This window comes from Gopherus evgoodei, chromosome 3 (assembly GCF_007399415.2).
Source record: "Gopherus evgoodei ecotype Sinaloan lineage chromosome 3, rGopEvg1_v1.p, whole genome shotgun sequence".
In the NCBI taxonomy this organism is placed as follows: Eukaryota; Metazoa; Chordata; order Testudines; family Testudinidae; genus Gopherus; species Gopherus evgoodei.
The window spans coordinates 7,414,339-7,658,131 of record NC_044324.1 but is presented as its reverse complement, the minus strand read 5'-3'; the positions used below and the strand labels follow the sequence as shown (position 1 = coordinate 7,658,131).

The 243,793-nt window shown below is 47.1% G+C and overlaps 3 protein-coding genes across 6 annotated transcripts; 1 reads left to right on the top strand and 2 right to left on the bottom strand.

The window, feature by feature from the left end:
- Positions 1 to 1,615: 1,615 nt before the first annotated feature.
- Positions 1,616 to 131,589, top strand: SCN8A (sodium voltage-gated channel alpha subunit 8). 4 transcript variants are annotated; one of them, XM_030554892.1, is made up of 27 exons: positions 1,616 to 1,693; positions 25,302 to 25,631; positions 48,714 to 48,832; positions 52,391 to 52,480; positions 52,736 to 52,864; positions 55,596 to 55,687; positions 69,735 to 69,956; positions 72,924 to 72,987; positions 74,226 to 74,367; positions 75,155 to 75,361; positions 76,150 to 76,437; positions 77,711 to 78,061; positions 82,102 to 82,237; positions 84,597 to 84,835; positions 87,152 to 87,325; positions 96,733 to 97,089; positions 99,518 to 99,988; positions 101,268 to 101,385; positions 102,138 to 102,292; positions 103,391 to 103,564; positions 111,354 to 111,476; positions 117,360 to 117,644; positions 118,180 to 118,233; positions 119,717 to 119,854; positions 121,325 to 121,429; positions 123,488 to 123,758; positions 124,869 to 131,589. In XM_030554892.1, exons 2-27 carry the CDS (start codon positions 25,356 to 25,358, stop codon positions 126,014 to 126,016), a joined length of 5,928 nt encoding a protein of 1,975 aa, XP_030410752.1. In that variant the 5' UTR covers positions 1,616 to 1,693; positions 25,302 to 25,355; the 3' UTR covers positions 126,017 to 131,589. The 4 variants fall into 4 exon arrangements, with proteins under 4 accessions (XP_030410752.1, XP_030410753.1, XP_030410754.1 ...); XM_030554893.1 differs by lacking the exon at positions 55,596 to 55,687 and adding an exon at positions 55,372 to 55,463; XM_030554894.1 differs by lacking the exons at positions 1,616 to 1,693; positions 25,302 to 25,631; positions 48,714 to 48,832; ... (3 more) ...; positions 69,735 to 69,956; positions 72,924 to 72,987 and having other exon boundaries at positions 74,283 to 74,367; positions 75,252 to 75,361.
- Positions 131,590 to 139,924: 8,335 nt separating this feature from the next.
- On the bottom strand, positions 139,925 to 140,809 carry LOC115647643 (uncharacterized protein C12orf81-like). The gene has a single exon (XM_030554339.1). It carries the CDS (start codon positions 140,807 to 140,809, stop codon positions 139,925 to 139,927), a length of 885 nt encoding a protein of 294 aa, XP_030410199.1.
- A 22,727-nt stretch (positions 140,810 to 163,536) lies between these two features.
- Positions 163,537 to 207,988, bottom strand: FIGNL2 (fidgetin like 2). The gene is made up of 2 exons (XM_030558404.1): positions 207,930 to 207,988; positions 163,537 to 165,835 (listed from the first exon to the last, which is right to left on the bottom strand). The coding sequence occupies exon 2, from the start codon at positions 165,822 to 165,824 to the stop codon at positions 163,608 to 163,610; it is 2,217 nt and encodes a 738-aa protein (XP_030414264.1). The 5' UTR covers positions 165,825 to 165,835; positions 207,930 to 207,988; the 3' UTR covers positions 163,537 to 163,607.
- Between the last annotated feature and the right edge of the window lie 35,805 nt (positions 207,989 to 243,793).

Here is a 243,793-nt window from a genome sequence, read left to right as displayed (position 1 = left end):
ATATAGATGCTTTTATACCAGTGTAGCTATTTCTGTATGGGTTTGGGAATAAGCTATACCAGCATAAGGCATCTTTATGCCTCTGCAACTGCATCCACACTAGGGGTTGCACTGGTATAATTATTTTGGTAAAAAAAAATCACATCTGAAACCGAAATAGAATCATAGATTAGGGTTGGAAGAGACCTCAGGAGGTCATCTAGTCCAACCCTCTGCTCAAAGCAGGACCAACCCCATCTGAATCATCCCAGCCAGTGTTTTGTCAAGCCAGGCCTTAAAAACATCTAAGGATGGAGATCTACCACCCTCCAATTTGTCCACATCCTCACTGTAGTGGGGGCAGGGCCCAAAACTGGATGCAGTACTTCAGATGTGGCCTCATCAGTGCTGAGTAGAAGGGAATAATCACTTCCCTTGATCTGCTGGCAATGCTCCTACTAATGCAACCCAATATGCCGTTAGCCTTCTTGGCAACAAGGGCAAACTGTTGACTCATATCCAGCTTCTCGTCCACTATAATCCCTAGGTCCTTTTCTGCGGAACTGCCGCATAGCTAGTCAGTCCCTGGCCTGTAGCAGTGCATGGGATTCGTCCTGCACTTGTCCTTATTGAACCTCATCAGATTTCTTTTGGCCCAATCCTCCAGTTGTGTCGACCAGGCCTTATACTTGGGACACCTTTAGACCAATTTATAGACACTTACTGATGTGGACTAAGGCCTTGTTTTTGCACACCTAAGTTGCACTGGTTTAACCAAAATCAGTTTTTAAATTGATTTAGTTGAGCTGGTGCAAACACACTTAAATTGGGTTACAACTGGCTCAGATCAATTTGGCTTAGTTCAATGAGTTACAGAGAAGCTAAATCAGTAACTGTAAGATATACTCAGTTAGATGTCACTCTCCATTTGGGCCAGTGAGTTGAAAGGGGTCAGATGAACCCCTTGTGAAATCAGACTAACTTAATTCTGCCCAGTGCTGCCCTAGCCTGGCTGAGGGTGCTATGGTATGTCCCCAGTTCAGGAGTCAATGAGTGTTTTAGAACCTGTGAACTTAGTTTATGGGCTGGTGGCCAGGGGAGAGAGCAGGTGTGTTATTGTTACAGCTTGTTTCAGAGATGGGATCCTCAAACTTTTTTCCATTCTGTGGACTCTGAGAGACACTCCCATCCCACCAGGGCCTCTCCTCATCTGTGGCTTCAGTATCCTCTATTCCTCTGTTGGCTGATGCCCTCTATCCCCCTACATCTATCCAGGTATTTATCTCCGTCTGCTTAAGTGACCCACCAGCTACCCAGGACCCAATACTGTGCACACCCAGGGAATCACCCCTATTGTCATAGCAGTGAACTTGGTGGGGAATTTTACTTGAAGAGAGGGGGTGCCCTTTACCCTCTGCATCCCTTAGAGTCCCTGGCCCTCCCTCCCCTCCAAGTTCTGAGTTGCTGGATGCATGATCCCGGGGCTGCCAAGGCGGGAGGGTGTGGGGATAGAGGCGAGTGCAGAGATTTTTGAGACGCTCCCTAACCATTCGGCTGAGAGTCATCAATTATGCAAGGGAACTGCACGCTGCACTGGGGGGAAGGCAGGGGAGGCAGCGCACTAAGATGGCGACAACCGCAGTTTCTCCTGCAGCTTCCCTACCTCTGCAGTCCAGCAACGCCTCGCGGGAGTCACGCTAGTGCAGTAGCCACAGTAAGTTGCATCCCCAGCCCGGGACCCCGGCGAGGCGCGCAGGTGGCGCTGAGGGTCTGGCAAACCCCTGTCCCCATTTGATTTTTTTTGCCACCCCGTCTCTCCCCGCTCCAGGCGGGGGTTTTGCCGCAGAGCGATTTTCCAGCACCGGCAGCTCCTTGCTTGCATTTGGGGCCGCTTCCTCTCCCGCCTACCTAGCTGGGATGCCAGGGTTTCCCCTCTCCCCAAATCTGTCTGTCCTAACAGCACCAACCCCTCGACGGCATTGGGGAGCACAGGTGCGCTTGCCAGCTGCTCGTGTGCGTCTTTCCCCACCCCCCCGGGGTGCGCTGCATCTCGCTTAGTCTGCGCTGGGGGGCTAGGGCTTCTGGCCAGCTGCTGAGTGTGTCCCCAGCCTCCATCCCCTTGTCCCAGCAGCCTGGGATCTTAGCCGGCACTGGGGCGCCGGGGGCTGCGGGTTAGCTCCTTTCTCTTCCCCAGCTGGGGGAAGCCGGGCCTCCTTCCCCCTGTCCCAGCTGCAGCTTGGCTCCCCGGTCTGCACTGGGCGAGGGGGAGGGCGAGGGCTGCCTGCCAGCCCTGGGCCGGGGTACCTCTCCTGCAGCTGCGACAGCCCCCGCCCCAACCGCCGGGGAGCTGGTGCATTCAACCCAGTCCGCCCACCCTCAATCCTACCAGCTGCCTGGGCTCCATCTAGGCCCCTTCTCCATTCCAACCCCCCTAATCTGGGGAGCCTGCCCATAGCTTACCCCCCGCCCGGGCTCCCCACTCAGTCTCGGGTCTTTCCAACCCCTCTCTAGCTGCGGAGCTGGTTCGTCCCGTCTGCACTCCCCTTCAAACCTCAGCAGCCTGAGCGCGCCTCCCCGGACTCCTGGGAGAGGGGGAGAGACGCGAGCGTGGGCTGGAGGTTTTAACCTGATATAGGTCTTGGTACCCCCGTTTCTGCCTTCGGCCCCCCCCTATTGCACTAAGGTTTTTGGGAGGGGGCTGCAGGGTTTTTAAGTGGGATGGGTTTGTGTTGTGCATGTTTGCAAGGCTAAAAGACAGGGTGTCAGTCCCCTCCATTCCTTCCTGGTGCAAATTACACCCACCTGATGTGGAGGTGGGGACGCTGGAAGGTGCACTCCACAGCTAGAGCTGCCGATGATCAGAGGTAAAGTCTGAAAAGGCGATATGGGGGACACTTTGCAACACACCTCTCAAGCGGCTAACTCCAGGAATTTTGGGAAGAGACTGCAGGGCGTGGTAGGTTTAATCACTGCTTCCCCTCCATATGCTGTATGTGTGCTGAAAATACCTGGCATGACATTGCTTAGGAGTAGTTTTCCGGGGAGGTGGTTGTTTGGGAGTGTGGGGGTGGTGAGGAGCATATTTCCATGGCACGCTGACTCCTAACCTAGTCCTTGTAACGCTGCAGCTGGGAACGCGAGAGCCATAGGTCCTGCACTTTACACTGGAAAAAGGATTTGGTCCGGGAGAGGAGAAGCCAGGCCCCTCTGCCCAGATACCAGTAGTATCCTTTGAGGGAAAGGGGAGAGAGTATTAAAAGTTTTCTGGGTATTCCCCACACACCCTTTAAGATCTGATCGTATATAAATAGTATGTGTGTATTGGAGTGGAGGAAGGCGGTGTAACATAGTGATATGTGTATTTTCTGTGCTATGGGATGGAAGCTCTTGTAAAAACAAATCAAGGTACAGGACATGTGTAACCTGTATGTGTGTATTGCTAAGCAACAAATAATAATTATAGTCTTATTTTATTTCCTTTCTTGGTGACTGTTTTTAGGGGTTTGATTTCCCCTTTTGTTAGTGGCTGATTATATATGTATAAAATATCTTTAAAGCTTATTTAACTCCCTTCTTGCCCCAACTTCTGGTTTTCTGTGGCACTGGGACTGGGGATGGTCCCTTATGCTTTTTGGATTTGTTGTGGGCTTCAGGTGTGTGGTGCTGAAATGGACAGTTCCCTGGAAACAGAAAAGGTCTAGTGAATCTCTTCATCTTCCCAGCTGCATTGCTCCCTACAGTGTGCTTGTGTGAGCTGGGTTCATACCCGGGGCCCAATTATTGGTCACAAATTCATACCATTTTAGGTTTTTTTCATTTTCTGAGGCTAGTGGAAGCTGCTCACAGTGACATTATGTTACCAGAAATTCTTATCTAGAATGTAAGAATGGCCAGACTGGATCAGACTAATGATCCATCTAGCCCAGAATCCTGTCTTCTGACAGTGGTCAGGGCCAGATGCTTAAGTGGGAGCGAACAGAATAGGGCAATGATGGAGTGATCCGTTCCTGTCTTCTACTGCCAGCTTCTGTCAGCCAGAGATTTAGGGTCTCCCTGAGCATGGGCTGTGTCCCTGACTATTTTCGTTAATAGCCATTGATGGACCTTTCCTCCTAGGACCGGCACCAGGGTTTTTGGTGCCCTAGGCACAGGGCCGGCTCACCGGTCCACCGGAGCCGCAGGACCAGCGGACCATCTGCAGGCACGCCTGCAGGAGGTCCACCGAAGCAGTCTGCCGCCCTCCCATATCCTGGTGCCCTAGGCACTGCCTAGGTCGCCTAAATGGAAGCGCCGGCCCTGTTTCCTCCTCGAACTTGTCTGCTAATTTTTTAAATCCAGTTTTATCTGTGGCCTCATTACGTCCCCTGTCAATGAGTGTATTGTGTGAAGAAGTATTGTTTGTTTTAAATCTGCTGGCTGTTAATTTCATTGGATAACCCCTGTTTCATGTGTTATGTGAAAAGGTAAATAACACTTCCTTATTCACTTTGTCCACATTATTCATGATTTTATAGACCTCTATCATATCTACCCTTAGTAGTTTCTATTTTTAAGATGAACAGTCCCAGTCTTTTTAATCTCCCCTCAGTGGAAGTTGCTCCATTCCCCTAATCATTTTTGTTGCCCTTCTTTCTACTTTTCCCAATTCTAATATATCTTTTTTGAGATGGGTCAACCAGAAGTGCACACAGTATTCAAGATGTGGGCATACAATGGTTTTATATCATCATCCCAATACAGATCTTTGGGCAGCCCCATTATCTACCTCTCTCCACTATGAAAACTGGCCATTTATTCCTAGCCTTTGTTTCTTGTCTGTTAATAAATTACTAATCCATGAAAAGACCTACCTTCCTTATCCCATGAGTGCCTAGTTTGCTTAAGAGCCTTTGCTGAGAGACTTTATCAAAGGCTTTCTGAAAGTCCAAGCACATTATATCCACTGGATCACCCTTGTCCACATGTTTGACCCCCTAAAAGAATTCTAATAGACTACTGAGACACAATTCCCCTTTTCAAAAGCTGTGTTGACTCTTCCCCAACATATTATGTTAATCTAGGTGTCTGATTTTTCTGTTCTTTACTATAGTTTCTACCAATTTCCCTGGTACTGAAGTTAGGCTTACTGACCTGTAATTGCCAGGATCACCTCTGGAGCTATTTAAAAAAAATATTACATTAGGTATCCTTTTGTTAACTGGTACAGAGGACGATTTAGCATTAGGTTACATCCCGTAGTTAGTAGTTCTGCAATCTCATATTTGAGTTCTTTCAGAACTCTTGTGTGAGTACCATCTGGTTTTGGTGACCTTACTTTTTAATGTCTCAGTTTGTTCCAAAACTTCCTCTATTGGCATCTCAATCTGGGACAATTCCTCAGATTTACCACCTAAAACGAATGGCTCAGGTGTGGATATCTCCCTCTCATCCTCCGCAGTGAAGACCAATACAAAGAATTGTTTAACTTTTCTGCAATGACCTTGTCTTCCTTGAGTGCTCCTATAGTACCTTGATTGTCCATTGGCCTCACTGGTTGTTTGGCAGGGTTCCCGCTTCTGATATAGTAAAAAACAAAATTGCTGGTAGTTTTTGCATCTTTTGCTAGTTGCTCTTCAAATTCTTTTTTGGCCTGTCTAATTATACTTTTACACTTTGAGTTGCCAGAGTTTGTTCCTTTCTAGTGTACCGAGTAGTAGAAAGCTGCTTAAAATGATCTTAATGCTTTTCAGTAATGTTGACTTACAGCCCTGGGGTTGCTAATGTAATGAATAGCATGATGATATTTATCATAGCTACACATAATATGATCTTCTAAAGACCTGTATAAGTAAAATGCCAGGCATCTCAGATGAACCTTGGATATCAATAATTTCAGTCAAACATCCTTCAGGGTGTTCAGAGAGGATTGTTAATTATAATTATAAGATTTGTGCACTTGATCTTTGTTTATAAGTTACAACACCTGTAGTCTGGTTAGTATTTGGTGAAAAGACTAGTCCCATCACAAGTAACTTAACCTGTTGTCTAAACTTCTATCTGTGGACGATAACCAGATCACCATACAGATGAAGTTGTAATTTTCCTACAGTATTGATCCAGTGTTGCTTAGAGGTGCTGGGGTAACCATGTGGGGACTTCCCAACAAAAAAAACCTATGCCTGATAAACAGTAGCAGGAAGAGTGATTGGGTGTGTTTAGAAATGAGAAACATGCATCCTCATTTCATTCTCAGTTAAAATAAAAAAAAAATCAAGTAAAAAAGTAGTCTATGATGAGAGAGTCATGAATAGATCAAAATTCTGAAAACAGAAAATCCCTCCTGCATATTCTTAGTTGCTTTGTTTGAAATTGAGTTGTTTGACGTTTTATGTGCTTTTTAGATATGAATTGATGTGACTCTTCTGTGAATATAAACTGATGCATACTATTCTTCAATGGCTTAAGATGTCATCAGCACTGAAGGTTGTTTGTAAATCCTAGGACATACATTGCCCATGCTGGCAAGTGGCTCCCATTCATTATTGATTGCCTTTCTGCTGAGGAGGTTGCAAAGATCATTGAAATAAGCAAATACACTGGAATCGATGAACCTATTGACTTGTTCAAAGAAATTATCTCGGTTAAAGAATACAAGGTGAAATCAAAACAAAAGCATTTAAAAATGAAAGTCAGGTTCTTTTCAAGTGCAAATTCACATGCGGATGGTTATAGAAAACATACAGTAGACTGGACTGGAGGCCTCAGGTTACTGGTATTAGGAACATAAGAACGGCCATACTGAGTCAGACCAAAGGTCCATCTAGCCCAGTATCCTGTCTTTCAACAGTGGCCAATGCCAGGTCCCCCAGAGGGAATGAGCAGAGCAGGTAATCATGGAGTGATCCATCCCCTGTTGCCCATTCCCAGCTTCTGGCAAACAAGATGCTAGGGACACCATTCCTGCCCATCTTGGATACTAGCCATGGAAGGACCTATCCTCCATGAATTTATTTAGTTCTTTTTTGAACCCTGTTATAGTCTTGGCCTTCACAACATCCTCTGGCAAAGAGTTCCACAAGTTGACTGTGTATTGTGTGAAGAAATATTTCCTTTTGTTTTTTTAAAATTGCTGCCTATTAATTTCATTTGGTGACCCCTAGTTCTTGTGTTATGAGAAGGAGTAAATATCACTTCCTTATTTATGTTCTGCACACCAGTCATTATTTTATAGTCCTCTATCATATCTCCCCTTAGTTGTCTTTTTTCCAAGATGAAAAGTCCCAATCTTATTAATCTCTCTTTGTATAGAAGCTGTTCCATATCTCTAATAATTTTTGTTTCCCTTTTGTGAACCTTTTCCAATTCCAACAGATCTTTTTTGAGATGAGGTGACCACATCTGCACACAATATTCAAGATGTGGGAGTACCATGGATTTATATAGAGGCAATATGATATTTTCTGTTTTATCTATCCCTTTCTTAATGATTCCCAACATTCTCTTAGATTTTTTTGGCAAGTGCAGCATTTCAGAGAACTATCCTAATGGCACCAAGACCTCTTTCTTGAGTGGTCACAGCTATTTTAGACCCCATCATTTTATATATATAGTTGGGATTATGTTTTCCAATGTGCATTACTTTGCATTTATGAATGTTGAATTTCATCTGCCATTTTGGTGCCCAGTTCACCCAGTTTTGAGAGATCTTTTTGTAGCTCTTTGCAGTCTGGTTTGAACTTAACTATCTTGAGTAGTTTTGTGTCATCTGCAAATTTTGCCACCTCACTGTTTACCTCTTTTTCTGAAAATCTAAGTACACTATATCCATTGGATCCCCCTTGTCCACATGCATGTTGATCCCCACAAAGAATTCTGGTAGATTGGTGAGGAATGATTTCCTTTTACAAAAATCATGTTGACTTCCCCAACAAATTATGTTCATCTATGTGTTTGACAATTCTGTTCTTCACTATAGTTTCAACCAGTTTGCCCAGTATTGAAGTCAGGTTTAACAGTCTGTAATTGCTGGGATCACTTCTGGAGCCCTTTTTAAAAATTTGCATCACATTTAGCTATCCTCCATTCATTTGGTACAGAAGCTGATTTAAATGATAGGTTACAAACTATAGTTAGTAGTTCTACAATTTCACATTGAGTACCTTCAGAACTCTTGGGTGAATACCATCTGGTCCTGGTGACTTATTACTGTTTAGTTTATCAGTTTGTTCCAAAACCTCTTCTAATTACACCTCAATCTGGGACAATTCCTCAGATGTGTCACCTAAAAAGAATGGCTCAGGTTTGGGAATCTCCCTCACATTCTCAGCTGAGAAGACCAATGCGAAGAATTCATTTAGTTTCTCAGTAATAGCCTTATTGTCCTTGAGGGCTCCTTTAGCATCTCAATCATCCAGTGGCCCCACTGATTGTTTAGCAGGCTTCCTGCTTCTGATGTACTTAAATTTTGTTGTTGGTATTACTTTGAGTCTCTGGCTAGCTGTTCTTCAAATTATTTTTGACCTTCCTAATTATATTTTTACACTTCACTTGCCAGAGTTTATGCTCTGTTCTATTTTCTTTACTAGTATTTAACTTCCACTTTTTAAAGGATGCCTTCTTACCTCTCACCACTTCTTTTACTTTGTTGTTTACCCATGGTGGCACTTTTTTGGTTCTCTGTTTTTTAATTTGGAGTGTACATTTAAGTTGAGCCTTTACTATGGTGTCTTTAAAAAGTCTCCAAGCAGCTTGCAGGGATTTCACCTTTGGCACCGTATCTTTTAATTTCTGTTTAACTAACATTCTCATTTTTGTGGAACCATATTCTGTTACCCCTAGGCTACTGGTTTGAATGCAGCCTGGTACAGAGTTGATTGAAAACTTTTTTCCAATCTGATTGCTGCTTGGCCTGTTGGAATGAACTTGTGATCACAGTTCAGTCCCTAGTGAGAAAACCTCCAGGAAAATTGGCACCAACTGTGTCCCCTTTTGGAAATCTCAGAAGAGAGGCCATTGGGACTAATTTCCCCCTCCATGCCTAAACTTGTTTCCTGCAGCACAGGGTTGAGGTGCTTGGCAAAGCTGCATGGGGTAGTCTGATCTACCGATGCTCATGCTCTTTTTCTCTGAGAGTATGTCTACACCACAGGATTCTTCCGATTTTACATAAACCGGTTTTGTAAAACAGATTGTATAAAGTCGAGTGCACGCGGCCACACTAAGCTCATTAATTCGGTGGTGTGCATCCATGGTCCAAGGCTAGCATCGATTTCTGGAGCGTTGCACTGTGGGTAGCTATTCCGTAGCTATCCCATAGTTCCTGCAGTCTCCTCCGCCCCTTGGAATTCTGGGTTGAGATCCCAGTGCCTGATGGGGCAAAAATCATTGTCGCGGGTGGTTCTGGGTAAAAGCCATCAGTCATTCCTTCCTCCGGGAAAGCAATGGCAGACAATCATTTTGCACCCTTTTTCCCTGGATTGCCCTGGCAGACGCCATAGCACGGCAACCATGGAGCCCGTTCAGCTTTTTTTTTTTACTATCACAGTATGTGTACTGGACGCCACTGACAGAGGCGATACTGCAGCGCTACACAGCAGCATTCATTTGCCTTTGCATGACAGCAGAGACAGTTATCAGTCGTTCTGTACCATCTGCTGTGCCATTGTAAATTGGCAATGAGATGATGGTTATCTGTCGTTCTGTACCGTCTGCTACTGTCATGGGTGCCCCTGGCTGAGGTTGGCCGGGGGCGCAAAGACAAAAATGGGAATGACTCCCCAAGTCAATCCATCCTTTACGGTATCTAAAAATAGTCAGTCTTGCCTAGAATATGGGGCAAGGGTACTAGAGAAGCAGTGTATCAGAGAGCACAGCCGCTCCGTGTCAGATCCCACAGAAAAGATGAGCTGCATGCCATTCTAGGGGGTGTCCCTGCAACAACCCTACCCATTGCTTCCCTACTCCCCAAACCTTCCTGGGCTACCGTGGCAGTGTCCCCCCCATTTGTGTGATGAAGTAATAAAGAATGCAGGAATAAGAAACACTGACTTGTTACTGAGATAAAATGAGGTGGAGGCAGCCTCTAGCTGCTATGATAGTCCAGGCAGGACATTAAGCGGTGTCGGGGAGAGGAGCCCAGCATCCTGCTGCTATGATAGTCCAGGCAGTACAGAATCTTTTCTTTACACATGAAAGGGAGGGGGCTGATGGAGCTCACTCCCCAGTTGCTGTGATGAAGACGGTTACCAGCCTTCTGTACCATCTACTGGAAATGACCGGGAATCATTCCTATTTTTACCCAGGTGCCCCTGGCTGGCCTCACCTGAGGCCAACCAGGAGCACTCACGGGCTCATGACCAGGACGGCTTCAGTCCTACTGCACTGTACCGTCTGCCACCGGGGAGGGGAGGGGAGGAGAGAGGATGCTACTGTTTACTGCTGCAGCACTGTGTCTACCAGCAGCATGCCGTATACATAGGGTGACATATAAAAAAGTCAAGAAACGATTTTTCCTCCTTTTCTATCACGGAGTGGGAGGGGTGGTAAATTGACTAGATAGACCCTGAATCACCCCGGACAATGTGTTTGACCCTATAGGCATTGGGAGCTCAGCCAAGAATGCAAATGATTTTTGGAGACTGCGGGGACTGTGGGATAGCTGGAGTCCTTGGTACCCCCTCCGTCCATAAGCGTCCACTTGATTCTTTGGCTTTCCGTTACGCATGTCATGCAGCACTGTGCTGTGGACTCTGTGTCATAGCCTGGAGATTTTTTTCAAATGCTTTGGCATTTCGTCTTCTGTAACGGAGCTCTGATAGAACAGATTTGTCTCCCCATACAGCGAACAGATCCAGTATCTCCCGTACAGTCCTTGCTGGAGCTCTTTTTGGATTTGGGATTGCATCACCACCCGTGCTGATCAGAGCTCCACGCTGGACAAACAGGAAATGAAATTCAAAAGTTCACGGGGCTTTTCCTGTCTACCTGGCCGCTGTATCTGAGTTCAGATTGCTGTCCAGAGCAGTCACAATGGTGCACTGTGGGATACTGCCCGGAGGCCAATACCATTGATTTGCGGCCACACTAACCGTAATCTGATATGGTAATACCGATTTTAGCGCTACTCCTCTCATTGGGGAGGAGTACAGAAACCGATTTAAAGAGCTCTTTATATCGATATAAAGGGCCTCGTTGTGTGGACGGGTGCAGCGTTAAATCAGTTTAACACTGCTAAAATCAGTTTAAACAGGTAGTGTAGACCAGGCCTGTGAAACAGAACATCAGTCTCCTCATTTCAGTGGGAGGTACTTGTATTCTGCTGTGGGTTGGGATGCCTGTGCCCTCAATCTGGTACCTTTAAAAAGCGTGAAATTAACATTTTTTTAAAAAAGCTAAACAAGAAAGAATTGTGCCTTTATTCTAAGACCATTACTGACCATTTTGTGGAGAGGTTAAAAGACAGTTTGGCCAGTTTTTCAAAAGTTCTTAGCTTCCAGCAGCTCTGCATTGAAAATCCCCCATTTCACAAAAACACCCCCCCAGCATTGAGAACAATGGTGGCTGCCAGGAGTTGATACCCATTGAAAATATGGCCATTTATTTCAGTGCCTAGATGGGAACTGTTGGGTTCTGAGCTCTTTTGAAATCTGCTCTTTCCCAATAGACACAAGGAAAGTCTCCAGGCAAAAGATATCCCCCAAAGAGTTTGTCTGATTAAACTGCTTCATCTTTGTAATTTGCTGGCTGTGATACTTTGGGATTAGCACACTGAAGAGTAGCATGATAAATTAGGTGCACAGTGGAGTTTGCTGAAGAAAGGTGCAGATAGTAGTCATCATGTTAAGACATTCCATCTTACTTTACTTACTGCATGCTGAGTATTTTTTAGAATGTAAGCTGTAGAGAAGTTTTGTACAATTTAAAATTTATCATTATTTATGAATAAACATAAACATATATACTTAATTAGTGCCCAAAGGCCTCAATTAGCAGTTGTGCCCTTTTCTGTGTAAACACAGATAAGAGACAGCCTCTGCTCTGGACATGATGGACATAGAGTGATTGGTTTATTCCTTATGTGGAGCAAAATGCTTCCTTGACACTTCTGCATTTCTGCATATTCTGACAATAGCCATTTCAGTGTTTCATCACGTAAAGATCTTCACAAACTGAGAACTGAAAAGCTCAGCTCCATGTTTCTCCTACTGCTTTTGTATTAGCTGAGGTGTGCTACCAGACAGGCCTCTAGCGTGGAAGCTTACTACAGCAACCGAGGGAGTATATTCACCTCTCTGAGAAGCGGTAGCTGGGTCAACAGAAGTGTACACTGGGGCTTAGGTCAGCTTAACTATCTCTCACAGGGTGTGAAATTTTTCACAGACCTCAGGATCTACAAGTATCTCTGTATAAATGAACCTGATTTCATAAGTACTGAGCACCTGGAGCTCCCCTCATCTTTAGCTCTGCATTTCTGCTAGTATGTGTGTCTTGGATCATGGCTATGAGGTTTCCTAGTGTTGTGGCATGAAAAGAGCTTAAATTAGGGTGCTTGAGTCCTCTTTCAATATCTGTTTATAATTTTAAAAGCCTTCCATCAGATTCCCATAAAGTATAAGTTGTTAAGGCATTTGAAATCAAAACTGAATTTCTTTCATTGAAGTTTACCCACAGTTCATTTATACCTGTCAATTCAACTATCATTCTATATGAATTTTAAGGAAGGATAAAGCTTTAAATAAAATACATTTTAAAGTGTGTGTGTGTGTGTTAGTCTGTATAAATATGGTATAACTATAACGTGTGTGTGTGTGTGTGTGTGTGTTAGTCTCCTGTAAAAACAACAAGGAGTCCTTGTGGCACCTTAGAGACTAACAAATTTGTTTGGGCACAAGCTTTTGTGGGATGTAGCCCACTTCATCAGATGCATGAAGTGGAAGATCGGGTAAGCAGGGTGCATCTGATGAAGTGGGTTATATCCCACAAAAGCTTATGCCCAAATAAATTTGTTAGTCTCTAAGATCCACAAGGACTCCTCATTGTTTCTACCAAATTCGGTCCTTCAGGATGGTGGTTCTCTATAGTAAAATAACTCCTCTAGCTAGTTGAAGCAGTTCTGGCAACGTTTGGTTTTGTTTGGCCAAAGGAAAAATGGCTTTGACTTGGGACCTTGAGGAAAGGCGTTCAGAAAACAGGAAAGAAAAACATTTTAAAAAATAAAACATATCGCAAACAGTTTAAAACAAAAAATTGTGGCCAGATCCTTAGCTTGTGCAAACTGGTGCAGCACCAGAGATGCTGATTTACACTGGCTGTGGATCTGGCTCAGATATAGGCTAAAATGTTCAGATGTGGAGGCCTCGTGTTAGTCTCCTAAAATCCATAATTAGGTACCTAAAATAAGTGTCTTGATTTTTTTCGGAGATGTTGAGTACCCACTGCACCTGTAGAAACCTAATAGGGCATGTCAGTACTTAGCACCTTGAAAAATCAGGCCACTTATTTAGTAGCCTAAATATGGATTTTAGGAGCCTAACTTTACAGCAAACAGTTGTGAAGCTGGAGGCCTGTTCTTCAGTGGATCCCTGGATCCTGTAATGCTTGATGACTTAAATGAGACTTGAGTGTTTACTATTTGTATTATTGTAGCACTTAGGAGCCCACTTATGGACCACAGTCCCATTGCACTAGGCTCTGTACAAACATAACCAAAAGACAGTCTCTGCCCCAGAGAGCTGACAATCTAAGTAAAGTGAGTGGTGCGTAGGCACTGTGCTGACTCTCAGCCTCAGAGTGACTTTCACCAGAAGTGAGCATGGTTCTATCCAATTCAGTAAGCTCTGACCTATGAACAGAGGAGGGGATGAAAATGGTGGTATCATAGGGTACATCTACACTACCCACTGGATCGGCGGATAGCGATCGATCTATCAGGGATCTATTTATCGCATGTAGTGTAGATGCGATAAATCGATCCCCAATCATTCTCCCATCAACTGCTGAACTCCAGCTTGGCGAGAGGAGGAAGCAAAGTTGACGGGGGAGCCGTGGCAATTGACCCCGTGCCGTGAGGATGCGAGGTGAGTCAAACTAAGATACGTCGACTTCAGCTATGCTATTCTCGTAGCTGAAGTTGTGTATCTTAGGTCAATTCCCTCCACCTGTAGACTAGGCCATAATGACTAGCACTGCTCAGCCAGTTTAAACCCAGCGCATCACTAGCCTGCATGGCTCATGCACAGAAAGTTACAGGAACTATGAGGAGCTGGCAACCACTATGTATCTGGCAGAGGACTGGAATGCTGCTCATTCTTCCCTTCCACTTCTATTTGCATATAGGGCCTTTGTTGCAATAGTAGTGAGCACCTCATGTTCTTTAATGTGTTGTTCTCACATTACTTCTGGTAAAGCTGGGCAGTGCTGCTGCCCTCACTGTACAAGGAATGAGGCTAAATGACTTCCCAAAGTCACACACAATGTCTTGAGTTTCTGAGTTCCAACTCAGTGCCCTAACCACTGGGCATCCTTCCTCTGTCAGCCTTTAAAAAGAGAGGATGTGAACCACAAAACTTTAGTGCTTAATCTGACTGAATCTCCAGGTTCACACATGGGATTAGAGATAAATGAAAGGCAGCTCTGACTGTTGGCTAAGACAGGAGATAGAAGTCTGGGTTCTGCTGTTCTCAGTTCTGTTGATGCTGGGCAAGGCACATTGCTGCCAACATGTATTTTTTTAAAATTCACTAGTTTCCTACATGTTCCCATCTCTGATAAAGCCCCCTTTAAATAGCAGCCCTGAGATTTTTTTAAAGTTCCTCTTGTAAAAAATATAGTGTTTTTTTTTCCTGCTCCTTTTCTGATAGCTGGGGGTGTTTGTGCAGGTGCAGGTGCTACACTGCTCCTCCCCTCCCCTTCTGCTGTGTGCATGCTTTTGCCTGCTGCTTGTTCAGTTTCAGCTTTGCTGCTGCATCCTCTTGAAAGCCCTGGGCAGAGCCTGCAGCTCAGCTCAGCTCCGCTCTCCACAGAGCACATTGTAGGGGAGTCATGTCGTCATGCTAGTGCGTGAGACAGGGAGTGCAACTGACCATCAACAGAACATTGATTGAAGTGCTGTCAGATACACAACATGAACTGGCTAGAGAGGAAAATAGAAAAATATTTTACTTCTCATTAATCCTTCCATTACAGTAATCTTGGAAGTTATTTGTAACAACTGTGGGTATAAATGTTCAGAAATGTGGTTTTCAAGTTGCTAGGGTCTCTGTCTCTTGAACAATATTATTATATATTCGTATTTGATCATGCCTAGAAACTCCAGCTGAGATCAGAGCATCGCGCAGACACATAGTAAGAGACAGTCCCTGCCCCCAAGAGTTTACATTCTAAACAGGTGAGACAGACACAGGGCAAATAGGAGAGGAAACAGAGGCAGTAGGAAGTGAAGCAGTTACCCAGGGTCACATAGATCAATAGCAGAGCCAGGAATAGAGTCCAGATCTCTGGACTCCCAGTTTAGTGCCCTAGACACCAGACCACACTGTTCTGTTTGAATTCTTGACCAACCTGGGCGTGTAATGTAAACAAAACTGAAAATGGGTTGTAGTGGAAACTCTGAGATGAGGCTGGGACTCTTCAGGTTATTTATTACTGACTTGAAACAAGTCTCTCTTTGTCAAGTAGCAACATTTGCTGAAGCCAGCTGGATGTATCGTTAAAAGCTTAAGAGCAAAAGAACATCTTCAGAAAGCCTCAGACAAGCTAGGAGAGTGGCCCGCTGTGCGTTTGCCGTAGATAGGCTAGGGACCCCATTGTGCTAGCCTCTGTACATGTATATAATGGAAAGATAATTGCTTCCCAAAGTGACTCCAAGTCTGAAGTCTATGAAGTGATTGGATTTGCACCTTTGAGGTGCAAGCACTGCTAGGTGAAGACCTGGAATGGAATGCCCTGGCAAGGAGTTGATGGGTTACTACAAAAAGTAATTTACCCTCTGCTGATTCTCACTCCTTCTTGTCAGCTGTTGAGAATAGGCCATTTCTGCCTTCATTAAATTGGCTTTGTTAGCACTGACCCCCCACTTGGCAAGGCAACTCCCATCTTTTCGTGTGCTGTAATATACATACTGCTTACTGTATTCTTCACTCCATGCATCTGATGAAGTGGGTTTTAGCCCATGAAAGTTTATGCCCAAATAAATTTGTTAGTCTCTAAGGTGCCACAAGGACTCCTTGTTTTTGTTCTGGCAAGGTGAGACACCTGGGGATTCAAAGTAGCAGCAGCATGGAGATGGGAGTGATTTGTTCAGTTATGGCAAAGCAGGAGGAATGGGATTCCAGGCTGGATCTAAGAGGCATTTATAAACAGGATGGGGGAAGTTATTCATCTTGTTTTACTGTTTCAGGACTCAGGACCCTGCTCTGAAGCCCATTGGAAAGACTCCCAGTGCCTTCAGTGGGCTTTGGAGCAGGCTCCCAGGTTGGTCCAACCTGGTGCACCGCTTAGTCTATGTCTCAGGCTAGGATAACCAAACTCACTGGGACTTCATTGTTGACTCAGCCTTTCATCTGTAAGAAGTAAAATAATTGAGATCTACACAAGTTACTATAAGAGAGGTGGGACCTGATGAGTAATAGTCTGTCTTCCTTGAGCAAGCATAAAAAAGTTGTATGGCACATGACGTAAAAGTAGGGGTTTGTCGAAGTTCACCTTGGGCTCTTGGTCATGCAGTGTGCTGTGTGCCAACTGAGCACATGGCCACCCCTCTCACCTCATAGGTAGCTTCATTATCTTGGTGAGTATGTATAGATTATTTACTAGAGATGGAAAAGACATTTTAGGTTCCATAGAGGTGGTCTCCCTGACAGCAGAGTACTGTCCCCTTTAATTTACTTCTAGTATCTCGTCCAGCCTAATTTTAAAGGAGTAGGCCAGAGGGTGTATGTGTACATATGCGTGTGTGCACTGATACATAGATGAATGTGTATGTGACATATATACAACTTCACACAGGCGGACCCTACACAAACAGGGAGACGCGTTGTGAATGACTGAATATTGCAAATTAATAAATGAACAAATGCACTGAAACAAGGATGCTGCCTCAAAATATGTTTTATTTTATTGACTTTAATAATTTATGATGATACTTCATGAGGCATCTGTAAGTAGACTGTAGGGAGCACTTGTGAAAATAATGAACTTTTGGTAACTGAAAACTTCACCTGCAGTGCTTTTTCTTTTTGGTTATATCTTCAAGGGGCTCTGTGTACTTATACGTGGAGCGGGACATCTGAAAGGAAACTTTTTAGAATTGAAAAGTCCCCAAACCATGTGAAAGTTGGGCCGCTAATGCAAGATCCTGACTGCACGCCGCTCCACTAGAAGAGACTAGCTGTAAGGTGAGTCTAGGAACAAGAATATTCAGCCAAAGATGAATGCTGCTTGCCTTGCCCGCAAGCCAAGGATTCAGGCCAGACACTTTGCAGGTGTATCTGTTTCTACCTGAATTTGCCCCAAGAAGGTTGAGGGACCTAGAGGATGGTAGAGCCAATAGTTATCTGTCAACCTGAGTCTGATTATAGGGAGTCCAGAGCTTTGTGCAATTGTGCAACTTATTTTTATGTACATGTAACCCCTTTGCATCTGAGTTGGCAGCAACAAGGGCCGGGTTCAGTATCTAGGGGTTCTGTTTCAATAACGCAATATAAAACCGTCTCGAGCCCCCACCCAGTGACCTGGGACAATTACATACCACCCTCCAGCTGCCTCTGAGGCAATACTTCCCCTCTCTCAAGCATGGAGTATGAGTGTAGCAAAATCCTTTTAATAAAGGAGGGAAACAATGCGGCATTAGGTTGGGCAAACACCACAAACAGGATTCATAACACAAACCAGGAGCTAAAGACCCACCCCCCAACTAAGTTTGGCAGAATCCTTTTCCCCTCAGGGTTTTAAGTCCAGCAACCCAAAAATCACCCAAAGTCCCAAAAGTCCAACACCCCAAAAGTCTCTGTCCCTGGTCAGTGCAGCCCCAGAATTCAAAAGTTTATCTGCAGAGTTTTACCTCCCAGCCTGCGGGAGGGGGGACATAGCGGTGTTAAGGGGTACCTTACATGGTCTGAGATAGATTGCTCCATGGGGCTCTGCTGCAGCCTTCACCATGAGCCACTCCACCAGGCCGTTCCGTAAGCCGCTCCAGCCGTTCTGTGAACTGCTTTGCTCAGCCAGCCGCTCCACTCCACCAGCTGTTCCACGAGCTGCTCCAGTAGCCCCACAAACTGCTCCGCCAACTGCTTAGCAACATATCTTCAGCCCCCCACCATCAGCTCTTAGTAATTTTAGCTCTTTAGTGATTGCAGCTTGTAGTAGGGGAGCCTCAGTGCTGGTGCACCACTGGCCCAAAGCGAATTCATCTCAGCAGCCTGTAACTAGACTCCTAATGGAATTAAAATTAGCGCTGATATTCCACAATAGAGAGAGAAAGTGGTGCAATCAGTAGTTCAGGCCCTCAAAAGGGTCCCATACCATCTGGTACAAACATTTGTCCAAAGCCCCTCTCAATTCACTGGGTTTTGGAGCCCATGTCCCTCTTCTAGCAAGTGCTACTTCATTGATGGTCAGTCCGTCTGTCATAAAACAGTTTAATTGTCCTTGATTCACATAATCAGGGTAACAACACTTTATTCTTCCTGCCTCAATAACGGAGAAACTGGGGATCCCACAGCAGCCAAAGTGACCATTTGGGCTCTTGCTAGGTGGGGTGGGTATGCCTATGCAAACAAGATCAGCCCTGAAGTTCTTTTCCACAACTCGACACAATTCACTACCAGATGTCAGGGTAGCGCTCATCCTGACTTTGCTTACATACAAATAGTGAATTTTTGCTTTAAAATGGCCGTTTATCAGATTAGCTGGTTACTTCCAGCTGCCATTGGGGTAACTGTGTAGACAAATCAGGCGTGCATCTCTGTATATTATTTTATTTTAATTTTTTTTGGATGAGACCTGGGTTACCCCGGTTTGTTTGTTTTGTTTGTTTGTTTATTTTTTAAATGAGGGTTTGTGTATTTATCTTGCACTGAAGTAGACCAGATCCTCTCTGCTGCTGTACAGTTTCATGGTATTTAGGGAAATTAGTAATGAAGTGCATACAAATGTTACACTGTCGAGTACATTAGAGGAACTTTTGTCTTTAAAACATAAGAATGCTTGTGTGGTTCTATAAAGGAGGCTTGGAAAAGGCTAAAATACTGGGTTTGCACTTTTTTGCTTCTTTATGATATATAAAGAGGCGCTCTCTTTTTTTAAGGAGTCTTTTTTTTATTTACCTGATAAATACTAGAAATGTCGAGCCCAGTTTGTTTGGAAGGCTACTTGGAGGTCTCTGATATGGACTATGAGATTTCTCAGTGCTCAGTTGAATGGATGTGGGTATTTGAATCTGTTTATAAAAATGTCTTTTTGTCCAGCATGTTTTTCATGCATTTGAGCTAAAGAGCTGTTTACACAAAAAAAGAAAAACAGCAACCTTCTCCCCGCCTCTCCTACTCACAAGTTTTAAACAGTCTGAGCAAAAATCATTGCTGCTTTCAGTTGCTTGGCGTCACTGATGTTATAAACTTCCTGGTTCTTCAGTCTCCCAAAAAATCTTCTAGACAAAAAGGATAGACATGACTTTTAGAATTTCCATTGTTTTTGGAAAAATAAACAAACAAATAAAAACACACCTAAGTAACTTTTTCTGTTTTTTAAATGGGGAAAGAAACTTCTGAGACCCTCTATTTAAAGAAGCGAAAAAAGATCACAACTCCCCTCCTCCTCTTCCCTACCTCCTACACAGATCACCTTGAAATATCAGTTTTAGAAAAAGTTAAGCAATATCAGTATTGATAGTTTGGTATGATTGCAGTGAAACTCAGCCTCCATATTTTTTTAGGATCATGGTATAATTATTATTTATATTATGTATCAGAGGGGTAGCTGTGTCTTTGCTGCTTTTATTTATATTATGATTGTTCTTATAGTCTCCAACTAAGATTGAAGACTCATTGGTCTGGACACCATATATACACATATACAAGAGACAGTTCTTGCCCTGAAGAACTTAGTCATAAGGGTAAGGAGAAGGAAATATTTTATCTTCATTTTATGGAGGTGGTAAGTGACTTGCCCAGAGTTACATAGGAAGTCCAGGTCTCAGATCCTTCTCCTTAGGCGCAGGAACATACTTCCTCAATAACTGTTGAAATCAATGGAGCCGTGATGATTTGCACTTGAAGATCTGGCCCATCTGGGAAGGGCTCAGATGCTAAGGTGATTGGGAAGCTATGTACATATCTAGACACAGTATGACTAAAAAGCTGGCTGATGTACAGGGAGTGTACAAATACTTGCATGGTGTAGGGGAGGGGGATTGTGTAATGTTGCAAAGACGGTTGTCACTAAGTGTAATGAGAAAAGGAAAATTGTAGGTTGAATGTAAAGGAAAAAATCCCTGTTATTTAGATCTATTAGTCTGGAGGATAATTCTTCTAAGGGAAGCAATGGGAACACCACTGCTTGAAAGTAGTCTTGGACAAATTGGTACCATAGGAACCAATCCTGTGCTGGCAGGAAGATAAATGGAAGACTTGATACCTTTTGACTTTTATGATTTGATACAACTGTGCTGCTCTCCTCTGTGGGCTCCATTCCAGGGGACTTTCTCAAATCTCTCTCTCTCTCTTTCTTTCTTTCTTTTTTTTTTTTTTTTTAAATTGATGCCTGATTTTTCATCAGCCTGCATCTTGTGCAGACACAGCAGTGCAAGTTGGGTGCAAAACACAACCAAATTAAAATGGTAGCATTTTCTACTCAACTTGCATTGGTGCGGATGACTACTTGAGGTGCAGGGCAATGGGGAGTCAGGCCCTTATCTGGTGGTCTCTGAAATAACATGAGGCAGAATATTTAAATTTCAGATTTTGGATCTGCAGCTGAAAACTGAGGTGGGGTTGGGAGATATGTTCAGTTAATTTCCTTATGGGGAAGTGATTTTACATTTACATATTCAGGTACTGGTTTCAGAGTGTAGGAAGGACTAAGGGGCAGAAGTAAATAGAGGGGAATGCAGTCAAGGTGAGTTGGAGAGGCATTATGCAGCTGGGGTTGGACCTGCATGTATTTTACAAGGGATAACTCTCTATATTTGTAAGCTGCATTTAATTATGAAGATACTTTTCACTGAAACCCATAGAAAGTCATGGTCCTAGGCCAGATTATAAGTGATGTGCTATTTACTTGTGGTAGTGCCGAGGGGTCCCACTGGGCTAGGTGCTGTACATACACTTAACAGCCTGCTCCAAATAGCTTGAAATTCAAGCATAATATGATGGATGAAGTGAATACAACACACAGATGGTACCAACAACAAACCATGGGAACAATGAGATGTGTGCACTTCCCATAATAAACTCCAGTTGTAGCAAAACATCTGCCAAGCCATCCTAGGTATCTCAGTAGAGCTGAGTTTTGGGAGGATAGAGCAGTGGCTTTGCAGAACTGCCCCATTATTAGATTTGGGCTGGGTAATGTGCATTCACTTTGCCCACTGTCCTTCTCTTAACAGCTGCCAGGAGGTGAAGGCTGCCCAGGGCCAGCTACCATTGTAGGTAGGGGAACTTAGGGAGGTGGAACGGAATGACCCATGCTTGACACCAATCTCAATGCCTCATCTCCTAAAAAAGCACAAGAGGCATTTTAAGCATGAGTGTCTAGCTGATGGCAAAGTATGTATCCTCTGCTGGGGAAGGGAATTATAGAATACAAGCAAGCCCATTGGGAAGAATGGAAGGGTCCAGGGAGTTTGTAATGAAATTGGTTTGAATTTAGGCTAGGCAGGCAGTGCCTAAGAGGCCTTGCTATCTCGTAGATATCAGTGGCCTATGTGAAAATCACGGGTGGCTGAGTTGCTTCCAAAAAAGAAATGTTCCTAGCACAATCAAATCCATTTGGGAGGAGGGGGTCAGGCTGTGAGCAAGTCCTATAGACCAATGCTTCTCAAAGCCGGTCCACTGCTTGTTCAGGGAAAGCCCCTAGCGGTCTGGGCCGGTTTGTTTACCTGCCGCGTCCACAGGTTCAGCTGATCGTGGCTCCTACTGGCTGCGGTTCACTGTCCCAGGCCAGTGGGGGCTGCAGGAAGCGGCGCAGGCCGAGGGATGTGCTGGCCGCCCTTCCTGCAGCCTCCATTGGCTTGGAGCAGTGAATCGAGGCCACTGGGAGCTGCAATCGGCCGAACCTGCAGAAGCGGCAGGTAAACAAACCAGACCGGACCGCCAGGGACTTTCCCTGAACAAACGGCAGCCCGACTTTGAGAAGCACTGCACTAAAGCCCATTGTGCAAAGGAAAACAATTGCATTAAGCAAGACAGCCAAGTTAGTTTTTGTTCCTATTACGTTTGCGACGAGGGAGTCAAAAGCTGGTGTTGCTGAGTATGGTGGGAGGCAGGGTGGGTTTGGAATTGTAACAGAGGTTTTAAGAACATATGAAGGCTCATATCTGGCCTCTCACTTTTTACTTGACTTGATTTTTCCAGCCTCAAGCATATTAGAATCATGAGATTGGCTTAACTTCATGAGATTTTCAAAATTAATACACACGGGGTTCTTTATTTGCCTTCTGTTTTTTGAGCCTTCACATTTCACATTTTCAAGCTTTTTTCCACAACCAGAGGGCTAGAAACTAACTTTTTTTAGATGAAAACTGAGATTCTCATGTAATCACAGGACTTCATAAGCTGGCGCTTTAAGGTATACACCAAATAACACACGAGCTGGCAACTTCAGTCATACAAATAAAATTATGTTTTGAGGTAAAAATCAGGAGCTGCCAGACAATCAGATGTTGTAATTTACTCAGGAAATGTTACCTCCAGCTGTAACTAGTTGGTAGAATCAGTGATCAGAGAACCCATAATTGGTTGTACACATTCTAGTTTGGCTTGTTTCTGTAAGTGACAACACTATCAAAGTAGGAAACTGAGTTAAATATTAGACTATCAACATTGCGTGGCTGTGCAGGCAGCATGTGTGAGAGGAGGGTGTGGGGTGTTAAGGATTTCCCATCCCCTCCTGGCCTAGCTACCTGCATCCAACTGCTGGGGGAGCACATGGACTGTGTGGCATATGCTCCTGCCAGGGAGGGGTGAGAACTACCTGGAGCCATGTCTCACCAGCCAGGATTATTCCACCCTGAAAAGGGCTTTATCTGAGTATACCATTCCCCTTCTTCTCCACCCCCCTCTATCTCCCACCCCTAGGACATGCACTTTCCCTGGTAGAAACCTCTGAGGGGGCATTGTGAAAAAGGACCTTGCTCAGGGTTGGACACAAAATGCTCCAGCCTGCCCTTTATGAATAAGTACGTTCCACCATCTTGATGACCTCATTGGACTTGAGGGAATCTTGCCAGGATGAAGTTATTCCAGGTACATCTTCAAAGCCGAGGACTGCGCAGGCTGTCTGTGACTGACTTCATGCTGGAATAGCTGAATCATAATGATTCGGCTGTAGAGCAATCATTGATTTCAAGGAACATGAAAGTCATTCTTTATTCAGAGGTCCCTGGCATTAAATATCTACTGTAAAAAAAAAAACAAAAACAAAAAAAAACCTCTGTGTGCACGCATCTTTGGGTAACGAGGTCTCTGTCTTTACCTGGGCAATCCGTTGTCTTTAAATGTACAAACCATAGTGTGCACGACTTTCATATGGAAATCTGTGTCCGACATCAAGTGACAATTTTGTCTTTCCTCCTGAAACTGTATGCCCCTTCAGTATTCAGGTTTCCACTCTTAAGTACCAAGCAGTGTCTATGCTCTTGTATTCCAGCCTGCAGTGCTGCAGTGCTGTTGCATCAGTGCAAGGTTTCTAGAATTCCTTTGTCCTCTTCTTCCCAAGTGTGAAAAGCTGGAATCAGTGACATCCTCCCCTTATCTTAGAATTGCAACACATTCTTATTGCTCAATCTCAAGCAAAGGATTGACAAAAGGTCTAAAACTTAAGGGGTTTTCCAGGAGTGCTGGATCCAGACAAAATAATTTTCTAGCTACCCCTTTTATTTGTTTGCTTTTAAATTTGCTTGCACTTAATACCTTATAGGCACTCTCTTTGTGGGGACAGTGCTAAAACTACTGAATACAGAATTGTATCTCAAGGCAAATCCATCTGACGAACTTCACCAATGCCCTTGTGGTATATTTTTTTTCTTTCACAAATTAAATTTAATAGTCACCCTAAACACTTTTCAAAAAAACACATTGGTGCTGATTTTTGTTTTTTCCACAACTCATTTGGCTTTGCACAGGGGAACTTGATTAGACCCTGATCCAGCAAGCTGCTATGAGCAGGTCTGCTGGGGCTCCTTGTGGGTGCAAAGGGTTTGCTGCCCACCATAGCAGCTTGAGGGTTAGGAGGCCCTAGTCAGTTGTGCTTCTGTACTTAATCTGCTTCTCTTTTCTTGTTCTCGTGCACTGGCAAAAAGCTGCAAGGTTTGGGCTGAAAATGGTGCAGTGGGGGTGTTTTTGTCTAAACAGCTGCATGTTTTTTTAAAATGACTATTATATTTTGTAAAGCCCTTTTTTTTTTAAAAGTGAAAAACTTAATTTGGGGGGTATTCTTGACAGTATTTTCCCCCAAAGCCCATTAATTGAGTGTGTGTAATTAAAGGGTTAATAAGATTTGATCTTGCACAGCAGAGGTGTGGAGTGTTGCAAAAATAAATACACAATAAGAAGTAATGAGCAAGTTGAGTGTAGGAGAACTCAATCCTGTGTTAATGAGCATTGCTGCGTACTCCCTAAGGGCCTAATCCAAGGCCCACTGAAATCAATAGGGAAACTTTTCATTAATTTCAGTGGTATCAAATTGGGCCAAGCTTTCCAAAGAGCTGAGCACCCAACGTGCACCCAACAAGCTGAGCTTTTGAAAAACTGGCCCCAATTTCCTCCTGCTTAGACTCATGAGTGAAGATATATAAGGATGCACATAGCTAAGTGCCTTGTTAGCATGATGAGGAACATGCTTAAACCCATCTGTCTTTAGACCTGTCCACTTTCCCACTACCATTTTTTGCCCCTTGTGAATGAGGAGTCTGACATGCTGCAGACTGAGAGAGAGTGCCTGACCTGATTTGCTCCTACTTGTAGCTTTCACTTGCATGGGAGTGCATCAGCCTTGTACATCCTGCTGTGCAAGGGCTTTCAGGATCAAGGCCAAAATGAATCATCATTGGTTCCCCATGAAATGTACTTGTCCATCTCTAGTGCAGTGACTTACTATTTGTTTTGTCTATGCTGTTTTATCCCATGCAGAGTTGACCTGTCGTGGGTGCAACATAACTAAAGAAGCTGCTGCAGGATGAAAAGATGGCAGCGCAGCTGCTTGCACCACCAGGCCCTGATAGTTTTAAACCTTTCACCCCAGAATCTCTGGCTAACATTGAAAAGCGTATTGCAGAGGAAAAGAAGAAGAAGCGTCCAAAGCAAGACAGCAGCCATCGGGATGACGATGACGACAGCAAACCAAAACCAAACAGTGACCTGGAGGCAGGGAAAAATTTGCCTTTCATCTATGGGGACATCCCGAAAGGTCTGGTTGCTGTACCACTGGAGGACTTTGACCCTTATTATTTGACCCAGAAAGTGAGTCTGCAGGAGAGATGTTACTAAAATCACCTTTTTCTTAGGGAATTGCAGGTTTGGATGATGGGAGCCATCTTGTGTTCCCAACAGTGCTGGGTAATGGGGGTGAGGGGGAATGGAATGTTTATGCCAGGCTTGTGGTTTTTTTAAACTTATTGTTTTGTCTTTGTGTTTAACCAACATTGCTTTTGTCCTTCATGAAGCTTCAGAACAGTTATCCATCTTATCAAAGAGAAGGTTAAGAGGTGACTTGATCACAGTCTGTAAGTACCTATATGGGGAGGTTTCTGACAGAGGGCTCTTTAATCTAGCAGACAAAGCAGAATGAGATCCAATGAAGTAGATGAATTCAGGCTGTAAATAAAGTGCAGCTTTTTAACAGTGAGGATAATTAACCATTGGAACAAATTATCTAGGGATCTGGTGGACTTTCCATCACTTCAAGTCTTTAAATCAAGATTGATGTTTTCTCTAAAATATACGCTTTAGATCAGTTACATGACATAGGCTTGATGCACGAATTACTAGATGAAACTCTGTGGCCTGTGTTATGCAGGAAGTCAGACTAGCTGGTCCTAATTGTCCTTTCTGCCCTTTAAAATCTATGGATATAATATTTGGTGAGTGGTCTGCTTCTCAGGTGGCTCTGAAAACTCACACTTGGGATGATGTTGGTACCTTACAGATTTCAAAGCAATGTGAGTTGTTGTTGTTGCAGTTAATCCAGTGGCAGCTGCTACCCTAACACAGGACAGTAGAATTCATGCAGAAAGCTCTGTTGTCTCGATTAAAGATGGGTCTGCAAATGGTGGTGGAAGAGACTTTTTTTTCCCTTGGGGCTAGGTTTAGTTATTTCTATGGGATATAGTCAACTTTTGATCTGAATGGAATGATGGGGCAGAATTGACACCCAAGAAGAAGAGGAGGAGGAATTCTTTAGGTTGATTTAAAAAAAAAAAAAAAGAAAAGAGTCATAGGAATGAAAGTAAGAATGGGAAAAATGAGGGTTATAAATCAGGAGGTGCTTCCTGATGGTGAACTCTGTTAGGACATGGAATAGTCTCCAAAGGGAAGTGGTTGATAACTGGGCAGTACATTAGTAACTGTAGAGCAGAACATAGGTGCTGGCCGTAGGAATGCTGCCACTCCCCCTGGCTTGATGTGGTTTGCATCATATGCAGGGTTTACAGTTTGGTTTAGTGGCTTTCAGCACCCCCATTATATAAATTATTCCAGCATCCCTGCAGCAGTGAACTATCCTGTTCAGTGAAGGGGAGCATTGGCTTGCATGGGGGACTAGATAATTATAATACCAAACATCTTTTTTAGCTCTGACTTCTGAGACTTTCTTACATGGAGGTCAGAGCTTGGATAAACTGGGGGAATCTACAGGAAAGATGCAGGTTGGGATTCTGGTTTCACTTGGGAAGATGGAAATTTGACTGTTTATCACAACTGCTAGAGATAAATATTGGTCAGTGATTTTACATGAGTTTGGGGTGATCAACTGACTGTCATGTAAAATCAATAACTTATTATGAGCTACTTAATAAATATTTTATAGCTTTTGTCTTAGTGTCAGATCTTTCTTACCTGACTCATGTGAGTGGTCCTGTAAACATTAGCACACTGCTCACATGAGAACGGTCAACTGGATTTGGCCCTTAAAAATTTGATACAGCTCATAATTTGTCTTGAATCTGCAAGAGCAAGTTTAATGCTTGCTTCTGTGCCTCAGTTGCTAATAACAATACAAGCAGTAGTGCAGAGCAGAATATGGTACTGGGAATATCTAGGTCCTCTCCACTCTAGTGCTTGCATCAGTGCTAGTACTGATGTAGCTGCAGTGGTTCTGAGAGCCAGGCACTAAGTTTGTAAGTGTAGATGCAGCCCTTACAAAGTCTTCCTGAGAGTTCTGCTCCAGCCAGGTAAGTAAGATGTTCATAATCCATGGGAAATATACACAGTGTAACCTCATTTTGTGGTGTGGGAAAAATCCTTAAAATACATAATCCAGGTTTTCCTCCCAAGAGGTGGAGTGAAGAGAGGCTTCTGTCAAATAGGTTTGGTATGAAGATATGGAAGCATGGATTTGTAGGGGCTCTGTTAGTTATACCCTGGGCCTAGTGCAGTCATTTAATCTGGGAAAAGTAGGTAAAAATGCTACTAAAAACCTGAAGAATGGGAGCATTTTGTATCAACTTTTCACTGGCATGAATGATTGCACAGTGTGCAGGCCAACAGAGAACTGATTCTAGGTCTTCAAGTGAGATAGAGGTGGGAAAGAGATGCATTGGAATTGTGGAGTAGTGAGTGAAAGTGTGATGTGGACTTCCACCCTTCAGAGCTTTGGGAAAAACCTTGCAAGCTGTCCAAGTACTTCCCCAGAGGAAGGAATTGCAGATGATCACCACAAAGAAAACATGTTTTAATAATCTTTTAAGGTGAGAAATATTAATTCTTTTAAATGAAAAGGCAGCATTGAAATAACTTTTTGTCTGGAAGTAAATCTGGAGATGTTCTGTCATATCCCCAAAAAGGAGCTGGGATTTCTGTGCATAGCCACATGCAAAGTTTCTGCAAACTCAGCATACATGCTGTGCAGAAAATGTGAACTCTTTGCAATGGGAACAGCTGCCGATGTTGGAGGGGAAGGTTCTAGATATCAGTGACAAGCTTTTACAGGCCATCTGACCTCATACTTATTGCTCTGTACAAAGAACCACTCTCTCTTTCCATAAATACTAGAACAGCCTATTTTTTGGCTCTTCTGGTTTGCATCCACTTCAGCATATATAAGATTTAGACATGTATCGTTTCTTCAAATAGCCAAAGACTCTAGAGTGTCCCACAGACAGTTTTTTAAAGTCCATTTTAAAAAAAGCCCTCTCAATCATCAGAAATTGCAGATCTGTTTGAACAGTGGGAAATTTGACCAGATTACATTCCCCCCCACTCCCCAGCCTTTGCCAAACAGTTCTGGAACATGGATTTTTTCTTTTCATTCTAGGTACACAGCATACATAGGCACCACAGTGGATGGTTGCTTTTCCCTTGTGTTAGGAACAGCTGTAGCTAGTGGTAATCTTGATTACTGTCAGCATTCAACTGAGAATCTTAACTTCTCATTAACCAGTTGGCTAATAGTTATAGGCAAGGCACTGGGAGTCAGAGCTCCTAGGTTCTATTTCTAGATCTGTCAGTAGCATTCCTTGGCCAAATCACTTCATCTTTCTGTGCCCCAGATTTTCCACTGTAAAATAGGAATGATCATTCTTACTAGAACTGGGTGAATTATTTACTCACAAGAACAATTTATTGGACCAATTAGTCCCTTTTTCCCACTCATGCAATAACCAGTGAAGATTTTGTCTGAACAAATTGCAGTTTCTGGGACTCTCCATAAACTGAGAACTGTGAGTTGTGTGAGATTGGCCACTGTGGAGGAATATGAAGTTCTTCTTCGAGTGATTGCTCATATCCATTCCAGTTAGGTGTGCGCGCCGCGCGTGCACATTCGTCGGAAAACTTTTACCCTAGCAACTCAGTGGGCCGGCAGGTCGCCCCCTAGAGTGGCGCCACCATGGCGCTCCATATATACTCCTGCCGGCCCACCCGCTCCTCAGTTCCTTCTTACCGCCCGTGTCGGTCGTTGGAACAGTGGAGCGCGGCTTAGCTGACCTCCACTTCCCTAGCTACTCGTTTTCTCGTATATAATTATGCAGTTATAACACTTTTATATATATATTTGTATGGTTATACGTGTTTCTTTGCTAACATGGTTAGTTTAGTTAGCGGGGTTCAGGAAGTAGCCCCTTCCATGAGCCCAGTGCCGGAGCCATGAATGGCTCACCGGGTTTTCAAAAGGGGCCCGGCTTGCCAGAAGCCGCGGCCGAAGAGAGATCTACATGACTCCTGTTTGAAGTGCCTCAGGGAATCACACTTGACAGATAAGTGCCCCATTTGCAAGGCTTTTAAGCCGAGAACAAAAAGGTGCGGGACTTTCACTTGCCCCTCCACCTTGGGCGCGGAGCGATGTTCAAGCGGCGGGCAGAAGCGCCTCCTCGGCACCGGACCCCGCCGGTACCACCAAGGCCTTTCGGCACCGACCGTCGCCGGCACCGATGTCGACTCGGCACCGCTCCCTTCTTCCGAGGTCGAGAGAGTCTACGATTCCTGCTGGTGCCTGGCGGCTCCCCGGCACGCGCCGTGGTTGAGCCCCCTGCTCCCGCTACTTCCGTGCCACCTGCATCGCAGCCAGAGAGCTCGCCTCAGTTGCGTTATCCGGCCTGCAGAGGCACCGATGACTTCGGCTCCGTCGATTCCAGTCCCCCAGGACCAGGGAATCCGGTGCCTGGCAGCTCCCCGGCTCGCGCCGTGGTAGAGCTTACTGCTCCTGCTGCTTCTGTGCCAGCTGCACCACAGCTAGACAGCTCGTCTAAGATGGCTCGCCCGGCACCGACGACGTCGGCACCGTCGATCCCGGTCCCACGAGGGCCGTAGAATCCGGTGCCTGACGGCTCCCCGGCACGCGCCGTGGTTGAGCGTATTGCTCCTGCTGCTTCCGTGCCAGCGGCACCGCAGCCAGAGAGCTCGTCTAGTCGGATCGCCCGGCGCTGACACCTACTACGGCACCGATGACGTCGTCACCGTCGATCCCGGTCCCATAAGGGCCGTAGAATCCGGTGCCTGACGGCTCCCCGGCACACGCTGTGGTTGAGCGTATTGCTCCTGCTGCTTCCGTGCCAGCGGCACCGCAGCCAGAGAGCTCGTCTAGTCGGATCGCCCGGCGCTGACGCCTGCTACGGCACCGATGACGTCGTCACCGTCGATCCCGGTCCCACAAGGGCCGTGGAATCCGGTGCCTGACGGCTCCCCGGCACGCGCCGTGGTTGAGCGTATTGCTCCTGCTGCTTCCGTGCCAGCGGCACCGCAGCCAGAGGGCTCGTCTACGTCGGATCGCCCGGCACCGACACCTGCTGCGGCACCGATGGCGTCGGCACCGTCGATCCCGGTCCCACACGGGCCGTAGAATCCGGTGCCTGACGGCTCCCCGGCACGCGCCGTGGTTGAGCGTATTGCTCCGGCTGCTTCCGTGCCAACGGCACCGCAGCCAGAGGGCTCGTCTACGTCGGATCGCCCGGCACCGACACCTGCTGCGGCACCGATGGCGTCGGCACCGTCGATCCCGGTCCCACAAGGGCCGTAGAATCCGGTGCCTGACGGCTCCCCGGCACGCGCCGTGGTTGAGCGTATTGCTCCGGCTGCTTCCGTGCCAACGGCACCGCAGCCAGAGAGCTCGTCTACGTCGGATCGCCCGGCACCGACACCTGCTGCGGCACCGATGACGTCGGCACCGTCGATCCCGGTCCCGCAAGGGCCGTAGTATCCGGTGCCTGACGGCTCCCCGGCACGCGCCGTGGTCGAGCTAATTTTCCGGCTGCTTCCGTGCCAACGGCACCGTGGCCAGAGGGCTAGTCTAAGTCGGATCGCCCGGCACCGACACCTGCTGCGGCACCGATGACGTCGGCACCGTCGATTCCGGTCCCGCAAGGGCCGTAGAATCCGGTGCCTGACGGCTCCCAGGCACGCGCCGTGGTTGAGCTCCTGTTCCGGCTGCTTCCATCGGCGCCGTCGATTCCAGTCCCACAAGGGCTATCGAATCCGGTGCCCGACGGCTCCCCGGCACGCGCCGTGGTTGAGCGTATTACTCCCGCTGCTTCAGTGCTGACGGCACCCCAGCCAGACGGCTTATATAACTCGGTTCTCCCGGCACCGGCACCTACCGAAGCTCTGATGACCTCGGTACCGTGGATCCCGGCCCCACGAGGGCCGTCGAATCCGGTGCCTGACAGCTCCCCAGTACGCACTGTGGTTGAGCCTGCTGTTCCCTGCGCGCTGGAGATGTTACCAACGGCGAGGGCTCTCAGTGCCATGACGGAGTCAGTGCTGCCTGACCCGGGCACCGCCGGTACGGGTAATACAGTCTCTTCAAGGGACTGTCCCCTGTCAGTACAGCAGAGCGGCACCGTCCATGATCACGGTCCCGCAGACGCTCCAAGTCCTGTCGGCACGCCGGACACCACTGGCAGTTCCGGTACTGTTTTCCTCGGTACTGGTCACACTCACTGCACCGGTCGGTATCCCGTTCGCCGACCCGCTATCGGCACCGTTCCGACATCTGGCACCGGGGCAGGTACCTTGACTCCTGTAGCTCTTCTCCGAGCCTCGAGATCTCGGTCGACCTCCCGACACCGTTCTGGTTGCAGGTCTGGATCTCGTTCCAGGTACCGATACGCCTCCCGATGCCGGTCCCCGGTGCCGAGTTGGGCAAGGTCCGAGTGAGTCAGAGACTCGGCCCGTGCCCTCTTTTAGTACCTCCAGCATCCGTGTCACCCCATATGCGCGGATTTTATGCTCAGGACCACGATCCTGATATCATGGCCAGCGGGCGCCAGCCCCGAAGCAGAAAGAGCCTTGGCGAATGCAAGGTGTACTCTGCAGGGGCCCTGCAGCTCGGGGTAGCAAAGCAACAAGCCTTGCTTAGCTGCGATAATTATAGCACCTGGGTGGAGGAGTTTCTCCCTCGAACCTCCCACCTAGAGTTCGCTGCCGTCTTGGAGGACGGGGGAAAGAATTTACCCTTTGTTGGTAAAGGCATCTTCGCGGCAGAGACAGCCCCAGACTGCGAAGCCTGCTGGACAATAGAGTCCTAATGCGTCTCAGCATGTATACGCCTGCGACCAAACGCAGGCCTTTATGGCCCCAGCCGCCATACTCTATGCCTAGCCAGAGGCAGAACTCTGGAAAACGGCAAGGCCAAGGTGGTCGCAGACAAACGTCAGGCCCCCTAAAAAGCCAAAGTCAAGGTCCCTCGCAATTACCACTGGGACCAAAGACGGACCTTCCAAGGTTCGCCGGAGGGCGGTGTACCAGTCGCAGGACGGGATCCTGATCCCGCTTTCTCCTGGCATGGCCCCAGTTACTTTTAGATCGCTGGGTCCTGAGCACGATGGAGCATAGGTACCACCTTTAAATTGCTCCAGCCCTGTCCCCCTTCAGCGGACGAAAGGGGCTAGGGGTTTTACTCCCGTTATGCCCTAGTCCCCCACTCGACCACAGGTCTCAGACCTCCCTGGTCCTGCATGGACTCAACCGGTTTGGGATAAGGTTGAAGTTCTGCATGGTATCCCTGGGAACCATTATTCCATCCTTGCCTCCGGGGGGCTACTATGCCGCCCTGGATAGGAAGGACGCGTACTTTCGCAATGCCATCTTCCCTCCGCATGGGAGATGCCTCCGCTTTATAGCCAGCGGTGAATACTCCCGGTTTACGGCCATAGTCGCCGCCTACCGTAGCTATGTCGGATATGCGTTTTTCCGTATTGGGACGATTCGCTTATCCGAGGAGACTCTGACACACAAACCACTCAGCCCGTGGGCATCGTCACGGTCTTATTCACAGATCAAGGCCTGATGATTACTTTAGAGCAATCCGCTCTGGTTCCCACGCAGAGGTTGGGCTTCCTAGGGGCTATCTTGGTCTCCTACCTAGCCGGAGCCTGCTTATCGCAACTGCGGTTTTAGGCGATGGCATCAATCATCTGAGGTCTGAAGGCTTTCCCAACGACCTCAGCTCGTTCTTGTCTCAGTCTCCTGGGCCCATGGTTGCCCGCAAGTTTGTAACCAAACGCGCCAAGCTCCGCCTCCGTCCTCTCCAAGTCCGGCCCACCTCGGCGTACCGCTTGCACAGGGAGCCAATGGTCATGGTAGTCACCGTTCCCTCGAACGCCTTAGGCTCCCTAGAGTGGTGGCTAACTCCCTCCTTGGTGTGGACAGGATGCGGTTTCATCCGCCCCAGCCCTCACTGCCCCTGACGGCGGACGCATCATCTCTCTGCTCGAGTGCTCATGGTCACCTCCGAGCTTAAGGCCTTCGGTCTTCTAGGGAGCTGGCATTCCTCATTAATGCCCCAAAAATGAGAGTAGTCCGCCTGGCATGCCAGGGGTTCCAGCGGCAGCTGCGAGGCCGTTGTATCTCGGTGTTTACAGCCAACAATGGCCAGGTGCTTCATAAGCATTCAGGGGGGACATAGTCCTCCCCCCTTTTTTTTTTTGTCAGGAGGCCATCCATTTCCGGGTCTTTTGCATGGCCCACTCGATGGAGCTGGCGACGTCCTTTCTCCCAGGCGTTCGGAACGTCTTATCTCTTTGACTCAGCAGGTCTTTCCTGTCTTACGAGTCATCACTCTGCCCCATGTGAGGCGTCCCGCTTTCCGGAAGTGGAAATGGTTCCTCACACAGACCTGTTCGCTCACCGCGAGTGCAGGAAATGCCAGGTGTTCTGCTCCTTCCAAGGTCTCTCCTCGGAATCGATCTTGGACGCATTCCTGATGCCGTGGAACGGCCAACTGCATTATGCCTTCCCGCTGTTCCCACTGGTTCGTTACGCACTGACATACCACGTTGCTCGGCCTGTCAGCCCAGACCTCATCACTCAGGGCAATGACAGGCTTCGTCACTTGGACCTGCAGCCTCTTCGCCTCACGTACCTGAGTCGGGGTGACAGGCAGCCTTCCGCCTGGTCAACGTACCAAGCCAGGTGGAAGCGTTTCCTTTACAGCTGCAGTACGCTCGATCTTGCTCCTGCTGAGGTCTCGATCCCCTCTATTTGGCCTGCCTCTGGCCTTCAGCGGCAGGACCTGGCGGTATCAGCGCTGAGCATACTCTCAGCAGCCATCCCTACCTTCCAGCAGGCTAAGATGGACGTTCAGTGTCCCACTATGGGTTCGAGGTCCCTCAAGGGCTTGGAGCGCTTGCACCCTCGGGTGCGCCGCCCAGCCCCGCCCTGGGGCCTCAACCTAGTCTTGGCCAGACGGGTCTCTGAGATCAGAGCTCTTACGAAGGTTCCACAAAGACAAGGTGCAGTTATGACCGCACCCGGCTTTCCTCCCTAAGGTGTTTTGGCCTTTCATGTTACCCACAGCTCAACGCAATGGGCATAACCGTTGCACTCCTTGGACATCTGTGGAGTGCTCGCATTATGTTGTGCTGACAGAATCATTTCCTAAGGTGCCCCAGCTCTGCCCCGGTAGCGGGCCAAAGGGAGGGCTTGCTTGTTTTCCTCTCAGAGGATCTCATCTTGGGTGATGGCGGACATCCCCACTTGTTATGATTTGGCTCATATTTCCCCAAGCCACATCACCGTGCATTCTACCAGGGCTCAGGCTTCATCTGCCGCCTTGCTGGCTCGTGTTTCTACCCACGAGACCTGTCGCGAAGCTCCATTGGTCCTCGGTCCTTACCTTTGCTTCGCAGTATGCCTGGTTCAAGAGAGGCTGTAGCCTCTGGCTCGGCAGTTTTATTCTGCCACATTTCACTCCGACCCCACCGCCTTTGTAAGGCTTGGGATTCACCTAACTAGAATGGATATGAGCAATCACTCGAAGAAGAAAAGACGGTTACTCACCTTTGTAACTGTTGTTCTTCGAGATGTGTTGCTCATATCCATTCCGCACCCGCCCTCCTTCCCCACTGTCGGAGTAGCCGGCAAGAAGGAACTGAGGAGCGGGTGGGCCGGCAGGAGTATATATGGAGCGCCATGGTGGCGCCACTCTAGGGGGCGACCTGCCGGCCCACTGAGTTGCTAGGGTAAAAGTTTTCCGACGAATGTGCACGCGCGGCGCGCACACCTAACTGGAATGGATATGAGCAACACATCTCGAAGAACAACAGTTACAAAGGTGAGTAACCGTCTTTTTCCATTTTCTGAGTGGATGTTTTAAACAATACTTTTGTTTGTGTGTGCATACAGGGATGCAGGCAGGTAACATCATATTTCCAGACTGTCACAAGGATGAACACAAACTAATTTTAAGAGAAAACAAGTTTAAAAAGGGCAGTAGTATGATCAATCTGAATGTTTAATCAGAATTTGCAAATGCGTTTTCCCATTGCTTGGCCAACTTTATCACTTCCACCCACAGGGATGGGAGTGAGAATCTTTTTGTGAAGAATTTGAAGATCATTGGAAGAGAGATGCTATAATAATGCACATGGTTATCTCTATCATGAGAGGAGGCACCAGGTCATTTAAATTGCATTGTCCCTGGTGCCCTTTCTTCTCCATCCTCCACTGGGTTTTAGTCACAAGAGGGGAAATATTCCTTACCTAAAACTGTCTTGAAAATACCCTTTACTTTCCCTTTCCCATCCATGCTCTTGAGACACCAAACTCTGCCTCTATATCAAACGATGTCAACAGCTGAAATGAATGAGGAGAAACTGAAAGCTTCCCCACATGACAGTATGTCTCATGTATGTATCATTGTAGTCATGTTGGTCCCAGGATATTAGAGAGACAAGGTGGATATTGCCTTTAGAATGGAGCAGAATGTGGACAACATGGAACACCCCCAGAAGCACTGCAGGGGAGGAGGCAGAAAATCAGAAAAGGGAGACAGAAAGATTGTAAAGGAAAAAATGGTCTACCTGCTATGGATAGGCCCACTTTGTGTCTTCTGAGCTTCTCTGGGTGGCCTTACCTAATACATAGCTTGGGTTTCCCTTTAAGCTAGAAAAATGCCACCTGAGGGGAGGGTGTGTGGGAAAACATGGCTTAAAATTATATGAGGGGTGAGCAGGACCGGCGCTAGGGGTTTGAGTGCCCTAGGCGGATGGCAATTTCCACCCCGCATGCTGGTCCCGCGGCTCTGGTGGAGCTGCCGCAGTGGTGCCTGCGGGTGGTCCACCGGGCCGTGGGAGCAGCTGACTGTCCGCAGGCACGACTGCAGCAGCTCGACCGGAGCCGCCTGCTGCCCCCTCCAGCAAAACGGCGCCCACCATTTATTCTGGCGCCCTAGGCGATTGCCTAGGCTGCCTAAATGGTAGCACCGGCCCTGGGGGTGAGATTTTGTGAACTCCGTTGCTTTTCAAGTTCCCAGTTCAGCAAGGTACTTCAGTACAGGGCTAAGTAACTGAGTCATAAGCACCAACTTTGTGCATGCTCCAGGGCTGGTGCACCCACAGAAAAAAAATTATTGGGTGCTTAGCACCCATTGGCAGCCAGTCCACCTCCCCCTCCTGCCCAGTGCCACCCACCGGTGGCCCTGCCAATCAACTCCTCACCATTCCTTCCAGAGCCTCCTGCCTGCCACGATCAGCTTCCTTGAGAAGAGGCAAGGCTGGGGGTAGAGCGGGGACAGAAAGAGGTGGGGCGGGGGTGGGGGCTTGGGAAAACAGGTTGGATGGGGGCAGGGCCTGGGGCAGAGTGGCGGGTTGAACACCCCCGGGGCCCAGAGGAAGCCGACTTGTGAACTGAGTAGTCCCACTGAAGTCAGTGGGTGAAGTCCTGGCCCTGTTCAAGTCTACTCAGAGGGTTAACGTTAAGCACGTGCTGAAGTATCTTGCTGAAAAGGGGCCTAAGTTGCAAAACCTCAGAGTCTGAGTTGAGCCCAGGTCTAAGACCTTTCAGTGAATAATGGGATAATGGAAATGAGTTCAGATTCTGGAAAACTTATCCTGTTAACAGGGTTTGTGAGTCTCTCTCTCTCTTTTTTTTTTTTTAATTTGCCCCTCTCACATGCCCCTTCTCCAGTGCAAACTTTGGAGGCATTTAGCTATCACTTGAATGAATGGTTGGTTATGTTTTATTTATGCAATCTGTGTCCATCAAGTTTGGCTGGAGAGTTCTTATCAGATGATGGCTCTTTTGGAGGCCATGATGTCCTCTGTATTCGCACATTCCACAGGTGGTTTTTAAAAACTGAGCATGATGATCATGGCTTAGCTCTAAGGGACTGTGGACCTTGTAGGTCACTGACTGAGAATGAAGAAAAGAAATACAGATCCTGGTAATGTCTTTTCTATTTTTAAATACTTTAGTACTATCAGGATGCGGGGACCATATATGAACTTATGTAGATTGATGTCAGCAGGAGTTGTGGGTGCTCAGCAACTGTGAAGCCCAGCCCATGAGTCGGGTGGCAAAACCTAATGTATCAGCTAAGGTCACCTGTGACTTGTAGGTATGTACCTGAGGATCCTGCTAGTGTGCATGGACCACTAAAGTGATTTGCATCTGCATCAATTCACATGCCCTGTTGGAATGAAGCCATCCTGCCCAAAACTCACCATGAGTGAGTGTATGAAACTGGGAGGTAGTGAAGGGATATGTGAGATGATTCAGGGAGGCCTGTCCACCTGCAGCATGTGCTTCAAGGACCCTCCTCCCATGATCTCTTTGAATTCCTAAGTAATATGTCTCATGCTGGTGAAGGCAGAAAAGACTTGAGGTGCTATTGCTGGGCTCTCCATGCCTTGCAGGGGATGCAGTGAAACATTCAGATGGGGAGATGTATGAAGCATAAGGTTTGGGCTGGTCCTCTTGAGTTTCCAAAGAAGCATCCCTTCCCAGAGCTGTTGTGTTTAATGTGTTTCCCTGGGTCTCTCTGTCTGACCCACTTTAATTTGAGAAGCAGAATCCAGATCCTGGACCATTTGTCACTATCTTCTCATAATCACAGCAGAGGGAGGGAGACTGGTGCCCAGTTAACCTAGGCTGATCACTTCTTCCTAGCCTGCTTTGGGAATGGGGCTGATGGGAGATGAGATCATATCTGCAATGTTTGGTGGGTGGGACAAAGGAAGAGTTGATCCATGTTTTAAAGATGTGGGAATTGAGCTCTAGACAGATGAAGTACCATATGCAGGGTTACACAGGGCATCTGTGTCAGAGCAGGGAATTGAACCCAGGTCTCCTGAGCTGCTGTTACTCAGTGTTGCTTTTATTTTCTTAAAATCTCTCTTGAAGCATTTCTTTGAAAAGGAAAATAATTCTAAAAATTCCATGAGTTTCTCCCCCTCATCTCAGCTCCTCCTCCTCCCCAGCTCCCCCCAGCCCTGTGCTCAAAATAAGTTTAGAAGAAGCACAAAATGTGGCAGAAAATTTGTCCTTAACTCTTTCCGTGCTAAGCAACGGGCTACTGAGGAACAAAGGGGCAAATGCTGTGCCTGGAAAACGAGCTGTCTGATATATACAGGAACCACATCATTCAGAGCCAAAAAAGTCTTTAGAAGAACTCTTTGTAGAAATGTAGGGCTGGAAGGGCCTTCAAGAAGCAGGACCAAGTAAACCTAGACCATCCCTGGCAGTTGTTTGTCCAGCCTGTTCTTAAAAACCTCCAGTGATAGGGATTCCACAGCCTCTCTTGGAAGCCTATTCTAGTGCTTAACTATCCTTACAGTTAGAAAGTTTTTCCTAATATCTAACCTAAATCTCCCAGGGTGGTGCCATGTGCAGATTTTATAAGTATACTCTTCACTCCATTATCCAGGTTGTTAATGAAAACATTGAATAGTACCAGACGTAGGACAGACTCTTGCTGAATCTCACTAGATACATCCTCCCAAGCTGATAGCGAGCCATTGATAACTACTGCCTGAGTATAGTCTTTCAACCAATTATGCACTCATCTTATAGTAATTTCATCTGGATCATATTCCCTTAGTTTGCTCATGAGAATGCCATGTGGGACTGTGTCAAAAGCCTCAAAAGACCCTTGCATTTTCTTTTCACTTACTGTATCCTTCCCTAGCCTGTAGGGTGTCAAATTTCCTCTTAGTGCACATTTCTTGATAGACTTTTTTGAATACAGATGTGGGAGAAATACTTACACAGGCTTTGCCACCAGAAGGACAGCCCTTATCAATCACTCTTGGTAAAACTTGACATTAAGGCCAACCACTCTGTTACCCACGGGAATGCAGTTCCATGGGTTCTCCACACTCTTCATTAAACCTTTCTTTTTCCCCTAAATCCTGTCTACCTGTACTTGTCCTGCTTTTGCAGTCCATGCTAGGAGTGCTTAGTTGAGAATCTACATAAGACTAAAGTAATTTAAACCTGCATGTAACTGGAATTATTTTTTACCATTTTATTAATCTTATCTGTGCACTGTAATATAACACCTATCATGGGCTGTACTGCAAATTGCTAAATAAATTATTTTAAAACAATGTTTCCTAACAAAACCTGTTACTATGGTACCATTACTTTTAAATCAGAAATATCCAATTTTTTCCCATATAATATAGTTTCCATCCTAAACATAAAATAATTAAAATGGATGGTTCCTTTTAAACCTCAAAAAATGAACAGCTGAGATTTTTGGGCAGTCAGTTCTTCCATAAGGTACCTCTGTGCACAATGCTTTTCTCCAGATGATTCTTGCCTCTGAGCTTCACCTCTGCAGGTCTTGAGGCAATGAATATTATGGCTTAAAAGGTGTAAAGATGTTTCTTGGAATGGAACCAGAAACAACTTTAAGTACATGCAGCCATTTTGAAATTGATAAGTTCTAAGAAGTCAGCACTATTAAAAAAAAAAAATTCACACTAGTTTTTAAATTACCAAACACATTTTGGCTTTTCTTTTCTTTCACCCTACTCACTGCACCATCTGGAGACTTACCTAAGAGTTCACCAGGGACCCTGTTAGAGCTAGTAAATTACAGTAGGGCACCTGGAATCATAAGTGTAGACTACCCAGTGACCAGGGTTTATTATTATTGATTTATTTATTATTAATTATTTGTATCATTGGTGTACCTGGAGGTCCCATTGTTCTGGGCACTGTGCAGGCACACAATAAAGCAGAGTCCCTGGCTCAGAGGTTTACAATCTAAATAGACAAATGGAAGGAAAAAAGAGGGAATGTGACTTCTCCAAGGTCACAGAGCAGGTCATTCCCCCGGTAGGGATAGAACCAAGATCTCTCAACTTCCAGTCCAGGGCCCTAGTCATCATATCCTCCCTTGCCGATACTGCATTTGATACCTATTGGCTTGGTCCTTTATGTCATTTACTCCACCTCCTGCATCATTTTCTCCACCCCCTGCATCAAGCTGCAAAGGTTATATTAAAGGAGGTGTGGGAAAATTCTTTAAAAAAACTAGAATCTCATATATTTGAGGTTTTTCATTGTGTGTGTGAAAATAGGGTTGGTTTGTTTATTTATGATCAAAAATAGAAATTGCCTGTGCTGGGGTGTCTGCCCCTCATAAGGCCTGTCTAGGTGCAAAGGGCCAAGGGTGATAGTTGGCACCTGGAGGAGGGTCAGGGCTGATGAAGCTAGCTGGGGGAGGCACAAAGAGAGGCAGTTGGTGGTAAGGGGTGGTGTGGGGGTAAGGTTTGCAGTTATTCTCTGGGTTTAGCGAGGGAAAGGAGAAAACCCAGCGCCTGGAGCCTGGCCCTGAGGGAATGGCTTGCCCACAGAAAGATATAGAAGGAGCCTTGTAGAGGCAAAGTTGGAAGCAGCTCAGGGACGTAGCAGCAAAGGTTGAGACAAAGCAGACCTTGGCTACTGGTTGTAGGGTCCCTGGGCTGTGGAACCTAGAGCAGGGTGCAGGCCTGGGTTCACCTACCAGCCACTGGGGCAGTGGAGAAAAAGACTGCTGGGACAGTCATCCAATGGGATTTCGAAACCCTGGAAGGAGATGACTATAGTGACCTGGCTGTAAGGCCAAGACATGAAGAGGGAGCGCCCTGAGTCTCAGAAGAGAGAGAGACAATCAACAGAACAAGTGACTGAAGGAGGGGATGCCAGAGGAGTGGTGAGCTAATCCTCAGGTGAGCCGCAAAGAAGTGTGCCAGCGGTGAGTAGTGAAACCCATAATATTGCCCCCCCCCATACCTTTGTGGCTTTTTTCCATTTTTCAATCCAGGTTTTGTAGTTGAGGGGTTCACAAAAGAAATACAAGAGCAAAAACGAAACTAAGAAACTCACTCGCCTCCTGCTAAAAATACCCGCCCCAGGTTAGCAGATACAAATCAACCCTGGCTGGATCAGTCCTATTCGAAAGAAAATTGTACATTTACACTCAAATTACTCCATTGTGTTGGGACGTTATTGATTGGGGGGGGTGGGGGAATCGAGTTACATGGTTACCCAGCAAGAGTTAGAGGAGCATGTGTGTGGTAGGGAGGGCAAGTAGGAAGATCAGGACCACGACCTGGGGACTAAACTACAATCCAGTTTTATTTTTCCCTTTTAACTAGTTTACTGCTCTATGGTCTAATTTAGCCAAAGGAGCTAAAGTATTTTGTTGCACTAGTGAAATGGCGAATTAGAATAATAGAATTATATAATGTTAGGGTTGGAAGAGACCTCAGGAGATATCTAGTCCAATCCCCTGCTCAAGGCAGGACCAACACCAACTAAATCATCCCAGCCAGGGCTTTGTCGATCCGGGTCTTAAAAACCTCTAATGATGGAGATTCTACCACCTCCCTAGGTAGCCCATTCCAGTGCTTCACCAGCCTCCTAGTGAGATAGTGTTTCCTAATATCCAACCTAGACCTGCCCCACTGCAACTTGAGACCAATGCTTCTTGTTTTGTCATCTGCCACCACTGAGAACAGCCGAGCTTCATCCTCTTTGGAACCCCCCTTCAGATAGTTGAAGGCTGCTATCAAATCCCCCATCACTCTTCTCTTCTGCAGACTAAATAAGCCCAGTTCCCCTCAGCCTCTCCTTGTAAATCATGTACCACAGCCCCCAAATCATTTTTGTTGCCCTCCGCTGGAGTCTCTCAACATCCCTTCTGTAGTGGAGGGACAAAAACTGGACATAATACTCCAGGTGTGGCCTCACCAGTGCTGAATGGAAGAGAATAATCACTTCCCTTGATCTGCTGGCAATGCTCCTACTAATGCAGCCCAATATGCCGTTGGCCTTCTTGGCAACAAGGGCACACTGCTGACTCATATCCAGCTTCTCGTCCACTGTAATCCCCAAGTCCTTTTCTGCAGAACTGCTGCTTAGCCAGTTAGTCCCCAGCCTGTAATGGTGCATGAGATTCTTCCTTCTGTGCAGGACTCTGCACTTGTCCTTGTTGAACCTCATCAGATTTCTTCTGGCCCAATCCTCCAATTTGTCTAGGTCACTCTGGATCCTATCCCTACCCTCCAGCATATCTACCTCTCCCCCCAGTTTAGTGTCATCTGCGAACTTGCTGAGGGTGCAGTTCATCCCATCATCCAGATCATTAATAATTCCTTAAGAAAAATTCTTGCTGGGAAACATTATCTGTCTTGGCAGAGGGCTCTTGTGGATTCTGTTGTGTTGGGCTCCATGAGGCTAAGGGCTGGGCCAAAGGGTGGGTTAAATACTGAAGAGTGTGTGTTTAGAGGGTTTTAGGCAGTTTATAGGCCTTGTGCTGGCCATCCGTGGGGGATGAATTTCGTTCTAATGCATGGGTTCTGCTGCATTTGGTCTGTAATATACCATAAGAAAGCTTTTCTGATGCTGTAAGAGGATATGGTGCATTAGAATTTTAACTTTTCAGTGCATATAGACTGTTCCCTTCGTTTCACTTGAGTGGCAGGGGCCAGTGTGTTTTGCTATTGAAGGATCAGTGTTCTAGACTCACCTCTCCAGTTGTACACACGTGAGTCTCACAGAGATGGTTTGTATGTGGTCTGCAGCCCATAGATATATTTTACATTATTTGTGTTGCATTGTCCGCTTTTCAGGTGATGGGTTATCCTAGATTGTTCCCCGTTAGAATGCTGTGTACATGTGAATCATGACTGACAATAAACACTCTTAAGGAAGAGGCCAGAACAAAACCACCACGGACTCCTGAACATCCGAATTCTGCAGCTTAGGCTCCTTGCCAGTGGTTAAAAATGTTCATCTGTTTAACCTGGCTCCAAGGACACTTGACAAGGGACAATAGCTGTACTTTCCTGGGTGCATTGCAAGGTGGTCTGAGGCCAAGGGGCAGGGGCCATGTGGTTCATCTGGGAGAGAAATCTACTTAATCCAAGAATCCTGGGGGGATTGCTGAAGAATCTTAACTTTGCTTTAGGCAGGTTTAAATGAAACAAACAAACTGTCCCTTCTTGTGACAGAGACAGTGTAAACTGGTGCACTGTTACTTTCCTGAGCTGGAAAAACAATCTGGTAAGTGATGCACGCTGCGGGATCGTAGATCCAGATTTGCCTAAGGCTGAGCTTGAGTTAAATTGTACAACCCTGTTTTATGTGGTCCCCACATGTTGCTTGATTAACAATCTCCTGGAAACATTTCCCTCTTCTTTCTTCCCCTAGATTGTACTGTGCTTCCTTCTAGGCTCTAATTTCTAGCTTGTATTTGGCTTGCACCGTTGAGTACAACTCACTGTTGGTACAGTGAACAGCACAGTCTATTAACCAATAATGCTAAACTCAAGCGCCTTTACGTTGTTTTTCTCTCTGTTCTTCATCTGCTGCCACCCAGCTTAATTATGAGACAGAAGGAAATTTAAATAGTTTGGAAATAATTTCCCTCAGTCAGGAGTGTGTGCATCTAAGGTAAATTTAGCATTTAGTATCGGTCACTGTCAGAGATGAAATACTGGATTTAGATGGGTTTTTGGTCTGATTTGATATAGTGATTCCTATGTTAGTCATACTGATCCATTGTAGACCTTACGTTTTCTCTCTCTCACTGGAGTTGTATCCATTCACAAACATCCTTAATGTCCTTTCCTTCAGTCTGTTGTTCATCTGTTTCAGTAATTTTGTCTCCTTTCACTACTGCACCATACTTTCTGGAGTCTGACTTTTTGGGACTCAATCACTCACACTGTGGCCTCAAATGACATTGAAATCAAAATAAATTATGACCCACTTGCTTTTTTTCTCTCCTCCCTCCACTTCCACTTATCTACCAAGGCAATAACATCTTAAAAGAATATTAGGAAGGCTGTGGCATGTGATCCTTTGCTTGGCGAGTCCCTGTGGACTGCTTCTCACTTAATTATACATTTCTGAATGTGTTGTAATCTTGTTCCCAATCAGTGCTTCCAATATCTTCCCCCCACAACTGAGGTCAGACTAGCAGCTTCTCTTTTGAAGTTGGCAAGATCCTCCCTTTCTTCGTTGTTAATTATTGGAGCTTTCTAGTTTTCTGTGTAAATCTTACCCTTATGGCTTTCCTCTGTCCTACTTCCTGCAGGATTTGAGTATACAATTCCCCTAGGCCTGGAGCCTTATCAACTGTGAATAGTCTGAACTGCTGCCTCACCTGCTCCAGGACAATGGGGAACATCTCCAACATCTTGGCAGCTCATAATTGTCACTGCCTACACAGATTCCCAATGTAGATGTGAACAAGTCTGTTTAGACCGGAGAGTTTTTGTTGTATTTGGAGGGAGGGTCTTTCTGCTAGTGTATCAGAGTAAAATTGTTCACATATGCTGGGCCTTACCCAACTCCTGCTGAAGCCAATGATAATCTTGTCGTCAACATATAGAAGTTGGACTGGTTTAACTCTCTTATTTTAGTGGTTGCCACATGTGTGCACACACTCCATTGATGGCTCTCTGGACTTTGAACTCAATGCAATTCATAACTGCAGCGCTTCTGAATCATCTGGAGTTAAAGTAGTTTAGTGGCAGTTTGAATACTTCCTACTTCCAATTTAACTGATCCAGTGCAAGTAATCCTTCTACTGCTGTCTTAAAGTGCACCAGTCACTCCAGAATTGACCTGTCTGTTCACCTTTCTGAGCTTCACCTCTTCAGGGTCATTTGGGCTGGAAGTCACCCACTACCTCATAGCACTGGAGAAGCCCTGAGGACCTATGTGTCAGCCACTTTTATGGTGAGCAGATGCCACTACTCAGACAATACAGAAACTCATTACAAACCCAATAACACATTGAGACATAGTACGTCTGGAATAATGAGCAAAGCATTGGGAGTTAGGAATTCTGAAGTTCTAATCCTGGATCTGCAATGGATTTGTGGTGTAGCTTTGGGAAATAACTTTACATCTCTGTGCATCACCTTTTTTCCCCATCTGTAAAATTGTTAATAATTCTTTTCCTCAAAGAGAAAGAAGGAGTATTTTAATAAGGTGGAGAAAATAAAATATCCCTTCAAAAAAGGCATCCAATGGCCAATGATGCTCCATAGTCTCTCTTCTGTGAGCTTCAGGCCAAACTGTAGCCTTCCATTTGCAGATAACGTGTAGTGGTTTCTTCTAAGGGGATGTTGTCTGGTTAAAGTCTGTGATTGTGTGTGTGTGTGAGAGAGAGAAATCCATATTGCTCCTTAGATTACTCAGACTGAACATTTAAAAAAAAATCTAGGCCAGGGTGGACAAACTTAAGGGCCACATCTGGGAATAGAAATTGTATAGCAGGCCAGGAATGCTCACAAAATTGGGGTTGGGGTGCCGTAGGGGGTGAGGGCATTGGTTGGGGATGCGGACTTCAGGGTGGGGCCAGAAATAGGGAGTTCAGTGTGGGTTCCAGGCTGTGGTGGGGGTTAGGGCTCCGGCTGGGGATGCAGGCTCTGGAGTGGGGCTGGGGATGAGGGGTTTGGGGTGCAGGAGGTTTGAGGAGTTTGGAGGGAGAGAAGGGGATCAGGGCTGGGGCAGTGGGTTGGGGCACGGGGAGAAGCTCAGGGGTGCAGGCTCAAGGTGGTGCTTACCTCAAGCAGCTCCCAGAAGCAGTTGCAATATCCCTGCTATGGCTCCTATGCGGAGCCATGGCCAGGCGGCTTTGCAGTTCCCATTGGCCGCGGTTCCCAGCCAATGGGAGCTGTGGAGGTGGCACTTCGGGTGGGGACAGCATCCAGAGCGGAGCCCAGGCAACCCCTATATATAGGTGTTGTAGTGGGGCCATGCTGCTGCTTCTGGAAGCAGTGTGGAGCGGCCCCCGACCCTGCTCCCCGGCTGGAGTGGCAGAGCAGGACCATGCCACTGCTTCTGGGAGCCATGTGGAATGGCCCTATACCCCGCTCCCCAGCGGGAGCTCGAGGGCCATCTTAAAATGGCTCGTGGGCCGTCGTTTGCCCACCCCGATCTAGGCCCAGATCTACAGCAATAACCAATGAGTACTCAGCACATCTGTGGAGGGAGAAAGCAGGCACTACACTGCTGTGTGGAGACTCAACATGGATCCTGTTGATTCCACTGGCTTTTCTGTAATTGGGCTCATTAAAGGGCCCTCTGAGGGATGGGGCTGTTACATTCAGTGTATCCCATGTTAATGTTACATTGCAGATACCTTTGTAAAGCAACCTTGTCTAGATATGAAGCCGGTAAATAGCAGGCATGAAGGCTTCCTGCAGGTTGGACAGCTCAAACAGTTCAGCCTATTTTTTTTATCGTGGTGGTGGTGGTGGGGAATTGTATGGCTTTTGTGCTGCACGGAGACCTCTGGTGATGGGAATCCTCCATGCACAGAAGAGCAATAGCATGGGCAGTGGCACTAAAAGGTTCTCTCTACTGCGTGGCCAGCATGCGGGAACTTAGGCCCAGCAGAACCACCATCTTCTCATAGCCCTGTTTCCTTGGCTTCTCTGCTGAGGTGTTAACAAGAGGGCCAGTTGGGGTTTATCTGTTTATCATAACTCATTACCACAGGTGATCCCCCCCCTTGTGTTTATTTAATCAGAAATCCCCCCTTATATATATGCTGCTTATTCTGTAAGCCTTTTAGCTGTGGAGTTGGTTCCTTCCTAGCTGATTGTGCAAGAGAGACTTTCTTGAGTGGCCAATAGCTAATTTTGAATTTGAGTAAAACAAGGGTCCCTGAATCCTGACAGTTCTTGCTTGATGCTGGCTGTAATCACATTGCTGCCTTTTAACGTGTCACTCTCGTTCTGTCTGCTGTTGTGATGAAAGGGGCAAGCAATGTAGCTCCTGAATGTTCTCACCCACATTCACTGGACTGATGGGCAGTGCATCTTCCGTAGTTGTAATGAGAGATTTTTTTCCCTTTGCAGGGGAGGGGCATGCTTTATATACTTGGATGTGCCTGGATTGTAATTTTTTATAGCTTCTGTAGTTGTCAAATCAACTGCTGGGCTTTGTTCAAGGGAGCAGAGCTTGGGAAATAAGGTATTCACAACTCTAGGTGGGACGAGGGGGGTCGTGTGTGAGGGGGAGGAGAGGGATCAATCTGACAAGGGAGGCCCTACGCGTGGGGGGACGGGAGTGTGTGTCTGAGGGAGGCCACGTGTACTTTCTGGTGGGGGCATGGGGGGAGGGAAGGATCGGTTTGACTAGGGAGGTGATGCAGGTTCTCTCTCTCTCTCTGGTGGGATGCAGGGTCTGTCTGATGAGGGAGGTCACAAAGGCTCTGATAGGTTGTTGAAATGGATGATTTGTATTTTGGGAGGTGAGGTCTGAGTAGGAAAAACCTGTTTTGCCCAGTGGATATTTACTTACCTAGTTTATTACACAGCTTGTGTAAGAGCAAGGAGAGAAGCCCTGCCTGGCACTTTCCTGTACGTTTTCACATTTCTAACGGGGGAGGAGGAGGCGATGGAAATACACGGTCATAGTTCAAGTGTGTGCAGCATTATGCAGTATGCTCAGCGCTCTCGGGGAGCAGCATGCATGTCTGTGCTGGACACCTGGCTCTGCTCAGTTCTGCCAGGGTTGAGCTTCAGGATATTGTTTTTTCTGCTTATGTCACTTTTTCCTCCTCCTTTGCAGATGATGAAGTGTGCCCTTGCCACAAACTGATGCAGGGTGGCAATGTAATTAGCAGAACTGGGAGAGTCACAGATCTATGAAGCCCTTTGTCTGCCATATTTGAGATGTAGGATAGTCTTAGGTTAAGGTGCTGAACTAGGACTTGAGGTCTGGGTTCAGCTCTGGCTCTGCTACTGACTTTCTGCATGACCTTTGGCAAGTCACTTAATATCTCTGGGCCTGGGTCCCTCCCCCTTCATAAGGCGGGGATAGTAATACTTCTTTTCTCCCGCTCTGTCTGTCTTGGCTGTTTCGATTGTAAACTCTTGGGGCCAGGGACTCTCTCTCTTCTGTTTATACAGTGCTTGGCACAAGGGGCTCTGATCTTTGTTCAGCCTCTAGATGGTACCACAAAACCAATAATAATGATACTCTGGCATGAGGTGGGGGACTTCTTAAACACTAATCTTCTTACAAACACCAGAAAATGTAATTCTTGTGTGACTTTTAAATTCTTGCCCTGAAAGTTGTCCTGTTTTTTCCTGTACACATGTTTCATACTTTGATATTTCATGCATTAACTCTCTCTCTCTCTCTCTTTCTCTGCAGACCTTTGTAGTACTAAACAGAGGGAAAACACTCTTCCGATTTAGTGCCACACCTGCCTTGTACATTTTAACTCCTTTTAATCTGCTTAGGAGAATAGCTATTAAAATTTTGATACATTCATATCCTTTTTTATTAATAATTGACTGCTGTGCTGCTGATGTTTTACTGCTCGAAAAAATCAATGACTTGTCTTACTGCTTGGTTCAAAACTTACTTATGTAGTACACAGTCAACACTCGGCGAGGTCAGTGAAGGGGATCTCAATGGATTGGGCTCCAAGTTTATACATTAGTAATTATTTTGTTTATGAATAAGTAATTATAGTTCCTATACGCCTGGCATATCCAGTAACATTTCATTTACAAAGATCCACACTATACTGTGTATATGCACATCCATTCTTCCAGTACCCAAGAACCACTAAATACGGGAACAGAAATAGTCTACGGCTATGCTCCACAAGAGAAGTAAAGGTTTATCTAGCTGGTGAAACCATTAAACAAACTATGAGCCAGAGATGCAGCCAATGGTGCTTTACATAGAGATGAATAGGAACATAATTATAAGTCTGTTGCTGTCTCTCAAACTTCCCTCTATGGGCAGGTTTATTCCATAATGATCCACTTTCTCTGAAGCATCTGATGCTTGTGTTGTAAGAGAGAACTTACTGGATGAGATGGGTCTTTCCAGTCTGGCAAATCATAGTTTTCTACTCTGCAAAGTGACTGTAAAATAGACCTTGTGGAGTCCCAGGTCTGTGGTATCTCAAAAGCTTCCATATCAGTTTGGCTTGGCTTGCTGATAAAATGTGTGTTTTCCAGCTGCTAGTGCTGGAAACTTGATCTGTGAGTTGAACTGTGTTCTTTCTAGGTTATGTCTTGTTGCTTGTAAATGTAGCTCTCACAGATGGGCACACATCTGACCATTTTGAAGCAAAGATTTTGCAGGTGAAACTGAAGCCTGATCCGAAGCTGATGAAAACACTTCCCAGTGGCTTTGGATCAGGCTCTTGGTTAACAATTCTGTTGATGCCTGAGTCAAAATAGAATCTGTCTCTATCTGCTGCAGCTGTGTTGCTCCTGAATCACTCTTAACAGTAAAGAGTAATGAATACATGCTTCTTTTTGTCTTCAGACCCTCCATATATGACTCTGAATACAAAAAAGGATCAGACTATTAGTAAGAAGGTGTCTGTTTACACATTTACTTTTGATGGTATCTGCATTTTAAAAATACACAAAATGCATTTACATATAAATATAAAATATATTCACATCTAGGAGGAATCAAACAAAAATCCTGAGACGTTATAAATAATAAAACATATTTACAAAATAAATTATCAAATTTGTTTGTCTCTAAAATATTCTTATCTATCTATCTGTCTGTCTAGGACTGGCAGTTTGGAAACAGAGAGAGAGAAAAGTTATATTTCAGTTTGATAAAGCTGTAATCATAATCGTAACAATAAGCTATGCTTCATCTTGATTTCAGTTCTCTTGAATATAACATATGCATCTAGCACCAGGTAACCCTTTACTTTTAGAGAAGAAATTATGTACGAAGGAATCTTTAGAAAATATAAGGCCTTGACATATTGACATTGCAAATGGAATTCTTGTGGTTATTTTTAGATTCTGTCCAGTAGGCTGTAAATCCTAGAAGGGTCCTGGTAAAATTATTACAGGGTAGGAGTCTCAAAAATGCATCAGCATTTGAAATCAAGGCATAACTCTGTCCCCTCTGAAGACAATGGGGGTTTTCCTGTTGACTTCAGTGGAAGCAGAATTAAGTTAATGCTGACCATTTCTGAAAATCCCAACCTGCGTGTATAAGGAGTTCATGTTACTTTTGGCAATTGGTCATTTCAGTGGATGTTAAAAGAGTGGGTTGCAAGTTGTCTGAACCACGTTATACAAGATGGGGTTTGAAAGGGCCAATGTCATAATCCTTTAGTTTAAGAGCCATAGGGATTCCCCCCCCCCAATTTCTTGTTGTATGAAAACCATGTGCTGCCTATGAAAAAAACACCTTTCATTTTTTGAGTAACACATTTGAGACTTGTTCACTTTTTGCTCATGCAAGTGATCGCCCCTGCAAGAGTGAGCAATCATATCAGGGGACTTATGCCAATGGATTGGACAGCTGGTCACTTGATGGCAGCAACTGGTGCAAGGTGGGCGCACCTGCCTCCTTCAGCTGAATGCACAAAATTGGGGGGGGAGGGTGGGAAAGAAAATTTGTCTCCTAAGATGCTAGACTCTACCTGTCCAGTAGGATTCACTTTGCAGTTATGCATATCATATCAAATGCACCCCATGTTTCATGCAGTTGGGAAAAACCCCAAACTGAAATCCTAGCCAGGTTTCTGACTAACAAGTGATGTAATACGATGCTGCTCATTCATTTCATTTACCAGCAGATTGTGTTGCTATTCCTGGATGTAGATGAAATTGTCTGGGGGGATGTTTCACTTAAAGGAGGAATGTAAATTGTTAGGAAGCAGGAGGTAGGGACTCTCTCTTTTATTTACAGGAGCGTGTGGGTGAGTTTCTCTGGCCTGCAACGTGCAGGAGGTCCAACTAGATCAGGGGTGGCCAACCTGAGCCTGAGAAGGAGCCAGAATTTACCAATGTACATTGCCAAAGAGCCACAGTAATACATCAGCAGCCCCCCATCAGCTACCCCTCTGCTCTCAGAGACTCCAACCCCTCCCAGCCCTGTCGATCAGGGCCTCCCCCTCCCCACCGCACCTCCTGATCAGCTGTTTTGTGGCATGCAGGAGGGGGATGAGCAAGGACACAGCAGGCTCAGAGAGGGTGCGGGAAGGGGTGGAGTGGGGCTGGGGCCTGGGACGGAACTGGGGATTGAGCAGTGAGCACCCCCTGGCACACTAGAAAGTTGGGGCCTGTAGCTCCAGTCCTGGAGTTGGTGCCTATAGAAGGAGCTGCATAGTAAGTTCTGAAGAGCTGCATGTGGCTCTGGAGCCACAGGTTGGCCACCCCTGAACTAGATGATCATGATGGCCTCTGCTGACCTTAGTCTGAGTCTATTCATGCACCTGATTTTTTTTCAATGTACATTACAATTTTATGGCCTTCATGATTAGTTCTAAGCAGTACAATGTCTGATGTTAAAGAGATGAGACAGTATTTTTGTTTTCCTTGTTTGGTTGCAGAATATGAGTAGGAAGCACGTGTGCACTTTCCTCTGTTCAATGCCTGGAGGCAGGACAGAACTGTGTTAACTTGCCATAAATATTAACTAATGTGAAAATTCTGTGCTCCCTGTGTGTGTGTGCAATGCCCTTTGGAGAGTGATATTTCTCAGTTCACTGTCGCTCTGTCCCTCATGCAGTTGTTTGCACAAGTGTAAACTGGATATAAATTGCTACCAAATCAGAATGCAGTGGAGAATCAGCCCCATAGTGTCCAAAAGATCAGAGAATTGTGGGGAAACCAATGAGATAGTTAAATGGAAAAAAATTATATGCAAAAATGTCTTTTCTCCATCTCCTGTGCTGGATGTTGTCTTGGCTCTTGTCCTATCTCGCTGATAGTGAATAGATCACTGGCTGGAAATGATTCTAATTAGAATTGTCTCTATATTGGAGTGAATTTTACAAAGATGTAAATAGCCAATTTAGCGTGTCCCTTTGTTCCTTGACTTCACTCTACATTATTTAGCATGATCATTATGTGCACTATTTTGACCAACTGTGTATTCATGACTTTTAGTAACCCACCTGAATGGTCGAAGAATGTGGAGTAAGTAGCATTTTTTTTGTATTTTTCTCTTTTTAAATAATTCAAAGTTTTTTCCTTAAATTCTTGTAGAATTTTGTTTCATTTATTCAGTAAGCCTGCTCTTGCTCCCATTTAAGTCAGTGGGAGTAGGATAGGGGTTTTATAACCCCTTGATTTGTTAAGTTAATATATTTGAAAAGATTTTTTCGTGACTGAAATTATATTTTTACTACATTGTTCTTAGCAGAGTTCTGTTTTTTACTTCCCTTTCAACAGGTACACATTCACTGGTATTTATACATTTGAATCACTTGTGAAAATTATTGCAAGAGGTTTCTGCATAGATGGTTTTACTTTCCTTCGTGATCCATGGAACTGGCTAGATTTCAGTGTCATCATGATGGCGTAAGTTGCATTTTCAGGTTATTCCTGTTACCAATTCCATCTGTACATGAAATGTGGAAGGGGGTTGAATCTTCGTGTGAGACAGGCACATAGGAAAAAAGGAAAAGCTAAGGAAATCTTAAAGTGGTCACCAAAAAGATCAAACTCTAGACTCTGGCTTTTATTTTCAGTGCAGTTCTGAGATAGAGAGAGCTAAATGCAACTCCACTAAAATTAGTGGAGCTGCATCTGCTTACAACGGCTTTGTCTTGAACATGTTTGGAGCAAATCACCGCTTTCTGAATATGCACCTATGGCAGCGGTGCCCCAACTTTTCCTGTTGCGTTTCCCCTCTCCCCCCACCAGTAATGGAATCTGTTTGTGCCTGCACTCCATTTCTGCACAGCCAAGGCTTCCTGAGCAGAGATGCTTGGGCTGAAGGCAGAGCTGGGGATGGGGGAGGAGCTGGGGCTAGGACTGGAGTTGGCCTGAGGGTGGAGAAGGAATGAGGGCAGAGCTGGGGTGGAGTGGAGCGAAGCTGCGGCTAGGGACAGAGCAAGGCTGGGTGACGCTGGCTCCCTGCCTCCCTCCCTTGGACCGGGGACCCATTGTGCGCCCACCTAAAGTTCCTCTGCACGCCCCCTGGGTGGCGCACCCCACAGTTTGGGGCCCTATGGTGAGGTAGGGTTTTGTAATTAGTGCCCAACATTCTAGCTTTATCCCTACGCCAGAGAGTTGGCATGTTCTGGTAAGCTGAGCACGGGGATGGGAACTAGGAATTTCTAAATCCCTGCTCCACCACTGACTCCCTCCGTGGCTTTGGTTTGCATGTTAGGATTTCTTGGGCAGCATCTTGGATACTTTTGGGTTAATAGATAGATATTAACCTTTTGCGGCTAAAGATTCAGAATCCCAAAAAAGGAAGTTTACCATACAGTATTTTATTTTGTCTAGCTCATTCTTTTTCCCTTTTGCTGAATCAACTTATTTTCCAAGTCTAATAAGCAGTGAGGTGCCCAGGTGTCTTACAGCAGGTAGACCACTAAATTCATTTTCCTAATTAGAGATGAATTCTAAACATTTGATGCTCTGTAGGTTATAAAAATATGTTTCACCTCTTGGCCTGTTCTAACGCACTCTTACAACTCCAGCTATTGTCAGTGGAAATATGTCAATGACAATCTGACCAACGCCTGGGAGAGGAATAATTTTTTCCCTTCCATATTTGCTTTGACACATTTTACACCTGTCCAGGGCCAACACTGGCTACTGAAATCAGAGAGATCATTGATGAAGACTTGAGGGTCTGATTTTCAAGGGTCCGGGGGACTTGCATTTCGCTGGAGTTGTGGGTGCTCTGCTTTTCTGAAATATCGGGCCCCAGTGTTGACTGACTGCAGATGCTTGGGGCACTGGGTTTTTTGGGTGCCAGCACTTTCACTAGTTGTCCTTTCTATGTATTGTTGACTAAAAGATGCATTGTTCAAGAAATGCAAATGAGGCCTTACATTCAACTAGTCAGCGCCTGAGATTTTCATAGGCACCTAAAGGAGTAAGGTTCCCAATTCACAATCAATTGCAACTAACGCCTCTAACTCCTTTTGAAAATCTCATCCAATATCATTTGTTGTGCAGCTGGATGGTAAGTTAACAAGCAAGGCAATGTTAACACTGTCAGGCTCTCAAAAGCATCAGTACCAAGCATTGTGGGCTCACTCATGTTATAGCCATACAATCACCTTACCATCAGTGGGGTTGTACTGCTGTCATATCAGGAGGATTTGTCCCCAATTCACCAAGGCTTATAGATCATTTAAATCCCACTCATGAGGTTTAGGTGATGTCTAGCTAGTTCTTCTGCACACTGGTCAATTTGACCCGGAGTGCCTGGAAAGCTACGAAATGCCAGACTTTCCCAAAACAGCAGAATTATTTTCAGAGGCAGTTTGTTTAGTGGTTACAATAGGGGACCTTGGAGCCAGGACTCTTGGGTTCTATTCCTGGCTTTGATACTGATTCAGTTAGCCTCTCTGTGCCCCAAGTCTGGCCATCTGTAAAATGGTGATAATACTTAACTGTGCCTTACAGAGAGGTGGCAAAGTTTACTGAATTAATGTCTGTGAGGCACTTAGATGCTGCATAACTGCAAATGTTGATGACGATTAAAAACAGGGAGGAAAGTGAAATAGCTCTGATTGACAACACGCCCCACTGAACTGAGAAAACAGTCTCTCCAAACATACCTGGTTTCTTTTGCCAAGTAACTTTTTAAACTTACTTTGCACAGGTCCATACAGTATTAAAACATTAGACTCGAGATTGGGGAAGCTCAAAGAACAAACCATGCAACTGGTCTAATTGGCCTATGTTCTTGAGACATTTTTAAACTGGTTTTGGCTTTGTATCTTTTTCTGTCTCTATCAATGCCAGTTCTAAAGCATTTTAAATTACAGTCTGTTTCCTACAAACGATTATATTAAAAGGCAGGTGAACCCAATGGTGCCATTAACTCTGGTTTAATTCTGCAGGTATATAACAGAGTTTGTAAACCTAGGCAATGTTTCAGCTCTGCGCACTTTCAGGGTTCTGAGAGCTTTGAAAACTATTTCTGTAATTCCAGGTAAGGCGGCCTCCGGTTGGTGTTAGCTGTTGGGTACAGGCCCCTGTGAGTGATGTATTGCTTTGTCTGTAGTTGTTTTTTTGGTGTATGTTTTGTCATTGTGTTTTTTGTGTGTGACCTCCCTCATTACAGATATGTCACAGAGTTTGTGGACCTTGGGAATGTGTCAGCATTGAGAACTTTCAGAGTTCTCCGAGCTTTGAAAACTATCTCTGTTATTCCAGGTGAGAGAGCTTTTAAGCATTAATGCTTATTTTGTGTATGTCTTTCTCTTTCCTCCCACTTCTCCCACTACTTACCTTTCAAAAATGGCACTGGGACATTTTTGATGGGCTTTGCAGTCTGTATGAATCAACAGTGATGTAAAAAAATAATGCAGAACCATTGGATGAATACTGATAATTGTATACCATCCTCTTGAGTGCATGTCTATCAATATCTAGCCTCTGTGAAAACCCTGAAGTATACTTCAGAACAAATAAAGGGCCAGCTACTGCCACTCCTACTCAGGCTGAGTACTGCCTTGCTCCAGGAGTCATCCAGTTCATTTCAGGAACTTTTGGAGTTACACTAATGGGGATTTTTTAAAAATAACCTGTCATTCTGGGGGCTGGGGACGGGGGTTATGATCCCTACTGTGTCAGGGCATACAGTGCTTTCGCTTTATCCAATCATTGGATCACCTAGGGTATGGCTACACTTGCCCATCCACTACGCCCTGCAGCCAGTGCAGGGAAGCCTTCGGCAATACTACATTGTCCAGCACGTTGTCCAGTCTGGTTTTTAAAGTGCCAAATAATGGCGCTTCCTTCACTGTGGCTTCCTGGCTTGGTGAATGAAGCATGTGATGAGGCACCGGAAGTTCTTGGGCTTTGCTTACCATGCTGCTCATATGTGTGGCCTCTATTTTTGAGTGTGTGAATTTTTGGACACCCAACATTAGACACCTAAGTAGAGCCTGATTTTCAGGTTGCCGAGCAACTACATCTTCTAGGGACTTCTTGTTAGAGTTTTGGGTGCTCAGCACATCTGAAGTTGGGCACCCAAAATCAGAAGCCCCTTGGGAGAGTTTTGATCTTAAACCTCCTTTGTTTTGTCTTCTGATCTGGCAAATGGGAATGAGATGTGCTTACTTGCCTCCCGGATATTAGGTTTAACAAGTTGATAGTTTGTATAGTGCTTTGGGGATGGAAAGTGTGGAGTGTTTTTTATATATTTTTTTTCTGACAATGTACTGAGGGAATATTTCTGAAGGCGTGAAGAGCACTGAAAATACAGATAGCCTCAGAGCATGGTCTATTCCAGGGTTCGAGGGAGAAGTGATGTAAAATTGTTACCTCGGGTTGTGTGTTTTTAATGATGTTAAGCCCAGCCTACCTCTTTCTCCAGCTCTCCAAAATGTAGCTCTGCTCTGGAATGAGCGATAGTGCCATCTTTACTTGTTAAGTAAACGATGTGCAGCAACATCCTGCTATTTTCTCAGGCCATGTCTACATCTAAAATTTTGCAGCGCTGGTTGTTGCAGCTGTATTAGTACAGCTGTATAGGGCCAGCGCTGCAGAGTGGCCACACTTACAGCAACCAGCGCTGCAAGTGGTGTTAGATGTGGCCACACTGCAGCGCTGTTGGGCGGCTTCAAGGGGGGTTCCGGGAACGCGAGAGCAAACCGGGAAAGGAGACCAGCTTCGCCGCGGTTTGCTCTCGCGTTCCCGGAGCCACCCAGCAAACCGCTGGGAAGACCTGCTTGCTCGGGGTTCCGGGAACGAGAGAACAAACCGGGAAAGGAGACCAGCTTCGCCGCGGTTTGCTCTCGCGTTCCTGGAGCCACCCAGCAAACCGCAGGGAAGGAGACCTGCTTGCTCGGGGTTCCGGGAACGAGAGAGCAAACCGGGAAAAGAGACCAGCTTCGCCGCGGTTTGCTCTCGCGTTCCCGGAGCCACCCAGCAAACCGCAGGGAAGGAGACCTGCTTGCTCGGGGTTCGGGGAACGCGAGAGCAAACCGGGAAAGGAGACCAGCTTCGCCGCGGTTTGCTCTCGCGTTCCCGGAGCCACCCAGCAAACCGCTGGGAAGACCTGCTTGCTCGGGGTTCCGGGAACGAGAGAACAAACCGGGAAAGGAGACCAGCTTCGCCGCGGTTTGCTCTCGCATTCCTGGAGCCACCCAGCAAACCGCAGGGAAGGAGACCTGCTTGCTCGGGGTTCCGGGAACGAGAGAGCAAACCGGGAAAGGAGACCAGCTTCGCCGCGGTTTGCTCTCGCGTTCCCGGAGCCACCCAGCAAACCGCAGGGAAGGAGACCTGCTTGCTCGGGGTTCCGGGAACGAGAGAGCAAACCGGGAAAGGAGACCAGCTTGATTACCAGAGGCTTCCTCCTTCCACGGAGGTCAAGAAAAGCGCTGGTAAGTGCCTACATTGGATTACCAGCGCTGGATCACCAGCGCTGGATCCTCTACACCCGAGACAAAACGGGAGTACGGCCAGCGCTGCAAACAGGGAGTTGCAGCGCTGGTGATGCCCTGCAGATGTGTACACCTTCAAAGTTGCAGCGCTGTAACTCCCTCACCAGCGCTGCAACTTTCTGATGTAGACAAGCCCTCAGTGTGCTATTGCATGTATGTTTGCAAAAAAAACCACCAAACTCGTGTTCTTGGAGGCAGGTGCCTTTTCCCTCCCTCCAGACTGCCAAGCCTACCATATTTATAAACCCTACCTGCTGCATGATGCTCTTAAATACCACCTGCTTTTCTTGCACTGAATGATAGAGAATTGCTCCTTAATTAGAATGCTCTTACTTAGCCTTGTTGGATGGTTGGCAGCAGAGCTTAAGGTACACACCTAAGGAGGAAGAACTATCTGATTATCGCTGATGATGATGCACTGCTTGGAGAGCAGTTGTGATGCTGTCAGTGCACTGCAGTTCTTAAACTACCTTGGTTAAAGAAAAAGTATGTGTAGATTGCCACGTACTTTTAGGGGCGAAAGAAAAATGCAGAGCTGTTATTTACCAGGCTGCATGTGGCAATAGACTGTATAGGTAAGGGATGCAAGGAGGGGTCTGGGTCACGATGCAAACTGCAAGCACGCACACAACTAAAATTAATTAATTTAAAGTTTTATTGGGGATAGTTACAAGGGGAAGGGGAGCAGCGTATGATTAGCTAATAGGGTTAATGGAACTTAAAACATACAATGGCTAAAGTATTTACTATTAAACAATATTTATAAACAAAGATGCAGTAAACAATATTTATAAACACAGATGTAGCATTTAGTAATAACCAATACTTACGAATACAAACCAACTCATAACGACCGGCAAATGTAGAAACTCTGCTTGAAACACGTGAGCTGAGAGAGGCTTCGAGGCGATCAGGCTCGGTTACGGGTGTGCACAAGGTACACGGGATTCGTTTTTCTTTCTCCTCTTCTGCCTGCACATGGCAGACCAGCCTAAAATACCCACTATGACATCATAGAAGTGTCATAGGGGACGGGGCCCAAAAACTGTGTGTGTTCGTTTCTGATTGGTACAAGCAAAGTTTACACCAAGTAGGGGAGCAGGTGCCTGAAAGTCTGGCTTTGCCCCCAAAAGGTGAGGAAATGCATATAGTTCAGAATGCCTTTAACACTGACTGACAAAGGAAGAGGCCAGGGCAATACCGGTATGGGCAAGTCTTTTAGGATGCAGATAGGAACTTATCTTAACAGTATGCTGAAACTGCTTTAGGATGTGCTTCACATTCATCAGTATAGCAGAGTGAAACAGGGTAATCAACTGCCTAGTTAGTGTGTGTAAACATGCCAGTGACCTCATAGGAAAAGATGTGGAACTGTTCAGCTGCATATCCTAGGCCCGGTGCTCCTAACTGCTAACACACATTCCTTGCTAGCTCAAGTGTGCTTTTGGAGCAGGGAGGATCTGAGTTCCATCCCACCCCACATTGTTAAGTTCAGTATAGCCAGTTTGCAGGAAACTGTTAGTGACTGTGCTACCTTTTTACAGTATTGAATGCATTGAATTCTAAGGCTAGAATTGGAAATGGGCGGAGCTTTGGTCACTGACTTAAATTAGAACCTAGATCAGGATCTCCCCTGATTGTGCAGTGCTTGGGCCCAGTAGAGGCTTTGCAAAACATAACCCCTGCCTTCTGGTCCCATGACTAGCAAGAATTGTGAATTTAGGTAATTAACCTACTGGTTGGTTGTCATTACGGTAAGCTTGGAAGCACTAGTTGTGGGGCAGAGAGCTAGTATTTTACTTGATGGCTTACTATGCAGACAGGGTAGAAGTGTACTTTTCTCAGGGTAATATATTTGAATATGTTAAAATCTAAATGTTTTCTCTTGTTACTTCAGTGCATGCAGTGGGATGGGAATTCTAATATCACAATGACCTAAAAAGAAAACCATTTTATTATTATGACAGATGTTAAATAAACCTTTTGTAAATAATTAGAATTGGCCTCTTCAGATGAGCAGTGGGTGTTTAAATGAGATATAAATGAAAAGTATACAGGACTGGAGACATGCTGCTGGATAAAATTTTATGTAGGGTGGAGAGTTTGCATGGCTTAGTGGATCAGTAACAGGATATTGAGACATTCACCTCTACTTCACCAGCTCAGTTCTAGTCTATGTAGGGTGACTAGATGTCCCGATTTTATAGGAACAGTGCTGATACTTGGGACTTTTCCTTATATATGCTCCAATTACACCTCACCCTCTGTCTCGATTTTTCACACTTGCTGTCTGGTCACCGTAAGGCTATGCTAGCAGTAGTTCCCAAATATGACTATCATAAGTAGGGTTACCAGATAGCAACTGTGAAAAAACGGGACAGGAGGTGGGGCATAATAGGTGCCTATATAAGAAAAAGTCCCGAAAAAGGGGACTCTCCCTTTAAAAATGGGACATCTGGTCACCTTAATCATAAGATGGTTTGGTGATCTTTGCTAAATGAGTATGTTGGTCTTAGTGCAGTTTCTGCTGGAGAAGAGTGCGCATCATACATGCAAACAACATAGCAGGTGCCAAGTGGCCCAAGGCATTGGAAACCTCAGCAAAGAGGCCAAACACTAAATAGTCCTAGAGGAGTGAGCTTAATTCTTCACATCTAGAGGCGATTTCTACAGACATGCAGGCTAGATGTCTAGCGTGGTGTGTATATATTGTCCTGCGACTCTTCTGCAGGGCTGTCAATCTGCCACCTTTCACTGATAGTCAGGTACATGTGGCACACAGACTGAGGGGCAAGTGACAGTGGAAGCTGCATCTTTTACATTCTGAAAGAATAAAGTAGTGATGCTGCAAGTTGTCTCCTGGGGCCTATCTATACTGGGGAAATTTAAAAACCAATTTAGCGGAACCAGTTTTAAAACCATGTGAGCCATAGTGCAGAGCTGACTTAAGGAAGGCAGGTCCTTTTTTAATGAAATGGAGCAGTCTTGAAAGTAGCTCAGTAAAAATGGGTCAGGTCACCTAAAACCAGATCCACAGTACTATTCTAACCTGTTCGAAAAGATCCCTAGTATCGACAGATGGATAGTGTGTCTCATCAGTGGTTCTGCTTTAGGCTGGGAAGACAGACAGCTGAACATCTCACAGGCAACTTTTAATAGTTGGTGAATTAAGCATAGAACTTGCTCTGCATACTGTTCTATAGAACAAGAGTCACATTATCTAACTTGACAAATTGTGTGAAGAAACACATGTTGAGTCCATCGCAAATGGAAACTAAGCCCGCCTCACCTTGAAAACTTAGTTCCCAAGACAATTGCAACCCATTGGTATCTGAAGAGGGCCATTCCTTTTAACTATGAATTGGTAAAGCAAAGCAACAGTGAGGAATTGGAATGATATTCCAAGCCCCCGGGTGGCCAAATCTTTCAGTGAAACCATTATTAATGTTTTTAAGAGCCTAATTCTCCATGGCATCTCATGCAGTTTTTTACACCAGTGCACAGCAAGTGTAATGACTGCATGCTGTCAGGACAATAGAGAATGGGACCCTAGAGGCACTGAAGATTAGCAAACGAGTTTAGAGGGCTGAAGGGAACAGGGTGTAAAAATTTCCAGTTGTGTCTGGAAAAATGAGTAGCAATAAAGCTACTTGGACATTGACAAGAACTTTGGCATTGATTAAACGCTCTGAGTTTAACAAAAAAAAAATGTATTCCTACCTGGAACTTCCCTTATTTGTTTTAGTTACAATTTCATGTGCCTGCTACCCTAAGGCCACTTTACATCGGCCTGGCAATGTAAGGGGTGCTTAGAGTGGGTAAGATGCTTTTATACTAATGGAACAGTGTAAAGAGGCCTTAGAATAAATGAGAATCCAGCACAGGTTCCCAAAAGAGCGCTGGCTCCTCTCTTTTGCATTTTTGGTCTGATATTTATATTCAAGCCTAGATTTTTGTTTAGTTATTTAAAGTGCTTAATTTAGATAGATAACTGGTGTGTACTAAATAACACAGCCTTGCTAATGAAATGCCTTCATTTTAGCATTTCCCTACAGATGAATTACCACTGATTCAGACTGTTCTTAGTTGCATGGTCCATTCACGGTCTAAAGCATGGCATAAACCGTGGCAAGGTGCAAAGTAGAGTTAAACTTTAAAATTTATCTGATAATTGCAAGGATCAATCCAAGGAGAAGCCCTCTTGAATGTCACAGAGCTTGAAAATCAGAAACTAAATCTGCTCTGCTGAGCCTTGCAGTTATATTGCATGATGTAATATCCCAGTTTATTCTTGGTTCCTGATTATGTAATTCAACTTGCTTCACATTTTTGTTAGTGTAATAAATTATGGATGGTTCAAATGTGTTTTGGTCAATGTTTTTACCATTAGTTTTCCTCCCCAGTTTCCCTATTTGTGAACTCACTTTTTAGAAAGACATCGAAGAAACTGAGCTTTGCAAACATAGTTAAGACTCCATTGTCATGTCACATGCTGGCACTTATATAACTGAAATAGTAAAAAGGATCTGAGAGGATGTTAAGTGTCAGTGGATCTGATAATTCATGAAAATGCATAATTTACATGACTTTCTCTTGTAAACTTCATGTTGTTTTTTTTAATTCCAAGATGGAGAAGTGTTGGGAAATCAATCCAGCTCTCAGAAACCTACAAAAATTCAGTTTCAGTTCTGAATCAAGATAAAAACATCCCAGTACAAAACTTCTAAGTTTGTAGCCAGTGCAACTGGTCAGGAAAGTGTTTTGGTGGGTTTTTTTGGTGTCCCCTCTATGAAAAATGTTGATGATTTAAAAAAAAAATCCAACTTTTTTTGAAGGGGTTCTGAAAAAACAAAGCTTTTGCAGTTTTCAGCTAACAAATTTTTATGGCCAAAATCTCAGTTTTTTTGTTTGTTTTTTGATGAAAGATAGAAAAGTTTTTTGACAAATGATATGATCTGTGCTAAGAGTGTAGCGAGAGTTCCCTCTCCAGTCTCCTTAACATCTGATTCTCATCCTGCAAGTTCTTCTACAAGCAGGATGCCATAAACTTGTCTGGGTAACCAGGCTGGCCATTCTGGCTCCTAGCTCTATATTGTGCAAGACACCCCAGAACTGATTGCCCTGTGGTACTACCGGTGCTGTTTTATGGGCTTCGCCTGCTGAGACACTATGGGATAACTGCTCAGATTTTTCCAGTATGCTGTGACATCAGCCATGGTTACAGCAGGTGGCATGAATGGTGGAGATGCACAAAATGGTGAAAAGGGCTGCTGTGTGGACACAGCTCAGCCGGGCTTGTTGCAACTGAGTCAAATGAGTTTGATGAACTAGTTACAAAAACGTAGTTGCATCTGGAGTGTAGCTCCAATGTAGTTGCAAGTTACAGAAGTGGGGTGATGGACGGTGCTGACAGCTGTCACTGATTCCAGGCAGTCAATCAGGAAGGGCAAGTTTGCAGTTAAGGCACTGGGCTGCGATTCAGGAGATCTACATTCAGTTCCCCACTTTGCCACAGACGCCTTGTGTAACCTAGGCAAGTTGTTTAATCTTTTTGTGCCTCATTTCCCAGATGAGCATCTTCAGTCTTCATTTGTCTTGTCGATTTAGATCAACTCTCCAAGGCAGGGGTTGCCTCTTACTTTGCATAGACCCAGCATCTACCCTAATGGGGCTCCAATCTCAGCTGGGGCCTCTAGATGCCACTACTAGTAACACACAATAACTGGTCCATCATTTTGAGATACAGTAAACTACTGGCCTAGAATCTGGCCATTGAGCAGATTGTCCTCACAGGACATTCTAAAGGAAGACAAATGGATACAAACTGTAGATTGCCAAAGAAACATTTTTGTGACTGGAAAATTTCCCCTCTAGAGCATTTTCTGCCCTGGAATGTACCATGCACAGAAGCAACTGCATCTTGCTCTCCCTGTATGTGGACACAAACGTACATGGCTTCATAAATCTTTCAGCTTTGTTGCATTATTTAACACTGAAATCTGCAGAAGGGCCATGCAAATATATGTGGTCTAAAAAAGTCCTGCAGAAAGGAGAGGATCGCATGACTCAGGTCCAGCCAACTTTAATGTTAATGGTATAAAACATTTGAGGCAAGTTGATTATAAGTTGAGGTGAAAACATCCTTGTTGCCTAAAGGAGCAGGAGCTCAGATGAGCAAGCTGCAGTTTGAGGCTTTTTTCCCTGCTAGAGGTGATGAACAGCATTTCTGGATCGAGAGGTTTTAATGCTTACATTTCTCATGTGAATTTCCAGCTGGTGACTGGAACAATGTTGGCCCTGGCAACTGAAGCACTGTGTCCACAGAACAGAAACAGCATGATCAGTGCTGGTTCCCCATGTGGGTTTGGACCAATGTGCATAATCCCTGTTCTGGAGGACCGAATCTTCACAGCTCATTTAATCTTTGGGCTCCCTGCTGAAACATCCAGCAAGGATACCAGTTGTGATGCTCACCAACGAAACTCACCAATCCTATTTCACCGAAGAGGGTTGTCAAGCAGCCATTGGAGGATAAAAATACCATGCGATCTTTAGCAACCAAAGTAGTGAGAGGCCTCAATTTTATACTTCATCCAAAAGGCAGCACCTTCAGTAGCATTAGCCCCAGTCATCAGTTAAGTAGTGATGCAGTTGGGAAGAACTTGCACTGAATCATCAATACTTCCCATAGCAATCTGATTTTCTGTAGAAGTCTCCCGTCCAATTAGGTTGCATTACGAGCTGGCTTCCACTTTCCCAGAAATTTAAAAATAAAAATCTCCACATCTAATCTTGCTTCACAAGTTTTTGCTGATTGCTGAATTTTGGGACAGGTCCAGAAGTCTGCTTTGTATTGCTCTAAAAATTATTTCAATTTATTCAGATTTTAAGGCCATGAAGGGGCCATTATGATGATCTAGTCTCGCTTCATGCATAACACAGGTCATAAGAACTTCACCCCAGTCAACACAGTCTTAATACTAGGAGTTGGATTTGAAACCAGGCATTTAGGGGCGATTGTGACCTTAACCCCTTGCTTGGTCACTCCTGCCATTTACAGTGTTGACCACTTGATTGAAGATGCAGACGAACTTCAGCTCCTTCTGAGCTCATTGTGGAAATGAATTACTCCAGACTTACAATGTGGTCTCAAGAACCATCACATCAAAGACCAATTTAGCCATATATTCTAGGTCTGAGCATTCTGCAGCACATCGATCATTCAGTAAAGATGGATCGGAAGCAACCAGCTAATTCTGTGAAAACAAAGATTGCATGAAAATATATAAATACTTGCATATAATCTCTAGGCAGAGAACAGTGACTGGGTGCAAAGACTTCTGATCTGGGCCAGGATGCAAAGTCCATTAGAATCAATTGGAATCTTTTAATTGACTTCCATGGGCTTTGGATGAAGTTGCTGGTAGCCTAGGAGAGTCTGATAGCTGACAACTGAAGGCTGGTGTGGTGATCTGAGCCAGAGCTTTGGGTCTGATCCAGTCCTAGCTGAAATATCTACTGCTGGAACTGTTGCACATTCTCTCTCTCTCTCTTTCAGAACTAGTGCCTATAGACAACCTTAAATGGCTGCTTGCCCAAGAGGTTGTTATAGAAGGCTGGTGGTGGTCTGAGGAAGCATCTCAGGCCTGGGATGAATGCTTGGGCTTAACAAGGCTAACATTTCTGGAGTTTTTATACCTCAAGCCCTCTTGGGAGGTAGCTAAAGCAGTGATGAGGAGGAAGTTAATACCAATTACAACTGTATGGAATCACTGATTGATGTGGTGAGGTTTGGGAGGCAAGCGATGGAAATTCGTGCATGGTCTGGGAGTAATAAAGTGTATCAAAAGTGCTCACATCTGGCAGTAGATTAAGAGAGTAAGAGATTCATAAAGCACAGCATTTAATGACTCATTAAGTGCCTCTTTTTGAGTATGAATTAAAGGGGTAAGTTTTATCTTTGTGGCTAATAGAAAAAACACTTTACTAAATATGTTAAAAGGAAGGATGCCAGTCTTGTAGAAGTCTCTCTTATCAGATCTCTAAAAGGTTAGGTAGGGATTTCTTTTCAAAAGTTGCATATGAGCCAATTCTCCGGGCAGAGCGTGAAGAAAGGTAAACTACATTTCTGATCTGGAAAAATATTTTGGAGGATGAAGTTATGAGATGGTTCAGGAGTGTCCAGTAGCACTAGCGGCCTAGATAACTTTCCTATGGAATACTGTGCCGTCAAGGCCACTGCTAGTGATGGGACACCAGACTAAATCCACCTGTGGCATGATCTGGTATGGCAAATATTTTGTGACACATCTCCTCACTTGCTCTGGAAAGAGTGTAGGGGCATCTTTGCTAAGTTCTTATGGGAAAACTTACCAGCCTGCACACACAACCTGCTTGACCAACTATTACCAGATGGTGATGAGAAACTAACAATATTTTATTTGCTTGTCAAAGACCAAAAATTAGTTGCTGTGAGTAGAATTTTGCAAGGTGTGAAAGGGTCTGATTTGCCTATGTAGAAGAAGTGAGGCAGAACAGACAAAGGAAGTAACTTAGCATTCATGGATGCTTTTAAAAGTTATCAGTACTGTTTATAATGTGAATAAAGTGGAGGGCTAAGCAAGAATTTCTAGCTGAAAGTGAGATCTGGCAGAAACATTTGATGATCTCTGCTGTGTCTCGTGGACATGGGGCTTAGAGCTCCAAGGATTTTGCCTTGAGCTCATCTAACTGGTTTTGTCATGGTGAAAATGTTGCTTCTCTTTCTTAGTCAGTAAGTAAGCAGGATGAAAGTGGCTTTTATTTTAATTTACTGAGGCACTGCTTGAGTTTGTAGGGCCTGGCAGTTTTGGGGGGGAAAACTGTTTTGGCCTTTGTAAATGGAGCAGGGTTGAGTTGGGAGTTGCATGAGAGGGAACACCCCAGGATTATTTTCAGAGTCACTTATGACCACCCTTAGAAATTCTGTCTGAATCCATGTGCAGCGAAGCTCTTGTCTGCTTTATTCCCTACATGTTATAATGCAGGACAATCCGCTGGATGTTAGAATTGTTTGTTTTTAAGAGTCTACCTTGTTTTCTTCTGCACTCCAATTTCCTGTTGACTTCTGACTGTGTTCTGCACATCTTTCATACAGGTCTGACTGGAAGGTATTACCCTGGATTTCTTGCTCATGCAAATTGTCCATTGAGTTGAAGGATGGAACCTGTGTAGATCAGACTGAGCTTCTTTTGGAAGACCCTTTTTAGAACTTTATTTCTTACCTAAGACATGTACTGTCGTTAATATTAACCACATACAGCAACTGAATCTGAAGAACGACTAGCCAAAGACTTAAAAAGTAATAGCAAAAAAATGTTCAGTACGTCAGAAGCAGGAAGCCTGCTAAAAACCAGTGGGGCCACTAGATGATTGAAATGCTAAAGGACCGTTCATGGACGATAAGGCCATTGCAGATAAATTAAATTAATTCTTTGCATTGGTCTTCATGGCTGAGAGTGTGAGGAAGATTCCCACACTTGAGCCATTCTGTTTAGGTGACAAATCTGAAGAACTGTCCCAGACTGAGGTTGTCATTGGAAGAGGTTTTGGAACAATTGTAAACTAAACAGTAATAAGTCACCAGGACCAGACAGTATTCACCCAAGTGTTCTGAAGGATCTCAAACGTGAAATTGCAGAACTACTAACTGTAGTCTATATAACCTATCATTTAAATCGGTTTCTGTACCAAATGACTGGAGGATAGCTAATGTGATGCCAATTTTTAAAAGGGCTCCAGAGGTGATCCCGGCAATACCAGCTGATAAGTCTAATTTCAGTACTGGGCAAAGTATAGCAAAGAACAAAATTGTCAGACACATAGATGAATGTAATTTGTTGAGTAAAATTCAACATTTTTTTGCAAAGGGAAATCATGCCTCACCAATCTACTAGAATTCTTTGAGGGGGTCCATGTGGACAGGGGGGATCCAGTGGATATAGTGTACTTAGATTTTCAGAAAGCCTCATCAAAGGCTCTTAAGCAAAGTAAGCTGTCATGGGATAAGAGGGAAGGTCCTCTCATGGATTGGTAACTGGTTAATAGGAAACAAAGGGTAGGAATAAGTGGTCAGTTTTCCAAATAGAGAGAGGTAAATAGTGGTGTCCCCCAGGGGTCAGTACTGGGACCAGTCCTATTCAACTTATTAATAATTGATCTAGAAAAAGGAGTTAAACGGTGAGGTGGGAAAATTTGCAGATGATACAAAACTACTCAAGATAGTTAAGTCCAAAGCAGACTGCAAAGAGCTACAAAAGGATCTCTCAAAATTGGGTGACTGGGCAACAAAATGGCAGATGAAATTCAGTGCTGAGAAATGCAAAGTAATGCACATTGGAAAAAATAATCCCAACTATACATATAAAATGATGGGATCTAAATTAGCTGTTACCACTCAGGAAAGAGATTGTGGAGTCAGTGTGGCTAGTTCTCTGAAAACATCCACTCAATGTGCAGCAGCAGTCAAAAAAGCGAACAAAATGTTGAGAATCATTAAGAAAGGGATAGATAATAAGACCGAAAATATCATGTTGCCTCTGTATAAATCCATGGTAAGCCCACATCTTGAATACTGCGTACAGATGATGTTGCCCATCTCAAAAAAGATGTATTGGAATTGGAAAAGGTTCAGAAAAGGGCAACGAAAACTATTAGAGGTATAGAACGGCAGCCATCTGAGGAGAGAGAAATAAGACTGGGACTTTTCAGCTTTGAAAAGAGATTATTGTATGTCTTCCCTTAGTTAGAGGTCTATAAAATCATGACTGGTGTGGAGAAAGTAAATAAGGAAGTAGCATTGACTCTTTCTCATAACCCAAAAAGTAGGGGTCACCAAATGAAATTACTAGGCAGCAGGTTTAAAACAAACAAAAGGAAGTATTTTTTCATACAACGCATAATCAACCTGTAGAACTCCTTGCCAGAGGATGTTGTGAAGGCCAAGACTATACAGGGTTTAAAAAAGAACTAGATAAGTTAATTGAGTATAGGTCCATAAATGGCTATTAGCCAGGATGGACAGGGATGGTGTCTCTAGCCTCTGTTTGCCAGAAGTTGGGAATGGGTGACTGGATGGATCACTGGGGCACCTGGCATTAGCCACGGTTGGAAGACAGTATACTGGGGTAACTAGATGGACCTTTGGTCTGACCCAGTATGGCCTTTCCTGTGTTCTTAACTGTCTGTGCAGCTTTGGCCCCAAGTTTATAGAGTCCCAAAGAGGCAGTTTATACTGGAGAAAACCCTAACACTTTTCAGTGGAATCTTCTTATGCCAGATTGAAAGAGTATACATCTGTGTAGCTTGCACCATATGAATCTGGTTTAAACCCAGATAAGGCTGTCCACATAGGGGTTTGCATCAGTTTAACTAAATTAGATTTTGCACCAATTTAACTTGATGTAACGTCTGTGTGCAGACAAGTCCTAATGTTCGTCTCCGAGGCTCTTACATATGCACTGCCGCTAGAAAACAGATTTTGAATTGTGACCTTTTATTATTTTAATTTGTCTTAAGTCACTGGGACACTTTTATTCCTGGTCTTTCACTGAAGTCAGTGGAGTTACACCCTGCCCATTATACTTTGCTGTAGTCAGTGTAGGGAAGGCCAAACCCCGAATAGATCCACTGCTCCAGTGCAGCTTCGATTTCCCATGGACCTGGCTGTCCTTAAGCAATGACCTTTTGCCTCTGTGTTATAGATGTAATGTGCAATGTATTGTCTGTGTGATGATTATATGAAAGTGATTTCTAGCCCTGTTTTCTCTCTGCAGGCTTGAAGACCATTGTGGGTGCCCTAATTCAGTCTGTGAAGAAACTGTCAGATGTAATGATTTTGACAGTGTTTTGCCTCAGTGTCTTTGCTTTAATCGGCCTGCAGCTGTTTATGGGCAATTTGAGGAACAAGTGTGTAATATGGCCAATTAACCTCAATGAGAGCTTCCTGGAGAATGGCACCAGGGGGTTTGACTGGCAAGAATACACCAACAATGTCTGTAGGTATTTCTGCAGCAATGCTCTCTGAAGTCTGTTTCCTTTTTACATGACTAAATGTTGTTGGCCAAGATTTTCAAAATGACTTGAGATTTTGGGTGCCCAGCTTCAGGCACCTTAAAGGCCTTGGTTTCTCAGCACTTTTTGGAAATTGGATCTCTTTAAGGTGTCTCAAATTGGGTATCCAGATTCACTTTGGAAAATCATGGCTTTGTTCATTTCAGCATGGTGAGTGCTGTTCCTAAAATAACCATTGTCCACTGGACTGGTTAGTATAAACTTGTCCTTTTTATAAGGTTGCAGATCTGGAGGGGCCTTTGCAAAGCTCTGTAGATTTGTGCTCAACCTAATTTTTTTTGTTTTACATCAATGTGACTTTTGCTTTGAGATTCAAAATCCCCAGAATGGTGGTCTTTTCCACCTTCTCAAAGTAGCTAAAACACAATTCTGCCTAGAGTGTAGATGGCACTGGAGAGTGTGTTGTCCTTGACTCTGGAGTGTGCTGTGAACACCAACCATGTTTTAACTACATCAGAGGATGGTTGTGTTAGCGTTCCATAGTGCTGGTTCATTTCCAGAAAAAGTGGAACCAAAAACTCCAAAGAAAAAATTAGTTGAAATCACCAAGTTTCACTGTTGTATTAATTTCAATGGAATAAATAGTTCCAAAGATTTAAAGGTGTTAACATGGCCCTGCCATGGTCCAATGTTAAGTAGTTTTATTGGTATACAGCAGGGGTCCCCAACACGGTGCCCACGGGTGCCATGGCACTGGCAGGGACATCTAAATGCACCTGCATCCTAGCCGGCGGTCGAGCATCCGCCGAAATGCCGCCTAATTTCTGCGCCATTTTGGCGGCGATGCCTCTCGATGACGCCACTTGCTGCTGACAAGCGATGTCATCAAGAAGCATCACCGCCGAAATGCCGCAGAAATTCGGCGGCATTTCGGTGGATGCTGGACCGCCGCCGCGGTCCTCTGTCTGGCGCCTGCCAGACGAAAAGACTGGGGACCACTGGTGTACAGAGATCTCAGTCTGCTTAGTACCATGGCAAACACATCATTAAATTTCAGTACATCTTTGAGGATCAGGATGTCAAAGACCCAATGCTGTCCCAGTGAAGCTGGGGGTTCCAGGAAATGTTGCAGGTGGCAGCCATGATGGTGAAGCTCACTTCTTTTAGTCAGCAATTGTGTTCACTTTTGCCTCCTTGCCCTGCAAAAGTCTTGTCTTTTGAGGACCCAAAAAGGGAATGATGAGAAGAATAACAATCCATCCTCTCACTATTTTGTCTACAGATTAGGTCTAATTTCTGACAATCCACTTTTGGTTCATTGATTTCCAGTCCCTCACTTTTCTTGTTTATGGGCCTGATCTTAACACAGTCCTTGAATTGTATCAGTTGGCCTTTTGGTTTAGACTCATTCAGTCTGTCTCTACCTTTTGCACTTTTTCCCATCAATATTTATCGTTGTAGATTGTCACACCTTATAAACTTCTATCTCCTTTCCCACAGTTAGGCTTACAAGTGCAGTAGGCCTACTAAGCCCCAATTATCACATCATCACCTGGTTTCAAGGACAAACCCTACACTGTGGCCCATGTTTCAGGGCTCACTTGATACTCGGCCCAGGTTTGCAACCTGTTTGTCCAATCCAGAGTGAGTTCTGTGCCTCCAAGCTCACAAACAAAGCTTTTTACAGCCCAGTCTGTTTAGTTTTAAATGTAGAGTTTGTAAAAGCTACTTCCTTGCCTCAGGGATTTCTTCTCTCTGGCTGTGTCTTATCAAGTGTTGTTCATGAGTGGTCAGCCAAGATTGCATACAACTCTGGAGAGAGGGCTTTAGGGATTGAGAAAGTGGCTCATGTATTTGATTCTTAAATCCTGTTTCTATAGCAGGGAGGCTCCCGGCATCAGGGCATGGGGCACAATAAGCTTCTCTCTAACCTCCACTGAGCTGTTCATGCTTTCTTTGTATTAATCCTTGACCTGACCCCCACTTTCCCATTGTATCTATGTCCAGCATCTTCTTCCAACTGCCATTCTTGCATCCTGCCTTCTGTCTCTTAGAGCCTTATCTTTGTGTGTCAGTCAGCATTGATTTAGAAAAAGTCCATGCATTTGGAAAGGATATGTGCAAAGAGACCTACAGAGCATGCTGAACCATTTGTAACTAGTAGTTTAGTTGGAAAACTAGGCCTGTTTTCCTTTCCTTTCTTTTCCTTTCCTTTCCTACTTATTTGCAATAATTCTAACAGTTTATGCAAATTAATTGCAGCCTATGAGGCATTTGATTATTCTCTATTCATGGTGTGCAGCCGGCTACCTTTATTACCTGATATCTGTTCTTCATCCTGACTGGTTGACTTTTATAAAATGGGGATAATGAATCCTAAATAATCGTGGTTGTGCCCAAATGCCATGTAGATACAGGTACTAGTTCAAAGAACAGCCTATTCCCCAAACATTAACAAGAGCAAAACCTTGTCCCAGAATAAAATAAGCTGTAAAGATTGTGAAAGGGAACAGCTAGGAAATGTGTGTGAATGCTGTCAGCTCTGCAGATGAAAGCATTGACTTGACTCCCGAGCTCCTTATTTGGTTTCACTTGGTTCTTATTCGCCATATTTCCAATTGAAGTGACTAGTAACTCCTTTTGTACTTGTGCAAAGCAGGTGAACATGCTACCATGCTGGTAGGGTTTACACAGGTGTAAGTGACAACACAAAGTGCAAGGTAGTGGGGAATCAGGATCCAGCTCTTTGCAGCTCCTTCCTTGCCTGCCGACTCTTGAATTAACTTGCTCCAGTGTGCCAGCGATTCATTTGTATTTGCACTCAAACAGCTGTATTAACTTCCAGGAAGAACCTAGATGACTGCTCTGTTAAGACTTCTATAATTTTGTAATATGCTGAGTCCATTAAGTGTGCAGTGTGCATACATATGTTTAACATTTTTTTTTTCCAGCAAACTTTTACACAATCCCTGGGGCCCTTGATCCTTTGCTCTGTGGTAACAGCTCAGATGCAGGGTAAGTGTTGGACTTCATTAAAAGTAAAGAATGTCTTTCATCTCCAATGGCTTTCATAGAGCTTAGTGGTGGCAAAGGCTTAGAGGTAGTTAGTTCTATGTAGCCTGATCTCCTTTCATTGAATGCACCCCCTTAGTATCGGTCTCTCTACTCTGCATGTATCATGCCTGACACAGGGTATTTGTGTAGACTTGCTGGACTGTGGGGTCATACGTAAACAAAAATATAACATCTGTTTTAAAAAGGCACTCATTATTTGTGGTTCATTTTGCATCACTTAAAATTAAGCAACTGATGTGTATGAAATGTTGCAAGCTACATTCTCCCAGCTCACTAGCAAATGGATCATAGCTGTACTAGGATGCGATTTTCAAAGGAGAATTGGGAAGTTAGCAGCACTGTTCTTGTTGTTTCTCAACGAGAATTGTCCTCCTAAATCAGTTAGGGCTTTGGGCACCTAACTACTTCTAAAAATCTGGTCTTTGGATATTTGAAATCCAGTCCTGGGTGCCCAGCTGCCCATAGCTCTTTGAAAGCTTCAGCATTCACATTTAATTACCTGAAGTATAACTGATTTAAAATCTATGTAATACATGCATGTATGTAAATACAGATAATGGTATTTCCAGTGGCATTTGTACATTAATTCTGTTTAGTCAAAAACTTACAGTTGCTGGTTAATTTGGGTCACAGTAGAAAACTTGATTAGCATAAAAGCAAGAGAACAAAAAAATGAATTTATGGGCTGTTCGCTGGTCAATAAGTTGGTGGTTCTCAATCTAGATACCGATGGTAGGTCCATGTCACATCACCTACCATCACCACAATTCGTACCGGATGGCCTGCAGCACAGCGAAGGATAGAGGGCTGATCCAAAGCCCACTGAAAAACATGAAAAAATGCCCATTGGCTCAAGGGGGCTTTTGTTCAGATCACCAGTGGGTATGAAGATTGTAGGCTCTTACCCCTGTAGCTAGCCAGTCCAGCTCAGGTTTGGTCAGGCAATATGAATAATCTCGTACTGCTGCATTCTGAAGATAAGGGCTTCTGTCTCCGGGGTTGTCAACTGCCCTGGTTTTTGCCAACCACTTTATCCACGTGAAAATAAAACCCAGATAAAATGTTGCACCTTGCTGCTGTGAAAGTCATCACAGCCTTTGGCAACAAGCCTCCTGTTAATCTGTTCTTATGTCTCTTACAATATTGATACCCTGAAACTGCTTTCATCTTTTTTGCAGCCAATGTCCAGAGGGCTACACATGCATGAAAGCAGGAAGGAATCCAAACTATGGCTACACAAGCTTTGACACTTTCAGCTGGGCTTTCCTAGCCTTATTTCGCCTTATGACTCAGGATTTTTGGGAAAACTTGTATCAGTTAGTAAGTAGATGCATTGCTTCTCTTTTGCTTCCAATGTTTTGTTGCCTCTAATTCCATACACATTTGTGGGAGGATGGGGAGTTTTTTAAGGGTCTGAGGGAGCCACCCGCAAGTGTATGCCTGTGTGACTTTGGAGGAATTGTGTTTTTAAGGAGGGGAAGAATGGCACAAGGGAGAGCGCACGTAGCATTCTTGACTGTTTTCAGCCTGGAGATTTTTCTGTTTTGCTAAATCTTCTAAGATTCTGTGGTGAATGCTGCAAAATTGTCATACTGTATGTTGTGCATATGCTGCGCACCTCAGCTTTGCTGATACTCTTGTAGCATAACACAGGGCATCTAGGTGCTTTGAAGGGCAAACTGTATCTATGTTGTCTAAGAACAATTCAGACTTCTCTTTCAGGTTGGCATCATGCTGAACCAGCATTGTTTCAAAAGAATCTCTGTGCTTGGCATTGAGTTTCATACTGTATTTCTGAATCCCTTAAAATGTCCATCCTTTGGTCAGATTTACAACCTTTATTCCTGCCTGACATAGCATCAGGCTTGTTCTTAAAGGAAGGAGAAGTCATTTCACTGCTTGGGGCCCAGAGTTTGTTGGGTGTGCTGTATATTCTAAGTCTTTGGAATGGATCCTGCCAAGAAATTAGATAACACTTTGTATGTGTGGTACCGATGCATTTTTCTTTAGAATCCTCCATCAAGAGAACTGTGATTGGCTGCTCAGATCTGTATTGTAGACAGTCTCTTCTGAATCAGTGATAGGGAAATTGCTGTCTCTTTTTCAGACATTGCGAGCAGCAGGAAAAACTTACATGATATTCTTTGTCCTGGTTATCTTTGTGGGGTCATTCTATCTGGTCAATCTGATCTTGGCTGTGGTAGCCATGGCTTATGAAGAGCAGAACCAGGCCACACTGGAGGAAGCGGAGCAAAAGGAAGCAGAATTCAAGGCCATGTTGGAACAGCTGAAAAGGCAGCAGGAAGACACACAGGTTACAGTTTTGATTAATACTTTTTTTAGGTTATTATAATTTTTTTCTGGACCATTAATTACAAACCAGAGTCATATAATTATGAAAATACAGTAATGAACAGAGTGGTGTGTCTGGGCCTCACTAGGCTCTGTTGGATGGAATTAGAATTGCTCACCCTGTGTTCCTATGCCCAACACATTGCTAACATTTTTTTATGGAGTTTCTCCTTTAGCTAAACTGGCAGGGGCCTGCCTTTTGTAGCAAGAAGACAGGGTTCTGTGTCTGCTACCTCTGTGACAGTCCAGATGTATAGCTACAGATTCATTCTGTTATTTGCATTACACTGGTAAAAGCATCTTTCACCAGAGAATGTCAGAACAGCTCTCGGTTCTAGCTAAGCCTTGCTATACCCATGCAAGACAGATAAGTATTATTTCTACCTATCAGAGAGAGGACTAAACTGAGGGACAAAGAGGTGAAGTTACTTGAACCAAGGGGAGCCTGCAGCAGAACCCACAAGTTCTGGATCCCAGTCCTGTGCTCTAACCATTTGCACAAAATCCCCATTTTGAGGAGGAAGCAGAATTTAGGAGTCTGGTGTCCTGATCTTGTGCACTAAGCATTAGAACACACTACTTCCCAGAGCAGGAAAGAGAGATGATGATTCCTGGCTCAGCCCCTATGCTGTAACAATTCCACCTCACTGTCTCTGCCTGTGAGAGATGTCTGTCATTTTTCTGTCTTACCCATTCCTTTTCCCTGTCCACTAAATAAGGAACAAATTAATTTTGTCCCTTTCCCCTCAGGCTGCTGCCATGGTCACTTCAGCAGGGACAGTCTCAGAAGATGCTGTGGAGGGTGATGGCAGGGGGAGGGTGTCTCAGAGCTCTTCTGAGATTTCCAAACTCAGTTCTAAGAGTGACAAGGAGCGACGGAACAGGAGGAAGAAACGGAAGCAAAAGGAGCTGTTGGAAGGAGAGGAGAAGGGTGACAACGAGAAGGTGTTCAAGTCTGAATCGGAGGATGGAATGAGGAGAAAGGCTTTTAGGCTGCCAGACAACAGGCTGGGAAGGAAATTTTCCATCATGAACCAGGTAACATTCCTTTCCATTATTAAGAGTCACATTTTCTGTCATATTTTTCTGTCTTGGGGCCTCAGCTGATGCCCTTTGCAATCCAAGGGAATCTTTCCAGTCCTTTTAATTGATGCTGGATCGAGAGGAAACTTAGGGCCCAATCCTGTAGTACCTGATTACACAGCAAGTCCTGAGTGTCCCTGTGAGCCCAGTGGAAATCAGGAGTAACTCCAAAGTCAGGACAGTTACACAGGTGACTTTCAATTAGACGTACGTGGATAAGTGCCAGATCACTTTTGAAAATGGAACTAAGGCTCCTAGGTCACTTAGGTGCTTTTGAAAAATTTACCCAACGTGCTTGAGTTCTATCACTTTTCCTAAATTTTTCTTTTTATATTAAATGTGCTGGATTGAGGGCCAAAAGGAGTGAAGTCCTCCCCTAGAGTCCAGCACAAAGGCATCAGCTGGGGATGCTTGCTCCCACCCTGCCACCCCAATATGGTTCAACCTTGGTTTCAGGGGAGTTCAGTCTCCATGGCCTGTTCATTCCTTGGCCTCTCTGCTGAGCCTGCTGCCAAGGATCTAGCTGTGCCTGTGATTTGTATCTGTATTACAACAGCACCTGTTGGCCTGGATCAGGGTCAAGACCCCATCATTAGCGATTGTCTTTGAAAAGTCGTGGAAGACGGGAGACTGGAAAAGGGCAAATATAGTGCCCATCTATAAAAAGGGAAATAAGGACAACCTAGGAATTATAGACCAGTCAGCTTAACTTTTGTACCCCGAAAGACAATGGAGCACATAATTAAGCCATCAATTTGCAAACACCTAGAAGATAATGAGGTGGTAAGTAACAGTCAGCATGGATTTGTCAAGAACAAATCGTGTCAAACCAACCTGATAGGGTAACAAGCCTTGTGGATAGGGGAGAAGTGATAGATGTGGTATATCTTGACTTTAGTAATGCTTTTGATACTGTCTTGCATGACCTTCTCATAAACAAACTAGGGAACCTAGATGGAGCTAGTATAAGATGGGTGCATAACTGGTTGGAAAATCATTCCCAGAGAGTAGTTATCAGTGGTTCACAATCATGCTGGAAGGGCATAACAAGTGGGGTCCCTCAGGGATCGGTTCTGGGTCCGGTTCTGTTCAATATCTTCATCAATGATTTAGATAATGGCATAGAGAGTACACTTATAAAGTTTGCGGACGATACCAAGCTGTGATATCACTTTGTTTTTCTCTCTACCATTCACACCATCGCTGTTCTTTCTCTTCTCCCTCCCAGTCCCTTCTCAGCATCCCAGGCTCCCCTTTCCTCTCCCGGCACAACAGCAAGAGCAGCATCTTCAGCTTCAGAGGGCGCTTCCGTGATCCAGGTTCAGAGAATGAATTTGCTGATGATGAGCACAGCACGGTGGAGGAGAGCGAAGGCAGAAGAGATTCCCTTTTCATCCCCTTCCGTGGCCGGGAACGGAGAAGCAGCTACAGTGGCTACAGCCAGGGCAGCCGGTCCTCACGGATCTTTCCCAGCATCCGCCGGAACGTGAAAAGGAACAGCACAGTGGATTGTAATGGCGTGGTGTCTCTTATTGGTGGCCCAGCATCCAATAGGCCCATGGGACGCCTTCTGCCTGAGGTGAAAATAGATAAGGCAGCTACTGATGACAGTGTAAGGAAGTCAATGAGTAGATAGTCTAGGCATGGCGGTCTGCCCTTTTCTGCTTTCCTGTATGCCGCCCTCCACGCCAAATGGACACCCTGATGGAATGAAAATTGGTTTGTCTAACCCCAGACTATATAGTCTGTACTGCCATGCTTCAGTTACTCCCTTCCTTTCTTTTTGAAGTAAACTACTGACCCACATCCACCTCCTGGCTTCCTGGGGGGAAAAAAAAGGCTTGGAATTGAGATAAGGATATAATAAACCTGCCATTTGTCATGGCAATTCTTAGGAACAATTTTTTTAAGAGGTGTGGGAAGGGAAACAGACCAAGATTTGCTGGAAAGTTTCTCCACAGCTAAGGAATGTTATTTGGGAACTTAAAGGGAAATAAAAGGCGGAGAAATTTTTAAAATCTCACCAAATTTAAAAGAAAACTCCTTTATGAAGGAATAAATTTTAAAAACAAATGTAAATAGGGCAGAGAATTTTGTGTTCAAAGGCCACGATCCTGCAATCAGTTCTAGGTGGAACAAACTCTTATGTCTGTACACTCCAAAGGAGTTCCATGAACTTCAGTGAGTAAGTGGAGCAGCTTTTGGGAGCCACCCCCTGCCTGGATCATCTTGCAGGATTGTCTTAGAGAGTGAGAGAGCAATTTCAAACAAAGAACCAAATCAGGCACCATGAGTGACAGCTTTGGGGAAGGGGGACCTATGAGAAGGGGGATCCAGGTGAAATATGAGGCTTAAAAGGGAACACTGTCAAGTAATTTAAGTCCAAAATATAGGTTTTGTTCTTTTTTGTAATATATATTACAGAACCTAGTAAGAAAGAAATGTTTTAATGGAATTAAGAAAATAATTTCAATGAAAACAGTTTTATTTTAGATTTAAACTTTCCCAGCATGGCACTAGTGCATGAGAAGCAGGAGGTGAAACTGACTATAAATAGAGCTGAGACTCTAACCAGTCTAGTTTCACTGCCCAAGTTGAATGAAATGCAGAAAATGAAACCATCAGTTTAGATGGTTGGAAAGTAAACTTAATTTAATTTTTAAAATCCTTCCATTGTAATCATCTCATCCTTCTGTGTGAAATCCTATAGCATTTAACAAAGACAATCTGGTGATCGAATTTTAAAAACCAGCCTCTGGAACCCTCGAGCATAATATAATTAGCAGGCCCCAATCCTGAAATCTGATTTATGCATATGAATCTGTTCAGTCATGCTGTACATCAGTTTGGCTCAGGTTGCCAAATCAGCAGGGACGGCTCTAGCTTTTTTGCTGCCCCAAGCACGGCAGGCAGGCGGCCTTCGGCGGCTTGCCTGTGGAGGTCCCTGGTCCTGTGGATTCAGCGGCTTGCCTGCGGGAGGTCCGCCGGTCACGTGGCTTCGGCATACTTGCCACTGAATCCACGGAACCAGCGGACCTCCTGCAGGCAAGCCACCGAAGGCTGCCTGACTGCCACCCTCGGAGGGACCGGCAGGGCGCCCCCTGCGGCTTCCCGGCCCAGGCACGCCCTTGGAGTGCTGGTGTCTGGAGCTGCCGCTGCAAATCACAGCGTTTACATTCTATAAGTTGTTTAGGGTGATATCTATTGAATCATATTGATTTAATCTCCCTCAAATTCTACAGGACTTTTCCACAAGGGAATTTTTTAACACAATGGAGGAAAATAATTTTTCTCTGTATTTTTTTAATATCTGATTTTTCTCTTGATGGTGACCTTTTAAAACAAAGGGTTGAATGAACTTCAGTTAAAAAATTCATTTAAAAATATGTCAACAAAACAAATTAGTCTAGGAAGCAGGAGAGAGCCTGTACTATTATGTGCTAGTTAGAAGGAATTGTTTGGCCTTCAATAAATACAAAGGGTAACAAGATCATTTGTGAGCTGTCTTAAAAAATTGCTTTTGGGGAAAATTCAGCTAGTGTGTTTGCAAATTCCAAGCAGTTTTTAAAAAAAATTTTGCAACATAAATTAATACCCTCTAATCCTTGATTCATCCTTGACTTTATTGACCCTTCCTTAGTTATGTTAAACTTTAGTTCTTACCTTCTTCCCCAGTTAGCATGTTAATATAACGTGTAGTTTGAATATTCTGTTCTTTTTCTAACACAGCATGGAAATATTAGAAACTATAATTAGCATGATGAATGCATGAAAGACACCTGAAGAGAGACTTCCGTATTATGTGATACTAGATACACTAGTTACTTGGCAGTTCTTTTTGATAACTGGCTATACCTGTAGTTAAACAATGCAAATGCCAATTAACCGTCATGACCACTGAGGAATCACATGGGTTATGCAGGATACCTTAGTCACTCATAGAGTAAGTATCTCATTTCCTTAAGAAAGGGAGACAGACAGCTGTTTAAGGCACACCTGTTCTTTTCACAAGCAACTGATGGCAGACTCCTATATTGAGGGCAAAGCAATAAACCCTTGGTAGCACACACAGATTTCTGGGCCTAGATTTGCTCCCATTGGGTAAGATTAGTCCTTTACAGAGCAAAGCCTAAGAAATGATTACATCTGTCTTGTATAACAAAATCCAGATTTTGGCTGTTGACTTGAATAGGTGTTGAGAGCTCTGGGCCCTCGCACTGTAGCCTGTCCTTAATTACCAGCAGGTCACATTGTTCTTAGTGGGCTGGAATGTGAGACGGTCTCTCCTGTTCTCAATGCGCTGCCGAGAGCTGACCACTTGTCATGACCCCAATTTTCAGATACAGGTACTGAAATAATCCCACATTTGGGGACCAAATGAGGCTGTATTGTTGCACAGTTGCCTGACTTGTGAGCACCTTGTGCTTGTGTTCACAAGATGCAGCCATATGACTGCAAATGCATTTGAGCACGGGCCAGTCCCTTTGACTGATGCTCCCCCCTCCTTTTTTTTTGTTGCTCAAGTAAAAAAATGACTTCTCTTTATTGGTTTTGGATAGATGTAACAATATACAAAATAACATCAGTGCTCTCTGTTGCACTAGAAGAAATGTGGAGTTTTTGCTGCTTTGTACCTCAGTGAAATTCAAAGAAAAATCTGTGCAAATGCTCTTTAATACTTAGAGTCTATAGTTTTTCTAAGGCTGCAAATCCTTGTGCTCATGCAGAAGAAATGTCTTAATTTCTGGTTTGGTCACTGTTTATGGAAACTAAGGGAGTGAAATAAATAGCCAGAGCAAACATTAACACAGATGGACAGTATGAATACAGGAAAAACTTATCTCACAATGCCCCCAGGTAAACGTCCACATTTCTCTCTGACTCTGTCTCTTTGAGGATTGTCTGCATTCGAAATTTCTATATAACTAAAGGAGCTAGGACACCTGGTCTCAATTCTAGCTGTAAGGGGTGGTATGTGGAAAGTATATAGTTGAGTGGTTGGAGCAGGAGACTAGATTAGTCAAGATCAGGGACCCGTTGTGTCAGGTGCTGCACAAATACATAATGAGATAGTTTCTGTCCCAAAGAGTTTACAGTCTAAATAGATGGGGCAGACAAAGGTGGTAGAAAGGAAGGACTATTTTTAAGTGACTAGCTAAGTCAGACAGGGAGTCTGTGGCAGAGGTGGGAGATGACCCAAGGTCTGTGTCCCAGTTAGTACATTAGCAACAAGCCAATCCTTCCTCCCATTGATTTACATTGGGCTTCTTGCAAAGCAAAGGACTATGCAGAAATTGCCAATTTTTTAAAACACTCCTTTTGGTTGGTCTTAAATATTAAAATACTCTACATGAAGAATATACAGGAAATACTAAGCTTCCAGTAACCACATTTTTTTTAAGCAGTGCAAAGTATTGCTGCAGCCTGAGGAAGCAGCATCCATAGTGTTACATAAGATAAAAGCATCAGGCTCGTGAATAAAGAATGACATCAGTATTGGAAAAATAAACCCTGTCTTATTTTCTCCTTTGGGTGCATGTGCTATCTATCTAACGTGACAGTTTGCAAAGTTTCAGACGGATCCCAAGTCTGTTCTAATCAGACATGTGAATTTTGCAGGGTACTACTGAGGTGGAAATTAAAAAGAAACCTACTGGGTCTCTCTTGGTCTCAATGGATCAACTGAATGCATCATATGGAAGAAAGGATCGAACCAACAGTATAATGACTGTTGTAACGAATACCCTTGTAGAAGGTGTGCACAATGCCATGTAATTTAGTGTGTATGTATGTGTTTGTATGTGCCTAGTGCCCCCTTGTGGCTGCCTTGGAGAAACTAAAAGACCTATTGCTGGTAACTAGAAGGAGATTGAAGGATGGTGGATTTGATCTCTGTTGTTTCTGCATCCATTTTGACTCATGCCGCAATGTGTTTGTTTCTGCATCAGTGTGACAATTTGGGGGTTGTGGTTCTTTCCTCCCCTGAAGTTTCGGTTGAGGAGAGGTTTGAAACTTAAATGTTTGGATTCATATAAGTTTCAAACCTCTCCTCAACTGAAACTTCAGTGTTTTGGGTGGGAGATGTGTGGAACTGGAATTCTGCCTGGCTTCTACTCAGAACCACAAATTCCTCCAGGTTCTTTTGAGCCATGGCTCAGTCTTGTGAACTGGGCCCCAAGTTGTGGCTTTGTAACAAACCCCAAACTGTGAGCTAGAAAGCTCTGAGCATTTTACACAGCTGTATTCATTCCCCTCTAGAACAATGCAACACATAGCTATTACCGTAAAACAATGTATATCACATTAAGGAGATTGGTGGAAAGACATTAAAGGAGGGGATCTGGGCAACAACTGCTTGTAGGCAGCCATGGAAAAGGTGGGTTTTGTGCTGTATTTAGCAGAGATGAAACCACAACAGCCAGAGAGGTTGGCAGTTTGGAGCAGAAGGAGGCAAATGGATTTTTCTGCTGAGCTGCTGTGAAGGCACCAAAGAATTGATGGTTAACTTAGTGGTGATTCCTCCCTTAGAGAAGTGCAGTGCTTAATTTGTGCCACTGCTTGCCAGCACCTCTAGGCTTGGCAGTTCATAGCCCTGGCATCTCTTTCATTACAAATTAAGCACTGGAGAAGGATGTGCTTGTGCATTTTGTTTGCATCTAAATTTGCACCTCCTCAAACACTCACATACTCCCAGGTGTGGGGGAGTAAAAAGAACTTGCGTATGTTCTGGTTCCAATAACAGTATGCGAAAGGGAAACTATAGTTGTCACTCAATCTGAATGTATGTGTGTTCTGCACATATGGGGAATGGAGAAAGTCTCCTTTGCCTGAAGCCCAGGAATAGAGAGATCTGAACTGCATTCAGATCTTGGCTATGTCAGCTGTCAAGAGAAAGTGACCTGCATGTGACAGAAATGCTGAAATAAGCAGTAGATAGAGATGAGCAAATGACTCTGATTTCCAAATATATTATGCAAGGGGCTGTAAGAGTTTGAGAATGACAGATGTTTGAGTGTATGGGGGGGTATTCTCTGATTCTTACAGGATCCTGTAATAATATATATGAAATTATATATACTTTGAAAATAGAGCAAGATTTCTGCGTGGCTTCCCTCCTGCACAAACTCCTACAGCTCCAGTGCTGTGGTCCTTTTTTTCATTTTAAACTTTCAGAAAACCAAGGCAACCATATTCTTAGCAACCAAAAGACGAACTGGAGTTGGAGAAATCCACCAAAGCACCCCTCCCTTCCCAAGCAAAAATACAACCACTGCCTCGGACAGTTGTGTGCAGCTTGGATAGACTAACCGGAGGCCAAAGAATGGATAAAAAGTAACATAAGTTTCCAGGAGAAATGTAAAAATATCTTAAATAAATAAACCCACTTAAGGCATCGGTGTTGCATTCATGTTGGCTTTCTGTAAATGGACAACATTCATTTTAATCAGCTGCTGACTGATTAAATCCTTTTGCCACATTGTGTCATTCACCACCTCAGTTAGGGCTTAGCTGTGTTCAAAATATCACCAAAATTTAAACTGGTTTAAAAACTGGTTCAAAACTCTACATAGGGGCTCTTAATTTGATTTAAGCCAGGCTTGTATCAGTTTATCCCAAATTGAATTTTTACTGAGTTAAGCTGTATTGATATAAGCTAGGTTTTAAATTGAACTAAGTGTGTCCACACCACTGCGTTGCACAGTTTTAAATGGCATCTTTAGCTAAACTGGTGCAACTTTCAATATAGGTGAGGTCTGAGGGCCCAATGTGTGAAGTCCAGTAGGTGGAGGCCCATTAACTGCAGTGATTGTTGAATCACATCCTAAACCCACAGGTTGGGCTCTTGGGTAAAACAGTTATGGGATCCATTCTTTTTATTTTAATTTGTATTATGGGATCACCTAGATGCCCCAGCTCCATAGTATTGGGCACAGTACAAACATACAGCAAAGAGACTCTTTGCACCAAAGAGCTTAAAACAAAGTATAAGCAAAGACACAAGGTGGATTCAACACAGCCAAGGGGTGCAGTGACATGATACCGGAGCCATCTTAACAGATTAAGACAGATCTAGGAGGACAAGACCTGACTGCTGTTTTGTTTTGTAACTGCAGAGTTGGAAGAGTCCCAGAGGAAGTGTCCCCCATGTTGGTACAAATTTGCCAACACCTTCCTGATCTGGGAGTGTCACCCACACTGGATCAAGCTGAAGGAAATAGTGAACATGATCGTCATGGATCCCTTTGTCGACCTGGCCATTACCATCTGTATTGTGCTGAACACTTTGTTCATGGCCATGGAACACCATCCCATGACCCCTGAGTTTCAAGATGTTCTGACTGTAGGAAATCTGGTAAGAGTGCTTTGGAAAAACATGTTGTAGGGGGTACAGAGACTTTGTGTTAACAGTGACAAGCAGATTCACTTTTACAATAATTCAAATAATAAATGACAGTAAGGGTAAATGAACTAGCTGTCAATAGTGTCCTGTCACCCTTCTGTGCACAGATCCTTGCATATTCTTTTAGAAGGTCTGTGTGTTTTCCCAGATATCTGGGCACTGCCTGAAATGAGTGGCAAGATCCTCTATAGTGCAGATGCAAATGGGGGATTGATGCAATGCTCACTCAAGTCAATTGAAGTCTTTCACACTGGCTTCAGTGGGTGTAGAATAGGGCCTACAAAGCACTAGATGAGTTGGAGAGGGACTGCAGGGGACTTGACCCTACATCACTGAGAGTGCTGCTACCAAAGGATCTCTGCCTCTCAGCAGGCATGAGGCGAGTGGTAAGGTGTCTCTTTGCCATAATGATCACACTTCAACTCATCAGAAGGAGGCCATGTGCCTCTTAGAGGATAGAGCACTGGCCTGGGACTCAGGAGACCTGGGTCCTATTCCCAGCTCTGCCACTGGCATGCTATGTGACCTTGGGAAAGTTAGTTCTCTGTACCTCGGTTTCCCCATCTGTAAAATGGGAATGACGATGCTGCTCCCTTGGCAAAGTGTTTTGAGATCTACTGATGAAAAGTGCTACATGAGAGTTAGATATTTTTATTATTAGACCAGAGCACACCACCGTTTTTTTTAACCCTGTGCACTTGTGTGTGGTTTCACGAAGAGCGGAGATTTCTTGTTTGTGGTGTTGGGAGATGGTGCTGTTAGATGCTATCTGAAATCTCTTATTTACTCCAGAATATCATCTTCTCCTCCTTCTGATTTAGACTGTCTCCTGTTAGTTCCCCTCTCCCTACAGCAGTGTTGTGGGCAGTCATGTTGCTGACAAATAATTATCCATCTTGTCCAAGGAATGGCTTAAACTGCAATGTATCTGCAATTAGCAGAGAAGGGCCATGACTTTCCATGAATAATTACTACCTTACTACCAGAATTCCATGAGGGAAATGTTTCCTCTGGGCAGCAAACATTTAGTAGGGTCACAGCTGTAGTGTGGACTGCCAACATGGTGGGTGAAATGGCTTCCAGGTTAAGTGACTTCCCAGGCAGGGCCCATACCAGTAAGGTAAGAAGGGAGTTGCTTCAGGAGGAGATGGAGGAGCAGGGGGGATCCAGTAATGCTGTAGGCCAAAGGTCAGAGCAAAGGGCTAATGACTAATTCTCTGCCATTCTCCAGTGGGCACGAAGGGCCCCAAATGGAGCGATTCAGCTGCTTATGGGCAGTGCAATGAGCAGTCTTTCTGGTCAGTGCAAGGGATGAGGGTTGAGGACAGGAAGAAGAGAAAGGAAGCCCAGTGGCTCCTCTGCGGATCAACTGGCCAATGCCCAAAACTGATGGGGAGCTCATGCCCTGCAGAGGCCTCCATAACCTTAAGGCTGCTGTAGCAACCAGGGAGCATGGTGGGTGTCTGTGCTCTTCAGAAGAAGGAGAACAGTGTCCTGCCCAAAAGACCCTTTATTCAGGTTTTGCACAGTGCTCCCAAGACTTTTTCCTGCAGTGTACTAAGTGATTCATTGCTCTAAAAGGGGACAGATCCGGAGGAGGTGCAGAGTTCCTTCTGCAGCTCATGTGAGGATCAGTTGGGTTTGTGGGTGCTTGGCATCTCTCAGGCTCAGACTCAAATACTTGTGAGGCTGATATTTTCAAAGGTGACTTTCAGGGGTTCTGTGCACCTGCTGTTCTGACTGCAGTCTGTATGAGCTGCAGATGTTCAGCACTTATGGGGCCTGATGAACATAACTGAAATCAGCGGAGCTATGCTGTCGACCTGGCCATAACCAGGATCAGGCTGTGCCTGCCTCAAGGCATGATCCTGTGACCACTGAAAGTGATGGCAAAGCTCATATTGACTTCATTGGTGTGGAACCAGGCTGGATCATAGCCAGAGGCCCTGACGTTTCGATCACTTCTGAAAATCTGTCTGTAAGGTCTTAATATGAGAATGATTACCAGGGAAGCCAGTAAGGGTTGCAGCAGCGCAGCTACACCAGTGGAGGGAATAACTCATTGTACACAAGCCTATGGCAGTGCATTTGAATTGGTACAAGGAGCATTGCAGGGTCCCCATTCTTAGTTCACTGTTATCCTATCTTTGAGATGTATATTGACTGTCTGAAACCAAACTAAGGGGAATCTTTGTGTGTGTATGTTTGTGTATCTGTGTGTGGGCACGTGTGTGTGTGCGCTCTCTTTTTGTCTCCTTTTCACTCCAGGTTTTCACTGGAATTTTCACAGCAGAAATGTTCCTGAAGCTCATAGCCATGGACCCCTACTATTATTTCCAAGAAGGTTGGAACATTTTTGACGGATTTATTGTCTCCCTCAGTTTAATGGAACTGGGTCTAGCGGACGTGGAAGGGCTTTCAGTGCTGCGGTCTTTCCGATTGGTACTCCATACTTCTCCCATTTCTTTTTGAAGTTTCTTGTCTTGCAGCTAATGGAAAATCTTTTACATAAGTTATTCTGGTTAAAAATATTCATTGGTTTTGTTCGGGGAAGATACTGTGGTTGTGGGTGGTTGTTTCTCTTTAAAACATTTTTTTTCTTTGAGTGCTGCTCCCTGTGTGTATTCCACACATGGATACACATGCGCACCTTACACCCCAGTCTGGAAATTCTAACCAGCAGTGTCCATTGGCCTGCACATGCTCAGTAGGTCTCCTCTTGCTCCTGACCAAGGATGTAAGACACAGTGTGGGCCAATGATTCTCCAATTCCTTCTTACCACTCCTGGGCCTGAGCTGGAATCCTGTGTCCTCAGATTTACCCAGCTTTTTACAGAACCAGTAAATAGATTTGTAAATAGTTTTTATACTACTTAGCCTGTTGGTAGAGTTAGGTATCATAGCTTGTTTTCCCTGGCTGGGGCTCTCACTCCTCATGGTCAGGGACTATGTCTAGAAAAACTACATCTCAGTTGGACCTCCATCTCATCCTGTCGACACCCACCAGGCCACCTTTTGAACCTTTGGTGACATGTTTGATGCCTCACCTGTCCATGAAAGTTTCATTTTTAGTGGCTGTTACTTCATCCAGGAGGGTCAGTGAGCTGGAAGCCATCCTGGTAGACTCTCTTTATACAGTTTTTCACAAGGAAAAGGTATTCCTTCGCCTACATCCTAAATTTCTCCCCAAGGTTGTTTCTGAATTCCATGTCAACCAAAGTATTCACTTACCTGTCTTTCTCCCAACCCCCCACGCTTCTGCCGAAGAGAAGAGACTTCACTGCCTCGATGTCTGACGTGCCCTGGCATTCTACCTGCAAAGAACCAAACCTATCAGAAAGTCACCAAGACTTTTTATTGTCATAGCAGAAAGATTGCAAAGTCAAGCTCTATCCTCTCAGAGAATCTCTAAGTGGGTTTCAGGGTGCATCGAGTGCTACAGGTTAGCACACATCCCTCCTCCTGGCAGTGCCACAGGTAACTCCACAAGAGCACAGATCTCTACAGCACCCCTACAGGAAGGGTCCAATCCAAGACATATGTAGGACAGCCACCTAGAGCTCCAGCCACACATTCGCCAGACATTATGCAATAGTGCAGGCCTCTACTGCGGATGCAGCAGTGGGATCTATGGTTCTGCAAGCATCTTTGCTGCTGGTTTTCTGGCACTAGCCTCCCCCTCTCCCCCTGCCTGCCTCCCACTCTGAGTGCTGCTTGTCAATCAACCACATGTGGAAAACACATAGGGGCCAGTACTTGAAGAAGAAATGGAGGTTCTTCTTCGAGTGGTTGTTCATGTCCATTCAAAGTAGGTGTGCGCGCGCCGCGTGCATGCCAGCCAGAAGATTTACCCCAGCAGCATCCGTAGGATCGGTCCGGGCGCCCCCTAGAGTTGACGCCACCATGGCGCCTTATAAAGGGGCCCGCCGACCCTCCACCCCCTCAGTTCCTTCTTACCGCCGGTGACAGCTAGCTGGAACTTCTCTTGCGTAGCAAGCTGGCAGTGTCCTAGCCTTACTGTTTAGTCCGTGTATTCAGTTATATTATAGTTAGTTAGATAGATCTTTGTATATAGTTTTTGTAGTTGGGGGGGGTTCCCCCCCGAGTCTTCGTCACTCGCTGGGGCATGACCGGGTCCCCCGGGTTCAAACTCTGCAAGGACTACGGGAAATTCTTGCCCAAGAGTGACCCGCACTCTGTGTTTGAGGTGCCTCGGAGAGAGCCACCAACAGGACTGGTGCTCTATCTGTAGAGGCTTCCGCCCGCGAACTCTCAAGGACAGGGCTCAAAGACTTAGTCCTCCTGATGGAGGCGGCCCTGCGGCCACCCTCGGACCCAGAACCGACCGAGGCAGGGGCCAGCATGTCATCCTCAGTTCAGAGCGCCCTGGCACCAGCATCAGGACTTAGGGCCCAGCCCAGGTTGTTAAAATCCCAGCACCGAATGGAGTTGGGTCATAGGAAGTTGGCACCACTCACCTTCGCCGGTGCCCGCCAAGAGAAGGAAGCCGGTGAGGGATCGGTCACCCCACCAGGATCCGAGGCCGACGCCTTCCGCGGGTGTAAGCGGACAGGCTGGGCTACAGCCCTAGGCGGTTCCGTCAACTCCGTCGCCGCAGAGAGAGGGGTCAAGTCTGGACCAGCCTAATTTCCCGGACCTCAGCGGAGACATACGCTCCCCATCGATGCCAGAGGTGTTCAAGGCAGCCTCAGACCTAATGGGTCTCCCGGCACTGGCCTCCCCGCGTCGTAGGGAGTTGCCTACTGTGGTCCGTCCACCAGTACAATCTAGAGGCAAGCCAGCCATGCTGTCACCTCCCTCCCCACACCGTGCTGTGAAGGCGGCACCGGACCAGATGAGGTGCTCCCTGCCGCTTCCGCACCGTTCTCCATCAGCACTGGGAGCTGCTCCCCCCAGGTCCTCAGACTCAGAGACCTCAGACTCAGAGGCAGACTTCTATCGCTCCAGCTGGTTGCGGAGCAGGAGATTGGTTTCGGGGGTGAGCCATCAACGTTACCCGCTGTGGCAGCAACAATGGCAGCCTCGCTCGCAGTGGCCATTTTGGACTCCCTGGGCCTACCATCAGTCGGTAGGCCAGGCGTTTGGCCCTCAATCACGGTCGGCTTTGGTGTCCTCGACATCGGTGGCCCCGGCGCAGCTGCCTCCCCTACTGGCACCATCGCTGGGCAGGGGTGTGCCATTGTCAAGTTCTGCACCCCCTAACCGGGCAGCGGCACTGGCAGCGGCTTCAGTTCGGGCTCCGCCGGCACCGCATGATACACCAAGTCGCTTGTTGGCAACCCCAGTACTGGCTGCGGTGCCACATTTAGACTCGGAACCGGCACCGCAACCTCAATACCATGTGCCGCAGGACCCCGAGGGGCCGCTCCACGTAATCTCCTCGTCACCCTCCCCGGACGAGGCGGTCTCGGGCACAGCTGCAGCACCGGCCCTAGAGGACACTTGAATCCTCCAACAATTGCTTTGGCAAACAGCTCAGAGCCTCGCAATCCAAGCGGAGCAAATCGAGGTGGACGCGGACCCTGTAGTGGACATTCTGGCTCCCTCAGGGCCTTCCAGGGTGGCCCTCCCGCTGATAAAGATTATAGCGGATACGTCCCGCACCCTATGGCAAACACCAGCCTCATTGGCCCCTACTGCCAAGAGGATGGAGCGGTGCTACTTGGTCCCCTCTAAAGGGCACGAACACCTGTACACCCACCCTCCCCCCGACTCCTTGGTAGTAGATGCGGCCAACCAGCGGGAGCGTCAAGAGTTTCAGGGGTCGACACCGAAGAGCAGAGACGCAAAAAGACTTGAGCTCTTTGGTAGAAAGGTGTACTCCACAGGGGGACTCCAACTCTGCATTGCCAATCAAAAGGCTATAGTAAGCCGATATGGTCACAACACATGTTCGGCCATGTCAAAGTTTGCGGAGCGTCTTCCCCAGGACTCAAGATCAGAGTTTTCAGCCCTAGTGGAGGAGGGCAAACTGATCTCTCGAGCCTCCCTCCAGGCCGCCTTAGGTGCGGCAGACTCAGCCTCGGGCACCCTGGCAACGGGCCTGGTCATGTGGCGGGGAGCCTGGCTCCGGGTCTCGGGCCTCCCCTATGAGGTCCAGCAGACAATTCAAGACCTCCCCTTCGAGGGGCAGATGCTGTTTTTGGAGAAAATGGACAAACGTCTCCATAGCTTAAAGGACTCGAGGGCCACGCTTCGCTCGCTGGGCTTGCATACCCCTGCGACCCAGTGCAGACAGTTTAGGCCGCAGGTGGCCCCTCGCCCATACCAGCCACAGACTCGCCAGGAGCTGGGGCGCAGGCAGGGCAGAAATGGCAGGACGCGTCACCAATCGAGACCACAATCAAGGTCTAGACCCCCTATTTGATGGTATGGTCGAGGGTGACCTACCAATCGAGACTCTGGATCCTTCCACCCCTACCTTTGGATCACGTCTGTCCCAATTCTGTCGTGCCTGGTCCCAAATTACATTGGACAGATGGGTGCTCTGCATGGTAGAGAGGGGATATTCTATCCAGTTCTCCTCCCTTCCTCCCCACCAACTCCCTTCCCCGTCCCTCTTCAGGGACCCATCTCACAAGCAACTTCTAATTCAAAAAGTGAAGTCCCTCATGGAGGCAGGGGTGGTGGAGGGAGTCCCGCGTGAGCTCAGGGGCAAAGGCTTCTACTCCCAGTATTTCCTAATATCAAAGGCAAAAGGGGGCCTGAGACCCATCCTAGACTTGCGGCGGCTGAACAAGTTTGTGCGAAAACTCAAGTTCCATATGGTCTCCCTGGCCTCGATTATCCCTTCCCTGGATCCAGGAGATTGGTATGCCGCCCTCGACTTAAAGGACGCCTATTTCCACATTGCCATAATTCCGTGGCACCGTCCGTACCTCAGGTTCGTCGTGGCCGATGTCCATCTGCAGTTTACGGTGCTCCCGTTCAGACTATAAACTGCACCCAGGGTCTTCACGAAATGCATGGCGGTTGTGGCAGCCTTCCTGCGCAGGTGGGTCATCCAGGTATTCCCCTACCTGTATGACTGGCTCATAAAGGGCCACTCCAAGGAGCAGGTAGAGACCCAGGTGTTGTTCATCAGGCGGACCTTTCTCAATCTTGGCCTCCTCTTGAATGAAGCCAAATCCATCCTGTCTCTTACGCAACGAGTAGAGTTCATAGGAGCGGTTCTGGACTCCACCCATGCCAAAGCATACCTGCCGGAGTCCAGGTTCCGTGCAATTTCTGACCCCCTGGACTCAGTGGTGTCCATTTCCCGCTTGGTGCTGAGCTCGCTAAGGTGGTGGCTCGACCCACAGGAAGTCTGCATGGGTGTCCCCTTTGCTCCCCGCAGGCCTCCCTCTCCCTGGTGATGGACGCCTTGGATGGAAGTTGGGGAGCGCACCTGGGACGCCTCAGGACGCAGGGCTTTTGGTAGGTGGAGGACCTCGAGTTGCATATCAATGTCAGGGAGCTGAGAGCGGTCCGCCTGGCGTTTGACCTTCCGGTCTCAACTGGCTGGCAGGTGTGTTTCAGTCCTTTCGGACAACACGGCAGCAGTTTTTTATATCAACAAACGGGGGTGCCCGCTCCTCTCCCCTCTGCAGGGAAGCCCTTGCGCTGTGGGATTTCTTCGTTCACAATGCCACTTACCTGACGGTGTTCTGTCTTCCGGGGGAGCAGAACGGTTTGGCGGACACCCTCAGCTGCTCGTTCCAGGCTCACGAGTGGTCCCTCCGATGGGATGTGGTGCACTCAATTTTCCAACTCTGGGGCTTTCCCCAGTTAGACCTGTTTGCTTCAAGGGAAAACAGGAAGTGCCGGTGGTTTTGCTCCCTCCTGGGCTGCAGTTGGGGGTCTCTGTCGGACGCCTTCCTACAGCCGTGGGAGGACAGTCTGCTCTACACCTTCCCTCCGATCTCTCTGATACACAGGGTGCTTTTAAAGATTCGCAGGGATCACACCAGGCTAATCTTGATAGCTCTGGCATGGCCGCGCCAGCATTGGTTCACGTCACTCCTGCACATGTCAGTTCAGGCGCCCCTGACGCTGCCCCTACTCCCGGACCTGATCACACAGGACCGGGGCTCCCTCCACCATCCAAATCTCGAGTCCCTTCACCTCACAGCCTGGATGCTCCATGGCTGAACCCAGTGGAGTTGCAGTGCTCCCAGCAGGTCAGGCAAGTGCTGCTAGGTAGCAGGAAACCGTCCACTAGGGCCACCTTCCTGGCTAAATAGAAGCGCTTCTCCATATGGTCGGGTCAGCGGGGTCACGACCCGCTGGGGGTACCAATTCCCAATGTCCTCAACTATTTGCTTCACCTAAGACAACTGGGCCTCTCCCTTTCATCCATTCGCGTTCACTTGGTGGCCATATCCGCTTTTCATCCGGGAGTGGGGGGTGCCTTGGTGTTTGTGAACCCGCTGGTTGGGCGTTTCCTCAAGGGTATGGACAGGCTCTTCCCGCATGTGCGTCAGCTGACCCCTGCTTGGGACCTGAATCTGGTCCTCTCTGCCCTCTCGGGGCCTCCCTTGGAGCCTCTGGCTTCGTGTTCCCTGCTGTACCTGTCGTACAAGACCGCCTTCCTGGTGGCGATCACCTTGGCCCGACGGGTGTCGGAGCTTCAAGCGTTGACATCTGAGCCCCCGTACACAGTCTTCTACAAGGACAAGGTCCAACTTAGACCTCATCCGGCTTTCCTACCCAAGGTCGTTTCGCAGTTCCACATGGGCCAAGATATCTTTCTCCCGGTGGTTTATCCGAAACCACATGCCTCCAGCGAAGAGCGGAGGCTACACTCCCTGGATGTCCGCAGGGCCTTGGCTTTTTACATAGAGAGTACCAAGCTGTTCAGACGCTCGACCCAGCTCTTCGTTGCAGTGGCAGAAAGGATGAAGGGGCTCCTGGTCTACTCTCAGCGAATCTCTTCGTGGATTGCGACCTGCATCCAGGAATGCTACCGCATAGCTAAGACCCCTGTCCCTCTGGTCACGGCCCATTCCACTAGGGCGCAGGCCTCCTCTGCGGCTTTCGTGGCTCAGGTTCTGACTCAGGAGATTTGTAGAGCGGCCACGTGGTCCTCCATCCACACGTTCGCATCGCACTATGCCATCACGCACCAGGTGAGAGATGATGCAGCCTTTGGGTGTGCAGTTCTACAGTCAGCAGTGATCTCCGACCCCGCCACCTAAGGTTAGGCTTGCGAGTCACCTACTTTGAATGGACATGAACAACCACTCGAAGAAGAAAAAACGGTTACCCACCTTTTAGTAACTGTTGTTCTTCAAGATGTGTTGTTCATGTCCATTCCAACACCTACCCTCCTGCCCCTCTGTCGGAGTGCTGGCAAGAAGGAACTGAGGGGGTGCAGGGCGCCGTGGTGGCGCCACTCCAGGGGGTGCCCGGACCGACCCTATGGACGCTGCTAGGGGAAAATCTTCTGGCTGGCGTGCACACCTACTTTGGACATGAACAACACATCTCGAAGAACAACAATTACTAAAAGGTGGGTAACTGTTTTTTACTTACTGTAACTGGAGGTTTTTTGAGATGTCTGGCCCCTATCTGTATTCCATTATCCTCCTCCGCTTTGGATCCTGTTGAATTTGCAGTAACAAGAATCTGGACAGGTGTTTGCCGACCCTGCCTCTTAAACCCTTGGTCGGGAGCACTAGGAGTCCTGCTGTGCGTGTGCAGGGCAATGGACACTGCTTGTCAGAATTTCCAGAGTCAGGCGCGTGGTGCACATGCATACCCCTGCATGGAATACAGGTAGGGACCACACCTCAAAGAACCTCCAGGTACAGTAACTTCCATTTTTAAAACGGATTAGTGAATTTTCATGAGTAAATTCTGCTCCACTCCAAAACAAGAACTTCAAAACTTGTTTATTCCTCTGACTAAAATCCAGATGTAAAGTTTCTTTAAAATGTCAAATCAACCAAATTCTTAGTGCTGATTCATTGCACTGTTTGCTATAACAGAAAGTTAAGAACTTTTTTCACTTGCTAAATGAACCAATATCAAAATGGGTAAAAGGTCTTTCTGGAACAACACTGTGTGGGATGTGTGTTTCCCTCCCCTGCAATATTTGTTTCTGAAGTTACAATGGGTGTCATTCTAACAATCTTTGTTTCCAAGTTTAAACTGAACTTTGGAACCCTTGTTATTGTTTGTTGCTGGAAGTCTGTAAATGCACTCAGTGCTGTTCATCCATAAAGGGTGAAGCAGATTCTGCCCTGAAGAGCTTGTGGTATAAGAAACTGAAAAAGGTGCAAGATGCTGAGCACCTGCAGGTCCCACTGAAGTCCGGGAAAGTTGTCATCTCACAAGCTCTGGCCAAAAGGGTTATATACAGCTCTACTGAATTAGGACCTCATCCTGCGTGCAATTAAATCCATGGGAATGTTGCTAATTGGCTTCACTGGGAATGAGACTGGGCTCTTAGATTTTAACAGTGCTGTTTCAGGGCCCAATTCTGTAAGCTGTCTGTGCATGGTCCTCCTGTCAAAGTGATGGGAGATCCCCAGTTAGCGGGCAGTGGAGTGGTGGCTGGTAATTGTGAATTGTCCTTTGCTGCTTCTTCCTTGTCTTTTGATGCAGGTTTCCTAGGCTATGTCTACACTGGCAATTGTTCAGAGGTGTTAAAAACACACACACATACACACCTCGAAAGACAAAAGTTTTGTCGACGACAAGCACCGGTGTGAACAGCGCTTTGTTGGCAGGAGAGACAACAAACAGGGCACGGCTGTGTCACTAAAAGCTGCATCGTGTAGACATAGCCTTAGACTTCTGCTTCCACCCTACCCTCAATCCATTCACATCATTCTGCATAAATGACAGAGAATGGAAGGGTACTGAACCACTCAGCTGTTGTATTGCATGAGAATGAGGTCGCTCAGCTGCATGTTGGCAGGGGAAGGATAGCTTTTGAAGGGTCCACTTGAGTGCATGGTTCTTAGCTTGGGATTCAAACAAAATAAAAAGTCTATTCTAGCCTAGGCCATGTACTTTGTTCAGAGGCAGTCTTCAGTTGTCCAGAGGACTAAAAACAAACTACCAAAAGGCAGTCCTGGCTGGGGGTATGTTATGTTGTAGCAAAGTGAGATAATTGGCATGTTAGGGCCTGATTTTCAGAAGTGTTGAGCACCAGTAGCCTCCAGAAGTTTAATCTAGAGTTAAGGATGCTCAGGACATTTGAAAACTGAGCCCCAGTGGTAGGGCCAAATGTTTGAAAGGGCTGTGGTCCAGCATGCTCAGCATGGTGCTCGGCATGCTCAGCATGGTGCTCAGCATGCCCAAATGGGGCCAGATTTTCCAAAAAATTCAGTGCTTAGCAGCTTCCATTGTGACACTTAAGTTCAGGTTTTGAAAGTTTTGGCCAATTATTCAGAGACCTAATTGGAAGATGAGCTCTTTGGAAATCTGGCCCCTGTTATGAGTGCTGAGCACTCTGGGATATCAGGCCCTTCTTGTCCAGAGGGAAGACTGAAAGACATTTATAAAAATATCTTAACCTTTGGACACCTGATTTCATGTGGTTCATTTCATCCATCACTCAAGAGTTTGCTAAGCAAGAAGGAAACTTGATTTTTTTTTCTTTTCAAACATGAAATTAATTTGGGGGTGTGAGGGGAATTGAATATAAAACACACAAGGCCAAATTCAGAGAGCTACTGAGCATTGTCCACTCCCATTGACTTCAGTGGTAGAGATCTGAGGTCCACATCTCTCAGAATCTAGGACTTGTCACCGTAATGATTTCTCTGTGGATTTGTCTTTTTGTTTTAGAAGATAAATTAAGTGTTGTTTGTATCTTTGTTTTTGATTTCTTTATGTAGCTGAGGGTCTTCAAGCTGGCGAAGTCCTGGCCCACTCTGAACATGCTGATAAAAATCATTGGTAACTCAGTGGGTGCCTTGGGAAACCTGACCTTGGTGCTGGCCATCATCGTGTTCATCTTTGCTGTGGTGGGCATGCAGCTCTTTGGCAAGAGCTACAAGGAATGCGTCTGCAAGATCAACGCGGACTGTGTGCTGCCCCGCTGGCACATGCACGATTTCTTCCACTCCTTCCTTATTGTCTTCCGCGTGCTGTGTGGGGAGTGGATTGAGACTATGTGGGATTGTATGGAAGTGGCAGGACAGGCCATGTGCTTGATTGTCTTCATGATGGTCATGGTCATCGGGAATTTGGTGGTCAGTAAATGATTTGCTTATTGTCTTAATGATTGCTTTGTGGGTGGGGAGGCAGTGGTGAGACCACAAGACTGCCACTGGGGACTCGTGTTCTATTCCAGGCTCTACCATGGACTTTGTGTGGCCTTGGGTATGAATCATTTAGGCCTCTAATTCTGGATGCCCAGCTTCAGAGACCATTGTGGCTCACGTTCAGACGTCTTGAGCAGCTGCAGCTCTCGTTGACTTGGGGATGCTTAGAGCATCTGAAAATCTGGCAGTAGGTTCCTAAAGTTGGGCACCCAAAGTTAAGCCCTGATCCTGCAAGGTTAAGCGTTTGCATGACTGCGGCCTTGCTGTAACTCCAGATTAGTCTGGATTTTAAACCCATGTAAGTGGGAGTAGAATTTGGTCCTCATTTACCCATTTGTAAAACTGGTATAGTAAATACATGTCTGCCTCATAGGACTGCTGTGGGGTTTAATTAAGTGTTTATAAAGTGCTTTGAGAGCTTGTGGTGAAAAAGGCCCTACTTTATGGAAGAAGAAAAACTTTAAATTTTGGATAAAAATCAGTTTTCACATCAATCATTCAAAAATGTGAATTTTCACATACTAGAGTGAAAACCCTGTTTCACGAAATTTCAGACAACTCCCCACTCCTTCTGATCTCAACCCCATTTTAAAATCACCCAAAACAAGATTGCAAATAATTTTTTGAACAATTTTGCACCACAGCCCTATGTTTAATATATGAGGTTGTATCCAGAATTACTTCCTAAACTCCCTATGAAGTAGGTAGGTAAAAGGATAAATTAGCCGACAAATGTCAGTTCATCCTGAAATCTCTGTGAATATTTAAATTGTTGGTGATGGCACTGTGACCTCAGAGTATTATTTTACTACTTTAACCCATTTATGCTCCAATCCAGCAAAGCATTTAAGCATTTGCTTAATTTTAAGCATGTGAATAATCCTATTGAATTTGATAAGACAGCTCCATGCTTAAATGCTTTGCAGGATCAAGACCTCATTAGGTGCCCACCACAAAAACATGCAGCTACTCTGTTATAAAAGCCAGTGGCACAAAATTATCAGTCAAAGGAGATTGACCCACACATGGTGTGATGGGCTAAAGGAATTTGACAAGAAGAAAACCCAGTTTTCCTGCTAAAACTAAATGATAGAGGGGAAGGAAGGGAAAGCAATGGAAGGGCCCCAAAGTCTTTTTAAAGTCTCTAAATCAAGATTGGAAAATTTCTTTCTAAAAACTGTGGTCTAGCTCAATCATAAAATGTAGGCTGGATGAAGATCGGAGGGGGGTGAAATTGCATGGCCTGTTATGCAGGAGGTCAGACAAGATGGCCATGATGATCCCTTGCTTTAAATTCTATGGAAAAGTTGATGGGGGTGGGAGGAAAGACCAAGGACAGACCAGTGGAAACACTCATCATGCCAGCAAGAGACTCCTTGTGGACTTCCCTGCAAGGACTTGTGCCAGCAGGACCAGCGCTACCATTTAGGTGACCTAGGCAATGGCCTGGGGCGCCAGAATTTGGGGGGAGGGGCGCTATTTTGCCTGGGGGGGCGGCATGTGGGTCCGGTGGACCTACCGCAGTCATGCCGGCAGACGGTCCGCTGCTGGAAAGGCTCCGGTGGAGCTGCCTCAGTCATTTCGGCGGACGGTGCGCTAGTCTAAAGGCTCCAGGGGACCAACCACAGTCATGCCTGCGGCAGGTCCACCGGAGCCTTTAGACCAGCTGACCGCCCGCTGGCATCACTGCGGCAGCTCCACCGGAGCCTTTAGACCAGCTGACCGCCCGCTGGCATCACTGCGGCAGCTCCACCGGAGCCTTTCCAGCAGCGGACCATCCACCGGCATGACTGCGGTAGGTCCACTGGACCTGTGGGGGGCGGCGAAATGGCTGTCTGCCTAGGGCGTCAGAAACCCTGGCGCCGTTCCTGTGTGCCAGCAAAGGGTCTTGACAGAGAAAGTCCTCTTCTTTGCTTTTGGAAATAGACACGGGCAGAGACTTAGGCTAAGGCAGTGACTGATCAAGTGCTGTGTTTGAGATGGGACTGAACCACAATGCTAGATCTAAATCTCTTGGAACTTGGCAACTCAGGGCCCATCCCTAACTTTTATACCTTGAACGCCAGTTCTGCAGTGAGTTGTGTGCGGGGCTACCCTGCGCATGTACCGAGTGTCACTGATTCCAAGGGGGTGCGTGCTGCCGAGGGCTCCCATGCACAGAGCTATTGCAGGATTGGGGCCTTGGTATTTTAAGTTCTGGATTTGTCAGTAGATTTATTGGGTACCAGCATTGGTTTACGGTTTAGCTCCCATTAGTGTCAATGGCTCAGGTGACTAAATGCTCATATGTAGCTTTGCCATAGTATGTTGGCACAATGTCAGAGCTCTGCCAAACATGACCTCTTTTCTCTTTCAGGTGTTGAACCTGTTCTTGGCCTTGCTGCTGAGCTCTTTCAGTGCAGATAACTTAGCAGCGACAGATGATGATGGGGAGATGAACAACCTGCAAATAGCAGTCATTCGCATCAAGCGGGGAATTGCCTGGATCAAGGCGAAAGCACATGAGTTCATGCAAGCGCATTTCAAGCAGAGAGAGGCGGATGAGGTCAAACCCTTGGACGAGTTGTATGAAAAGAAGGTGAACTGCATTGCTAACCACACAGGGGCTGATATCAACAGGGACATTGATTATCAAAAGAATGGCAATGGCACCACCAGTGGCATTGGGAGCAGTGTGGAGAAATACATCATAGATGAAGACCACATGTCCTTTATCAATAACCCCAATCTCACGGTTCGGGTACCCATTGCCGTGGGTGAGTCAGACTTCGAAAATCTCAACACAGAAGACTTCAGCAGTGATACAGATCCCAATGGCAGCAAGGAGGTAGGATGGATGCTCAATATTTGCATTAACCACATGCTCATTTCACAGCTACAGATAACTTTTGCTGAGAGAGAAGCATTGCAAGAGAAGGAAGGCTGGTCTCATGGCTCAGGCACAGGATTTAGCAGCTGGGGAGTCTGAATTCTGTTCCCTGCTTTTGTTGTTAGTTTGTACTGTGATAATGCCTAGGAGCTCCAGTCATAGATCAGGACCCCAGTGTGCTAATCCCCATAGAAACACAAAACAAAAAGGCAGTCCCTGCCCCAAGGGATTTACAACCCCAAGTATAAGATGTGAGGCAACAAGTAGATGCTGACAGACAGCTCTTCCACAGATTGTTCCAGTGCGATCTTGGGCAAGGGGGGCATAATTCATTATAGTACAGGGGTCTATAGAAGTTCTGTTAAGTTGGGCAGAGTAGAAGACAGTCCCTGCCTTAAGGAGTTTACAGTCTAATCTCTGTATTGCACTCTCCTCCTCTATAGAATATGCATAGCACTTAGAGTCAAACACCCAGCCATTATCAACATGTTTTTATTGTCCTATCAGTGTTGTGTTTCTCCTGGCCTTGCGGCTAAGATCAAGTGCAGTGTCAGTTTAACATTGGGTGTGTCACCTGCAGTGAATGAAATGAAGAAGGAAAAATTTGGCTACCGGGGACAGATCGCTTTCTGGCTGATGCATAGGACTCGGTGTAAAGGCATCTGGGTTATATTCTTGCCAGGGTCATAGATTTCCCTGTGATCTTAGGCAAGGAACAGTGCTTCTCTGCCTCAGTTTCCCTGTAATTAAATTGGGAGAATATCATCAGTTCACAGTAGATGGTGGTTAAGAATTCAATAACTACCTTCTGTAAAGTGGTTTGTGGTCCTAACATGGAAGATATCACACATGGCCTAAATGTTTATTGTTGTAATAATTGTCGTGTGTTAATGCACTGCCATTCAGTCACTATAATATTGCATTTTAAGGGGTAAAGATGGGTCTAAAATGTGATTCCCACCCCCAAAAAAGTGGCAAACGTTCAGATTTCATTCCCTATCTGCACTACAATCTTCAAGATTTTTAACTTGAAAACTGATGACTAAATATACTAATCAGAATGCCCACAGTTGGTGTCCCAGACCATCCTGGCAACAGCCAGGAAATAGATTTTCTTGAGACAGATATGGTGGGCAAGTGGTTAGTTTCCTCTGCTAAGGAGCTACGTCCCATGTAGACTTGCCATGAAATTTCATCTTTGGGTTTACCTGACTGAGGGGTTCTTTTTGTGTTAAAGAAACTGGATGATACCAGCTCTTCTGAGGGCAGCACCATTGATATAAAGCCAGAGGTAGAGGAAGTCCCTGTGGAGGCACCAGAAGAATATCTGGACCCAGATGCATGCTTCACAGAAGGTAAGTTAAGCACAGATGTAGATATGGGCCTCGGAGTTGGTGTTGTGACCCATATCTAGTGTAGGCTTAGCCTAGGGTTTAGATCTGGGGCTGGATCACAGCTAGGGATTCTTAAAGATCCCCAGTTCTGCGGGCATGAGTAAATTATAGTCACACTAAGGTTTTGCAGGATTTAGGCCTTTGGCGGCCAGCTGTTGTTGCCACGGTCCAGTTTGTTAAGAGCTAAGGAAGGTTCTACCTCAGTGAAAGTGGCTGGCACCAGGGATTTTGAAGGAAGAGAATTTCGGTTTTATTGCTGCTGCTGTGAAGATACTGATGGTCACAATGTTTGACAAAGCCATCATGAAGTCATACATGGCCACTGATTTGTTAGAATAATTCCCATAGCAAAGGTATTTTAAATGCTTTGAGGTGATTTTATCAGTGAGTTCTTTCTCTATTGCTTTCTGGTTAAGTGCGGCTCCCTCATTGAATATAATTATTTTAAACTGACTGATGTGAAGCGAGTCATTCAGATCCTACAGTGACAGGAATTAGTGTAAGGACCTGGAAGATGGGTGGATCTGTTGGATGGATACATTTTACTTTTAACTGAAATGCAGCCAGTTTAAGACTCTAGAGGAGCAAAGTCACTTATGCAAAGACCCTTCTGTTCTTACAATACCCTGTCCCCCCACCCCCCATAAACATCATCTCACACTCAATCCTTTTTGCGCTGCCCCCTCAATCCTTTTTGCGCTGCCCCCATGCAGGTTGTGTGCAGCGCTTTAAGTGCTGTCAGGTCAGTATTGAAGATGGGCTGGGCAAATCCTGGTGGACCTTGAGGAAGACCTGCTTTCTGATTGTGGAGCACAACTGGTTCGAGACTTTCATCATCTTCATGATCCTAATGAGCAGTGGAGCCCTGGTAAGTAGTTTTGGAAGTCTGTGAAGCCAAATAACATTATATTGGGGCTCTTCTCCTAGTGTACTGAAAGCTATTTCTGGGCGTTTTGGTGGGGAAAAGCCATCTCTCCATGGAAGTTGCGGAATGAAGGATAGACTTGTGATTTATTATTAATGATTTGTATTGCAATGGGCCCCTTTGTGCTAGGTGCTGTACAAAAACCTAGCGAGACGTGGTCCCTGACCTGAAGGTTTTCCAATCTAACTTAAAGTAAGATACAAAACTAGGAGCCTTGAAATCATGAGTTCTAATCCTTGCTTTGCCACAACTCAGTGAGTGACCGTTGGCAAAACCACTTCACCTCTCTGGGCCTTAATTTGCCCATTGCGCTGTAGGGATAGCGATACTTTCTTTAACATTCACAGAGCTCCTGGAGACCTTCAGATCGGAGGCACTGTGTGGGTGCAAACTGGGATGCACGGTTGTGATGTGGCAGCCATGTTTCTAGAGGCTGAAGTTCTCCTACTAGTGAAAGATCTCATCTAATTTTTTCCCAGATCTTTGATGCGAATCAGCTTCTTGGGTATTTAGTGGATTGTGCTATACAGTGAATGAAAAAATGCAGTACATTTCAGCAGCAAATTCTAGTACAACAGAATTCCTGTGCTTCTCCAATTCTCTTTAGTACCTTTGGCCAGAATGTTTAGAAGGTCTCTGCACCCAGAACTAGAGCCTGATTTTTTTTTTAAGTGCTTGGCTCCCATTTAGGCATCGAAATAAATGGAAAGATTTTCAGAAGGGCAGAGCACACTAGATGCATGTTGAGAGCTGAGCTGTTTTGAAAATCGGTAAGCATCACAATAGTAGACACTGGGTGCTGAGCACTTTTGAAAAACAGTCCCTCACTTAAGTGCCTAAAAGGAAGCTGAGTTCCTTTGAAAGTATGGCTCCATGGGCTTGTCTACACTGGACTACTTTGCACCAGTGCAAATGTACTGCATTGGTGTAAAAAATGACTTCCACTGGTGCAGCTTACCCTAGTTTAAATAAGCTGCAGGTTTGCTGCATATTCAGTGGCAAGTCTTATGCCATGACAAGTGGCATTTTATTATTTCCCAGGCCTTTGAGGATATTTACATAGAACAGAGAAAGACCATCCGGACTATGCTGGAGTATGCAGACAAGGTCTTCACCTACATTTTCATTCTGGAGATGTTGCTGAAATGGTGCGCCTATGGATTCGTCAAGTTCTTCACCAATGCCTGGTGCTGGCTGGATTTCCTCATTGTGGCTGTATGTATTTTCTGCTTCTGATCTCTGGCTGGGAAAAATAAACTTTACTTGGTGGGTGGAGAATGGGGGTGTAATGCTGTGCTCATGAAAAGGGTCCAGTAGATGATGTATCTCACTAGGAAGTGGGTGCAATCCCATATGTACAAAACTGGAGAAAGGACAGAACCATCTAGGCAAGCAGAGCTACTGGGGATTGTTATATACGACTGAGAAATTTCTACACCACAGGTCTTAACAGATACGTACAAAGGAAGGATTTCCATCCTCTGGCTCATGCTGTGTTAGCATTGCTCTTTCTGAAGGACCTATACATTGAGGAAGTTATAGAAAGAGTTCAGTAGAGTGTAAAGAATTTGTGCTACAAATGAACATACCTTTCCCTGGTTCCAGGTCATCTGAAGCAACATCTTCTATCTCCATAGTTTGTATGAGACACCAATGGGAGAGAGTCCAGCAGGTGGAATCTTTCAGTGCTGCCACCTGGTGACATCCATGCACACTCTGGATGTTGGTTGTTTGGGCCAATGGGTCTTTTCAAAGCTTTGTAGAACTCCAGGTACTTCCAATTCAAGTGAAGAAAAACCTTATCATGCAAGATAAAGTTTGTCTTTATTCCTCTTTGCCAAAGAGGATCCAGTACCCAGAAGAAAAGGGCTGATCCTCACATTGGAGATATGGACAGCAACTTGGTATAGGCTAGATGTAAGAGGATAGAAGGGGCAGACATTCGACATGGACACACTAGCATAGAGACCCGCGTAGAGAGAGCTGGTTGAAGGAATATACGGAAGGGGTAAAATGAGGAGGAGGAGAAGGGAAATGTGTTGTTTTCCATTCCGTAAATTATCTTGCTCATAAGTATTTAAAACACGATGAGTAACATTTTCAAAAGCACTTCTATGACTCAGGCTCCGAAGTGCCAGAGTCACTTATGAAATGGAATTTTAGGCTCCCATGTTTTGCAGGTGCTTCTGAAAATTTATCTGTATGCATTCAAAACATCCATCTGTGAGGCAGTGTCCTAGCTGAGGGCCCAGAGGACCTGCTGCACCAATCAGCACAGACGAATGATAGGCCTTTTCTCAGCTTAATATTCTTTCTGAGTCTCTTGCTGGGAGATGGAAAATTCTTCTTCGACTGATTGTTCACATCGATTCCAATCAGGGTGTGCATGCACCGTGTGCACAGTCATCAGAAAGTTTTCCCTTAGCAACTCCTGTTGAGTCAACTGTGGAGCCCCCTGGAGTGGTACCTTCATGGCGCTCAGTTTATAACCCTGTCATCCTGACCCACCCTTCAGTTCCTTCTGACCATCCATGATGGCCATTGGAACTGCGTTCACTTGCCTTGCAAGTGCTTCCTTTAGTTTTCTTCTTCAGTCCGTAGTTTCCTAATCAACATTGAGTGCACTAAGCCTTTCAGGGGGTACAAGAGTCTTGTAAAGGGCAAATATACTGGTCACTGGGTGAGTAGTTTTCTGTTCCCTGAGTGACCAGAGCAGGGGCTGCACTAGAGTAATCAGGAACTTGCTAGAGCCAATTAAGGCAGACAGGCTGATTAGAACACCTGCAACCAATCAAGGCAGGTTAATCAGGGCACCTGGGTTTAAAAAGGAGCTCACTCCAGTCAGGCGAGGGGGAGCCAGAGGAGAGGAAGTGTGTGGGCTGGTCTACACTACGGGGGAAATCGATCTTAGATACGCAACTTCAGTTACGTTAATAACATAGCTGAAGTTGAATATCTAAGATCGGATTACTCACCCGTCCTCACCGCGCGGGATCGATGTCCGCGGCTCTCCCTGTCGATTCTGCAACTCCGTTGGGGTTGGTGGAGTTCCGGAATCGATATAAGCGCGCTCGGGGATTGATATATCGCGTCTAGATGAGACGCAATATATTGATCCCCGAGCAATCGATTTTAACCCGCCGATACGGCGGTAGTCTAGACGTAGCCTGTGAGAGGAACTGGAAGCAAGAGGCACGAGCTGAGAGTGAGAGGCTGTGCTGCTGGAGGACTAAGGAGTACAAGCGTTATCAGACACCAGGAGGAAGGTCCTGTGGTGAGGATAAAGAAGGTGTTTGGAGGAGGCCATGGGGAAATAGCCCAGGGAGTTGTAGCTGACGTGCAGCTGTTACAGAAGGTACTATAGACAGCTGCAATCCACAGGGCCCTGGGCTGGAACCCGGAGTAGAGGGCAGGCCCGGGTTCCCCCCAAACCTCCCAACTCCTGATCAGGCACAGGAGGAGTTGACCCAGACTGGGGGGAAGATCACTGAGGTGAGCAAATCTGCCAGTAAGCTCAGGACCCACCAAGGTAGAGGAGGAACTTTGTCAAACCCTCCCAAACTGGATTGAGGAAAATGGTTGAGCAAGATTAAATAGTTTACATATACTTTAATAAGAAAAGGCCTGCAGTTAAGCTAGGTAGGAGCAAAATTGTAAAGGTAACTCTGTCCTCACGCTTCATAGTGTGAGCTAATTCCAGCTGGGGTCAGGAAGTACAGTATTGCACAATTGACAAATGCAGTACAGATTTGTTCACTTCTTTGAAAGCATCAGATCACTGCTAGAGTGAGGATGTTGAATTTACCGGTAAGGTAATTTCTACCGTATGTGGCGAAGAAGAGCAGTGGAAGTGTACATATTAGGGAGCTAAGTTTTCTGATTGCAAAGTGCTTTACTGAAGATTTCAGGCTTCACCTGGTATAGTAGTTGGGAAATGACACCTTTGTCTGCAAAAATCTGAAGAGTGAATTTGAATATGTTGGTGTTAAAAAGTAAGGTATTGAACCCTAACGTGGTCAACAAAATCTTCATTAAACATCCCATCCCATCCCACCTCTGCCAGACCAGATCCTTTTAAAGCCTCTAAAATGGCAGAAGTGGGATTTGAGTTGAATCTCGTGATGGGAACAATAACTAAAGCCATGTCTACATCTAAAATTTTGCAGCGCTGGTTGTTACAGCTGTATTAGTACAGCTGTATAGGGCCAGCGCTGCAGAGTGGCCACACTTACAGCAACCAGCGCTGCAAGTGGTGTTAGATGTGGCCACACTGCAGCGCTGTTGGGCGGCTTCAAGGGGGGTTCCGGGACGAGAGAGCAAACCGGGAAAGGAAACCAGCTTCGCCGCGGTTTGCTCTCTCGGTCCCGGAGCCACCCAGCAAACCGCAGGGAAGGAGACCTGCTTGCTCGGGGTTCCGGGACCGAGAGAGCAAACCACGGCGAAGCTGGTCTCCTTTCCCGGTTTGCTCTCTCGGTCCCGGAACCCCGAGCAAGCAGGTCTCCTTCCCTGCGGTTTGCTGGGTGGCTCCGGGACCAAGAGAGCAAACCGCGGCGTTCCCGGTTTGCTCTCTCGGTCCGGAACCCCGAGCAAGCAGGTCTCCTTCCCTGCGGTTTGCTGGCTGGCTCCGGGAACGCGAGAGCAAACCGCGGCGAAGCTGGTCTCCTTTCCCGGTTTGCTCTCTCGGTCCCGGAACCCCGAGCAAGCAGGTCTCCTTCCCTGCGGTTTGCTGGGTGGCTCCGGGACCGAGAGAGCAAACCGGGAAAGGAAACCAGCTTGATTACCAGAGGCTTCCTCCTTCCACGGAGGTCAAGAAAAGCGCTGGTAACTGTCTACATTGGATTACCAGCGCTGGATCACCAGCGCTGGATCCTCTACACCCGAGACAAAACGGGAGTACGGCCAGCGCTGCAAACAGGGAGTTGCAGCGCTGGTGGTGCCCTGCAGATGTGTACACCTTCAAAGTTGCAGCGCTGTAACTCCCTCACCAGCGCTGCAACTTTCTGATGTAGACAAGCCCTAAGAGGGAATAAGCATTTAAATCATAACAATGTTTTTGAATGTTCTTTTTCAGGTTTGGTAGCATTGGTAAATAACCCTTCTCATCTGATTCCTAAAGCTTACTGGGTATGCATGTGAAGAAAGAGTCTTTTTCTGGGTAATAATAATTAAGGCTTCTGCTTTTCAGTCCAGCAGGATTACTTTTGGCATGTACCAATGCCCACTAAACAGCCTGTTGAAGTTTCCAGTGAATTGAGTATATAATACTGAAAAATGCCATTGAAGGTTGAAATATCCTTTTGTAAGTTTCACTATTTCTTGTCTTATTCACAGTAGGGACCAGGGCATTAACTAAGGGTGAGGGGCTCAGTGGAGTCTTGGTTGTTTTGTACTTGAAATGCTTGAATTACTTCTGCATTCTACATTAGAGATTATCCTAGGTCCAGACACCCCAACCCATATCCTGAAGTTTGGATCTGAAACCCCTCACTTGGTCTTTGGGGATGAAGCAGGGCTGTAGATTTTTTTTTTATATATATGAGCAGTACACACAAGAGCTGCTCTGCTTTGGAGCCATTTCTAGCCTTCAGAGTAGCAGCCATGGAACACACAGACAGAAGATATTTATCCATACAGAGAACATGAAAAGGTGGAAGTACCCATACCAACTGTTAGAGGCCAATCAATTGAGATGAGCTATCATCAGCAGGAGAGAGAAGAAAAAACACCTTTGAAGTGATAATCGAGATGACCCATAGAGAGTGTGAGGATATTTTAACATGGGGAAATAGATTCAATTAGTGTAATGACCCAACCATTCCCAGTCTCTGTTCAAACCTAAGTTAATTGTATCTAATTTGCATATGAATTCATGTTCAGCGGTCTCTCTTTGGAGTCTGTTTTTGACTTTTTTTTGGTTGCAAAATTGCCACCTTCAAGTCTGTCACTGAGTGGTTAGAGAGGCTGAAGTGTTCTCCCAGTGCTTTTTGAATGTTACGATTCCTGATCTCAGATTTGTGACCATTTATTCTTTTGCGCAGAGACTGTCCGGTTTGGCCAATTTACATGGCAGAGGGGCATTGCTGGCACATGACGGCATGATGACATGCCAGTGTGATATAAGAGTACCGAAGGGTACATGGACAAACATTTAAAAATGTCCCCTCCTGCCCACTGCTGTGAACCAGCTGGTGGTGGTCAAATCTGAAGAGGGCAAAAGCAGGAATCCTATGCATGAGCAGTAAAATGAGATTGAATCTTCATCCTACAAGTGTCAGCAATCCCACTTCCTCCATGTCCACCTACAAACGCCTCAGGCAGCTCCTCCCACAGATCAGTTCAAATGTATGTCCACACACCACTCTCATTTCGGGGCGTATCTGAAACACTGAACTGCACCTGCTTTTTCCGAGATACCAAAGATCCTGATGCCCCCCCCCTCTCTCCAAAAAAAAAGTGGTCAGTGGCTGAGATTGCTACATTCTTTTCTTGTTTTAGTCTGAGATTCCTTTACTCCTAAATCCCTTAGCCCTGGTGTCCATCTCCCTGTACCTGACCCTCAAGCTCAAATCTATGTGACTATGGTGGGGGAAGGGGAAAATAATGTGTCTCATACTGGGCACAGTTACTATTCTGGATAGCTGTGATAGACAGTGACTATGTAACCCCCAGGTCCATGTATTTTATGTCCCCTTCTATCCCTGATCTGTTACGGCCCCCAGTCTGACTCTTCACATCAGGATGTACGTACTCATGGTTTCAGTTCTGATGGTCTCTGGTTCAAGCCACTGCTTTTCAAGCAAGAAGACAGCTGTCATAAATATGACAGAGGCTACATCTACACAGCAACCCCCTCCTGTCCCCACCTCTCCACAGCAGCAAGTCTCAGAGCCCAGGTTAACTGACTCAGGCTTGTAGGGCTTGTGTTGCAAGGCTAAAACCAGCAGTCTAGATTTTTAGGCTTGGGCTGGAGCTAGGCTTCCGAGACCCTCAACCCTCCAGGGTTTCAAAGCCCGGGTTCTAGCCTGAACATCTACCCTGCTATTTTTAGGCTTACGTCAAGAGGCCCTCCCACCTCCCCAAGTCAGTTGACCTAGGCTCTGAGAGTCGCTGCTGTGGTTATTCGCCATGTTGATGTACTCAGAGAGACTTGAATCAATAGCCCAGACCAAAGCATCCCTGAATATTGGTGCAATAGAAATCTGGTCCTGAATTTGGTTCTTAGAGCCCATTTCTAGAATGAACTGCCACCATCCTTGCAGTTCATTTACTGCTCAATGCCTCAGTTTCCCCATGTTTTAAAGGAGGATAAAAATTCACTGTTAGGAACTGTGTCCTGTTATGAGGATTAACTACCTAATGATTGATAAGGAAAATCGCTATGTAAGAGCTCAGTTATTTCATGATACATAATGATCAACTGACATTTTTAAATGGTTCAGATCAGGGGTCAGCAACTTTTCAGGAGTGGTGTGCCAAGTCTTCATTTATTCACTCTAATATAAAGTTTCACATGCCAGTTATACATTTTAACATTTTTAGAAAGTCTCTTTCTATAAGTCTGTAATATACAACTAAACTATTGTTGTGTGTAAAGTAAATAATGTTTTAAAAATGCTTAAGAAGCTTCATTTAAAATTAAATTAAAACGAAGAGCCCCCCGGACCAGTGGCCAGGACCCGGGCAGCATGAGCGCCACTGAAAATCAGCTTGCCGGCTGCCTTTTGGCACGCGTGCCATAGGTTGCCTACTCCTGGTTTAGATACTTGCCCTTATGTGTTTCTGTAGTGTGACAATGGTTGATTTTAAATCACAAGCGCTTTCATGGGAGGCGGATGAATGTGTTGATGGTGAAGGACAGTTATTATACAGGACCCTATCCACATCCCGGTGTCATCAACAGGAGTCTTTCCAGTGACTTAAATGGAAATTGGATCACACCTGTACAGCCACTAAGTGTACATGGTACTTTACGGGCAGAAGGTCCCTTTAAATTCACAAGATAAGGACCCAGTCCTGCAAGAGGCTTAGTTACCCTCAGCACCTCTTGAGGACATTCCGTAGCTCATAGTAATGGATCCTAAGTTATATTCTAAGATATGATCTTTAACCAAAAAAAAGATGGCTTTGGGGTTAAGGCAGAGTACAGTGGACTTAGGACATCTAGATTCTATCCCCAGCTCTATCATAGACCCACTGTGTGACTCTGAGCAAGTCATATCGTCATTCTGTGCCTCAGTTTCCCCATTTGTAAAATGGGGGTAATTATACTAATCTTCTCTCAAAGCAGGTTGTGATGCTCATTGATAATTAAGCTCTGCATCCTTTGAAAATCTTTGTATGGAGGTGCTAGAGAAGTGCTCTGTATTAGTAGAACCAAAAAGTCTGAGATATAAAAGTGATACAAATTTGAAACTGCGTGCTTTAAAGCCAAGGATGTTCAGAATTTTATGATACCAATCCATCCCCCAAACTATTCTTATTCTTTTGATATAAATAATAAAACCTTACTCTGTTTTTCAATGGTCACTGCTGTAGAAAGAACACCAGAAATGAGTGAGGTGACTGCTATTTGAATAAGCTAAGCAGGGCAGTTTGTGCAGTGTGTGTATTTATCTGTATTCTTTCTCATAGGTACCTTTAAATTTTGTCTGGCTTAATTTAATGGGAGCTGCTTGGACCCTGCAGACAATAAAAGGGCGAGGGTAAGGTTCTTGTCATCCGTTTGGGCTCCTCCTTCCAACAGACCCTGTTTCCGTCTGTGTCTCTGCCTCTCTCTCACTTATTTTTTCCCCTTTGTTTTTTTCTTATGCCTCTCTCAACCGCATTATTCCCTTTCAGGTCGTTTCAGTCAAGTGAAGTAGGCAGCTGGTGTCATGTCTTCGGTATTTATCTTTGGGGAACCCAGACCTGCAGTCTGGGCTGGGCAATCAGTGCTAGGGGATTCGTTCTAACAGTTTGGAACCTTTTTTCTTTTTTTTTCTTTTTCTTTTTGTTTTCTGTGTAGGTCTCTTTAGTCAGCCTTGTAGCTAATGCCCTGGGCTACTCGGAACTAGGTGCCATAAAGTCCCTTAGGACACTAAGAGCTTTGAGGCCTTTAAGAGCGTTGTCCCGATTTGAGGGGATGAGGGTAAGATGTCATTAGCAGCTGATCCTTCTGCATGCCTGTGGAGTGGGTTTTTTAAAGCATGCTAGAACTGATCAAACTGGTGGAAAGATAATTCCAGACAGAATCATGATGCAGCTGCTAACTTGATCACACACCCCTGTTTATGTCCCCTTACCCTGCCCTCTGCTGCACACTCCCCTTTTAAAGAAAGGAGATGCATTTAGCTGCCTCATTACATTAATTATTGGCCCAAACCACATGCCATTCGTAGAACATGTTCAACACTTGGCTGTTCTCATTTGGCCTGGCTTATACCTCTAGCATCCGAGGGGGCTTCTCAGCTGTAACTTTTTTTTATCTAGGGAGAATCACCAGGTGCAAAGAAGCAGAATTTGAACCACGTCAAATATCTCCCCCCTCTCTCCCCCAAGTTGTTGGCCACAGTGGAGCTGGTGGGATTTAATTAAAGGAGAATTTAAAGGGTTTATAAAAAAAAATCTAATGTATTCAAGTCAGTAAAAAGCTGCTTCTCCTTCTTGGATAACTCAGGCTTTTCATCCCTGCAGGAAGGAAATGGGGGAGAGCTCAACTGTTTCAAAAAACCTTTTGGTTTAATTCCTCTTGTTGCACCTTGTTGTTCTCAATCCAGTCTGGCGGTGACTGGAAGCCTTGTCTGATAGTGAAGCTTTCCTTTCCACTCCCTCCCTTTTACCATGCTTTTATGGTACCCGGTCCTGTCACTGTGATATTAGCAACAAAGCACAAGCAAAGCACTGAACTTAACAAGCTTTCCTGAAATTGTTAGATGGTACCAATGTCATGGGGATTCCATTTGAAATGATTGCAGTGTCTTGTTACTTTGCCACTGATTTTATATTTTGGTGCTTTCCCCCCGCCTTTTGTATCGAAATAATCAAGTGCAAAAAAATCCAACAAAACATACCTTTCTGTAGGTAAAGGGTATGTTCATTGTTGCTGTTGTGAACAATATTAATTTAGGTCTATTGCACTAAAGAGCAAGAAAATGCACCCTTAAAGTTAAAGATACCATATTAAAAATGGAATAAAACAGCTGGGAGATCATACTAATCTCTAAGTTACTTCAGGAGTAACTCCGTTGGTGTCAGTGGAATTACACTGGTGTAATTTAGAGCAAACTAATGGCCTAAGGCAGATAATAACCTGTTAAAGGAATTCCCAAATAGATCTCTAGGGCATGACATAAACTACAATATCTATAAAGAGAATCGAGTGGAAGCAATAGTCTGTACTGAGAGTAGTAATTGTACAGTCACTGTTGGCTACATACACTAACCTCAAGTCAGCTACACAACATGGCCATATCAGAGTTGTGTAGAAAGCGCTAGTGAGGCCTTAACTGTGCAGAAATGATCCTGACGAGGCTAATTCTGTAAAAATCTTTCAGCAAATTTCTTCAATAGCACAGTCAGAGTACATCCCCTGAAATGCTAGTCCTGCTCATCCGCTCTCAGAACCACAGTTGCAGTTTTGTTATAGTGGAACAAATTTTGTGTTGATTTAAAATAATTTAAATAGCTGAAGTGGAATTCTGAAGAGTCCCTTTTCCCAATGCCAAAAAAATTATAATTGTTTCATGCAGTTCATGAGTGTTGGCAAATACAGCAAACTCAATGGTTAAATTCACCCCATGGCCACTTATATCTCATTTATTCTCAAATGTGAGGGCTTAGTGGACATAAGCTGTGTGCTGGCATTCTGTACAGGAGCACATTTTACCCTAAGTGCTTGAAGAGGCAGCAGTATCTTGTTGCTGGAACTAGATCTAGGGAGCTGTGATTCTGCCTCTGATTTGTGAGTGACTTTGGGCAAGTCACTTAGCCCCTTTGTACAGGGCACAGAGAGGTTAATAATACTTCACTAGGGTGTTGAGAAGTTTAACTACTGTTTGTAAAGTGCTTCGAGATCCTTAGATGTAAGGCATTATACAAGTGCACGGTATTAATATGAAGTATCGTTACTGGAAATGGCCTTTATCTGCTAAAACAGATTTCAGGTATTGACGATGTGTGTTTTTATCTTAACTTTTAGATGCTCATAGGACATTCGCCTGAACTGACACTATTGGAAAAATGAGTAACCTTTCCGCACTAAAATCCTGGCTCCATTGACATTAATGACAAAACTCCCATTGACTTCAGTGGGGCCAGAATGTCACCTTAGCTTGGTCTACAACTTGATACTGTTAACATCATTTGGGTCATAATAAAAGGTGTGAATTAAATATCTATATCCGCAAAGCTACAGACTTAGTATTTCTAGAAGGATAGCCTTTAACTTCGATTCCTGGCTGAGATTCTTGTAAAAAAGTGTGATTGTATGATTAAGACTTAAAATCCAGGTTGAGCGAAGATGGCTTGTGTGACCTCTATGCTAAATACAAACAGGGTTGATTCCTCCCTGGGGCTATAATAATCTGCTTTGGTGGAGGGCTTTTTCCCCCTTGCCAGTAGGGCTTTTAGTTTAATGCTAAACAGTGGCTTACAAACTACATAGCACAATCAGAAAGGGTGAAATTTGTTCCAGTGGCGCAAAGCCAGAGTGATCAGGCCTTGTTCATATGGAGTCCGGCAAAGTTAGGTGTCTAGAACCCCCCCCCCACACACACAGCTGTTTCTCCAGCCCACGGGTCCCCAGGACTCCACACTTTTGTGTACACTTCTCCCACAATGAACAAATGTAGAGTTTGTGTGGTATGAAGGATCCTTCTGCACTAAGATGAATTTCATCCAGATAGAACCAATTTGCCCCCTACTGCAACATCAATACAACGTTAATTTTTTTTGTCATTAGGACACACGTTCTTTTGTTGTTAAAGTTTAATGCTAAAAAGTGGTTTATATAACGATATAAGATGGTCACAGAGACCAGTATAATCAGAGAGAAAAAAGAACTAGTATAAAGTCCATAGATAATAAATGGCATTTTAAAAAATAAATGTAAATCATGCTGGAGAGAATGATCCTCTCACCCCCCTGGAGATTTGAATTGTATCTGGTGTAGAATCGAGAGATTCACACGCACTTAACATTGGGAAACTATTTCACTTCAGCAAAATTGATACAAAGGGATTAACTGTAACTGTGCTACTTTGTAACCACCTCCATTCTTTTTTTATTCTGACTTTGAGATAAGTGTACCAAAACAATCCCTCCAACCCCAAGGACAGTAATTTGAAATGCCTTTGCAAAGGAAACAGTACAAGTAGTTCTTTGCTTTTCTCTACTCCATAGTAATCTGCATTTTAAAGAGCTTGCTCTGCTCTTAAATTATTCAGGAAGTATGACAGTAATGCTGTGAAACATGCATGCACATTTGTCAATTGCCAATGCACAGTCTGCACACAAAAGCCATGTTCCCTCTCTCAGATTTTTTGAAAGTTGGTTATGGTTGTAATGACCAATTTAAACAGTGTAAGTTGATTCCATTTATTCAGGTAAATGATTACAGGAAGAGAGAGCATTTGTCCAGTCAGCATACTTACTCTACAACTAGTCGGGGGCATATCAGCATGCTAATATCTGAATAGTTTTAAAATATGGTAGGTGATCACTGTGGTGTGTGCACTTAAGAATGGAGTGGAAGAAAGGGGAGTAGGTAATTGGAAGGAAAGGTGTTGTGTATTTAGCATATATTTAAAGGGCCTGATGCTGATCTCATACCCATGTAAGTCAGTGGATTTATGCTGGCGTTAAACTGATTAGTGATTAGTCTCAACCCCTGTTAATCATTGCAGGGAAAACTTCATTCAGCAGAAGAACATCTGTATTTAACCCTTTAGCTGCCACATTGCCAAGTTGATGGGGCATCTATAATAGCTAAAATAGCATCCTGGTCAATTATTATGCTGAATTTAAATTATCTCTAGATTTTGTATTAAGTTATTCAGGGCTAGAGATGGGGCCAAGCCAGGAAGTTTGGAGTTGGGTCTAAATTTCTGGGATGCAGCTCCAAGATTCTGGTTTCAGTCCATCTCTTTTTAGGACCAGTATAATTTTCAGTGAGCATTTATAGGGAAATCCCATTGGGTTACAGATGGAATCACTTGAGTCAGCATGAAACTCGACTAAATCACTACTAATTATTGTTACATAAAACCTTTAAACATGAAATAATGAAGCAGAAAGCGACGAGTTTGAGAGTCTGATTTAGACATGCCTCACCAGGGAGGTTAGCGTTCCACCATTTGTGACTGCTGAGACGCTTTGGCATTTTGCATGAAATAACTGGTAGAAGGGACTGGGATCATTCAATATCTTAATTCCCCTAAGTGATAGTAAGAGCATCCCAGGAGGGTGAATCACTGGCTTAATTTATCTGTTTTGTAGGGGAGGACTAAGGGCTGGCATAGTGACTATTTACTACCTAGGATGTTTTCATTAACAGTGACTTGTTTTGAGGAACAGCTGTGATCTAGTGGTTTAAGGAAGAGCTGAGACTTGGGTTCTGTACCTGGCTCTGACACCTCTATTTTGGGTGGGGAAACTGAGGCCCAGAAAGGCTAAATGACTTGCACAGGGTCAAGGCAGCCAGTTGGTGGCAGAGTCAGGAACAGAAGATCTGATTGCCAGTTCTGTGCTTAGGCCACCATCACCATTTCAGTGATAATGAAAATGCCTTAGGTAGCAAAGAGTCACTGCAACTCCCACCCCAATTGCCTTCCTGACTCTTTGTAAAGTACCTTGAGACCTGTCTGAAAAGTGCTATGAGGAGTCCACATTGTTATTAATTATCATATATTTATTGTTTATACCCTGAATTACAGAATGCCTGAAACCAGTGTGTTTACATAGAACTTTGATTAGTGTTCCTCTTTTGACACTAGACAGAAGAGATGAAACAATTTAAAAATTTAATTTACTAAAGGAACCTAAAATAGGAGAATTGTAATAAAAGATTTAATAACCCACTGCCCTGGCTACATTAAAAGCATGAGAGCTTAAATTCTGCCATGTGTTTATCAGGAGAGGGCTTGGGGAAACACCGCTCTAAATTCCTGAAAGACTCAAATTAGGAAATGGTTAAAGAGATGAGCTGTGACCAAACAGCACACCACTTCCTGTCTTATTTGCTGCCATTTGGAGAAGGGAATATGGCTTTTCTTTCTTCTTGAGCCTGCAAACCTGCATGCTCAGCTATTTGCCTGAGACAACGTGGTCGCCTTGCTTAGTCACAAATATTATCTTGATGTTTACACTGACTCATGGCTTAGAGAGCAATTTTAGGGCTCGATCCTGCTCTCATTGAAGTCAATGGCTCAGAATTCCCCACTGACCTCACTGGGAGCAGGAAGCGGGCCTGTAAGTGACCACAGCCTTGTTTTAAAGTGGGGAATGGCCACAAGGGCCACTGGCTGATAAATTCCTCCAAATCCATGAGCAATGATATCTTTGGACCTGGCTTTGAGCAATTAGTCAGGTAGGAGTCTATTGATTATTGTGACGAGTTTGAGCTCAGCCTCACTCAGTAACATCATTTTTTCCCCTTTGACAATAAAAATTATTTACAAGTAATTCTTGTACACATGCACGCACAAACACACACCCACGAAAAACCAAAGCCAAAGTCAGCCGATCCAAAAAGAACTCGCCCTGTTTTTAAAATAAACAGGATCTCAACAGATGAACATAAGAACAGCCATACTGGGTCAGACCAATCGTCCATCTAGCCCAGTATCCAGTGGGCTTCTAAACAGAACCTTTAGCCACTTGGAATAAATTCACTGCAAACTCTAGTCTAGACTAAAAGCCACGGACCTATCAGTGGCCTCACCTCCTATTCCCCCCGAAAAACAGCTGTATTGATGCTTGCTGCCTACTGTCTTCTGTTTTATACTAAAACTTTCTCCCGCCCCTTCCAACATAGGTGGTTGTCAACGCCCTGGTTGGTGCTATCCCTTCCATTATGAATGTGTTGTTGGTCTGCCTTATCTTCTGGCTGATTTTCAGCATTATGGGGGTTAACCTGTTTGCTGGGAAATACCATTACTGCTTTAATGAGACATCCGAGGAGCGCTTCGAAATAAAGAGAGTTAACAACAGGACTGATTGTGAAGCACTGATGCCACCCAACTCCACTGAGATCCGATGGAAGAATGTGAAAATTAACTTTGACAATGTTGGGGCAGGATACCTGGCTCTTCTCCAAGTTGTAAGTTTTGCCTTCCCCGCCTCCCAGCCCTAAGTAGATGTTAGATCTTTTAACAGACCATCTCCATTTCTGGGTTTTTCCCTCTTATGCCCCAATTCAACACTCCCGTTGACTTGAATGTGCATTGGATCAGGCCATTGAGCCTCATTTTGACATAAGTTGCGCATTCGGCCCTGCCTAGAGTGCCTCTAACCCTGTATTCCCAGAGAGCTCTATCCAGTCTATTTTAAAAAAAACACTTTTTAATTATGCAATTTTTAAGACCCCACCAAACCCTGGATTTAATGAGACAACAATAAAATGTCTTTTAAAAATGTATATGAAGCTCTCCACTTCATGAGAAAAAGGCAGATTTAAATAAATTACCCATAAAAATCACAGATGTGCAACAGGTGGAATTAAATAGTGCATTATAAAGGGAAAGCAAGAGATTAAGTGAGACCTCTCCTCATGCAGTTCTGTACCACACATCTAATCTATCCAGGCTCATTTCAGATTACTTCCCTCTAAAAGAATGTGTGGTTTTCTTCACTAGGCTACTTTCAAGGGCTGGATGGATATCATGTATGCAGCGGTAGATTCCAGAAAGGTAAAGCACGTTCCCCACCACCTCTCTTCCAGAATTCCACTTCTTATTCTTAAGTTGTGTTTGTTGTTTTTATTTATTTGCTGTAGTGATCATTAGGTTGCATTTCCTGCGGTTACAGCATTGTTATCCATTAAAGGATGTATCTGCATGGTGCCAGGGTGGAGTAAACACCAATATTTTCTTTTTTATTAGCGTCAAGTAAAATGGAATTTGGAATTTAAAAAACTTTTTTTCAGTCAGTGATGGAACTCCAAATGTGCTGTCCTCAGAACCAGAAAATGAAACTCACTATAAAAGGAAACAGGAGAAAATGACTAGTCTGATTTCACTGTTTCATGTTAAGTGAGAGACAAAAAGGCAAACAGCATGAGTTGGGGATGGGGGGATAGTTAAACAGTTTTTGTTTTCACTGTGTTCTCATCTGAGGTTCTTACTATTTTTAAATGCAAGATTTTAACCTTTACAGTGTGTGTTCCTGCCTTGCTTTTATGGTTCCTCTCTGATTTGCAAATCACTATATATTTTATGGGCCTGATTTTACAGAAGTGCTGTGTACCCAAAACTCCAGTTGAAGTTGATGGGAGCTGTGAGTGTGTCACACTTCCAAAAATCAGGCTTTTTCAGTTTATTAATGATTTGAAGGTTGGTAATCAGGTTCATTTAAGAAGTTTGTGTATTACCATCAAAATGTTCTCCAGTTGCACTGAAGTGGGATTTAGGCCAGTGTTCTCTCCCAGGTCACTGGAAGCTCCTTAAATCAAGAAAGATACTGAGGCTCCATAGTGAAATACGTAACTGAGTCAGAGCTGTGACTAACCCTTCCCCCAAGTCCTTTCTCAGTAGGCACTGGCTTCAGTGTATAAATGGGGGTGGGTTCTCTGATGGCATTTTCTTGGTTGCTCCAAAGCCCTAGTTAGAAATCTGCAAGAGAGGGCTCCAGGGCTTAATTATAGAACCTATGTTGGGAAGGAGATAGCTCAGGGTTGGTAAAAGATTTACAGATGCTTTCTCCTCTAGGTAACCAGCTCAAATCTGGCCCGGATTGGTTGTGATCATAAATTCATCCTATCTGATGGCTATTTGGTGCCCCCTATGTGAAAAGATTTTGGGTGGGACTGGGTCCAGTTCCTGCTTATCACATCATAAAAACCGCCATCCAAGCTGGCAGCTCGTTGCAGCCAGAAGGGTAAAGGTCTGAATGTAGGTAGAGACCAAACTCCTGTCTTTGTCAGAGCTCCCCTGCACTGTGCTGATGGGGAAGCTTGTACTGGAGCTCTGTCGGTGAGCTGACATGCTGCCAGTCAGGCAAATTTCAGCAGCACAAAATTAACCAAAAAAAAGAAAAAAGGTAGAAAAGTTCCAGAAGAGCCACATGCCACCTTCCCAGTCTAACACAGACACTTGAACTGAGACAACAATTCTTTTTAGCAATACTTTATACTGTCTTTGCAATGTCTGTTTCTCTCCCCATCCCCGCATTCAGCCAGAAGAGCAACCCAAGTATGAGGACAACATCTACATGTACATTTACTTTGTAATCTTCATCATCTTTGGCTCCTTTTTCACCCTGAACTTGTTTATTGGTGTCATCATTGATAACTTCAATCAACAAAAGAAAAAGATAGGTCCACTTTTTTTTATTGGTTATAGAGGCAGATCTGGGCTATTTGCAGGACAAACAGATTAATGGATTTTAAGGTCAGGACACTCCTGCATAATGCCACCATAGAACTTCACTCAGTGATTCTGGTCTTGAACCTCATTGCTTAGAACTTAGCATCACAGACTGTTTGTGATTTTTAACAACCCTTATCAACTTGCCTCTAATGCCTGTTTAAGGAAGGGGGCTGAAGAAATAAGTTCCAATAAAACAAGAATCAACTTAATTTTTGCCCAAACTTGAGTGAGGTTCAGAAAAGTTGTAGTTTCCTCTAAACACACCTTGATTTTCATTCATGTCTCTATTTTCTAGTCATGTCTTTATTTCAGCCCTTCAATTCCAGCCAAGTGCAAAGTGCTACACTTAGGAGAGAACAATCAAATGCCCAAATACAGAATGGAGACTAACTGGCTACGCAACAGTCCTGCAGAAAAGGATGTGGGGGGTTATCTTAGAATCACAGACTATCAGGGTTGGAAGGGACCTCAGGAGGTCATCTAGTCCAACCCTGTGCTCAAAGCAGGACCAATCCCCAACTAAATCATAGTTATAGTAGATCGATCACAAACTGACTGAGTCAACAGTGTGATTTATTCAACACTGGGGAGGCTTAGTCTAGAGAACTGTGCCCAGTTTTGGGCACCACACTTGATGAAAGATGTGAACTAACTTGAGAGAGTCTAGAGGAGAGTGACAAAAATGATGTTAGAAAACCTGACCTATGAGGAAAGGTTGAAAGAATTGGGCATGCTTAGTCTAGAGAAAGCTGACTGGGATCATAATGTTCAAATATGTAAAAGGTTGTTATAAAGAGAACAGTCATCAATTGTTTTCCATATCTACTGAGGATAGAACAAGAAGTAATCAGCTCCAGTTTGCAGGAAGATTAGGAAAAATTGATTATAGGATAAACACTGGAACAGGCTACTTAGGGAGCTTGTGGAATTCCTGTCCTTTGAGGTTTCTAAGAACAGGTTAGACAAATACCTGTCAGGGATGGTCTAGATGTACTTAATCCTGCCTCATTGTGGGGGATGGACGATAATGACATCTTGAGGTCCCTTCCAGCCCCATATTTCTATGAGTCTATGAAATTCCATAAGAGAATGGAAGTGGGATATGCCAGAAGTCTTTCCCACTTTCTCGGCCACACTCTCTGCCTCTTTCTTCTTTCGCTTCAAGCCTGAAGTGAGGGAGTTCCACAGGTAAAGCAGCTGCCAAACTGTGTTAGCAGATGATCTGCAAGCCAGAGTAATTTGCAGAATAACTTCAGTAATTTTGGGCTCTGGTGCAAATTATTTCTATCTAAAATAGTTACAACCAGTTTGCCCCCAGCATGTAGCCTAGTAGCTGAGCCTGTATTGTGATCCCCTTCCCTTAATGTGCATGGACTGATTATAACCAGCTTTCTTTTTGCTTCTCCTCTTTTACTTTGGAGGTCAGGATATCTTCATGACAGAAGAGCAAAAGAAATACTACAATGCCATGAAAAAACTGGGCTCAAAGAAACCTCAGAAACCTATTCCCCGGCCTCTGGTAAGTGTGTGATTTAATGGGAGCCAAAGGAACAATAACTGGGGGGCTGATTTCAGCAGTGCTCAGCCCCCCGCACACCAGTCGCCATTGCTTTGAAGATTCACTCTAGACTCCACACTGCCTTGTTATACTGCAGATGTAATAATCCGAGAAAACCATTACGTCTCTGTCTTGATTTGCCAGCTAGAGCCAGTCCTGAGAGTTTAGCATCTGAGAGGACAGATGGCCCAATGGTTACAATGCTAGCCTAATATTCAGGAGACCTGAGTTCAGTTACTTGTTTTACCACGGACTTCCTGTGGGGTCTTGGGCAGGTCACGTTAGTCTCTCGATGCCTCTGCTCCCCGTCTCTAAATGGGGATAATAGCACTGGCCTTCAAGGCTCTCAGCAAAGAGCCTGGATATGCTGCTGATAAGATTCTGGCAGCCTGTAGCACTGGTAATTACATTTCATTATAATTACTTTGTACTGGGCAAAATGGTTGAAACTATAGTAAAGAACAAAATTGTCAGACACATAGATGAACATAATTTGTTGGAGAAGAGTCAACATGTTTTTTGTAAAGGGAAATCATGCCTCCTCAATCTTCTAGAATTCTTTGGGGGAGGGGGTCAACAAGTATGTGGACAAGGGGGATCCAGTGGACATAATGTATTTAGATTTTCAGAAAGCCTTTGACAAGGTACCTCACCAAAGGCTCATAAGCAAAGTAAGTAGTCATGGGGTAAGAGGGAAGGTCCTCTCATGGATTGGTAACTGGCTAAAAGATAGGAAATGGTAGGAATAAATAGTCAGTTTTCCAAATGGAGAGGGGTAAATAATGGTGTCCCCCAGGAGTCTGTACTGGGACCAGTCCTATTTAACATTCATAAATGATCTGGAAAAAGAGGAAAACAGTGAGGTGGCAAAATTTACAGATGATGCAAAACCACTCAAGATAGTTAAGTCCCAGGCAGACTGTGAAGAGCTACAAAAGGATCTCTCAAAACTCGGTGACTGGGCAACAAAATGGCAGATGAAATTTCATGTTGATAAATTGAAAGTAATGCACATTGGGAAACATAATCCCAACTATACGTATAAAATGACGGTGTCTAAATTAGCTGTTACTACTCAGGAAAGAGATATTGGAGTCATTGTGGATAGTTCCCTGAAATGATCCACTCAATGTGCTGCAGCAGTCAAAAAAGCAAAGAGAATGTTGGGAATCATTAAGAAAGGGATAGAGAATAAAACAGAAAATATCATATTGCCTCTATCTAAATCCATGGTACTCCCACACCTTGAATACTGCGTGCACATGTGGTCACCTCATCTCAAAAAAGATATGCTGGAATTGGAAAAGGTTCAGAAAAGGGCAACAAAAAGTGATTAGAGGTATAAATAGGGCTGCCATATGAGGAGAGATTAATAAGACTGGGACTTTTCAGCCTGGAAAAAAGATGACTAAGGGGGATCTGACAGAGGTCTATAAAATCATGACTGGTGTGGAGAAAGTAAATGAGGAAGTGTTGTTATTTACTCCTCATAACACAAGAATTAGGGATCACCAAATGAAATTAATAGGCAGCAGGTTTAAAACAAACAAAAGGAAGTTTTTTTTTTCACACAACACACAGTCAACCTGTGGAACTCCTTGCCAGAGGATGTTGAGAAGGCCAATACTATAACAGGGTTCAAAAAAGAACTAGATAAATTTATAGAGGATAGGTCCATCAATGGCTATTAGCCAGGATGGGCAGGGATGGTGTCCCGAGTCTCTTGTTTGCCAGAAGCTGGCAATGGGCAATGGGGGTTGGGGGGGTGGATCACTTGATGATTACTTGATGATTTCCTGTTCTGGTCCTTACCTCCGGTAGACACTGGAATAGTCTATTCTGGTAGACATTGGAATAGTGAGTAGAGCCTCCCAAAAAAGGGATACTAGGCTTAGTAGTTCCGTGGCAAATTGTGTCCCTTTATCTAACTAATAGATTTGCTTGTTAGCAGTCCTTGCTAAACCTTTTCTCTGTGTGTTCCTTTCCCCCCCCATCCATGGCTCCTCTCCTGTAATGCAGAATAGCATCCAAGGAGCTGTCTTTGACTTTGTCACTCAGCAAGCATTCGATATAGTCATCATGATGCTCATCTGCTTCAACATGGTGACCATGATGGTGGAAACAGACACACAGAGTAGCCAGATGTCAGACATCCTCTGGTGGATCAACCTGGTGTTTGTCATCCTTTTCACCTGTGAGTGTGTGCTGAAGATGTTTGCCTTGCGACACTATTATTTCACCATTGGATGGAACATTTTTGACTTCGTGGTCGTGATTCTGTCCATTGTGGGTAAGTGGAATAGCTAGTGGAAGCTTGTGGGGTGCTCCCTGATATGCACGTTGGATAAAGCTGTCTTCGCTAGAAGTAGGTGTCTGCAGGATGGTGTGAAATGGAATGTGGCCCAGTAGTTAAAGAGGAAGACACTGGAGTCAGGACTCCTGAGTTTTTTATTTCCAGCTCTGGGAGGAGAGCCTGATTTAGTAGTTCAAGCAAAAGGTTGGGAGTCAAGACTCCTGGCTGTGCCACTCACTCACGGCATAGAATTGGGTAAAACAGTATCCCACTATAAACCAGGAATATAACCTGCTTCACAGGGGTATTATGAGGCTTAATTAATTAATGCTTATAAACCGCTGAGACTGGCATGCTCTAGTGCCTCTAGACAAAGTATTTGTTTTTAGTCCTCAATCAATGAGGGATTTACAGCTTCTGGATTCCAGTTTGGGTTGGAATTAATGGATGAAACGGGGCTCCTGGAATTCACCTTTTGTTTTCAGATTTGTGTTTCTTTTATGGCAAATGCATAAATTACTCCAGAGTCACTTGAAAGATGGTGTTCACCCTACTGAAAAAGTCCCCATATCTTTGGACTAACCTGGCTCAAAGAATAGAGATTGTCCTTCAGTCCCAAATTGGAGCCAACTTTGTCTCTGACTCTTGAGCCCAGTACCATTGATTTCTATGAAAGTTAGGAGCCTAAATACCTTTGAGGCGCTGGGCCTTAGTTTTTAAAATTAACCTTGCAATAGAATGTGGTCCCATAGGTAAATACAATGTGGGCTATACATAGTTCCTCTTCTCCAGATCTCTCATTTAGTGCGATTAATAATCATTGCCCCTTAAGATCCAGGGGATGAACAACCAAGGAGACACAAGTCCAAATGCCTTCATACCCTTGAACCTTAAAATCCCAATAAGAGATTCCAGTTTCAGGTCCTAGCTGCCTAAATGTGGCCCCCCCAAAATTGAGGCACATAGAACAAGAGGTCTCTTGTGGAAGTTTGAGCCAACTTTTCTGTGCTAGCACTGCCAGTGTTCCCTTGCCTAGTTCTGGTAAACAATGGAAACTGCAGGCGTTTAAGTTGGGTTATAACATCTTCCCCCTGCCCTCTTCTTTAGGAATGTTCCTGGCTGATCTCATTGAGAAGTATTTTGTGTCGCCCACTCTCTTCCGAGTCATCCGACTGGCCCGTATTGGCCGCATCCTGCGTCTGATCAAAGGGGCCAAGGGGATCCGCACCCTGCTTTTTGCCTTAATGATGTCCTTGCCTGCCTTGTTCAACATTGGCCTCTTGCTGTTCCTGGTCATGTTTATTTTCTCCATCTTTGGCATGTCGAACTTCGCCTATGTAAAGCACGAGGCCGGCATAGATGACATGTTCAACTTTGAGACCTTCGGGAACAGCATGATCTGTTTGTTCCAGATCACCACCTCGGCTGGCTGGGATGGCTTGCTGTTGCCTATCCTGAACCGGCCACCAGACTGTGACCTAGATAAGGAGCATCCCGGGAGCAGCTTCAAGGGAGATTGTGGTAACCCCTCCGTGGGGATCTTTTTCTTTGTCAGCTACATCATCATCTCCTTTCTGATTGTGGTGAACATGTACATCGCTATTATTCTGGAGAACTTCAGTGTGGCCACTGAGGAGAGTGCTGACCCACTGAGCGAGGACGACTTTGAAACCTTCTATGAGATTTGGGAGAAGTTTGACCCTGATGCCACACAGTTCATTGAGTACTGCAAGCTGGCAGACTTTGCTGATGCTTTGGAGCACCCACTCCGTGTCCCTAAACCTAACACTATCGAACTCATCGCCATGGACTTGCCTATGGTAAGCGGGGACAGAATCCACTGCCTAGACATCCTGTTTGCCTTTACCAAGCGTGTGCTGGGGGACAGTGGGGAGCTGGACATCCTGAGGCAGCAGATGGAGGAAAGGTTTGTGGCATCTAACCCTTCCAAAGTGTCTTATGAGCCCATCACGACCACGCTCCGGCGCAAGCAAGAAGATGTCTCGGCAGTGGTTATCCAACGGGCTTACAGGGTTCGCTTAGCAAAACGGGGCTTTATTTGCCGGAAGTCTGCCTCTACTAAGCTGGAAAACGGAGGAACAAATCGGGAGAAAAAAGAAGGCACCCCATCTACCGCATCCCTCCCATCCTATGACAGCGTAACTAAACCTGAAAAGGAGAAACAGCTGCGGGTGGAGGAAGGAAGACGAGAACGAGCAAAAAGACAAAAAGATTTCAAGGAATCTAAGTGTTGAGACAAACAAAAATATGTTGTACAAATTAAAAAAAATTTGCAAGCAAAAAGATTGTTTACAAACTTCACAAAATATATCAATACGGAACAGCTAAGGAGACACCTGAAGATCTTATACCAAACATAGTCTGCTTATTGTGTGACAAAGTTGCATCTAAAAGCAGTGACCTACCACCTGTTTAAAGGACCCTTCTAAATGAACAGTGTTCCACATCAATCAATGCAACTTTGGGACAAACAAGCAAAATAAAAAACACACACACACACTAAAAAACAAAACCCGCTGCTTGGATTAATATATCTCCCAAAGCAGCCAAAATTGATTATTCTCTCATTTTGTTGATTATCAAAAGAAAACCCAGAAGTCACAATGTTAAAGGGTTTGTTTGTTCAAGCAAAACTAATTTGCATTCCTGCATTTAGTTAAGCACAAAAACAAAAAAAAAAAGAAAAAGGCAAAAAAAAAAAAAGGCAAAATAAAAACTGACAAAAAAAAAGAAACAAAACCCCACCCATTTAGCCCATGCCGTTTGATTTGTCATAATTTATTTGGTATTTATTATCTTACATACTACTTTCTACATGGGCTTTACTTGGTTTGGGAGATGGGGTAATCAGGTATCTTCAGCCTGAAAACTTGCTCAGGCTGATTAAAAAAAAACTGTGCTTGTTCAATGCATAGAAATGATTTGCATGATGGCATGCTGTGACCAGGAATCATGCATGAAGAATCATTAAACCACAAGACACTCAATATCCTTCCACAACAGTTGGCTAAGCCATAAGTTCGAGGCACTCCACTGACTACCACACACTGTATTTGGAGGTTAACCTTAAATATAATCATGCCCTTCACCAATATTTACCAATTTGTAACCATCTCTTTCATACACCCTCCAGTAGGAAAAAAATGAAACAAGCCGATGAAATCTCTGTGTGTGTGTGCGTGTGTGTGTGTGTGTGTGTGTATGTTTAACAACCTGTCGTTTCCATACAGCCATCTTTTGCACATTTAAACAATAATCATACAGAAAGAGAAACCTAAATATTGCTCTGGATCCCTGGAGGGGAGAATATATAATATTCAGGAATGGCACTGCAAAACCAAAATCTAGGGCTTAAATACCAGTCAACAAGGTCATTTGTATCCTGTAATAATAATTATTCAGCCGCCATACTGCAGCAGACACTTTTAGTGTAGAGAGAACAGTGCTATGTAGGAAATAGCATATTGTCTCTGCAGGTGCAATATTGGGAACTTGGCTAAAGCAAGGGGATGTGTAACTCACAGAGTTTAATTGTGTCCCATGTTCCTCAGAGTTGTTGTTTCCTTGGGGTGGCAGCGGGGGCTGAGACCCAGCTGGATTTTTGAAACTCTGAAGTTGTCTTTATGTTCTTCCATCATTACTACTTTTTGCAGCTTGCACTTTGATGCTCCATGGCTTTCCTTGCTTCTGTAGCCACAAGGTTTTTAAACAAAATGGAACACATTAGAGTTGACAATAAAATAGCAATATGACATGGGGCACTGTGCTGAAGACGAGGTGTCTGATGTCATGTGCCTTCACCTTTCTGTTTCATATGTTGTCATATTGTAGTAACTAAAAGGTCCTGCAGATTTGGTTAGACACTAGAGCTACCTCTCAACTAGTCTGATTACTGAGTGGTAAATCGTTCAGTGGGAATGTCACCAGGAAAGCTCAAACTTTTGTGTTTCTTTGTGAGGATATGAGACCCTTTAATATTCTGTTTCAGTGTCCTCCTCAGTCAATAAGCCAGCTGTCAGTCACCACTCTAGGAGATATTTTCTTCTAAGCAGCCTTGGGGAATAGCTCTTGCCAATGGGAAGAGGCAGCAATGCACTGAAAGACGACGATTTTCCAGCTACAGCTTGTGTTCTGGTTAAAGAGTTGCTGCCATGTTACATTTTGAAAGGGAGGGTTGTGACATTACTGCATTGAATTTGTAATATAGAATGAAGAGAAACAGGATGACTGAATGTAGACCAAATAAAATGTATCTTTAAAAGGGCAAAAATAAGACAGCCGAACTTTTTAGATGACAGGAAGGCAGTTTAGTTTGTATAATCTCAGATGACAAGTGTCACTTAAAAAGCAAACGCTATTTGACAGACATCTGTGCCAAGTTGGGCTGTATAAATGCATTAGTCTAGCCATTATGTCAGTGGAGGAGTTCTTCTGTACTGGTGAACACAACAAAGGACCATTTCAACCCTGTAAGATTTACCCCACTTACTGCTAGGCTATGGTGTATAATAAAGATGAAAACTACATACATATGTACAGGCTACATTGTAAACAGCACAAAAAAAGCTGAAAAGTGTGGTTGAACTTTTTAGGAAAATAATATAAATACTGTAATATATCAGTTTATTTTATCGGCATGCCTTTTTGTAAATACAAAAATTAAATAGAACGGCGTCTGGCTTATGCCATTGTCCATGTTTATTTTTAATTTTTAAAATATTTTCCTTAGATTTTTAGATGTCAGCCAATGTACATTCCCTACCCCCCAAAAACAACCCTACACCCCAAAATAGATAAAAAGAAAAGCTTTAGTGCAAATTATCTTTACAATGACAAAAATATTTTTTGTCATTCCAATGTGCAATAAGTGCTCTGACCATTTCTATGCAAGATTTGGCTAAATTACATAATTGTTCTTAAGTTGGAATATCAGTCTGTAGGTGAAGGGTGGTACATTTACTGCTCATGCTGGCAACTTCATTGAGCTGCTGGAGTCAGTTTAAGTAAGACTTCTCTGCGATCTCTCTATTTTTAGCAGTTAAACTATTTATCAGTCTCTATTGAATACAAAGGCCATCAGTCTTGCTGAAAAATAAAATGAACAATTTCTCCAACCGTTCAGGGACAGCAGAGTCCATCTTCCTGCTCAATTGAAAATTTCCTTTTTTTGTTTTATTTTTAAAAATGTCTTTTTTGTAGCAAATATCCCTCAGCCACAGTTCACAGGGTGCTGAGAGAATTGTTCTGCATCTTTGGGAACCTTCACACAGTGAGGCTGAGGCTGCAAAGGAAGCTTTGATCTGAAATAAAGCGGTCAGGGTAGCTTCATACACCATATCGTTGCATAGAAATGCAGATACAGTGTGTGGGGGGAGTGTTTGGGGGCGGGGGGTGTTGTAGTAAAGTCCTTGGTGAGGAATTTTTTATTCTAGAGTCAGGGTTATCGGAATAAAACAATAGGCTGCAATTTAATTTGGATTAAAATGCCAAAAGAATTTGGCTGTAACAAGTGGTTCCCCCTCCCTTCCCCCCAGCATGTGTAAAATCCTCTCTGTTGTTTTGGCTCATTTATTACCCTGTTATTAAAAGGGCTGGGGAGGGGGGAAGAAATATCAGTTCAAGCTCCTTTACTCAACGTTTCTGCTCTATTTTCACTTACAAAAAAATACAAATGCTAATGTGGAGGAATAAGAAAAAAACTAAAACCATGAGCTGATGTCGTAGAGGTCACACCCAAACTTTTGTAGTATTGTATTTTGTAGTTTTCTGTTGCAACAAATGTTAAAGCTGTGACAGACCAATACTGAAAATCAGCATATTAGAGATTGCATGGTGGCTCATCCTGCTCTAACCCAAACATGACTGAAAATTACATTACTATAATCCAAAAGAACAAGGTAAGGGTGTCTGTGTCCATTTAGTTCACTGTTTTCCGCCCCCCACCCCATTCTTGCTGGGTTCTTATTTTTTTCAAAGTATATAAAAGTGGCACAAGTAAGACCTAATTTGTGCAGGGGAAGCTAGTGGAAGTGGTTTTGTTCCTGTTTTTATTATTCACCGTGAGAGATTTGTGGCCTTTAGTGGCTCTTTGCTGGTATCTAGCAGACAGGTCGCTCTTACTGCCAATCCACAACCCCCTTGGCATTTTCATCAGAGGTTACTGCTATGATTGGGCACAGTGACTGCAGCATGTTGATAGCAGCTGAGCAGGTTGGTGGCCTTTGTGAGGCCAAGTGGTGGCTTTTGGTTAATATCTTAGTGAATGCATCACAAAAACACCATCAAAACTGGCCCCCATTCACTGGTAGGCTCAACAGAAGCCAACAATTGAAGGCTGTGCGGCTTGCAGTCCCCTCTTGCTCCTGGGTGTAGGGAACGCTTGCTCTGGCGACGTGCAGGGAACTTTAGTCTGCAGCACTCTCAATCCAATCAAAAGACAGAAGCGCAAATTGTACAGAATACGTGAAATTCCCAAGCATCCGTCAGCATACCCGGCATCACCAACAAAGACAGCAGGGGTGATGCAGTGTGTCTGCAGCAGAACGGAGAGAACCCAGATGCTCCTGTCACTTGGGAAACTCCATTAAGGGTAAGCCATAGGGGAGCCTTTGAGGCAGCTGGCCATTGCTGAGTCCATGCAGTGGAGCATAGTGGTACTCACACACTGCTGCCTCTTTGTTCAGCTTCCCTTTGTACATGTCTTTCTTTCCAATCGAAGGGCAAGGTAGTGCGTTAGCTTCGTGTGCTAGTTATGGCTCGCTGGAGGTCAGGTTTTGAGTCAAAATAGTTGCAAGTCAAATCATGTAGGTGTTGGTTTAAAATACTTCTCCCTAGAAGAGGTTCCCCCCCACCCAAACTGCAAAGAACAATAACCGAACCAAGCAAACCCAGAACTCTGATTCCCTAACATTGGTCAGTCTCTGGTCAAGAAAGCCTGGTACTGCACTGGCTGTGCGTACTGCAAGCCAGGACTGTGAGGCGCTACATGAACTTGGTGGGAAGGTTGCACAAGACCTGGCTGTTCTGTACTGCACGGGGAGTTGCCAGCCACTTTCAAAAAAGAATCTAAACAAATTGCCAAAAAAATTAGAGGAGAAAAATCTTCCAAATTTGCCCTTTGCAAGTTTGTTGCATGTTGTGATTTTATAGAGAGGGGTGTGTGTGTGTGTGCGTGCGTATTCTGCATAGGTGAGGTGAGGATTGGTGTCCAGTGGCTAGAGCAGGAGACTGGAAATCAGGACTCCTGGGTTTTATTTCCAGCTCTACCGCTGACATGTTATGTGACCTTGGACAAATCACTTAACCTCTCTGTGCCTCAGTTGTACCCATCTGTCAAATGGGTGTATAATTACCTACCTCACAGGGGTGTTGTGAGGCTCAATTAGTTAACATTTGTAAAGTGCTTTGAGATTCACAGCTGCAAGTGCTATTTAGATGTGCACAGTAGAATCATGGACTAAGGGGGAAATGAGATGGTACCATAAATGCTGCTAAATGAGTCATTTTTAAACTGCACTGCTCTACTGAACCCAGCTTCTCAACAACGATCAGGGCAAATAATTTCTTCCTTTTACTTTGCTTACGTGACTTGTTCTGGATACTGTGTTAATTCCCCCCACCCCCCGCTGTATTAGCCTTCCCCTTTCACCCTCCCTAGATTTTGTTCCCTGTTCTGTTTCACATGAAGAAAGGAGGCGGAAATAATTGGTGTTTTGGGGACGGGGTGGTGAAAGAATGTAAAAACACCGTGTGCTGGAAGTCTGAGAGTCTGAATTTTGATTTCCTTTGTACTATACATCTTTTTACTTTGGAATTTGCAATAAAAAGGTATGTCCATCTTGTTTTAACCTCTTCTCTTGCATGACCTGTCACTCTGTCACCCTTCAGCAGTGGCTGGCATGGCCCTGCACAGGGGCGGCTCCAGGCCCCAGCGTGCCAAGCGCGTGCTTGGGGTGGCATGCTGCAGGGGGTGCTCTGCTGGTCGCCAGGAGGGCAGCAGGTGGCTCCGGTGGACCTCCGGCAGGTGTGTCTGTCCCATGGCTCTGGTGGACTTCCTGCAGGCAGTCCGCTGGTCCTGTGCCTGTGGGAGGTCCACCAAAGCCGTGGGACCAGCAAACTCTCCGCACGCACGCCTGCAGGAAAAGCTGGATGTCCCTTAAACTGGGCTGCAGGAGGCGGTGCTTATAGGCCCATGCCAAAGAGAGTATGCTCTACCCCTGCCATTACCTAAGCTGCCAAAATGGCCTGTTCCCCCGCCGCTTGCACTGAAGTCAAACTGTGCAGGAGGCACTGAGCACCTTGCAGGATCAGATTCAAACTTTACTTAAGCACATAGGCACTGGAGGCGACAAGACAGATCTGGCAGTCAGATGCAGCTGTGATAGATTCTGTGCCTGGCTCTCCTGCTGTGGGACCTTGGATCTGTCACGTCCCCCTTCTATGCCTCTGTTTCCCCTTCTTTGAGCTGGGTTAATGAGCCTAACTTCCTTTGTAAAGAAGCACCAAAGGGGCATGATCCTTTCAACTATGACAGTCAATGGGTCGGGGTTTTAAAAATCAATCAATCTTTCCTTCAAACCTGCACTGCGCTACCGCAGTCCCCCTCACGAAGAAAAGCCTCAATTGTGGCAGCCCCCTCCTCCCCCGCCTCCTTCACAGGGACACAGCGGGGCTGTTCTGCTCCACAGGCTGGGTGAAATCCCTGTATTTTACTCAATCTGGTGCAGCGGCGGGGGATTAGGTGGTGAACAGGAACTGGATCCCCCCCACCCCCGCACCCATCCAGAATTGCAACCTGCTTGTCAAGCATGTGGGCTTAGTCAGAGGGAGGGTGCAAAATGCTGCAGCATGTGGGGTGGGGTGGTAGATGCATGATGACAGCTAGGTGTGTGGCTGGAAGGTTTCTCATGCTGACAATTCCAAGTTGTCTCTACAGCCAACCCCTTCAAAGCATGAATGTTGGCCACTTGCCCTAAAAGGATTTAGATGCGTCAGACCTTAAAGGGGGACAAACCAACAGTCCCATCAGTGGTGCAAGATGTCTCACCCCAGTAGACGCTTTCTCTTCTCTCTCACACACACACATTCTCTCCCGTGGTTCTATGTGAAATTTGTTCTGGGCTATTTCTGGTGATTAACACAATTTAAGGGCTAGTTATGATTTTTTTTTAAATGGTCTTAATGGTGAGGAAGGGTTTTTTTTTTAAACTTCCAGCTCCAATAATTTCACTCAACCTGCAATGCATGTGCCTTTGATGGTTATCACACCCATTTTGTTGTAAAACAGTGTGCTTATTTCATTTCAATCCAGGGAAGGGGGAGCGTACAGGCATTGGCACATAGTCCTCCGGCAGGAGCAGCGCCAGGGTTTTTGGCGCCCTAGGCGGGGGTCCTTCTGCGCTCCGGGTCGGCGGCAATTCGGTGGGCGGGGGGGTGTCCTTCCACGCTCCCGGTCTTCGGGGCACTTCAGGGGCAGGTCCCGGAGAGAGTGAGGGACTTGCTGCCGAAGACCCGGAGTGCAGCAGGATCCTCCACTGCCGAATTGCTGCTGAAGACATGGAGTGCAGAAGGACCCCCCCCCCCGCCGAACTGCAGCTGAGGGCTGCAAAATGCCGCCCTCCCAAATCCTGGTGCCCTAGGCGATGCCGGCCCTGCCCTCCATACAGAAAAGTTCCTTCCCTCCCCAGTGCAACATTATACAGGCCATAAGATGCCATGGAAGGAGGCCTAAATTCTGGAAAATAGTAACTAAACCTGAGTGAAAGTTGCTGCTCTCCAGCTCAGAATCAGAACACAGCTGGACAGAACCACGTCTCAGTGTGGGCAAAGCTGACTCCAGTCACTGCTCCACCTAGTCATTGCTAAGCTGCAGTGCCAGTAACGGTGGTTATACTTGAGCATAGTGGGCTAGGAGAGGTGGAAGGGGCTGGCCCTGGTTTTGTCCTGTTTAGATACAGCACATGGCCTGGGTGCAGAAAGAGGGGCCCATCGCTCAGCCGCCTCGCAGCTGGCCCAAGCTGGATAATAGCTGGAGACAGTCGCACAGCTCATGGGAAAGGCAACCACTAGTGGCAGTTTATATAAACAACTGGACTTCAGCGAGCACAGTCAGGGTGGGGCACTGTGCGGGGCGGGGTGGGGGGATGAGACCCAGGGGTTGAGAGCAGGAAGCCTAGGCCCTGCAGCCATGCAGGAGCCACTGTGGGCAGCTGACAAACAGCATGGGTCACGCAAGGGTTAAATCCTGCCCCTAGTGAAGTCAATGGCAAAATTCCCATCACTTGCAATGGGGCCAGAGTGTCACTTGTGCATGTGGGCGGCCTGGGATGGGATGATGACAGGAAAAGCAAAACAAAAGGACAAGCTGGGTGCCTGGTAATGAGCAGCCGACTTGGCACGCAGTGAGCTTGGCAATGGCCCAGATGACTGAGCCTCAAGGGGCCGATGCTCAGGTGGTGGGAAGTGGCACAGGTCCATTAGTGGGCTGACTCTCCTGCCTGTGCTCATTGCCCCTACTGAGCTGAAGGGCTGGGGAAAGCCAAGAGCAAAGTAGTTATGAGCTCACTGGTGTCACGGGGCACAAGATGTACAGGGGAGGATTTACTCCTCTCAGTCGGCCCCTCCACCATTGCTTGTCCTGCCGACAGCCCACGGGGGTGTGCCAGCTGTGAATGAGGACCCCTGCCAGGGGAAAGCGCTGTCTAGGACTTGCAGCAAGCCCCCAAGGGCAGCTTATTCAGCTATGCCATTTCACTTTGTTACGGGAGCCCCACACCCTTTGAGCTGGTTCGGGAGCTGCGCTGCTCTGGCTGAAACAGCCCAAGGGCCCAGCTGTGACCCTGGGCATGCGGCTAGCAGGTTATTTACTCACTGACTGGAAACACTGGAAAAAAAAAAGCCTGCAGTGACACTGTACCCTGGGCGAAGAGTGAAAATGGGCCCCCAGCTCGGGTGCCCTTGCCAAGGCCTGTGCCAGCCCAGGAGAGGGCTCACAGTGTGCAGTTCAGGTGGGTCTCCTATGCAGCAACCAGCTTCCCAACAACGCTGGAGGGATTTGGTTCTGGCATCATAGTAAGAGTGAACTGCAACTCTAGGGTTCCCTCCCCTGAGTAGGCGTGAACCCACAGGCTGGGGCTTGCTGGCTGACACCAACCATGAGCATGGGGTCCCGGGGCCGAAGGTAGGTCTCTGCCAGACCTCAAAATCTACAAGTCTTGGCACATCAAGACCTTGCCCGGGAAGAGGCTGGCCAGGATGATCTGCCCCCTGCCCCCGAACTGAAAGTCAAGCTGCCCCCATCCCTACAATAGAAGCAGTCCCCTATGCTAAGGAACCTGTACACCACTGGCATAGAAAGGCCTTCGCAGATTGGAGAATCAGGTCATCAAATGCTCAGGGCAATGGATAATTAACTCTATGTTGCTGGATTGTCATTCAGCAGAGGACTGGTTGATTGGTTTTTTAAACCATAAAGTATGCAGCTGGAGGCTGCTTGTCATAGGCGCTGTATTGAGGCAGTGTGGCTCCCCACCACCCTGGAGAGGGTCGAGCCCTGGCGAAGTCTTGTACAGGCACACAGAGCTGATCCAAGTGCTCCCTTGCTCTCTCCTTTGAGCTGCTGCATACACAACACAGTGCAATTAGGCACCCACCCAACTCATCCTTTGCGCTAGAGGACAAAGGTTGTGGAATGTGCTTCTGTTACAGACTGCCATCCGCCAGCAGCTGTGGGCAGGCAGAAATGGGACATGCTGAAGAGGCATTCCCCAGTGCCTCAGGAAGAGATACAGCCGCAGTCATAGGTGGCTTGGTGCCAGGCTATGACCGCCCAGGCCTGGACCTGCTACACTGTTACAGATGATAGTTAAGTCACCTCTGCAACAGCATCTGTATCTTTCAGGTCTGTTATTCTTCACATTAACCATGCAGGGGTTCTTGGATCAAAAACAACCACCTTCCTCAGCGCCAGTACAATGCAGACGCATAGAATATCAGGGTTGGAAGGGACCTCAGGAGATCATCTAGTCCAACCCCTGCTCAAAGCAATCTCCAACTTAATCATCCCAGCCAGGGTTTGTCAAGCCAGGCCTTAAAAACTTCTAAGGAAGGCGATTCCATCACCTCCCTCGGTAACCCATTCCAGTGCATCACCACCCTCCTAGTGAAATAGTGTTTCCTAATATCCAACCTAGACTCATAGGTCAGAAGGGACCAATCTGACCATCTAGTCTGACCTCCTGCACAAGGCAGGCCACAGAACCCCACCCATCCAATTTTATAACAACCCCTATCCCAGGACCGAGTTATTGAAATCCTCAAACTTGGTTTGAAGACCTCAAGCTGCAGAGAAACCACCAGCAAGCGACCCGTGCCCCACGCTGCAGGGGAAGGCAACTTGAGACCATTGCTTCTAGTTCTGTCACCACTGAGAACAGTCTAGATCCATCCTCTTTGGAACCCCCTTTCAGGTAGTTGAAAGCAGCTATCAAATCCCCCCTCATTCTTCTCTTCTGCAGACTAAATAATCCCAGTTCCCTCAGCCTCTCCTCATAAGTCATGTGCTCCAGCCCCCTAATCATTTTTGTTGCCCTCCCCTGGACTCTTTCCAAATTTTCCACATCCTTCTTGTAGTGTGGGGCCCAAAACTGGACACAGTACGCCAGATGAGACCTCACCAATTTCGAATACAGGGGAATGATCACATCCCTTGATCTGCTGGCAATGCCCCTACTTATACAACCCAAAATGCCATTAGCCTTCTTGGCAACAAGGGCACACTGTTGACTCATGTCCAGCTTCTCATCCACTGTAACCCTTAGGTCCTTTTCTGCAGAACTGCTGCCTAGCCATTCGGTCCCTAATCTGTAACAGTGCATGGGATTCTTCCTTCCTAAATGCAGGACTCTGCACTTGTCCTTGTTGAACCTCATCAGGTTTCTTTTGGCCCAATCCTCTAATTTGTCTAGGTCCCTCTGTATCCTATTCCTACCCTCCAGTGTATCTACTACTCCTCCAAGTTGAGTGTCATCTGCGAACTTGCTGAGGGTGCAGTCCACGCCATCGCATTAGTAAAGTGTGCGCTCCAGCTTTTGCATGCTGTCAGGAAGGGTTAAACCCTGCCCTCCAAACAGCTGAATGCTCAGGGGGTTGTGAAACCAGAGCCACTTTTTGTCTGCCTCGCCAGAGGCTGCAGCCAGGTATTAAAGACACACAGCTCTGGGTTTGCTTTTCTCCTTATAGCAGGAGTAGAGGTGACAGCTTAAAGTATGATTTGGGGGGCCTCACAGCACAGAAAAACCTCTGTTGCAGATACCTTAATGCAGCGTAAGTGCCTGAATCAGCACCGCTGGGAACTGCTCGGTTCATCCGTAAGAAGGGGCTGGCTTTAGCTATGGCTGCAAGAAGCATCTTCTGTAGAGTCACAGTTTTAGAACACAGGTTACCTGATCGCCGGAGAGGAAACAGTGGGCCCTCCTCCAGCCCCTTTCACTCTGCCTATGTTGTTACTGCACCTACAGGGCTGAGCAAGCCACCGCCCTTGAAAGCACTGGCAGGCCTGCGGGAGGGAGGGGGAAGGGTGCCTCTGCAGCAGGATCACAGCAGGTGGAGCAGGACACGTACATCACACGGCCTCAGAAAACACAGGGTAAAGTGAGGCTAAACAAGGCTCCAAAGGTGGCGCAGAAAGAACCGTGCCGTAGTGACTGCCCCCGCCCCGTTCTGAAGCCCGAGGAAGGCGCTTGCAGTAAAGGTTCTCAGTTGCCTACAGCACTGACGTGCTTGGGAACTGGAACTGCCAGCCCCAAGCATTCAAAAAATCCTGAGTCAGCTCTCAAAAAACCATATGATTTTTGTAAAGTCAGGAATGCAGGGTGCTTTGTGTTTTCATTCTGGTTTCTGGGCCTATGGGTTACTGGCCCATCCCCCTTCCCACACAACCCTTTGGGCTAGAAGCCTCTTAAAACAAAAAAAACACCCCCCCCCCCTCTGATTCTCATCTAGTCACTTGATATGCTTGCTCTTTATAAGTATATCAGAGGGATTAATCTTAGGGAGGGAGAGGAATTATTTAAGCTTAGTACCAATGTGGACACAAGAACCAATGGGTATAAACTGGACACGAGGAAGTTTAGACTTGAAATTAGATGAAGGTTTCTAACCGTTAGAGGAGTGAAGTTCTGGAACAGCCTTCCAAGGGAAGTAGTTGGGGCAGAAGACATATCTGGCTTTAAGACTTAAGCTAAGCTTGATACGTTTATGGAAGGGATGGTATGATGGGATAGCCTAATTTTGGCAATTGATCTTTGATTATCAGCAGGTAAGTATGCCCAGTGGTCTGTGATGGGATGTTAGATGGGATGGGATCTGAATTACTGCAGAGAATTCTTTCCTGAGTGCTGGCTGGTGAGTCTTGCCCACATGCTCAGGGTTTAGCTGGGGTTAGGAATGGCTGGGCTCAGCCCTGGCACAAATCAAGCACAGGGGTTCCTTGGCATGAAGCCCATTGCTGGGCATAAACCCTGCTGATTTGGATACCAAATACCTGAGGGTAGATCTCCTCTCGCCCCATCCAATACCGAGGCAACCTGGACATATTAAACCGCTAGGTCAAGAGGTAGTGGGACCTTCCCAAGGAGAGGTCCTTGCCTCATGCGTGGAGCGGCAGGGCCTGGCTTTGAGGGCATCCAGGCACCAGCTGTGTCCCCTAAGGACAGAGTAGAAAAGGCCAGACTAGAGCTGAGGACTATTTGAAGAGCAGAGATGCTGAAATCCCATCCTGATCCCAGTTTCATGGGAATTTTGCATGAGCTATAATCTGTGTCACTGGTGCCCAGGCAGGAGCAAGTGTGATTCATGTGGAACTCGTTGCCAAGGCATGTTGTAAAGGCCAAAACTAGGTTCAAAAAAGAACTAGATCAGTTTGTGGAGGACAGGTCCACCAATGCCTATCGGCCAGGATGGTGAGGAGCAAAACCCCATGCTCTGGGTGTCCCAAAACCTGAACTGGGAAGGGACAGTAGGGGATGATGGATCACTTGATGATTCCCTGTTCTGTTCACTCCCTCTGGGGCCCCTGGCATTGGCCACTGTCAGACGACAGGACACTGGCCTAGCTGGACCTTTGCTCTGACCCAGTCTGGCTGTTCTTATGTGCTGGGCAAACACTACATCAAACAACAATACTGTACAGTTACGCATGCCTTCCCTCCCCAGGTTTAGCAAGAAGCTGGTCCCGCAGGAAACACTCATTTGTCTCTCATCCTTTTTGTCCACCTCTGCCACAAAGCAAACCAACCCACCCTCGGGGCGATGAGAGGGGCAGCGCGTGAGTGCTGCAGGGGAAAGCAGCGGGTAGACCAAAGCTCCCTGTCCCTTGCAGCTGACCCCTCTATCTTCCCATACTCCCGAATGTATGGACTGTCCCTGCCTTGTTTCTAAGACCGTGGGCAGCAGAGCCCTGTTACCTTCCTTCCCGTCTGAAAGAGGCACAGCAGCAGGGCTTGGGGAGGGGCAGGGAAACTGCCACGTTTCCTGGTCTGCCAGCGCTGGAAAAAGACAGAGCTCTGGGACTACAGGCAGCAAAGGGGGCCAGTAAGTGATGGTGGTAGAGTGGGGCACTGCTCTGGCAAGCTGACCTACCCTGAGTGCTTGGGCTGCTGACTTTAGAGAGAGTTTAGGTGCCTATTCCTTAGGGCACAGTGACATCTTGTGACAGGTGCTAGAATATACAGTAACACCACAGTACAGGATCTGCACACATAAGAATGACCAGACTCAGAGACTAGAGGTCCATCTCCCACTGCAATCACTAGGAGATGCTTCAGAAGAAGGTGCAAGAAATGCTGCAGGGGCAGATGTGTGATATCCTGCCCTCTCCCCTAGGGAAGTTTCTCCCGGGCTCCCCCCCCAGAGCTAGCTCGTGGCTGGCTCATGCTCTCCAGCAGGAAGATTTAAGTCTTTGGAAGATCTCAGAAAAGAGCAGGGGGAAGCAGGCTTTGAACTGTAAAGCCACGTTGCAGTCTCACCCCCTTGCACACATTTATATGTGAACGAAACCAAACTCCTGGGCTCGATTCCATAAACAGGAGCATTTTATTGGCTGCGCCCCATAGGGCTGTAGATAGAAAAGTTTCAGGTTCAAATTACAGCTCCCCTTCAAAGCTGGTGTCGGAAGCATCCCCATCCAAACTATCCCCTAAGTCTTCATCTAAAATCAAGGCATAGTTGAGGTCATACTTGAACAAGGGGTTGTGAGCCGTACGCTCAGGCCGGGACCCTGGGTTATGATGAGAAATCTCCAGGGTGTCTCGGTTCAGGGTCCAGAGGAAGGAGTAAATAGCAAGAGCCATGAGGACAAAAGAGATTAAAAACCCTCCGATGAAGCCAGAAGCCACCGGATTGATCCATTCAAAGAGGCTCCTGTTGTACGGAGGGAGTGGTTTCCTTTCGATGATGAGGTCGATGTCACCCCAGCCTGCCTGCATCAATCCACTCTCCCTGCGAGATTTCCCACCAGCGCGCCGAGCTCTGCTGTGCTGGTTCGTCTCTCCATATTTGTCATCCTCCTCCAGCAGGAGTGAGGAGGTCAGATGTTCCACCCCCTTGTGATATTCTTCCACGTTCCTCTTCAACTCGAGGTTCTTGTCCTGGTTCACGTTCTTGCCCAGCTCCTGGGAGATGTCAGGGCGCCCAATCTGGCGGAGGGCTCGGGAGAGACGATCCCAGTACACTGCATCTCCTTCTGCCTCGAGCCACTGGGTCAGGACATCTTTGCACTGTTCTGTGCTGACGATGTCTCGCCGGTGGCGGGAGAGGATTGGGTTCTTCACTTCGGAGAGTCGCTCCAGCTCCTCCTCTATGTCCTCCTCAGGGCCGGTGATCTGAGTGTAGAACTCATGACATTCCTCCGGGGAAAGCAGCTCAGATATTCGGCCCATCATGTGCACTCCTATGTCATCAGCTGCCGTATCCTCACATGAGCCACAGGTAACCAGCAAGAGAAGTCCGATTCCTATGGTCTCAAACATCACAGAAGAACAGGGACCAGAACCCTGAGCAGAGAGAATATCAGTACAGGATAAGGAGTTCTGGGGCTAGACCCCTGTAGGAGATCGACTCAGCATCCCAACACCACGTCCACCCACACAAAAAGGGGCACACTCACCCAGCATGTGTTCTGCCTGTGGACTCACGTCTCCCGGGCGAGTTTCTTCACCACTGGGCTACAGTCACTCACACTCTCTCGCTGCCCCAACGAGCATTCAAGTACGCCCGCCAGGGGAAACTTAGGGACTAACAACGTTAGGCAGCAGCTGAGCAGGGGTTTTGAGCACCTACATTTTGGATTGAGGCACCTAAGTCTTTGCAGATCCAGCCCCGGCACTCCTGAGTTTAACAAAAATACAGGAGCGAGGACGGTCACGGGGCTACTCAAGGAGCGCTTCTACTGGCAAGGTTCTGAGGGTCTTGAACAGCGACCCCTCTCCTAGCACGGCCTGCCATGACCACAGCACCAGCTCATGGGACAGTACAAATACTGGCTCCGAATGTGCCAGGTGGTCAGGCCCCTGTTCCCGGCTCAGCCAGCATAAAATGGTTGGCTCCAAGACAGAGTCCCAGTCAGCAGTGCCCTACACAGGCCCTGGCACTGTGGGCTTGCATTTGTATCCCGATGTGTTACAGCGGTGTGTGTGTGTGTGGGGAGAATGTAAAGGAGTGTAATTAGTAATAAGTAGTTACCAGATCAGCTCCCTGCTCAGCTGGTGGGGAACGTGGCTCCATCTGGAATTTAGAACCTGGAGCGTAAAGCCTGATGTCACAGGGCAGGGCGTTCAGACTGATCCCCCGGTTGGGGGGGGGAAGGTAGAGGGACAGGATTTCAAGAGCTAGGAGTAAAACACCCAAGAGTCCTCCACCCCTGTCCACTGCTCTCAGCACCACCCCATGCTCCTTCCCCAAATCAGGGGGTGTGCACACGCATGTTCATTTTCGGATCCCAAACTGGTGCAGAACAAAGAGAAGATCTGCAACAGTTGGAGAAAAGCTGCCGTTGAGTGGAGCATCTGTGTGTAGTTTAATCTTCCTTAGCTCAAAGTCACAGGGCTTATGCCACAAGGTGGCAACACAGCTCCAGCAAAGAATATTTCTGCCAGGATCTGTGTGCTCTACAAGTGATAATTCTAGTTCTCACCCAGCCCCTGAGAAGGTCTCTAACTCAGCACTGTCCTTGTTTATCAGGTGGTGAAAGAAAAGTGACTCAGTAAATCTGTGGCAGAGCTAGGAACGGAACCCAGGAGTCCTGGCTCCAACCCTCTACCTCAACCACAAAACCTCACACAGACAAGTAGGGTGGGAAACTCTAGAGGTCAATGTAATCTGGAGATCAGATTATCCTTTAAAACTCTATTTGACTCCCGGAGAAAGTCAAGAAAAACCACAGCAGATTTCAGAGGCGTAAACACGATCTAGTTGTCAGAGCACAAGGCCTGGGAGCCAGGGCTCCTGGGATCTCTGATTCCCACCCGGGAAGTAGGTAAGGGGCTTACCGATCACTTCTCCCAGCTCTAGGGGAGGACATAGTAGTCGTGCACCGGTAATAGTTTTGCACAGGAAGCGAGGGATACCTTATACAACTGATGCTTCAAGGGGAGCTGTTGGGGGCAAAGTATAATTATTCATGGTGGAATGCAGCCAGGACACCAAAGTTTCAATCTCAGAAAGCACAATGGGATCTTTAGGAACCATGAATTGCTAGGATCTTGGTTTAAAAACCCCACCCCAAGGACTTGGATGAAAGCCAGAGCCCTGCCTCAGAACAGCTCCTGCTGTCACCATGCTGATGTATGCGTTTGATATGCACAGAAAAGGGCTTCACCTATTCCTAGGAGTCACCAAACCCCCTTTCTGGCAGTGACTCAGCTGCTCGGGGGGGCTCCCATGCAGATTCTGACCTCGTGTTGCCCAAGGGAGGCTCTCAGCACAAGGCAGCATGAGCCAAGGGAAATGATTGTTGTCTTGAATACACAAATGGGTTAATCAGGCTTGAAATTTAAGAGAAATGAAGAAAAGGCTCTTAAAAATGTAGTGCCATTTCATACTCAAGGACAATCTAACAACCCTCCCGGACTTTGTTTCCCAAATGGAATCATTTTATTGGTTCTGCTTCTTCTAGCAAAAGCTCTAGGATGTTCCAGTTTTCAAACTCTTCTTTAAATCTATCCTTGTCTGACACATCTTCACCTCTCAGCACCCAAAATATCCTCCCTGTCGACATTGAAAATACGGTTCCGAGGCCACTGGTGCCATGCGGGAGCAAGGCACTGGGTATGTAAAGTTCAGCAATGAAGACTTACTGGTCTGAGATCCAAAAAGTGAGGTAAAGAGCAAGAAGCCAGAGGGGCAAACCTGAGAAAAATCCTCTGAGGAAGCCATGAGTCACAGGACCTATACATTTATACCGATTCATTTTGTAAGGAGAGAGCAGCTTCTGTCAGTGATCTTTGCCTCACAGCTTGTCCTGCAGGATTCCCTCCCCGGCACTCTGAGCTCTGCTGCACTGGCTTTTCTCTCAATATTTCTTATCCTCCAGCCGCACTGAATAGGTCAGAAGTTCCTCTTTTGCTCGAGGGTCTCAACCTGATTCAAGTGCTTACTTAGATCCCTGAAGATGTCAGGGCTTCCAGTCTGGTAGGGAGGTGGTTCCTGTACTTCCATCTCGAGCCATTGTATTAGGACCGTTTTGCACTCCTTTGTGCTGATGTCTTGCTGGTGGCAGGACGATCTGTGTTCATCTCCCCAGATCATTGCTTCAGTTCCTTCTTGGGGCTGGTGATCTGAGCGGTGACTGAATTAAGCCAAGGCCCCATGGTGTTTGTGGTCAGGCCAAAGGCAAAATAGAAAAACGCACCTTTCAGGATTGTACACTGCTAAATGCTGTACCAGATACAGAGCAAACTTGATTACCGTTTGGGCAAATGATTCTTGTAAGCAGATATACCGGGAAACCAATTCGCACAGACAGAATTGTTAACAAGTAAGGTAAATTGCTTTGCTAGCTGAACTAGAGGCATTTCAGCTCACAAGCAAGATATATTACTCAAAGCATGGGGGCTGTTAATGTAGCTATAAGTGTGATTTTTAAATATGTTATCAAAATAAGGAAGTAAATGAGTATAGTGCATTGTATTTAGGCTTGGCAGAATTCAGTTTTTATTTTTATCAATTAAATCTTCACAGCTGCCCAGAATTTGGGGTTTTAAGCATTTCTTCTCCCGCTACCCCCATCCCCAATTTTTATTTGAATTTTCCCAATCCTAGGAAATTACAGGGGGTATCAGCCAATGATTTAATGAAAGCAGATGTTGAGATTCAAGAAGTTAAAGTTTTAACCGTTAAAAACACAAATTGTCAGCATCACATGTAAATATCTTTAAATCATACTCCACGTTCTCAAGCAGCATTATCTTTCTTTGCAGGATTTCGATTATTGATGGAAAATTTGTCAGTGTGTGTGTGGATGCTAAAATCAAATTCTATTGACAAAAATCAAATCCTTCCAAGCCTAATTATATTTTAGAATACTGGATTAGAACACTAAAACTGTACTAGTTAGGGGCTCCAACCTTTGCATGACCCTTTCTCTGTATACAGCAGAAGAATAAGAAATACATTCAACTCTCTCATCTTTAGATATTCTGCTACTATAGACACTCTGGTCTTACAAATTTGTATGGAGCCAGATAAGAGAAAGGTAAGGTTAGAATGTTGGCCAATGTCATATGTTTTATATAACCAATACAACTCTCAGTTAAGGTCCTCCAAAATGCTTTTTACTTACGTTACATTGTTTAACCAAGGCGAAATGTGAAATATAATCTCAGTGTTCAGAAACATTCCAAAGAAGAACAAACAATTTTGCTGATGCTTAGCTAACATACCCTATGCACCAAGCTATAGCTGACGCAGGAGGTCTCTAAGGCTTTGGTGACTTTTGGAATGCAATGGTCTAAATGAGATGATAAACTAGTTACAAGTTTACTACAGGGTGCGTGCTAGCCTTGTAAAAGGTTTGCAAAACCATATCACAGATAATAGACAAGAAGTAATGCAAACCCCTATTCCCAGTACCTACAGAAGCAGAGTGCTGCTCAGATTTTGAGAGACAGCTGACCAACTGCATTCTACCTCCCAGACAGGTGGTAATGTATAGTTTTTTCCTTCACAGTACTGGGTACCCTCACTGTTCTGCCAGAGGGGAGAAGGAAGCTCTCTAAGAGCCACGGCGCTACTGCAGAATAGTCAGGGCACAAGCACAACCTCACCATGTCCCCTCTTTCCTAGCAGCTTCTTGTTGGGTCTGCTCTGCAGCTGGTGTATAAGGCCCCTGCTCTTGGGATAGTCTTTGGATTAGGGGGCCAAAGGGGTTGCAGTGGAGGGATGAACTCCCGCTGCTGTCTTATCGCCTCCTGATCCAGATGCACCACTATAGCTCTGCATGCTTGTGATGTTACTTCCCGGAGCCCCCCTGCTCCCTTTTAGATCCAGGGAGAGGGCACTGCCATCCAAGAGATGTTTCCCCACATCTCCTTCAGGGCCCTAGAATTAGACATCTTGCTGCAGACAAAGCTCTGCGATTCTGGCCAGTTTCCAGGCCAACCCAGGCCAAATTTGGTTGGTTTGAACTCAAAGTTCAAACCAGGCCCCAAAAACTGAACCTAGAAGCTCAGACCTACATGAAATGAAAAGACTTCACGTGAACCAAAACAGCTGATAATATTCCCCTATATCTTCCCCAATGGCCTCAGGTCCCAGCCTGAATCAGAAGAGGAAATGCTAAGGCACTGTATGAAATAACTGGACATGGGTCCCCAGTATGTAAAGTTCAGACCCAGAGTCAAACTTTAGTGAGTAGAGGGTAGAAAAGGGTTTCAGAGCCAAGGTTTTGGTTCAGATCCAATACATAAAATAAAGTGATTCAGGCCAGGCAGAAAATGCTTGATCAACTTGAATTTCAAAACTACTCACACGAGTCCTGTTTTAACCATTGTTTTTAATTACTGGCATTAGAATCATAGAATATCAGGGTGGGAAGGGACCTCAGGAGGTCATGTAGTCCAACCCCCTGCTCAAAACAGGACTAATCCGCAACTAAATCATCCCAGCCAGGGCTTTGGCAAGCCGGGCCTTAAAAACCTCCAAGGAAGGACATTCCACCACCTCCCTAGGTAACCCATTCCAGTGCTTCACCAGCCTCCTAGTGAAAAAGTTTTTCCTAATATCCAACCTAAAACTCCCCCACTGCAACTTGAGACCATTACTCCTTGTTCTGTCATCAGGTACCACTGAGAACTGTTTAGATTCATTTTCTTTGGAACCCCCTTTCAGGTAGTTGAAAGCAGCTATCAAATCCCCCCTCGTTCTTCTCTTCTGCAGACTAAACAATCCCAGTTCCCTCAGCCTCTCCTCATAAGTCATGTGCTTCAGTCCCCTAATCATTTTCATTGCCCTCCCCTGGACTCTTTCCAATTTTTCCACATTTTTCTTTTAGTGTGGGGCCCAAAACTGGACACAGTCCTCCAGATGAGGCCTCACCAATGCTTCATATAGAGGGGAATGATCACGTCCCTCGATCTGCTGGCAATGCCCCTACTTATACAGCCCAAAATGCTGTTAGTCTTCTTGACAACAAGGGCACACTGTTGACTCATATCCAGCTTTTCATCCACTGTAACTCCTAGGTCCTTTTCTGCAGAACTGCTGCCTAGCCATTCAGTCCCTAGTCTGTAGCAGCGCATGGGATTCTTCCGTCCTAAGTGCAGGATTCTACATTTGTCCTTGTTGAGCCTCATCAGGTTTCTTTTGGCCCAATCCTCTAATTTGTCTAGGTCCCTCTGTATCCTATCCCTACCCTCCAGTGTATCTACCACTCCTCCCAGTTTAGTGTCATTGCAAACTTGCTGAGAGTGCAATCCACACCATCCTCCAGATCATTAATGAAGATATTGAACAAAACCGGCCCCAGGACCGATCCTTTGGGCACTTCCCTTGATACCGGCACTTATTGAGCCCAATGATCTAGCCAGCTTTCTATCCATCTTATAGTCCATTCATCCAGCCCATACTACTTTAACTTGCTGGCAAGAATACTGTGAGAGATCGTATCAAAAGCTTTGCTAAAGTCAAGGAATAACACGTCCACTGCTTTCCCCTCATCTGCAGAGTCAGTTATCTCATCATAGAAAGCAATTAGGTTAGTCAGGCATGACTTGCCCTTGGTGAATCCATGCTGACTGTTCCTGATCACTTTCCTCTCCTCTTAGTGCTTCAGAATTGATTCCTAGAGGACCTGCTCTATGATTTTTCCAGGGACTGAGGTGAGGCTGACTCGCCTATAGTTCCCCAGATCCTCCTCCTTCCCTTTTTTAAAAAGGTGGGCACTACATTAGCCTTTTTCCAGTCATCCGGGACCTTCCCTGATTGCCATGAAGTTTTACAAGATAATGGCCAGTGGCTCTGCAATTGCATCCACCAACTGCTTTAGCACCCTTAGATGCAGCACATCTGGCCCCATGGACTTGGGCTCGTCCAGCTTTAGCATCAACTACACCTTGATTAGTATTTACTTCTTGGATCAGTATTTTGATCAGTCAATGAACATATGTGGTTACGTTATGATCCAACAGGGAAGCCAGAGCATGGTATCAGAGAGTTCAGTGTGATGTCACTTGCTCTTGAACTAGTCATGTTCTGGAGCATGCATGATATGAAGAGTCTGGCATCTGTTCCTCAGCCCTGGTCCATTATATTCCTGTCAGACTTGTTCTCCAGGCAAAAACAATGCATCAGGCTCAGGGGGCAGATTTTCAAGTGTTTCTAACCCACAACTGGAGTCAGATTTTCAGAAGTGCTCAGCATTCAACAGTGCCCACTGTAATGCTTTGGGAAAATCTGCCCCTAAGAGCTGATCTAAGCTCTTTTGAAAATCTGGCTCCAATTGTGGGTACCAAGCACTTGAAAAATCTGACCTGGTGTCTCCAGAGACTTAACAGCAAGTTTCCCTGTCAGCAACAATGTTGACCCCAGATCATGAACTAGGCTCCACTAATTCCTTGGTATGCAAAGCAGGAGTATTTTCCAGCCAGCAGCATCTTTAAAAAAGGACTACATAACCCTACAATATAGCGTACAAGAGTGAGACTGTAGTGTTTTGGGTGATAATATTTTAATTCTCTCACACACACACGCTCAGAATGAGCCAAGAATACACAAGATGAATCTCAGCAGATCTGCACAGAGCTTGTTCCATAAATCAGGACCACACAGAGAGCCTGTCTCTGTTACAGAAAGCAAAACTACCCTGTGGCTCTCATGCTAGATCCTTTGTGCCTAATGATGGGTCTTGGACTTATGAGATATATGAAAACCTAGTAGCTTGAATGGCTGGCAGTTCAGTTATGATCCACAGCTGTCTCAAGGTGAGAGAGAGACAGTAGGCCCCACTGAAACGGGAGATGTGGTTACTTGCACACTTAGAAGGGCAATGCGCTGTTATAATTACTCAGACATTTGTTCAACCTACGTTGCCCCCGATGAATAACCCACTACCTGCTGGGCCTGTTTTAAGCTCAGCACACCTCTCAGGATCTGGCTCTTAGACACTTTTTCTGAGGAGTTTGACTGTCTCTGCCCTCCTGCATGGTAGCCAGAGGATTTCCTGTCCATGTGAAGGGAACACACTTTCCTATTATCCTGCTGGGTCCTATCACACACACAGGGACTTGGTTTCAGAATGGAAACCCGTTTTAGCTACTGCCTGGCTAGGGAACAAAAACAAACATTCCCTGCTTGTGGCTGAGGAGGGAGGCCCCTGAAATCCAACACTCACTCCCTGTATTTCCACTCAGATCCCAGTTAGGAGATTAACAAGGAGCAGGAGGGGATAGGGAAGCGACTCACACTATCTATCTGTCCCAGCACCAAGGTGGCTGGGGTTGAATTAGATCTGGGAGCTTCAGCAACAACATCGGGGTCTGGATACTAAAATTCACACTCCAAGCAGATGAGGTTTCCTGGAAAAAGCTGCACCAAAATCCTCCTTTGCAGGAGGGAGACAACCTGCTTCCTACTTTCTGCTGAATTTATAAACTCTGCCACCTTGCTCTCGCATAGTGTATGAATTATTGCAGTAGCCCCTTAAGGCCCCAATGCAGGATCAAGGCCTTGTTGTGCAAGGTGCTGTACACGTTTGGAACAAAGGGACAGTGGATCCCCAAAGAATGTCCATGCTAAGGATGAGGTGAGACAATACAGTAACGCCACACTCCCAGCCCCAGCAACACTTATCTGAATTAATTTGGGGTCACACTTTGTTCAATTTACAAGTGGTTTTTAAAGGGTTAATAAATGGATTAGTAGATGTTATAAATGTAAGTAGATGGTTACAAGCAACCTATAGGGTTCTATAACCATTGATTATTCATTAAAATATCCATTCGTCATTTATTAACCCTTTATGAAGTATTTATCAAATGGATCCTTAATATAAAGTGTGACTGAATTTTGAATCCTGCCTGTTACATTCAGCCAACTGAGTCCTTAGCACTTAGTTCATGAATAAGCCTTCAGGGTAGGCAAGGTTTTTTAGTTGGTGGAGGGCAGACACAGCATGCTCTGCATTGCGTGGTACGGACATAATCACCATGCTGAGGAGCAGTTGTCATAACTTTAGTCCCAGATTTGGACCTTAGCGTCCAAAATATGGGAGTTAGCATGAAAACCTCCAAGCTTAGTTACCAGCTTGGACCTGGTACTTGCTGCCACCACCCAAAAAATTAGAGTGTTTTGGGGCACTCTGGTCCCCCTGAAAAACCTTCCCTGGGGACCCCAAGACCCAAATCCCTTGAGTCTCACAACAAAGGGAAATAATCCTTTTTCCCTTCCCCCCTCCAGATGCTCCTGGACAGATACACAGACACAAGCTCTGTGAATCCAAACAGAGTGACTCCCCCTCTCCGTTCCCAGTCCTGGAAACAAAAGCACTTTCCTCTTTACCCAGACGGAATGCAAAATCAGGCTAGCAAATCCAACACACACAGATCTCCCCCTGATTTCTTCCTCCCACCAATTCCCTGGTGAGTACAGACTCAATTTCCCTGAAGTAAAGAAAAACTCCAACAGGTCTCAACAAGAAAGCTTTATATAAAAAAGAAAGAAAAATACATACAAATGGTCTCTCTGTATTAAGGTGACAAAATACAGGGTTAATTGCTTAAAAGAAATATGAATAAACAGCCTTATTCAAAAAGAATACAAATCAAAGCACTCCAGCACTTATATTCATGCAAATACCAAAGAAAAGAAACCCTATAACTTACTATCTGATCTCTTTGTCCTTACACTTAGAAACAGAAGATTAGAAAGCAGAAACTACTTCTCCAAAGCTCAGAGAAAGCAGGCAGACAGAAAAAAAACCTCAGACACAAAATTCCCTCCACCCAAAGTTGAAAAAATCCGGTTTCCTGATTGGTCCTCTGGTCAGGTGCTTCAGGTGAAAGAGACATTAACCCTTAGCTATCTGTTTATGACAGCAGTGTCATGGGGCCAGATCCCACATGCTTTACAGAAATCATGCCAATAACGACGAGAAGAGGTGAGCAACGTATACCAGCCTGTTTCTGCACAGAATCGTTTCGCGTGCTGTGTATGACTAGATCACTTTGCTATGGGGGGAGGGGAAATTGCATAAACTAGCATATCAGTTGCTTAAATTCATAACTTTGCTAGACACTATAAAAATCATGGTCTTAATAAAGACACAGGATTTATGGAACTTTACAACAATCTGTAACCCACCGACCCTCCTTTTTGTCCTGTGACTCCAGACATGTTAAAGGCTCACTTCACCTCTAATGGCCCCCTGGAACATGTGCTGACTATGTGCTAAGCGATCTGTTCCATCTTGTATTTAGCTGCAACGCTGTGGACAAGTCGACACCTAAAATGCTGCGTGCACGTGGCTGCACTGATGTAGCGCTTAAATGAAGACCTGTGAGAGGCGCAGTAGCTATGTTGACGGGAGAAGCTCTCCTGCTGACAGAGCACTGTCTACACTGGGGGTTAGACTGGTCTAACTGTATCACTCAGGGGTGTGGATTTTTCACACCTCTGTGTAGCTCAAATGCTTGTGTCCCTCACCAACACAAGTTGGTCCAATAAAAGATGTTACCTCACCCACTTGGTCTCTTAATCCTTTTGCACAAGTGTTTGGATACAAAAGTTCCTAGGTTCAAACTCTGCTGACAGCTCAGAGCGTGAGTGCGTACAGATACACCACACTCAACTCCCATCAGTTATTTCTATCACTGCTTGAAGTAGTAAGATGTTGAGGGAAAGGGGAGAGAGGGTAGAAAGTCAGCAAGAGACTTTGCTGCTCCAGTATGCAGCTGGAGATCAGACTGCAGCAGGCAATGTTCAGAAGATCTCCGGGACTTCAGTTCACAGAGGGCATGACTACGTTGCAGTTAGACACACGCTGCTGGCCTGTGCCAGCTGCCTCAGGCTAAGAGGCTGTTTAATTGCTGTGTAGACATTCAGGTTTGGGCTTCAGCCCAAGGTCTGGAACCCTCACACTTTGCAAGGTCCTTGAGCCCAGGCTCCAGCCTGACCATCTACACCACAATTAAACAGCCTCTTAGCCCAAGCCAGCTGGCATGGACCAGCTGTGGGTTTTTAATTGCGGTGTAGACATACCCTGAGAGGTTTAGCTCAGGTCACACAGCCCCTGCCCAGACTGTCAACATCCAGAGGCTTCCTGCTTGATTTTCATTAGTATTAATGAGAATATTACAAGGCTGTCAAAGGGCTACATCCATTCCAAGTCCGTTAACACTAATTTGATGGAAACGCTAATAAAATGTCATGAGGAAATTTTCCCTCCCTCCACCTCTCTTTTCAGTCCCTATTATTTTAATGGACATTGTAAATACTGTAGGTGCCATTATTAATAAAGATAACCCACTAATTAAACTTGCCCCTCCCTCTCATCAACTCTTGAACCTCTGCCACCAGCAGCTGCTCAGAGAAACACTTCATTGTTTAACAGGGTGAAGCATCTCAAGACATATAATGGCTCTTACATGGCTGAAAAAGTAACATGAGCATCCCTCCAAATTTTCTACAAGGGCACTCAAAAGACAGAAGGGATCTGGGGATTGTAGCATCAATCCATACCAAGTTACTCCAGACACATCGAACTATCTGCAGCAACCCAGGTGGATGTAGTTTCTGATCTGGTTCCTACTCAATGAAGAAACCTCTCCATAATACTACATGCTTGAGAGGTGAGCATCTGAACCACAAAGCCAGGCTTCCTCTCTGCTTGGGCTGATACCAAGCCTTCTGAAGATAGAGAACAGTCCCGAATCCTTACGTTTGGCTCTGCTCTACCAGAAACGGAAGCGGGGCCCCGTTTGAGCAGAAGCAGGAATAGACTCATTTGAATTGCAATAACTAAGGGCTTGTCTATGCTGCACCGCCCTGTGAACGACGAGTGTGTGAACTGCAGACCACCCTGAAGTCCTGGGCTCTAGTTGCCCCCACGTGGACACTGCTGGCGGAAACTAAAAGGGACCTAGTTCACGTTAACACATTTCTATTTGAAACTGGGCCCTGCTCTACCCATAATATGTAGCTCAACATAGCTTTGTTACTCAGGGGGCGTGAAAACTCCACTCCCATGAGCCAACCTAACCCACTGTCTGGACACAGCTAGACTGGAAGACATTTTTGGTCATCGACCTAGCTACTGCTGCTCAGGGAGACATGTTACCTACAACAACGGAAAAACCCCTGTTGTGGATCTAGGAAGCATCTACCCTACCGCATGACAGCACCACAGCTGCAGCTGTGCCACTGTAGAACCCACAGTGTGGACAGGCCCTATGGAATCTTGTTAACCTTAAAAAATAAAAATAATCATTGGTGGGCTCAAATTGCTCTTTGCTAACCCTGCCTCCTCCCATGCACAGGCCCGACGATACAGCAAAGCTAGCCATTGGCTCAGCATGTTACAGTGGTGAGCGTGAATAAAATGAAGAAACCAGCTTCTGCTTACCAAAGTTCACCTTCAATATCTGGCATTCCTGGGTCCCCACTGCAGTCGTGAGGACTAGCTGCATTATCTCATGCTAGTGAAATGTTTCTGCTGATCAATTGCTTGTAGCCTCGCCATTCTCTGGGTTCCCTGGTCCATGTGTGCTGGCAAATGTATGGGCTTTTCTTCCAATCTCACAAGAGCGTGCGTTTGTTTCTGATAGTGGGGAAAATGAGAATACAAAGGATCCTCTACCCACAAAACCTCTCCAATGCTGTTTGAATAGTAGAGAAGGCACCCAAAACAGAGAAAGTGCCAGGAGACGCAGAAGGTCACAAGTTAGGGCAGAACCCAACAGGAAATCACTAGCATCTGTGACATCAGGTTCACAGAGATTTATGATCAGACGTTAATGGCAACTAGGATTGAGAGTCTGTCTACACTAGGGTGTGTAGCTACAATATTTTATACAAGGACAGTGAATTAAACAAAAACACAGACATTTTGAAATTTACTCAGTATGAAGCTAGCACACTTGAAATTCATACCACTTAATTTGCTAGGTTAAGCTGATTGTGAGCTATTTTGAGAACACACAGTGCATCTTTAAAAAAAAAAAAAAAAAAAGGAACAGAATTTCATATAGAGTCAAGATAACTTATACCAGCTTCTGAAAGGTCATTTGAAAATGATATAAAACCTCAAGAAGTCAAACATCTGGTGGGAAGCACTAGTATTGAGCCTCACAATGAGAACTGTGCTGCTTTTAAAAAGAATCCAGTTTGAGACCGTGCTGTGAAAAGGAATACCAAATACAACAGACACGCAACATTTGTATAGTGCTTAGATTAAATGGAGCTTAAAGACTATGTACCTAGAGACATTTTTATTTTTTTTCATATAAACACCCCCCTCTCGCCCCCCAGTCTGTTAGGGGAAAGCTCCCCGGAATACGGTGTAGATGCAACACAGGTATTCTATACAGGCATGGCTGGATTCTCTGGAAAACCTCTAAGTAGGAGCTGTCTCCAGCTCCCTTGAAAGCTTGGCCACAATTGTTTTCAAATCCCAACCCCCACAAGACCACCTCTCCAGGGCTAAGGGACACTTTACAGTGTCAGAGAGAGTGACTTCTGGACTATATTTCATGTGACTCTCACCTTCTCCCTTCATTAGACACACGTTTTTGTCCATTATTCCATGTCTGATGTCTCCCCTACCTCCCCTTCCTGACAGGAGAAAAAAACCTCCCCCAATTTCACCGCCCCTTCTCTATCCCAGCTGGAGAGACCCGCACCTGCCTAGGCATTTATATCACACTCAGCAGCTTCTCCTTTGTTAAAAGAGGGCTCCCTCCACCTGCAGCCAAAAGACCCCTTTTCCCAGACCCTGCTTGCAACCGTTCCAACTTTTTATTAGAATAAGTACCCCCCCCCAAACTCCCCTTCCCTATCCCTGGTGGAGGGAGCATTCACCCAGTACCCCAGATGCAGAGATCACCCAGGTCTCCCCCCATTTCTGACCTGCAAGTGGACAGGCATGCCCTGATCCTGCTGCAATCAAGATGGAGGGAGGCTCGCAGCCTATGAGGGAACTGGTTTCCGACTGCAGCACAGGCTAAGCCCTGGTGCCAGGGCAGCCACAGAGCCAGGCCAACTCCTGCCGCCCAGGCCTGCTGCAGAAGTGGGCAGGCAGCAGCCTCAGAGGCAGGTGGGCAAAGCACGCCATTGACCGGGGATGAGCCAAGACCCAAGGCAGGGATACCAGCAAGAGTCCCTTCTCCTCCACAGGCTGCTCTGCCTCTGCCTGGAGGGAAGTGCCTGACGAGGGGACGAGCCTCACCTGGGCTCAGCCAGGCCTCCAGCTGCCACCATTCAGCTTCAGAGAGCCGGGGGGCGGGGGAGGAGCTCTACCCCTGGGAGTTAGGGTTGCTCACTTTGGTTGGACATATTCCCAGGGCAGCTGGTGGGGCAAGTGGGGCACTTTGCCTCAGGCCCCGCAGAGGCCCCTTCGAGAGATTTTCGGGACGTCTGGAGAGGGGTCCTTCACTTGCTCCGGGGGCCCCGGAAAACCCTCACGGGGCACGGGCCCCTGGAGCTTCTTCCGCTCTGGGTCTTCGGTGGCAGGGGGGTCCTTCCGCTCTGCGACCCCCTGCCGAAGTGCCCCAAAGACCCGCGGTGGGGGGTCCTTCCGCCCCAGGTCCCCCGCCGAAGACTCCAGGCCCCTTGAATCCTCTGGGCAGCTCTGCATATTCCTGGAGGGTTCATCAGATGACAATCTTTAATTAAAGATTAATTTTTAATTCCTGGGGATGCCAGGACAATCCTGGAGGGTTGGCAACCCTACTTGGAGAGCTCTCTTCCCAAAGATACTCCTATATAATCCCACACTTCCTGGACAGTGACAGCTGCTTCCTCAGTTCCTGCCCCAGCGTGTTCCCCCTCAGTGGGGAAACCGGAGTGAGAGAGGGCCATGGGCCATGGGGTGCCCCGAAGGAACAACAAGGAATCTGCATGTGTGCTTACCAGCTCTGTCTCCAGAGCCCCCATCATCTCCCAAGAGAGACCTATCATGCACCTTGACACTCACACAGGACAAAGTTCTGCTTTGATGGGAGGGGAGAGACGGGGCCAAACAGAGGGTCCCCAAGCCACCCTGTCAAGGCCTGAGCAGCACCACACTTTGCAGTGCTCCTTACTGCTGCTCCCCAAAATCAGCATGCGCTTCCCTAGGTGTGTAGGATCTCCAGGGGTCTGGTCTGACACCCCAAAGCTGCTCCCTTGTGGTCATCTCATATTCGGGGAGTGCTAGTGTGACGAAGTGAGATCGTTCTTAATGTTTCCTCTGAATACTGTAGGGGTGCCTCAGTTTCCCCTATGCATTTCTTAAGTCTCTAGGTGGTGGGATAAGGGGATGTAATTGTTGCAGAGCAAAGGGCCAGTGCACATACATGGCCGACACACTGGGTCCTGGCAACTGATAGCCTGGGCCCTTCCCCCCTGCCAGGTGATAGCTAAAGGTGTTGGAGAACAAAGGAATCAGGTGACCTTCTGGCCCAGGAAAGGGACAAAGCCCACAGGAGGAGCAGCTGCAGAGTGAGTCAGTTTGGAGCTGGCTAGGGACGAGGAGTGAAGTGCAGACGTGGGGGCCTGGCTCATTGCCCCCCAGAATGGACCTGAGCAAAGGGTCCTGATCTCTGTTCCTACAAGTTCTGTTTTAGACCGTGTTCCTGTCATCTCATAAACCTGTTTTACTGGCTGGCTGAGAGTCATGAAGTAGGGGTGCAAGACCTCTGGCTTCCCCAGGACCCCACCTGGGTGGACTCACTGTGGGAAGCGCACGGAGGGGCAGAGGATGCTGAATGCTCCGAGGTCAGACCCAAGAAGGTGAAGCCGTGTGAGCTTCTTGCCCTGGACACAGTCTGCTCACAGAGAAGAGACGTCACCAGAGTCCTGTCTGGCTTCATAGGGAGCAGTTCCAGAGCATTGCCTGGGGACTCCAGGACAGCTAGTTCTGTAGTCTGTTGTGCTATTGGAAGTAATCAACTGCTGTCTACCCACATGGTCACCATTTAAACCACGCATAGGTGTGCAGTGTTAGGGACCAGAATACTAGGGCTCCTGCTCCCAAAAATCACAGAGCTTGCAGCCAAACGCTAAGGGGACTCTCCATTAATTGCCAGTAATAGGACTCTGCAGACCTCTAGACACTAGAGGACAGCACTGCCAAAACATGTGCAGTACTGATTGTCTCCAGTAGTGGGCAGTAGCTGTGTAATAAACAGAATTGGGCAGGAAATGGTTTCCCTGTCCTGGGAAAATATTTGAGATTTAGAAACAATTTCCTGTCCCAAATTGGGATGAAAAGTAATAATCTCAAAATTTTTTTGCAAACCAACATATATTTTGGGTTTGGGTCCGCTGAAATCTTTTATTGTGATCATTTCAAAATGCTTTGTTTTTGACCAATTAACTATAATTAGCTTAAATTTCAAAACAAAGAGCCTTTTTGAATCAGGAAACTGATGTTTTGTTTTTAAAATGTTGAAACAGGACATTCTGATAATGTGAAAACTTTTTTTCAACTTTTTTTGAGCTGAGAAATTTATCAAAACCAAACAATTCCCATAAACAAATTAAGTTTTGCTGAAGCAACATTTTTTGATGGGAAAACATCTAGTCGAAAAATTCCTGACCAGTTGTAACACTAGGATATAGTTTCCTTGACCATATTCCCATGCTGTTACTGTAAGATTCCACATGCCACTGAGAACTGTCCAAGAGAGAGCTGATGTAATTAACAATGAATTATATGCTGTTACAGCCAAACATTTTGTTTTTCATGTAATCTCTTTAATACTGTGTCATACTTTTCTTTTTAAAATACAGTATTTTTTGAGGTAGACCATTACAGTTCAAAAGCATTTCTTTTCAGACATTAATAAGACATGAATTAAATACTTTCATGTACAATATGTTGCAAAATGAGGTAGAAATGGTTACAGAGGACGTACAAAGTCAAATATGATAATAAGAAAAAAAGTCTTCAAAAATCCAGTACCACTTTTTGGAGGAAAGGTGAGAGGGAGGCAAGGAGGATGCTAAAAGGAGGTACATTTAAAAAATATTCCCAAGAGGCAGCTTTCTACGAAGGCGCTCACGATATTGTCAAGTGAATGTGCAGATACACACGTACTCAGGTGAACCTGAAAAGGTTCACGTAGATATCATAATATTTGGACATAGCCTCCTCCTGTGATGTCTCATGCGGCAGGAAAAGAGAGAGGCTTTGGCTGTACTGAACATAACAAGGGATTCTTTGTTGGGGATCCTGGACACAGACCCTTCAGTTCTCTCTGGCTCTTAGCTCTGAACTTGTGCAGCCCGCCACCACTATCCTGGATCTCCTTAAATTCTAGCCTGGACTACAAGTCAGGGAACATGCTGCTATGAATCTATAAACTACGCCACAGAGACGTTTATATTTCGTGGGAGATTGTTTTACTGATTCCTCTCCTCAGCGAGTGGGGTTATCCCCCATTTTACACATGGGCAAATTGAGGCACAGAGCATGTTATAAAACTAATCCAAGGTTGTGCGGTAAACCCATGACAGTCAGGGAATAGAGACCAGAAGTCTTGGTTCCTTGTTGCCTCTTAATAGACAAAAAATAAAAAAAAACAGCTCCTCTTGTATAATACTTCCAATTTCATATAAAACAAGATCACAGAAACATTTTTTAAAAATCTTTTTAAAATTCTCTGGGTCATGTTATCTTATTGTATTTCAACCAGTTCATCCAATGTCTCTCACGTATACGCCCTCCCCTTACCAACTGATGTTATCCAGACCCCACTTTTAAAACTGGACACCCAATTTGTCCCCCAGCCATTCAAACCAGCACTTAGCTTTCCAAATACATGTCATAGGTGCCTGAGTGTCAATTTGAGAGCCCGACCATGGCACTGGATCTCTTACATTTAATGGCCAAGTTTTGAAAACTGGTCCTACACAGTCAAACTTGATAAATTAAAAAATTTAAAATCCCCTGCACCTTTTCAATCCTCTCCCTCCTCAGAATTCCATTGAGAGTCAACTCCTTCCCCCTTTGCTTTATTCACTGTTATGCATTACTAATCCAGGGAAGAAAGACCAACTAGAAATCCTCTCCCCAAGGCAGCCAGGTCAAGCCATTCTTAACTTCCAATGGGAAATCAGAAAGAGGATGAGGGGATGGCTGGAGCCAGATACCAGCATTAAGAAAAACGAGTGGCTAGAATTTTACAAGGTTGATTCCTGCAGCCTACTGCATGTATGGTCTTGCTGCTCCTTTTCTTTCTGTGAGCAGCCGTTCAAACACTGTGCATAGACTGTAGCTAGGACCATTTCCAAACCACCAACATATACAACAGGGGAAATGCTGGGTCTGGGCAACAGCCCAAGGGAACTCCTGGTCAAAGAGAATATGGGTTGATTCCTGGCACCTGGGGACTTTTGGTAAATACAGAATGTAACTCTGTGGTTACGTCTACACTACTTGCCAAATTGGTGGGTAGTGATCGATCTATCGGGGATCGATTTATTGTGTCTAGTGTAGATGCGATAAAATCGATCCCCGATCGCTCTGCCGTCAACTCCGGAACTCCACCGCGGCGAGCGGCGGAAGCAGAGTTGACAGGGGAGCGGCAGCTGTTGACTCGCCGCTGTCCTCACGGCCAGGTAAATTGACCTAAGATACGTCGACTTCAGCTACACTATTCGCTATTCGCGTAGCTGAAGTTATGTATCTTAGGTTGACCCCCCCACAGTGCAGACCTAGCCTGTGTCTTGGGCAGATTTCAGAAAGAAGAGTCAGGAGTAGCTATTTCAGAGCCTGGTTTGAGTGGCCAGCACGTATTCCAGCAGTGAGCTGCCCAGGAAGTGCCCCCCTTGGACACATCGCTGCAGACAGCTCTCTCTAGCTGCTGAGCACTTTCTAGTTTTGTTTTCCAGGATTTCAAAAGAACAAAATGAAGAAACCTAGAGAGAAAAAGCAAGAGCAGGCAGCACAAATTGAGCCCTGTTTGAAAAGTGCCCTGGGTCTCAGCCAGTGTTTTGTACTAAGCCCTCAGAGATAATTTAATTTGCCTCCTAAATTATATACTCACTTAAGGGTACTTCAATAGCCGTGGCTTCTGCTTTCTCAGTGGTTAAATACAGCAGCTGTCAGAGAGAGGGAGCATCAGTTCTACATTGTTAACAGTTGCCAGGGTTCTAGAATCCAACCCGGAGAACGAGATGACTCAAAAGGAGGTGGTGGAAAGACCCTAAAAGAAACTGAGATTTTAGGATCTGAGGAAGCAGGAGAAGGAAGGAAGGAATGAGAGCTGTGAAAACAATCCAACCCACCACAGCACCCCTGCCCACACCAGGGACAATGGCACTTTTCAAGTGGTAAGTTTGTCACAGCAAGCAAAGGGCAGCGGAGAGCAGCAGAGTGAAGAACGAAGGACAGTGCTCTCTCTCCAGCTTCTGGGTCAATTTGATTATTGCAAATTCAGACTAAGTTGGAGATCAATACAGAAAGTGAGACAGAACATCCGCAACATAAAAAACAACAGAGCCCTGTCTGCTCTTATCAGCCAAAGATCTGATCCCCCGTTCACTGAAGTGGACAGGGATCTAGTTCCATTTACTCAAAAGGGCTTTGAGTTGGGCCCTACATCGTTTTAGACGGTTGGTCTGGTTATACAGTAAATCTGCACAAAGCTAATGAACGCTGGTTGTTATGATCTCATCACTGCTGTTCTGCTACTTGCTCTCATCCATCAGAGGCAGAGGTGGTGCAGTTAGACTGAGTCACACATGAGCCTTTACAAAGCATATGCCCCTTTTAGAAAGATTTCCTTTTCAGGCAGCTCCACAGCTACTCAGAAATTAAGGATTTCAAGAAATGGTTTGGGTTGGGGACTGGGTCGTTATATGTTGGTGCAGGGACATAGCATGTTCTGGGTGCTAGTGCAAAAACCTCATTCTTTGTAGGGTGAAGGGGGGGAATTTGCAATGCGAGCAGCAGAATCTTCTCATGAGCCACATGGATGCCAATGTCAGTTCAGAGAAGCAGCAAGCCCCTTAATAATAGCTCCAGTGGCTCCCTCATCACACCCCTGCAAACACCCTCCCACTCTCCCTGAGCAGTCAGAGTTCCTGGCTCACAGACTATAGCATGCAAAACCTCTCAAGAAACTGGTTCTATCAAATGTGACACCGATGAATCTTTGGTGGGGATAAGGGGCAGTCCTGTAGACCATGAGCCAAGGTGTCTGTTCCCTCCCAAATAATCTGTTAAGAACATGCCTAGAGAAAGAAGCTAAGAGGCAGCCTTGTCTTGGCACCTGCACAGGGCATTATTTGGTGTGAGAAGAGAAAGGCTGTGATGAACACAGAGCCAGGGAGGGAACAACTGTGGTATCCTGGCTAGCTTCTCCCAGCTGTCTTCCCCCAATAGAGCAAAATGATCTAACTAAGGGAGTGGGAGTGCCTGGACTACACAGCAGCTATTCTCTGTTTCTCGTGGCCCAAAGGCGGCCATGGGAACTAAAGCATAAGCCAGAGCAGCCCTGAGGCTGCTGTAACTCCTACTGGAGGATGTGCTGGCCCCTGAAAGCCAAGAGTGCAAAACTGGCTTAAATCCACCTTAATTCCACCCTCCTGCACATGCAGGGATGGGAGTAACTGAAATTCCAGACCAGAGACTCTTCCAGTGCCATTGCTAACCTGCCTCATCCTGCTCTGTGCCTCTTCCCTGCCCCAAAGTGGCCAGTTCTCAGCACTAGAAGTTCATTCTCCATTGGCCTTTTAGCTCCAGCCCTTTGGCTGCTGTTAAGCATTGTTATAGCATCCTAGATAAGCACAAACCATGGACTGATGCTCTATTACCAGGCAGCACCGGCAGTGGGACTTCAAGTGGCTGGGGGTTTGGCATTTTGTATTTCAAGTGCTTGGCTTGTTTTTTACAGGCTGTATAAAGGCAGCTCAGGGAGCCAGCTGGGGGCTGAGGTGACACGACTCTCCATGTGGGTAAGGATTGCAACAAGCCCTTCTGTTGGCTTCAGTGGGGTTGGGATCAGACCCCTTAGGGATAGTGGGATGGTGGCAATGCCACTAGGCCAGTGGGTAGGATTCCCAGGGGTCCAACGGTACTGCCCTGCCTTCCCCTACCGCTAACTGGGACATACCCATCTTCGCTAGATGGAAGGAAAATGCCAGTATGGAAAAGCCTCTGCATGAGGAGACTGGGCCCTGCATTATTTCAGACCTACACATGAGCCTCAGAGCCAGGAAGACATAAGAGATATTTAGCTTTATCCCTCTGCCATTGCTCTCTGCTCCTGTAGCCTAGGGGTGGGTTTTGAGAGGGCTTTGCCTGCAAACAAAGGCCCTGATCCGGCATGTTGTTCTGCAGAGGGCAACATGACATGCCAGCAACACAACCTTCAGGATTGGGCAGTAAGAAATGGGCTGAGACCTACTAAATGGCACTAGTTTAACTTCAGCTGTTTTTTAAAAATGATTTAGTTAAACTGGTGCAAACCTCTTATTTTGGTTTAATGGCAGCTCATCTTGTTTCAGCTTCTGCCAACTCCTAACTGACTTCGGGCTTTACCGAAATATGCCTGGTTTAAACAAAAAGATGAGCATCCACACAGAGGTTTGCACTGGTTTCATTAAATCTGTTTAAAATCTCACTCTTAACTAAACCAGTGCAGCTTTCTCCTATAGATAAGGCCTCAAACACACAGTGCAGAAGTCTTTGCAGGTTAAAACCTGGTTCTCTAACAGAGTTTTTCCTATCCACAAGGGCAAAAATAAACCTTCTTACAACGTGGTCAGGTCTGGACCACATGTAAATATACTCACTCTGGCAGCACAGGCAGAGCCCTTTGCTAGGATACACAAGAGGAGGAAGTGGAGAACACAACAAAGAAACAAGCTTTGCAAACCAAGACGTTGGGAATGTACCCAGTAGGTTTATCCAAAAAGTGGTACTAGCAACTGCTTTTAAACTACGGCACTAATACTCTCTTTTCCTTTGAAGACACGTTACTCCACCAAACACTACAATAACAATGTTTAAAAAAAATAAAATTATGGCATAATATAGTGTGAAAAGCACCTGAAATACATTCAACTTTCATCTTTGTAACAACTTCAAGTTTTTTTTTTCTTTCTTCTTTCTGTCTTCCTTTTTTGGAAGCAAACACATAATGCAGCTTTGTATTGAGTTTGGCAAACTGTTAAGATCTTTTTTTCCCCTTCCCTTTCTTGAGAAGATAAAAGAGTTTTTAAAAAACACGCTTGGGTTTGTTTGTTTGTTTGTTTGTTTGTTTGTTTTTTCTGAGGTAATTTTTTTCCTGAGTAGTTAAAAAGAAAAACAAAAAAATACTACATACATTACAAAAATAAAAATGAGGTCTAGTATATTAAACAATCTACATTTTTTTTTACTCCAAAACCTTCCCTCCCTCCTCCCATCTCCCTGCGCCATTTATTCCTAATAATAAATTCCTCATGATGGCTTGAAAAGATGTTGATTTTTAGGTGGAACGAGTCCTTAGTATGGCACAGTTCAGAACAGAAAAATTGCCCATAACGCCACATCCAATGGGGACTGGTTTTGTTAAATGATGGCTGAAAAATTTCTATTAGGAACAACAACAACAAAAATCAGGTCTCTGTAAATCGACTAGAGAGCTGTCATATCACGCAGGAGAAGGCTAAAACCGAACGTATCTCTACCTGGCTGCATCCTGTACGTTGCTGGTCTCAAAACGGATGAACGGGAAAGTAGACGAATAATAAATAGATTATCCTGAGTTCAGTGAGCGACTACTTCGAAAAACAAAACCAAAACCAAACAAAATCAGTCAAGTCCGACACAGAAAAGCCTGTAAAGGAATTTGTTTGTGTTTGGGTCTTTTCTTGGATCAAATATTTCACCTTCAGATCAGCTTGGACATAGGAGAAAGACAAAAGACACTGCCTGAATTCATGGGCGATCTGTTATTCCATCCTTAGCAGCTGGAGCTAGACCAGAGACTCCAGAGCAACAGATCTGAACAAATACAAAATAATTCCCCCGAATCTTTCACTCGGAGGTCAAGCTGGCATACAACCAACACCACCATCAACAAAAAAATGCCACTGGAGTCTGAGACTGAGGGCTTGGTTCCCCCAGCCCACCTCTTCCACGCGCCGTCAGTGCCTGGACCCGTACATTTTGTCCCACTCCACGTACAAGTCCAGCTCCTTCTGGGAGACGGTGGGGCGGATTTTGCAGAAGGCATTCTCGAAGTCTTTGTAGGAGGTGGGCTGCAGCTGGCCTGGCAGGCTGTGGAGTTTGGTGGGGCCGGCCTGCTGGCACAGCTGGATGAGCTCGCTGCCTGAGTAGCTCTCGGTGTGCTGCACAAGGGAGGCCATCTCCCGTTCACTGAGGCAGTAGTTCTGCTGGGCCAAGGTGTGGTGGAGGATCTGCCGCCGGGCGATGCTGTCGGGGGGGGAAATGTAGAACCGCTTGGTGAACCTTCTCTGGGAGGCTTCATCCACATTGCTGGGCCGGGTGGTCGTCCCGATGACGACGACGTTCTGCTCGGCTGAGGTAGCTATGTTGTCCAAGTAGGAAAGCAGCTGAGACTTGAGGCCGCTCACCTGGGGGGCTTCGTCACCAGCGCAGGCCACAAGGAGGGACTCCACCTCGGAGATGAGCACCACTGACGGCTGACGGCAACTAGCCACGAAGAAGACCGTCTGCAGGATCTTCTCAGCCTCACCCTTCCACTTGGAAAGCAGGGCCGTCCCACTGAGATTCAGGAAGGTTGCGCCCAGCTGGGTGGAGATGCACCTGCTCAGCAGGGTTTTCCCTGCTCCACGAGGCCCGAACAGCAGGATGGTCCTGGGCGGCCGGCTCTCCCCAGTGTAGGCCCCAGGCCTCAGGATAGGCCACACCAGCTCTTCCTCGATGGTGGCTTTGACCGAGACCTGGCCGGCAATGTCTGTCCACTGGACGGAAGGGCTGCAGTCGACGATTTTGTTGTTCACCAGCTCTAGGATCAGGGGGTCTATGTTTTTCAGCTGCTCTTCCACAGGCTGGCTGCTGAACACCTGCAGCTTGGCCTGCATCCCATGGGCGAAGGCATGGCCCTGCTCACCACCTGCGTGCTCACCATTGGCGAGGGGTGGGGTGAACTTCTCAAAGCTCTCCCCGGGCCTCAGAGGGGCTTCCCCGGCGCCGTACGGAGGGGAGACCAGGCCTTTCATGGACTGGCTGTTGTACTTCCCTACATGCTCCTCCAAGGCCACAGTCGCCGCTGCTCCCGTCGGCCTTTTCCCAGCCTTGAAGGGCAGCTGGGAGGTCTCGGTGCTTCGGCTAAAGCTGCTGCTGCCACATTCGCCGCTGTCGGACATCGGGTATGGCGACTCAGGGGTGGACTTTGGTTGTTCATAGCTGTATTTTCTGTACCTGCCCTCAGCTTCGTCCTCCCCCCCAGGGATGTCAAAGGCCTTTCGTTTCAGGGAGCCCCCTGAGTCGCTGCTGAGGGGGGGCACCGGGAGGGGGGGCAGGCTGGAGCTCTGGTAGCTATAGCCAGGGATGCCTGGGGGCCGGGAGGAGGGGGACGGTGGGGGGATAGGGGTGGGTGCAGCAATGCCTGAGGGCAAGTAAGAGGCTGACGGGTGCGGAGGGTGGATCCCCCCGTAGCCGGGCTGAGGCGGGTAGCCACCTGAAGCGTAGTTGTACATGGGACCTGAGGAGCTGTAGCTGGGGACCAGTGCAGAGGAAGGGTGCGTGGGCTGCAGGAGTCCTGAGCTGTGCAGGGCTGACGGGTGGGGAGGGGGAAGTGCTGAAGCGGGCTGGCTGCAGTAGCCTGATGGCAGGTAGGTGCCACCGTAGCCTGAGGTATACTCCTGAGCCGAGCCAAGGCCGCTGGAGCCTGTGGCTCCCCCACATGCGTTAGTGGAATAAATGGGGTCTGCGAGGTTGCCCGAGACAACAGGGGAGCTGCCAAGCCCTACAGGCCCGTTTCCGGGGGCGGAAGGCACGACCCCCTTGGAGCCAGACAGTCCATCGTGCATGGCATTCAGGGGGTAGGCACCGTCCGAGCTGTGCGACATTGGCCATGGCTCCACGTCAGCTTTCTGCCCATTGAGTGGCCCAAAGGCTCCATCCCCATAGCTGTTCAGCACAGGCCTCTCATAGGGCGAGTCCAGCACTCCTGAGTACTTCTCCGCATACCTCTTGAGGAGGTTGGAGGCTGTCAGCGCGGAGATGTCATCGTTGGCCCAGGCATAATGGAAGCGCTGCCGGCTGCTGTGGTAGAGGTCAGATTTGTGGGCTGGTGAGGAGGTGGTGGAGGAGACATCGAGGTGCTGCTCTGGCCACTGGTTCAGGGGCTGGGCATGCTCTGGTGTCCAGTGCATCTTCAACAGAGCTGGGGACAGGAAAACAGAGGCAGAAAGGGTTAAATGTGGCCCTGGAGTAGAGCGGTCCTGCTGAAATGGAGGCAGGTTTAAACATACAAGGCTCCGCACCCGACCCTTCTCAGTCTGCTAAATGTAAAGAGGGTCCCGGCTACACGACAGGGCTCCCTGGGGTGTCTTCAGCACAGAAGAGGCCAAGAACCCCTCACCTAAATAAACTGGCCCAATCTCTAGACGTGCAGAGCAGGCAAACTCCCCACTCAAGTTCACAGGAGCTGAGGGCAATTAGCACCTTGGACAAGCAGGCCAGTGGTAGTCCGGAGCCTGCCTTCAGGCACTAAAGTTTGAATATTTTACCAAAAGGCTCCGTGATGTTCATAGAGCCCCTTTTGAGGCTGGGTCAGCTTCTCTTTAGGAGCATTTCTATGCCCTATGATGGGGGGAAGGGGATCTTTTTCTTTTTCAAACTGAATCAGGATTCAAGACAAAAATGTTTAAGTTACACTGGGAAAACATGTAGTGATCTAGGCAGCCCTGATTATAAACATGACCATGTGCCAAAACTGAGATCCGCCCTCTAGTGGTCACACGAACACCGAGCCCAGCTGCTTATTTCACTCCCAGTCCTACTAGGCAGCATTTTGTGATCAAGGCAAAACTGTGGAACAGCATAGGACACACTGGCTCAGGGCCTAGAGGAGACGTTCGCCTGTCTGATGGCTCGGCATGGGTTTGACTCTCTTCGCACCGATGGGAACCATACACACAATTCCCTGCATATCACTAATAATCATTGTAGTGCTTTTCACTTCTAAGCCACTTCTTAGTTGAGAATTTCAAAATCTGACCACAAAAACCATCCAATGAATCATGGATCATTATTATGATTAGTTCCACTGTAGTAGTGCTTAGAGATCCCAGTCACGCCCAAAGCAAGACTCTGCAAGTACATCACAAAACGACAGACGCTGCCCTAAGAACTCACCTGCTGAATCAGAGTTAAGGTGGTTGTGACGAAATGTGCACTGACAGAGTGATGTAGTGTGGTAGTTTAGACTAGCCCTGAGTCTGTCACCCTGGGCCTTGTGGGGGCCTTCCCACCCAGCCGTTTTCATGTGGTAGCACTTTGCACTGTCTTTGCACTGGTGTAAATGGCATACAAGGGGCAGACCCCGGTCTGCATTTCTGCTCAGCTTGTTCAAAGGGTTAGAAGGTAAGTTTGGGACAGAACACAAAAGATCAGCATCTCCTCCTCTCAGACATGCTGCTCCCTTCCTGCCTTACGCCAGCGGGAGCAAGAGGAGACTGAGCCCAAAGGGTCACAGCAGATACGGATCTGAGTGAAGATGCTGGGACCCAGAACACAATTTGCTGGGCATTCGGTGTGCCAGCTCCTTGCTCAACACTGTCCCTAAAGGCCCCATGTACAGAATAAATCACAACGCACTGGTTCATATGAGCACGTGGCTAAACCAGGCTGAATGACACAGACAGGCCGCAGGTTCCACCTCTCCTGACGGGTCAGACATTTACTATGAATTATCCATGAGCCCATATGAATCCCAGGCTCTTTTCACCAGCCTCATTTGTCATGGGAAATTAAATCCATACTGTCAGGTAGGTGAAATATCACAAAGCTGGATGGGTATTTTCTGAGAGCTGTGTCCTGCCTCCTGGCCTGGGGGAGGGTGGGAGGCCCTAAAGGCACTGGCTCTGCCGCGCACAGGAGAAGGCTGCAGAGGGGGAGCGGAGCACAGCAGAGCAAGGGTGCTGGGATGGCTCATGGCCAGTGCGAATGAGGGAGCGAAGAACCATTGGGCAAAGCAGCCCTAGAGAAGCCTTCGGCAATGCAGCAGCTGCTCTGGTCCCCATGCTGTGGGTGAGTTGGGGGGGAGGGTTCCCACCTTCCGTGGAATCCACCAAGCCAAATCTGTTCATGTCAGCGGGCCAGGATCGGGCTCTTACAGAGCCAGCCTCCTTCATTGTGCTTCCTGGGGTACGTGTGGGTAGGTGGGGAGAGAGGGTATCAAGTGAGACAAGCCGCCATGCCTACCCACTGACTCCATGGGTGCTCCAGAGCCAATTAATTCCTCCCCCTCCCTCCTAGCGCCTCCCTCCCATCACAGTCAGCTGTTCAGCCACATGCAGGAGGAGCTGGAGGGGCGAGGCAGAGTGGGAGTGGGAAGAGGTGGGCCTGGAGCGGGGGTCAAGCACCCCCCAGGAACAGAGGAAGTTGGCATCTACACGCCAGGCTGCCGAGCATAGTGCATCCCAGAGGGATGTTTTTCATTCTGGGCACCTGCACGGGATAGCAGCTCACACAGCTTCCAGCAGGATTTTACACAGGCGCGAATTGAGGGGCCCAATCCTGTGAAATGCTGAGCACCCTTGTCTCCTCTGGACTTTGCCGGACCCACAGGACCAGGCCCTTTAGAGAGATATAAATATGGGGCCCAATTGTGCTGTCACATCCTTTTTTCACCTAGCTAACGCTAGTGATTCGGATCAATTGACACGTGCAGGAGGAGAAACAGACTAGTGGAGCCCCCTTGCAGGGTAACTGGGGCTCATTAATATTGAAGCAGCCTTGAAAAAACAAAACAGACCCCTGTGTACTAGCATGCAGCCACTGGCTTTACATGGCACGCCCAGCGTTAGTGTCATTGTGGAAGAAAATGCATCAGATCCTCACCGACTCCATGGAACTCTGTGGAGTTATGGCTGATTTCCACTAGCTGAGTGTCTAGCCCAGTGAGTCTGAACAGAATGTAGAGTCCTGGGTTGTGCCGTCTCTGAGCAGTGGGATACGGATGACATAATGTCTGCATTGCATGGATCCACATACACAGAGCAAGCTTCACTGACACGGGTTTTACCCGTTTGACTCCATTGACTCGCGCCAGCAGCATGACTCAGGCCCACTAATTCTCACTGGAACTGAGTGAAGGTCTCTGGCCCAGGAATGCACCAGGGAAAAGCTGCACATAATGAAAGAATCCAGGGCGGGCAGTGCTGGAGGAATGTGAGCAGCACATCGCCCTTCTTTTGACTTAAGTGACTTTAATTGCACAGTTCTTCTTCTGAGCTAATGAACAAAGACAGACAGGGACCCTTGCTAAGGGCAAAGCAAATTCCAAAATTTCCAGGCCAGGAGAAAGGGGCCTTTGGGATGTTGCTCATAGTGCACGGGCGTGCAGGCACCCCCTCCCTCCCTCCCTCCCTCCCTGTGTTGTCAATTGTTGTCCGTGTGTGTGTGTGTGTGTGTGTGTGTGTGTGTGTGTGTGTGTGTGTGTGTGTGTGTGTTCTCACCACCAACCTCCACCCCTTCCCTAACATCCCTCCCCCTTTAGTCATTCACAAAGGCCTCGGGGGGAATGCTAAAGTGGGGGCTGGGAGGGTTCTGGACACACCATTCACTTGCCTCTCTCAGCCTTTAAGCCACTTTGTGGCCACAGCACAATTAGATTACTTAATGCTTTAATTGACTTATATGGCATTTGTGCTTCCACTCTGGATATCAAACTTACACAAGAGGATTTAAATGGCAGCTTTGCATGGCTTTATCTGACATCCTCTCTGCATTTACTTGCCATTATTAAAGCGCCACCGATAGGTAAACGGTCAGACAGAGACAGCAAAGGCAGCCCGCGGGAAAAGGACCCTTTTTTAATGAACACAAAAGACGAGTGCTTTCCAATAAACTTCCTTTCTTGCAGCTGATTTTTTCCAAGCAGAACACTAATATGGTTGGAGGAGGGAGAAAACCATCCCCCTTTGATCGGGAGCACAAGGCAGCAGGAAGCAATTAAAAAGAAAAAGTGAATTTCAGGAGGAAGCATAAGACTTGGAGGGACAAGGAGGACGTTTTTAAAAGACAGAACAAAAGTACCAGGCCCTTGAGCATTATCGTTTAATCACAGTAACCCATTAACCAGGATTGCGCAGGGCTGGGTCCCAGGGAGATCCAGCCAACGGCTCAAGATGCACCATCGAGGGAGCACTGCCGCAGAGATATCAAATAATAGGAGCCACATTAGCGGCGCTGCCTCCATTGTGACTCTGGTTATTACTTATTAGCGGTGCTGCGGTGAGGCCGAGGAGCCCGAGTCACAGACCAGGACCCTGCTGTGCTGGGCATGGTACAGACAGAAAAAGCCACCTCCTGCCCCACAGACCTTACAACAGCGCATTGTGCGCTGAGCACTCTGCACTCCTGAACTCATCGTTCATAATACTGAGCCGATCAGTTTAAGTGGTATTTTTCTCTCTTGCGTCCATCCACTTATTTAACGTAGAGAAATGTGGATCTGGCAATTTTTCAAGTTTATATCCAGAAGACTTCTAGTATCTGCCCCCTCCCGAGTAAAATTATTAGATATAGCTGATTTGGGGTTACAAGGACAATAGTGCAGCAGCATCCACACTGGCCAATCCCTGCATGTCCAGGGAGTCAAAGGGGTTGGTTTTATAGAAGCACAGAGAAAAAAATAATTTTTATGAGCCCGATCCTGGAGTTGCTCCATGCCTGGAACTGACTGATTTCCCAGGAATTCCTCAGACACAGGGTGGCTGCAAGATCGGGATCTATTGCATAGGTGGTTTTCCAAGCACAAAGTGGATCTGATTTTCCCAGAGCATCTTTTCAACTGCACACACCCAATATCTGCACACACAAAGAGGACTGCCTGGTTCTATTATAATTACTTGCCCTGTGCTAGTGCACGGACCAGAACTCCTTTGTGCTAGGCATTGTAGACGTGCAGAACAAAGTTTCTGCAGGCAAACTTCCGAGGCTCTGAAATTTGGCTGGTGTCAGAACTATTGTCATCATGAAGTGTATTTATACCGAGTATCGATGTGAAGAGTAACACAAAACACAATTACAAAAAACACAAAGGGAAAAATGCCTCCATACGATCCGTTTTAATGTGTGGTTCGAAAGGCATTTGGAAAAAGCAAAAACTAAAACCAAAACACATGCCCTTAAAAATAAGAAAAGAGAGGGAGGGAGGGAGTGGGGGACAGAGCTGGCAGGCACAGAAGTTGTCATGGGTTTGAAATGTAACGTGAATAAGCTTTCAGAGCAGGACAGATGTTTCAATGCTCCCCTTCGGCAGTGTGAGAAAATTACTGTCCAGTGACCAAATGGCATGTCAGTTTCCCACCCTCCCTGCTTCTCCATTATCTAAAGCACAAGACAAAAGGAGGGAGGGGGCTGGGCAAAGGAGAATCTTATTGTTCCCGGGTGCACTAATTATGGAAATCTTGTTAATCTATTCAGCAGCAACGCTGGACTGGGCTTTTGTCAGGGGGCCTTTTAACTGTGCACAACTAGGGTGCACAGCAGAGTGTCCAACTGTTCAGTGTTTGAGGTGGTGAGCGCTCTGTCCCCCCACAACACCCCTTTTACTGCTCCAGCCCTCTGTGTCCAAACGGAAAAATCCCAGGCGAGTTATTTCACAAACAGCCACGAGGCTTTACGCACTCTGTCCAGCCCAAGCAACAACTGGCCATGGTGGAAGCCCACAATGCAGACACATGCACTGCAAACACCTCAGACAATGTAATAACCCCCTGTATGCCCAGCCTGGGTTTTTACGTACACACACAACATGAATATTTGTGCACACACACAACACACAGCTCCACACACTAGTACACTGCACAGAATCTGTATGCACACCCTAGACCAACACCCACGGTGGCCCAGATCCTCGTCCAGGTGTAAACTGACGTAGATCCATGGACGTTAATCACACTGACTGAGGATCTGGCCCGACTGATGCTTAGGGGCATGAGAGGCTGCGTACTGCTACGAGCAATCCAACGTCCAGTGACTGGATCTGCAGAGCACGGTCAGCTCCAGGCACAGCTCCCTCAAACTGAAACCTGGAGCCGCTGGGGATTGGCTCCCCCATGGACATGCTGAGAGCCGCGTTTCTACTGAAGACGAATGAGTGACATTAGAGGAGGAGGGGGAAGGGAGCGAACTCTGGGGAAGATGAAAGGGGGAAATGGAAAGCAGGCAACGCTGATTACCCAACAGCAGAGGCATGAGGGATTATATTCCACAAGGCGGGTGAGACCGAGAGCAACACGCACACAAAACAACAATAGTAATAAAACGTGGCCTACACGGGTCTCAGAAAGGCTTTGCAAACAATGAATGAAACCTCACAACGGCCCCATGGAAGAGCTACAGGGAGATCAGTTTGCCCACCTCTGAAAACAGCCCCTCCCTGGAGAAACAGGATGAAATCAGCGGGGCCACTAGGGTTAACACTCTGCCCTGACTAAGAAATGGTGCCGTGGGATCTTCAATGGCCAGGAGTGACCATGTCCTCAGCCTGGAAGATGCAGCGACCCAGCAGCCCTCAGGAGCATGGTGAGGAACTAGTTTGGTGCAGACTCCAAAGGCAGAGATGGGGGGAAATACAATAGCAACCCCCTCAAGCTGAGAATATGCAGAATGATAGGATCTGAATCCAATCTGCATCTGGCTGAGCAGTGGGGTAGGGCGAGGAGGGGGCACACGAGCCACTTTAAAGATTACCCAGGAATGAGATACAAAAGGGGACTCAGATGCCCGGCCTGGCCCGGTGTGCGTGCACCTCAGATGATCTCCCTTTAGTTACCACCCCTCACCTCTTGGCAAAACCAGTCCAGCTCCAGGAAAACCTGCCCACCACTCCCTCTAGCGTTTGTGGGGAGGAAAAAAACACCACTTCTCTGCTGGAACGCAACACCCTGGCCATGGGAGAAGAGAAATCTCCAGTCCCTAACACAGTGTACAGCCCTGCAAATCAGGCAGCAGGATAAATAATCAGCACCCCAGATGGAGGTTCATGAGACTAATCGCTATCAACTAGGGCAAGCAGAGCTCCCGCTTCACGGCATCAGTTGGTTTATGGCATTACAAAGGGGCAGGGCAGATATTCTCTTTCCCAGGTCACATCTTGCTGTGAGGCAAGATGCCAGACGCCCTGGCCCATTGGTGTAATCTGGGCTGGCAAATGGCATGTTTATAGGATTGCAGAATCACTAGCACCATACAGGATGTCAGAAACAGGAAGAGCTCAGCTGAAGTTTGGGGCAATTAACATGTAAATGTTAGACCCAAACAGTACCCAGAAAATGAACACGGCACCAGACGATTTAACACACACACACACCACCCCAGCGCTGGACAATCCAGAGCTGGGATCAGGTCACGCCCATCCTGTGATGCGCTGGTGGGACAGCAAAATTTGTGCAGCAAGTTACATAACCTTTAGTTTCTTCCTGCTCCCCAAAAGCAAATCGATGAGCAGCATTTCTTTACCGTGGTAACAAACCCTGGGTCTTTGGCTTTCCCTCGACGGGGCACATGCACGCTAGACACGGATCTGTTCCAGATTTTCTCATCACCACGGTATCTAAGATCCCAGACCAGCTGCCTAGCAAAGCACCCACAAAATGTGATGCAGTTGGCCACCCATGTGAAAGAAATTCAAATGGATGTAAAAGCGTCTACACAGTTAGGCTTGTGCAAACTCTAAGAGCTTGTCTACGTAGCAAGTTACTGTGCAGCAAGTCAGGGTGTGAATCTACAATGCAGTTATGTGCCAGGTAAACAAGCCCTTGGTACCGCAGTCCTACCAGTGCTGCTTGTTGTGGTGACATCCAACATAAGCCCCATTTTATACCAGTACAGCACGTCCACACTAGGTGTTTGCACTGGTTTAGCTATACTGCCAAGTCTTGTGGCAGCTGCATCAGGGTAATTCTCCAGCAGTGAGCAGAGCCTCTGCCCTGTGATCTGTTACAATGCCTGAGCGCTCTGCTCTCCTGTGGCGACTGAGGTCTAAAAGCACTTTACACACATGGATGCACTAACCTTCACAACGCCCCTCTGGGGCAGGTTGGTATTAGAAACCTCATTCCCGAGCTGGGGAAATGACTCACCCAAGGTCACCCAACTAGTGGGTGGCATCATTAAACCCTAGACGAAGTTTAAAAAATGGATACGTTTCCAGCACCATTGAAAAAAAAAAAAAACTCACTCACACTCTGGGCCTGATTCTGCTCTCACTCATGCTGGTGTAAATCAGGAGTTATTGGCACTAAGCCCACCAGAGATATACCTGAGCAAATGGGAGCAGAATTTTTAATTATGCAGGGAATTCTGTAGAAAGGGCAAAGCTTTCTGTCTGTGCCAGTGTGTTAAAAGGAAATGTTTTCCATCAATATCTCCCCTGCAGCTATAAGCCAACAGGTGGCTGGGATGTGCAGAAGCCATGTTTTTTCATCCTAACGCCCTAATATTCTTCAGGTTTGTTTTAAAAAATAAAGTTCCGTGTTTAATGGCCACTTATCCATAACTGCAAGTATGAAAACTGCACCACAGCCTTCTTCTACCTCCCCTACAACGTGGAGCTGTATCTTCAAAGTTTCATCTCGGCACTCAGCTTTGCCTCTCCACAAGCACTACAGCATACAGCCTCCTCCACCATCACCCAGAAGATAAAGAAAATAAAGATAAACCTGTTAAAACATACACACTCCTCAGTATTCTGCAGACATGGTGTCAGTGCCTCTGATGGTGTTAATCAACGTAACTCCACTGAAGTCACGGCAGCTTTTCTGATTTATACCAACAGAGCATCTGGCTCCAAAACAGATGTGGAAGTATTGGAGGTGAACAGAGCAGAGTTCTTTTATTTTTATATGTGGCCATCAGTTGTATCTGACAACATTATGTTTCACGAGACCACTCCCAAATATATTTGGGCAGACTGTATGTCAGTTACTGTTCAAATGCAGCTGGTTGAAAACAAAACAAAAAACCCACCCTTACTGTATTCTTATCATTAAAACTATGAATACTTTAAAAAACAATTGCAAAAGGACTGGAGAGGTTAGATGTTCAACCAAAAACACAAACAATAACAAATCCAAGTCACAGGAGCTGATTTTTTGCAATCTGGTCTGTTGCTGTGAAATGAACTCCAAGGTTTACAATACTGGATATCGAGGTACAAATTTGGCCTGTTCACCAAATCCATCAGGGAGCTGCTTCCCTTTGTCTCCTGCATTGTCCACCCCCTCCTAAGTGATGTTGACAAAAGGAAAGGATGGTTTTCCAATCAAAGCAGGGTCAATGTACATATGTTAAAAGGATTTAGGCTAACTCCAATCACCCCCCCAAGGAGCCGCCACTGCCCAGAACTGGGCTCCCTCGGTGAGCCGAGGGCTCTGTAGTGTCCACTCTGCCCACTCATATATCAAGTGCAGAGCAGCTGGACATCACTACAAAATGGAGACTGACCAATAGGCCATTTCCCATCTGTGCCATTTCAGTATCCGTCCAGCAAATGAAAAATTAATATGTATCCATTCGGACTGGCGGCAGCTGAGCAGCACCCATCTGTCAGGCTGAGACCAGATAATCTTAGCTAAATGTAACTCAGAGAGAGCGAGAGATCATGCAGAACCGAGGATGGGGCCTCATCTGGACATCCATAGGACTAGAAGCTATTGGTGATTAAACACAGAGGTTGTTAATAAAGCAATAAGGAAATAATAAATAATGAATTTTAGGAATGTTGCTCTAAGCTCCAGAATTTTAAACTAGACTGAGAGGTGGGAAAAAATCCCCCCAAAAGCCCAGAAGTGAATAAAAAATGTGAGAAATCAGGTGTCAGTGTCACCAGCTCTTGTGATGTTTGGCATATTTCTTAGCACTCCATCTTCTGGACTCAAGTGATTGTGAGAATTCCAGCTTTCCTTTGAACTTTTAAAAATAAACTTTCTAGCCGTCCTGGTGGTGGGGCAAGGCTTAAGGTCACAAACCCTTGCACTTCAACAACCAGGATGCAAATAAAAACCACCTCAAAATTATTAGTAGTTTGTAAAATCTCATGATTTTGAAGCCTGCCTTGTGATTTTTAGACGCTTGGGGGTTAGCAGTGCAGAGGTGTCATGAATCACCTGTTTTCCTTTGTTTGTACCTCAAACTGATGTGGAACTCACACGAATGGAGGCAGGCGTGGCTTCACTGGAAGCCTGACGCATGCAGCCCAGGACGGATTAGCCCTTCGGAGCAGTTAGAAGTAAATCTGTAGCCCCTGTCAGGTGAGTTTTAAAAGAATGCTACCAGCACTTGCGCCATTGGTGCTGCTCACTCACTTCGCAACATTTCATTGGCCAACGAGAGGAGACTTCTAAGTTAATGTACACTACCGCGTGAGTATGAAACCAGTGCAATTCCATCAACTGAAATGGAGTTAACTCCAGATTTACACCAGTGCAAATGAGGATAAATCAGATCCACGGAGATTTACTGGTCTCTCATTTATACTGGTGTAAATCAGAAGTAATTCCACCGTAAGCAAGACTCAAAACAGACCTGCTGTTTCCCATCACTTGCCATTTCTTGATTCTCCTGCACAAGCCCAATGCTGCAGAGTTTGGGATCTCAACCATACAGGAAACACAAAGGACCAGGTCCTCAGCTAGTGTGAATGAAACTGCAGCCATTTACACCAGTTGAGGATCTGGTTCCAAACTGCAAGGCCCCAATCCTTTACTCAGGTATAACTGCATTGTCAACGTTGTTACAGAAACATAAAACTAGTCTAATACACTGGAGAAGCAGACCCTGATATTGGTTCTAACACAGCGAGTCCCTGTACTGCAGCTTTGCAAAATTCCACTTACCTGAGGCATATAATGGCTTTCTTGGGGAGCGTTCTGGTGGAAGCCAGGCAAGCAGACTGTGTCTGGGCTGACAAATTTTCAGCATGACATTGCAAGGTTCTCTTAAATATTATTAAAAGAGGAAGGTTGACCAGGCCAGGTTACTAGAGGGTCACAATGCCCTCCTCCCGCTACTCAATGCACACTTTTCAGACATGCAAGGTCTCGTGAATTACAGATTTCTCTCATACCGCACTCCCCACTCCCAGGGCATGCAACAGTTTCTTATTCGGCTGTTGTTCTGACTCCTTTTTATTTTCCAGCAGAAAGTTTGCAAACTCTGCAGTTTTCAGCCTCGAACCCCAGGTAATCCAGCTGGGTGGGGCTGGAGTGGCTCGGCTGACAAGAAGCCATACAAAAAAGTCTGAAATGGGTGGCTTGGGTGGAAATACCCCTCAAGAAAGCACCAGATCAAGTCTGGGAGACGCACTGCCCTCAAGTTTCCACACATGGTTATTTATAAGCAGGCTTTGGAGAGTTCTAAAAATCAGAAATATCAAAGAAAAGTAGCCCAATTCAGATGGAAACGGGTCCCAGCAGGTTCACACAGACACCAAGACTTACAGCTGTCCCAGATCACGCTAGAGCCAGAACCAGCACGGGGGATGTGGCGACCAGGCAGACTGTGGAGGGCACAGAGCGGCGTGTTAGGAACTCGACACCCACCCTTGTGCAGATGGATCAGGCCCAGCTAAGCTCCCATGGATGCCTTATTTTAAAAGCACCTGGGGACAGGTAGCCGGGGCAGCTTTGGCACCTCCTGTCCTGGGAGACGAATGAAAAGGTGGAGGGTAGCTGGTAATGCTGAACACTGCGGCTAGCCTGCTTTAAGACCGAGGCTGCTGAATATTGCAGTCCCCCAGATCAGCTCACGACGGCTATGCGCATGCATGTGCCTCTGAGGGCAGGATCTGGCCGGAGCAGGAAACCAGTTTCTGGAGGCCTTGTCTGCACAGAGCTTTTTCTTGGTACTGTGCTTCAGTGGCACCCACTGTGGCTGCCGCTGAAGCCTTTGACAGTACAGCGTTTCACGGCACAGTTCAAGGAGGCAGTCCATGCGTGCGACGCCACACAACCAGGCAGCGCGGGGGCAGCCGACGCAGCTGTGCTCCAGATTCTCTAGGAGCCACACATACGAAGGACAATACCAGGCTCTAGACTCACTGTCCCCAGCCCGCTCCACTGCTCGTGCAGCAGGCAAACTGCCTGAAGGGAGCAGCTGGGGATTTCCAGTGCCTAGCGGAAACCCTGAGTGGTGTTAGGCTGGCACTGCCAGATCTGTGCCACTCACTTGGCTGCCCTCCCAGCCCTACCAGCGTAGGGCACGGCTGGAAAGATGGTGGAATGGCTCATAAAATCATAGAATATCAGGGTTGGAAGAGACCTCAGGAGGTATCTAGTCCCACCCCTTGCTCAAAGCAGGACTAATCCACAGACAGTTTTTTACCCCAGATCCCTAAGTGGCCACCTCAAGGATTGAACTCACAGCCCTAGGTTTAGCAGGCCAATGCTCAAACCACTGAGCTATACCTCCCCCCATTACTGAATGCAGAGCAGGTTTCCCAGGCTGGCCCAGTAGCTCAGTATGTGTCCATGCCCTGTTCCCAGTAGGGTACGGGCACCTTCTCCACCCCCATGTGCCTTGCACTCTGCTCCTGGCTGGCAGCTCTGCTTCAGGAGCTATCTGCCAGCAGATCCCTGTCCAGTCTCCCCAAAGGACTGGGGGCTGGGCTCACCCTCCTCTCGATTCACCCACGTCTCTTGGTGCCACCAGGAGTTACTCTGCAGCACATGGGACGGGGACTCCACTGCAGGTGGCTCTAGTATGGGGAAACCACAGAAACCTGAGGAACGGGTGGGAGGAATCTCAGAATATTAGTAGCTCTCAGATCCCAGCTAGGCCACCCCAGTTCCAGGGACTCTGATGGGGCCAGGATCCACCTGAGGACGGTGTCCCTTGATGGACACTCCAGCCCTCTAAGAGAGACGAGGTCGCCAGGGCATGGATCTGACATTATGCCTGAGATGCACATGGCCTAACCCCAAACACCCCATTTCAGAGGATTAAGTTAGAGAGAGGAAAATCCATTTCTAATCAGCAAAACAATTTCCCCAAACAGACGTGGCCTTATAAAAAGGTCAGAAGGTCAGTTAACCCAATTGGCACACAATCTGCACAGCAATGACCGATCTCTCCACAGAACCCAGAGGCAGCAGCTCCAGAGGGCAGTACCCTGGGCGTATGCTGTATGGGGCAGGGTGGCACCAGTGCTTAGCATACATGGAGGTGGCTCTGCTGATGGCAATGAAGATTTACACCAGCTAAGGATCTGTCCCCAGGCCTTTTTCCTGACCCCAGCTCTAGACCGCAGAGGGCTGAGGGCTGGCAGTTTGGATAAGCAGCCTGGTTACAAATCTCCTTGGTCTGCAAAACCGGCAGAGGCTATCTGAGGCACTGGCTTCTTGGGCTGATCGTTAAACCAGAAGAACTGCCCTCCAAAGGCATGTCCATCGCTCTGCTCTGAGACTTCCAAACTCTGGCCACTGGACAGCCTGCATTGTCTCTCTGAACCATGCAGCTTAGACTGCAAGCCACGTCTTTCTGTACGCCCCATACGGCTCCATGCACAGCGCGGGGGCAGGGGGATGCTGAGCACTCGGCTGTGACTAAGGGACCCACAACTCAGTACGATGTTGAGACATCAGTGGGCATGGTGGGAATCCAGCACCCCACAGAATCAGGCCATCCACAAGCACTGGCATGGCCCAGTGCCAGACTGCGAGTCAGGGGATCTAAATCCTATTTCCAGCTCTGCCACCGACTTGCTGTGTACCCTGGGGCAAGTCATTTCCCCTCTCGCCCTCCAGCTGAGGCACCATTCAAGTCCTGCTTACCGCTCAAGTCAGAGTTTTGACAGAGCCTTCTGGACTGGGGTTAATTTTATCCCAAAGGCAGAAACTTGATAGCAGGCAGAGGCAGGAGGATACCACGGAATGGATCCTTCATGGGGAAAATATCACTACACTAAAAAAACCCAACCCCTCCTGATGTATGTAATAGCCATGTAAACCCAGAGAGCCCTTCAAAAACAGGAGCAAGAGCACACTACACCCAGAGAAGCCCACACTACCGCAGTGACATGCACCAGAACACATCTTCGCCTGCAAGCGCTAGGGACCAACGGAAGAGAGGATATTGCCTCGGGAATTCAGTGAGAATTAAAAAGGCAAGAAACCTCAGGAACAATGAAATAGCTGCAGTGTGTCCCCATGGCCTTGTCTATACAGTCTGTACCGGTTTAGAAACGGATTTGGTTAAATTATGCAGAGATGGCCTAATTCAGACTCCACATACTTGCACTAAATGCACCAATGGCTCACGTGATCAGATGTTTTTGGTAATAAAACTTTGCACATCTACGGCCCTTTCATCCAAGCCTCTCAAAGGCACTTGACTAAAATTAACTTGGCCAGGGAGTTAGGATTCCTGGGTTCTATTCCTAGCTCTGGGAGAGAAGTGAAGTCTCACGGTTACAGCAAGAGGGCTGGGGTCAGGACTCCTAGGTTCTATCACCTGTGCTGGGAGGGATGTGGGGGTCTAGTGGGTTACAGCAGGGGGGCCCTTAGCACTCCTAGGTTCTACGCCTCTCCCTGCTACTGGCTTGCTGACTGACCATGGCTAAGCACAATGGGGAAAGTGCAATGGGGTAGGGTGACCAGATGTCCTGATTTTATAGGGACAGTCCCAATTTTGGGGTCTTTTTCTTATATAGGCTCCTATTACCTCCCACCCCTGTCCCAATTTTTCACACTTGCTGTCTGGTCACCCTGGCCCGGGGCCTGCCTCACAAGTGTAACGGATGTTTGTCAAATGCTTTCAGAGTCTCCGGAGAAGGGCAGCAAATGCAAGTGCGAGTTACCCAACATAACATCCCCAGATCACCCCTGGGCTCTGGGCAGATTGTATCTATATCCCCTAATATCTGTTCTGCCTGTGCCTTTCCTTGAGTCAATTATGTCATTTAAACCGATAATTCAACTCTGCAGCACTCCAACTGGAGACAGCCAAGCGGCTCAGCGGAGGGTAATACGCCCCCCCAAAGCCTTCGCTCCCACGCGTCCTTCGCCAGCACGGCCACAATGTGGAGCACATATGGCAAAGGCAGCAGAAAACCCTCCATTACAGGGATGACAGGATGAAGGGTACAGTTCTGAAGGCTGGGGGGAGGGCGGGAGAGGAATCTACTTCCTCTGCATTTCACCGCTAAACACTCCCATTGTCCTCCAGCCACCTCGTAAGTTACACGCTGCGCTGGATCGACAAACAGATGCTGATTTTTTTTTGCAGGCATGGGTGTCAACAAAGCCTCTGGCCTGTATTCATGAGGTGCCGGGTTCTCTTGGTTTCGCCTCCTCGTGTTAATAACCAAAAGGGCTGAGAATGATCCAAGAATCCTCCTGAACTGCCCCTCGCACTTTGTGAGCAGAACCATGTGCAGCAGCCAGGACTCGAATAAAGAGCAGATCTGTGCCCGCAAACTGGGGTTCTGGGGGCACATGGGCATGGTCACTCTCCAGCCTGGAGATGGGGGTCGCTTGAAGGCATCAGTGCCCAGCTTGCTATGGAAACAAATGATCCAAGTGTTATCACTACGTAAAAGGAAGGGTGTGGCCTTCAGCGGACAGATCCTCCTCTAACCCGGACATGCCCCTCAGTTGTCCAAAACCACAGGGGCCCTGCCCTGCCCTTTTTCCTTCCAAGGGAGGTAAAGGATTGGTGACATGCAATGCATCCTGGGTGAAATTCACACCTGTGCACACCAGGCCACTGCGCCACGCAAGATCTCAACGAACTTGAAAGCAGGACTTCAGTGGCACATTTGCCTTGGGTTGGCCCTTCCATCTTGTGTGTCAATCATCCAGTTGAGACATTAAAAGCCAAGGTGCTGGCTGCTCCAGGTGGACGTTAAGGAGTTCCCATGCCCTCCTCAGCACCTCTGCCCACACTTTCTCTTCCTGCCCATGCTCTGTTCTGGAGAACGAGAGTGCATCTAGCAGCCAGAGCACGAGGAGTCAGGACTCCTGGGTTCCATTCCAAGCTCTGCCACTGAGTTTGTGCGCCACCTTTGGCAAGTTTCTTCACAGGTCTCAGTCTCTTCATTGGTAAGAAAAGGGATGATATTAATAATACCGCCTACCTCACAGGGTGTTGCAAGGTTCAGCTAAAGTTTGCAAAGCACTTGGAGAGTCTCTGATAAGAGATGCGCCCAGAGTGCAAACTATTACTATTGTTCAGCACACTGTTCAGTGGGGAATGGCTGTCCTCCACCCCAGAGCTGGATGCATTTCAGGGGTGCTGTGTTAATCTAATGGCAGTGTGCAGGGAGCATTCAGGATGAAAGAGGCTCTTAAATGAAAAGCTAAAATATTATCAGCTACAGACCAAGAAACACCCACAGATTCCTAGGTTTTTGCTATGCTGACAGCCTGAAGCAGGACAGAACTAAACCCATCCATTGTGCGCAGATATGTGCTAACAAGGATGCCACTTATCGCATTACATGAGATCAAAAGCACAGTGGATTCTAAGCACCTGGCAAAGTCCTCAAAGATCAGATCACTCAGCTCCGCAGCATTAGACTGGACATGTGTGACTCTGCCTGGACATGTGCTTTTGAGGCATCAGTTCAAGGAGATGAGCAGGAGACTTCTAGGCTCTCACAGAATCAAGACCCCAACAAAACAAGACACTCTGCCCCCCAATCCTCCCACTGGGGAGTGGAGGGCAGAGAGGAGGACCCACACAGGACAGACGTTATCCACATCACTTCAAGCATGGCCAGAAGGCAGACAGATTCCACCGTGGTGGGAACCTAGATTGAACAGAATAGTTACTACAGTACAGAACACTCCGAGTTCCACAGGGCAGCATGACAATGCCCCGACAAGCACAGACTGAACCAGGTGAGGGTTATCCCCACTGGACAGATGGGAAATGGAGGCAGAGAGAGAAACTCAGGCCTACATTTCTGGAAGTGATCTCTAATTTCAGGTGTCCACCCAGCACTCCAAACTAAGTCAGTCGGAGCCGTGGGTGCCTAGCCCCTCGTAAAGCTGGCCCCAGGTGCCTCCAGATGGGCCAGCTAACTTGGTGGGTGCTTTTGCAAATGCAAGCCTCAGCGACTTGGCTGAGGTCAGCCAGGGGCAGTGGCAGAGCTGGGAGCAGAATCCAGGGGCACAGTGGGCTAAACGCTACAATGCCACGCTGGCCCTCCTCAAGAAGCAGCCCTGGGAAAGTGGCTTTAAGCTGCCATTGTGCCCTGGGGATGTCAAGCTATGCCAGGGATTGGACTGACCCCAGGTTTAAATTACAGCTGGGGGTGCTCAAACTGGTGGCAGTCTCTGGGGGGCTCCATTGCAGCCTCTGTAGCACCAGGCGAGGGGCCTGCATGCCCTGTCATGCCCCCACCGAGGGGTTCGTGGGGGGAGGGAAGCACAGGGTCACACATAGTAGGCCTGTGCCGGGCAATTCTCCTCCTGCAGCCAGAGCAGCGCAGAGAGGCAGGACCTGGCAGCAGAATCCCGCCCTATGGCTTGGCCCATGGGGAGTGTGCACCGTGAGGCATTTACCTGCTTTCCAGTGCGGCCTACCTGCCTGCCTCAAAGCTGAGCTCGTGGGCAGGGACAGGGCCATTCAGGAGCAGGCTGGCCCACATCACCACCCTCCGGGTCTCCAATTGAACTGTTTCAAACTACCAGGAACCACTGAAGGCGTGTCTGGGAAAGTGCTTTGTGTGGCAGCAGCAGAGTCCTGCAGCTGCTAGCCTCATTCCACCGCACAAGAGCAGCAGGGGCTCGAACCAAGAACTCCAACCTGTCCCTCACGTGCCTCTGGTACAGAGCAGCCCCCGTGGGCCCTCTTGCTGAGCCAGGAGAGGAGGAAACATGGTGCCTACGTACTCCAGCATGGTAAATAACCACTGAAGCTCCTAGCAGGGCAGAGCTTTCCGCAAGGGCCTCGCTAGTCCGCGGAGCATTCCCAGAGTGGGAGGCTGGTTGCTTCTGAGCGGGGAGTAACCTGGATTTCATGGGCTGTAAATAACCCCAGCGAGAAATCTGCTCTGGAACAGGCGGGGGAGGGGTCTAGTGCGTATGTGAGAGAGACGGAGCGTGTGTGTGAATGCTACAGAATGAGAAAAATGCCAACTTCCAAGAACAGCAGCGCCGCTCCAGCCCTCTCTGCATGTATAAACATTTTCTATTTCTGCAGCGTGCGCACACACACACACACGCACCTCTACACCTTTCTGCTCACGGAAGTGACCTTCCCTTCGCCTGACAAGTTCAGCTGAATTGGTAGAACTAGAAACACAAAACAGGGATAGAAGGATTCAGGGTGCTGAACTTCCCTAGGCCCCTTTGAAAGCCTAAGCCTAGGGTCACCAGGTGTCCGGTTTTTTTTTACCACAACACCCGGCTGGAAAGAGACCCTGGCTGCTCCAGTCTGCACCGCCGACTGGGCCGTTAAATGTCCAGTTGGCGGTGCTGCAAGCTAGGCAGACTAGTCCCTGCCTGTCCTGGGACACCGCGCTGCACCCCAGAAACAGCCAGTAAGCCCGGCTCCTAGACAGGGGGACTATGGGGCTCTGCGCGCTGCCCCAGCCCCAAGCACTGGCTCCGCACTCCCATTGGCTGGAAACCGGCCAATGGGAGTGGGGGGGAGGAGGGTGTGTGTGCAGTGCCTGCAGCAGGCGAGAGCAGCGCGTGGAGCCTCCTGCCCCACCCTCCGCCTAATAGCGTCAGGCCTGTCGGCTGCTTCCGGGGCGTGTGCAACACGATGTCAGGACAAGCAGGCAACCTGCCTTAGCCTCCCCCTGCACCGCTGACCGGGAGACGCCCCAGGTAAGCCCACGCCCCAACCCCAAGCCTCAACCCCCGTCCCCAGCCCTGAGACACCCCCCCAATCTGGAGCCCCCTCCTGAACCCCCAAGCCCTCATTCCCAGCCCCAGGGCGGGGCCTCAGGAAGGGGCAGGGCTAGGCTGTTCAGTTTCGTGCTATTAGAAAGTTGGCAACCCTACCTAAGCCTCAGCATCGATCTACACCCCGACAATGGAGTCCGGGGCCAGCCTGCACCACAGTTATCCCCTTAGGCAGCTACAACATGGTTCTAGTTTATAGAGCAGGTTCCAGTCTCTGGCACCAGCAGGTCTTGTCACCTTCTAAAGGCTCTCTCTCACTCAGTTTTGGAACATGGTTAAAACCCCTCTTCCTCCTCCTCGATCTAACGGAGCAGGGTTTGTAACCTGGCCAGGGGCTAACAGGATGGTGACCAAGTCCCCTTGAATCTCTTGTAATGGGTCCTAAATCAGCACAAGTCTGATTAACTGAAAAAACACTGGGGCGGGGGGGAACTGAAATACTCAGCTAATCAAAGTAGTTTTCACTGCAACTGAGACACCTCTGAGGCCACCAGTTCAGGTAACTGAGAGCTCAGGGACAACTGACGCTCAGCTAAGCAAGGTCACACTGCACCTTTCCGTTTTAAAATAAAGTAAACCACCCCTTGGAACATTTTAAACTAACTGAAGATGCCACTTTAAATCCTCAGGCTATCAATAAAGTCAATGACAATGAAAATTTTGCCTCAGTAAAGACAGCAGGATTTTCCCTGGTATTTATTTATTGACCCCAAAAAGAAATGAAGAGGTTAAACAAGGCCCAGTCATCCTAGCAGGAGACTGACTGGGGCTTTGGGGCTGGTCCTGATCTCAGGTGTGTAAGTGTAAATCCAGAGTAAGTCAATTGGCTTTTAATGCAGCTGCTTCTGATTTCCCCCTTGTGACTCTGACTGGGATCTGGCACTTCATACTAGAGCTGGACAGGAGACGGTTTTGGTCCTGTGAAAAAAAATGTCAAATATTTTCAAGCTTTTGTCAAAAAAAAAAAAAAATTTCTGACGAAACCCAAACTCCTTCACTTGCCAAAAACCTGAATAAAGAAAGTAAAAAAATACAATAAAATTTAAAAAATGTCCATAGAAATCATAGGGTTAGAAGGACCACATGGGTTTCTGTTTTCCTATTAACTGCCCCTAAACATTGACTGAAAGTGGAGATTTCCCACATACATTGCGGTTTGGACAACAAAGCCTATTTTCACAGACAAAAGCATTTAACATAAAATTATGACCAGCTCCACTTCCCTCATTAAAGAAATTTGTGCCGGTGTCATGACAGCCTTGGAATCACACCAGGGATGCCTCCAAATGCAGACAGACACAAGCACAAAGGGACTCACACTGACGCAGCTCAGTTTGGTATGTGACAGGGCGAAGCTGCCTGGCTATGCACCACGGCCACATTACAGCTTTGCAGCGAGGTAGGCATAGCACTGGGGTTCTGCCCACGTGCAGGGCTGGCTTTAGGAAGTGTGGGGCCCAATTCGAACAGTTTTGACCGGGCCCCGGCAGGGATGACAAAAAAAAACCAACACGTAAAAAAACACGTGGGGCTTGTACTCACCGGGCGGTGCTCCGAGTCTTCGGCAGCACTTCAGTGGTGGGTCCTTCACTCGCTCCAGGTCTTGACGGCACTGAAGGATCCGCCGCCAAAGTGCCGCCGAAGAGCCAGAGCAAGCGAAGGACCCACCGCCGAAGTGCTGCTGAAGACCCGGAGCACCGCCAGGTGAGTAAAAATTAAAAAGGCGACTCTAGCCAGGGAAGAGATTCACACTCAGCGAGGGACCCGATTCAGGGGAATTGGTGGAATTGGCCTAAAGCCGGCCCTGCCCACGTGAATTTCCTTAATGCAGACAGGGCCTCTGTTGGCTCGGAGAATCCATTCACCACTCTGGGTTGGGTTTACCCTATTAAACAACCACCAAGCTCCCTCCCCATCTTGGAATCTGCCAGGTCAGGAGATATTCTTGAGACCCAGACGACAACTGTATCACTCGCTGAGCTGCCTGTAACCATGTAAAGGTACAGTCAGCAGGTGGAGATTTCACCCTGGAGGATGAGAGAGGAAAGTCCCTATCAGTCCTAGTGGGGTTTTGGGGATGGAGGGAAGGAGTTGTTTGCAGCCCTGTTATTCTAACGAATTAACAAGCAGCCACTTGGATCGCAGGACCTGGCGCAGCAGCCCCCTCTGCGTATTCATTGTGCTGTGCGGGCCAATGACAACCCGTCTCTGGGAATTTACACACGCTGGACAGAGCCCCAAGGGAGGGAATTAACACATTTGAACCACTCAACCTGCAACTAACAAAGCCCAAAGGCTAATACAGGGGAAGAATAGGCAAGGCGTGGGGTGTGTGGGGGGGGTGTGGAGTGGAGGGTAGGGGGACGTAAACAGAGCGATGAAGCCACATGCCTTATAGGACAGATTACTGATCCTGTAAGAAACCAGCACTGATTTCCTGTGTCAAATTAGAGCATGCTTTTCTCAAGTAGCTCTTTCACCTGTCACAGGGCGTCGTATTTGGGGGGGAGGCTGGGTGGTAGCAAACAAGGGTTTATACACCACCGAATTCATTAATAATACTGCAGCAGCTCCTGGAGGTTTCAAACCTGGGACTCAACACCCCGTTGAGTGAGCTGCTGCACATACACGCGATGAAGAGACAGTGCCCCTGCTCCAAAGCACAAACAAGCTGAGCCCCTTTCTACACTAGGGCTATTTTAAACCAGGGTCAAACAGAAACATGGGACTTGCCAGAGTGGATCAAACCCAAGGTCCATCTAGTCCCGTATCCTGTCTCCCACAGAGGGCAGCACCAGAGGCTTCAGAGGAAGGTGTAAGAACTGTGCAGGAGGCAAATGTGGGATAATCTGCCCCCTACATTAAGGCTCATTCTGCTCCCTAATCAGGAGACATTGGTTTAAGCCCTGAGGCAGGAGTGTCAATATCCCTTCTGCAAAATGGCTTGTTATTAATTATGGCAACTCTGGATTTCCTCAGCAGCCATATTAATGTCCAGTCTGTCCTGGAATCTTGTTATGTTCTTATCCCCAATGACCTCCTGCAGCAGAGAATTCCACAGTCTAATTCCATGTGTGAAACCATATTGGATTTAATCCATTCTGAACTTCTTCACCTTTTAATTTCATGGAGTGTCTCCTCTAGCTTGTGTTACAGGACAGGGAGAACAGATGCTCTAGCCCATTCAGTATTCAATACACTTCTATCACACCTCTTGCTATTTGACACCTAAAGTAAGCAATGCATGGCATGGGCACAAGATGGTGCCACTTTCGCTAATGTAGTCATGTTAATTAGACTGGTGCTAATTTCCCTAGTCTAGACAAGCTCCAAGTCTACATGGATAAATACATCCCTGGTGTAAGTCACTTAGAGATGGCACAGTGATGCCCGGATATATTATGGCAATGGATGCAACAGGCAATGGTGCCGAACAAGGGTTAAATCAGAGAGCGAGGGAGATTCCAGCTACGTCCGGGACGAAGGCATCTGTGTCACTGAAAATATTTCTGATAATTTCAAATTCAATTCTTTGCTCTGCCGCTGACTTCCCTTTTGACTCTGTGCAAGTCGCTTAGTCTGTGTGCCCCATGTGTGCCGGGGGATAGCAGCCTGGCCCTGGGTCACAGCGGGGTTGTGAACAGAAGCACATTAAAGACTGTGAGGCACTCAAGTACTGTGGTGATGGGGGTCAGACAAGTATTCTAGCTAGAGAAATTGTGTTTTACTTGTAGTGCGATAGGGCCATGGACCAAGGACCCAACCTCTGACCAGGGCCCCACCACTAGGTATCGTACAGCGCCACAGTTCGTTCTGCCCAGGCAGGTCAGAGCAGTGTCTCCTGAGTGTTTGAAAACCGAGCCGACCTCCAGGAAAATGAAAACAATTCCCCCCCACACACACTGGTAAATGTGAACCCACATCAGCTCATGGATCCTTCATGCCCACCCCAGGGATTGTGCCCCACACTGAGAAATGCTGGGACATAGGGCTGGCATGGGGCCTAGATCCTGTCAGGTGCTAAAGCCCACGATCCTTCCAACTCCAGTGGATTTTGAGGGCACTCATCACCTCAGCGGTTCAGGCCCTGACAGTGACACCTGCGGCCTCTCCCATCAGGAGCCTCACAGAGTGTAATGAGTTCCCTCTGGGAGCGTTAGGTCCCTCCAGGATCCCTTTGTTCCCCACCAGCCTTCTGACTCATTTTTCTTTTCTGCAGGCCATCCTGGCTGCCTGAAAAGCCAGGATCCCCGCAGCACTCCATTCACAAGCAGCTTTTCCATTCCATTCACTAGAATACTCTCCTTTTGAATTTACACACCAGCTGCTGTCTGAGGATCTCAAAGCACTCACTGCTGTTTTTTCACTCCCATTTTACAGACTGGGGAAACTGAGGCACATACTTTTCCAGATGTACTCAGCACTCCCACTGCTCCTAGTTAGGCATCAAAATAAGTGGCCAGATTTTTCATGAGAGCTCAGTGGGGCTGAGCTTTAGGGAAAAATCTGGCCCAAACTGTTGCAATGTCATTCACCAACACTGGGTATTTGGTGCCGTCAAGTGTTCAAAAAAATCATTGGTCAGATCCCAAATGTGATAATTTTTTTTTTAATTAGTGATTCTTTTGAGTCGCTTTCAAGTTTCTGAGACCTCAACAGCTGGGGCTTTAAGCAAATCATTAAATATTGCAAGACTCGTGATGAAATCAAGTTGGTAAGGCTGTGTATTTGGAAACCAAGCTCTTTAGAAAATCTGACTACAAGTCGCACAGAGCATGAAGAATCATGACTCCTTGAGTTTCCCAACCCTTTTGCCAGGGGTCGGCAACCTTTCAGAAGTGCCGTGCTGAGTCTTCATTTATTCACTCTAATTTAAGGTTTCATGGGCCAGTAATCCATTCTAATGTTTTAGAAGGTTTCTTTCTAGAAGTCTATAATATATAACTAAACTATTGTTGTATGTAAAGTAAATATTTTAGAAGTTTCCATTAAATTAAAATGCAGAGCCGCCCAGACGAGTGGCCAGGACCCAGGCAGCATGAGTGCCACTGAATCAGCTCGCGTGCTGGCTTTGGCACGTGTGCCATAAGTTGCCTACCCCTGCCTTACGCTCTTCCTTGCTATGGGGTATCTTACACGACCCTTTGAGCTTTCCTCTCTCACCCCCCACCCACCCACATGCTGTTTAGGGCTTATGCCTTCACTTCTGCATTAGAACGGTCTCTATTTCAAAGCGGTGGCACTTTATTCTTGGCTTGCATTCTGTTAAGCTTGGGGCGCTGTGTTGCATCAATATAATTGTTATTGTCAATGGGCAGGAATGGGACCCAGGAGTTCCAGCTGTCAGTCCTGTACCCCCACCGGTAGGTATAATATCGTCCTTTTAGACTGTATGTTCTTTGGAGCAGGGACTGCCATTTGCCATACATTTGTGCAGCTCCCTGCACTATGAGGCAAACTTGACCAAGGATTCTTAGCACTACTAGAGTCCACTTACCCTAGGGTTTTATACTGCACCCTAACATCTATGTAAGACAATAAAGACCCCCCATTTCGAGTGGAATAGGCGGTGTTCCCCCAAATACGGACCATGACTGGGGCGCATTGCAGACTGTCCTGCAAACTGCACGCATGAATGCTGAGATTTCGGTATCCGGGAAAGGAAGCGTTTGCCAGTCATAGCACCAGCTGCCTTCCCCTTTGTTTACTGTGAGCGTCCATAAGAATACACAGTGTAATGCACTGCCTGTTCTGACTCCACACTCCAGACCTTACACCGCACAAATATAAGTGACACAACCTCCTCTGACTCAGGCACTTCCCCATAAGGTCACAGCAGCCTCCCTTTCCCAGTGCCATGGAATCATGGGGTGAAAATCTGCACCGCACCCCACAGCACCGTGCAAGGCTGTGTGGCTCCATCCAACTGGCAAGATGCTATTGATTGGGCCAGAGCTATTCTAGTCTCCCAGAGCTAATCTTAAGGCAGAAATAATTAATTTTCCTCTCTTTTCAGCAGCCGCTCATTAAAAAGTAATCACCTTGTAAGAGGAGGATGCGAATAGCCCAAGGTCAGATACATAATCATATTATTTCTAGAACACGTACCTAGCTCACACAGAATAACCACCAGCTGCCAGGCCACAGCCCGGTTACATTGCTGTAAATCCACTGACTTCCACAGAGTTACTCCGGATTTACACCAGTGAAATTAAGAGATCAGTCTTGTCCCGTGGCTTGAGCTGCTCAGGGCACAGGTTATGATGATGCAAAGCAGAATATGCACAAACTAGTGTCCTACAATACAGAGCTGGGGGCATTACCCCGCTCACTGAGCCCCACAGCATGGACAACCAGAAGGAAACTAGCCCCTCTGTATAAAACACCGTTCTACTGGGGAGACACCAAGCGATAGGGCTTCCCCTGTAGGACAGGCACAGATGGTCATGTGGCTAAAGTAGCAAGGTTGGGAGCGAGGACTCCTGGCTCTATTCTCATCTCTGCTGCAGATTCAGTACATGACCTTGGGCGGGCACCTTTGTCTCTCCACTCCACCTGTGGAATTCCTGCCCTACCTCAGTAGGCCCTGCCCTACCTCTGCTCAGTTTGTACCATTCCCACGTGCCTCAGAAACATTTGCACCAATGCAAAGGATTCTGGGCCACATTTGAGCACTAAAAGGTCGATGAACAGGGAAACCTCAACATGGCAGGCGAAGTGACACTGAAAGGGGATGGTAAGCTGGCAGTGGAGAGATGACCTAGGTGTTGGGAGAACATGGCACTGGCGATGCTAATGGTGCGTCCACGCTGCAGTCATAGGGCTTGGATGTCACAGCAGCGTGTGCAGACATACATGAGCCAGCTTTAATCTAGCTGGCTGGGAACTGGAGCCAGGGTAGCAGGGGCTTCGGCGTAGACGTGGGACACTGAGTAATTGCTCGGGCAGCCAGCCCGCTCATGCTGCTGTGGCTTTGCTCCTCCGGCCCCCGAGCTCACGCAGTTAAAGCTAGCTCAGGTGTCTCTACGCCCTGTGATTGCCGCGTAGACACACCCTGGGACTCGGGGGTACTTGCACAAAACAGATGGAGAATGTCCCACTGCCAGGACGAGAAGCTGGGCCCCGGCCCATCTCTTCTCCTGCACATAGCCAGGGAGGTCAGGAGGGAAACAGAGGCAGTATCACTGGTGAATCCGCTGCCTGACGCACGGTGTGCCGATCTCATTAATGGCCTGGAGCTCTTGGACTGACGGAGTTCCTCCCACTGCTACAGTCCCCAGTCACATGGTCCTGTTAAGGTCACTAGTTGTTGCAGGGGGGAGAGAAAGAGAATGTAATCTGGTAGTTTTCCTTATGTCTGACTGGGAAACACCCCCCCCCCGACTCCAACCTTCCCCCACCCAGCCCCTAGATCCACACTCCCCAACCCTTTGAATGTGCAATTTGAGACCCATACCCACCTCTGACAACCAGGCTCCCAGAACCCTGGAAGAAGTGCCGGGCATGTTACAGCACACGGAGAGCCATGCTCACTGTACATGGCCTGCTACGCAGACAGCCTGCACTCTGCTTGCACAGCTGCCGTTTTCAGCTCATCTGGAAATCAGTGAAGACGTCAGCATGGGCCAAGCAGGCTTAACCAGGCACACAGAGTTTTATAACACCAGGACCATCCTGGTCAGATCTTGGCCAGGAGAGGTGATGCCACAACATCTGCTCCTTAGCAGGCTGCATCGGGCATCACTGATTAGCTAAAACTTATTTAAAATGCAGCCAGATGAGCGGAGCAGGCCCAGACCCACACTTCCTTAACATTCACAGGTGTTTGGAGCCACAGGTCTTCCCTAGATCATCTCTCTGCAATGGAAATGCCCGGGCACCTTCTCCCAGCACCCTTTCTATATTCCATGCCTTGATCTGTTTGAGTCTGGACTGAGCATTCATCGAAACAACCCCCTCTTTGAGTGACGCTAAGGCCTGAGCATTTAATGTCTTCTCAGGTAACTATAAATCCATCCAGGGCATGAAGTTCTCCTGTTCCATGTTATTTACTCACCTTGGACATCAGGGCTCTGGCCCAGACAGGTTCCCAGGAGAGGCGTTGGGGAGGGGGAGAGAGATGACATCAAGGGTGGTTCTACCCTCCCCGTTCGCCACATGATAAACAAGCACGAAGAGGTTTAGCAAAGTCCAATTTATTCACGAGCCCCCGTGGCATGTTATTATTTTAGCAGATTTATGGCTTTAATGCGCGGCCAATTCAGCGCTCCCAGGGAGGAGGGAAGAGCGGGGGAGCCTGTGGGATGCTGCTGGGAAGATGGAGGAGCAGCACCCAGAGGGGGGAGCAGGGGAGTGACGCTGCTGGGCAGAGCTGAGCGCATCCCAGAGGGTGGATACTGCGCTATAAGAATGTGCACTGACCAGGCTCCCTGCAGTCCCCCCCACCCCACTTCTCTCTCACTTCCGGTTATTTTTTATTCTGATTTATTATTTTTTATCCTCTCCCTTTCCGATGAAAACAGCACCCGGCCTCTGGTTCTGGCTTCAAGGGTTTCACTGTTTTTATTTCCCAAGCGCTGGCACCGGCCCCTTCAGGCCACAGCTCAGCTCCTGGAAGGCCGGGGCCCAGTTCCATTCGCACCCCTGAGATGGGAAGCCTTTCCCTCCTTACCGCCCGCAGACAGCCCCGCTGGCGTGGAGCTCGGCCAGCCAGGCCTTCCCGAGGCTCCAAAAGGAGAAGCGTGAGCCTCACTGTTCTGTCGAACGCACGGGGCCACTCACACCATCTCTGGAGGGAAGGAGCTCTCAGGCCCCCTACCCCATTCCTCACCACTGCTGGCTGCACCCCCAACTGCCGAGTGTGCAGTGCTTGCTCCGGACCACTTCCATTCCCTTGGGACACCACTCCACCCTTACGACCCTCTCCCCGCCAGAGCCGGCCTACATTGCCCTTCACTTAATTGCATCCCCTGGCTATACGATCCCATGTATCCTCCCCCCATGATGTTCATGCCACAGCCTCCCATCTTGGCTTGGCAGGCTCCCCAAAGACCTCTAGCTCTAAAAGCAGGAGGATGCTAGCTAGCTGGCAGTAGCCATCTCTGGATTGGCCACTGGAAGGGGGAGAGGTCCCATACCCTTCCAGGGCTTCCTGACAGTTTTCACACTCCTTAACTGTAACCAAGCTAAATGCATTCAGTAATTTCAGTTTCCATAGGAAACGTCCTTTCTCCCAACCATGACGCTTTTGGTGTTCTTCCCGAAATCCAGCCCCGCCCCCCCCCCCCACTCCACCCCCAGTCCTGGGCAGCCTAGACCAGAAAGCAGAGAGTTCCATTCAGCACCTTCTCACCAACAGGGGACGCTCGGCAAATCTGAAGTTATTCCTGTTGTTTCCCTTCATAAGGTGCTTTGAGATCCAGAAATGACCAGGGCAGTACGTGTTGTGTTATTACACATGCAGACACCTGAGGCTCAGTGAGAAACAGTGCAATACCCCCGCCCCCTCACCACTCTTAGGTTTGAACCAGGGAACTCTGGGGCTAAATGCATCCAGTTTTAATGCTTGAACTAAGCCACTCTAGTCGACTCTGGTTCTCTTACATTGACCGGCCCCCAAAGAGAGATCCATATTCTTTTAGTATGGGATGCCAGAGCAAGCTCGGGGCACCTAGATCCCGCTGCACTATGTGATGTCAAGCACAAAAAGCCAACCAGCATGCACAGGAAACCCGCCAAAGCACAAAGCCTCTTTGTTTACCTCTGAAATGACAAATGTTGAACAATACGAACATTTTTGCATCATTCCAAGTGGCATTTTTTGCATTGTCCCATCTGCTCTGTTTGTCACGTTTAATGCTGATGTCACAGTATATGGGGGAGGGCCTGATTCTCCCTGTACCAGTTATACCCTCACTGGGGTCAGTGAGGGCACAAGGTGCAGGGCAACCGAAAATCAGGCCCCTTAGGCAGAGAATCAAGCCCACAGCAACTTCACCCGGCTCTGACATGGCAGGACATTCCCAGCCCAAATCGCAATGAGGCACAAGACGGCTGGATTCTGGGCTGCCCATTGGCTGGCAGAGATCCTCCTAGTGCAGCAGCGTGAATCGCAGGACATCACCTTCAAAACACACTCAACCCCTGTAACCTCCAGTACACAGCCCAGGTTAGGAGCGCATCACCGCTGGCCTTTAATTACATATCTCTGCGACCATTAGTCCTGGTGCCATCAATTACTCCTACATTCACCAGAGCATCAGGATTCTAGCCAGCAGTCCAGGACTTCTTAGATTACCCACCCCACAACTTCTCCGTCAATTGTCATTCTGTGTTTGCATAGCGGCCAGTGCATCTCTAGCCTTTACCACTAGATATGGCAGCACAGGCATCCTCCCTGCACCCAAGCTCCCAACACACGCACTGCTGCCCACTTTGCAACCCCCTCCTTTCAATTCTCCCTTTCTATGTAAGGATTTTTTAACACATACATAGAAGACTTTTGCTAGCTCACAAGCAGCTAAAACCAATACATTCTGATCCAGCGCTGCACTATGAACGGGGCATCACCACCGTAGGGCTTTCTCATTAGCCCAGTCGGTTTTAATCACGCTCATTTCCTATAGCTCTTTACAACTGAAATTGCTTCCCTCTTCCCATCAGTGCTATACAGTTACTCCCATATTATCCTGCTCGCTGAGGAATCGGGATTCTAGCATGCCGTCGAGTACTTTGCTCATGACCGCTGCAAGCTCTGGGGCGCAGCTCTCTCCAGTCTGTTACTGTAGGGTAGGTTGCCCCACGCAAGCTAGGTTGGCAGCACTTGTTTTGTTGTTAAAGAGCGCTGCAGCATAGCACAGTGCACGGGGGACATGGAGTTTATGAACAGACCTATCATGAAAAAGGACAGACAGAGCAGGGGGTAGGCTTATGAACCCATACGGTCCCTTTAAGCCCAGAAATCAATCACAGGCTCACTGGCTAAATCTTTTTTTCCTTTAAAAGGCTCAGGGTCAGAACCAAGGATGAGAGCCCAGAAGACAGCAAGAACCCCACCCACCAAAGAAGGGAACCAGCTGAAGAGTTCACTTGTTCAGCTTACAAGGAAACATGGCCGTGAACAGAACAGTCTAAGTATCTGAAGGCAGCCGCATCCCAGCAACAGATTAAATAATCTGGCAACTAACAGACTGTTTTTTGCGAAGGGGGAGCCCCCTGGAATGGATCTACAGTAGAAACTATTCATGAACATGCAAGTGCTGCTTCGTGGGTCATTCCCTAGGCTGAGAGTTGGGAGTCTTGCATTCCAGTCCCAGCTCTGCTACTGACTTGTTGGGTGACCTTGGGCCTTTCCCCTCTTACCCCTTGTCTATTTACATTGCAAGAGCTGTCTCTTCCTAGGAGCCTATCTGGGCTAGCATAAAAGGTGGGTTTTTCAGAATCGATTAACTAGCACATTGTGAAACCCTCTTGTAGACACGGCAAGTTGTAACTCAGCATGGGCTTAGTTGTGCTAAAGTACAGCTTACCTTGTTGACATGAGTTGTAGAACATGACAGCTCACATGTGCTTTATAGCTCCTCCCCTTTTACCTGAGTAAAGAGAAACCCTCTGTTTGTACAGCACCTTGCACAACGGGGTCCAGTCTCAGCTGGGGCCTCTGCTAGGATGTCAACTCATTATGGAAGCCACTATCTTTCTGTTCCCCAATACAAACAATACTCGGCACTGCCACAATTTAATAATAAGACGTGTGTCAATATTTAGTTCCATTATCTGGTTACTTAAGGGAATGGCTGTATTTTTTTCTTTTTTTTGCCGTGGGGGAGGGTGGGAGCGGAAGAAGGGAGACAATATTTAAATGTGCGTCTCTTCCTGATCTAGCCTATAATTCAGCAGTGTTTGTTAGGCCTTGGATGGGTTTATTAGGATCCCCATAAAGATCAGGAGTTCCTGATAAGCAACACAGCGCAGGCATCATTGGAGGAAAAATTGTTCTGGCAGTCTGTACAGTTTAACGAACATTAACTACAGCTGAGGACAGGCCCCAAGGCCAGGTGGAGGATTTTACAACACCCCTGTTACACAGCAAAATAAACTCTGCAGCTCAGAGCTGGCTGTAACTTTAAAACCCTGTTAAGGGGGCTGGGAGGGGGAAAGAGATCAGATCCTCAGCTGCTGTAAACAAGTGTAGATTCATTGACTTCAACAGTGTGAGGATGAGTTACAACAGTGGAGGATCTGACCAGGGTCTCTCATCACCATACTGACTACCGAGGAAGGTTTGATGATCAACACTTGAAATGATGAGATGGAACAATGTGGACTTCTAGTAAAATCCTCTGAAAACAGAGATCCGACCCTGCGATTCATGTTCTCACCCACCACGCACGTAAGGCGACTCATGCTTTGCTCTGCCAGGTTTGCAGTCCAGTCCAGCTTTCATCTCTGCCGCATTCCATTGGCTCCCTTGACTCGTACCCCGTGCAATCACACACAGAGGGAGGAAGTCGAAGCTACTAGAACACCAGAAGGATCTGGCAGAATTGCTGATCTCTCAGCCTAACAGGCACTGGGTCCTAAGAAACACTGTGTCCCGTCTGTAGCCCCCCAGCACTCAGATCGGCCTTTCACTGCGTGTTGGCTTTTCTGTGGGGGGTATGGGGGGGAATTCCTTAGAACTACAGAACTGAGACTGAGAAAAATTCGCAATCATCAACCAGTCTTCTTCAGCATGGTGGGAGATAGCCCAGAAATCTCTCTCTGTGTCTTAGCTGAGTACCTCACAAATCTTTAATGCATTTCTCCTCCCACACCCCTGCGCCATTATCCCCACTGTACAGATGGGGAACTGAGGCTAAGGGACTGGCCTAAAGTCACATCAGCAGCCTGTGGCAAAAATACCTAGGCGAGGCGCTGCAGGACGGAGCGTTGGCGATTCAGCGTGATTCCCCAGCCGAATGAAACTCTCCATTCAATGCGCCGCTGCGGTCAAAGCAGCAAAGGGTCAGGGTGCATGACGCACGGGATGGCAACCGTGACGGAAGATGCTGTAATGTCACGATATAAATCAAAGATTGGCTCCATCAGGAACGCTGTGTTCCAACGGCTGGAAAGGACTCCGCAGAACTGAGGGGGCCAGAGAAGGGCAATGAGAATGATAAGGGGCTTGGAAAGACTCTCTTCTGAAGAGACCGGGATTGTTACCTTAGAGGGGAAACCAGCGGGGACAGGACACAACGCTGAATGGGCTAGAGAAGGCAGACCTGGAGCTTCCGTCCAACCTTCCTCCCAACACGAGCACATGGGGACGTCCAATTAAATCCACTGGAAATACTTTCTCACGCAACGGGGAACTCTCTGCCATGCAATATGGTTGAGCCAAGAATGCAGCAGGATTCGAAGGGGGACCGAATATTTCTGGATAATGTGAATGCCCTGAGTTATCAGGCTAATGTAAATTTTGGATGAGAGTTTAAACTTCAGGCTTCCGAGTTCAAACCAATCTCTAGCTAAATGGTGGAGGAGACCTAACTTGAGGCAGATTATCCCACCTCTGCCTAGGGCCAGGATTTGTGCATCTTCTGCTGAAGCACCCAGAGGCCAAGTGCTTTGGGAATCTGGCCTTTACCTGCTCTGTGCCTCAGTTCCCTGCCTTAAAAATCAACCCACCACTGGGCAGGTAGCCTGAGGTGCAGGGCAGGTTCAGTATCACCAGGACGACTCAGTGTAGAGAGCCCAAGAGACCTACTCCTATGTACAAAGGCCCATCCAGGCCAGCAAAGCTTGAGTTCCCAACAGAATTACCCTCAGCGAGAGCATGGCCTGGCAGACAGGGCACCAGGAGTCAGCAGACCTGGACTCTGTTCCTGGCTCTTCCACTGACTTGCTGTGCGGACTTGGGCCAGTCGCTTTGCCTCTGTTCGCCCTCCCGCTCTTTGCCTGTATTGCCTATCCAGAATGCAAGCTGTCCGGGGCAGGGACTTGTTCTACGCCTGCACAGCACGAGGCAGCTCAGCTCTTAACTGGGGCCTCTTTGCCGTAGCAGAATATGACTATTTCCCAGTCAGTAACACATCAAGCCACGAACGTGGCCCCTGATCCTGAAAGATGATGAACCTCCACCCCGCCCACGGAAGTCGATGGAAGCCGTGCGTGCTCAGCGCTGCTCCGACTCCAGTCCTAGCAGCAGCAGCAAGGAGGGCAATTGAGAACTCGCAGCACAAAGATCCACACGAGACAAAGTCCGTGCCCCCCTGCCTTTCCCGGACACGGCCTGTTTGCCTGCACTCAATATTTACACCGAAGAGAATTTGGTTTTCGAGTCCCTTCGTTCCCCGGGGGGATGGGGGACGGACATGGGACTTCAGACCGCAAAGAGTGAAATCGGTCCTGCGGGCGTTCCTTTCACACACACAGCATGCAAAGCTGCCTCTGTCTTAACTCCCCTGTGCACTCCCTCTGAGCATCTAGCAACAGCTTCTTCTCCCACAACAGCCCCATTGTTGATGCAAGAGCCTCCTCCTCAGCTGATCCCATCCTATGGAAAATGCCCCCCTGTTTCTCCGCTGCGTCTACTCACTCTGTAACACCGCCACAGTTATCTGAGCGCAGCAGCAGGAGGGTCTGAACATTGGACTTTCACACAAGAATAGCCAGAGTTGTAACAGCTAATATTGACAAACATTTTAGATGAGATATTAAACCTCGTGCTTCAGGGTTTAAGCCAATCTGTAACTACTAGAGACCTAACGTGGGGGGCAGATGACCCCACATCTGCCTGCTGTGGAGTTCTGGCGCCTTCCTCTGAAGCAGCTGGCACAGCGCACTGTCAGAGCCCGCATACTGGTCTAAAGCTAACTTGAGTCTGACCCAGTCCTACGTTCCTGCATCCCACTGCAGAGGTTAAGGCAAAGGATTGATACAAGAGCTAACAGCAGGAAGAGGCAGTTATCCTCTACGGGTCCAGCCACTAGCAGGAGATGCGAAATACTGGGCTAAGATGTCACTAACACCACTCACTAGAAGAGGAAAGTTGAAAACGCATTGCCACCCGGTTCCCAGCCCACTGTACCCTCCTTAGGCCAAGAGACTTTTGATCAGAAGAGGAGCCATGTCACCTGGTTCCCCCCTACACCTCGGAGGGTCAGTTCTGAGTGGCCTGCTGAAGCCGGATGCTGGGAGCATGCTCCGTATGGATGGAAAGATGAGTGTTTTCAGCAGCAAACTCCTATTGCATGCAACACAGGCACCAAAGTGATGATCCCTGACAGTCTGTAACTTGGCCAAATCTGAAAGGCTCTTCCTGAGGACAACCAAAGGCGCCTCTCCAACCCCAGGCCGATGTCCCTGTCAAATTTCAAAGTCCCCGCTGAAAACCCAGGAATCATTAGAGCTTTTCAAAAATACAGATGAAAGTGTCAGGCAGGCTTAATATGTGGGTGTCTAAAGCTCCTTCTCTGAATACAGGCATCCCATGCAGCATGGCATTTCCATGGAAGAATCCCAGCTCAAACGACACTTCCCCACGCCCTACTCCAGTCCCCAGTTGTGGGTTATGACACTTCCCCTGCTAACAACTATATTTCCCTCATGTTGAGGGGGGAGGAACAACAGAGGTTCATAAAGCTCCGAAAACCAGAAACATCTGGCATAGGAACAAGCAGGGTTTGACTGAGCAGGGTTTATACCACAGAAGTCTGCAGCGGATCATTTCTGCCCTCAGTAGCAGTGTGTGGGTACTGCAATTTTATTGTATTATTTATGCAATCAGGGATTGCATCTGAACAGGCAAAGACTGAACACTGAACCACGCTCCTCACGAGAAGCTCTAATACAAGTCACATCCCGATCAGGATTTCACCAACATTTGGATCTGTTATTTTGAGGTTTCTAATAGAAACTGACTAATTACTACATCCCAGAAAGTACAGTTGCACACACCCCATCCATACACACATGCACGTACTGTGGTGTCAGAAAGGGATACAAACACACACAGTAAATGGGCAGATGGTTAAGACTCATTGTAGGAATGGATAAAAGGAAAGCTATATAAAAAAATCCCAGAGCCTAGATAATCCTTGTTTACTATACCACAAATGTGCCTGGCGGTCTCCTCTCATTTTTCAGTCAAGAGTTATCAGCATAGCATTGGATTGGAGAATTCACATCACTGACACTGTTATTTTCCCAAGATAAGTCCCAGTATGTTTGCTGCTACCAGGTGCCATAAATAACAAAACTGAATTGCACTTCATCAAGCAAACAACAAAAGGACATTTTGTGATGCACCTTTCTACATGAGAGTTTTTTAAAACGTTTTTGCTCACTTACCAGATAGTTTGCAAAATCTGCAGTGGCTCTCCCAATCATTAATGTGAATACACAAGCCCAGTTCTATAGGTCTCTCTCTAGAGCGGCTACTATGCCCACCGCAACCCCACCAGGGTTTCTGACCAACGCACAAACACATGAATCTATTCCCGGTAGGGATGTATTGTTCTCTCTCTCTAATGGAAAGAAAACCGAGACACAGAAAAATTAAGGGCCCAATTTTCAAGTGAGCTCAGATCCCACCTAAGTGAGGTGGTGCGACTGAGTCCCAGGCTGCTGCCTTCACCGCATAGAAACAATAGCTGCTTTCGTTATCACCTTGGATAAGTTACAGGAGATGGGAATTTCAAGGCAGGAGGTACAGGAGAATGAAGTATTAGGATCTGGAGCAGTAATAGGTAACTGCTGAAAACTAGCAGTGGTGTCTTTTACATGTGAAGAAAGTCAACTGCGGGTGTTTCAATAGAAATCTTACTTTCTGTTTCAAAGACAGTAATATTTCAGCATATTACAGAACAAGCTGACTGTACGCTGCCAGGGCACTGCAAGCTGCCACACACACCTGCGGGGCGGTACAAATGACAACTGCAATGAGTCAAGCTATCGCAAAACAACTGGATTGCAAGTGAGACCCACTGTGCACCTCTTCATGTATCCAGATACTTGCACAGACAATGGGGTGCAGGCCACATCCTTGCAAGCTGCCTTTGTCCTCTGCAGAATCTTTTATTCGTCCTGATCCACCTTTGCTATTTTAAGACTTAGCACTGACTTTGCAACCAAATACCTTGGTGAGACTTTTTGTTTACTGCAAGGGAATCAATCAGTAGTAGTCGCTCTGTGAGCTAAGATGTGAAAAATTATCTAGTTTATACCCAGCGGCCATCACAGGGGCCCAAAGTGAAGCACTCAAATCCATTTTTAGGCTCCTAAAACAAACTGCCCTCATTGTCAGAAGGTACTGCTCAGTAGGAGCCGTGTAAAACGAGAGTAATAGCGATGAGTTGGAGCCTTCCAGCTACTTACCGAGGAGCCTAAATGTGGATTTAGGAGACCAAACTGAGATCTCCACTTCTGAAACCCTTGGCCTCCGTGCGTATACGTATTTCAGCCTCGGTAAACCTGAAAAATATCATTAGGCTCGTCGCCTAGTAAAACTCCCTGACACAGAGAGGTCAGAGGAAGACAGCTTTTGAACTGCACGTGCCATGAAGGCACTTTATTGACTAAACGGTGGGAATCTAGGCCATGAATTTGTGCTGTTTTCTCCATGAGGAAAAAAACCCCAAAAGCCCACCAGGGTCTCTGCTAAATCAAAACTGTTTGGTTATTTCCAAATATTCTGTAGGGCTTGTCTGGGGATTTTTAGTGCTATTCATGTTTAATTTGCTAATTCTCTTCCAGCTGGTGACATGGAAGAAGCTATATGTCTGCAGAAATGGGAAATGAACCTTCTTGGGAAACAAGACAAAAGAGATTGAGAGCGAGCGATCGAGAGGCTGCTCCTGTTCTACAGAACCGTTGTCAAACTGGCAACTCCGTGCGGTCTGATTGCCTCAAATTGAAGCTGCTATTAAAACTCCACTCAGAGGTCTGAAAGAAGCAAAAAGGTTGGGGAGAGGGAAGAAAACACCAGCTCCAGATAAGCAATTGTTAACATGATCCATATGGTACACAACTTGCCTTTCTGTTTAGCCAAAATGATAATGGCAAAAGGAAAGAATGCCGAGGGTCTTCTAAAGGAGAATGGAGGCAGAACAAAGGCTGCTAGCTAAACCGTTCCCTGGAGCTGAGTTAAAAGAAAACTAATTGTGAGAGAGGAACAGCAGCTCTCTGCTCCTCCATGGCTTAAGCCACACCAAAAACCCACCCCAGGATCTACTTCTCCTTTGCTAAATCAGATCTCATGCATTTTATAATAAAAAACCAGGCATTTAAGGAACTGTCGTTTCACTTTTGAAACAGAGAAAAAGAAACTCCAGATACCAGCAGCAAAAAGCAAATAAGTATTAACACAGAGCATTTTCACCATCAATAATTAGCTTTCGTAAAACCATCAGTGGTGAAAACGGGCGCAGCTCCTTTGACTTCTGTAAAGTTTCACCCTCTCACATCCGTGCTGACTTCAGGCCTGCATGTTTATATTATTTCAGGATTCTAAGGATTTTCAAGGGATACAATACAATATGTGCCAGTCATTATCCCAAAAAGCCCTTGACAAGAAAATGTCCATACATTCCTGCTAACTAGATCTAAAGAAATGTTTAATTCCACTGCACCTCTACCCTGCCAAAATGTTTAATTCAGAACAACCTCTGAGAACAAACACCCACATAAATTACACATTGGCACTCACACAAAACAAAATTCTACACACACACCCTCCGCAGCTCCCCGTCAACATTTGACGAGCACATAAAGAGTGATCCATAAAAACTCAAGGCCAGCCATCAGCCTGACCATGTGGGAAGATTTGGAAGGAAATTGGTGAGATTTTTCCATAATACAAATGCATACAATCAATAATTCAATTATAGAGCCAAATCCAGTTATTTTAATCATTTTCTTCATCAAAACTGTACTGCTTAAAATAGCCTTCTTCAATTGACTATATTAAATGTTGAGGGATTTTTTCATTCTGAATTTAGTTAAGCATATTTGTATTCTTCCAATTTGTTTGCACTAAAAATTGAGATATTATTTATTATTTAGAATTCATATCTCACATGCCAAAGCAAAATTATTAGTCTCATAAATCAGTACACAGGATCTGCAGAAGCACAAAGAAATTGACCATTTATTTATATATTTATATATACATACACACACACACCATTTTTTGTGAGATATTCTTTTTTTAACCTACTGTTTAACAAACCATAGTAAAATAAAAGAATTGTCTTCTACTTGTAGCAGGAAGAGGACAAAAACCCAGTAAGAATCAAAGAAAAATCTTCCTAGCTTTAAAAAAACACTATATTTAAATTTAATTCTACAAAATTTGAATAGGCCAGTGCTGTCCCATGCCTGCCTGATTAGCTTGGCAATTAAGGAGGAGGGCGTATGTGGTGTTGTTCTTAGAAGGTACATGATCTTCTGCTCTACCCAATAAACACATTTATAGCATGCTCTGGAACCATTCACTCGCCGCACACATGTGCATACTAACAGGAGTCATGCATGGACATTGACATGAATACATGCCCCTGAGGTCGGGGGCGGGGCCAGGAATGTTCTGAGCTGAGTAAGCAGAGATTCAGCTAACAGTCCATGATCAGAGCCCTTTGGGGGAGCTAGGGTTACGCGGCACACATATGAGAGCAGCAGGTACATCTCTGTACAACCCATACACAGTTCTGCTATCAACACAACCAACCAACCACCTACATTCTTTAGGCTCCTACTCCCCACACCATCCAGCCTCCATGGATACTGGCCTAATCCTGATTTAGACCCTTTTCCTCTTCTGTTAATTGGCCACCCTTCTACACAGCACTGAGTACAAGCCAGGGCGTCTAAAGGAACACACAAAAACACCATACCGGCCAGCGGAGGAAGATCCTGCAATTTTTGCTGCACTGAGGCTCAGAATATTTGGGATCAGAGATGCTGAAGCAATTTGTATAGTGGGGGAGCTGAGAGCCACTGAACCAAACTGTAAACCCTGTATAGAATAGAAACCACATCAAGCCAGGGGGTGCCGCCTCACCCCAGGACCCGTAGTGCCAGCACCTGTGTTTGGGATGACGAGGAATGTGTGGCTGCACTTCTTTTCGCTCATACCACAGCACAGTTCTGACACTGACATGCCTTTAGATGTAGTGCAGCTAGGTAGTTCTTCAGGAAAGGTACCAAACTGCTTGGCAGCCTGCTGACTCGGGATCTGCTGCTTCAACTCTATTTACAGACAATTGTTGGGATGACGTGGAGGCACCAGATGCAAACACTCCGGGGTTTGGATGCATCTCTATCCATACTGGTGACAGCCAGGTGACAATTAATGACAGGAACACCAGAACTGCTACCCTGACCACATCCACGTCCACATAGCCCAGCACCATGCCCTTCAGATGACGGTAGAAGGAACTGAGGTTTACTCTCTCTTTCCAACTTTGTTGCATTACCTACTATAACTCTAGATACTCCCGATATCCAGATAAATCTCCAGTCCCTTTCTGAATCTTGCTAAGTTTTGGCCTCAGACACTTCATGTGGCAATGAGTTCCAGGTGCTAATTATCTTTATTAACATTAATTTTCTTCAGTATATTCTAGATAAGAACTTAAACATCAGAATCCTTCCTGCTCTCTGTGGACATTAAAGATCCCATTAGCACTTTTAGGGGTTTGCCTTCCAATATGTTTACGTAATCACTGGCCTTCCACAATGGCTGGACAGCAAGCTGTGTGCACCAGTCTGACAGACACTGTCCACCCCAGAAGTGGCTGCATTTTTTTTTAGCACTGTGACTATGAGATAACAGATGCTACAGAAATGTAAGACAATATTGTTTGCAGCCAATCCTTTTGGAGCACGGTGAGTGGTCAGTGAGATCTGGCAGACAGCTAAACCCACCCCCTGGGGTACCAGAAGGAAACTCGAGTGCAGTGCATTATGCACCCACATCCCTTGCAGCCTCTGAGGGAGGGACCTGGGCAGCTGGGGCTTTAATGACAGTGGCCAGGCTACAAGAATGTATAATATCCTGTCATCCCCACCCCCAAAATCCATCAGGGTGGGGGCAATGCCTTTAGCTACCGGGGGTGCAGATGAGACGCTCGCAGGGAAGAGATCACTCTGCCAGAACCAACGTCCAACATGACAGAGAATTCTGACCTCTGGTCGAGAGCAAGCCACAGCCCTCCAATCCTGACGCATCTCATCATCCCAACATGCACCCAGACCCTGCACCCCCGACCCCAACATACACTCACTTCCTGCCCAGCCTTCTGCCTCGAACACGCCAGCCCCCCGCACCTTCCACCCACCCCGCCCCAGCTCTCTCCTCTCCAGCCAGGCTCTCTGACCCTGTGCACACGGGCCATGCTCGGCAGCCCCATGCAGCTGCCCTGCACACCCACCCCATGCATGCCCAGGCCTGTGCAACTCCCCCCAGAGCCCTGTGCACTCCCCCCAACCCTATCCCAGAGGGTCAATATCTCCATGCAACTCCCCCACATCCCAGTGCATCCTACACCCTGACTCCTGCAAACCCCCCCAATGTGTGTCCCTCCCATTCACACCCTGACCCCCAGGCTAGTCCTCCAAACCTCACACCCTGTGTGACCCCCTCCCATTCACACCCTGACCCCCAGGCTAGTCCCCCAAACCTCACACCCTGTGTGACCCCCTCCCATTCACACCCTAACCCCCAGGCTAGTCCCCCAAACCTCACACCCTGTGTGACCCCCTCCCATTCACATCCTGACTCCCGGGCAAGTCCTCCAAACCCCACACCCTGTGTGACCCCCTCCCATTCACACCCTGACCCCCAGGCAAGTCCCCCAAACCTCACACCCTGTGCGACCCCCTCCCATTCACACCCTGACCCCCGGGCAAGTCCCCCAAACCCCACACCCTGTGCGACCCCCTCCCATTCACACCCTGACTCCCGGGCAAGTCCCCCAAACCCCACACCCTGTGCGACCCCCTCCCATTCACACCCTGACCCCGGGGCAAGTCCCCCAAGCCCCACACCCTGTGTGACCCCCTCCCATTCGCACCCTGACTCCCGGGCAAGTCCCCCAAACCCCACACCCTGTGCGACCCCCTCCCATTCACACCCTGACTCCCGGGCAAGTCCCCCAAACCCCACACCCTGTGCGACCCCCTCCCATTCACACCCTGACTCCCGGGCAAGTCCCCCAAACCCCACACCCTGTGCGACCCCCTCCCATTCACACCCTGACTCCCGGGGCAAGTCCCCCAAGCCCCACACCCTGTGCGACCCCCTCCCATTCACACCCTGACCCCCGGGGCAAGTCCCCTAAACCTCACACCCTGTCCGACCCCCTCCCATTCACACCCTGACCCCCGGGGCAAGTCCCCCAAACCCCACACCCTGTGCGACCCCCTCCCATTCACACCCTGACTCCCGGGCAAGTCCCCCAAACCCCACACCCTGTGCGACCCCCTCCCATTCACACCCTGACCCTGGGGCAAGTACCCCAAACCTCACACCCTGTGTGACCCCCTCTCATTCACATCCTGACTCCTGGGCAAGTCCCCCAAACCCCATACCCTGTGCGACCCCCTCCCATTCACACCCTGACCCTTGGGCAAGTCCCCCAAACCTCACACCCTGTGTGACCCCCTCTCATTCACATCCTGACTCCCGGGCAAGTCCCCCAAACCCCACACCCTGTGTGACCCCCTCCCATTCACACCCTGACCCCGGGGCAAGTCCCCCAAACCCCACACCCTGTGTGACCCCCTCCCATTCACACCCTGACACCCGGGCAAGTCCCCCAAACCCCACACCCTGTGCGACCCCCTCCCATTCACACCCTGACCCCCGGGGCAAGTCCCCTAAACCTCACACCCTGTCCGACCCCCTCCCATTCACACCCTGACCCCCGGGGCAAGTCCCCCAAACCCCACACCCTGTGCGACCCCCTCCCATTCACACCCTGACTCCCGGGCAAGTCCCCCAAACCCCACACCCTGTGCGACCCCCTCCCATTCACACCCTGACCCCGGGGCAAGTCCCCTAAACCTCACACCCTGTGCGACCCCCTCCCATTCACACCCTGACTCCCGGGCAAGTCCCCCAAACCCCACACCCTGTGCGACCCCCTCCCATTCACACCCTGACCCCCGGGGCAAGTCCCCCAAACCCCACACCCTGTGTGACCCCCTCCCATTCGCACCCTGACTCCCGGGCAAGTCCCCCAAACCTCACACCCTGTGCGACCCCCTCCCATTCACACCCTAACCCCCAGGCAAGTCCCCCAAACCCCACACCCCCTGCGACCCCCCCATTCCCACCCGGCCCCTGCGCCCCCCGGGCCCGCTCCCGAGCCGCCCGCCCCGGTGACAGCCGCGGCCACTCACCTCCTCATTCCGGCTTCACCCCTGTCGGAGCCCGGCGCAGGCCCCGATACCGCGGGCCCGGGGGGCGGCGGGCGGCGGTGCGGGGCTCGGCATCCTGCGGCCGCCGGGACAATGCGGAGCCAGCTGCGGCGGCTGCTCCGGCCGGGAGCTGCGGGGCTGGGCTGGGCTGGGGCAGCTCGGGGGCGGGGGGCGCGCAGCCTGCTCAGTGCTGACCCCTCCCTGCCCTGCCCAGGGCTCTGCCGCCTCCCCCCGCAAGCCCCCTCCCCAGGGATCCCCCCGCAAGCCCCAGGGTCCTCTCCGCCTCTCCGGCAACACTGGATTCCCCCGCCCCGCTCTCTGCGCCCGCCCCCAGCTCCCCCCGTTCAGCCAGAAAGGGGCTGGGGCGGTGACCAATGGGCCGGGCGATGCTGCCTCCTGCCTGGCTCAGCTCGTCAGCTGTGGCCTCCCGGCCCAGGGGCTGCTGGGGAGAAGTGCTGAGAGCAGCCAGAGCCCCAGAGCACAAATCCCTTCACCCAGGTCACTTCCAGCGGCTCAGCCCTTTGATCTGGGTTCCTGCGGGGGGGGGGGGGGGAGCTGTAAGTTCCTGGGTTAACACGACTATGGGGGATGCTCTCCGGGGTGCCGGACGCTGTCTGTAGCAGGGGTGCTGAGAGCCACTGAACCAAGCTGTAAAATCTGTCCCTGGGAACCCCATCAAACCAGGGGGTGCGGCAGCTCCCCTGGTGCCAGCACCTCTGCCTCAAATGCTGCCCCCCCCGGAGTCTGGGCCAAACTCAGGCACACACCCTGAGATCCCATAACAGAAAGAACTGAGGTCCCTCCCTGCAGCAAGGGGGAGACCCCAGGCCCACACCAAGTTCACACCAGGACCAGGGCTCAAGTCACAGGAGATTTGCCATTGGCTTCACAGGGAGAAGGCACCCCCAGCTCCCACTGAAATGTAAGCGAACAACAGCTGGAAAGTGTGCCCATGGGAATGGGAGGGGCACAGAAATAGGGGCTGGGAAAAACCACAGTGAGGGGAGATGCCGAGTAACCTTTTGCCACCACCCATCAGGACGCTGCAAAGCAGGGACAGGTGCTATTTCTCTGTGCCTCAGAAAAAGCCCAACAGTCAGAGATTTTGTCTGAAAAGTGGAAAGGGTTTATTTTTTTAATACACCTTTAAATCTTCTCTTGTATGTTTTAAAAACAGCAATATTAGCCCACTGATTGTTTCAGGTGCTGCGGCGTGGACGGCTGAAGCAATCATATCCCCCAGGGTACGGTGATTCGGGGCTGTGGTTGACGAGGGGTTCTGCAGTTGCAGTGAGGGTTACCCCCTTTTAAGAAGGAGGTGGGCAGGCACATCTGCCATGTGAGGTGGGCAGGCCGTTCAGCGTGGACTATATATTCTGAGGGAGTGAAATGCCACTGGGTTCTCCAGGGGGGATCCGTAACGAGGAGTAGTTTAAATAATTAATGCAAATGTGTCAGGGACAGAGTTGGACATTCAACAGCACGAGGGGTGCAGACGTGCTTCATACAAAAGAAAACTGAGGTTCAAAACCAAATTATTGCAGAGGGTTGTTTTGGGGTGGTTGTTTTTTTAAAAGGGTCTGAAGGCAACTATGTCATATACGCACACACGGAGCAACTCTGCATCTCCCCTTCCACTCCTGCATCACAGCCCACATTGCAGGAGCAACACGCAGCAAGCCCCTGAGAAGGCAGCAGCACATAGGCAGCTCCCGCGCCTTCAGCCCGTGGCCTGGCTTGGCCTAGCTGAGGTGCTTCTGGGGTTGCCTATGTTCTTTCCCAGAGAACAGGAGACTGTGGTTTGCATAGAGCCAGCTGCTCACGTGGGGCCAGGTCTCCATCTACTACATTGTGTTCAAGGAAGCCAAAACTACCTTGAAGATTTCCCCACAATTACTTTACCGTGCAAAAATAAAACATAGTTACTCCAGGGATATCGTGTTGATGGGACGTGACCACTATTAAGACATCAGCCACTCTGTGAAAAAGTTTGAGAGCCTGTGTAATCATTGCATCCATCCTCTTTATAGTCTGTGACACACACTCCCTTCTCCCTGTCCAATAGTTCACCTTCTTCAGGTCAATTTCAATCCAGAATGCTTTGCAGGTGCCTAGGCTTTGGCCTCCAACTCTCCCCGGTTCCCTCTCCCTCTCTTTAGTAACAAAACACACAAACTCCTAGTCTATTTTATTACACCAGATCAATTTCCTTTTTAATACAATCAGATCACAATGAAGTTTTCCACACCCAAGACCTCTCTCATTTCCCTGGGATGATGACACGTTTTCCTCTTAAGAAGTTGGAAGAGAAACAGAGCAGCACACACAACATTCCTCCAGGTAGGCAGATAAAGGCTTGGAAAGAAGAAATTCATCCTTTTCTTTATGGCATCTCAGTGCCAGCTAGCCCTGTGTGGCTAGATCTTGAGAGATGGAAGAGAGTGGAGGCTTTAGGGAAAAGGAGGGAGGGAAATGCCTCATCTTTACATTTTAATTATCTTCCTCTGAGTCTGTGAAGGCGATGCTTTAAGACACATTTTTTGCCTTTGGAGTATTGGATTACAGAATGTGTCTATTAGCAAAAAGATTTCTGCAGGAAGATAGCCCAAATGTCACAGAAGGGCTTTACTACCTCCTGGAGCTGTGCGGGGAACGGACATGCCTTTTGGCAGAGAATGTCGAGATTTTGACATGTATTTTCATTCCAATTAGGAACAAACCCAAAAAGTTCAAAAATTTTCCACGAAAGAAAATTGCAGAAAATTTTCATTTAGGATTGATGGAAATGTTTTATTTGCAACAAAATTGAAACATTTCATTGTGAGTTTGATTTATTTTATTTTATAACAAATACATTTTGAAATGAAAAGTATTTAAAAGGAAAAAATCTAAATGTTTAATTCCAACAGTGTCCAAACGGGATATTTTGACATTGGGAAAAAAAAAGGCGGAGGGAGAGAAAAAAATTTTGCCAAAATAAAATGTTGGCAGAATTGACCCCATTGATTTAGCTGGATCTGCATTCTCAGCCCAAAGATTGTTCCATCAAAGTTCTTCTGACCACCTCTGCCACTCCACACTTTGCAGAGGATATTACAATTGAGGGTGCATTTTGCTCACACCCAGAATTTTTTAAATGCAGCTCATCCGCATTCAAATATTCTCATTATTTACTTAATTATCTCTCTCATCAATAATACACTTTTGGGGTGCAGAATTGAAGAGTGACAAATAAACAGACCATTATTTAACACAAATTCATTCCTGGAAGTACACATGGACATCACGGTTTGAAATACCCCGTGCTCAATTCTCCTGTCGCTTATACTGATGTAGAACAGGAGCAGCCCCACTGAAGCTAATGGAGTTACAGGCGAGTCACGCAGCTGGTGTAAACGAGAAGAGAACCTAGACCCATACAGGCCACTGGGTGCTAAAGCTGAAGCCATGAAAGGCTAACAGCCGTCTCCAGCCATTCAAAGGCTGCCCCAGCAGATAATGATCATAGGAAAGCAGCAGTGGAACCTGCAAGTCTTTAATTTGATCTAAAAACACAGGGTCTGATCCTCTATTGCTGTGCTCATGTGCAATCCCATGCAACCCTTCTGCGGTGACATGCTCACTTAGGAGCATTTTTATATTCGCTTTGCACAGGAGCAGACGGCTGCTCAAGCTGCAGCATGTCAGAGAAACTGGCCTTGGCGCTTCCAGGCTACCCAGGACATTTTCCAAGATCCATGTCACGTGGCTGGTGACTTGTCAGAGTGACCTACATGGCTGAGGGGCCATCCGGAATGGATGATCAGTGTGGGGTGCGGAGTGCTGCAGTTACACCCTCCCCCTGTGAAGAGCTTAGACTGGGTATCCCCTAGTTTCCCCAGCACATTGCCCTAAGAGGAGAGATGCAGGGAAATCGACCTCAAAACCATCACAGTCCATCCTCCTAGCGCCAGCTCTCTGGACCGCTCTCCTCTCTCTCAAGCCTCTCCCTTTGATCTAGTGACTGGAGGCCTCGTCGGGCTTCCCCAGGGACTTCCCTCTTGTTGTTGGTTTGTTGCCTGTTTGGTATCAATTAAAACAAAATCAGATGGCTGATATGTTCTGTGTGTCCACAACATAAGAACATAACATAAGAGCGGCCAGACTGGATCAGACCAATGGTCTGTCTAGCCCAGTGCCCTGTCTTTCAACAGTTGCCAATGCCAAATGCTTCAGAGGGGGGAACAGGCCCGGGCAATTTATCAAGTGATGCATCCGCTGTGGTCCAGTCCCAGCTTCTAGCAAACACTTTGCCATGTTAATTGGGAGAGGAACGGTCAGAGCTCCTTCCTGAATTCTACCCAGACTCCAGGGTTAGTTCCTTGGCTTCAGCCACCTGAGGGTATCAACTGAAATGACAGGCACAACCACAAAGGAGTTCTCGTGCCTGATCAATGTGGGAACTAGACAAAAACAACACAGACTCAGAAGTTACGAAACAGGAACACAGCAAACGCATTCTGCCCCTCCACACCCCATTCATACATATCCCTAACCACACAGCAGAATGTAGAGGAGACAGAATCCTAAAAGCCCTTCTCCCACCAGGAAGTTCTGAGAGCATCTATCGAAATGCAGGACTAACCCTCCATCACGTGTGAGTCTCTTAAGGCTTGCTGTAGCTTTGATAGGACCCTTAAAGGAGCAGCTGGGTGGGTGGACTGGGGTGGCGGAATAGGTTGAGATAGCTAAAGGTATAATTGTTTTGATATCCCTGGAGCATCCATATTAGTGACATTCCACACGAAGAATTAAAACACCTTAATCCTAATGGACCAAATTCTGCAGTCCTTAGTCACCCAAACACCCACTCAACTCAGTGGGGTTCTGCATATCATTGCTTGATCGCCAAGTGCCTTACGAACAAGGACTAGCAATATTTTCCCCTTTTTACAGCTAGGGCAATTAACTGGGTTGGAACCAACCCCCCCTGTCCACTGGCTCCTCAGCCCACCCACAGGGCCACACTGCTTCTCTACTTCATGCCCTTAGTAGGTGATGATGTCCTGCAGGCCGCCCCTCCGGACAGATGACTGCCTGTAGTTGGAGGAAACAATTTTCAACCTGTCTGAATGACCAGAGGGTAGTGTAGTGAGGGTATTTCCCAGCTCACTGCACATCATTAATATAGCATTAAAAAAAACCCTGCCTGACAAATATTCAGTCCAGGACAAATTACTTGTAACCATCCAGATATTGCTGCAATCAACATATGAATAGCTCTGAAGACAGGAAGCAAATATGATGCAGCACCAAGGTGTGTACAGAGCTTTCACTGGACTCCTCTTGGAAGCTTGGCTTCTGTTTGGTAAGCCACTTCCAACCACAAATCAGACAGAAGCGTCTTCAGGTGCCAGCTGACAACCCTTCCCCGCACGCTCTCTCTGTCCCCTGCCCCCCTCCCTGAGCCACACTTTGAGAAAGAGGATATTTTGATACCAATGCACAAAAACCATCCTATGGAGAGTCCAACCAGGATGAAAAGCTGCCGCTTCCCCACTCCAAAAACATATGAAACACAAGTCTTGCACTGAAAGCCTAACCGGAGATGCCTGCACAGATCTATTGTCATTATTACTAGGTATTTGTTAGGTGTCTCCCAGTAGCAACACGGAGCCTTAGTCAAGGACCAGAGCTTCATCATGCTAGGCTCTGTACACACCCACAAGACACAGTTGCACCAAATTAACTAAAGCTGAGATGCTACACTGACAAAAGAGATCTTTGCCAAGAGATTAAAAAGAGTGCGACTGGTTACCTTAGAAAGGAGATGAATGACAGGGGACATAAGAAAAGTATATCAAATAGTGATCTAGAGAAGGCAGATTTGGGGGTGTCGGTTCTCTCTGTCGCAACATAAGACCAAGGGGACATTAAATGAAATTAAACACTGGCAAATTCAAAATAGGTAAAAAATACTTTTTCAATGGAACTCACTGCCACAGGAAATTGATGAGGCCAGGCATTTAGCAAGGCTCAGAGAGGATTAGATGCTTATATAGATAACATGAATATCCAGAGTTGTCATGGTAAATGCTAACGTAAATTCTAGAAGGGGCATTAAACCTAATGCTTTAGAATGTAAGCCAATCTCTAGCTAAAGAATATAAGAGACCTAATGCAGGGGGCAGATTATCCCACATCTGTCCAATGTAAGGTTTCCTCTATCTGGTGCTAGCCACAGTCTGACACAGCATGCTGGGCTAGATAGAGCTTAGATCTGATCCAGTCTGGTAATGCCTATGTTCCTATGATTACTGGAGTGGTGCAACTGGAGTGGTGCAATCACAAAAACGATGCAAGAAAGTCCACATACCAAGTTACATTGCTTTAACTAAATTGATGCAACAATATGTCTTTTGTTCAACCAGTGCTACTTTGCATTTAGATCAGGCCTCTAGCTATCCCTGAAATTTCCAGAGCAATGCTTAGCACTTATATAGCAGCTTTCCATCCAAAGATTGGATGGCGCTTTACTTAACATGGTCAGTTTTATTATTTCCATGATATAGTTGGGGAACAGAGGCACAGAGATGTGAAGCAACTTGTCTGAGGTCAGACAGACTCTCGGCAGGAAATGAGTGTCATTTAAATTTGCTGTGCCTTGGTTCTGCATCTGTAAAATGGGTATAATAATTCTTTTGTTGGTCTTGTCTGTTTAGATTGTGAGCTCTTTGCAGCAGGAGACTGTCTCATGGCTATGTCTGTCTGTGCAGTGCCCAGCAAAATGGGATCCCGATCTCTGCTGGGGGCCTGTAGTTACAACTCTCGTAAAAACACTGTATAGTGATACTAATCATAGCAACCTATACAATGGGAACCTGATGTTTATGGTGACTCTGGGTTTCACTAGGCATAAGCTGCATTTTATTATATTGGAAAGCAGGATTCCGAGACCTGCTTGGAGAGTTCAAACTCACCTCATTAGCCACAGAAATGCTGCATTCTAACCACAGGGCTGCACAATTTATTTTCACAAATCACTCCCCATGATTCCTCTAAAAAAAATAAACTGCTAATCAAAAGTCTCAATTCATTAATTCTCTCTCTGTTTGATCAGTGATAGAAACCATCAGCAGAAATCTATGCTGACACCTCCCTCTTAAAAACACTGGGGGTTCTCTTGATCCCACAGGGAAGCTGACATTCCACAAATCACATCAGGGTTTAAAACAAAATATGATAATCCCAGGTCCATGGATTTTTGACATGTGATGCCTAATATTTTCTCCCAGCCCTTTGGTTCACGAAGGGGTGACATATCACCAGCTCAGCTTACACTTCTGCAGGCCATGAGCAGCTGTGCTTGAAAGAAGGGTTTACACACTAGGCAAAAATTATTAAATGCCAAGCTAGAAACATTAACTGAAGAGGCCTCTAGTTATGAAGTGCCATTGTCCACTAGAGAGAAATCCCTGCTATAGGGCATTTAAAATATAATCATAATTACACATCTGGGAGGTTGTTCCACCAACGCTCCCAAGGTGCTTTGCAGGCATCTAGTCTGTGGGGCAGATATCAGGGTTATTTTACAGACAGGGAAACAGAGGTGGGAGGCCGGTCTTGTGGTACAGGCTCTTGCTAAAGTGCTTTGAGCTCTACAGCACCATAGTCAAGCTAGGTATCAGTGTTCATGGTAGCAAGAAGAAGCCATGGGAAGAAAGAACCCCTCCCCACAAAGCCCGGTGAAAGATGAGGTTTTTGGGTGAACTAGGACGTAATTGGGAGTGCCTGGCAGCAGAAAATTCCTCATTTCTGTATCAAAACCTGGAGCTTACTCGAGAAGCGAGGTTTGTAGAAGGATTTAATCCCAGCCCTGGTAGGTTTCTGGCGCTTTGCTCTGCTAATCACAGTAATTGGGAGCCTGCCTAGGGCTCAGGGACACAGCAACAGGCAGGATTCAGTTAAACCGAGCTTCTGCTGTGTATGTCCTGTTAAGAAACATGTCCTGTTAAGAAACAAGTTCAGCTCGGGGCTCTCTAGGTGGAGAGGCACAAGGGACCCCTTCCCAGAATGCCAGCGTACACACTGAATTGTTTTCATAGAGCCTTGACCCCACAGAGTTCCTGGAATTCAGCTAAAAGCTGAGTGCACAAGAATAAAACCAGACGGCCCAGAGGATTAGCCTTGCAGGAACATGCTTCCTTCATGTCAGTGGAGCAATTAGCATGATCAGTTTCCCTCTCACTGACTACACACCTCTGAAAAAGGAGAGCAACATAAAGTAACAACATATTCCGTGTCTTGTCCAAGTGTGCCAGCCAGTTCCCAATGGAAAACTCCCCTTGACTTTGATGCAGGCTGGATCACGCCCTTAGAACTGAAGCTTTTCAGAATGGCCATATGTCCACCCATTTCCCCTAAATTCGGGTGTGTTTGGAGCTGGGGACTTAGGCCCATTCGTGCCACGAGGTACGTGCCGTGAGCCGTCCCACTGACACGTCTGTGCAAAACTGGGGCCTGTGATCAAGGCAAAAGATCCCACCATGAAATGAGGATCTGGCTCTGAACTGTTCATGGGTTTCAGTTCAGCTTCAGCTTCTACCCAAGAGAACATTTGCAAAGTGAGAAGTGATTCATACAGAAGAGTGCTCCTAATGGACGACAACCAGTATCACACACCACCACCATTGAGCAGTTTTCCATTTTCAGAGCAGTTCTCACATCTGGGTTAAAGGTTATGGCAAAGCAGGCAAGTATTCAACTGATGGAGAAACTGAGGCACAGAATGGCAAGCTGCAGATAGGTACTTTTGAAATCCCACCTGGTGCCTAAGGGAGTTGGGCACCTAACTGCTGTTGATTTCAAATGGAGGGAGGTGCCTAACTCATTGGGATGTTATAATAAATCCCATTGTCAGAACTGAGATTTGAAGGAAGGGAGTCGTGAGCCCCAGCCCCACGTTCACACCCCAGTATGCTTGTGCAGGAGGAGCCATCTTCGTTCCACAGCGTTTTATATACTGCAGGTGTGTACAGGACCTACATCTATTTGTACCTTAAAAATATATATTTTGCATGCTCCTGGCTCCCGAGACTGTGAGCAGGACCAAATACAGGGAACCCTGGGCCCACACAGAGCTGTTGGCAGCATTAGGACCATGCTGAGTATTTTCAACAATGTTGCATCTGAAAAATCAGAGAAAAGAAATCCAAACCGGACTAGCAAGGAAATAAACCCAATGAATCAGCAACAGCGTGGGAACAAAGTCCTCCTGGATGGTGTCAGGACAAACCTGCTCATCTGGTTGTGGACCTGGCCCTTGTAATGCTAAACAAGCAAAACTGGGCCTTGGGAGAGATTCGGAGCAGCACTGGAAACCCGTCTTTGGAGACCAGGTAGAGAACGCTCCCAACGTCAGGCCTCTTGTAGGTAATTTCTAGCCCTTCCTGCATGGAACCGTTGCAGGACTAGGATGTTGATATTTGTGGTATAGAACGCATGGAGTGTCCCAAGAGCTTACTCAAGGGCTTAGGTAGCAGGGTCGCCTTAGCAATTGAAGAACTTGCTTTGCAGTTCTGGCCTTTTGTGAAGCACAGATTCGAAGCCTGACAGCCTTGTCTCACTTTAAGTAGAAGTGCAGAATCCTCTGTGTTTATTTTACGGGGATTTGAAAATGGGATCTTAAAAGCTGAGCTCTCAGAAGCTCTAAAGAGCCTGTGAGTTCCTTCTGATTAACAGTATTCTTCACCACCTTTTGTTGCAGAGACTCAGAAAACTGCCAATATTCAGAGTTCCTGGACGGAGGAGATTCACCTGCACCCGTTGCTGCCTCGCTGTAACACAGACACGTTGGCCTGATCTAGGACTCAGAGTGGAGGACTTGAGAGCTAGGTTCTCAATGCTGGTTTGGCTAACGCTGCCTTGCTGTGTGGCCCGTTCCTCACTGGGTCTCTAAAATGAGAGTCACAAAGCACCTCAATGTTGTCTTTGCTGCAGACTTAAGTCCAGATATCTGCATTGGATTTACTCCTCGCCAGTTGGCCTCTGTCTCACAAATACAAGCACACATTCATTGCAACTCTGAGGCCCATCGAGCCTCCCTGACTCAGGATCTGGTTTCTCTGTAACAGCGACAGTAATTAACCAGGGGAACAACTTTCCAGGGGCTGGGGTGGGTTCTCCATCACTGACAGCTTTTAAATCACGACTGGATGTTTTTCTACAAGCTTCTGCTCTAGGAATTATGTTGGGGCAGGTCTCTGGCTTGTGTCAGACAGGGGCTCAGCCTAGATGTCACAATGGTCCCGTCAGGCCTTGGAACCTATGAATCCGATTCCTTCCCATCAGCAATTTGGTTCAGCCGTCCTTCTCCTGCACACAGTTTTTCTTATAACCTCAACCCATCCTAAAAATTGTTTAGGGCCTAAGAGCAGCCTGCAGGAAGCAGCGTTGTCCAATGGCTATGGGCACTGGATTGGGGCTCAGGACACCAGGGATTTATTTCCATCTCTGCCAGTCAGTCACTCCACTGCTTGGTGCCTCAGTTTCCCCATTTGTGACATAGCTACATATCTTACCTGTAGGGTGGGGATAATGATACCTCTGTAAAGTGCCCTGAGGTCAGTGGCTGTAGAGAACCCGCTATTTGTTATGAGAGAGGTGAGTGCAGTATACATGCATCCCAGGAGCAGTAGCAGGCTGGCCATGGGGAGTGGTTACCAGCTCTGAAGGAGAGTGAGCTGCCTCGAGGGGCGAAGTCCTGGCCCTTGTACTGACGTGTTATAACTCATATTACTGTCCCATGGCTCAGTTTTCCCCATCTGTAAAACAACAGCAGCTGTGGATGAAAGTTCCCCTACCCCCAGCGGGGCTGTGACGTCTGACAGAGGAAAGGTTGTGAGACTGGAAAAGGGCCAGCGGGGGTCATTTTCCACTTTTCAGAGTTAAATGTCTCTGCCAATTTCTCCTTTTCCGAAGCACGGATAGTCTGGATCCCCCTGGGCCAGAGCACTGGGAATAGTAGAGAGGCAGAGACAGCGTGAGGCCAGTCCCAAAGCCTCCCAGCGACAGCCCACGCCATGAGCTGCAAGGGAGAAGGGGATTCCAATTTGTTTGGTTCAAAAAGGTGAAAGACACCTTCAGGAGGCTGATGGAGGGCGATGAAGCAGCAGAAAGGTGGCGTAATCTCCCTGGCTGGAGCAGCACAGAGCCCTCCTGTGCCGCATACTGGAAGGTGCGCAGGGAGTGCAGCTCTGACCTCGTCTGCCAGTTTCCCCAGCCCTCCAAGCTGGATGCTTTTGCTCCACTTTGTCGAGAGGCTGCTGGTAAACTGGGGACTCAGGTGGGGAAGCGGCCAGAAAGACAGCACAGCACAGCCATCAGGAAAAATCTTCCCCGGCCCCCAACTTGCTCATTCAACTAGACAAGGATCCATCTACAGATTGTTTTAAAGCACCAGGCCAGAGTGGAAGGTTGATTTAAGCATCACACGGCTTGAGCTATTTTAATTTAACTGATTTATTAACATGACATGGAATTACCAGTCCCTGCATCCTTTCCACTTGCACTCTTCCTCCAGTGGGTTTGGGTCTATCTGCTTCCTTACAACAACCTACCAGAGCTCTTAACCAGTGTGATTTCACTGAGGAGCAACCCTTGCACCCACAGGACCTTCCAAATGCCTCCTCCCCGAGCCAGCAGTCATGCCAGATTGTGCAATGGCATTTTCTGCTTGCACTGAGCCTGCGTACATGTAAGTGCAACTAGGAAGGGGGACGTGGCTCTGACCCTTCGCTTTTCCCAGCCACTGCAGGGTCCAGCTCCCTGCACACTCCCTTCCTCCCCACTCATCATGAGATATTAACACCAGGCTCTGGCCCATGCAGCTCCATGCCCTGGAAGGGAGGAAAATGCTGTTTGCTAACCAAAAATGGACAGAGTGTGTGTGTGTGTGTGTGTGTGTGTGTGTGACGGGGGGTGGCCATACAAGCCCCACGTGGCCTCGTAGGAGAGCACAAAAGGGGTTTAACAGCTTCACCTCCCACATCTGGTTGTGCTTAACATTTGTGTAGCTAATGGGGCTGTTTGGGGGTTGTTGTTTTTCAAGCCTAGCACATGGAGCAGGCAGAACGCTGGAGCCAGAGGCCCTGCAGTGCTGGGAAAGGGATTCCTGAGCCAGGTTGTGTACACTGCTGGATACAGCTAAAGAGATCTAGGTTCCCCCATGCAATAAAAACCGCCCCCCCCACACACAATGCAAGAGTGAGAAGCTGCCTCAATGCCCTTCCTTGCCCCCCCCCAAATGGTAAGAGACAATAACTAGCCTTGTTTGCTACGGCGGTGGCTCCAGCCCTCTGCGTACTGATGCCCAATTTGACGGGGGGGTGGGGGAAGAGGGATTATCTATCCCAATTTTGGAGAAGGGAAACTGAGGCCCAGGGAGGTTGCAAACCAGATTTTCCAGAGCTTGGTGCCCACTGAGGCACCTAAACAGAATGGTCTGTCTGGAGTGGGGAGGGGGTTCCCCATTGTTCTTAATGGGGACTGAGGGCTCTCGGAGGAGTGGGGAGGGGGGTCTCCATTGTTCTTAATGGGAACTGAGGGCTCTCGGAGGAGTGGGGAGGGGGGTCCCCATTGTTCTTAATGGGGACTGAGGGCTCTCGGAGGAGTGGGGAGGGGGGTCCCCATTGTTCTTAATGGGAACTGAGGGCTCTCGGAACTCTGCCCTCTCACTGACTTGCCACAGCCCGGAAAGCCAGTCTGTGGCAGGACCAGGAATAGACCCACATCCTCATTCCGTGCCTCAGCCCTAGGGCAAGGCTGGTGAGCGAGGGGCTCCTAACGGGACTGATGGTTGTTGTGCTCACTGGGCCTGCCGGATTACCCAGCTGTGAGCTCAGCCACGGGCAGCAAGTGTCAGTCCATAAAATGTCACAGTAACCGGTCCCAACACCGGTAAATGGGAAAGGTGCAGAAAAGAGACAGACAGGCTGAATTAGCCCCACGAAAAGCCCCCTGATCTAGTTCAAGGACCGTGGCTGGCCAACAAGAACAGGGAGAGCCCATCTCATTTTGTCTTAAAGAAAGCAGGATCTGACTGTACCAACAGCCCCTCTCAATCAATGTCTCTCGTCTCCAAAAGGACAGTTCTTATCTTCAGCGCCAGCTGACAGACTGTCAAACAAGGAGGGTTTCTTTCTAGACTCTCTTCAGCTAAAGGGAAATGCTTTAACCCTTGGGTTTCCCCTCTTTCTGTATCTTTGATAAAGCTGAAAGATGGTTAACGGTGTGTTTGCGCTGGTACTAAGCAGGCTGGGGTCAGCTTCAGAAAAAGGATTTAGTTAAATCGCTTATTGTCCTGGATCCATTCCCAGCTTCAGTATCCACACTTCAAACACTGCATCAGCACAGCTGAGCCACTACAGCACGTCAGTGCAGACACGCCCGGCGCCGACAGGAAGGGGTCTCCCATCGCTGAGAGTTGCTAGGCTTGTGCGGCCAACCTAGGGCTGTCTACACTGGGAGTCAAGTCAGCACAGCTGTGTCTCTCGAGGGGATGGAGTTTTCAAAGGAGCTGATGGATGAAGTCTGCCATTGAACTCGCTCCCACCTCTCTGGGACTCCGTCGCTGTACTGCGCTGTACTGTCGCTCTGGGACATCCCACAGTGATGGGACTCCGTCGCTGTACTGCGCGTCAACGTTGAAAAGCAACAGTGGAGCCGGAAGGACCAGAATCCCACACTGCGCTGCTGCAGCATTTAAAATGTAGCCATATCTGAAAATGTCCCTTGGTTAGTTACGTGTGCGAAGGCAAGGCAGGACCGAGCCCCTCGGTTTTACATCCCCCAAACAAGATTAGTCTATTACCTATTTGAAAATAACTCATGATAATTTTATAAAAAGTGCAGTTAGAGACAAATTAACCCTAGTGATGGCAATGGGGACACACCAGGACCCACTGGCCAGTTCCTCAACAGGTGTAAATCACATAGGTTGACTGACTGCAATGGAACTATGCTGCTTTACTCCAGCTGAGGACGCTGCCTTTAGCATTTAATCCCCTTGAATCCTGCCTGATTTAGCAACAGTAGCAGCAGAATTCAAGCAGCGTTCTTCACACACAAAAGAAAAAGATTTATCTTGAGCGGCTAAATCCACTTAGGAGAGCTTTAGGGGCCATAAATTGATTGTGCTGGGGGACAGCCATGGGAACAAGAAGCAGCTCCTCACTTACTGAGCTTTCCACTCTTCTCCTGAGTCACGACTGGAGCTGGCTTAGAGATGTTTGAAATGTCAGTAAACACACGCGTGTGCACATGCTTATACACACAGATCAGACTGAGATTGCTGGAGACACCATCTCTTACCTTCCTAAAGCCCTTTCTCATACCAAGGTGGAAAAAAAGCAACTCTGCGTTCTAAGGTCTGGTCTAACCATAGTTTTCATAGAGGTGTAGCAATGGTTGTTAGGAGTGTGATTTTATCATTATCGATAAAGCATTGCAGTGATATCATGGATGCAGTTATACAGGTATAAATGAGCTTATTTCTGGACGGGGAGTAAGCTCTCATGGTACAAATACAGTTGAACTGATGTAACTGCATCAGAGGCAGTTCAAACCCTCACTGTTGAAGCAGAACTGAAGAGGTTTTCTTAACCCCGAGTGCTCGTTTTCAGTTCAGAATGAGGCACGTGGTGAGCTATCTCCATCTTCCTTAAGCCAAAAGGAGTAAGAGTGACCATGTGGTCTTGTCGGCTGGATCCTGCTCATGCACTGTTGTGGGGTCTCCTCTCACCCCCCAACATTCTGTTGGCTCCATAAGCAAATGGGCTTTTAACAGTTTGTCCATACAATTTAGTTGGGGATTGGTCCTGCTTTGAGCAGGGGGTTGGACTAGATACCTCCTGATATTCTATGATTCTGTCCCTCCCTCAGAGCAGTCAGTGGGGGATTCCGATTCGAGGTCCAGATGAGAAATTGAATTATTCTCAAAGGCAGGAAAGAATTTGGCCTGGTCACTGTCACTTGGCTCCAGCGTCCTGCATACTTCCTAGGTCTTTGAGAATCATGTAGCAACTGCCCTTGTTATGTTCACAGCCTGCAAACAGAGAAGTTAGACTGCGAATATAAAATGCTCTTTTAGGCAGTTGCAAGGTAACACTACTTTATTTCTTACAATCCAGCACTTGAAGGCACAGGAACCAAAACCGGAGAGACACAAAGCAAGATGCTCCATAATGCAGAGAGGCCCAACTCGCCCCACCTTCTTGTAGGCTGGCCATCATGCTTTCCTACAGAGCCCCCTAGCCTGCAAGCAGGACCAGGAAACCCTTTACAAATGAAAGTGACAGTTTACAGCTCCAACACAGTTTTCAAATACAGTGACTGCACTGTGCTCAGGGACCAGGTCCTCAGCTGCACGCTCTTTACTGGGGGTCAAATGCCCCACAGACGTGCCATACAACCTACACCCCTGCTGGATTCTGGGACCCTTACCAAAGTCAGCATCTTCAACAGGCTGAACCTGGCTAATTCCATGTGTTCATCTGGAGCTGCAACAATTTGCACTGGGCTTTGAACACCCCACGGGTCAGAGCTAATCTCAACAGGGGGGTTGGTTTGGCTCATTACCAAGACCAGTGTGACATTCAGACGCTAACACAGGTTTGGACTGCAATCCCTCTCCCACGTAACCCAAAAGTCCAGCGTGTTTGGAGCAGGGGGTTGGTTCGGAACCTGCGTTAGATGTAATCCCCTTTTATAAGGGCAGAGAGTCAAAGAACAGTAGATTTAGGTCTAAGCAACTTCCCTTGGGAGCCCGGTAAGTGTAGGAAACCTTTGCAAATATCCCAGTTAATCAGAGTCTTTCTGTTCAATAAAATCCACTCGCCAGCTCAGCCATTCTCACCCTGGCCGTTTCCAGGTCTCTGTGGCAGGGAAGCAGCCTCATCTGTCTAGCTGCTCTTGCTCTTCCAGCTGCCAGAAATTCCCTCCTGGCGGGGGCCATGGTGCCAGTGGACATTACAGGGAAGCTGCCAGCCAAGCATCCTTGAGGTGCTGCAGGCCCAGAGAAGGGTGGGGAAAGCCACTGGGCTTAGATGTGGATCTGGGTCGATCCGTTATTTTAGCAGCTGATGATGATGGCAGGGAGTCTGATCTGGGGAATTCACTGCGTTATTCAGTGACCTCCCTATCTGCTGCGGCCTTGGTGAGAACTGCACTGCATTACCCTACTCAACATCCAAAGCATTAAAGCCCCAAAACGTGGCAGGGAGTTCTCGTCATTGGACTCAGAGAGACTACAGCAGCTCTGGGCTTTCCAGTATCTCAGCCTAGGAGAGCAGGGCAAAGTGAGAAGAGGAAAACGATCCAGGAATATTTATTTATATCTAATGGACTGTGGGGCAAGGTAGCCTTGTGGGTAGAGCACAGGGCTGGGGGTCGGCAGATGTGAGTTCTGCTCATCCAGATTCTAGGAGAAGCCTGCTGCAGAGCCAGGAAGTCACAAACTGCATCTGTAAAGTGGAGGCATTAATCAGAGCAGAAGGGCTAACTACTTGGCAGTTCAATGGACAAACTGAAAAATCCTCCACAGATTAGCTGTGTTGAGAACCAAACCGATTTTCCCCTCTTTTTCTCGCCAAAATGAAAACCTGGGGAAAAAAAACAACATTGTTCGGGTTGAATAAACATTTCAACATATCTGACCTTTCCTCCCCAGCTTTCTTCTGGCTGAAACTGTTCACTGAATTTGACCCAGTTTCAGTGCTCTGAAAATGAATTTACTATTTGCAATTTACTATTTGCTATTTGCTGGGTGGTGGTGGTGGGGGGAATTCCTCAGCCCTGGAATGACTAATGACTTAGAGGGATGGAAGGGTTGATTTATTACTGTGCTTAAAGCATTCTGACGGCCTATAGATGCTATGCTGTCGAATAGCAAAGTATTAGAACATGAGCAAAGGTGCGATAAACCCATATGGAAAATTCTACACACACAGGCACACATGTGCTCCTCCTCCCCCCTCCCCTCAACACTTCATTGCAAAACCCTGTGGCTTTCAGCGTTTTCAGAACACGGGACAGATGCCTTGCATCTTGCAGAGTGCTCCAGAGTCCAGGAGCTGCATAGTCAAGAGGGTTTCAATTAAAGAAGTGTATCAAAATTTTGCAATTAAAGGCCAGTTTGCCCCTTGCATTTAACCCGAGCGGTTTCTAAATACTAACAGCCCACTTCCCTATACCAGCCCCAAACCCCAAAGGGAGCACAATGGAGTCTTGTTTCTGGTAACCTGAGCTCCCTGATTCCCAGCGCTTTAATTTTAGACTCCAACGCGCTTGCATTCCTCAGCCTTACAATGGCAGATATTTATACTCTGGAATGCAGGGCCCAGCGCTAATTCAACAGGGCTGGCTAACCAAAAGCGGTTCTCCAAACTGGACTCCAGTAGAGAGAAAACTGGGTCAGGTGGAGTTTTAGGGGGTTACAAATCTTTACATTTGTTCCCTGGCTTGCTCGGTTTCCCATAAAAGATGAACTGATGCTCCCTGTAAGCATGCTGGCCAGCTAACCGTGCGGATGGATGAGCCAGCTGCTAGCCAGAAGAATTGTGAAATGGCAGCAGGGCAAAGCTCGCTACAGGAGGATGCGAGAAACCTGGAGACCCACAAATGGACTGGCCATTTCTTTGAGAATATCCAAAGTTATCATAGCTCATGTGAGCACTAATTCCGGAAGGGACATTGCACCTCCCACTTCAGGGCTTTGCTAACTCATAGAGACCAGGTCGAGATTAGCATGTGGACAGAGTGTCTTGCATCTGCCGCTGCAGGGTTCTCACACCTTCGGCTGAAGCACCCGACCCTGGACCAGATGGATTTAGGTCTGATGCAGTCTGGCAGTGCCTGTGTAAGGCCCATGGCATCAGCATCTCAGTAGCTTAAACAATCTCGCCTGCCTCCAAAATGAGATTTACAAAGTTATAATAAATGGGGGGGAGGTATTGTCTTCTGTTTTTTTAACTTTTAGGGGTCCCATTTTCAAGCTTCTCTCTCCACCCACGAAGGCTGGAACTGGCTTCATTGTAAAATAAAAGCTTAGATTCTCATTAATCCCTAGACTCCAGGAGCAGGAGCTGCAAGAAAAACACTATCTAGATATTGAGAGATTCTTGATATATCCATGACAGCTGGTTCCCCCGTAGCAATGAACACAACGGGCCTTTGTGCTCCGAGGCAGATGGCGGGGCCTGTGCTTAAAACAGGGGCATCTAGACCATATAGAGGGGGGGCTCCCTGTTTTTTAACATTTGCATTGCAGTAGCAAGGTGCTGTACAAATCATGTGCGAACACGGTAAGACCAGGATTTTCAGAAGGCATTAGCGCTTGCAATCAGGCAGGAGTTCTGCTTTTACTGAAGCACCAGAGCCGGAGCTCTGTTTGGGGACAGACTGAATGTGACAGGTTAGAGAAAGGGAGATTTTAGTGTATATAAATCACTAATTTTACCCAGCTTCTGAAGAAGCTTTTGCTGGTCGTTCGTAAAGTGATGAAATTCTCTAACAGTTCAAATCCCTTCCTGTTCAATCACGAGTTGACAGTTTTGACGCAGGCTTACCTGCAGTGCTGCCCTGCATCAGAGCAAGCTCTTTCCCAGTGACTGCTCCTGTCGGACGTTACAGTTCTGATAAGACGCTTCGGTCATCTCTGCTCACTTGCTCTGAAGATGATTTTATTTCCAATCCAAGTTAGAAGCCTAATGTGGTCACGGGCTTATGAATGGGTCAGCTTTGCTGCTGGTTAAGAAAACTCCACAGAAACCTGATTCCCACCCAGCACACACACTTTTCCTTCCCTCCTTTCGAGTCTGCAATATTTCAAAACTTCTCCAAGTTTGACATGGTTACAGAATGGAAAAAGTGGGGGGATGAGGGAAAACCATTGCGTTGCCCTCAATGGCATAATGAGGCAAAGGTTGATTTAAAAAATATGTCTCATGTGAAAAGCAAAACCATTTCAGTTTGAAATAAAATGAAACTTCTAATTTCAGTTTGAAATTTCCTGTACAGAACCCCCCGCCCATGAAAACTGTTTTTCTGTGAAAAAAAACTTTAATTTCGATAAATCCCATTTTTCAGCCATAAAATTTTCCTTTCAGCTTTCTATGCTCATCATCCGATGAATGAAACTGCCCTGGCCTGAGTCAGGAGAGAAGCCCATGGAAGATGGTTTGGGGTAGAATTCTAGCCCTCATGCAGGACTATTGCCAGATCCCTGTTAGAAAATCTCTTTGCCCAATCCCCCAACACCTTGCATCTTGAGCAGTTACTCTATCCCTGCACAACATAATATTCCCACTCACTGGCTAACCTCACCTGCTTTGCACAGCTCTGAATGGCAGCACAATGTTCAAAGCGCAGGTTGAATTAACTGCTCAGGTGATGTAAATCTGCACCATTCCACTGACTCCTGCATCGATTTGTACCAGCGGAAGATTTGGCCCAGTCTCCGTCTGTCGCTACATTCCCACTTCAGTTGCGCTTCCAGTTTCTGGGCTTGGTGGGACTCATGAGCTTTTCCCCTCTGAGATCTTGAGCTGAACTTTGAGCCCAATACCCCGAAGTTCAGGTCAACCTGTTGTAAAGAGGCTTTTGCAGAATTTAAATCTGGACATGGGTCAGATTTCAGACACCCCTTTCCTCCCCCAGATCAGGGTACATTTGAACTCAGGCGTTCGGGATAAACTTTTGAGAAAATCTAACTCTGAACTCAGGTAGAGAACAGGCAAAGCAGCAAGTGTTTCCTCTCTCTCTCTCTCTAGCTCCCATCTGCTAGAAATTCCTTTCCTGCAATGACAGTGTAAGCCCAAAGGAATGGGCTACCCTCCTGAAGATAGCTGGGGGCTAAAGAGGCTGGGGGTGGGGGGGAGAATTCTTGCTGCATTTTTCTAGGATAGACACTGTCACCTCAGATCAGCTTCTCTCCCTTTTGCCTCATCTTTGTCATTCTGCCTCAACCTGTCAGAGCAAGACAGAGTCTCATGTTATACCCTGGGGGTGGTGTGCAGGGTGAAAGCAGAAAGCCAGAAATAGAGCAACTTGAGGTTGCCACTTCAAATCTGGCCCAGCAGGGTAGTGAGCTGTTATGTTTTTTGACACACAAACAGACACATTAGAAGATTATGACATCACACTACTTTATTTCTTAGAATTCAGAACCACAAGAAGCCAAAACAGTGAGAGATAAACCAGGCTGCTCCCTACAATAGAAAGGCACAACCCACCCCACCTTACTCTAGACTGGCTATCTACTGACTGACTGCTCACAGGCTTCCCAACAGAGCACCCTGCCTGTAAGCAGAACCAGGAAAACCCCTGAGATCACAATTTTAGCACAGTTTTCAGTACACCAGATGATCAAGTGTCACTAGCATCTAATGGCAGCTCAGAGTCATAACAGAAGTGGGCTGGTCTTACTGCCTGGTGGACAGGTGTCAGTTTTGCTTCCCAAGAGCCCCATCCCTCCCTTGGACTCCGCTCCCTTCTCCTGCATTAGAAATTCTCTTTTGCTTCCCTCGCTCCTTCTAGCCTCTTCTCCTGTTACAGGAATCACCTGACTTTCTTGTCTCTCTGCTCCTGGTGCTGGGACTTTCCATCAGCTAATTTGGCTGCATGACTCAGGAATGTGATCAGGGTCCCTCCCCTTACCCCCTATGGCAGAGCTCAGACTAATCCAATTCTCCCCATATGCTTCCAAATGCCATGGCTCTGACCTCACCCTAATCTCCAGTAATTGGACTGCCGGGCAGCCAAACCCATCTGGAAATAATTGGATGTGCCGGGGCTTTGCATGGAAGATGTCCCACTCCAGATGCTACTGGTAGCCACTCCCAGGGGCTGAGATTCGGGCTCATCCCCTGACTGGAGGAGGCAGTCACTCGGGTCTTTGAAACAGAAGGCAACTAAGTCAACCAGGAACTGTGCCCGCAGATGCAGTTTTCTGGCGCTCAGCATAAGGTGTCCTTTCGATCAAGCGAACGCCATTGCCGAGATCCCCATGCCACCCATCCTCACCGTGAGCAACTGCTGCCCAAGCTGCTGCAAACCCTACCACCACACCTGCTCTCACCCCTAGCGCAGGCTTCGGGCAGCACCATCTCCATTGGGCCTTGACTGGCAGGCAGGGCCTGGCTCCCACCACGATGGCCTCAAGGAAGGCCTGCTCCTCAGGGAGAGTGAGACAGGTGTGCTCCACGCGTCATGGGGTCTAAGAACCTGGAGATTCTACAGAATGGCCAGAATGCCAACCCTTCTCCGTATCTCAGTTTCCCCATCTATAAAATGGATAGAATGATACTCACTGAGGGTGCCAGCACAGCAAGTGACATCACTACCTGGGCCCTGTCCCAGAACGAAGCCCCCATTCCTCATCCAGGACAAGGACTGATTCTCCCCACACCTGTGCAGGCCCCAGAACAACAGGACCCTCAGCACCACCGATGCTTCTGGGGGCCAGCGTCATGCGAATCACTAAGAAATCATCCCCTGGAGCCACCTGACCACACTGCCCACACCTCCAGCCCCTCACGCCAGGGCTGAAGAACACAGCACCAAAACCGAGCAATGCGGTGCCAGGCGGCTCATGCAAACGACACCAGAGCCACACATTATCTCCATTTCAGAGGCTGATCACAGGTGCCGCTGTACATCACCCACGCGCACAGAACAGGAAGCCATTCAGACGCCAGCGAAGGGTCCCAGCTTCGCTGAGTCCAGGGGCTGGCAGCTAACTGGGAGAGGAGCAGCATTAGCAGATAAGGGAAAAGCTCAGGCCTGCAAAGCTAAATCCTTGACCTGTTATTTAAAAGGTCAGGCAGAGTTCAATAGACTACTCCAGGTCAATTCACTCAATTAAAATATTAAAAGTTCATGTCAGGAGCACAGAGATGGGGGCTAAACCCCCTCTGCCCCCAAACCTCCCGACACACAGGGAGAAAGTGAAGGGATTATGGTGAGGGGGGGGAATGGGAGACATGGGGAGGGGCAGTTGGCTTTTTTTCAAATGATGTTATTGAAAAGGCAAAATCTGCAGCACCAGCTACAAGGTCCCTCGGCATAATGGGAGAAGCCCGAGCATGCAGTGGACTTTGTAATCCAAACTCAATCAGCAGCATTAAGAAGGGTAGGGAAGGGGGAATCCATTCTGTATCATTGATCCTATCCTGTCGACAATAAGTGGTGATCCTCCTGCAGCTCCAGGGGCAGGCAGCCGTGCTTTTGGACAAGGAGGGTCTGCGTTCCATCCCAGAGCCACAGCGAAGCTGTAAGTGGACAGACCAGCCAGTGACAGCCACGGGGTCTGCAGTGATGACCAGATTGCGATGTGCCATTAGGACAGGGATTTAGAGCCTGATCCAAAGCCACTGGATTCAACGGGAGTGTTTCCATTGACCTCAGTGCATCCTGGAGCTGACTTAGCAGGTGCTCTCACTCTGGTATCTGGTCTCTCTATACACAGCTTCAGTTTCAGAACAGAAGAAGGGCCAAACTAGGTCCAACCAATGGTCCATCTAGCCCAGTAGCCAGTCTTCTGACCGCAGCTGTTGCCAGGTGCTTCAGCGGGAATGAATAGAACAGGGCAATTATCGTGTGATCCATCCCGTGGTCCAGTCCCAGCATCTGACAGTCAGAGGTTTAGGGACACCCAGAGCAGGGGGCTGTGTCCCTGCCTATCTTGGCTGACTGATGGGCCTATCCTCCAGGACACTTTAATGTTTTCCTGAGAGGCAAACACGCCATGCTCCCCCAGCAGCTGTTGACATTAAAGGGTAGCAGGATGACATGAAAATTCTCACAGGCGGTATAGCCTGGCAGATAGTGTATGCGGCTGGGACTCCAGACACCTAGGTTCCTTTTACCAGCTCTGCTGCAGCTTTGAGATCTGCAGTGTTACATGAGGCAAAGTGTTAGTCAGTATCGCAATGTGTGTGCACATTCTAATTTGAACAGAGAGGAAAACCACGAGCTAATGAGGAATGCAGAAAGGCACCCTACAGACAGGAGAGCCCAGAGCTGCCAGAGAATAAAAGGAGCCGGAAGCACTGAAGCAGGGAATTTTCATTTAAGAGGTAGTATTTGCAATCCTGCAGCTGCTACAGCGATTGCTCAGGCTATTACCGCCACACAGATGAGAAGAGCTCATTCCACCGCACGCTCAGGAAAGCCGGCAATATTGTCCTGCATTTGACCTAGTCACATTTCATCTCTAAGGCGATGAGGGGGGAGAGAAGCTGCAGGGAGGCCTGTGCCTTCGCGCTGTAGCTTTTTACTTCCCCTTGATAAATCCTTTGCTGTCTCAATCACATGGAGGTTTGTTCAATCTCTGGGGTGAGGGGGTGGCTTCTCAGACTGCCCTTTAAGCCATCTGTGAATTACTGGAGATGGGAATGGGGACCGTTCCCATACTGGCAGGAGCCTCAGGGGCACGCATGGACTATGTGAGCGTCCCCCACACTGTTACGTTCATGGCATGTGCAGCCAAGTTAGATGAAAACAGCAGCTACTCTGGTTGGAAGGTTGCCATGTAACATAACTTCATTTCTTAGACTCCAGAAACCTCACACGCACGAGACCGGAAAGCAGAGAGACCAAGTAGGCTGCTCCCTAAAGCAGGGAGGCACGGCTCACCCTACCGATCTCTAGGCTGGCTGACGAAGAACCAGATCACATGCTTCCCTAGAGCCCTTTACCCTGCGAGAAGGCTCAGTAAACCCCTTACTCTGACCATGATAGCTTGTGAGTTTAACATGGTTTTCAATAAACCACAGACACCAGGCTGTCTCCGGCTAGGAACCTGTAACCAAGAGTTGTGCCCTTCAGGCCAAGAAGTGAGGTGGATTTCAGCTAGACTGGCCCAGGGGGTAGGGTTGGCTGGTTAAGGCGAAGGACGGGGACTCAGGAACCCGAATTCCATCCCTGCCTCTTGCTCTGGGGTTGCCATTTACACCATGTAGCCAGGGCAGTGTGGAATATGCAGAGATGTTTGTTTATCTTGAGGGCCAAAGTGCTCAGCGAGTGTAAATGGGGACAGCACAGCACTGACTCATCAGGCTCCTACCAGGAGATCTGGGCTGAGACGTCTTGAGCTGAGCTCGAGAGACTCCATTCCTCTTGGATTTTGCACACTGGATGTCCTGCCTCGGCGGATTCTTTAACCCGGCTGCGACCAATGCATCCGATTCAGCCTCGAGCCCACGGCTGATTCTATGCACAGCCTTTAGAAGGCTTTGAATTCCCAGGCTAAGGAGCTTTAAATAACTCACCCACCCCTATAAAAAGTGCTTCTCATCCTCCCGCACCCCAGCCCACACCCTAGCAGCCCCTTAACCTCCTACAGCAGGTCCAATTAATCTCTGTCATGGGGTAATCAAAAGGAGAGGGGACACGGGAATACAGCTGTGTCAGCAATTAATCTAACTCAGTTTCACGGGAAGGGGATGGGGGGATTCCGAGGTGAGGGGGATGCATGAGAGGAAACAGAATCTCAGCACCGGCGGATGCTTCAGAAGGCACAATGGAGGCACCCCAGATTGGCACCAGACCTGGCATCAGAATCACACCTGCACCTGTCTTGCTGAGGGCCTGAATAAAGTACCAGCGGCCGAGAGGAAAGGTCCAGCCCTGAGAGCTGCTTCTCTCACACGATCAGGAAATCCAGGCCATGGATGCTCCATCCATCAAACCAAACACCTTCCCTGCCTGCCCCTCCCTCCCCCCCCCAACACAGGCTGGCCTCTTGGTCATAGGTGGAGTCCTGAGATGCACTCCCATCATCCACCTTATGAGCCTGAATAACACCCTAAAGGAGCTAAGAGCAGGTCTACGCTACAGACTTCTGCCAGCAGAACTATGCCAGCCAGGGGCAGGAGCCCAGAGCCGCACAGCTCTGCTGCCGGAAAAAGCCCTTCGGGTACATGGAGCTATATCGGCAGCACCGTTACCATAGCGCTCCTTGTGCTCCAGGCCCCAGTTGTCCGATCCCGATATAAAGCGCAGCATTGCCAGCACAGCTGCGTGCACACCAGGAACACTTTGCTGCCAGTATAGCTATCCCAGCAGAGCCTTCCTAGTGTGAACACAGCCATCGCCCCTCTCAGGGAGGGGGCTCTACTCTGGTAACTGAGCCCCAGCACAGGAGCTCCTCTGACATTGGGGCAAAAGCAATAAACAAGCTCTAAGTGCCAGCCTTCATAGGTGCTGCCGCACACCCTGCCTTCAAGAGATTTCCATCATCTACAGGGTTTGCAGCTCGGATCAATGGCTCTCAGCACCCCTGCCAGCCCTTCAAACTCGGCCAGGGCTCTGAGATTCAAGCTGGCTTTTTTCCTTCAGGCTCAGCATTAGCCTGTAGAAAAAGTTTTGCAGGGCAAACTAGGCCTGTGGTTGCACCTCTTCACCCCCTTTCTTTTCCCAGTTATCCCAGGCCATCAGTGACTTTGCACAGGTGTAAGTTAGTGGGCCACTCTGTCACCAGTGCACCAGGAGGAATCGCTCTCCCAGTGCTGTGCTGGCTCTGCAGCACTAACTGGAGTTAAATGCAGCAGAAGCGGATTTTCGTCAGCAGGTTTGATTCGGACAGACAGGAGCGGAGAGCTGCTGAGTGAGATGGTGCTGTTTGTGCTTTACTCCTCTGCCCACTGCTGTCATCAGCAAAAAGGGACAGGGTCAATTTTGTAAGGGCTCCTTCTAAAGTCTTAAACAACACCAGCTTGAGCCCCACCCAGAAACCCGGGAAACAATATATACCCCCGGCTGCTTGTGATGGGCAAGACTTCTCCATTCCCAAGCACTGAGTCCAGGGGTTTAGAACAAAGAGAATGTAACTAGGAAAAGCGGGGACAACAGAATAAACTTGGGAAAACCAGCAATTAATAAATAACAATACTAAGTAGGACTCCGCTCCCCAGGGTAGCAGCGACAGCCCCAACCTCTGTCCTCCCCGTTCCCACTCACAGATTGTTGGCCTGAATTGATAGATTCCAAGATTCAAGCAGACCACTGCTGCTTTGAGGACTCTACCATTTGACCCAGCTGAGGTGAGAGCAACTTCACTTGCAGGGTAGAGAAGCCTACAAGACAGTCTCCAAGCTGGATTGTGGCTATCTCTGATGGTTAGACTCCAGTTACATACAAACCACATTCCCTAATCCACCTGTACTCTGTATTATTTTACTCCCACCTCCCCCAACACACAAACTAGAACTCCCCCTGTTTTTTCTTGGTTTGTGCCAGGCGTCCTGACCCAACCATGCCTAACAGCAGTTTCAGTCAGGGTGATCCCACACACCTTTGGTATTGATCTCTTGTCCCAATATTCCCCAATGGGATCAAGAGAGTTTTATTGCCCCCAAACTCAAAACTTCACTGTGTTTACACTGAAATCGGCCAGACTGCCACATAACTGAAATGCAAATGAGACCTGGGTCATTCAGCCAATTCCCACTGCCTCCAGCAGATGTCAGCAGAGAGCTCTCTTTTCAAAGGCTCCCCTGTCCATCTGGCAGTCCCTAGCAGCTCTCGGCCCCGCTTCTCCCTAGTCACCAACAGGTGTCAGTAGTGAGCACCCTTCCCGCTAACGGTGGTGTGCGCTCAACCACTTCTGAGAGCAGAGATGCACTTTTGGGACCTGATTTGCCACTGCCTAGCCCTGTGAGCCACCATTTACAATAGGGCAAAGTGGTTACAGGATGATGGAGCATCAGACTGCAGGGGCTCAGGCATCTGAGATCACTGAGAATGAGCTAACCCACTTTTTGTTCTGAGATCCCTGGCTCCAATCCAACCCCTGCTGGAAGTGAAGAAAAGTTATTACCATGTGATGGCTTCTCAGCACCCACATCAAAGAAACTTTCATCCTGGGTCCTCCCACAAAGCACCCGAATAGATGGTGCTAAATTTGAGCATCTCTGATCAGCACCAAGAGGGATCAAATGGGCTATGGAGGCAGATTTCCCACATATACCCTAGAATATTGCTCCCTCTAGTTCATGTCCAAGGTACAGAGATGAGGACGCACTTTTGCCCATGGTAAATAAACAAAGAACATCCCTCCCCAAGTCTGTCTTTCACCCACACTCAGCTCACTTTAGAAGAATAAATAAAAGCTTTCAGCAAAATTAGCAACAGAGGGAATAGATAAACACTAAGCAGATATTGACTTCTGTTGAGGTGAATGTCAAGATTTATTGACCTGGGGAGGTAAATATTGACCAAGGCAAAGCTAAGGTCAATAATTAACTCAAGGGACGATAAATCAACATACAATGAAACATGAACTCAGTATGTGTATTGTTACATACATGCTGAATGTCTTCATCTAGGAAACACTCCACTTGGGGCATGATGCTTACGATTACTTTTTAAGTAACAGGATTCTCTTAAAACGCCTCGAGTTGCCTATAAACCCACTTGAACTAGTGGATTGTTTGATTAGGAATGAAATTATAAAGCCTGCTAAATCTGAGGGGTCTGCATCTCAGTGTCACAAAACAGTCCAGTTTTAGAAAAAATAAAATGGGCCAGAGATTCTTTGTGGAGGTGTGTGAATCCCTTGAAGTCAGTGAATTCAAGTTGGCAGAGAATTTCAGATGGAATTACTCTGGATTTGCATCAGTGTCAATAAAATCAGAATCTAGCTCTAACTCTAATGTAGTCAGTGAGTTATTTCAGACTTTTACGTCTGAGTAACTGAGATCAGAACCTGTCCCTAACACCATTGAAATCATGGCATTTCTCCAGATTTATATCGGTTTCATGCAAATCAAAATCTGTCTCCCTCTCTTGCTAGTTTACCTGATGAGACAAAGCTTTTCTTCAGGCTGGGGGAGCAGGAGAGACCATTGCTACTCTGACACCTGCGAAAGGGTTGTTTATGGTATAATAGGTTCTTACATCCAGCATGTATATTTCAAGAGGCAGATGTGGAACTTTTTAACACAGTAAATGATCCCTCTGCAGGGCAATGAAGGAGAGTGGGGATAGGGTCAAAGGCATCTCCATAAAAATTAAAAAAGGTGGGGGAGGAATATATCTCGGTAGCTTCACTGGCCTGAAGCAACCATGCTTTAGCGCCTCCATCAATTCCTTGCACCTAGCACTTAAAAAGGGAGCTGGAATTGTTTGTGTATCTAATTCAATTACAATTCCTTTGGAACACTGTCTGGTAGCTTCCCCTGCTCTGTCGGCCTGATTCCCGCTTCACCGGCCTACTAGGAAAGACAGTGTCTAAAATAAATAGAAGAAGAGCTCTTCCTTTAATTAAACTCTTACAGAGACCAAGACTCTAATGGTTCCCAGTTAAATAAATCAGATGCAGCCGGTGTTTATGTCCCCTGTCCAATTAGCCTGTATTTGGCAGTACAGCTGAGGTTCGGTCTAGAGGCTGCCTACAGGGCCGTATATGCGTCCAGGCTGATGTTAACCAGAGGAAGATGGCTTGTTTACTAGATATTAATCTAGCAGACCCCTCCTCACTTCCACCACCATGCCCCAAAGTGTGTACATGGGCTTTCTCTAAAAAAACAACACAAATATTTTGACAAAGTCTTTCTCTGTGCGCTTTTGGATTATCAAAACTAATAGGGTTTAAACGTCTTCGTTATCATTCATCGTTTGTGCCAGTGGCTTCACTCAATTTGAACAACAAAACTAGACCTGCCAATTCCATTTTCTGGGCCAGGTGCTTAGCATGTGACAAATCATTGTAGCTGCAATGACTTCAGAGGAACCAAGTCAACTCACACTGGCTGCGACCTGGCCCCATTGACCCCATGGAGCTACGGCCGATTCACACCAGTTGGGATCTGCCCTATTGACCCCAATGGAGCTATGACCAATTCACATCAGTTAGGATCTGTCCCATTGACCCCATGGAGCTACGGCCGATTCACACCAGTTGGGATCTGCCCCAATGATTCCAATGGAGCTACGACCAATTCACACCGGTTGGGATCTGCCCCAATGATTCCAATGGAGCTACGACCAATTCACACCGGTTGGGATCTGCCCTATTGACCCCAATGGAGCTACGACCAATTCACACCGGTTGGGATCTGCCCTATTGACCCCAATGGAGCTACGACCAATTCACACCATCTGGGATCAGGCCTCATTGACTCCAATGGAGCTACGGCTGATTTACACCAGCGGGGATCTGCCCCATTGATTCCAGTGGAGCTACGACCAATTCACATCATCTGGGATCTGCCTCATTGACCCCAATGGAGCTATGACCAATTCACACTGGCTGGGATCTGCCCCATTGACCCCAATGGAGCTACGACCAATTCACACCAGTTGGGATCTGTCCCATTGACCCCAATGGAGCTACAGCCGATTCACACCAGTTGGGATCTGCCCTATTGACCCCAATGGAACTACGACCAATTCACACCATCTGGGATCAGGCCATATTGACTCCAGTGGAGCTCCGGCCGATTCACATCATCTGGGATCTGCCCCATTGATTCCAGTGGAGCTCCGGCCAATTCACACTGGCTGGGATCTTTCCCATTGACCCCATGGAGCTACGGCCGATTCACACCAGTTGGGATCTGTCCCATTGACCCCAATGGAGCTACGGCCAATTCACACCGGTTGGGATCTGCCCTATTGACCCCAATGGAGCTATGACCAATTCACACCATCTGGGATCAGGCCTCATTGACTCCAATGGAGCTACGGCCGATTTACACCAGCGGGGATCTGCCCCATTGATTCCAATGGAGCTACGACCAATTCACATCATCTGGGATCTGCCCCATTGACCCCAATGGAGCTACGACCAATTCACACTGGCTGGGATATGTCCCATTGACCCCAATGGAGCTACAGCCGATTCACACCAGTTGAGATCTGCCCTATTGACCCCAATGGAGCTACGACCAATTCACACCATCTGGGATCAGGCCCCATTGACTCCAGTGGAGCTCCGGCCGATTCACATCATCTGGGATCTGCCCCATTGATTCCAGTGGAGCTCAGGCCAATTCACACTGGCTGGGATCTGTCCCATTGACCCCAACAGAGCTACGGCTGATTCACACCAGTTGGGATCTGCCCTATTGACCCCAATGGAGCTATGACCAATTCACACCATCTGGAATCTGCCCCATTGACTTATTTACAGCAGCTAGGGATCCAGAATTTTGTCTCTAAGGCAGATCCATGAGCCCATGCAAAGCTGTGTTAATAATGGTCTGCTGAGGCAGATGGACTTGAGCCCTCATCAGTGTGGTGGACTGCATTTCTCCTGCTCTAGCACGAGGCTGAGTCTCCCATTATCACCTGACTCCAGGAGCCTCTAAAACACCCACCAAATATTGGGTGCCTCCCTCTAAAGTGGTGACAGCTAGCCATGCTGCTGAGCAGATGCTGAGCTTGTCGTGTGCGGTGTGGCCAACCCTCAAGGTCTGGTTGTTTGTCTTTAAAGGCCCCAGCTCCTGGAGTCAGAGAAATACAGGAGAACCTCAGCCGTCATTTTTTTTTCCTTAGGTTTCTAGCTGCTCTGGTGCCCAGAGAAGCTTGGAAACTGCTTAGAAGCCAGAGGCAAATAAAAAGGAAACAAGTTATTATTTTTAAACAATCTTATGATTTTTAAGCCAATCTTGTGATTTTCTGGGAGCCTGACTCATGATTTTTGAACAGCTGGTGACACTGCTTAGGTCTTTGAGGATTGGGGCCTTAATTTATTTGCTGATGAGATGACACCCCTCTGTCACCCTCAAAAGGACAATTTTCTGTCCTTACCAGCTACATAAATGGGCAACACTTGGGAGAAGCATCTCTGACAGCCCTGTGGACCAGCTCCTCCCCTAATGGGACCCCATCCCCTTGGCAAGGGGTCCCCGCCCCAAGAGCAGGGCTGCGTTCTGATGCAGTGCATGCTCAGGTTCTCACGTGAAACCCAAGGGTGTTTTTCCTTTTGTCTTTTGAGGGGCATTTTCTGCCACAGTGGGAACGGGATTCTCCAGGGAGAAAGAGAGCTGGCCCTCAATCAGTCTCTTCAGGCTGCTTTGGGGTGGCCTGGCCAGGGCAGCATTTAAAGGGCCAGGCACTCTGCTTGCTAGCAGGCTCTCCCTGCCCTGCCGCTGTATGGCTTGACAATCTGAGGATGAGATGAATGCCTAGTGGGGCAGGAGGAGGAATGTCTATTCGTACATTATCACCTAGGGCCTAATGGCAGGTATTGAAACAACATGGGAGTTTACGTGGACACCCCAAAAATGAATAAGAATTACAAATAAATCAATGCTGGGCTCTTCCTCCTTTGCCAGAGGGCAGAGGAAGTGAGAGATGCCAGGGGTGCATACGGCATCAGCTGCTTGCCAACAGCTGAGCTTGCGTGTGGTGGCAGCACAGCGACCACCCTGTAACTGGGCTTCTCTCCCTGCACCAGGGCCATCGCCAATGGTCTTATCTAAGCAGGCAGGCCCAAAACAGGTTCTAGAACAACCAGGGCACTGCCATGGTATAACAACTTCCCCCCACTCTAGCACTCGGGGTGCTTGGGACCTTAGAACAGACCAGAGCACTGAGGATGGTAACCTGGACTAGAGGATGTCAGGATAGCCCTGGGATGGCCTGGCTCAGCAGCTGAGAACTGTCCCTTGTAGACCCCCTGTAAAAAAGGCAGTTGCCCCTTGGGACTTTTACCTGTTATGTCAGCTGTTGAGAGACCTGGTCTCGCAGCACCAGATGCTCCATTACAGACCCTAGAAGAATGTTTACAGGCTTATTCCCATCAGCTCCCTCCTTAATGTCAAACAGGAGGAGGCTGCAGCCCTTAAGTTTGTCTGGAGCAGGGCTGTGATGGCCGAGCTCCATCGGTATCGCTGGTCTCGGTGGGTCTGATAAGGTTCATGTTTCTCAGTGCCTTGAATTCGTATCAGAGACGAGCTCAAAGCAAAAATCCCCCAAATCTAATGATGCCACAGTGGGGTCATGGGCTGGGCTTGTACCACCCAGCTACAGAGCACCGGCCCCTACCACACGAACACTGCTAGGTGGCAGCAGTAGAACGTTAATATCCTCTGATGAGACTCACCCACTGAAGGGGGACCAAGATGAACTTGGACTCGGGGACCCAGCAGGTCCCTTCCAGCCCTATGACCTATGTGTCACATGCCAAATTTTTCACTAGGCCAGGCAAAAACAGTTGCTCACACATAACATCGTGCTAGCCCCTCACATTAACAGAGGGGGAAATCTGAGGCACTTACCAAAAAAGGCATCCGGCAAGTGAGTAGCAGAGCTGGGGAATAGAACCCAGGAATCCTGGCTCCTAGGTCCTGCTGTGTTGTTAGGAAACCAGCCTAGAAAGTGCTGTAAAAGAAAAGACCCACCACCAAAACAGGCAAACAGCGTATTAATTAAAAACACCTGGATAAATAGTTCTGCCTTCCAGCTTGCGATCAGCAGCATTGATTATACAGGCTTTAAAGTCCATGTAACCAGATCCTCAGCTGCTAGGAGCCAAGGCAGCCCTGTTGATTTCAGTGGATCTGCCCTTATGCGTCCAGAAAAGGAGAAATAATGACACAGAGCCGGAGCTATCAATAGCTGACAATAGTAAACCCCGTACGTCTCTGCTTTGGGAACCACCGGCAGTAGCTTCTGTTATCAGCCACCGGCACCAGCAAACCCTCAGGTCCCCATCTGGCAATGAGGGGAATGGAATTCTTCAGTGCCAACACAAGCGCCTGCGATAGCTTCCTAACAGGGCACTGATAACGGAGTAGGAGGGGCAGGGAGAGGGCGTCCCGCAGAGATAAATCAGCTGGAGAAGACGTATTAATTTGCTGCATAAATTGAACTTTCATGGCAGAGGGCGATGAAGTTTCGCGGACGTCTTGAGTGTGCTGCGGAGAAGTGCCTGATGCAGGAGCCAGTTTGAATCGGGCCTGGACCCAGCGGCCAACGCCGTTCGGGCCAGAAGCGCAGAGTCGGGAGGAAATCTTCCCCCATGGAAAGGGCTAGGATGGAGTTTTAAAAAGAGACCAGGCAAGGCAGGAGCACAAGTCCCAGTGACTTCCAGTTGGGCTCCTATGAAAATCCTGCCCCAGGGTTTCTCTAGCCTTCTTCAAAGGCCAGGAGGTGTTGGCCACTGCGGGACCTGGGCTACTGGCCTTGGTGGGGTTATGGCCGTTCTACTATGCAGAGCCTTGTGTTCTGATGGCAGTGGGAGGTACCCCACAGTTCCCACCACCATTGCCACCCCTGCTTGGGACCTCTGCTGTCTGTTTATAAATTCAGGAGGTGTCCCTCCTGAGGAGCCTTGGCTTTGGCATGGCCCAGAGGGTGCGGATGGAGGTGTTCGTTTTTAGGATGATGTGCATCCTGCAGGGCTTGACACTCCTGTTTTCTGGAGTTCCAGTGGCACTAAAGGTAGCTTTGTTAGCCCATGTCCTAGCCAGTTTCTGGCTCGGGGTTTACTGTCTGCCTCCCTCCCTTCCAGTTCTGCTCTTGGACAAGTTACTCTTTGTTTCTTTTGCTAACAGACTTGTGTGTAAGGCCACTGAATTGGGCTACATCCCACCCCAGAGCTGGCTGCATGTCAGCAATGGAGGAGTGATCCCTGCCTATGCGAATCCTTCAGGCTGAGAGGTGGAAGAGTGGCATCCAGCAGAGATAAATCAGACGTATTAATTTGCCGTGTAAATATTCCTGCATATAAATGCCAGTTATTATTTCTCTGGCTATTTCTGGAGCACTCATCACCCTAGTATCTAGGTACTGACTGTAAGTCGAAAAGATGCATCATGTCCGTCTGATGACGGGCCGCCTCCTCAGCGTCCCTTTTGGCAGGGAGGGGATTCTGTGAGTCAAGGGGGAAGGCTGGGGAAGGACCCCATGTGCCATTATATTCTGCTCTATTCAGAGAAGCTCTGGCTTTGAGCTCGGGGTCACAGCGGGTATAAACTGGAGCAGTCCCCCTGAAGTTCCTGCTGCTAGGGTTCACCGTGAGCTGCAGGCACCACAGTGCACAGCCAGCTGTCAGAATATGGAGTGGCCCCTGTGCCCCACCTCAAAGGACTCTAGCCAGCCACCAGTCCTGATCCTCTCTTCACCTGCAAAGCCTCCTTGAAGCCAGCTTGCTGCCTCTGGCTTGATCCGCACAATGGTAGGTGACGGGAGGTTCCGCAGGCGAAGGCGGAGAGACTTAATACCTATTAATAACTCCATAGGAGCTGACAAGTTGCTTGAGACAGGTTTGCGCAGACCGGGGACCTGGAGAAGCCATCACTTAGCTTCTCTTGGCCTTTAATCAGCAGGCGTCACATCTTCACACCAGATAACAGGGCAGCTAGACATTGTGACCGATAAGGGAGACGGCTTTTGCAAATTGACCTGAGATGGAGGTTTGAGCGGGGTGGGGAGGGGGGTTTAGAAGCAACGCAGAGGAAATTGTATCTTGTTTTGGTGTCGGCGGCTGTCACGGGCAGTGAGCCTGGCCGCCGGCCCCGCTCCTCAAATACTGTGCGCAGTCCGGATCCCCCCTCCTCCAGCAGCAGCTGCTCTTCCTGCCCCCGGCAGCAGAGGCCAATTGTGGTTACTGGATAACTGGACTTTTGGTGTCTGGTCAGCAGTACTGACTGGACACTGCATATGTCCCCTGTCAAATGGATTTTCCGCTCAAAAACCGGACACCTGGCAACCCTAAGTTAAAAGCAGCCGTTCATGTTAGGGAGAAGGGCTGCTGTCGGCTGTGACCTGAACCCCTGACTGTGTGTGTGTGGGGTCAGAGCCCCACCCCAATTCCACACCAGGCCTGTGTCCCTGTAATGGGCCCAGAGCAGAACCCCAGATTCAGTCAACTGGCTTCAGGCTTCATCACAGACTAAACTGAGACCAGCCGCCCCTAGTGACTCACAAGCCAGGCCTGAGTTTCCAAGAACCCTGAGCCACTTTCGGGTTGGTGCTGTCAGGGCCAGGGGCAGCGCTGGGATCCAGACACGACTGAGGCTGAATCTAGTTGAAGATCTGACAGTGCCAAAATCTTGCCAGGTGGTCTTGCTAGATTCCATCCCTGCATGGCAGAGATCTGGAGAGAGCAGACCGCTCTGAGATTTCCACCATCTTGGATGGCGTCTGCTTTCACACCATGGAGCATTCCTGACAGACCGACGCCATCTCTGGGGGAAGTCGCAGAGCAGTGGCTAGTCCAGGGGTCGGTAACCTTTCAGAAGTGGTGTGCGGAGTCTTCATTTATTCACTCTCATTTAAGGTTTCGCGTGCCAATAATACATTTTAACGTTTTTAGAAGGTCTCTTTCTATAAATCTATAATATAGAACTAAACTGTTGTTGTATGTAAAGTAAATAAGGTTTTTAAAATGTTTAAGAAGCTTCATTTAAAATTAAATTAAAATGCAGAGCCCCCCCAGACTGGTGGCCAGGACCTGGGCAGTGTGAGTGCCACTGAAAATCAACTTGCGTGACGGCTTTGGCACGCGTGCCATAGGTTGCCTACCCCTTGGCTAGTCTTACAAAATTCTGGCCCCATCTGATCAAAACCCAAATCCTGCACAAACTGAAGCCAAAGGAAACGTGTGCCCTGTGCCACAGCTGGGAGCAATTATACTGGAGAACTGAAGCTGGCCCTGTAGGATCCCTCAGGACAGAGCTTACTTGAAGCTGTTGGACATAGCAAGACCCTGCAGTTCTCTCTGGCTCCCGGTCTGTGCTGGCTGATGTCACCCTAAAATCTGGCCAGTACCATCCTGGATGGTTGCACCAGCTGCCCTGCAGGTCTCACCTGGGACACTTCTCCCTCTCAGAAGTGAGTCCTTCTCCCTTGCAAACCCC

Excerpts from the sequence above, each read along its gene's own strand:
- SCN8A (XM_030554892.1), top strand. The coding sequence starts at position 25,356 with ATGGCAGCGCAGCTGCTTGCACCACCAGGCCCTGATAGTTTTAAACCT. Across the intron at positions 55,688-69,734 it reads AACTATCTCTGTTATTCCAG|GCTTGAAGACCATTGTGGGT; the intron begins GTGAGAGAGCTT and ends TTCTCTCTGCAG. Across the intron at positions 97,090-99,517 it reads TGGTCATCGGGAATTTGGTG|GTGTTGAACCTGTTCTTGGC; the intron begins GTCAGTAAATGA and ends TTTCTCTTTCAG.
- LOC115647643 (XM_030554339.1), bottom strand. The coding sequence starts at position 140,809 with ATGTTTGAGACCATAGGAATCGGACTTCTCTTGCTGGTTACCTGTGGC.
- FIGNL2 (XM_030558404.1), bottom strand. The coding sequence starts at position 165,824 with ATGCACTGGACACCAGAGCATGCCCAGCCCCTGAACCAGTGGCCAGAG.